At 36.1% G+C, this 288,358-nt stretch overlaps 7 protein-coding genes and 1 long non-coding RNA gene across 8 annotated transcripts; 4 read left to right on the top strand and 4 right to left on the bottom strand.

Moving 5' to 3' along the window:
- Window positions 1–22,318: 22,318 nt before the first annotated feature.
- Window positions 22,319–117,071, top strand: LOC100370165 (uncharacterized). Its single transcript, XM_085491668.1, has 12 exons — window positions 22,319–22,448; window positions 44,016–44,207; window positions 53,245–53,340; window positions 100,793–100,941; window positions 101,376–103,811; window positions 104,250–104,955; window positions 106,330–106,596; window positions 106,719–107,273; window positions 107,948–110,793; window positions 110,887–110,946; window positions 111,750–112,607; window positions 114,158–117,071. Exons 1-12 carry the CDS (start codon window positions 22,436–22,438, stop codon window positions 114,194–114,196), a joined length of 8,217 nt encoding a protein of 2,738 aa, XP_085347794.1. The 5' UTR covers window positions 22,319–22,435; the 3' UTR covers window positions 114,197–117,071.
- On the bottom strand, window positions 94,858–95,727 carry LOC146733617 (uncharacterized). Its single transcript, XR_014926661.1, has 2 exons — window positions 95,583–95,727; window positions 94,858–95,410 (listed from the first exon to the last, which is right to left on the bottom strand). It is a non-coding gene; the product is annotated as an uncharacterized LOC146733617 (long non-coding RNA).
- A 13,500-nt stretch (window positions 117,072–130,571) lies between the features above and the next one.
- On the bottom strand, window positions 130,572–132,966 carry LOC100370020 (electron transfer flavoprotein beta subunit lysine methyltransferase-like). The gene is made up of 3 exons (XM_002736455.4): window positions 132,629–132,966; window positions 131,139–131,269; window positions 130,572–130,996 (listed from the first exon to the last, which is right to left on the bottom strand). The coding sequence occupies exons 1-3, from the start codon at window positions 132,964–132,966 to the stop codon at window positions 130,659–130,661; spliced, it is 807 nt and encodes a 268-aa protein (XP_002736501.3). The 3' UTR covers window positions 130,572–130,658.
- A 230-nt stretch (window positions 132,967–133,196) lies between these two features.
- On the top strand, window positions 133,197–154,243 carry LOC100369873 (uncharacterized). The gene is made up of 8 exons (XM_078010736.2): window positions 133,197–133,386; window positions 136,100–136,629; window positions 145,530–145,676; window positions 145,850–145,970; window positions 146,278–146,456; window positions 149,253–149,419; window positions 149,991–150,189; window positions 151,581–154,243. Exons 1-8 carry the CDS (start codon window positions 133,197–133,199, stop codon window positions 152,511–152,513), a joined length of 2,466 nt encoding a protein of 821 aa, XP_077866862.2. The 3' UTR covers window positions 152,514–154,243.
- A 539-nt stretch (window positions 154,244–154,782) lies between these two features.
- Window positions 154,783–163,959, bottom strand: LOC100369721 (aspartate dehydrogenase domain-containing protein-like). The gene is made up of 8 exons (XM_002736453.4): window positions 163,849–163,959; window positions 162,687–162,822; window positions 161,520–161,604; window positions 160,716–160,859; window positions 160,490–160,595; window positions 158,562–158,682; window positions 157,219–157,376; window positions 154,783–155,684 (listed from the first exon to the last, which is right to left on the bottom strand). Exons 1-8 carry the CDS (start codon window positions 163,901–163,903, stop codon window positions 155,647–155,649), a joined length of 843 nt encoding a protein of 280 aa, XP_002736499.2. The 5' UTR covers window positions 163,904–163,959; the 3' UTR covers window positions 154,783–155,646.
- Window positions 163,960–164,174: 215 nt separating this feature from the next.
- LOC100369421 (dynein regulatory complex subunit 2-like) lies at window positions 164,175–183,699 on the top strand. The gene is made up of 9 exons (XM_002736451.3): window positions 164,175–164,316; window positions 167,122–167,282; window positions 167,932–168,184; window positions 169,031–169,254; window positions 180,404–180,601; window positions 181,481–181,699; window positions 182,050–182,202; window positions 182,764–182,981; window positions 183,306–183,699. Exons 2-9 carry the CDS (start codon window positions 167,124–167,126, stop codon window positions 183,397–183,399), a joined length of 1,518 nt encoding a protein of 505 aa, XP_002736497.2. The 5' UTR covers window positions 164,175–164,316; window positions 167,122–167,123; the 3' UTR covers window positions 183,400–183,699.
- Window positions 182,586–200,060, bottom strand: LOC102801603 (leucine-rich repeat-containing protein 14-like). The gene is made up of 5 exons (XM_085491665.1): window positions 199,929–200,060; window positions 195,542–195,962; window positions 192,581–192,706; window positions 187,856–188,034; window positions 182,586–187,276 (listed from the first exon to the last, which is right to left on the bottom strand). Exons 2-5 carry the CDS (start codon window positions 195,951–195,953, stop codon window positions 186,542–186,544), a joined length of 1,452 nt encoding a protein of 483 aa, XP_085347791.1. The 5' UTR covers window positions 195,954–195,962; window positions 199,929–200,060; the 3' UTR covers window positions 182,586–186,541.
- A 239-nt stretch (window positions 200,061–200,299) lies between these two features.
- LOC100369572 (phosphatidylinositol 4-kinase alpha-like) lies at window positions 200,300–268,379 on the top strand. The gene is made up of 42 exons (XM_085491663.1): window positions 200,300–200,396; window positions 209,968–210,087; window positions 212,857–212,950; window positions 214,048–214,133; window positions 216,393–216,471; window positions 216,779–217,266; window positions 219,325–219,490; window positions 220,695–220,889; window positions 222,942–223,042; window positions 226,034–226,272; window positions 226,389–226,484; window positions 226,697–226,880; window positions 227,092–227,198; window positions 227,945–228,152; window positions 228,763–228,871; window positions 231,939–232,075; window positions 232,394–232,675; window positions 232,795–232,919; window positions 234,193–234,358; window positions 235,366–235,566; window positions 236,539–236,631; window positions 237,661–237,817; window positions 241,021–241,148; window positions 241,888–242,046; window positions 242,320–242,367; window positions 242,763–242,974; window positions 244,790–244,917; window positions 246,589–246,821; window positions 247,086–247,267; window positions 247,764–247,896; window positions 248,213–248,392; window positions 248,649–248,769; window positions 249,105–249,234; window positions 249,966–250,109; window positions 250,551–250,710; window positions 251,110–251,214; window positions 256,721–256,846; window positions 256,938–257,058; window positions 260,620–260,779; window positions 261,460–261,549; window positions 263,537–263,620; window positions 263,982–268,379. Exons 1-42 carry the CDS (start codon window positions 200,307–200,309, stop codon window positions 264,031–264,033), a joined length of 6,219 nt encoding a protein of 2,072 aa, XP_085347789.1. The 5' UTR covers window positions 200,300–200,306; the 3' UTR covers window positions 264,034–268,379.
- The last annotated feature ends 19,979 nt before the right edge of the window (window positions 268,380–288,358 follow it).

Below are 288,358 nucleotides of genomic sequence, written 5' to 3'. Positions count from 1 at the left end.
TGTGTGTCACACTATACATTTGTACACATCTACACTTCCTAACTTATAATGCCTTACACTATTTACTTGCATACATCAGCACCTTCCAGACTACTGTGTGTCAAACTATCCATTTGTACACATGACACTTCCTAACTTATAATGCCTTACACTATTCACTTGCATACACCAGCACCTTCCAGACTACTGTGTGTCACACTATATATTTTTACACATTAACACTTACTAACATATAATGCCTTTAACTATTCACTTGCATACATCAACACCTTCAAGACTACTATGTGTCACACTATACATTGTACACACCAACACTTAGTAACTTATAATGCCTTACACTATTTACTTGCATACACCAGCACCTTCCAGACTACTGTGTGTCAAACTATCCATTTGTACACATGAACACTTCCTAACTTATAATGCCTTACACTATTCACTTGCATACACCAGTATCTTCCAGACTACTGTGTGTCACACTATATATTTGTTCACATCAACACTTACTAACTTATAATGCCTTACACTATTCACTTGCATACACCAGCACCTTCCAGACTACTGTGTGTCACACTATATATTTGTTCACATCAACACTTACTAACTTATAATGCCTTACACTATTCACTTGCATACACCAGCACCTTCTAGAATACTGTGTGTCACACTATACATTTGTACACATCAACACTTAGTAACCAATAATGCTTTACACTATTCACTTGCATACATCAGCACCTTCCAGACTACTGTATGTCAAACTATACATTTGTACACATCAACACTTAGTAACTTATAATGTCTTACACTATTCACTTGCATACACCGGCACTTTCTAGACTACTGTGTGTCACTCTATACATTTGCACACATCAACACTTAGTAACTTATAATGCCTTACACTATTCACTTGCGTACATTAGAACCTTCTAGACTACTGTGTGTCACATTATATATGTGTACACATCAACACTTAGTAACTTATAATGCCTTACACTATTCACTTGCATACATCAGCAACTTCTAGACTACTGTGTGTCACACTATACATTTGTACACATCAACACTTAGTAACTTATAATGCCTTACACTATTCACTTGCATACATCAGCACCGTCTAGACTACTGTGTGTCACTCTATACATTTGTACACATCAACACTTCCTAACTTATAATGCCTTACACTATTCACTTGCATACATCAGCACCTTCCAGACTACTGTGTGTCATACTGGACATTCCTACACATCAACACTTCCTAACTTATAATGCCTTACACTATTCATTTGCATACACCAGCACCTGCTAGACTACTGTGTGTCACACTATACATTTGTACACATCAACACTTCCTAACTTATAATGCCTTACACTATTCACTTGCATACATCAGCACCTTCCAGACTACTGTATGTCAAACTATACATTTGTACACATCAACACTTAGTAACTTATAATGTCTTACACTATTCACTTGCATACACCGGCACTTTCTAGACTACTGTGTGTCACTCTATACATTTGCACACATCAACACTTAGTAACTTATAATGCCTTACGCTATTCACTTGCGTACATTAGAACCTTCTAGACTACTGTGTGTCACATTATATATGTGTACACATCAACACTTAGTAACTTATAATGCCTTACACTATTCACTTGCATACATCAGCAACTTCTAGACTACTGTGTGTCACACTATACATTTGTACACATCAACACTTAGTAACTTATAATGCCTTACACTATTCACTTGCATACATCAGCACCTTCTAGACTACTGTGTGTCACTCTATACATTTGTACACATCAACACTTCCTAACTTATAATGCCTTACACTATTCACTTGCATACATCAGCACCTTCCAGACTACTGTGTGTCATACTGGACATTCCTACACATCAACACTTCCTAACTTATAATGCCTTACACTATTCATTTGCATACACCAGCACCTGCTAGACTACTGTGTGTCACACTATACATTTGTACACATCAACACGTTTTAACTTAAAATGCCTTACACTATTCACTTGCATACATCAGCACCTTCCAGACTACTGTGTGTCATACTGGACATTTCTACACATCAACACTTCCTAACTTATAATGCCTTACACTATTCACTTGCATACATCAGCACCTTCCAGACTACTGTGTGTCATACTGGACATTCCTACACATCAACACTTCCTAACTTATAATGCCTTACACCACTCACTTGCATACATAAGCACCTTCCAGACTACTGTGTGTCACACTATACATTTGTACACATCAACACTTTCTAACTTATAATGCCTTACTCTATTCACTTGCATACATCAGCACCTTCTAGACTACTATGTGTCACACTATACATTTGTACACTTCAACACTACCTAATTTATAATGCCTTACACTATTCACTTGCATACATCAGCCCCTTCTAGACTACTGTGTGTCACACTATACATTTGTACACATCAACACTTCCTAACTTATAATGCCTTACACTATTCACTTGCATACATCAGCACCTTCTAGACTACTGTGTGTCACTCTATACATTTGTACACATCAACACTTCCTAACTTATAATGCCTTACACTATTCACTTGCATACATCAGCACCTTCTAGACTACTGTGTGTCACACTATACATTTGTACACATCAACACTTCCTAACTTATAATGCCTTACACCATTCACTTGCATACATCAGCACCTTCTAGACTAATGTGTGTCACACTATACATTTGTACACATCAACACTTCCTAACTTATAATGCCTTACACTATTCACTTGCATACATCAGCACCTTCCAGACTACTGTGTGTCATACTGGACATTCCTACACATCAACACTTCCTAACTTATAATGCCTTACACTATTCATTTGCATACACCAGCACCTGCTAGACTACTGTGTGTCACACTATACATTTGTACACATCAACACTTCCTAACTTATAATGCCTTACACTATTCACTTGCATACATCAGCACCTTCCAGACTACTGTATGTCAAACTATACATTTGTACACATCAACACTTAGTAACTTATAATGTCTTACACTATTCACTTGCATACACCGGCACTTTCTAGACTACTGTGTGTCACTCTATACATTTGCACACATCAACACTTAGTAACTTATAATGCCTTACGCTATTCACTTGCGTACATTAGAACCTTCTAGACTACTGTGTGTCACATTATATATGTGTACACATCAACACTTAGTAACTTATAATGCCTTACACTATTCACTTGCATACATCAGCAACTTCTAGACTACTGTGTGTCACACTATACATTTGTACACATCAACACTTAGTAACTTATAATGCCTTACACTATTCACTTGCATACATCAGCACCTTCTAGACTACTGTGTGTCACTCTATACATTTGTACACATCAACACTTCCTAACTTATAATGCCTTACACTATTCACTTGCATACATCAGCACCTTCCAGACTACTGTGTGTCATACTGGACATTCCTACACATCAACACTTCCTAACTTATAATGCCTTACACTATTCATTTGCATACACCAGCACCTGCTAGACTACTGTGTGTCACACTATACATTTGTACACATCAACACGTTTTAACTTAAAATGCCTTACACTATTCACTTGCATACATCAGCACCTTCCAGACTACTGTGTGTCATACTGGACATTTCTACACATCAACACTTCCTAACTTATAATGCCTTACACTATTCACTTGCATACATCAGCACCTTCCAGACTACTGTGTGTCATACTGGACATTCCTACACATCAACACTTCCTAACTTATAATGCCTTACACCACTCACTTGCATACATAAGCACCTTCCAGACTACTGTGTGTCACACTATACATTTGTACACATCAACACTTTCTAACTTATAATGCCTTACTCTATTCACTTGCATACATCAGCACCTTCTAGACTACTATGTGTCACACTATACATTTGTACACTTCAACACTACCTAATTTATAATGCCTTACACTATTCACTTGCATACATCAGCCCCTTCTAGACTACTGTGTGTCACACTATACATTTGTACACATCAACACTTCCTAACTTATAATGCCTTACACTATTCACTTGCATACATCAGCACCTTCTAGACTACTGTGTGTCACTCTATACATTTGTACACATCAACACTTCCTAACTTATAATGCCTTACACTATTCACTTGCATACATCAGCACCTTCTAGACTACTGTGTGTCACACTATACATTTGTACACATCAACACTTCCTAACTTATAATGCCTTACACCATTCACTTGCATACATCAGCACCTTCTAGACTAATGTGTGTCACACTATACATTTGTACACATCAACACTTCCTAACTTATAATGCCTTACACCATTCACTTGCATACATCAGCACCTTCTAGACTAATGTGTGTCACACTATACATTTGTACACATCAACACTTCCTAACTTATAATGCCTTACACCATTCACTTGCATACATCAGCCCCTTCTAGACTACTGTGTGTCACACTATACATTTGTACACATCAACACTTCCTAACTTATAATGCCTTACACTATTTACTTGCATACATCAGCACCTTCCAGACTACTGTGTGTCAAACTATCCATTTGTACACATGACACTTCCTAACTTATAATGCCTTACACTATTCACTTGCATACACAGCACCTTCCAGACTACTGTGTGTCACACTATATATTTTTACACATTAACACTTACTAACATATAATGCCTTTAACTATTCACTTGCATACATCAACACCTTCAAGACTACTATGTGTCACGCTATACATTGTACACACCAACACTTAGTAACTTATAATGCCTTACACTATTTACTTGCATACACCAGCACCTTCCAGACTACTGTGTGTCAAACTATCCATTTGTACACATGAACACTTCCTAACTTATAATGCCTTACACTATTCACTTGCATACACCAGTATCTTCCAGACTACTGTGTGTCACACTATATATTTGTTCACATCAACACTTACTAACTTATAATGCCTTACACTATTCACTTGCATACACAGCACCTTCCAGACTACTGTGTGTCACACTATATATTTGTTCACATCAACACTTACTAACTTATAATGCCTTACACTATTCACTTGCATACACCAGCACCTTCTAGAATACTGTGTGTCACACTATACATTTGTACACATCAACACTTAGTAACCAATAATGCTTTACACTATTCACTTGCATACATCAGCACCTTCCAGACTACTGTATGTCAAACTATACATTTGTACACATCAACACTTAGTAACTTATAATGTCTTACACTATTCACTTGCATACACCGGCACCTTCTAGACTACTGTGTGTCACTCTATACATTTGCACACATCAACACTTAGTAACTTATAATGCCTTACACTATTCACTTGCGTACATTAGAACCTTCTAGACTACTGTGTGTCACATTATATATGTGTACACATCAACACTTAGTAACTTATAATGCCTTACACTATTCACTTGCATACATCAGCAACTTCTAGACTACTGTGTGTCACACTATACATTTGTACACATCAACACTTAGTAACTTATAATGCCTTACACTATTCACTTGCATACATCAGCACCTTCTAGACTACTGTGTGTCACTCTATACATTTGTACACATCAACACTTCCTAACTTATAATGCCTTACACTATTCACTTGCATACACCGGCACCTTCTAGACTACTGTGTGTCACACTATACATTTGTACACATCAACACTTAGTAACTTATAATGCCTTACACTATTCATTTGCGTACATCGGCACCTTCTAGACTACTGTGTGTCATACTGGACATTCCTACACATCAACACTTCCTAACTTATAATGCCTTACACTATTCACTTGCATACATTAGCACCTTCTTGACTACTGTGTGTCACATTATATATTTGTACACATCAACACTTAGTAACTTATAATGCCTTACACTATTCACTTGCATACATCAGCACCTTCTAGACTACTGTGTGTCACACTATACATTTGTACACATCAACACTTCCTAACTTATAATGCCTTACACTATTCACTTGCATACATCAGCACCTTCTAGACTACTGTGTGTCACTCTATACATTTGTACACATCAACACTTCCTAACTTATAATGCCTTACACTATTCACTTGCATACATCAGCACCTTCTAGACTACTGTGTGTCACACTATACATTTGTACACATCAACACTTCCTAACTTATAATGCCTTACACCATTCACTTGCATACATCAGCACCTTCTAGACTAATGTGTGTCACACTATACATTTGTACACATCAACACTTCCTAACTTATAATGCCTTACACCATTCACTTGCATACATCAGCACCTTCTAGACTAATGTGTGTCACACTATACATTTGTACACATCAACACTTCCTAACTTATAATGCCTTACACCATTCACTTGCATACATCAGCCCCTTCTAGACTACTGTGTGTCACACTATACATTTGTACACATCTACACTTCCTAACTTATAATGCCTTACACTATTTACTTGCATACATCAGCACCTTCCAGACTACTGTGTGTCAAACTATCCATTTGTACACATGACACTTCCTAACTTATAATGCCTTACACTATTCACTTGCATACACCAGCACCTTCCAGACTACTGTGTGTCACACTATATATTTTTACACATTAACACTTACTAACATATAATGCCTTTAACTATTCACTTGCATACATCAACACCTTCAAGACTACTATGTGTCACACTATACATTGTACACACCAACACTTAGTAACTTATAATGCCTTACACTATTTACTTGCATACACCAGCACCTTCCAGACTACTGTGTGTCAAACTATCCATTTGTACACATGAACACTTCCTAACTTATAATGCCTTACACTATTCACTTGCATACACCAGTATCTTCCAGACTACTGTGTGTCACACTATATATTTGTTCACATCAACACTTACTAACTTATAATGCCTTACACTATTCACTTGCATACACCAGCACCTTCCAGACTACTGTGTGTCACACTATATATTTGTTCACATCAACACTTACTAACTTATAATGCCTTACACTATTCACTTGCATACACCAGCACCTTCTAGAATACTGTGTGTCACACTATACATTTGTACACATCAACACTTCCTAACTTATAATGCCTTACACCATTCACTTGCATACATCAGCACCTTCTAGACTAATGTGTGTCACACTATACATTTGTACACATCAACACTTCCTAACTTATAATGCCTTACACCATTCACTTGCATACATCAGCACCTTCTAGACTAATGTGTGTCACACTATACATTTGTACACATCAACACTTCCTAACTTATAATGCCTTACACCATTCACTTGCATACATCAACACCTTCTAGACTACTGTGTGTCACACTATACATTTGTACACATCAACACTTCCTAACTTATAATGCCTTACACCATTCACTTGCATACATCAGCACCTTCTAGACTAATGTGTGTCACACTATACATTTGTACACATCAACACTTCCTAACTTATAATGCCTTACACCATTCACTTGCATACATCAGCACCTTCTAGACTAATGTGTGTCACACTATACATTTGTACACATCAACACTTCCTAACTTATAATGCCTTACACCATTCACTTGCATACATCAGCCCCTTCTAGACTACTGTGTGTCACACTATACATTTGTACACATCTACACTTCCTAACTTATAATGCCTTACACTATTTACTTGCATACATCAGCACCTTCCAGACTACTGTGTGTCAAACTATCCATTTGTACACATGACACTTCCTAACTTATAATGCCTTACACTATTCACTTGCATACACCAGCACCTTCCAGACTACTGTGTGTCACACTATATATTTTTACACATTAACACTTACTAACATATAATGCCTTTAACTATTCACTTGCATACATCAACACCTTCAAGACTACTATGTGTCACACTATACATTGTACACACCAACACTTAGTAACTTATAATGCCTTACACTATTTACTTGCATACACCAGCACCTTCCAGACTACTGTGTGTCAAACTATCCATTTGTACACATGAACACTTCCTAACTTATAATGCCTTACACTATTCACTTGCATACACCAGCATCTTCCAGACTACTGTGTGTCACACTATATATTTGTTCACATCAACACTTACTAACTTATAATGCCTTACACTATTCACTTGCATACACCAGCACCTTCCAGACTACTGTGTGTCACACTATATATTTGTTCACATCAACACTTACTAACTTATAATGCCTTACACTATTCACTTGCATACACCAGCACCTTCTAGAATACTGTGTGTCACACTATACATTTGTACACATCAACACTTAGTAACCAATAATGCTTTACACTATTCACTTGCATACATCAGCACCTTCCAGACTACTGTATGTCAAACTATACATTTGTACACATCAACACTTAGTAACTTATAATGTCTTACACTATTCACTTGCATACACCGGCACTTTCTAGACTACTGTGTGTCACTCTATACATTTGCACACATCAACACTTAGTAACTTATAATGCCTTACACTATTCACTTGCGTACATTAGAACCTTCTAGACTACTGTGTGTCACATTATATATGTGTACACATCAACACTTAGTAACTTATAATGCCTTACACTATTCACTTGCATACATCAGCAACTTCTAGACTACTGTGTGTCACACTATACATTTGTACACATCAACACTTAGTAACTTATAATGCCTTACACTATTCACTTGCATACATCAGCACCTTCTAGACTACTGTGTGTCACTCTATACATTTGTACACATCAACACTTCCTAACTTATAATGCCTTACACTATTCACTTGCATACATCAGCACCTTCCAGACTACTGTGTGTCATACTGGACATTCCTACACATCAACACTTCCTAACTTATAATGCCTTACACTATTCATTTGCATACACCAGCACCTGCTAGACTACTGTGTGTCACACTATACATTTGTACACATCAACACGTTTTAACTTAAAATGCCTTACACTATTCACTTGCATACATCAGCACCTTCCAGACTACTGTGTGTCATACTGGACATTTCTACTCATCAACACTTCCTAACTTATAATGCCTTACACTATTCACTTGCATACATCAGCACCTTCCAGACTACTGTGTGTCATACTGGACATTCCTACACATCAACACTTCCTAACTTATAATGCCTTACACCACTCACTTGCATACATAAGCACCTTCCAGACTACTGTGTGTCACACTATACATTTGTACACATCAACACTTTCTAACTTATAATGCCTTACTCTATTCACTTGCATACATCAGCACCTTCTAGACTACTATGTGTCACACTATACATTTGTACACTTCAACACTACCTAATTTATAATGCCTTACACTATTCACTTGCATACATCAGCCCCTTCTAGACTACTGTGTGTCACACTATACATTTGTACACATCAACACTTCCTAACTTATAATGCCTTACACTATTCACTTGCATACATCAGCACCTTCTAGACTACTGTGTGTCACTCTATACATTTGTACACATCAACACTTCCTAACTTATAATGCCTTACACTATTCACTTGCATACATCAGCACCTTCTAGACTACTGTGTGTCACACTATACATTTGTACACATCAACACTTCCTAACTTATAATGCCTTACACCATTCACTTGCATACATCAGCACCTTCTAGACTAATGTGTGTCACACTATACATTTGTACACATCAACACTTCCTAACTTATAATGCCTTACACCATTCACTTGCATACATCAGCACCTTCTAGACTAATGTGTGTCACACTATACATTTGTACACATCAACACTTCCTAACTTATAATGCCTTACACCATTCACTTGCATACATCAGCCCCTTCTAGACTACTGTGTGTCACACTATACATTTGTACACATCAACACTTCCTAACTTATAATGCCTTACACTATTTACTTGCATACATCAGCACCTTCCAGACTACTGTGTGTCAAACTATCCATTTGTACACATGACACTTCCTAACTTATAATGCCTTACACTATTCACTTGCATACACCAGCACCTTCCAGACTACTGTGTGTCACACTATATATTTTTACACATTAACACTTACTAACATATAATGCCTTTAACTATTCACTTGCATACATCAACACCTTCAAGACTACTATGTGTCACACTATACATTGTACACACCAACACTTAGTAACTTATAATGCCTTACACTATTTACTTGCATACACCAGCACCTTCCAGACTACTGTGTGTCAAACTATCCATTTGTACACATGAACACTTCCTAACTTATAATGCCTTACACTATTCACTTGCATACACCAGTATCTTCCAGACTACTGTGTGTCACACTATATATTTGTTCACATCAACACTTACTAACTTATAATGCCTTACACTATTCACTTGCATACACCAGCACCTTCCAGACTACTGTGTGTCACACTATATATTTGTTCACATCAACACTTACTAACTTATAATGCCTTACACTATTCACTTGCATACACCAGCACCTTCTAGAATACTGTGTGTCACACTATACATTTGTACACATCAACACTTAGTAACCAATAATGCTTTACACTATTCACTTGCATACATCAGCACCTTCCAGACTACTGTATGTCAAACTATACATTTGTACACATCAACACTTAGTAACTTATAATGTCTTACACTATTCACTTGCATACACCGGCACCTTCTAGACTACTGTGTGTCACTCTATACATTTGCACACATCAACACTTAGTAACTTATAATGCCTTACACTATTCACTTGCGTACATTAGAACCTTCTAGACTACTGTGTGTCACATTATATATGTGTACACATCAACACTTAGTAACTTATAATGCCTTACACTATTCACTTGCATACATCAGCAACTTCTAGACTACTGTGTGTCACACTATACATTTGTACACATCAACACTTAGTAACTTATAATGCCTTACACTATTCACTTGCATACATCAGCACCTTCTAGACTACTGTGTGTCACTCTATACATTTGTACACATCAACACTTCCTAACTTATAATGCCTTACACTATTCACTTGCATACACCGGCACCTTCTAGACTACTGTGTGTCACACTATACATTTGTACACATCAACACTTAGTAACTTATAATGCCTTACACTATTCATTTGCGTACATCGGCACCTTCTAGACTACTGTGTGTCATACTGGACATTCCTACACATCAACACTTCCTAACTTATAATGCCTTACACTATTCACTTGCATACATTAGCACCTTCTTGACTACTGTGTGTCACATTATATATTTGTACACATCAACACTTAGTAACTTATAATGCCTTACACTATTCACTTGCATACATCAGCACCTTCTAGACTACTGTGTGTCACACTATACATTTGTACACATCAACACTTCCTAACTTATAATGCCTTACACTATTCACTTGCATACATCAGCACCTTCTAGACTACTGTGTGTCACTCTATACATTTGTACACATCAACACTTCCTAACTTATAATGCCTTACACTATTCACTTGCATACATCAGCACCTTCTAGACTACTGTGTGTCACACTATACATTTGTACACATCAACACTTCCTAACTTATAATGCCTTACACTATTCACTTGCATACATCAGCACCTTCTAGACTACTGTGTGTCACACTATACATTTGTACACATCAACACTTCCTAACTTATAATGCCTTACACCATTCACTTGCATACATCAGCACCTTCTAGACTAATGTGTGTCACACTATACATTTGTACACATCAACACTTCCTAACTTATAATGCCTTACACCATTCACTTGCATACATCAGCACCTTCTAGACTAATGTGTGTCACACTATACATTTGTACACATCAACACTTCCTAACTTATAATGCCTTACACCATTCACTTGCATACATCAGCCCCTTCTAGACTACTGTGTGTCACACTATACATTTGTACACATCAACACTTCCTAACTTATAATGCCTTACACTATTTACTTGCATACATCAGCACCTTCCAGACTACTGTGTGTCAAACTATCCATTTGTACACATGACACTTCCTAACTTATAATGCCTTACACTATTCACTTGCATACACCAGCACCTTCCAGACTACTGTGTGTCACACTATATATTTTTACACATTAACACTTACTAACATATAATGCCTTTAACTATTCACTTGCATACATCAACACCTTCAAGACTACTATGTGTCACACTATACATTGTACACACCAACACTTAGTAACTTATAATGCCTTACACTATTTACTTGCATACACCAGCACCTTCCAGACTACTGTGTGTCAAACTATCCATTTGTACACATGAACACTTCCTAACTTATAATGCCTTACACTATTCACTTGCATACACCAGTATCTTCCAGACTACTGTGTGTCACACTATATATTTGTTCACATCAACACTTACTAACTTATAATGCCTTACACTATTCACTTGCATACACCAGCACCTTCCAGACTACTGTGTGTCACACTATATATTTGTTCACATCAACACTTACTAACTTATAATGCCTTACACTATTCACTTGCATACACCAGCACCTTCTAGAATACTGTGTGTCACACTATACATTTGTACACATCAACACTTAGTAACCAATAATGCTTTACACTATTCACTTGCATACATCAGCACCTTCCAGACTACTGTATGTCAAACTATACATTTGTACACATCAACACTTAGTAACTTATAATGTCTTACACTATTCACTTGCATACACCGGCACCTTCTAGACTACTGTGTGTCACTCTATACATTTGCACACATCAACACTTAGTAACTTATAATGCCTTACACTATTCACTTGCGTACATTAGAACCTTCTAGACTACTGTGTGTCACATTATATATGTGTACACATCAACACTTAGTAACTTATAATGCCTTACACTATTCACTTGCATACATCAGCAACTTCTAGACTACTGTGTGTCACACTATACATTTGTACACATCAACACTTAGTAACTTATAATGCCTTACACTATTCACTTGCATACATCAGCACCTTCTAGACTACTGTGTGTCACTCTATACATTTGTACACATCAACACTTCCTAACTTATAATGCCTTACACTATTCACTTGCATACACCGGCACCTTCTAGACTACTGTGTGTCACACTATACATTTGTACACATCAACACTTAGTAACTTATAATGCCTTACACTATTCATTTGCGTACATCGGCACCTTCTAGACTACTGTGTGTCATACTGGACATTCCTACACATCAACACTTCCTAACTTATAATGCCTTACACTATTCACTTGCATACATTAGCACCTTCTTGACTACTGTGTGTCACATTATATATTTGTACACATCAACACTTAGTAACTTATAATGCCTTACACTATTCACTTGCATACATCAGCACCTTCTAGACTACTGTGTGTCACACTATACATTTGTACACATCAACACTTCCTAACTTATAATGCCTTACACTATTCACTTGCATACATCAGCACCTTCTAGACTACTGTGTGTCACTCTATACATTTGTACACATCAACACTTCCTAACTTATAATGCCTTACACTATTCACTTGCATACATCAGCACCTTCTAGACTACTGTGTGTCACACTATACATTTGTACACATCAACACTTCCTAACTTATAATGCCTTACACCATTCACTTGCATACATCAGCACCTTCTAGACTAATGTGTGTCACACTATACATTTGTACACATCAACACTTCCTAACTTATAATGCCTTACACCATTCACTTGCATACATCAGCACCTTCTAGACTAATGTGTGTCACACTATACATTTGTACACATCAACACTTCCTAACTTATAATGCCTTACACCATTCACTTGCATACATCAGCCCCTTCTAGACTACTGTGTGTCACACTATACATTTGTACACATCTACACTTCCTAACTTATAATGCCTTACACTATTTACTTGCATACATCAGCACCTTCCAGACTACTGTGTGTCAAACTATCCATTTGTACACATGACACTTCCTAACTTATAATGCCTTACACTATTCACTTGCATACACCAGCACCTTCCAGACTACTGTGTGTCACACTATATATTTTTACACATTAACACTTACTAACATATAATGCCTTTAACTATTCACTTGCATACATCAACACCTTCAAGACTACTATGTGTCACACTATACATTGTACACACCAACACTTAGTAACTTATAATGCCTTACACTATTTACTTGCATACACCAGCACCTTCCAGACTACTGTGTGTCAAACTATCCATTTGTACACATGAACACTTCCTAACTTATAATGCCTTACACTATTCACTTGCATACACCAGTATCTTCCAGACTACTGTGTGTCACACTATATATTTGTTCACATCAACACTTACTAACTTATAATGCCTTACACTATTCACTTGCATACACCAGCACCTTCCAGACTACTGTGTGTCACACTATATATTTGTTCACATCAACACTTACTAACTTATAATGCCTTACACTATTCACTTGCATACACCAGCACCTTCTAGAATACTGTGTGTCACACTATACATTTGTACACATCAACACTTAGTAACCAATAATGCTTTACACTATTCACTTGCATACATCAGCACCTTCCAGACTACTGTATGTCAAACTATACATTTGTACACATCAACACTTAGTAACTTATAATGTCTTACACTATTCACTTGCATACACCGGCACTTTCTAGACTACTGTGTGTCACTCTATACATTTGCACACATCAACACTTAGTAACTTATAATGCCTTACACTATTCACTTGCGTACATTAGAACCTTCTAGACTACTGTGTGTCACATTATATATGTGTACACATCAACACTTAGTAACTTATAATGCCTTACACTATTCACTTGCATACATCAGCAACTTCTAGACTACTGTGTGTCACACTATACATTTGTACACATCAACACTTAGTAACTTATAATGCCTTACACTATTCACTTGCATACATCAGCACCTTCTAGACTACTGTGTGTCACTCTATACATTTGTACACATCAACACTTCCTAACTTATAATGCCTTACACTATTCACTTGCATACACCGGCACCTTCTAGACTACTGTGTGTCACACTATACATTTGTACACATCAACACTTAGTAACTTATAATGCCTTACACTATTCATTTGCGTACATCGGCACCTTCTAGACTACTGTGTGTCACACTATACATTTGTACACATCAACACTTCCTAACTTATAATGCCTTACACTATTCACTTGCATACATTAGCACCTTCTTGACTACTGTGTGTCACATTATATATTTGTACACATCAACACTTAGTAACTTATAATGCCTTACACTATTCACTTGCATACATCAGCACCTTCTAGACTACTGTGTGTCACACTATACATTTGTACACATCAACACTTAGTAACCAATAATGCCTTACACTATTCACTTGCATACATCAGCACCTTCTAGACTACTGTGTGTCACACTATACATTTGTACACATCAAAACTTCCTAACTTATAATGCCTTACACTATTCACTTGCATACATCTGCACCTTCTAGACTACTGTGTGTCACACTATACATTTGTACACATCAACACTTAGTAACTGATAATGCATTACACTATTCACTTGCATACATCAGCACCTTATAGACTACTGTGTGTCACACTATACATTTGTACACATCAACACTTAGTAACTTATAATGCCTTACATTATTCACTTGCAAACATCAGCACCTTCTTGACTACTGTGTGTCACACTATACCTTTGTACTCGTCAACACTTAGTAACGTATAATGCCTTACACTATTCACTTGCAAACATCAGCACCTTCTTGACTACTGTGTGTCACACTATACATTTGTACACATCAACACTTAGTAACTTATAATGCTTTACACTATTCACTTGCATATATCAGCACCTTCTAGACTACTGTGTGTCACACTATACATTTGTACACATGTATTGTATGAATGCCTAAGAAAACGTTCCATTGAAAACCATTTAAACCAGGGAGATTATATTTAGTGGTGCAATGGATTATTATATCATTGTAAGTTATGAATCATTTGCAATATGTGAACGATAAGTGACTTAAGTGGTCTAAATATGTACCCCATTTCCAAGGTAAATTTGTCATTCGCAATGAAAACCTCTACAAATAAGACACGTAACGGGAGATTGTAATTCAAATTGCCTTAAATAAATTCCAATATATACAAATATGCAAAATGCTGCCTGCAATCAAACCAATAAATATCAAGAAGGCATATTTTCACACCTTTTTATTTGCATTGTGTTTTATCATACTAATTATGTATGTGCTACTAGGAATTCATTGACATAAGCACTTTACGTAATGTATATATTAATTATATTCCCAGTCACCTAAAATACCGCAGCGTAATTTGGTCTCCATGGCTACACATATACGTGGACAGTATTGAGAAATCCTGTGTATATTTATCAAGTGTTTATACTAACTTTAAGACTAACTTACATTATACGTTTTGTAATCATTTTAAACTGCCGCCATTAAATAATAGGCGTACCCTTTTAGACGTGACATTCTTTTACAGACATTTGCCATTGGACCCTACCACTTCCTATTTGATTAGACAACACATGGTACAATGCTTCTGTCATATGCCCAATACGTGCATTCCCATATTGTTATTGTAATTTGTAATTTATTCATTTAGAACAGTACATCCATAAATGGTTTTTCATGCACAGCATATAGATATAAAAATTAACATAGAATTAAACAAACCACTGCAAAAATGACGAGAACTCAATAAAGAAAAGCTTAAATAGGGTATAAAATAAAATGACTACGAAATAATATGATAAAATTACAATAAAAAAATGACAATAACATAGCAGTCCGAATAAAACGATAAAATGCATAAATGGGGTAAAATATGAATTGACAACAAAGTAGTACGATAAAATTATACAATAGTATTAGCAGCTGTAGCTGCGCGATATTTAAAAGAGCGAGTGTGAGATTTTGAAATATGAAATCGATTTCTGGTGTTGTAGGAATGGATGGCAGAGTTTGAAATGAGAAGGTCAGATAAGTATGGTGGGACTAAATATTGCTTGCATTTGTAAACGAGTTTATTAAAGTGTTTATTTTGTCTGTCTTGAATGGTTGGCCAACCAAGAACTGATCTAGCAATGGAGACAGGTTCATGTCTTTTCAAGCCACATTGGATGCGTACAGCAAGGTTGATGATAAGTTGCAGACTACTTTTTAGTGTAATGCTGCAGTTAGAATACACAGTGTCACAGTAATCAAGTAGTGAGAATACTGTGGCAGAGATAATGTCCTTGCGAGCTTTCTCAGGAATGCAGCGACGAGATCTTGCGAGGCGTGATAGGCGGAATCCACATGTCCTACGAGAGTAGGTTATATGGTTACACCATTTTAATTCAGGGTCCATTCTCAGCCCAAGACAAGTTGCAGATGTAGTTGAGTGAATTGTTTGATCTTTTATAATGAGAGTTTTGATGTGAGTAGGTACTTTCTGTAGTTGTTGACGAGTGCCAAACAGCATATACTGATATTTTGATAAGTTGGGTTGAAGTGAGTTTAGCAGAAAACCACAGTAGAAGGCGGTTACTTTCTTGTTCAATTTCATTGTGAATGCAGTCAAGGTTGGTGTAGGTAGACGATTTGACGAGATTGATATCATCAGCGTAGCCATATATTGGTGAAGGAGATTGAAGCCAAGTTGGCAGATCATTGGATCATATCGTGTGTTATTCCACGAGACATCAGGTAGACAGCGCATTTTAGGACAAACAGGTGCGACTTTTCTCATGGCAAATAATTGCTTTAGGAACAATACAAATCTGATGTTTTCGTGCAAATAGAAGTGCTTTATTGGTGTTATATGGGAAGATGCTCAACATCGCAACATTCACAGATCACAGGTGTTAGGCACATTATTGTATTATTTATAGCAGTGAGCGTATGTGGACGTATTGAAATATTGTCCAATCAAAACACGCACTTCAAGTCACGTGTCACATCGAATCAGGTCACGTGATTCTGATTATTAAAAGCTTTCCTCCTGACGACATGATCCACATACCAATGCTAGATACATGGTGGGTAGATTGTACTTTATAGGATCTCTGATAATAATATTGAGATGTTTAACATTTATACTTGTTTCCTTTACATGGCAAAGACAACTTTACTTAAATTTTTCCTTTTTCATTGAAAGTCTTGGTGTTTTGTAATGGACTGTGTATACTGTTATTGTTGTGACCCAACACTAGATAAGGAAAATAAATAAACAAAGCCACGACACGGATTGTGTCATTCGATATTGTGTACGACATAGTAAATAAAACATGGTATTGACTCTAATCACTCTTACAAAACTATCCGTGCATGGTCCATTCCTTCTAACATGTTTATCGTTATTACAATTACTACAAAATAATAATCAACTATACCTCATTCATTATGGATAGAATGTGCACCCAAATGGAACTTAATTTATGAAATATTTATTAAATATTTTATTATCACATACACGTTCTTTTTACAAAACATTGTCTTCTAATTATAGATTTTCCATTTTTTGTCTTGTATTTTGCGATATTTTGGGAAAACTTTAGACGACATTGCTAGGGGGGCAGTGTGGGTAACTCCCCTCTTAGTTTACCTATTAAACCCTTTTCATTCCAGTCAATTTTGTTTGCCATTGCTTCTAATTGTTTATTGTGTCACTGCGATGCGTAACTAGGGTATGAGTGACAGTTGTTGTTAAAAGTAGTTTTGGCAATGTTGTCACAGTATCACGAGCTAGTGCTGATTTGTGTTCATAGTTTGCTGTCGTGGATACTCATACTGGTTGTCAAAAATGGACCAATTGATGTCACAGTGCACGAGCCTATACATGGACATTTACATATTTTGTTGACATCTTCCAATGTTTTAAGCAGTGAAATCACGAATCACCACGCAAAATATCCCGACTTCACCATTACAACAAACGTAATCTCCAAAAGAGACGTTCAGATTTTAAAACAGGCTCAGTACCACGAATTCGCCACTAGACCAAAAACAGTCCATCATTACGCTTCGAATAAAGTATCTTACGAATCAATTATTCCTTGAATATTAAATGGCGCAAGTAGGAAATTTGTGTTGAACATTGATTTTTCCACCATCCAATCCAATGACATCATGAGTGCGAGTACGTGCACTGATTACTACTAGTGACGCCTTTGCTCCCTTCCAATCACCGTCTTAGTTTGTACCCGTTGGTCTGCGCAACAGTCAAAGTCGACATCTTTGTTTAGATGAGACCCATATCTCGCGCGTGCGTAGCCCGGCGACCATCGGCCTTTAATAATATATGGTATATAGTATGATGAATGAAACAAAAAAATACATAATGTATGGATACAACTCTACTTATTTTGTTAAGAACAAGACTAAAGCAAAACAGCTATACACTGAAGAGAACAGAATGCTGGAATTTCTTCAGTATACTGATATCTTTGTTGCAAATTTATTCTTTTATGTGCATGTAGCCGAATGTCTGCAGAAAAACAAACAGTACAAAGAAACTAAGTCATTTAATTTCACTTTCAGATATATTGATGGTGTACAATTTTAAATATCATACTTTTGTGCATTAAATTTATTCTAAGGGCCAACATTCCACCAGACGATAAAATAAGAGAGATGATTTTAATTTTAATTTTACGATCAACGTTTCACTACTCTCTCTCTCTCTTAACTATAAGGGTAGATATTTCCCAGTACATTCGCTATGTCCGTGCTTGTAGTATATATGCAGTTTTCAAAAATAGGATGTCGCAGAGAACGACTAGCCTTAATATTAAAAGGTGTTACAGTTACAATGAGGTGTTTAGCAGTTACAATAAGCTTGTGGTTAAATACAATGACACTGTTTCACGGATGATCTCATTCTGGTGTCGACAAACAAACAGGAAATGTTGGGTCATGACTCAGAGAGATCTATGGCGGGTGCCATACGTGGAGCCGGAAGTGCTCACTATTTTCTAAACACCTGACATCACTTTATTGATACCACGTGGCCGATATATCTTTCTCTTACTGATTGCACTATGTCGTATAATGTACTTGTCAGTTGATTGTTTTGTGTTCTTGGACTTGTAAATTTCCCTTTGCGACCCATGCATGTTATTTCTACTTTCCCATCTTTCAAACTGAATAACATTTAAGTATAAAATAAAAAAGATGTGCGCCTAGTATGTGTTATATACTTCTTAATACCTTAATACTATTTTCCTAAACATGGTGGTGAATAAATGACAAACTAATATATATATATATATATATATATATATATATATATGTATGTATGTATATGTATATATTCGTAATGTCCTTATGTTGTGTAGACACACGAACACGGCGTAATAGGACAGTCAGCTGTCTCCCATATCTGTACTATCACCCAAGTCGCACGCAGTCATGTATTATTTGCTATGCTTTACTATATATATATATATATTACCATCTTGATAAATAAAGCTAGAACAATATACAAATACAGAACAATAATAGTCATACACTATTTAACAAATAATTTATAAAAACAATATTTTTAAAAACTAAATGCAATAGCCCCAAATGCCATGTAGTATGGCACAACCAGACTTGACGCGGGCAATGCGGGTAATTGGACTGACAGGATGTGACGCGGATTAGTCGGTAAAATCGGGATATGTGTCGTTACCTGGATACACGCACATAGCGCATCGTCCACACGAACTGCTATACGAATAACATTAGGCGATTATAATAGATTCAACTCGTGGGGGCAAAATATGTACACCATATTATAATATTTAAACATAGAGATCTGACAATAAAAACATGCGACAGTGTTGGTGGGAAAAAAATAATATTCCGCGAACGAGCAAAACGAGTACTTGCAATCACCGAAACAAAGAATACGATAAAGTCACGCTAAATAATTCGTGTCAAAAATATTGTATTGCACAGACTTGTTTTGGCTTGTCTTCTTTATCTTCTGAACCATTATGTTTTTTTCTCTCTTTTATTTTTATTGATTAGACGCCTGTCAGCGGGAGATTTGTTTGAACAATGACAGGTAGAGATTGTAGCCACGGATGTAGCCCTAACCTGCGTATGTGCGTCCAATAACAATACTTTATTTCATTGATAAGTTGTCTTCTTTGAAAATAACAAGTTCTTGTCATTTCCCATATTCCAAGAAAAGTTTTGACGTTGGCAGCAGAAGGTGTCCGGGTCTATAAGAATTGTTCGAGGGTCATTAAAAAGTTGTAAGTTAAAATATTTTACCTATTCGAAAAAAGTGGTAAGAACGGGTCGAAATTGTTCAATAATGTACATTTTGTTTATGTCTAAACAGTGTTTATGCACTTTATAGCTGTTGGAGGGGAGTCGCGCATCATACGTGTGTAGTCAAAACTCTTTATCCGAGAGCTGACATGCATTCTTGTGGTTTGCAAATAGAAGTTATTTTCATTTAATGTGCTATCAGGGAAACTCCCATTGCCCCGCAATATGTCCGCATGGCGAGAACGCTATCTATTCACATCTATGTGGACTAACTTGTCACTGAAGAAATTGAATGTTTAACGATCGAGATAAAATCCAACATTTTTAACTTTATAACAAGAACATACATCTAGCAATATATACTTGGTGGAAATAATAATTCGTGACTGAATGTAACATTTATCCTTCTTTAAAAAAGCCCAGCATATCGTTAATATATGCAAATCTTGGAATTATATTCTAAATCCTACCTTACTTACAGCCAGTAACAAAAATTATTTTTCCCGTTTAGCACACTGCTGATCCCAGTAAGGATAGTTTGGGTGTTTTATACTGGTACTGGGCGTTAACATTATACTATCGGATGGACAATTTTTCTACCCCGGACATACACTACATTCTCGGCAGTGTGAATCGTGTCTGCTTGAAAGCGACATCGTTGTGATTCTTTCTTTTTTGCAGACCTATAGCATTGACCTATGTTGATGTCCTCGTATCCTGTCTGTGACGTAGGATATCTTTCAATTACTGTGATCGGACGTATCATGCATCATTGGTTTCCAATTGGTTCACCAACTGATATTCTCCTCTATTGTTCTTCCGAAGCTTGTTGCACAGCTACACTCGATACACCGCTGTGTTTGCTCCACGGCGTTGCCTGCTGGTCAAAACAGGCACTACGTCACCTCTCTCTCTCTCTCTCTCTCTCTCTTGTGAACGCGACATAATACAGAGTAAACTGGCGTATGGATCATACAGGTAAATACGGCTTTTGTTACTACAGATTGCGATTTAGTAAAACAAAATATAGGACTTATGTGAAAATCTGACGTGTATGATAGTTGTTGGGGGAACGATTTGACACGTGTTCTGCGTTCTTCCTTCGGCGATGTGCCTATGAGACTCGCTCTAGTAACGTCCAAGAGATGTTTATTTATATCGGTCGTCGCGGTGTGTCTCTGGCGCGTCGCATATTAGATACGCATTATTCTGAGGATCTATTGGGGCACGAAAAAAAATCGTTATCTTTATTTTCAGGCTAAAAAACGGGCCGGACTCATTCGAAACACTGTCTGACGTAGTGTATTTTATAAATAATATGAGTAGATTACACGGGTACGTTCAATGTATAAGCTTCGTTTTGTGTGTTCCACAGAACCATTTCATACCAGTGAAAACAACTTGCCTACGGCAATTTTCGAATATTTCTTGGAGGCGGGAAACATGAAAAAAATTTATTAAGACATTTTCGGTTTCATACCTAATTGTATAGGTATAAATACACACATATTAAGCAGACGAATGCCGGTTACAATACGTTGGTATCGGTATTACATTTACTTAAGCAGACGACAGTTGGTTACAACGCGTTGGTATTCTTACTAGAAACAAACCAAGCAGACGAAGGCCGGTTACAATACCTAGGTATCGGTATTAGATTTACCTAAGCAGACGACAGTTGGTTACAATACGTTGGTATCATTACTAGAAACAAACCGAACAGACGAAGACCGGTTACAATACCTTGGTATCGGTATTAGATTTATCTAAGCAGACGACAGTTTGTTATAACACGTTGGTATCATTACTAGAAACAAACCAAGCAGACGAAGGCCGGTTACAATACGTTGGTATCGGTATTAGATTTACCTAAGCAGACGACAGTTAGTTACAACACGTTGGTATGATTACTAGAAACAAACCAAGCAGATGGAGGCCGGTTACAATACCTTTCTATCGGTATTGGATTTACCTAAGCAGACGACAGTTGATTACAATACGTTGGTATCATTACTAGAAACAAACCAAGCAGACGAAGGCCGGTTACAATACCTTGCTATCGGTATTGGATTTACCTAAACAGACGACAGTTGGTTACAGCACGTTGGTATGAATACTAGAAACAAACCAAGCAGACGAAGGCCGGTTACAATACCTTGGTATCGGTATTACATTCACCTAAGAAGACGACAGTTAGTTACAACACGTTGGTATCATTACTAGAAACAAACCAAGCAGACGAAGGCCGGTTACAATACGTTGGTATCGGTATTAGATTTACCTAAGCAGACGACAGTTGGTTACAAAACGTTGGTATCATTACTAGAAACAAACCAAGCAGACGAAGGCCGGTTACAATACCTTGGTATCGGTATTAGATTTACCTAAGCAGACGACAGTTGGTTACAACACGTTGGTATCATTACTTGAAACAAACCAAGCAAACGAAAGCAGGTTACAATACGTTGATATCGGTTTAGATTTACCTAAGCAGACGACAGTTGGTTACAACACGTTGGTATCATTACTAGAAATAAACCAAGTAGACGGAGGCCGGTTACAATACGTTGATATCGGTTTTAGATTTATACTAAGCAGACGACAGCTGGTTACAATACGTTTATATCATTACTAGAAACAAACCAAGCAGACGAAGGCCTGTTACAATATGTTGATACCGGTAGTACCTAACAAGCAGACGACGGCCAATTACAATACTTCGGTATCAGTCATACGATACCGCCTAATAAGCAGACGACAGCCAGTTACAATACGTTGGTAACGAAAATATTACTTTGCCCATTTTTAACGCGCCAGTACATGTTATTGTACCACTGTGGGATGAACCATTTGCTATATTTTTTCGGCCTTAACAGAAGAAAATAATATGAAACCAAGCAGACGAAAGCTGATTACAATACGTTGGTATCGGTATACCGCCAAATGAGCAAACAACAGCCAGTTAAAATACGTTGGTATCGATAGTACGATACCGCATAATAGGCAGACGACAGCCAATTACAATACGTTGGTAGCAAAAATGTTATCATTTGTTAACGCGACAGTTCATGTTATTGTTAAGCATCACTTTGGGATGAACCACTTGCTAATTTTTGTGCCTGAACACGAAAAAAAAAATAATGAGAATCCGTCTATTTTCATATCAACTAAAATGATTATTTTCTTCTGAAAAAAAAATAACAAAATGTACATTTGTAATTTGCAAATATACCACAGCGCGCATTTCAAGAAGAGGCGGGAAGGTCCCTTGACCGTCTTCTAGTTTATCTCACCGACCATAAGTGTAGGACAATTATCTATTAAATTCGGCTACATAATAATATACTTCACTGAATATATTAAACCTACCTACCAAGGCGTGACCAATTTCCCATAAATTGTTAAAAATTCATTATTTCAAAATGAGTAATGGCCAATTAATTGTATTTATTTTTGTTGGAACTTTGCAAGTGATCGTGTGCGTTTATGCGAGGTAATAATATAAAGTGAAAGTGGTCATTACAGTGTGACGTCAAGTCATAGTGTAATGGTTAAAGACATTCAAGTTCACGTATGCCGTAATCAGTTGCGCTAACGCTTACTACACCTCGGCTCAAATCGATTTCGTAATACACCGCCCCATCTACATGTAAAGCCTAAAGTAGATAATACACGTATTTGGAATTATCCCTAGCTTTCAGTGAAAATGTTGCGTGCTATCAGTGCCATCAATCCCACAATGCAATTTTTCGTGTTTTATTCTCACATGTAGCCGTCTCACATGTCAAACGAGTTTGCCTCTGGTAAAATTACTCCATGTATTTTAGAACCATGCCACATATGGATCGTTTTCAAAGCTTTTTTCATGATTTTGTTGAAAATAAATTAAAAGAAAATTAAATTTTCGAAAATAAATTGACTACAAAATGTTTCAGTTCAAACTTTTATTTGGGTAAAAGATAAATAACGATACGAAACACTAAGTGTATAACTACTCATTAATGAATCACTATGCAGTGAATGAAAACTAGCTTCGAAATTTATTTATTTATTTATTTATTTATTTATTTATTTATTTATTTATTTATTTATTTATTTATTTATTTATTTATTTATTTATTTATTTATTTATTTATTTTTTATTCAGAAATTGTGTGGAAATTCGAAATATCACGTTTTGTGAAATGTTCTGACATACAGATTTGATTCTCAGCACAGTATATTTCAGTGCATACAGTGAATATACAGACACTATACAATATTTGCATAGTAATATCGTACTTCAGTCACGATGCAGAGAATAGCAAAAAAAAAACAAGTTCGTTAGAATATAAAAAATCTTGATTTGAAGCATTTTTGAAACGGGGTGAGGTTCGAAGAAAATGATGATTACATTACACTGATCAGCTAACCACGCTTCGCCGAAAACCCCGGGTTTCGCGTTGTCCACGAATTTTGGCAGTTTCTCCTGAGGGGGGGGGGGCAAGAAGGAACAGCAGGTACAGGTTACAGAAAATAAAAAATGCATTTTACGTTTTTACAGGAAATAAAATAAAAGTTCCATTTACAGTAAAATTTAAGTTTTTACACTTTACAGATAAAGCAAGTTTCTAATTGCATTCTACAAAAAAATGTATAATATATTTTATAATTTGTATTTAATTGCGTACGAATTGCGACATTTAGTGTGAAAAATGTTTTGTAAGCTTAGTACAAAAAATAAGATCTTTGTACAAATTACAGAAGAATAAAATAGCTGATTACATGTACACCTTGCCCATGTCTACTAATTTGCGTTTTTTATTTATTTAAATTACATTATTACGAAAATTAAAACAATTGATTACAGCTTACGAAAATATCCCTTGCCGATCCTCTCTCTTTGTTACAAAGCCGTTCCATAGAGAGATTGTGTGTTTTTATGCGTCCGTTTACGGACTAAAATGCGACTGAGGCGACCTGTGAGTGGTCGTTGAATGACGGCATATAAGACTTGTAGTCATGTCTATTTTTGCGACGTATTTGTTACGCCCTTACAAAGGTAGAAATACGCGATGTTTACGTTGTACATGTCCTATATCTAACACGACGCGGTGCCACAACTGAGGCTCAAGGGGTAACGCATCCACTCTATTTCTCTCATGACAGCTCGCGGAGAGACTGTGACGCACAAAAAACAGATGTCAACGCGCTAAGAATAACGTAACATGTTTTAATAAATACATCGTCTCCACTATGAGCGAAAACTACGCCAGGGGACACGACTTATTCTAATAATAACAATAGGCTAATCTATACGATGCATGTTGTTGTGCACGTAATTAATGTGCTGGTGGACACGAGTACATGTACTACATATAATTTAGTGTACACGCCTTAAAATAATAAACATCAGTGTCTATAGAATATACATTATTAATTTACACGAGTTGTCGCCGCAATGGTCTGGTTGGAGTAATGGGACCATGTATTCAAAGCTTGTAACTTCCTAGAAATATTTCTGTTCAAAAATAGTATTATAATTAAGATCTTTCTCCTAAGATATGGTCTTGTGTTGGTGTATTTGTTTCATTCTGCTTATCAGAATATGATGTTAGAATTGGTGGGGGATATTCGTTCTATATTCCTGGAACTGAACAGGTAGAGCACATTCCATCAATATAGTCTATAAAGGGTCTGTGACATGAAGTTATAATAACCCGGTGCCAGCAAAACGATAACATTATTTCGTACTTGGTGTTAATTTGAATAACTATAAATACACGTCAGCGAATAAAACGGATCGAACTGACCAAACATTTGCGTATTTCTCATCGATATAAAATTGACACGTTTCGCATGTTAGCTGCTGATAGATTTATGCATTGAACGATGATGTTTCGTAATCGAACGAATCTACAAGTTGTTGTTACGTAATCAACGAGCCTATAAATTGCTGTGACGTAATTGCACGAGTCTACAAGTTGATTTGACGTAATCGATGATCCTATAAATTGCTGTGACGTACTTGCACGAGTCTACAAGTTGTTGTTACGTAATCGACGAGCTTATAAAACCACATAAATCTTGCAAGTCGCGTCTGAAGCACTGTCACAGTGAAGTATTTGGAATTTCCTTTCGCTGAAGGGGAGAATCAGTGAAAATAAAACCCAGTAATGTTTTTATTTATTATACAACTCATCGTTCTTTAGTTAAAATAAACTACATACAAAACAGCTAAAACTAGTTCAGCAAAAATATTTTAGTATTTCACAGTTCTGTGTGTTGAATAACTTGATCTAACACTTTTGTTTTTGTCAGTTCATAATCACTTCATCTATGAGTTGTCGTAGTACACAGATCAATACGGCACAATTTATTAAACATTGTCTAAACATAAGACAGCAGAACCTCATAGTAAGAGTTTAATTATAGATATATTGTAATGTATTTTTGTATGTTTAATTGCCAGTGAATCATATAATTTGCAAATATAACCTTGTAATTTGTGTCTACTTTTTTATCTTTTCTATTGTCTTGTAGTTTTTTTTTGTAACCTCACAGTCATTGTAGTGTCATGGTCGGGACAAGGACAATAAAGAACTATTGTTTGAGTGGAAAATCTCGTTAAAAGCCGCCGAGTAATTATTAAAAGTGGGTTTAAAGATATAAATTAAATATATAAATTAAAGATATAAATTAAAGATATAAATTATAAAAGATATAAGATGTCTTCGACCAAAACTGTGGAAAAATACAACAACAACGACAACCTGTTTACTAGTATTTTTGTGATCAATAATGTCCGTTTTAGTTGATGATCTCACAGACTCAAGAGACGAACACAGCGTTCCCCTCACTATTTAAACATTATTTTAAAGCAACGAAACCATTGTTTCGAACCAACGATTTCAAATTAACGAGTTGTGTGCATGTATGTTCACTCTACTAAATGAACTTGGTAACTAAAAACAACATATAGTGTAATATGATACATGTATGTACATGAATCAGTAGTGACTTCTATATGCCATTGTCCTTCTAAATAATAATAATACATTTCTTTTACGAAACCATTATAATAGTCCAATCCTGATTTATTCCCTTCCAAATCTATTGCGATTGACCTCAATTTAAAGATGAGAGAGATCCATTATTTAATTTTTCGTTTTACTGTTGTGTTTAATCCAACCATAGCGATTTAGGGATTTCATATTTTCACCGGACCGCTTTATTTCTTTTTCTTCACTAACTGTATAGAAAATTTTGAACCAAAATTCTGCGGTCATTTTAGGCCATAAACGTGATCCATTTATCGTGAATATAGTTGATGCCGTGCCATCCTAAATCTCCCAATACACAATACTGCTGTTCATGCTATATTAAATGTAAAAGAAACTTGTAAGTTTGTTTTATTCTCATTTTGACAGCCATGCACTAGATCTATAGCTAATTGATGCGAATTGATCAACAGGACATTACCATATACTGTAACTGTTATGTTGATTTATGATTGATTTACTATATGCTAATATTTTCGTTGGGTTTTCATAAGTTCCCATAAAATGTGAATGATCCTTCAATGATTTCAAGATAATAATGCTTACGTTTTTATATGTTTTAGTTTTTTCAAGTATCAAATAGTCGAATTGTTCCTTTCTTATTTAGCTTCTTTCCATAATACATTTAGATTGGTTAAAGCTTAATTTCCATTGTTCTGCAAATGTTGATGCAATATCTATCTAACTTATTTTGCAGTTCAACTGCATCATCCGCCCAAAATAGACCAAGAATTAATTGTATTCCAATCATTGCCCCTCGTTTAGATTTGTGTAGCATTTTGGCAAATTTATTTATCTTAATTGAGAATAGTAATTTATAAGGACTTAGTACACACTCTTTTAACGCATTCATTATTGAAGGGTATTGAAATAATCAATAATCATTTTGTTAAGAACACTGTTTTACATATTGTCAATTATATCCCATACCTTCCTGCATTCCATAAAGAAACTTGCAACCCATCTCTCCAGCCTCTGCAAAATCTAATGAAGGTAACATAAGTTGAATTATTTTTTTGTTTTCCGCATAGAAGCAATGCCTCTAAGTGTGAACACATTATCCTCACATCGTCCATCTTTCCTAAAACCACCTTGAATTTCGCCTAGTTAATTATTTTCTTCAACTAATCTCTTTAGTTGTGTTTCTTCTACTTTAGCATATACTTTTGATATAGATGAGTTTAAGGTTAAACCTTTATTGTTGTTTAGGTCATTCATGTTTCCTTATTTATGAATTGGCTTCTTTTTTCCATTCATCTGGGATTTTACTTTTCCTCAGACATGATTGAAATAGAACTTCGCCATTTTCAATAAATTCAAATGCTTTACCCGTTTCGCAATATTGTATTCCATTGCATTTCTTCTTTTCCTAGATTCATTTTCCCCACATTATTCCAATAGTATTTGAGGTTACAACTATAACTTGATTTGTCGTTATATGGTTAACATAGCATAAGACATCATGATATATACTTTTGATAATCGTAAGTCATTTCAAATTGAAGATTTCCCACTGCTTTTAGAGATATCAACACTCTACATCTAACTTTATACTCCAATGTTTTAGAATTAATTTTATTATGTGCTTCTATTTTATGTTCAATATGAGTAGACCAGAATTGATCTCCATATGTTTCATTGTTCACAGTTGTTGGTAATTTTGCTCACATTGAATAAATTGCTTCATTGTATAAAAGCATCTGATCTATTTATCCCATCACCCTTTACTTCTATTATTGATTACTTTCTATCCAACATACTTGTTGGCTACTTTAAAACGATTTGTTTTCCATTTTGACCACAGTGTATTTGGATGATATTCTTTTGTTTCGACTGTCCAATTACCAACCATTTTTTAAAAGTTCTTCCTGGAAAGGTCTCCAGTCATGGTCGTAAGTTAATTACTAACTTATTATTAGGTTATCTACACATGCTTCAAATGTAAAATCAAGACATTGTGGTCACTTCCTAGATAGTATTTCGAGTCATCATCAATTATGAATTTGTCAATAATAGATAGTAATCATCAATAGAGTATAGCTTATTACTGAACAAAGTAAAGGTTCCTTTCACACAAGTAAACTAACGGCCATTGTACTTTCCTGTGGAATCAACATTCTTGATAATATTGTCTACTCTACTTGAAATCTCACATATTGTCATTGCCTTGGTTTTCAAATATCAATATGTCAACTAATAATTGGTGATTGCATCTTGGTTTCTTTGTCTTTGTAAATGACCGTAGATCCGCTCACATCACTTCATTTATACACAGATTAAACTTGAATAGCAGTAAAATGATAAGCTAATTGGTAACTTTGCTGATAATTAAATCAGATTATTGAGTCCAAAATTGAAGAGCAATACATTGAACATGAACACAGGAAGTCAACAAAAAAAGTTACGTAACATATGTACACTTTGACAATACACAACCTGCGATGGGGCTGCAAAAAACACCTACAACCCGTCAAATTCAAGTATTACTTCGTTGAAGTACGACAACTCGGACTCTAACGGTAGTTAACGGTCTATTTAGGCTCTATGTTCCAGTAAGCGCCTTAAGCCTCACAATGTCCTTCAGCCAAGTCAGTGATACTGTTTGGTAGTAATTAATTCTCACGTTTTTGCAAATACGCTGTTTTCCATAAACACGCGTCTATAAACTACAATGTTCTGCCAGGAGCATGCCTAGGTGGCATCGTGACGTCCTGACCGCAAAGTGTACGTATGCACAAAAATCTTCCTACCTGGCTGTATTAAACACATTGTCTAGAGGCTGGACATGTATAGATAAACAGAACAGACCAATTGTGATAGATTTTCTGACGAACCCTGTGACAACTACTAATACGAAAGTCATGGTTTGAATCCAGCTTGACACTATTTTTCAATACTCAGTAGTTGAGAAAGAATTCCAAACCTTGAAACCTGACCAAACTATATGTTCAGAAATACTGTGCGAATTACCAATCTTCATGCGCACGAATCAAAACTTCGGTCATTGCCAATGCATTTGAAACAAACAACTCTTTGCGCCTCGTGCTCATTGTATGGTTTTTATTTCTGGTAGAGGGCAGTTTTCGTCCAGCATCATTTGTCAGCATTTACTCGAAGGGTACTTTTTTATTGTAAGCATTCATTCGGAAAGTACTCTTTACTATGGATATGGCAATTCTTTTAAGAAAGGGTCTAGTTTGTTCTCGTATGATATAAGTGAAGAGTACAACCCCTCACTACTTTGAGCATCATTACATTTATTTGTGATTTATGGTGGCATATTTTTCACTATGATATGTCATGCATGATATTCCATGGGTCAATCGGTCGCTATTATTAATTAGGGTACTGTTGTGGAGCCTTGGACACTTACCAAACCTCCGCCCCAAAACAATTCGTTAATTAACGACAGCAGCCTTTTGGTCGTAAGTCTACACCTGTAAACTGTCTTTACGATTGTAAACTGTTATGGATGTATTCATATGCAGAGTGTAAACCATTTATCGAATGAGCTATTGCGGATTCCGATAGAGGTTCTCCGTAGAACAGGCATTTCAATGGCGCGTAGTATACACTGAATTATCAACGATCAATTGGCACAAAAGTGCACAATAGAACTTTTTGTATGAAACCTTCGTTCAATACATAGTGGGTAAAATGTGTTGAGTTTTTGTATAATTATCCGTTCAGTAATCTCACTTTCTAAACCATTCTTAAAGTTTCGCTTTAATATAACTGCAATTTGGAAGTCATGTATGGTGTGTAGTGTTTGCTAACAGGTTTATGTTTGCTGTTACTTCCTAACATAAACTAAGTTTATCAACTGCATACGAAATCCGACTATTTGGCTGTGATCCGACATACTGAATGCTGAGATTTATAATAAAATACATTGTGCGTGTGTGATATATGCTCGTTTGCTCGTCGGAATACGTGTCCTGACACGACGATTCCTTCTCTTTGTACTAATAATTGTATAGCTTGCAAGTACTAAAAATTGTATAGCATGAATGAATTCAACATTACGTGATTTGAAGTATAATTCAACCGCCCACGTGCCTATTAATTCGCCATTACACACCCTATTTCAATGGGCATATATATATATATATATATCGCACTTTAATTTTGACGAAGATTGGCGCTTAACATCAGTTACGTGTTCGCATCTGTTTGTTGTGTTCATTTATGCCCGCGGAAGAGAAAAAACAGGTTTGAACACATTATATTGACATGAAAGGGCTTTAAAATGATGGAATCTAACCTGTGGCCACAACGATGATCAAGCCAAATCCCAAAAATGTCCTGCGACGTTCATCTGCCTTTGTTCGCGAAATGTGTCCAATGACTTTTACATAGATCACGTGACATCAAAAATGGCACCCTGACAATAAGAAGAAACTACGATTACCAAGGCTGGATAGGAACTCAAAACTTATCCATCCAAGGAGCAAAGTGATAGACAAAACGCCAATTGAACTGTTGAATTAAATATATAATCATAAGTTAATACTTATGATTACCACAATTTCAGTATGAAAATTTATGAGAACAATTACTACAAATTTCGAAATGTCAGCGTCCATGCATGGGTGTAATTACTGAGAATACAACTCTCTTACAAATTGCGCCTTCAAGTGACGATGCACTTGTTGACGTCACTGGATGACGTGAAGGCCGTTCAAATGGTTGATATCGTTTTAAACTGAAGTCGTTCATCAATGAAAATATCTTTTTGATTTTATCATATTCTAGATGACAGACGGCTGCACAACAATATACAGTCGGTTTGAACGACCTAGCCATCACGTATATACGTCATTTTGACGTCACGAAAGCGTTCTTTCACTGAAAGCACGCGTCATAGGAATGATATATTGTTAGCATTACTCGGGCGCTTCCGTTTATAAAGTCTCCCGATATTCTCGTGTCGGTCTTTATATCTCGAAAAATTCCTCGTGCTCGGGATGTATTCGATACATAATAGTATCGCTGATTTAAGTCAACTACCGACAGATTATCAAATATAAAAGAAAAAGTACTCTAAAGTCAGAAATGTATGGTCAACCGAAATTGTATCTATCTGCGGGTCAGCGCACTATTGTACGCGTATCCAGTGGCCGCCATATTTACATCCAATGTACAGGTTTGCCTGTTGGGCCGTTTTTTCCAAGACCGGGCAAACTACACTTTGATTATGATATGATCCTAGTTTGTCTGTTTTAAGATTATTCTCACATTTTTTTTTATTTTATCTTGCTCATATAATTTAATTTATTATTTGCTGACAGTGTTTGTTAAATTTGTTAAGGTAATCACAAGGTATAAAAGATAGCAATTATTATACATTTGTCAACGTAATGCCATAACTTACACCCTGCCGTAATTTTGCGTATTTTCATCCTACCATATTAGGAAATGCGAATTCCAAATATGGAGCGATTTCGCGCGTGTGTGTCCTCTAATAATAAAAACAAACATGGCTGCCACCAGGGTTTGACCGGACTCTACACAATTATTTTGGCTTTTGGCATTCCCATGACGTATCCTTGGGGGGTGTATAATAATATTATTATTACGAGGATACCGCAAAGTATGCTGCGCGTCGGTCGATACTCCCGCTGTACTGTCTTCGTGCGTATTTTTCGGTATCCTCGTAATAACCATGATGACATATCAGATATTAGTCAGTTTGCGTGTACAACAATGTGTTATATACACACTGTAATTTCTCCAGAAAGTATCAGGCAGCAGACTATAAACATGTTTGTACTTGGTATGATTCCATTTGTCGTCGTCTTGTCACGGTGCGTAATTCGTGCGACTAATATTTTTTTTGAAACCCACGCACGTTTCTCTGTGTTTTTGTCAGGTAATTGACAAAAAACACATTTATAGTAATGGTTACAATTTTTGTTTTCATAGTGACCTTCTAGTAACTAAATCATCACATCGGTGGCTATTTCGAAAATGACAACAAAGTTTCAATTCAGGTTAGTCTCGCAACATAATTAAGACCAGTAGCCTTTTCCCTTTCTTGGATTTTCGAAAAATCTGTAATTTTTCATATTTTGTGTAACAAATATTTAGTAATGATTTTGATAACCCCCAACTGAGTCTGAGGACAGGAATGAAATGTTACGTCAGTTGGCCTTACTCAATTTGAATCAGTCTTAATTCTCTAGCAACTCGGAATCTATCAGTATGAATTCAGTCAATAAATTCAACGAGTGTCTCGTTTGATGATTACAAGAATAACTAGTATTGGTTTGTCTAACCAATTAAAAAATAGTATACCGACTTAAATACGTTTAACAGTTAGTCTCATGATGAAACGTGTGTTCGTTCAATGAAATAATGTCAAATGTATTTGCACATGCCTTCCGGATATGTATAAGATTATTCGAAGCGCATGCGTACTAACATTTTCGTCATCACAACAAATAAATGTTTTCGGTCAGAACAACGTTTTTATTTTATGAGTATTATGATCGATGAGTGGCTTACGTGGTAAGTGGATTTCGCTGCTGGTAGCTTTCGCAGAGAGTGGGGCTTTGTCGAAGTAACTGGTCCTGTCATCGTCGCTGAGAATTAAAGTTTTAACAGCTGATGCTATTCTGGGAATACCATCCTTAGGGAATACCATGCCCTTATGATTTGTGCAGTTGTTCTGGCGGGAGTTACTAAATAAGACCCATGCTCTGATAATGCTCCTAGTTTCTGAGGCCAAGAAACATTTCACCATTTATAGAATGGGCTTTGCATCATGCATTTTTATACTGCTTAGTAACATACTGTAAGTAATGATCTTCTCGATGTTGCAGAAGGATAGTTCAATCTTCTTTATGGAAATTAATAATCCCCAGAACAATGTTTATTATAGATAAGAAAGTATAGTACGAAACAAATATATAATATAATATAATATAATATAATATAATATAATATAATATAATATAATATAATATAATATAATATAATATAATATAATATAATATAATATAATATAATATAATATAATATAATATAATATAATATTCTAATATATATATATATATATGGCAATTCCCACCATCAATTAGATATAATGTGTACATATTTTAATACATACAGGTACAACAACAGAAATGAAGTATTAATTAGAAAATTTATTATATAACGTGGACAAAAGAAATCAATATTTTTCCTTGCCATAGTCATGATTTGATTACACTGTAACCATGGCAGTTTCAGTACTGTATTCCCCAGCATAAAAATGTCGAATTATTTGTAAGCATAAGATTATAATGTGAATTTCGTTCATCAATGGAATACTGTATGATGACGCTATCTTTGGGGTCCCATATTGACCCGAACTGTTTACTAGTACTTAATTACTTGTCAGTGTCTGTCAGGTGTTTACAAAATGCGACCAAGATCACGTCCAAATAGTAAAAAAAACTATTGCCCGTGCAAGGATAGCCGCAGAACCAAAACAATCTGACATTACTTAGAAATGAACACTAAAATACAACTATTCCAGCCAGTAATCGAATCATCAATCATCATGAGTGATTTAACTGGTATTTCCATATATTTGCTTAATGGTCTGAAAGTGGATGTTGTAAAGTTCGAGAGTGTGTTTTTACGTACAGCGATGTTAACATTGTTGCTACAATCAAATTAATTGGTAAGATTCCGGGATACGGCGTGACAAACCAACACAAACCGTTGTGATTTTGTATGGAGGACATGAATTCAGTTTTATTACAGACTCCCGGGGAACAATTCTTCGTGAGGTAATTCACTCTGGCGTGGGAAAAGTCAAGGATAATTAAAAACGGCGACAAAGGTCAAAAACATTTTTATGCTAATCATTTTTTTCACCATGAAACAACGACGACGTTTTTTGAATTTCCTCGGCGATAGCTACGTAACTTGGGGTCAAAACGTTATCTGCAAGATTCCATGGACGGTAGTGACAACCACCAAAATGTAATTGAAGGCAAATAAACATGTGAAGCATAAAAACTGTTTCAAATCGTAGCATAAACTACGGGATTGAACCCTTGGAGCTAACGTAAATTACTCGCTTTTGAGGGTGTCAGCGAGGGTGAAAATACCCTGAACGTAATCTAGTAATAAAGTCATTTTTTGTTTGATTGCCTAACGCTTTTAGGTCAAACAAGACAGGAAGTGAGAAGTGTTACTAGTATAAATAGTCAAAAATATTTTAGCGTAAGGTAGTAATAAATCACTCATCAGAATAAGTTTACAGATTTGTGTTTTGTTGTTGTTATTTTTTGTTTGTTTGTTTGTTTGTTTGTTTGTTTGTTTTGTATGACTCACTTCAGATATTTTAAGTTAATAACACTAATCATACTTTTAGCTTTTTCGAAACATTGAAATGTACTCAAAAACATCGCCTCTTTATATGATCAGTAACTAACTACCTTATAATTTGGTAAAATACGCATGATTATTTAAAGAAAGGGCTGCACATATGACTGGATGATATAAACTGTCACGAAATACAATCACAACTACGTCACGGTAGCTGCGTCGATTCGCCTCGTCATATTGAACTCACAAACCGCCTTTAAATTTGGCCTTGACTCAATTCTGTAAATAGCCGCATTCCAAATAAGGTACGAGTGAGTGGCTACCCGTACATTCAGTGAAACCCATAGGGAAAAGTCATACTTGTGGGTACTATTGACGACAGTTGCGTACATTCCCAAAACAAATATGAAACAAAAATAACACTTTACGTCGCAGACTGGTAATAGAGATAAACCACAGTCGGTTTAATACGCCGTTGCAAAACAAGTACTAAGGTTATAATGGAATTGAAACAGCTGACTTTAAGCCCCAGTTTAATATGACGTGTGTTTCTCAATTCATACATGATGTATAAAGGTATGGTATTATTTTCAATTGCAATTAACTGAAATACCTGTGTTATCTTAGAGGGAATCGAATCAGGATTGAAGTGTCTTGTTTGGAGTCCAACTAAGGCCAATGACGTTTTACCCTCTGGTCAAGTTGTTGTCAAACTACCGATAAAACGTACGTACAATGTGTCGCCAAAATGTTATTCGAAATTGACCGGTATTTTTCGGAACATGCGACCAAAAATCGCAATTTTTTTTTTTTTTTTAAGGATGTTTTTCCTCAAAGCACGGATGTCAAAGATTGATTGCAACAGAGCAACGAAACTAGCCTTTGCCCTTCAATGGTGTAAATTGTGTTCTACAGTTTCTCTTAACTCAACGAGATATCGGCGGTTATTTTCGCATTAAAGAAATATTGCACCAGACTGACAAATGAACAAGTGTGTGTGTGGGGGGGGGGGGGGTATATAAGTCAACAATGTTTCAGCGTCCACCACGACACGTTTTGCTTTCAATCGTTGAAGGCGAAACTAACCGAATGTCTGATTTTAAAAAATGTACTATGTATTCCAGCTTTATTTGGTGTTCATTGACTGACAACAGTTCACTATCATGATGAGGCTCAAAACCAATCTGTCCCGACGACACGACTAAGCGATACGTTTTGAGTTGAACAGCAGACCAGGTTAGCACCATGTGGTATTATGTAGTCTGTTGTTTGTGCGCCACCTTTGTGGAACTCACTCGCCTAAAAAATATCAGTCACGGAAAATATAGGGACAATCGTAATAGACCATTATCCGTTCACTGCGAGATCCCGCGTTATGCGTGAAATAGAACATAAAAACTGGTCATAGCGTCGCAGTGGCGTGGGATTCGACAAACGTATTTTGGGTGATGTTTCCATGCTTAATAATGTGCTGTGCACATTTGATGGTGGTAAATTTCGTTGAAGTAAGGGCATTCAAACGCAATATTCCCCTGTCTAAGATCGACATTTTGATATGAACTTCGAAATAAATAAATTTGAGTTAAAAATCAAATCGTTCAATTTTTGCGACAGTTATTCGGCGTGCGTCTTTCAAGCAACTCGCGAGATCTCGCAGTTGAACGGAAAATCACCTATTATCTCTGAAAACCTATACAATATTCTTGAATCGATTTTCTGTATTTGTTATCAAGCGCAATAAATAAGTTACTGTTCCATTTCCGGTGGTTAACAGGTTGAACTTATCGGCTTTCAGCCTGAAATCGGGGAGAACAACCAGGGGCACCGAAACTCGAATTCCAGGGCTTTACCCACAACGCTATAAACGGTTGCCAAGTTGTGAAACGCGATCGAACTTTGGATTGAAACAAAGGTTTTTTTAAACACATTTCAAACATTTTCGAATACATTTCAAACATTTTTTAATACATTTCGAACATTTTTTAATACATTTCCCACGTGTTTTGGAATGTTATAGGGTGAACGTAGAATGTTTAGATAAATGATTGGGAAATTGTATTTGCATTTAATTAATACTTTATTAGTTTGGACTCTATATTTGCAGCTTTTTTTCTATATTCCTCTTTCACGTGGATTTATCCTGTTTCCAGTGTTAATGTTTGACTTGTATTTTTGGTAGAATTGAGCAAATGTAACTTATGTTTGGAATTGGGACACGTCGTAACCAGCAAATGTTACGACTTTTTGCCGAACCATGTGGTCTTGACTTTCTATCTCCCCACTGAAGACGGCATACTGCTTTGCAAAACCACCCGGTGAACGATTCATAGCTAGTGATCGATAGTGAATATTGTTAGACTATACACCAAAGTCACTGTTACAGGAACTGCTTTCTTGTGCATGACGACATACGTATGCGTGTGTGCAAAGTTACTCTACGAAATTGGTACCCTGTATCCACAGAGACCAACCCTCATAGCTGTCCATTCAGATGCTAAGCGCAAATGAGGCGTTATGTTACAACAAAAGGAAATGAAATTATCATTGAGGCTGTGCAAGGGAGAGATTATGTACCAACATACTTGTCTAAAGAGGACATTAATTGCGTGACAAACTTGACATACCCGCAATTGTTATGACACGCCCACACAGTGCACGCGCTAATAATAGAAGTTTAAAACTAGTTTGACGAGTTCATTGAAGTGCCTATAAATCGTTATTAGGATGTAATTTCCTTCTCGTCGACCAAGGGAGTAGTCGCTACTTAGCTCCCCCTGCTTGGATACCCATGGTTAACTTTTACTGGCCGCCCAACCATCGACTATAGATAATTAATTCGTTAACCTTTGGGATGCATACGTAAACGACATGAAATTCACATTTGAAGCTTTGTGACAGAACTTGTTTTGTAAAACGTGGAGAGGACGACAAGTTAACGAGCGTCTGGTGCATGAGTATGATATATCACATCATCGTGGATTGCTACTTTAATTTTTTTGAATTATTGGAAATTTAGAACAACAATAAATAAATTCATCGTATACGACCCGGGGTTGTTTTTCAATTTACTAGTATATGAAACCCGAAGGAACAGCAGACACGAGCGGACTGACGAGTAAATATGTGACGTTAAATGAACTGTATTCGTCTGCTCGAAGAGGTCAATGTTAACTCAAGTATTTGTGTGTCTAAATAGCACAATACACATGTTCATGGTAATAGTCTAGCTAAACGGGATTTTGTAAGTATTGATGATTTAAAAGTTTTTTTTTAAACAAATACTGACTACGTTTGTTATATGAACAAGAGTTTCCTACCTTTATCCCGGCGCAATTCCCCCCTCCCCGCCCGCCCGCCCGCCCCAGTTATCGAGTGTTCTCTTGGTTAAAACAATTATGATTAATATACTGCATCAAATAGTTATTGGTTTTCTAGTTACGCCCCTTGGAACTCTCTCTTCGCATCCGACAGACCCTACCCCACATGATGAGCGTTCAACTCGTTTTTAGGGGCCCGCACAAAAAACAAAACAAAACACGTGACTGTTGGAATGTTTTCATCGAATAATTTTTATGACTGTCGTGACAATTCAATGTGGCTATATTATTTGGCCATGAAACGCGTGCGTGTTGTCAAAGCAGACACGCAAGTATTGTCACGCATTGTACTGCTACACCCATATCGGTCGTACTAGCACATCTACACCAATCATATCAATCAGTTGGCGCCATGAGGTGTTGCCGGGCTTGGTCCCTTACATTTTGTACCAAGCCACTTATGTAGCTCTTCAGGTCAGTATGTCTGATTTTAACAATCTTTTTATATGTTAATTACATTTTGTAAATGTCAATTGTCATACAACTTGGTCATAAATGTGTAGAGATAATCTCTAAACCAAATTTCATTTTCGCTGTCTATTTTGCATTAGTTTTCTTATTCTCCGTTTTCTTGCAAATTTCAAACTGCAGTTATTCCAATTTAACTTGTCTCTCTCAAGTGCCAATGAGTCGGCCCATACTTTGAAAAGACGTGAAACGTTGTAGTTTCACTGTGAAATTAATCTATCAAAATATGGTAGCCTTTGCATAGCGTCATCTGATGTTCACGGGACTCCTGTGTTGAATTTCAGTCACTACGTAACAAATCCACTTCGTCGCGAATAACTTCTTACCCCATGATAACTTCGCACCACACGGTCACTGTTCCAGATAGTCACTGCACTTTGTCTGAATTCGCTTATCGATAATTAAAATACATTAAATAATTTAACTGAAATATACAGACAGAATATAAATAATAAAATCATCATTCCTAAGAATAAAATATGCGTAGTCTAAGATATTTTGAAGATTCAAACCAATTTAAAAAACAAACATCTTAAGACCTGACAGGTTTGTTTTGGACTTAAAAAGACATCGAAACAGACGCCATATTGTCTCTTCAGACCATTTTACAAAATACAACACAGGTACATTTCGCTTCGTAAACCGAAAGTTATTAAAGTTCAATATTAGACAACTATTGGTGTTTGTAGCCGTTGCTATTCGGTGGCATTAATGTTTGAATTGTGGTAAGTCGATGTCAGCGTTTTTGGTTTTATAGTCGCCGGCCTGGTTCACAGTGTATAGTGATAGCGCCATCAACGACAGCGTGTATTGAAATTGTGTTTGCTGTCTGTTTTCTCATCGATTTTTGTATTTGAATCTTAACCTTTGTTCACTTGTTTCTCATAATGTCAAGTGAAGAAGAGGGCAGACAACACCACAGTATGTATCTGGGGTGGTTCGCACCTATTAAAAAAAACGAAATTCGCGAGAAAGCATCGAACAGCGGTCACCTGAGGCGTCGTAGTCAGTGTAATAAAGATTGGGAAACAGTTTGGCACTGTACCGTGTCGGGCAGCACACATTGTACATGTCGATACTAAGCCGTCATGTTAATATAAATAATGAAGTAAAAGAGTGCGAATTATTGAACATTTCACAATATATAAAATATTAAAAAGCATAAAAATAGTATCACATGTAATTTTCATAAGCGTCAGCTTGAGTGATGTTCACACATAAAATCCGAGCATTACTCTTTCATAATTTACAAATAAAACAGCGGTGAACAAAATGTAAAAATAATTCTAGACATTTGTAGCAGTAAGCAAGCCAAATTTGTCTAACGCCCATCGTGACTGATCTAGGTCATGTGTCTCCATCTCCGATATACGATGTATATTTAAATTGCGGGAAATCACAGGTAGTTGAATATTCAGACATGTTTGTGTGGACGTGATAATAGGTGAATAATATGCATCATGGAAATTACTGATAATGTATTGAACACCATTATAGACGACGGTGATATTTGGCGAAACCACCATATGTATGTATTTGGCCTTTTAACCAAACTTACAGTAATATTACGTAACGTAACGAGTATCCAGTAGAACCGTTTGATTGTAACGTCAGTTACTCTTTTTAGCAGTGCCCGCCCACAGAAACGTAACACGTCTATGTATTGCGTTATCGTGAATGTTTGAGGGGAATTTATAAAAAACTGATAACAATATTATTAACAATAGCTGAATTTAAATTTTTCAAAGGACATCATACAGGTGGTGATTAACAATTACATTCGCATAAAAAGGTTGTGCATATGTGTGAGGGGAAAGGTGAACTGACCGATCAGAACAAAAAAATGTCGCTATTGTAATACATGTACATGTGGTGTGTCTCAGTCACCGTGTTGAACGGGCACACGCCAACACGTGTAAGAATGATTTTTTTCAATTTAATGGATTTTAAAGTAGTAATGAGCGTGATATTGACAAATTGCATGTATCCGTTCTTTGTTCGTGTGTGATTTTTAATTTCACTGATCATCGAAATCAATGTAAGTGAATGCAAAATACATTAAAATATAATTTTTTCTCGAGTGCGCATGCGTTTATTTATATTTATTGTCTTCTTTAAAGTGTTGGTGTAGGTGCAATTAAAGACTCCGCTAAATAAGCTTATTTTATTTCGTTTTTCGTGGTCCATCATTCGTATGGCTATCTCCATTATGTCACATTTCATGCTTGCAAGGATTGTAATGTTTTGACTGTATTTTGATTGTTGTGATGCTCGTACTGAATAAACTAAACCCTATTGTAAACGACATATATATTCATCAACTATTTTCAAGTTGTAATACTGTAGTTCAGAGTAACAATAGTGCATTTAAATGATCTTCTGATATTGTACCAAGGCCTAGTGATGAGTTACTTCGGCCCGGCACAGTAGCTATGACAACCGGGGTCACCATCTACATAATTGTTTTTAGTTTATAAGCTAGACATGGATGGAGCTAATCCCACACTGGTGTTATAATTTATAAAGTAATTTGTTATCTTGGTAGTTAGCAGTTGTTTTTTGAAAGTATATTTTTTCAATTCCGTGCTACACTGGCTTGGGAGTATCGTAATATGGAAATATGATAAGATATCGTAAACACATAAATTACAAACTGGTTGTTGATTAGCTATCTTCGCCGATAAGTAAAATCCGCCCAATTAAATACTCTTGAATATGTAAAATGACAATATAACTCGTTTAAAACCCAGTGAAATTGCCCAAACATAAAAATAGCGAAATTAAATGCCAGTGAATAAATTGTTTTACAGTACAAAATGATTTTTGAAAAGAATGTTCATTGATATAGGCTGTCATAAAACAAAACTCCCAAAACAATTGAAGTTATTACAACCTCCCTGGTAAAATCCAACTATGGAATTCATATATTAACAACGTAGACTGTTGTTTTCTGAGTAAACATTATTATTGACGAATGCTATAGATAAGCGGGACATTCCATTCTGTCAATAGGCGGCGATGTAGAACAGTCCATTATACAGGATATAAAAGGCAAACCATATTTTTTAAATATTATTTTTAGTAGTTATTGTTAGTCCCCGTGATAAAATCATCAACACGCGTCACCATGCATTGTTTGTAAGTATTGTCCGAACACGACCCCGCCCACCTGTTACTATCCCAAAACGAGGTCATCACAACATGGCGGACACGTTCTACGAAGTGTGTCGTCTGTGTACCGGTCTGCGTACATTAATCTGTTTCAGGCGAATACAGGAGTTGCCGACGGACAGCCAGATGTGTGGACTTTTAGTGATTTCGTATTTTTGTCTTGTCAGATAACAGCGTGATGCCGCACTCACCAACGGCGGAGTTTCCGTTTGCGGTCGGCGATGTTGTGCTGGCCGAGTGGGATGAAGGAAAAGTGTACTACGCCAAAATACAGGACATACACCTTAACAAACATACGTGCGAGTTGATGTTTGATGATGATTCCGTCGAAGAAGCTCCGTTTAGTGCTGTACATAGTGGTAAGCCTTCTTTTTCCAACTTTTATAACTCGCCTTAATGAACAATTCGAAGCATATGGCAGTGTATTTCCCGTGTTGTGTTGGCAGTGTTTATTTTAATATGTGGGTCACGTTCGGGTCAGGATTGCGTGATCGCCAGCTTCACATATAACTGTAGCCACCACCAGCACAAATAATATAAAAAGAATATTAAAAAACAAAAAAAACAAAAAAACATCCGTATGCTTTTCATTCAATAAACATGCAAAATATAATTAATTGAAAGAGATAAAAACATTGTTGATTTAAATAATTTCCTTGTTCAAACCACAGTCCCTCTATCCCTGGTCTGGAAGCGCTTCGAGTCTATTGTCCCAGGGCTGGTTGCGGGTAAGTGAACCGTTCACACCTTGGACAATTAGCCAGGAAGCTGAGCTTAAACTAACTTAAGCACTACAATCACAAACTTTAAACAGAACAGAACATATTACCATGATTTATCAAAATACGAACATCTGAGAGAAAAACTAAACACATCACCAAAAGGTTAATGTACAAATCTATTCACATTGAAAAAAATATTATTCTTACTATAAAAGGAGCCAACCCACTGACTTCCGTCGTAAATCAAAATGGCACCCGTAAATAAATTCTCATCAGGCGAAAAAAAAAAGTCTGCCTACTCAATTTCTGGCAGTGCTAAAGAATTGATACTGCAGGATGTTATTCTTAGAGGCATGATGTCACCAGCATTGTAAACTACATCCCAAATATATGCTTGGAAACAAAAATAATGACACGAAAGAGGCCATCTTTCTTTTGAACAGAAAAAGTGATGCCTAAATATGATCTGTATACTATAATAAAATAATAAAATATAATATAATAAAACAAGCACAATGAGCCGTTCCACAAACTACAACTGGGTATAATTAAGCTATCCAATAAACGAAAAAACATTGATCTTTCTAAAACACATGAGGAATAGAAGGGGAATAGAAGGTTTTTAGAAGTGTTGCGATCCTGAGTCCCTCAAATTTAAGTGCCATATTCACGAATAATAATGTCAATATGCCACTATAAAAAGACTTGCCGGGTAAAGAATTGTGTTGAGATTCTAAATCTATATAAAGTATCAAAATATATGGTTTATTTTGGTTGTAAAAACTAGAATATGAAGGGAACAATGAATCGATCGTTTCAATAGAATGCTCTGCTATCAAGAAACTATGCTTCACCGAAAGCCATACCCAGCGCAGTCCGAGCACAGCGGGTATTTCACACCTTAGACAATAGCCTTTTCCAGACCAGGGGTAGAGGGACTGTGTTCAAACCATGGTCAGTGTGTACATCAATGTAAATAAAAGGCAGCAAAGGAGGACTGTCATAGTTGGCAATTATCACTCAGATGTATTCAAATGAAATTTAGGGGTCAACCTTTGGAAATCATGATGGGTGGTTGTAAGAGTGTGACCAGTGCAATTCATTTTCACAGTGTCTTTTCTGTCTATAATTTACTTTTCTTCAATTTTGTCTGCAATTGTTCCCACAACATCGAGCACGCAATTTTTTTTTTCATTGTCTAGCTTGCATTTTTTTCAACACCCCCCCATGATTTCAAATGCTCAGCCCTTTAACCTTTTCACCACCAGACTTTCTTGCCCAAGTTTGTCTGTACATTATTCTTCAATATGAAATGAACCGTGATTTTAGAGCCAACAGACAAAATTTGAGTAAATTTTCAGTTTTTACTAAAAAAAAAATGTCTGTTTTTGTACCAATCTTATGAAAGAAAGTGTAGATTATAAAGGAGACTATTTTATGAATTTGCGATGAAAATGGGGAACTGGTAGGGAAAAGGACATTGTAATGCTACACAATTTCTAAATTTACAGTGAAAACGTGTTTTTTTTTTTATAACAATCAGTTCTGTAATACAGTTATATGAAGACTGACCTTATATAGTTATAATCCATCGGCCAGCCCAGTATGCCATGGCATATTGATTTGTACTGAAGCATAGCTTACAGTGTGTAATGTTGAGTGGCATTTTTGGTCAACAATGTTTTATTGCTTTATTATACCGGAGACATATTTTGTTGGTTTAAAAATTAAACACTTCCTCGTCGCCAATGATGTTGTTATTCACAGGCATATACATGTTCTCTACTTTGGTAAATGTGGTTATGAATATAATTGTGTTATGTACTCTCAGCAAAAAAGATATTCTTTTCATCTTTATGAATATTCATAAATTTCACAATTCAAACTAAAACAAGAGGTTTCTATTGGCCGATTGACTAACACTGGAACGTTTTAAATGATGCTGTTGTACATTGTGCTCATTATTGGCTGGTTTGATTCAACTGCCATTGAATTTTATAATCATTATGAAGACGAAGAAATGCCTTTGTTGCATACTCGGGTATATGCAAGTAGTGTGATATGCGATGAGGAACTCACATGATTTGAAGAATTTGAGATGATCACAAAATCAAGATAAACCTAAATTTCGACATTATGCAAATTACAAGTCTGTGAAAGAGCTGTGAAAGACATACAATCTTTGATCTAATTTTTGCTTAATTGCAAAGCATGTAATATGCTCGTCTTGCATTCTCTTATATATTCATCCTTACATATAGCAATCAGGAAAGAGTTCATTTTGTACTCACACCTAACCCTAACTTTAACCTTTATTTTTTTAACATATTTAAGTGTTATTTCACCCACAAAGGACATATCTTTTATAAACACCAAAAACTAATTCTTCCATTAATTAGACAATAATTATTTTTAGAGCTGGCTTAAAAAATAAAAATGATATTATTGCTTTTGTTTATGATTGCTTTAATTTCATAGAGGCATGAATTTGTTTTATACAAATATTTTTAAAATTCAAATACTAGACCATGCATTCAGAATGCATAGCAATAAATCGGCCAATGGCTGAAGTAAACTATAAACTCAAACAGAAGAGAGTCATTTGACTAATTATAATGACTATATTGACATTACTACTGCAGGCAGATATTCAAATACACACTTAAAATTATGGCTACACTTGAATGGTAACATGTGGGCCTTGGGTAGAGGGCGATACAATTGAGAAATATAAAAAACATAAATCAATAAGATAGTAATTTAATAAGACCAAGGCATTTCCAAAAGTTTTGTCTCAAAAATGAGTGCCCTCATAGTTCTGAAGTTCAAAACCTGCAATGATGGAAGATTAGTATAATGGGAAATAATAGAATAGATAGAATACAATAATAGAATACAAGATGACAGCAAAACCAAGAACTTATTAATCACAGCTAATTCCTGAAGAGGTGATGAGAGGGGATGTTATTCATTATGGATATTAGGTATTGATATTTAAAAATGAGGATCAATTGAGTGGATCATCACTAAATGGACAAAAAACTCCATAATTTGACAGTAATAAATGTCATATATACAACAATACATATTCCTAAAGCAAAAATAAAATGAAGGTGACCAGTTTAAAAAAGATAGTGTTTCCTTAATGTTTCAGATTTTAGATTGGCCACCATTTTGTGCAGATAATATAAAAATACAAATTCCATATCATGCTCCTGTTTGAGAATTAATTGTTATAACACAATGTGTCAGTATCTTTCCTTAATTAAACTGACACCTAGAATAGATAATAACATTTTTCAGACCATGAAAAAGTACAGGTTGTAAAACTGCATATCTTTAACCTTTTCAATACCAGACTTTCTCGCCCAAATTTGACTGCAATTTTTTTCTATATTCTTCAATATTTATGGAAATGAACTGTAATTTTGGAGCCAACAGACAAAATCTGAGTCAATTTTCACTCTAAAGAATTTGCCTATTTTTGTCCCAATCTATAAACATGACTATTTTGTGAATTTGTTAGAGGAAACTGACAGTGAAAAGGCTAATTAGAATGAAGGATTATTAAAAGCACATGTTTAGATGGTTTCTATATCAAGAGATTAAACTGAATCCAACCAATATTCACAGACCTGTGATAATACATCAGATTATGTGCTTGTTGATGAAGTGCCAGCCTGATGTATTTACAGTGCTGTGTTCAATATATATAGTTGTCATGTTCCACATAGGAGGACTGATAAGAGACCTTGATGAGAACAGTGGATTTTGTTGGAACAGAGTGTGCAGTCTGAAATATTTTATGTATTATCTATAAGGCAAATTGTGAACAGACTGGTGGGCAAATAGACTAGTACTGACTGGTGGGTTAATAGAGTAGGACTGACTGGTGGGATAATATAGTAGGACTGACTGGTGGGCTAATAGACTATGACTGACTGGTGGGCTAATAGACTATGACTGGTGGGCAGAGTAGGACTGACTGGTGGGCTTATAGAGTAGGACAGACTGGTGGATAAACAGAGTAGGACTTACTGGTAGGCTAATATAGTAGTACTGACTGATGGGCTAATATAGTAGGACTAACTGGTGGACAGAGTATGACTGACTGGTGGGCTAATATAGTAGGACTGACTGGTGGGCTAATAGAGTAGGACTGACTGGTGGGCTAATAGACTATGACTGACTGGTGGGCTAATAGACTATGACTGACTGGTGGGATAATATAGTAGGACTGACTGGTGGACAGAGTAGGACTGACTGATGGGCTAATAGGGTAGGACTGACTGGTGGACAGAGTAGGACTAACTGGTGGGCTAATAGAGTAGGACTGACTGGTGGGCTAATAGACTATGACTGAATGGTGGGCACATAGACTATGACTGACTTGTGGGCTAATATAGTAGGACTGACTGGTGGGCTAATAGACTATGACTGACTGGTGGGCTAATATAGTAGTACTGACTGGTGGGCTAATATAGTAGGACTGACTGGTGGGCTAATAGACTAGTACTGACTGGTGGGCACATAGACTATGACTGACTGTATTGCTAATATAGTAGGTCTGACTTGTGGGCTAATAGAATGGGACTGACTGGTGGGCTAATACAGTAGTACTGACTGGTGGGCAAACAGTAGGACTGACTGGTTGGCTAATAGACTAGTACTGACTGGTTGGCACATAGACTATGACTGACTGGTGGGCTAATAGAGTAGGACTGACTGGTAGACAGACTATGACTGACTGGTGGGCTAATATAGTAGTACTGACTGGTGGGCTAATATAGTAGGACTGACTGGTGAGCTAATATAGTAGGACTGACTGGTGGGCACATAGACTATGACTGACTGTATTGCTAATATAGTAGTACTGACTGGTGGGCTAATAGAGTAGAACTGACTGGTGGGCTAATATAGTAGGACTGACTGGTGGGCAAATAGACTAGTACTGACTGGTGGGCACATAGACTATGACTGACTGGTGGGCTAATAGAGTAGGACTGACTGGTAGACAGACTATGACTGACTGGTGGGCTAATATAGTAGGACTGACTGGTGGGCAAATAGACTAGTACTGACTGGTGGGCACATAGACTATGACTGACTGTATTGCTAATATAGTAGGTCTGACTTGTGGGCTAATAGAATAGGACTGACTGGTGGGCTAATACAGTAGCATCAGATCATCAGATTATGTGCTTGTTGATGAAGTGCCAGCCTGATGTATTTACAGTGCTGTGTTCAATATATATAGTTGTCATGTTCCACATAGGAGGACTGATAAGAGACCTTGATGAGAACAGTGGATTTTGTTGGAACAGAGTGTGCAGTCTGAAATATTTTATGTATTATCTATAAGGCAAATTGTGAACAGACTGGTGGGCAAATAGACTAGTACTGACTGGTGGGTTAATAGAGTAGGACTGACTGGTGGGCTAATAGACTATGACTGACTGGTGGGCTAATAGACTATGACTGGTTGGATAATATAGTAGTACTGACTGGTGGGCAGAGTAGGACTGACTGGTGGGCTTATAGAGTAGGACAGACTGGTGGGCAAACAGAGTAGGACTGACTGGTTGGCTAATAGACTAGTACTGACTGGGTGGCACATAGACTATGACTGACTGGTGGGCTAATAGAGTAGGACTGACTGGTGGACAGACTATGACTGACTGGTGGGCAAATAGACTATGACTGACTGGTGGGCACATAGACTATGACTGACTGGTGGGCTAATATAGTAGTACTGACTGGTGGACTAACAGAGTAGGACTGACTGGTGGGCTAATATAGTAGTACATGTACTGACTGGTCGGCAAACAGAGTAGGACTGACTGGTGGGCTAATATAGTAGGACTAACTGGTGGGGTAATATAGTAGGACTGACTGGTGGGCAATCATAGTAGGACTGACTGGTGGGCAATCATAGTAGGACTGACTGGTGGGCTAATAGACTATGACTGACTCGTGGGCTAATATAGTAGGACTGACTGGTGGGCTAATAGACTATGACTGACTGGTGGGCTAATAGACTATGACTGATTTCATGGGCTAATATAGTAGGACTGACTGGTGGACAGAGTAGGACTGATTGGTGGGCTAATAGACTACGACTGACTTGTGGGCTAATATAGTAGGACTGACTGGTGGGCACATAGACTAGAACAGACCAGTGGGTAAACAGACAAAAACAGACTAAATATTAAAAACTAAAACTCTATGATAATAGTTTTTAGGACACACAATATCAAATTGATGCATCACACACTAAGTGTTTGCGGATGCATTCATGCATAACCATGAAAGATTGGCAGAATGTTAGGAAAAAGTACAGCATTTACAGATGACTAATACATTCCCAAGTTTGCAAACAACAAATGAAGTTATAGAGTGTGCATGATCAACAACAGATTATGTCTGATTATATAAGAACAGAATTCTTTCAACTAGTACATAGCCTAGAATCTAGCCATTAAGATTGTCCTTCCCAGTGTACTCAAGAATGGTCTGGTGAATCGCTATGTAAATACATAGATGGCACAGAATTCTGTGTCATCAGTGATTGGCTGTCTCCATGACTTCAGTACATTACCATGGGGACTCGTATGCACAGACTGACATGTATGTAAGACACGCACACTGCAGACAGCTCAGTAGATCCATCAGAGCACATACATGTAGCTTCCATAGGTATTGAACTTGCCTGAGATATTATACTGACTGATAAATGAAATGTCCACAATTGAATATACATGAATTGGTAACAATAAAAACAATCATGGTGACATGAACGACAATTATTATTTCAATTACTGTACGTTCCCTTCTTTATAAAGGCAGTACGTGGTGTCTAACAATAGACAGTGTGAACATTTTACAACTTTCCTTCACAAAATTTTATTGTTGCCATTAACTGCCTGTGATTCTGTATGCCATTAACACTTATTCAAAGGTAATTTCAATCAATCAAAACAATAAATCATTGACCATATTATAACTTTAGTGTTTAATTGTCGTACAGCCTTGATCTTGGCCGGGAGTTTTGAGTGCATGTTGGAATCTTCACTACACTTCTGGCCTTAAAACACATATGCTGAAAGCCTCCATGGGAATCAATGAGAGACAAAGAGTGTCAATGATGTGTTAACTTATATTTATGTCTGGGACTACATGACAGTGTTGTGCAGCCATCTCTCTATCAAACAGCAATTCAATGCGCTATCCTGACATTAACCAGGCTTGGTCGAACACAAGCACCTGCGGACCTTAACCATGGTTTCCCTCAGAGTCGCATAGGCTAGTGAATGAATCTTGACAGTGGAATTGGCCTTCCAATCGAGTCTGTGCATGTAGAATTTGAACTTTGGTCTACCAATCATGAGTCTGCATGTGACAACCACTATGCTACCAGTGACCGGTGACGTGTTAACTTAAAAGTATAGAAGGTATTATTGCAGGTACCGGTATATAAAATAAAATTCATCATCGTGCAATATATAATCAGTATCATTTTGGCAGTATGTAGGTATTTATGGGCTATTTTATAGACTAGTCTTACTTGTTTGTGGTATGTGTACACACTTGACTTCACTGGTTGGGAAGAACCTGTCATTCACTGCTGGGGTATTGTTATTAAATATACATGTATACCTGTCCCTGTTAATAAAATATGTTCAAGCTAGTGCTGATCAGAAAGCGACATTTAATCAGACGTTCGCATACTGGTAGCGTAAGAAAATGACATCACAGTGCAATGTATAGTGCAGTGTATTTTCACAAGTTATATTTGCAGGAAAGTCTAAGATTGTTGGAATTTATAAATCAATAAGATGCCCCCTAATTTTATAGGACACTTTTATCACAATTGTGTACACGCATCCTTTTGTCTTCTTAATTATTGTTTTTACCAACACATGACACACTACTTATCTAATAATTATCCTAATGCAGTATAATGATGAATTGACTTTACCAATATCTTCACAATAATTCTAATAATTCTCTTCTCTATGAGACTGCATGCAATCAATTGTAGAACAATATTTTTCAGCTCAGTGAGTTTTGTATATGACTGTACTCATACACTGTACACAGGAATTATGGCTGAACTATTGTCAACAATGTACATTGATCAGCTGAGGCAATATTAGTAATACCAGTAACAGAACTGATATAAATAAAATATGATGTTGTGTGCCAGTACAACTCTCATGATTGTGTAGTAATTAATACATGTATATATGTATCTAAAAAGTACATTTTAAACTCCCTATGTTTAAACTGTATAGATTTCAAAATTAAATATATGTAATGCGATATACAATAATATTTATTGATGTAACACTGACTTACATCTACAGAAATGCATTTAAACCAAAAATTGCATTTATTGTATTACAGGATCAGTGAATATGCCTTAGTTTGGCCAAGAAAATATGCACCCTGGCCATGGCCAGAACCTCTTACATTTATGTGAGAATCAACCACCTCAAATAAAATAAAATGTGGATTTCCTTACATAATATTTTGTACTGTACCTCTAATATGATTTTTAGTGAATATTTGTATAATATGTAGTGTATGGATTATAATCATTGTTACTGGTCAAATTATTTTACATTATCCTGCCCTTATTGGTTGAGTAATTTTTTCTTCTCTTTTTCAACAGTATCGGAAACCACAAATGAGATAGTGTGTATCATATGTAAGAGTGGAATCTCTGATTTTCCAAATGAAATTGTTCTCTGTGACAAGTGTGGATTGGGTGAGTACAACCTTCTATAATTAATTGATAACTGTATTTATTTATATTTTCTGATAACTTTTCATGAATGAAGGAATGCTCTTGTAATTAATGCACAATGTTTTATACTGGTAACCCATATTCTTCTGTATATGTAATATATGGACCGTGCAACCAAACATTTTTTCATTTCACTTTGTCACACCTCAAAAATTACCACGCAGTTAGATAAAAAAATATGAAATAATATCCGACAAAGATAAGTAGAGTTCTGGAAGTTGAGTGTAACAAATGATAATAGAAAACTGAGAACGTATATAAAGTTTTGAACCATATTTGCTGTTATGTAATCTGAAACATAAAATCATAATGACTTGTTTCAGAATAAGCAGTCATGAACTAGAAATAGAGAAGCGTAGACATATAAACACCTTTAGAAGAGAGAATTTGTAAGCGATGTTCTCAGTTGAAAATTTAAATGAAAAACCTTTTTATTCATGGAATGTCTTAGATAGAGAAGGGTAGACATAGCCAACCCAAAATACCTTTAGAAGACAGAATCTGGAAGCAATGTTGCCAGATCAAAATGAAAATTTTTTCATGGAATGTCTTAGATACCAGACAGAATTATTATTATTATTATTATCTAGATTCTTCATAGACCTGTTTATAGAAATATCAATTTCATAAACTCTAAGGATGGATAAATAAATAAATAAAAATATGCAGTGCGGATAAAAAATATGAAAGAATATCTACCTATAGATATATATCTATATATGTTATATTTAATAGTATAGTGCTATGTCAGTATTTATGTATTGCTTTTATGGGCATTTATATCACCATTTTATGGTCAGCTGGTTCTTTCTCCTTGGTCTGATTAGTGAACAGTTCAAATATACTGTTGTTAAACTCTTAAATGTCCTCCACTAGTGAATTATAGCTGTTGGTTTTTATAAAGTTAATCACTATGACTCCAAGATTATGACAAAATATGCACAATATATTGTGAAGTTTCCTGACTTGTGAACAAATATCACTCATAAATTTAAAGTTTATATTCAAGTATAAACAACCTTCCCCATGCTTACATTATTCAGTAGTTAGAAACCAGTATCAAAGCTGACATTTTTATATATTTACATGACCCAGTACTTGTTGTCAAGCAGACTTACGTATACTAGTGCCTGAAGTAGTTTGCTGACATTGACACTCACTTTAAAATTGTAAATGAAAGATTTTAAGAATTTTTAAAGCTGAGAGCCAATTTGGGCTGTACTTTAATCATCACTATTTTGAAGTTAATTAATCAATGGTAGAATGGTACTCTTTAGAACATTAAAACACAATCCTGACATATTCACTTGCTATCTTGTTAACCTTTTCACCACAAGTTCCTTCTTTTCATCACAAATTCACAAAATAGTCCCGTTTATAGTCCAGCTGCACTTTCCTTTTGAAGGTTGAGAAAAAATAACCAATTTTTTGGGTAAAACTGAAATTGACTCAAATATTGTCTGTCGGCTCCAAAATTAGAGTTAATATCCAGAAATATTGAAGAATTTAAGAAAATTGAAGACAAATTTGGGTGAAAAAGTCTGACGGTGAAAAGATTAACTTCTAATAATAATAATTTATTGCCTCCTTGTAAAACATTAGTTTATGTTTGGTTTTTAGCAAAATGTTTTTTTTTTAACAATATAATAATAACAACAAGAAATATAAATATATATCTTTGATAATAATGTACACAAAAGAATATAAAACAAATTTGGAGTAAAATAAAATATAATATTGAACTATATGTTTTCCTTGTTCTTGTCTAGTGAAAAGAAAATTTGACAGTTAAATTGTGCAAATTTGATACTGTTTATGAAATTATTTCTGGTTTTGCTATATTGCAGATATAAAGGTGTCAAATTTTGTGACGATATTTTCAATCCAACTTCTTCTATATACATGTATACTGTGGATCAAATTGCTTTTAAAGTATGCATTACTAACAGGAAAGCAACAGTTGAACCAGAAGGCAGACAGTTTAGTCAAGGAAATGCTGTTTTCATTCTTCACTAAAATCACTTTCTTGTTATATATGTAATATAATATATACATTTGTTAATTGCTTCACAGAGATTTGTTAGGAAATTGTGAATGTATCCTCTTCATATCTCAATTTAAACAAGCACTCATCAGATCGTTTCACTTACTTTATAGATTGTGGATAAAATATATAACAACATAAAAGCCACAACAATTTTTTGTTTATATGAATGTAAAAATGTGACTTTTATGTTTCTCGTGTTTTATTCTCCATGTCGAGTGGAGCTTATTATATAAGTGATTGTCTGTCGGTGTCCGCGTCAATTTTTTACTTTTCTTCTTGGAAACTACAAGTTCGAATGCTTTGATACTTGGTGTATATGTACCTTGGGTAGACCTCTCTTAGATTTGTTCATTTCATGATGATATCTTCAATTCTCTAATTTTGGTGAATATTTTTGTCATTTTTGGTAAAAAGTGATATTTTCGACTTTTTAAAAACCGCAAGTCCGATTGCTTTGATACTATACATATTGTTCATTTTCTAATGATACCTTCAGTTCTTTATTTGAAATGTGCATTGCTAACAGCGGAGCTATCTCAGCTGACAGGCTGCTTGTTTAATAAAACTATTAGCTTTGCGATGAATGGCTTTTGTGGTGAGTGGCAGAGTCTTTTTATTGGAGTTAAGAATTTAATGTTGTATGTGTATGTAATCTGGGAATGCCATGTATAATTAGTAGACTGATTGTGACGTAATCATGCAAAATATTGTTTATTATTTAAATATGCATTTAAATAATAATGATACAAAGTATATGTGTTATGTAATTATATGCATAAATGATACACACTGAATGAGAAAACTTCACAATTTTATAAGCTGGCCTGGAATTCCCACCACCATTACAAATTCACATTATTTTGTTTACTTTGCATTTGTACTATGATTGCATATTTTAATACATACACACTCAAAATAGATGAAATAATTTTCTCAATTTTTGACAACAGCTTCTATGATGTCATACTTCACCCATAATCCTTTGCTTGAGAATCAAGATGGCTGACCACATAATAATAATATAAAGTTGAATATCCAGAGAATGAAAAGTGATATAAAAAAACTGTAAATTGCATTCTCCTACATTTGTGGACCTTTTTCTTCAAGGGTCATTATGTTGCTTATATAGATTGATGTTTCCTTTAATATAACATTTTCATGGGGTCTATAGTATCTTTTTTTCTGATTTGACTACACTGTGTTGTGTACTTGGAAATAGTCGTCATTTGTTTTGTGTCGTGGACTTTCAAGCAAAAATGAACACCGGTTAAATAAGTTATTTATTTTCACTTTGTAGTATATTGTAGCCAGCACTTCTGTGTGCTGTTCTGTGTACTATATTCTCTAGCATAAATATTGGATTATTCGGAAGCATAAGATTGTAGTGTGAATTTCATTGATCCTTCTTGTGAAGCCAAGTCCCATGTTGACTATGTCCCCGACCATTTAAATCTGATTGGTATATACAACATGCGACAAGGAAAACGTCAGAATAGTAAAATAATTAAGCTTAACGTCAGATGCCTATCACATTCTGTCGTCCATTGCGTCCACAGCAGCAACCACGTAGAAATATAGAATGGTGAGTGTGGACAGATTGCATTGAAATAAACACTAAATAAGACAGTAGTCAAAAATTCAATCTTCCTGAGTGGTGTAAATGGTATTTCCATCTATTTGCTTCTATTCCCACTATCTTTAAAACGCTTCTTTATGTGCAGTGACCACAGGGAGCTCAGGAATCAACTTTAGGCAACTGTAGGCAGTCTTTATGGGGGGGGGGGTATCGTCTGGTATCCAGTGTAAGAAATAGACAAGGGATGAATAAAAAATAAATCTGAAAAAAATACCAGCTTGAACAATATTAGTTGTTCTTTCAAATTTCGCCAAAGACTTATTTTCTATTTTACCGATACCAGTAGAATAAATGAAGAAGACTAATTAACTCCAATTATGAACAATTAAGGATTACACAGAAAGCATGGCACAGTTTGTGTATAGTTCCTGGGCTCCCTATGCAGTGAAGTGAACATTACTGCAACAATGTAAGACGCGCTCAACATAAAGTTCATTTTGAAAAGACAGAGGCAGCCACATGAAATTACATGGAGGGGCGAATATTCATGAATATTCGTGGTGTATTTTAAGTCTAACCGGACCGGAAGTGCGAATTTGTTAGTACTCTAAATATCCAAACATTTTTTAGTATAAGGTAGTAAAAAATTTGGGTGTCTTTTTCATTAATTTCTTCCCAGTACTCATTTGAATCATCAATAAAGGATTTATTTACTTAGCAGTTACATGACCACATGTGTGTTGTATTTAACGTAACATTGATTTATAATTAGTGTGAATTATGAGCTTTCACAAAATATATAGTTTGATATGATTTAAAACGATTCTTCTTAATAAAATGATATGTATTAGAGAATGCATTATGCAGTATACATGTATCAGATTTCTCTTTTGTCTGCTGTGTTTCCGTTCCAACTTTTCTGACACTTTACATTGATTGAAACCATCCAAAGCAAATAAGAATTTTTTTAACTTATTAATAAGCTGATTTAAACGGATTAGTCAATATTTCATACCATTGCGCATATTTAGTCATACAAATCAACACTAGTATTTTTATGATGTTATAGCTTTACAATATCACTCGATAATATAACCACCATATAATATAATAATATTTGCAATGTTTTAAGGGCCTTATAATGAAACTTCACAAATATTTTGAAAATCAAAACATTGCATTAATGTGCCAAGTGCAGTAATGTTTCTGTAAAAAATACGAGGATTATATTATTACAGCAAGTCTCAGAAGTATTGGGGCAGCCAATTTGCAAACTCGCTAGCGAATTGGCTAACTGCTTTGGTTTTGACTAAACGGTTGGCTTTCGAATCTCGCTGGCGCCTTCTTGCGGTCACGCTCACTTGAGACGAATCTATGTAAGAGTAGGGGACGATCCTCATACTTTAGGAGCTAATCAGCGATGGTCTTACATTGGATGGCGATTTCGCTTTGAAAGTGTTCTATGTTCTTCGTGTCCACACAAAAACAACGAATGAGGTAAATTTTGTCAGCGGTTGGCTTAATGCTACCCCAACGGGTCGTTTGTATGTGAAAGTTTGTTATTTTCTCCTTGATTTGTAAGAAACTGTTTCTCAACTTATTAGATTCAAGCATTTTCGGGCTCAAATCATTCAGGGGAATTCATACATGTACCAGCCTGAGGATGCGTAAAAACATTCTATGTCCCCTAATGGAATATAGACTCACCAAGAATTTATGCGGTCATAAACCGGTGCCAGCGAGATTCGAAAGCCAACCGTTTAGTCAAAACCCAAGCTGTTAGCCAATTCGCTAGCGAGTTTGCAAATTGGCTGCCCCAATACTTCTGAGACTTGCTGTAAAATACTTTGCAGGTTATAACATTTACCTTCAAAGGTATTGCAAAATGTAATTATACTTATAGCCGGATATTTGCAGTAACTCAACTGTCCTGATTTTGCAGAATTAAGTGAAAATCATTTGACAGAAATGTTCCAGAAAATGGAAATTCTTTGCCAGAAATGTAACAGCAGCTATGACTTAATTGTCTTTGTCTCAAGTTTTAAAGGTTTGACAGTGAATCAAATCTACTCTTTACAAAGTCTAATTCAATCAAAATCTTCCCACCTAATTCTGGTAAGGATCACAGTATATGTACTCTGCTGATTTACTCTTGACCAATTGATCAGAATGCAAGACTTTATATATACAATAAATGTAATGTAATCTCAAGTGAAATCTTTGTTCTTATAAATTATACTAGGATTTTTATACGCCTTGGGCAATTGTTTATTTGGATTTCTTTAAATAATGTGACATCAAAGACACTGATCAAGTTTTACAATGCTAAATAGCAACCACAATTTTAAAAGCTTAAATTAGTTTAAGCTAACACAACCGACCGATGTGACAGCTAGATAACCCTGTCCGTTGAGCTATCTGGAACACAACGTTGGTCAGTCATTGTCTTTTGTCTATAGAATAGAATAGAATAGAATAATGCTTTATTAATATTGTAAAGAAAGAGTTAACATTTCTTTTTAGGTTTTCAGATTAATAAAGTAAATAATAAAAGTACATGAAATGTAAAAATTGATTTAAAAAAGAACTCAAAATTGATGAACGACAAAAATACTACAGACAATTATTTATAATTAGATTATTTATAATAAGAAATATTAAAATACTGTGATATGTAAGTATATCTGTATGCAGCACAGAATATGTATAAAATATAAAAGAACATGACAAAATAAAAGAATTATTCTTGTTTGTATTTAACTAAATATTTGCAGAGAGTGATAAGATGGTTTATTTTTGGTGACTACCGTAGTACAAGTTTAAATTGTTCTTTTTTGTTTAAGTTTTGGCAATCACTGTTAATTTCTTTAAGAATATTATATAATGTCATCTCTGTGTTCTGTGTACAGTTTACATTCTAGTAAATGATGTAATTCATTGTCTATCTCTGTCTATATGATGCTGCATATAATGTAATCAGGAAGCAGAATACTGTTCCACAGATGTATCCCTTACTTTCTTTCTTGTAGTGCATTAGTGTTTGTTCTATCCACAGTCCGGACTGTGTTCTATCCTAAGTATTCCTTTCACAATTAAGTGAAAAAAAAGTCAATTGTTTCAATATTCATGCAACTATTTTGTTGATCATAAAATAACATGGGTAATACTTTTACTCTGACTGTTTTAAGTCTGACTAATTTTCAAACACTGAGTTTTAAATTGGTAAGTGTTTTGTTTACAAGGGAATAAATAGGATATTTGACTACAGATTATCAGATCTTGACTAATACAATGTGGTTTAATATTTTATGCTGTTGTTCACAAAACCAAGATAAGTATGGAACTTTTTGCACACAAAAAAAGAACAATTAATTCCTCTTAGACTCTTTGGTAAAAAGGTTGTCATATTAACTATATCGCAAAATTGTGTTTGGTAACTTGTGGTGAAAAATCAGTATTCATGGTTGCCATGAATTAAAGAAAATGATTAATATTGTATTTACAAAAAGAATTGTACAACTGTACAAATACTTCTCAACAATATTTCAACCCTATTTAATCGCGATATGTATGTCCCTTATAAATAAAGTTTCACACACTGCTTAGCACAGACTAAGAAAACGCGCATGAACACTTAGCACGGGATAAGAAACCCTAAGTAGGGATTAAAACTGACTAACGATGTGTGCGTGTAATTAAGCTTAGCTCGGGCTAATTAAGCATCGATCCAAAATGCCATTGTATGTTCATTTACTATAATTATACTCATAATGATTCATTTCGGTATGCCATTTCCAACATGATAATCAACACAAGAACATCAGATGTTGAACAGACGATGAGGCTCTATACTACTTCCTGTTATTCTTCAATTTCCATTTTCTGAATTTGCTTTAGTATTGTTTTATAACAGTCGAATTTAATAATGTGTATACCTTCCTAGTTACTGTATTGATGAGTAATCATAGTTAAAATGACTGACGTTTTTGAATATTCTTACTAGTAACAAGTCTGGACTTTTCTTAGCACTTGCTAACCATGCACTGTTTCCTCTTATGTGTGAACGTAATTGGGTCTATCCAATATGCAAACATATGATATTAGCTAAATCTTAGCTCATACTGGGTGTAGTGTAAACACTACTATAATTCAATATAATAATTGTACATGTATATAAATGAATATTTGTTTGAAGTCACTTTTATGATGGCTACAAAAATCTTCTTCTTGGTTGCCAGAAAATAGTATTTACTGTGAACAAAAAATAAACTTGACCAGCAATATTGCAACATAGTTCCCTGTTTTGCTAACAAAGTAGCAATATTCAATTTCAGCTTACCATTCAATATTGCTATTTTGTATGCAAAACAGTGAGCTATACTGCAATAATATGGTACTATTGACTGGGTTGCTTTTTTGTTCACTGAAATTAAATCACTTCAAGCAATGAGAATTGTTTATTATTTTAAAAAAATGACATACTTTGTTTTTCTCATGCATGCATGGTTTTCTTCAAGACACAATTTACAGTATAATTGATGACTAAAGAAAAAAATGGCTCAACTACAATATGAAACAAAATATCAACCCAATGAACATATGCATATATATTGTAAACAGTTTAAAACTTAAATTTTAACATTTCAAAAATATACCTTGCAGGAAATTGCCTTCTATATCAGGTAATTTTTATCTTGAATTCATTACACTCAATATGCATTCTTATCCCCAAATGTAGAACCATTTTCCCACATTGACAACACTAGTATCCTTCCACAAAATAGTCCTGCAGGCTTCACACTTTATTTTCAGCCTGTATGTCTGGTTTGAAATAAATATTGAATTTTGAGAAAATTGCAAAAAACATTGGTCAGTTATTTGGTAGGGTACCTATGTGTACCTATGTGTTTCTGGTGGTTTAAAAAGGAACTTTTACACTTGTATATTTGCTCATTGAAGATATGATAATTTAAGCTGGTCTGGTCACATCAACTGATTAAAAGGAAACCATTGATCTTCCAATCACAAATGTCTGTTACATGTCTTGGACTAGGTCATTTCAATTAAGGGGTGCAGGGTTGAGCTGAGATGTTCTATGATGCCCTACTCATCCCTGAACGGACACACACACTGACAAGCAGATGAATCACTATTCCCTCAAAGTATTCTGATCTTGGTTTGACCCATTTCCTTATAAGACAGCAAGATTTCTATTAACTATAACCCTAATCCTGATATTGGTGCGTAATCATCTCATATATTACTTTCGTGTCTATTTAAAATGCTCAACGATATATTCTATTTACCAAAGATATTATTTAGAAGGTAAGTGAAGTCTGTGTAATAAACTAATCTATACTTTTATAATAAACCTAGCTTTATAAAGATAATAAGTAGTTGATAACTGACCACATCATATAGACTTTCTGTATAATTTCGCAATCTATGTTTGGCCAGCCTACTAGGGATTTATGACTTGTGTTTTATAAATCCATAAATGTTCGTCATTTTGTATTTTATTCTTTTTCAATTATGATGACTTCAGCCTGAATTTGATTTTTGCTACTTCTATTCCTGTTATAATGGATTATATAATCATATCATTTGCTTTTAACCTTGATTATTTCACTTCTATTTAACCCAGTATAATGAAATATTATGTAACCGCTTTGCAAATTGCAATTTTATTGTGATTAAAGTGTTAGCCCAGATATAAATTTTCATGTTTCTGGTCATTATATGTGTCAGTTTAAAGTGTAAATGTCACAGCTTTTTCAAAAAAAAATGCAAAAAAAAAATAGAAGCACAATTTTAATGATCATTTTAAAATAGTTGTAAGAAAGTGCACACGCAATAATTTTGAAAAACAATTTTTTTGCCAGTCTGACATAGTTGTATAGCTTAGGGTAGCGCAGCAATAATGTTACCACCTTAATTAATATGTGATAGTTTATTTCTCATGCAATCATAATATTCCACATAGAATATAGAATTGCACATAATTTATAACAAAGTGGATGCATGTCTATTAGGCTTAATATATGTCAAATTATTGCTGTTATAGGACAATACCCCCAAGTACCAAGACCTAGACCTATTAGAGTATTTATATGACAACATGTTTTTGGTTTAGGGACGACGTCAAAAGATCGATGTCGGATAAAAAACTGAATTCCTTTAGTTTTTTTCCAAACCCCCCTACCCCCCACTGAAACTTAATTGATAAATATTGGTCATGGCGTTACATTCACCATTAAATACAAATTGATAATCGGACAGTAGTATTGCATAGACGTTGGTTGTCGGGTGGGTGTAAAAAGATTTTACAAATGCACCTCATTTGACGCACAGATTTACACTCGAACCAAACCATTTTTCTGTTTTTTTTCCCTTTTCGGTTATTTTTGTCCATGATTGGATAGAATAAAAACGAACTACAAATACTCCAAGATTTTTTTGACTTCATTAAAAAATAAAATCGTTTTTGTAGGATGGAAACTTTTTGAGGTTAAAACCCCCCACCCCCAAACTAAAGGAAATAAGTTTTTTTATCCGACATCGATCTTTTGACGTCGTCCCTTAGTAAGATCAGTATCAAGTTTAAACCATGTTTAAGTCTATTATGGGTTACCACATGTTTTACATATCAGTTCTCACATGTAAATTGCATACATGAGCTTATGTATGCAACAAGAAATAAAAGAAAACTAAATATTGATAATATACCCATACTGATAAAAGTACACATATAATATGTGTGTACCTCATAAAATGTGCTTTTAGTATTTAATACACAACAAAATGACAACAGTTTAATTTTTTTTTTTCAAAAACAGGACTTTTTCTTAACTTCTCTAAAAAAAACTAGATTATTTTTTTTATGATGACACATGTACCAGCATGTAGTATTTTATTTTTTGAAGAAAAAAAATTGCATTTTTGGGTATGCTATTGTTGAAATAATTGTTGCTTTTGATACCAGTTATGTGTGTACCATAGATTGATTAAGAGAAAAAAATCATGATTTTCGAGTTTACTCTCAGGAGAATAGCTTTTTTTTCAAAAGTGATATATTATTTACTGCTAAAAACTACCAGTAAATTATTTTTTTTGACACAATATATGCATATCCTATGTTTGACAATACTATTTCAGGTAAATGTTGATTTTGATAACAGTAGTTTATAGTGTCATTATCGGTACTACTATTTGGATATAATTAGATATATTGTCTAACCACAGTCCCTCTAACATATCTATCTAATATATATAGAAATTAAGATGTTTTTTTTCGCAGAACAAGCTCCTGCTTACTCAATGAAATTTGCGTAATTAGAGTAGAGGAACAAATCCCATATGACTATGATATATATCATACTTAGATATGTTGTGTTTTGAGTTCTGCGTTTTGATACAGGTCTCATACAGCCATATGGTACATTAATTCCCATATTTTTTGTACACTTCTCTATGGCTGTTAAAAGATTCCAGCAATGTTATTTGGGTTTCATTCTATATACTGGTATAATTAATAATTGTGCTTGTGGACAAAAAGTAGCTGATATGACGCATACCACTGATGCACAAAGATTTGCTGTGACCTAACTTGTTATGCTTCTCTAGTTGTACTTCTCTAGTTGTGCTTCATTGATGCTGTAGAAAATCTTACATTGATTTAGTAATCTTGAAAATTATCATGTTTTAGTTATGGAAATTGTAAAATGAAATTCACATTTCATATTAGTGTAAAAACAAAGAAAAATATAGCTGCATAGCAGCGATGACGGGTTTCGAGCCTGCGTGGCTCATGGCAAATTGCACTTGCTTGATGTGATTATTTGACGAACGTCTCATGTCTAGAATGCAATGTTCTCAACAAGTCTTCTGATATTTGGCTATTATGAACCACACTGGAATCAGCAGACATAACTATTTATAGTCATCTGTTCAATGTCATTCATAATAAAGATGATTTTTTTGAGGAATTTTGCATTTTTGTGATAAATTCAAGATGGCCGCCAAAACCACTTGAATCATGGGAAATATTTTCATGAACACATAACCATCGTCCTGAACGGATGATGTATGCCAAGTTTGGTTTGAATCTGGTAAATTGTTCATGAGTTATAGTGTAATTTCATTTTTTACTAAATCCAAGATGGCTGCCAAATGAAGCCATGTTTCAAAAATCTGCTTCAGTTACTTTATAGAGCTATCAACAGGGATACTATATGCTAAATTGCTTTTCAAACAAGCATGCGGTTTTTAAGAAGATAATTTTTTGAGGTTTTTTGCATTTTTGTGATAATTCAACATGGCCGCCAAAACTACTTGAATCATGGGAAATACTTTCATGAACACATAATCATCTTATTGAGCGGATGATGTATGCCAAGTTTTGTTTAAATCTGGCAAATCGTTCATAAGTTATAGTGTACTTTCACTTTTTACTAAATCCAAGATGGCTGCCAAAAGAAGCCATTTTTCGAAAATCTGCTACGGTTACTTTGTAGAGCTATCAACAGAGATACTATATGCTAATATGCTTTTCAAACAAGGAAGCAGTTTTTAACAAGATAATTTTTTGAGGTTTTTTGAATTTTTGTGATAAATTCAACATGGCCGCCAAAACCACTTGAATCATGGGAAATATTTTTATGAACACATAATCATCTCATTGAGCGGATGTTGTATGCCAAGTTTTGTTTAAATCTGGCAAATCGTTCATAAGTTATAGTGTACTTTCACTTTTTACTAAATCCAAGATGGCTGCCAAAGGAAGCCATTTTTCAAAAATCTGCTTCAGTCACTTTGTGAAGCTATCAAAAGAGATACTATATGCCGAATTGTTTTTCAAACAAGCAAGCAGTTTTTAAGAAGATAATTTTTTGAGTTTTTTGGCATTTTTGTGATAAATTCAACATGGCCGCCAAAACCACTTGAATCATGGGAAATATTTTCATAAACACATAACCATCTTATTGAACGGATGTTGTATGCCAAGTTTTGTTTAAATCTGGCAAATCGTTCATAAGTTATAGTGTACTTTCACTTTTTACTAAATCCAAGATGGCTGCCAAAGGAAGCCATTTTTCAAAAATCTGCTTCAGTCACTTTGTGAAGCTATCAACAGAGATACTATATGCCGAATTGTTTTTCAAACAAGCAAGCAGTTTTTAAGAAGATAATTTTTTGAGTTTTTTGGCATTTTTGTGATAAATTCAACATGGCCGCCAAAACCACTTGAATCATGGGAAATATTTTTATGACCACATAATTATCTTATTGAAGGGATGTAGTATGCCAACTTTGGTTTAAATCTGGCAAATTGTTCATGAGTTATACCGTACTTTCACTTTTTATTAAATCCAAGATGGCTGCCAAAGGAAGCCATTTTTCAAAAATCTGCTTCAGTCACTTTGTAGAGCTATGGCCATAGGTGCTGCAAAGCAAATGTATAATCACATGAATGAGCCATTTTTGAGAAGAAGATTTTAAAAGTTTTTTGTCAATTTTCGGAAAATCCAATATGGCGGCCAAGGTCACATGACCGCTAAAGATTTTATTGCTGATATTTGCTAGACATGAGCTAATGATGCCACACAAAAAAACCGGAAGTTCCTAGACCCTCAGAAAGTGGTGCAATTGAGCACTTCCGGTTTGTGTTCTACCTAAGATGGCGGCCAGGTCATGTGATCTACATAGCTGGTTTTGGGATATGAACCACAACTCATTGCCCTTTATCAGCATGCAAAATAGCAAATCAATCGCAGCATTATTTTTCAAGTTACAGCGGTTACAAAAAACGGCGGAAAAATAATAATAATAAATATAGCTGCATAGCAGCAATGACGGGTTTCGAGCCTGCGTGGCTCATGGCAAATTGCACTTGCTCGATGTGATTATTTGACGAATGTTTCATGTCTAGAATGAAAGATAGCAGACAAACTACACAACATATGGATTTGATTTCACAGGAATATGATAAACTTAATGCAAGGACAAATAGTTCATGAGTTATAGAACTTTTTCTCTTTTACTAAATCCAAGATGGCTGCCAAAGGAAGCCATTTTTCGATAATCTACTTTAGTAACTTTGTAGAGCTATCAACAGAGATACTATATGCTAAATTGCTTTTCAAACAAGGAAGCAGTTTTTAACAAGATAATTTTTTGAGGTTTTTTGAATTTTTGTGATAAATTCAACATGGCCGCCAAAACCACTTGAATCATGGGAAATATTTTCATGAACACATAATCATCTCATTGAGCGGATGTTGTATGCCAAGTTTTGTTTAAATCTGGCAAATCGTTCATAAGTTATAGCGTACTTTCACTTTTTTACTAAATCCAAGATGGCTGCCAAAGGAAGCCATTTTTCGAAAATCGGCTTCAGTAACTTTGTAGAGCTATCAACAGAGATACTATATGCTAAATAGATTGTCAAACAAGCAAGCAGTTTTTAAGATAATAATTTCTTGATGTTTTTGGCATTTTTGTGATAAATTCAAGATGGCCGCCAAAACCACTTGAGTCATGGGAAATATTTTTATGAACACATAATCATCTTATTGAGTGGATGTTGTATGCCAAGTTTTGTCGAAATCTGGAAAATTGTTCATAATTTATAGCGTAATTTCACTTTTCACTAAATCCAAGATGGCTGCCAAAGGAAGCCATTTTTCAAAAATCTGCTTCAGTACCTTTGTAGAGCTATCAACAGAGATACTATATGCTAAATTGATTGTCAACCAAGCAAGCAGTTTTTAAGAAGATAATTTTTTGAGGTTTTTTGCAATTTTTTGATAAATTCAATATGGCCGCCAATACCACTTGAATCATGGGAAATATTTTTATGAACACATAATCATCTTATCGAAGGGATGTTGTATGCCAACTTTGGTTTAAATCTGGCAAATTGTTCATGAGTTATAGCGTACTTTCACTTTTTACTAAATCCAAGATGGCTGCCAAAGGAAGCCATTTTTCAAAAATCTGCTTCAGTCACTTTGTAGAGCTATGGCCATAGGTGCTGCAAAGCAAATGTCTAATCACATGAACGAGCCATTTTTGAGAAGAAGATTTTAAAATTTTTTTATCAATTTTCACAAAATCCAATATGGCGGCCAAGGTCACATGACCGCTAAAGATTTTATTGCTGATATTTGTTAGACATGAGCCAATGATGCCACACAAAAAAACCGGAAGTTCCTAGACCCTCAGAAAGTGGTGCAATTGAGCACTTCCGGTTTGTGTTCTACCTAAGATGGCGGCCAGGTCATGTGACCTACATGGCTGATTTTGGGGTATGCACCACAACTCATGGCCCTTCATCAGCATGCAAAATGCCTAATCAATCGCAGCATTATTTTTCAAGTTACAGTGCTTTAAAAAACGGTGGAAAAATAATAAGAATAATAATAATAAATATAGCTGCAGAGCAGCTATTAACGGCTTTCAAGAAAAAGGACCATAACACTATTAAATTTGGAAAAAAAAGTTTGAAGATTTGATTTGTGCAATGTATATACGTGTAGGTTACATGACGTTCTGGCCCAATGCCTTCATTATAGCGCTATTTCCATGTCTCTAACTTCAATAGTGCTCGAGATATTGTATATATGCATATTGAATGAGTTCTATGACCATATATGGTCAACGGATATGTTGGCCAATTCTCTTTCCATTGCCTTCAATATAGCGTTGGTACCCTGTCTGTACATGCAGTACTGCTTGAAATATTAGAGACATGCTTATTTAATGAGATCTATGACCATATATGGTCAACGGATATGTTTGCCAATTCTCTTTTCGATTTCCTTCAATATAGTGTTTGTTCCATGTTTGTACATGGAATAGCGCTTGAGATATTCGAGACATGCATATTTAATGAGTTCTATGACCATATATGGTCAACGGATATGTTGGCCAATTTTCTTGTCCATTGCCTTCAATATATCATTGGTACCATGTTTATACTTGCAATGGTGCTTGAGACACTGGAGACATGCATATTTAATGAGTTCTATGACCATATATGGTCAACGAATATGTTGGTCAATTTTCTTGTCCATTGCCTTCGGTATACTGTTAGTTCCATGTTTGTACATGCAATAGTGCTTGAGATATTGGAGACATGCATATTTAATGAGTTATATGACCATATATGGTCATGAAACACGTTGACAATTTCTCTTGTCCAAAGCCTTCAATATAGCAATGGTTCCATGTCTGTATGTGTAATAGTGCCTGAGATATTATAGGTATGCATATTTAATGAGGTATATGACCTTATATGGTCAACGAATATGTTGGCTCATTCTCTTGACCATTTCCTTCAATATAGCGTCAGTTTCACGTTTGTACATGCAATAGTGCTTGAGATATAAGAGACATGCATATTTAATGAGTTCTATGACCATATATGGTCAACGAATATTTTGGCCAATTCTCTTGTCCGTCGCCTTCAATATACCGTTAGTTCCATGTTTGTACATGCAATAGTTTTTGAGATACAAGAGACATGCATATTTAATGAGTTTCAAGATGGCGGCCGAACCACGTGACTAATCGAAAATCTGTTTCAGTCACTTTTAATGGCATGACATGTAGAAGGCATATACACATTTTCAGGCAAAACGGTCCAGCCGTTTCAGAGAAGAAGTCGTTTGAAGTTGGCGGAAGAATAATAATAATAATAATAATAATAATAATAATAATAATAATAATAAATATAGCTGCAGAGCAGCTATTAACGGCTTTCAAGAAAAGGGACCATAACACTATTAAATTTGGAAAAAAAAGTTTGAAGATTTGATTTGTGCAATGTATATACGTGTAGGTTACATGACGTTCTGGCCCAATGCCTTCATTATAGCGGTATTTCTATGTCTCTAACTTCAATAGTGCTCGAGATATTGTATATATGCATATTGAATGAGTTCTATGACCATATATGGTCAACGGATATGTTGGCCAATTCTCTTTCCATTGCCTTCAATATAGCGTTGGTACCCTGTCTGTACATGCAATACTGCTTGAAATATTAGAGACATGCATATTTAATGAGATCTATGACCATATATGGTCAACGGATATGTTTGCCAATTCTCTTGTCCATTGCCTTCAATATATCATTGGTACCATGTTTATACTTGCAATGGTGCTTGAGATATTGGAGACATGCATATTTAATGAGTTCTATGACCATATATGGTCAACGAATATGTTGGTCAATTTTCTTGTCCATTGCCTTCGGTATACCGTTAGTTCCATGTTTGTACATGCAATAGTGCTTGAGATATTGGAGACATGCATATTTAATGAGTTATATGACCATATATGGTCATTGAAGATGTTGACAATTTCTCTTGTCCAAAGCCTTCAATATAGCAATGGTTCCATGTCTGTATGTGCAATAGTCCCTGAGATATTATAGGTATGCATATTTAATGAGGTATATGACCTTATATGGTCAACGAATATGTTGGCTCATTCTCTTGACCATTTCCTTCAATATAGCGTCAGTTTCACGTTTGTACATGCAATAGTGCTTGAGATATAAGAGACATGCATATTTAATGAGTTCTATGACCATATATGGTCAACGAATATTTTGGCCAATTCTCTTGTCCGTTGCCTTCAATATACCGTTAGTTCCATATTTGTACATGCAATAGTTTTTGAGATACAAGAGACATGCATATTTAATGAGTTCCAAGATGGCGGCCGAACCACGTGACTAATCGAAAATCTGTTTCAGTCACTTTTAATGGCATGACATGTAGAAGGTATATACAAATTTTCAGGCAAAACGGTCCAGCCGTTTCAGAGAAGAAGTTGTTTGAAGTTGGCGGAAGAATAATAATAATAATAATAATAATAATAATAATAATAATAATAATAATAATAATAAACTTAACAAAAACAATAGGCTTTCAAGCCTGAAGGGACTTGAAAGCCTAATAAATATAGCTGCGTTGCAGCAATGTCGGGTTTCGAGCCCACTGACTTATTAGCAGCGTTCCAAAATCAGCATCATTGACAATAATATATTAAAGGAAATTGCATGGCCTTCATACTAAACATGTTGCATGTTCCTGTCTGTAACAGTGCTTAAGGTATTACAATCTTGCATATTTAATGATGTCCCATGACCATATATGGTCATCAGATGTTTTTGTCAGCTCTGTTGTGCAATAACTTCAATATTGCATTGGTTGCATTTTCCTATCTGTAACAGTGCTTGAGATGTAACATTTATGCATATTTGATGAGGTCACATGACCATATGCGGTCATCACATTAGTTAGTCACATCTCTTGTTCCATAGATTCGATATTGCACAGGTTGCATGTTCCCGTCTGTAACAGTGCTTGAGTTATTACATTTATGCATATTTAATGATGTCACATGACCGTGTATGGGCATCAGATGTGTTAGTCACATATCTTGTCTCATAGTTTCGATATTGCACAGGTTGTGTGTTTCTTTCTGTTACTGTGTTTCAAATATATCATTTATGCATATTTGATGAGGTCACATGACCATATATGGTCATCACATTAGTTAGTCACATCTCTTGTTCCATAGATTCGATATTGCACAGGTTGCATGTTCCCGTCTGTAATAGTGCTTGAGTTATTACATTTATGCTTATTTGATGAGGTCACATGACCATATATGGTCATCGGATATGTTAGTGACTTCTGTTGTGCAATAGCTTCAATATTGCACTGGTTGCATGTTCCTATCTGTAATAGTGCTTGAGTTATTACATTTATGCTTATTTGATGAGGTCACATGACCATATATGGTCATCGGATATGTTAGTGACTTCTGTTGTGCAATAGCTTCAATATTGCACTGGTTGCATGTTCCTATCTGTAACAGTGCTTGAGATATAACATTTATGCATATTTGATGAGGTCACATGACCATATATGGTCATCGGATGTGTTAGTCACTTCTGTTGTGCAATAGCTTCAATATTGCGCTGGTTGCATGTTCCTATCTGTAACAGTGCTTGAGTTATTACATTTATGCATATTTGATGAAATTACATGACCATATATGGTCACCACATTAGTTAGCCACATCTCTTGTCTCATAGCTTCGATATTGCATAGGTTGCATGTCTCTATCTGTGATTCTGCTTGATATATTACAATTATGCATATTTAATGACGTCACATGACCATATACGGTCATCACATTAGTTACTCACATCTCATGTCCCACAGCTTCGATTTTGCACAGGTTGCATGTTCATGTCTGTAACAGTGCTTGAGATAATTCAATTATGCATATTTAATGAAGTCACATGACCATATATGGTCATCACATTAGTTAGCCACATCTCTTGACCCATACCTTCGATATTGCACAGGTTGCATGTCCCTAACTCTTGCAGTGCTTGATATATTACATTTATGCATATTCAATGAGGTCACATGACCATATATGGTCATCTTGTTTGTTAGTAGAATTTCATGTACCATCACTTCAATATTGCACTGGTTGCATGTTCCCTTCTGTAACTGTGCTTGAGTTATTACATTTATGCATATTTGATGAAGTCACATGACCATATATGGTCATCACATTAGTTAGTCACATCTCGTGTCTTATAGCTTCGATATTGCACAGGTTGCATGTCCCTATCTGTAACAGTGCTTGATATATTACATTTATGCATATTTAATGAGATCACATGACCATATATGGCCATCTTGTTTGTTAGTAGAATTTCATGTACCATCACTTCAATATTGCACTGGTTGCATGTTCCTATCTGTAACAGTGCTTGAGATATTGCAATTATGTCTATAAAATGAGGTCACGTGACCATATAAAAGAACAAAAAAATATGAAAAAAACATTCTAAAATCTTCTTATAAAAAACGGCTTTTCGCCTGGACTTCCATATTTTGGAATTAAATACTATGTCATATGATCTTTCAAAGTTATTCAGGGTTAGTTGATTTGTCGAAAATTATGCAAATGAGATGCAAAACAAAATTTAAAAAAATTCTAAAAAAAAAAGTCACGTGACCGCTAAAGTTTTTTTTGATGAAATTTGTAGCCCTTGTCGCACTGCTACTATCATAAAAAAATTGGAGCACTCAGACCCTCAGAAAGGTGCGCAATTCGGCATTGAAAATTTCGCCTTTAATCCAAGATGGCGGCCTGGTCATGTGACCTATGTGTCTGAACTTAGGATATGCACCAGATCTCATACAGCTTTACCATTGTGGCAAGTATGAAACTGATCGGTCCAACGGTGTTGACATAAAGCGTGACCAAAAATTTAGGCGGAAGAATAATAATAATAAATATAGCTGCGTTGCAGCAATGTCGGGTTTCGAGCCCACTGACTTATTAGCAGCGTTCCAAAATCAGCATCATTGACAATAATATATTAAAGGAAATTGCATGGCCTTCATACTAAACATGTTGCATGTTCCTGTCTGTAACAGTGCTTGAGGTATTACAATCTTGCATATTTAATGATGTTCCATGACCATATATGGTCATCGGATGTTTTTGTCAGTTCTGTTGTGCAATAACTTCAATATTGCATTGGTTGCATTTCCTATCTGTAACAGTGCTTGAGATAAAACATTTATGCATATTTGATGAGGTCACATGACCATATGTGGTCATCACATTAGTTAGTCACATCTCTTGTTCCATAGATTCGATATTGCACAGGTTGCATGTTCCCGTCTGTAACAGTGCTTGAGTTATTACATTTATGCATATTTAATGATGTCACATGACTGTGTATGGGCATCAGATGTGTTAGTCACATATCTTGTCTCATAGCTTCGATATTGCACAGGTTGTGTGTTTCTATCTGTTACTGTGTTTCAAATATAACATTTATGCATATTTGATGAGGTCACATGACCATATATGGTCATCACATTAGTTAGTCACATCTCTTGTCCCATAGCTTCGATATTGCACAGGTTGCATGTTCCCGTCCGAAACAGTGCTTGAGTTATTACATTTATGCATATTTGATGAGGTCACATGATCATATATAGTCATCACATTAGTTAGTCACATCTCTTGACCCATAGCTTCGATATTGCACAGGTTGCATGTCCCTAACTCTTACAGTGCTTGATATATTACATTTATGCATATTCAAGGAGGTCACATGACCATATATGGTCATCTTGTTTGTTAGTAAAATTTCATGTACCATCACTTCAATATTGCACTGGTTGCATGTTCCTGTCTGTAACTGTGCTTGAGTTATTACATTTATGTATATTTGATGAAGTCACATGACCATATATGGTCATCACATTAGTTAGTCACATCTCGTGTCTTATAGCTTCGATATTGCACAGGTTGCATGTCCCTATCTGTAACAGTGCTTGATATATTACATTCATGCATATTTAATGAGATCACATGACCATATATGGTCATCTTGTTTGTTAGTAGAATTTCATGTACCATCACTTCAATATTGCACTGGTTGCATGTTCCTATCTGTAACAGTGCTTGAGATATAACATTTATGCATATTTGATGAGGTCACATGACCATATATGGTCATCGGATGTGTTAGTCACTTCTGTTGTGCAATAGCTTCAATAGTGCACTGGTTGCATGTTCCTATCTGTAACAGTGCTTGAGTTATTACATTTATGCATATTTGATGAAATTACATGACCATATATGGTCATCACATTAGTTAGCCACATCTCTTGTCTCATAGCTTCGATATTGCATAGGTTGCATGTCTCTATCTGTGATTCTGCTTGAGATATTACAATTATGCATATTTAATGACGTCACATGACCATATACGGTCATCACATTAGTTACTCACATCTCATGTCCCACAGCTTCGATTTTGACAGGTTGCATGTTCATGTCTGTAACAGTGCTTGAGATAATTCAATTATGCATATTTAATGAAGTCACATGACCATATATGGTCATCACATAAGTTAGTCACATCTCTTGACCCATACCTTCGATATTGCACAGGTTGCATGTCCCTAACTCTTGCAGTGCTTGATATATTACATTTATGCATATTCAATGAGGTCACATGACCATATATGGTCATCTTGTTTGTTAGTAAAATTTCATGTACCATCACTTCAATATTGCACTGGTTGCATGTTCCCATCTGTAACTGTGCTTGAGTTATTACATTTATGCATATTTGATGAAGTCACACGACCATATATGGTCATCACATTAGTTAGTCACATCTCGTGTCTTATAGCTTCGATATTGCACAGGTTGCATGTCCCTATCTGTAACAGTGCTTGATATATTACATTTAGGCATATTTAATGAGATCACATGACCATATATGGTCATCTTGTTTGTTAGTAGAATTTCATGTACCATCACTTCAATATTGCACTGGTTGCATGTTCCTATATGTAACAGTGCTTGAGATATTGCAATTATGTCTATAAAATGAGGTCACGTGACCATATAAAAGAACCAAAAAATATGAAAAAAACATTCTAAAATCTTCTTATAAAAAACGGCTTATCGCCTGGAGTCCATATTTTGGAATTAAATACTATGTCATATGATCTTTCAAAGTTATTCAGGGTTAGTTGATTTGTCGAAAATTATGCAAATGAGATGCAAAACAAAATTTAAAAAAATTCTAAAAAAAAAAGTCACGTGACCGCTAAAGTTTTTTTTGATGAAATTTGTAGCCCTTGTCGCACTGCTACTATCGTAAAAAAATTGGAGCACTCAGACCCTCGGAAAGGTGCGCAATTCGGCATTGAATATTTCGCCTTTAATCCAAGATGGCGGCCTGGTCATGTGACCTATGTGTCTGAACTTAGGATATACACCAGATCTCATACAGCTTTACCATTGTGGCAAGTATTGAATTGATCGGTCCAACGGCATTGACATAAAGCGTGTCCAAAAATTTAGGCGGAAGAATAATAATAATAATAATAATAATAATAATAATAAACGGAACAATTACAAAAGGGTTTCGACCAAATGGGCTCGAAACCCTAATAATAATAATAATAATAATAAACGGAACAATTACAATAGGGTTTCGACCAAATGGGCTCGAAACCCTAATAATAAACATAGCAATTACAAAAGGGTTTCCGACCCATAGGGCTCGAAACCCTAATAATAATAAATATAGCTGCATAGCAGCGATGACGGGTTTTGAGCCTGCGTGGCTCATGGCAAATTGCACTTGCTCGATGTGATTATTTGGCGAATGTTTCATGTCTAGAATGAAAGATAGCAGACAAACTACACAACATATGGATTTGATTTCACAGGAATATGATAAACTTAATGCAAGGACAAATAGTTCATGAGTTATAGAACTTTTTCTCTTTTACTAAATTCAAGATGGCTGCCAAAGGAAGCCATTTTTCGATAATCTACTTTAGTAACTTTGTAGAGCTATCAACAGAGATACTATATGCTAAATTGCTTTTCAAACAAGGAAGCAGTTTTTAACAAGATAATTTTTTGAGGTTTTTTGAATTTTTGTGATAAATTCAACATGGCCGCCAAAACCACTTGAATCATGGGAAATATTTTCATGAACACATAATCATCTCATTGAGCGGATGTTGTATGCCAAGTTTTGTTTAAATCTGGCAAATCGTTCATAAGTTATAGCGTACTTTCACTTTTTTACTAAATCCAAGATGGCTGCCAAAGGAAGCCATTTTTCGAAAATCGGCTTCAGTAACTTTGTAGAGCTATCAACAGAGATACTATATGCTAAATTGATTGTCAACCAAGCAAGCAGTTTTTAAGAAGATAATTTTTTGAGGTTTTTTGCAATTTTTTGATAAATTCAATATGGCCGCCAATACCACTTGAATCATGGGAAATATTTTTATGAACACATAATCATCTTATCGAAGGGATGTTGTATGCCAACTTTGGTTTAAATCTGGCAAATTGTTCATGAGTTATAGCGTACTTTCACTTTTTACTAAATCCAAGATGGCTGCCAAAGGAAGCCATTTTTCAAAAATCTGCTTCAGTCACTTTGTAGAGCTATGGCCATAGGTGCTGCAAAGCAAATGTCTAATCACATGAACGAGCCATTTTTGAGAAGAAGATTTTAAAAAATTTTTGTCAATTTTCACAAAATCCAATATGGCGGCCAAGGTCACATGACCGCTAAAGATTTTATTGCTGATATTTGCTAGACATGAGCCAATGATGCCACACAAAAAAACCGGAAGTTCCTAGACCCTCAGAAAGTGGTGCAATTGAGCACTTCCGGTTTGTGTTCTACCTAAGATGGCGGCCAGGTCATGTGACCTACATGGCTGATTTTGGGGTATGCACCACAACTCATGGCCCTTCATCAGCATGCAAAATGCCTAATCAATCGCAGCATTATTTTTCAAGTTACAGTGCTTTAAAAAACGGTGGAAAAATAATAAGAATAATAATAATAAATATAGCTGCATAGCAGCGATGACGGGTTTCGAGCCTGCGTGGCTCATGGCAAATTGCACTTGCTCGATGTGATTATTTGACGAACGTTTCATGTCTAGAATGCAAGATAGCAGACAAACTACACAACATATGGATTTGATTTCACAGGAATATGATAAACTGCAAGGACAAATGCAAGGACAAATAGTTCGTGAGTTATAGAACTTTTTCTCTTTTACTAAATCAAAGAGGGCTGCCAAAGGAAGCCATTTTTAAAAATCAACTTCAGTAACTTTGTAGAGCTATCAACAGGGATACTATATGCCAAATTGCTTATCAAACAAGCAAGCAGTTTTTAACAAGATAATTTTTTTGAGGTTTTTTGAATTTTTGTGATAAATTCAACATGGCCGCCAAAACCACTTGAATCATGGGAAATATTTTTATGAACACATAATCATCTTATTGAAGGGATGTTGTATGCCAACTTTGGTTTCAATCTGGCAAATTGTTCATGAGTTATAGCGTAATTTCACTTTTTACTAAATCCAAGATGGCTGCCAAAGAAAGTCATTTTTCAAAAATCTGATTCAGTAATTTTGTAGAGCTACCAAGAGAGATAATATATGCTAAATTGATTGTCAAACAAGCAAGCAGTTTTTAAGAAGATATTTTTTTGAGATTTTTTGCATTTTTTTGATAAATTCAAGATGGCGGCCAAAACCACTTGAATCATGGGAAATATTTTTATGAACACATAATCAACTTATTGAAGGGATGTTGTATGCCAAGTTTTGTTTAAATCTGGCAAATCGTTCATAAGTTATAGCGTACTTTCACTTTTTACTAAATCCAAGATGGCTGCCAAAGGAAGCCATTTTTCAAAAATCTGTGTCAGTAACTTTGTAGAGCTATCAACAGAGATACTATATGCTGAATTGATTGTCAAACAAGCAAGCAGATTTCAAGAAGATAATTTTTTGAGGTTTTTTGCATTTTTTGATAAATTCAAGATGGCTGCTAAAACCACTTGAATCATGGGAAATATTTTCATGAACACATAACCATCTTATTGAAGGGATGTTGTATGCCAACTTTGGTTTCAATCTTGCAAATTGTTCATGAGTTATAGCATAATTTCACTTTTTACTAAATCCAAAATGGCTGCCAAAGGAAGCCATTTTTCAAAAATCTGTGTTAGTAACTTTGTAGAGCTATCAACAGAGATACTACATACTAAATTGATTGTCAACCAAGCAAGCAGTTTTTAAGATGATAATTTTTTGAGGTTTTTTTCAATTTTTTGATAAATTCAATATGGCCGCCAAAACCACTTGAATCATGGGAAATATTTTTATGAACGCATAATCATCTTATTGAAGGGATGTTGTATGCCAACTTTGGTTTAAATCTGGCAAATTGTTCATGAGTTATAGCGTACTTTCACTTTTTACTAAATCCAAGATGGCTGCCAAAGGAAGCCATTTTTCAAAAATCTGCTTCAGTCACTTTGTAGAGCAATGGCCATAGGTGCTGCAAAGCAAATGTGTAATCACATGAACGAGCCATTTTTGAGAAGAAGATTTTAAAAGTTTTTTGTCAATTTTCACAAAATCCAATATGGCGGCCAAGGTCACATGACCGCTAAAGATTTTATTGCTGATATTTGCTAGACATGAGCCAATGATGCCACACAAAAAAACCGGAAGTTCCTAGACCCTCAGAAAGTGGTGCAATTAAGCACTTCCGGTTTGTGTTCTATCTAAGATGGCGGCCAGGTCATGTGACCTACATAGCTGGTTTTGGGGTATGCACCACAACTCATGGTCCTTTATCAGCATGCAAAATGGCAAACCAATCGCAGCATTATTTTTCAAGTTACAGAACTTACAAAAAACGGCGGAAGAATAATAATAATAATAATAATAATAAATATAGCTGCAGAGCAGCTATTAACGGCTTTCAAGAAAAAAGGGCCATAACACCATTAAATTTGGAAAAAAAAGTTTGAAGATTTGATTTGTGCAATGTATATAAGTGTAGCTTACACGACGTTCTGGCCCAATGCCTTCATTATAGCGCTATTTCCATGTCTCTAACTTCAATACTGCTTGCAATATTAGAGACATGCATATTAAATGAGTTCTATGACCATATATGGTCAACGGATATGTTGGCCAATTTCCTTTCCCAGTGCCTTCAAAATAGCATTGGTACCATGTTTATATATGCATTAGTGCTTGAGATATTGGAGACATGCATATTTAATGAGTTATATGACCATATATGGTCATTGAAGATGTTGACAATTTCTCTTGTCCAAAGCCTTCAATATAGCAATGGTTCCATGTCTGTATGTGAAATAGTGCCTGAGATATTATAGGTATGCATATTTAATGAGGTATATGACCTTATATGGTCAACGGATATGTTGGCCAATTCTCTTTTCAATTGTCTTCAATATAGTGTTTGTTCCATGTTTGTACATGGAATAGCGCTTGAGATATTAGAGACATGCATATTAAATGAGTTCTATGACCATATATGGTCAACGAATATTTTGGCCAATTCTCTTGTCCGTTGCCTTCAATATACCATTAGTTCCATGTTTGTACATGCAATAGTTTTTGAGATACAAGAGACATGCATATTTAATGAGTTCCAAGATGGCGGCCGAACCACGTGACTAATCGAAAATCTGTTTCAGTCACTTTTAATGGCATGACATGTAGAAGGTATATACAAATTTTCAGGCAAAACGGTCCAGCCGTTTCAGAGAAGAAGTCGTTTGAACTTGGCGGAAGAATAATAATAATAATAATAATAATAATAATAATAATAATAATAATAATAATAATAAACATAACAAAAACAATAGGCTTTCAAGCCTGAAGGGACTTGAAAGCCTAATAATAATCAAAGCAATTACAATAGGGTTTCGCCCCATAGGGCTCGAAACCCTAAATATAGCTGCATAGCAGCGATGACGGGTTTCGAGCCTGCGTGGCTCATGGCAAATTGCACTTGCTCGATGTGATTATTTGACGAATGTTTCATGTCTAGAATGAAAGATAGCAGACAAACTACACAACATATGGATTTGATTTCACAGGAATATGATAAACTTAATGCAAGGACAAATAGTTCATGAGTTATAGAACTTTTTCTCTTTTACTAAATCCAAGATGGCTGCCAAAGGAAGCCATTTTTCGATAATCTACTTTAGTAACTTTGTAGAGCTATCAACAGAGATACTATATGCTAAATTGCTTTTCAAACAAGGAAGCAGTTTTTAACAAGATAATTTTTTGAGGTTTTTTGAATTTTTGTGATAAATTCAACATGGCCGCCCAAACCACTTGATTCATGGGAAATATTTTCATGAACACATAATCATCTCATTGAGCGGATGTTGTATGCCAAGTTTTGTTTAAATCTGGCAAATCGTTCATAAGTTATAGCGTACTTTCACTTTTTACTAAATCCAAGATGGCTGCCAAAGGAAACCATTTTTCGAAAATCGGCTTCAGTAACTTTGTAGAGCTATCAACAGAGACACTATATGCTAAATAGATTGTCAAACAACCAAGCAGTTTTTAAGATAATAATTTCTTGAGGTTTTTGGCATTTTTGTGATAAATTCAAGATGGCCGCCAAAACCACTTGAGTCATGGGAAATATTTTTATGAACACATAATCATCTTATTGAGTGGATGTTGTATGCCAAGTTTTGTCGAAATCTGGAAAATTGTTCATAATTTATAGCGTAATTTCACTTTTCACTAAATCCAAGATGGCTGCCAAAGGAAGCCATTTTTCAAAAATCTGCTTCAGTACCTTTGTAGAGCTATCAACAGAGATACTATATCCTAAATTGATTGTCAAACAAGCAAGCAGTTTTTAAGAAGATAATTTTTTGAGGTTTTTTCAATTTTTTAATAAATTCAATATGGCCGCCAAAACCACTTGAATCATGGGAAATATTTTTATGAACACATAATCATCTTATCGAAGGGATGTTCTATGCCAACTTTGGTTTCAATCTGGCAAATTGTTCATGAGTTATAGCGTACTTTCACTTTTTACTAAATCCAAGATGGCTGCCAAAGGAAGCCATTTTTCAAAAATCTGCTTCAGTCACTTTGTAGAGCAATGGCCATAGGTGCTGCAAAGCAAATGTCTAATCACATGAACGAGCCATTTTTGAGAAGAAGATTTTAAAAGTTTTTTGTCAATTTTCACAAAATCCAATATGGCGGCCAAGGTCACATGACCGCTAAAGATTTTATTGCTGATATTTGCTAGACATGAGCCAATGATGCCACACAAAAAAACCGGAAGTTCCTAGACCCCCAGAAAGTGGTGCAATTGAGCACTTCCGGTTTGTGTTCTACCTAAGATGGCCGCCAGGTCATGTGACCTACATGGCTGGTTTTGGGATATGCACTACAACTCATGGCCCTTCATCAGCATGCAAAATACCTAATCAATCGCAGCATTATTTTTCAAGTTACAGTGATTTATAAAAACGGCGGAAAAATAATAATAAGAAATATAGCTGCATAGCAGCGATGACGGGTTTCGAGCCTGCGTGGCTCATGGCAAATTGCACTTGCTCGATGTGATTATTTGACGAACGTTTCATGTCTAGAATGAAAGATAGCAGACAAACTACACAACATATGGATTTGATTTCACAGGAATATGATAAACTTAATGCAAGGACAAATAGTTCATGAGTTATAGAACTTTTTCTCTTTTACTAAATCCAAGATGGCTGCCAAAGGAAGCCATTTTTCGATAATCTACTTTAGTAACTTTGTAGAGCTATCAACAGAGATACTATATGCTAAATTGCTTTCCAAACAAGGAAGCAGTTTTTAACAAGATAATTTTTTGAGGTTTTTTGAATTTTTGTGATAAATTCAACATGGCCGCCAAAACCACTTGAATCATGGGAAATATTTTCATGAACACATAACCATCTCATTGAGCGGATGTTGTATGCCAAGTTTTGTTTAAATCTGGCAAATCGTTCATAAGTTATAGCATACTTTCACTTTTTTACTAAATCCAAGATGGCTGCCAAAGGAAGCCATTTTTCGAAAATCGGCTTCAGTAACTTTGTAGAGCTATCAACAGAGATACTATATGCTAAATAGATTGTCAAACAAGCAGGCAGTTTTTAAGATAATAATTTCTTGATGTTTTTGGCATTTTTGTGATAAATTCAAGATGGCCGCCAAAACCACTTGAGTCATGGGAAATATTTTTATGAACACATAATCATCTTATTGAGTGGATGTTGTATGCCAAGTTTTGTCGAAATCTGGAAAATTGTTCATAATTTATAGCGTAATTTCACTTTTCACTAAATCCAAGATGGCTGCCAAAGGACGCCATTTTTCAAAAATCTGCTTCAGTACCTTTGTAGAGCTATCAACAGAGATACTATATGCTAAATTGATTGTCAACCAAGCAAGCAGTTTTTAAGAAGATAATTTTTTAAGGTTTTTTGCAATTTTTTGATAAATTCAATATGGCCGCCAAAACCACTTGAATCATGGGAAATATTTTTATGAACACATAATCATCTTATCGAAGGGATGTTGTATGCCAACTTTGGTTTAAATCTGGCAAATTGTTCATGAGTTATAGCGTACTTTCACTTTTTACTAAATCCAAGATGGCTGCCAAAGGAAGCCATTTTTCAAAAATCTGCTTCAGTCACTTTGTAGAGCTATGGCCATAGGTGTTGCAAAGCAAATGTCTAATCACATGAACGAGCCATTTTTGAGAAGAAGATTTTAAATTTTTTTTGTCAATTTTCACAAAATCCAATATGGCGGCCAAGGTCACATGACCGCTAAAGATTTTATTGCTGATATTTGCTAGACATGAGCCATTGATGCCACACAAAAAAACCGGAAGTTCCTAGACCCTCAGAAAGTGGTGCAATTGAGCACTTCCGGTTTGTGTTCTACCTAAGATGGCGGCCAGGTCATGTGACCTACATGGCTGATTTTGGGGTATGCACCACAACTCATGGCCCTTCATCAGCATGCAAAATGCCTAATCAATCGCAGCATTATTTTTCAAGTTACAGTGCTTTAAAAAACGGTGGAAAAATAATAAGAATAATAATAATAATAAACATAGCAATTACAAAAGGGTTTCCGACCCGTAGGGCTCGAAACCCTAAATATAGCTGCATAGCAGCGATGACGGGTTTCGAGCCTGCGTGGCTCATGACAAATTGCACTTGCTCGATGTGATTATTTGACGAACGTTTCATGTCTAGAATGCAAGATAGCAGACAAACTACACAACATATGGATTTGATTTCACAGGAATATGATAAACTTAATGCAAGGACAAATAGTTCATGAGTTATAGAACTTTTTCTCTTTTACTAAATCCAAGATGGCTGCCAAAGGAAGCCATTTTTAAAAATCTACTTCAGTAACTTTGTAGAGCTATCAACAGAGATACTATAAGCTAAATTGCTTTTCAAACAAGCAAGCAGTTTTTAACAAGATATTTTTTTGAGGTTTTTTGAATTTTTGTGATAAATTCAACATGGCCGCCAAAACCACTTGAATCATGGGAAATATTTCCATGAACACATAATCAGCTCATTGAGCGGATGTTGTATGCCAAGTTTAGTTTAAATCTGGCAAATTGTTCATAAGTTATAGCGTGCTTTCACTTTTTACTAAATCCAAGATGGCTGCCAAAGGAAGCCATTTTTCGAAAATCTGCTTCAGTAACTTTGTAGAGCTATCGACAGAGATACTATATGCTGAATTGCTTTTCAAACAAGGAAGCAGTTTTTAACAAGATAATTTTTTGAGGTTTTTTGAATTTTTGTGATAAATTCAACATGGCCGCCAAAACCACTTGAATCATGGGAAATATTTCCATGAACACATAATCATCTCATTGAGCGGATGTTGTATGCCAAGTTTTGTTTAAATCTGGCAAATGGTTCATAAGTTATAGAGTACTTTCACTTTTTACTAAATCCAAGATGGCTGCCAAAAGAAGCCATTTTTCGAAAATCTTCTACAGTAACTTTGTAGAGCTATCAACAGAGATACTATATGCTAAATTGATTGTCAAACAAACAAGCAGTTTTTAAGAAGATAATTTTTTGAGGTTTTTTGCAATTTTTTGATAAATTCAATATGGCCGCCAAAACCACTTGAATCATGGGAAATATTTTTATGAACACATAATCATCTTATTGAACTGATGTTGTATGCCAAGTTTTGTTTAAATCTGGCAAATTGTTCATGAGTTATAGCGTACTTTCACTTTTTACTAAATCCAAGATGGCTGCCAAAGGAAGCCATTTTTCAAAAATCTGCTTCAGTCACTTTGTGAAGCTATCAACAGAGATACTATATGCCGAATTGTTTTTCAAACAAGCAAGAAGTTTTTAAGAAGATAATTTTTTGAGTTTTTTGGCATTTTTGTGATAAATTCAAAATGGCCGCCAAAACCACTTGAATCATGGGAAATATTTTCATGAACACATAATCATCTTATTGAACGGATGTTGTATGCCAAGTTTTGTTTAAATCTGGCAAATTGTTCATAAGTTATAGCGTAATTTCACTTTTCACTAAATCCAAGATGGCTGCCAAAGAAAGCCATTTTTCAAAAATCTGCTTCAGTCACTTTGTAGAGCTATGGCCATAGGTGCTGCAAAGCAAATGTATAATCACATGAATGAGCCATTTTTGAGAAGAAGATTTTAAAAGTTTTTTGTCAATTTTCGGAAAATCCAATATGGCGGCCAAGATCACATGACCGCTAAAGATTTTATTGCTGATATTTGCTAGACATGAGCCAATGATGCCACACAAAAAAACCGGAAGTTCCTAGACCCTCAGAAAGTGGTGCAATTGAGCACTTCCGGTTTGTGTTCTACCTAAGATGGCGGCCAGGTCATGTGATCTACATAGCTGGTTTTGGGATATGAACCACAACTCATTGCCCTTTATCAGCATGCAAAATAGCAAATCAATCGCAGCATTATTTTTCAAGTTACAGCGGTTACAAAAAACGGCGGAAAAATAATAATAATAATAATAATAATAAATATAGCTGCAGAGCAGCTATTAACGGCTTTCAAGAAAAAGGGGCCATAACACCATTAAATTTGGGAAAAAAAAGTTTGAAGATTTGATTTGTGCAATGTATATACGTTTAGGTTACACGACGTTCTGGCCCAATGTTCGAGATATTGTATATATGCATATTTAATGAGTTGTATGACCATATATAGTCAACGGATATGTTGGCCAATTCTCTTTTCTATTGCCTTCAATATAGTGTTTGTTCCATGTTTGTACATGAAATAGCACTTGAGATATTAGAGACATGCATATTAAATGAGTTCTACGACCATATATGGTCAACGGATATGTTGGCCGATTCTCTTTTCCATTGCCTTCAGTATAGCGTTGGTACCCTGTCTGTACATGCAATACTGCTTGAAATATTAGAGACATGCATATTTAATGAGTTCTATGACCATATATAGTCAACGGATATGTTGGCCAATTCTCTTTTCTATTGCCTTCAATATAGTGTTTGTTCCATGTTTGTACATGAAATAGCACTTGAGATATTAGAGACATGCATATTAAATGAGTTCTACGACCATATATGGTCAACGGATATGTTGGCCGATTCTCTTTTCCATTGCCTTCAGTATAGCGTTGGTACCCTGTCTGTACATGCAATACTGCTTGAAATATTAGAGACATGCATATTTAATGAGTTCTATGACCATATATCGTCAACGGATATGTTGGCCAATTCTCTTTTCCACTGCCTTCAATATAGCATTGGTACCATGTTTATACATGCAACAGTGCTTGAGATATTGAAGACATGCATATTTAATGAGTTCTATGACCATATATGGTCAGCGGATATGTTGGCCAATTCTCTTTGCTATTGCCTTCAATATAGTGTTTGTTCCATGTTTGTACATGAAATAACGCTTGAGATATTAGAGACATGCATATTAAATGAGTTCTATGACCATATATGGTCAACGGATATGTTGGCCAATTTTCATTCTCAGTTCCTTCAATATAGCCTTGGTACCATGTTTATACATGCAATAGTGCTTGAGATGTTGGAGACATGCATATTTAATGAGTTATATGACCATATATGGTCATGGAACATGTTGGCAATTTCTCTTGTCCAAAGCCTTCAATATAGCAATGGTTCCATGTCTGTATGTGCAATAGTTCCTGAGATATTATAGATATGCATATTTAATGAGGTATATGACCTTATATGGTCAACGAATATGTTGTCTCATTCTCTTGACTATTACCTTCAATATAGCGTTAGTTTCACGTTTGTACATGCAATAGTGCTGGAGATATAAGAGACATGCATATTTAATGAGTTCTATGACCATATATGGTCAACGAATATTTTGGCCAATTCTCTTGTTCGTTGCCTTTAGTATACCGTTAGTTCCATGTTTGTACATGCAATAGTTTTTGAGATACAAGAGACATGCATATTTAATGAGCTTCAAGATGGCGGCCGAACCACGTGACTAATCGAAAATCTGTTTCAGTCACTTTTAATGGCATGACATTTAGAAGGTATATACAAATTTTCAGGCAAAATGGTCCAGCCGTTTCAGAGAAGAAGTCGTTTGAAGTTGGCGGAAGAATAATAATAATAATAATAAACATAACAAAAACAATAGGCTTTCAAGCCTGAAGGGACTTGAAAGCCTAATAATCAAAGCAATTACAATAGGGTTTCGCCCCATAGGGCTCGAAACCCTAAATATAGCTGCATAGCAGCGATGACGGGTTTCGAGCCTGCGTGGCTCATGACAAATTGCACTTGCTCGATGTGATTATTTGACGAACGTTTCATGTCTAGAATGCAAGATAGCAGACAAACTACACAACATATGGATTTGATTTCACAGGAATATGATAAACTTAATGCAAGGACAAATAGTTCATGAGTTATAGAACTTTTTCTCTTTTACTAAATCCAAGATGGCTGCCAAAGGAAGCCATTTTTAAAAATCTACTTCAGTAACTTTGTAGAGCTATCAACAGAGATACTATATGCTAAATTGCTTTTCAAACAAGGAAGCAGTTTTTAACAAGATAATTTTTTGAGGTTTTTTGAATTTTTGTGATAAATTCAACATGGCCGCCAAAACCACTTGAATCATGGGAAATATTTCCATGAACACATAATCATCTCATTGAGTGGATGTTGTATGCCAAGTTTTGTTTAAATCTGGCAAATCATTCATAAGTTATAGTGTACTTTCACTTTTTACTTAATCCAAGATGGCTGCCAAAGGAAGCCATTTTTCAAAAATCTGCTTCAGTCACTTTGTGAAGCTATCAATAGAGATACTATATGCCGAATTGTTTTTCAAACAAGCAAGCAGTTTTTAAGAAGATAATTTTTTGAGTTTTTCGGCATTTTTGTGATAAATTCAACATGGCCGCCAAAACCACTTGAATCATGGGAAATATTTTCATGAACACATAATTATCTTATTGAACGGATGTTGTATGCCAAGTTTTGTTTAAATCTGGCAAATTGTTCATAAGTTATAGCGTAATTTCACTTTTCACTAAATCCAAGATGGCTGCCAAAGAAAGCCATTTTTCAAAAATCTACTTCAGTAACTTTGTAGAGCTATCAACAGAGATACTATATGCTAAATTGATTGTCAAACAAACAAGCAGTTTTTAAGAAGATAATTTTTTGAGGTTTTTTGCAATTTTTTGATAAATTCAATATGGCCGCCAAAACCACTTGAATCATGGGAAATATTTTTATGAACACATAATCATCTTATTGAAGGGATGTTGTATGCCAACTTTGGTTTAAATCTGGCAAATTGTTCATGAGTTATAGCGTACTTTCACTTTTTATTAAATCCAAGATGGCTGCCAAAGGAAGCCATTTTTCAAAAATCTGCTTCAGTCACTTTGTAGAGCTATGGCCATAGGTGCTGCAAAGCAAATGTATAATCACATGAATGAGCCATTTTTGAGAAGAAGATTTTAAAAGTTTCTTGTCAATTTTCGGAAAATCCAATATGGCGGCCAAGGTCACATGACCGCTAAAGTTTTTATTGCTGATATTTGCTAGACATGAGCCAATGATGCCACACAAAAAAACCGGAAGTTCCTAGACCCTCAGAAAGTGGTGCAATTGAGTACTTCCGGTCTGTGTTCTACCTAAGATGGCGGCCAGGTCATGTGACCTACATAGCTGGTTTTGGGGTATGCACCACAACTCATGGTCCTTTATCAGAATGCGAAATGGCAAGTCAATCGCAGCATTATTTTTCAAGTTACAGTGGTTACAAAAAACGGCGGAAAAATAATAATAATAAATATAGCTGCATAGCAGCGATGACGGGTTTCGAGCCTGCGTGGCTCATGACAAATTGCACTTGCTCGATGTGATTATTTGACGAACGTTTCATGTCTAGAATGCAAGATAGCAGACAAACTACACAACATATGGATTTGATTTCACAGGAATATGATAAACTTAATGCAAGGACAAATAGTTCATGAGTTATAGAACTTTTTCTCTTTTACTAAATCCAAGATGGCTGCCAAAGGAAGCCATTTTTAAAAATCTACTTCAGTAACTTTGTAGAGCTATCAACAGAGATACTATATGCTAAATTGCTTTTCAAACAAGGAAGCAGTTTTTAACAAGATAATTTTTTGAGGTTTTTTGAATTTTTGTGATAAATTCAACATGGCCGCCAAAACCACTTGAATCATGGGAAATATTTCCATGAACACATAATCATCTCATTGAGTGGATGTTGTATGCCAAGTTTTGTTTAAATCTGGCAAATCATTCATAAGTTATAGTGTACTTTCACTTTTTACTTAATCCAAGATGGCTGCCAAAGGAAGCCATTTTTCAAAAATCTGCTTCAGTCACTTTGTGAAGCTATCAATAGAGATACTATATGCCGAATTGTTTTTCAAACAAGCAAGCAGTTTTTAAGAAGATAATTTTTTGAGTTTTTCGGCATTTTTGTGATAAATTCAACATGGCCGCCAAAACCACTTGAATCATGGGAAATATTTTCATGAACACATAATTATCTTATTGAACGGATGTTGTATGCCAAGTTTTGTTTAAATCTGGCAAATTGTTCATAAGTTATAGCGTAATTTCACTTTTCACTAAATCCAAGATGGCTGCCAAAGAAAGCCATTTTTCAAAAATCTGCTTCCGTAACTTTGTAGAGCTATCAACAGAGATACTATATGCTAAATTGATTGTCAAACAAACAAGCAGTTTTTAAGAAGATAATTTTTTGAGGTTTTTTGCAATTTTTTGATAAATTCATTATGGCCGCCAAAACCACTTGAATCATGGGAAATATTTTTATGAACACATAATCATCTTATTGAAGGGATGTTGTATGCCAACTTTGGTTTAAATCTGGCAAATTGTTCATGAGTTATAGCGTACTTTCACTTTTTATTAAATCCAAGATGGCTGCCAAAGGAAGCCATTTTTCAAAAATCTGCTTCAGTCACTTTGTAGAGCTATGGCCATAGGTGCTGCAAAGCAAATGTATAATCACATGAATGAGCCATTTTTGAGAAGAAGATTTTAAAAGTTTCTTGTCAATTTTCGGAAAATCCAATATGGCGGCCAAGGTCACATGACCGCTAAAGTTTTTATTGCTGATATTTGCTAGACATGAGCCAATGATGCCACACAAAAAAACCGGAAGTTCCTAGACCCTCAGAAAGTGGTGCAATTGAGTACTTCCGGTCTGTGTTCTACCTAAGATGGCGGCCAGGTCATGTGACCTACATAGCTGGTTTTGGGGTATGCACCACAACTCATGGTCCTTTATCAGAATGCGAAATGGCAAGTCAATCGCAGCATTATTTTTCAAGTTACAGTGGTTACAAAAAACGGCGGAAAAATAATAATAATAATAATAAACATAGCAATTACAAAAGGGTTTCGACCCATAGGGCTCGAAACCCTAATAATAAACATAGCAATTACAAAAGGGTTTCGCCCCATAGGGCTCGAAACCCTAATAATAATCAAAGCAATTACAATAGGGTTTCGCCCCATAGGGCTCGAAACCCTAATTAGTGGCCCAATATGTTTTTGAGTGCATCAATTAAATGTATTCACATTCACAGACCTTTCTCCCCAGCACTCAACATATAATTAAGCTATCTCAACTTGATTTTGGGAGATACCATTTTGACTCAGGATTCCATTCAACTACTATGAACCCCTTACCGGTACTTTGACACAAAGTCCATACAATCATGTGTTGTTGCATGCATGGTCTCCGTATTGACATGCCTTAATTCAGATGGCATATTTTTTTTACTTTTCTGTAAACTGCTTATGGGTCCGGTACATGGTTAGGATTATACTATACTATTGCTTCTGCCTTCTGTGTTGACAGAAAGCTCAGGGGAAGGACGTTTTAGTAACTATACATGTAGGTTACACAATCATCTCAAGACAGGAAACTTGATGATTGCCAAATCATGCACAGATTTCTGTCCAGAGTTCATAAATGCTCCAGCTCCACCATAATTCTTCTGATCAGAATTTATTAATTACAAAGCACACATCTTACAACATTGACAACAACAATTTGAATTAATCACAATGCACTGCCTTGTGGGTATATCCGCCCAAGTAACAAGCCCGTCAAAAACAGTATACCATTAAATCCTACAGCACTGCTTACTGTTGTTTACAAGGATGTGTGAGGTGGTACCTCAACTTTACACCAGGGGTTATTTTTGTCTACCCATACATGGACTTGTATCTTCATCACTCATAGAAAACCATGTCTAAACACATCCAGTATACACACTGCCTATCTTTTTCATGCGGTTATAGAATTTATGTATCATAAAATTCCCATCTGGATCATTTTCAAAGTTGGATATATTAACACTATAAAATGACTGCAAATTTAGGTTCAATTTGGTGAGAGTAGCATGTATAGCTTCCAAGATATATGGGTTAATTTTGGCTAAAGTAAAACTTTGCTTATAAAAATAATAGCACAAAATAAAGACATTTATACTGCTGATAAAGAACCAGTTATTAGTAATATGTGCTCTCAAAGATGTGTCAATTGAGTAGTCTAGTAACCCAATATGTCATTTTCAGTATGTAGTATCAATCAGTTTTTGCCACCAAAAATTGAAAAACATTGGTCAGTATTTTTGCCTGTCCCATTTTGCTAAGATATTTTTTCTTTTTAATAAAGAACTATTTTGGAAGTTTTATGCAATTCATAATATTTTATGATGAGTGATGTAGTTTTTGGGGACCATCAATATCACTTAAATTAACATTTTGTTTAATTACAACGCACTCATTTTTATTGTTATTATTGGTCAGTATTGTTCCAACCAATATTTTAGTCAGTATTTTCCATACAAATTTTTTTTTAGATATTCTATTCTATTCATTGTTTCATGACTTTTTCTCTCATTTTACCTATCATAGTCAGCAAGAGTTAGTTTGAATTCTGAATTCATCATTCGCAACAAGCAAGATTTTAATAGTTATGTTATAATGTGTCACTTAGAATCTCTAGCTCACTTTGTACATGCTATGATTTAATAGCACTCCAATCCTAGGCTAAACAGCATACAATTGACTATGGATTAATGACAGGCTGTTGGTACAGGTATTATGTACAATGTTCACGCTCTATGCACATATGGACTAAGAATTCAAGCTGTCGTTATCATTAACCTTTTACATATACAGCTATTGTAAAAGTGCACAAGTAATTATTTCAAGTTATTAGCTCATCAGTTATCAACAGACTAAAGCAGCTTATATAGGTAATTATCTGTCTCACGTACGTCTATCCAGTTTTGTTATAAGCAACTCTAGAAAACTACACACCTTCAATGAACCTCTTTGAGATTTTTCATTTCATGATAATATCATCAATTTGCTATTTTCACTGTTTTGGGGAAAAAGGTTAAAATTGCATTAAATGCTTTCTCCCAAGTTAACTTTTCTCATCTGAACAGGCAACAGATTATTAGAGCACAAATACTTTTATATTTTATATAAATAAGTTTTATAAATATGTTACATATTCACATAGTGTGTATGAACGTCAGGTTGCCATGGCGATCTTGTATTGTGACAACACAAGCTACAGCTCTATTCTACATTTCAAGTCATTTTAACTTAAGTTAGTTTGATATGTAAAACAGTGACAAATAAAGATGGAAAATTTAGTTATAAAAGTCATAAAAATAATTGAACGATCCGAAACATTGATCCGGCCCCTCCAACTTTTTGTACAATATTTTGCTCCTGACAGTTTAGTAAGAGCAGCCGGATAAGTTTTGCTAGCAACTATATCCCTATAACAAGGTAATCTGGGAATCCCAGGTACACATTTACATCAGGTTCAGTCACAGGTTATTATGCGCAATGGTTGCAAAAATTCATAAAAGGCAGTTTGGTATTTTTTCTGTGATTTTAATTGCATATGTAACAAATAATTAATATCAAGTTGCATGTGTAAATATCCTGTTAATTATCTCATCAAAAGCCATCAAAAATGCTAATTTTAATTTACAGGGATTAAAATACTATCATAACCTGAATTGACCCTTCTGCTATATGAACAATAACTTTATGTCAGTTGATGTGGAAACAGATGCTGTTCGAATTTGAAACAGATGTGACCATATTCGTTCCTTTGGCTCTACTGCATATCAGATTTATATAGGAACAGCTGTTTAACTAATTTGTATATATACATTAATAATCAGTGATTGAACAAGGCAAAATATACAGAATTATTGTAATTTCACCAGCTTGCCAAGGTTGATGTTGAGAAGATGCTACTGAAGAATTATATGCTACAATAAAACTAAATAATATATTGAATACATATTTTGTTTAGAAACACATATTACTAGATATATTAGTTATGTGCATTTCAGCCAAACAAAAACCCAAAATTAGGAAAATGAATATTAATTTCCCAGTACCGAGTAATACTTTGTGTAAATATTTCCATATATATCAAGTGTTTTTGAGCTGTGACTTGGTGATATGCTAGTCTGGTATATATCAGACATATGAACAAATGTTGTACAAAGGCCAAAATTTTTACAAATTCTGTACAAATTCTATTTACTGATATCTCATGGAACCCAGTACAGAGCTACTATATTATAAACCATCAATGCACCAGCCTTGATTAGATTACGGTACGGATCTTAATTAGCTAATTTGTATAACAATCAGTATTAGCATATTCTGTAATTGCAAATCTACATGTATTTGAACAAATACATTAATGGATACTTAAAGGCCCAATTCACTTGCCCAGGGCAAGTGTGAATTGGAGGTGTGGCTATACTAATGAGTGTTGTTAATCACTTGCATAGCCTATGACGCATCCTGTTTCAGCGGTCCAACATCACATGACTTTGATTGACAGTAGTTAATTATTCAAGATTAGTAGCGCGTCCCTTTCCCCTTTGACTTTGACTTTTATCCGCCAACATTTCAGCTCGTACACTATTTATTGTCATAAATACTACACACAGTCACTGTTGTGATATTCATAGTCACATGCATCCACTTTGGCATGACATAATCGACCTGTAAGTTCGAGAAAATGTACTTTTACCGAGGCTTGGCTGGAGCTGTTTATTATAGCATGACAAGCAAGGAAATAATCTCTATTGTTTAGAACCGTATTTGTAGTATACCTGGGCCTTTAAATGCTTGCTGTTTAAGTAGATAAATAAATAGTTACTAATTATTCTGCATATTTATCAACTAATTTGCATAACAATCAGTTTTAGCATATTCTCTAATTGCATATCTACATGTATTTGAACAAATACATTAATGGATACTTGATAAATGCTTGCTGTTTGAGTAGATAAATCAAATGGTTTCTAATTATTCTGCATATTTACCAACTAATTTGCATAACAATCAGTTTTAGCATATTCTCTGCATATCTACATGTATATGAACAAATACATTAATGGATACTTGGTAAATGCTTGCTGTTTAAGTAGATAAATAAAATAGTTACTAATTATTCTGCATATTTATCAACTAATTTGCATACTAAATCAACTGTTTTGAACTGTTCAAATCAACTGTTCCTCATCTTAACAATGGTTTGCTCAAATGAATTGAATCTTGTGAACAATATGTAATATTTAAATAGAACTCAATGTGTCACTGTGTCACAGATTCGGGGTGGTATTATTATTGTTCATACACGAAAGTCACGTGCGAGCACTCGCACACAATAAGCACACCGTGGTACATTATATCATATTTATATACATAAAGCAAGAAAACAAAATTAACATACATAATGGTTATATTTCTGAATTATGGATTCAATATGCATATTGTTCATTTAAATACAATTGTACTCTCACACTCTACAGCAGTCTGGCTTGAGAAATAATTGCCCAAAGAACTGCACATTAATTATCAGTACTAAGTTCTTCCCACATTGCAAACCAAATTAATATGTACTAATTCAATAAATACCCGGCTGGCCACGCTACCGTAACCAACAACTAATCATGAGTTATTTTACAAATACATAAATACAAATTACAATAAAATTACACAGAAACGCTATACACCACCACATACGGCTCAACAGCTGTCTCTCTCTCTCTCTCCAACGTTTCCTGTATTGACCTTGCTAATATCAACTGCAGATATCCGCTCGTCACGTGCGTACATTCGCCATACAGTAGTTGACCTAGAGAAACGTAGACCCGACAGCAAGTTCCAATCTGAACCCCGGCGTCTACAGCGTGCCCCAGTAAATCCTGCAGAAACTTGACACTACGAAGTTACGACCACTCAGCGCGCCGACCACCACACCTCAGCTAGGTTGTCTAAAGGCGATAATGAAAAATAAAATTCACAGCAAAAATACCTGCATAAGCGTAGTACACAAAATGACTTACAATAATCAAATTACCTGACTGCAAAGCTTCAGTGAACAAACCGGTTAATACCTTCAATTGAACACCACCTTTTAAAAGTCATCAAATTTACATTACTCACTTGTCAGTTACAACACAATGCGTTTCACACGACTTGCACAGGCTTCAGTTCATAACTTGATAACTGCCTGCAACGCATGGCTATGATGGCAAACCACTACCTTCCGCACATGATATTTAGTGTGCTCACTCGTCGCTGGTCCCCTGGCAAGTGACTAGCCAAAAGTCTGTCTTTCCTGCCTTGATGTATGAGCCCAGGTGGCCATTTGCTCAGCCAATCAAATTTCATTACTGCTCCACCAGGTGCTATTTAACTTAGCACCAGAACTACTGCCACCAAAATGTGACACACTGGAAATTCTGTGGATTACATTGATATGTGCATAATTTAGCCACTGTAAGGGCGCCATTTACAAACAAAAATCAATCAAATTAAAAATACCCTGATAATACCGATAATTCAAAACCCAATTAATAGAATCAAATATTAAAATAATGAAATGTTTTTACAGTACCAAAAAATAATTAATATTTATGTTGCATTGATATTTATTGTGTTCTATTTATTCATTGCAAATATAAAAATTAAAATAAATAGGGAAATTTTGGGAAACTTAAAATTTAACCAGTAATTTGAAAGAATTACAAATTATATTTAAATATAAACTTGTTGTTGAAAATGAATGCAATTTAATCGTTTTAAACTTGAAACCAAAAATGTACTAAAAGTTCTGATTATTGCCATTGATTATATGTGCATAATTTAGCCACTGTGAGGGCGCTATTTACAAACAAATATCAATCAATAAAAATACCCTGATAATATTGTGAAAATGCTTTGAAATAACTACATGCCATTTTAGTAAATTTGACTCAATGCACAAATTAACAGAATATGAATTTCCAACAATCAAATAGTGAGAATAAAGCGACATCTAGAATTAGGGGAAATTACACAAAAATTAAAATAACATGCTAGCAAAGAAGACATGATGTAATTAAAGGTAATGTTCCTCTTCAAAATGTCTCTAAATAAAACCTAAATCAGGAGAAAGGAAAAACATATCACCTATACACTGTGTGATAGCATTACAGATTTCTTTGATTTGATCTGTACACTGAAGGCAGTCATCTGCAGCATGGACATTCACCACCACAGCATAGTCGCTGTACAATGATAGTATGACTTATGTATTCTCTGCAATTTCCTCGATTGCTTGGTGCAAGATGACTCACAGCATGAAAACTGTTGTCCCTAAGGGCAGATATCTTTGAATCCCATACAAGCACAGTGTTTGTCAACAACAAGATATTCTCGGGCAGAACTATGTCAGAGAATGTTCTACAATCCAAGACACACACCACTATACTATGTATATTTCTATGGACTTGACACAAGCTGCTGTGGAACACAATTTGAAGAGCAGGTGAAAACAGCTAAAGTTGAGGAAACAGCACAAACTCAACTTTAAAGGAACCCAATAAATATGTTGCAAATATATGTAATAGATGTAATTCATTCTATAAGGTTGTAATAAAGAATTATCTTATCTTATCTTATCTTATCTTATAGGGGTAATCTAGTTACACTGTTTATGAGAGTCTCAACAACTATCCAAAGGTACATTTTTCTGAGAGTTTTCAACCTTTGGTTTCATCGTGATGGTTGCCAGGCGGTAAAAATGCCTGGATATCTGTCCCTGAGAATAGTTGAAACAATGCATTGTCGGTAATACAAAGAACACTGAGGTTGCAATTTTGTTGTGGTCTATAGTAACTGTTAAATTGCAAGTTTGTCCATATTATTTTCCATTTTGTTTTGTAAACAGATTTTTTTACTGAGCAAGGTCAAGGGAGCATGTCCGTTGTACATAAATTTAATCATCTTAAAACAAACCTGTTGATCTTCAAAGGAATATGTTATTTCCTGAAAAGTGAACACAATACATCGCGCAAAGTTCAGTATAGACATAATATTACTTCCTTTCATGAAAGTGCGGACCAGGACATTGGTTAATTATAATCTTTACTGATAAAGATAGCAAATATATGTATTGGAAATTACAGGTAATCTTCCTAGAGTGTTCCTGGATACACTGATTTTTATGTTGCATTATGATATATCAATCTGTCACAAATTGCAAATATTCTGTATGTTCAATTCTCACTTCAAATATAACAGCTGATACAAGGAGCCAGATATATCATGGTTTACATTATCTGTTTTTTGTTAGCTCCGCTGTCGACTTTGTCGAGCGGAGCTTATCATATGAGTGATTGTCCGCCGTCGTCCATCTACGTCCGTCGTCGTCGTCGTCCGTGTCAATGTTTTACTTTTTTGACTTCTTCTTGAAAACTACAAGCCTGAATGCTTTGATACTTGGTGTATATGTACCTTGGGCAGACCTCTCTTAGGTTTGTTCATTTCATGTTGATATCTTCAATTCTCTAATTTTGGTGAATATTTTTGTCATTTTTGGTAAAAAGTGATATTTTCGACTTCTTGTTAAAAACCGCAAGTGCAATTGCTTTGATATTACATATATAGGAGGTACTACATGTGGACCTCTCTCAGATTTGTTCATTTTGTAATGATATCTTTAATTCTCTAATTTTGGTGAATATTTTTATCATTTTTGGTAAAAAGTGATATTTTCAACTTCTTGTTAAAAACCGCAAGTCCAATTGTTTTGATACTACATATATAGGTAATACATGTGAACCTCTCTCAGATTTGTTCATTTCGTGATGATATCTTCAATTCTCTAATTTTGGTGAATATTTTTATCATTTTTGGTAAAAAGTGATATTTTCAACTTCTTGTTAAAAACCGCAAGTCCAATTGTTTTGATACTACATATATAGGTAATACATGTGAACCTCTCTCAGATTTGTTCATTTCGTGATGATATCTTCAATTCTCTAATTTTGGTGAATATTTTTGTAATTTTTGGTAAAAAGTGATATTTTCGACTTCTTGTTAAAAACCACAAGTCTGATTGCTTTGATATTACATATATAGGTACTACATGTGGACCTCTCTCAGATTTGTTCATTTTGTGATGATGTCTTCAATTCTCTAATTTTGGTGAATATTTTTGTAATTTTTGGTAAAAAGTGATATTTTCGACTTCTTGTTAAAAACCAATAGTTCAATTGCTTTGATATTACATATTTAGATACTACATGTAGACCTTTCTCAGATTTGTTCGTTTCGTGATGATATCTTCGATTCTATAATTTTGGTGAATATTTTTGTCATTTTTGGTAAAAAGTGATATTTTCGACTTCTTGTAAAAAACCAATAGTCTGATTGCTTTGATATTACATATATAGGTACTACATGTGGACCTCTCTCAGATTTGTTCATTTTGTGATGGTACCTTCAATTCTCTAATTTTGGTGAATATTTTTGTCATTTTTGGTAAAAAGTGATATTTTCGACTTCTTGTTAAAAACTGTAAGTCCGATTGCTTTGATACTATACATATTGTTCATTTTCTAATGATGTCTTCAGTTCTTTAATTGAAATGTGCACTGCTAACAGCGGAGCTATCTCAGCCGATAGGCTGCTTGTTCTGATTGTTTTCATTTTGTCAGGATTGAATAAAACCTGGTATTAGATGTGTCATTGTTCTATAAATATACTAATAAATCTGTAATTCATTCTCTAATATTAATGAAACTGAAAAAAAGTATTACCATATTACGATTTTTATACTCTAAATTCTTTGTGTTTAAGTTTCACAAATTCTATCCAAAAATTAATATTTTCTGTCATGGTGTAATTTACATGTTTTTATTAGCTACCAGTTATTTTCTCATATATTGAAAATAAATGTTATTTAGCAGTATAGATATTGTTCTTACGGATATATTTTGAAATATGACTAATACTCAATGACTGGGTATGTTCTATGTTTATTTAGTTCAAAATAGCTTTCTCCCATGGGATTAAAGATTATATTTAGGATAAACATTTAAAAATTTTAATCTCAATCTGAGGTCACATTGCAGTCATGTAAGGTTTCAAAAGGTTTGTACACTTTAGAGGCAAAATCATAAAGGAATATGGTAAAAATAATACATATTTCAATGATTTGGTTATGTGTTGCTTACTAATAAAGTAAATATATTCTACTTACTTGCCTCAAATATTGTGTTGTTTCTAAGGTTCTACTTTATGGAATGGAAGTACATATTCATGTCAGTGTTCCAATAATAATTATAAGAACAGTTTGGACAAAAAGCAGTGCTCTAAAACACATACTGTGCTATTTTTGTGATTATTTTGTGACTATAGCTTTCAGTCAAACTGGTATAGTCAACTGTCACTATGGCATTTGTTTTAAATTTTGATTCACTTTTGTATTTGAATTAAATTCTACATAGTAGATCATGTATAAAGGATATTTTTCGGCCTAGAGACTATGCCCATAGCAACTCAATATATCTTCCTAACCACTTGACCAATAGAGTTCATTATGAAAAAAATCCATCCATTTTCATGACTAAATTTCTTGTGTGGTCCTTACAACCAGCTCATGCCAACAGCAACTACAACTATGCCAGTTACTGGTAGCATAGTGGTTGTTGCTTCAGATTCGTGATCGGTAGTAGTTCAAATCCTACCTTAGGCTGAACTGGCCGAGATCATTCACTAATGAATGCGACTTTGGGGGAACCTTGCTTAAGGTCGATCCACAGGTGTTTGTGTACGACTGGGCCTGGTTGAGACCAGGATTTGAGAGGGAGATGACCACACAGCCCTGTCATGTAGTCCCAACATTGGATAGGCTTTTTTGGTAAAAGCTACAACTACAATCATGTCGGGCGGTGGTCTTGGTGATGCACATATGCAGTGTTTGTGTTGATAAACATAGATTTTTCCACAATCAAATGCATGATATTCCTTGATATCTAGTTAGTGTATTTGACAATCTTTTTTTCAAGGTAACTTTTCAATATAGCTAGATGTTTCAAGCATTTTGTACATATGAAAATGATATTTACTTAACATTTAGATATTATTACATGATCCTCATGTGATGTCACAAAGTGGCAAGTTATGAGTAAAACAGCATAATATCACATGATTTTTATGTAATAACCTCATTAAAATACATAACTTTAGGCTGGACGCTTGCAGGCATCAGCCTAAAAGGCACTGGTTACCCTGCATCTAATATAACTAGATCCTAGTCTTCCATGGATTGTCAAACAAATAGGCAAGGTAATCGTGTGTAATGCTTTTTTTTTTATAATTTCTAGGATATCACCAGGAATGCCATGCACCAAACATACCTAACAGTGCCTTAGAATTTGATGCCCCTTGGATGTGTATTTATTGCACAGAGGAAACTATATGTCCATATTATGAAAATCCATTTGATCAGAAAAATCATAGTGGCAGAAATTCAGTAAGTAATAACAGTTGTGTTTTGTGGTAAATAAACTGGTGGAAACCAAAATATTTAATTGATGTTATGCTGTCATTGAATTGCTAAGGATATATGGAACATATGGGCAGCTCTCAGCATTATGTTTGACAATATGTTGATATGAATTTATTAAGAGAACACCAATGGGTATGCATGAAGTCTGTATGGTGATTGTATCGACTGGTGTGTAGTATTTTTATCACTGATGTTGCTGCAGCATCTGAGGTAAACAAAGGGAAGTTTTTGAATGTGACGTGAACATGATGCACAATTTCAAAGAAAAAGACAAATCATCTGTAAAACCTTTAAACAATTTGTATGTCAACTGAGTTAATTTTATTGTTTTTGTCAGATGCATAATATCAGCATTTAACTCAAGTGAGTAATGGATTTATTTTACTTCTAATTTATAGGCTGACTCTTCAGACACAGAAATAGACTTTGAATCATCAGATCATAGGAACATCACAGATCAGAGTATAGGAAAACAAAGTTCCCATCAAATGGATAATGAAACATGTAATGATGCAGAAAGAAGAAAGGAACATACCAAAGTTACTTCCCTTAGTCTCGCCCGTAAGCTAAGCTGCATAGATACAGCTAATGATAGTGATTGCTATGCTTCAGACAATACAAGAGGAAATGAAGGAAAGAGTGCAGTGAAAAGAAATATAGATAATTATTCTTTGAAAGGCCACATTAGAAGGTCTTTATCAAGGGAAGGTGCCATAAGAAAGTCATCAAAGTTTCTGAAACAGACATTATCTCCACGAAGTATTGCAATGTACAGTCATTTGGCATCTAGAAAAAATTCTGTGAAAAAAGGTGGAATGCAAGGCAAGTTAACACTAGCAAAGCCTACTGCTGCAAAGGTTGAGGATGAATGTGGACAAAAAAACAAGTCAGAATTGCCTAAAGAATCTAAAATGGAAAAGCCTGTTTCATTGGAAAGGTTACCACATAATTTCTCACAGCATAACATCAAGTTCAAGAGAAGTGTGTCAATGCCAGAGAGAGATAAAGGAGAAAAAGACCCATTCCAAGTAGGGCAGAACAATTTACAGCAAATGAGATTTCATAGTTCTTTTCAGCACAAAGTTAATTCTTCATCCAAGATGCCTGGATGGAATGAAAAGTTTCTAGAAAAGTATAAAATACCATACATCAAAAAGCCAAACTCATTGGTAATAAGCAAGAAAGATGAAAACAAGAATCATGCTTGTGGCCAAACTGACTTTATCAAAAGCTCTAGGGACCAAAGCTGTAGGGAAGACCCATTACTTGTGTATTTAGAAAAACAGAAGGAGCTTAGTCAAGCAAAGCAGAACATCAAAAAGTGTGAAAATAACAGTAATTCTGTGAAAACAGTTCTTGCTTCAGCTCGATCAGCAACACAACCTTATAGAAAGGGACATAGTCTTACTATTGAAATAAAGAATATGAACAGTAGCAATGTTGCAGTTCCAAAGTCTCAAATAAAAGAAACAGCAACACCAGTAGTTGTTGAAAATTGTTCTGCTACCAAGGACACTCATCGAATAGAACAGGAAATTCCTTTGATTCTGTTTCATCAACGAAAGCAATCAACATCAATGACTCAGAAGGAGTCCAATGATAACATGAGTCTTGATAATATTGACAATACAAAAAAAAAATGTAATGATGAGGAGAATGGTAATTGTAACCACCAAACTAACCAGGATAGATCTGGTAAAAAAGTGCACAGTGGAAATATTTCTGAATCAAAGAACAATACACCTTTAAAAGGAGATGTGTTGATACAGACACTTGAAAATGTACCTCCTATAATGCCTGACAGGTTTCTTGCTAGCGACACAGATGTGAGTGATGAAGGCATTGGAGATGATGAAAAGGCTGAATGTAGTTCCCTAACTAAACTTGAATCACACATGAACCTTGCTAATTATTCTGACGAGGCGAATACAACTGAAATTTGTTATGAGCCACCCAAATTATATTTTGACAATAAGCAAGAATGCAATTTAGATGACAGTACAATTCTTATGAATGAAATGCCAAAGCTAATTCCAATTAAAAATATAAACTTCAACGGCAATAACAACAACCTTAGAAGTGTAGACAGCAAACGAATAAACCAAGATAAACCTTCACTTCCTTGCAATGATATTATGAAAACGGCAACTAAACCATTAAACACTGCCAGCAGTGGACACTTTACACATAAGAATTGGAGGAAAGTTGTAACCATAGAAGAAAATTCCACAGATATCATTAAAATAGTTACTGGGTCACATGAAACAGAACTAGCTGCTGAAAATACAGAATTATGCAATGTTAACAAAAATGAATCTGAAAATGGTGTATCTTCATTATTATGTAAACAAACATCTGAAGATATTTCAAATGGATCCCCGAAGAACAATAATAACACAGACAATGTTAAGTTGGTTGTATCAATTCCTCTGGATACAATAACTACCAGCAACAACAACCATGCTGAAATAAAAACAGCTCATGTATCAACACATCAACCTGAATGTGATGTTATACAACTTGCGGAGCATGATAGAGCTGTTGAAGAACTTTTGGAGTTGGTGATAAATGACGATGAAGCTTTGACAACTGACACCAAATCATGCCAATCTGTTGAAAAACCTGATAGTTTTGTAGAAGAAAGTGATAACGGAATGAGAAACACTGTACATAGAGAAAAGGCATGTGAAGTAAAGAATGAAATTACTGCCAACTTAGAGAGGGTAGATCGTAATGAACAGATTACAACTGCTGCTAAGTTATCTCAGAAAGAAGATGTATTAGAAATGAATGATGGTGCTACTGAGGGTCAAGAAAAAAATTATGAAAATGTTGTTAGTAATAATTTTCACTTCAATGAATGCTTCACAAATCAAGTACAGACAACTCAGAATTCTACCACACAGCATGAACATTTTGATTCTCAAGTACAAACACTTGCAATTTCATCACCACCAATGCTACCTTCACTTAATTTTACAACTGTTGTTCCAATAACGTATTGTGGCACAGACTCATTTCCAATAATAGATGGTAATCAAAATAGAATTAAAGCAACAAAGCTGAGAAGAAACATGCCAATCTTGCCCAAACCTATAGCACCAAAAAACAATGGCAACTTAAATCCACCTGTTCTAGTTCAGTGCTCGTTGTTTAACTTATCACCACAGTCTGCACAAATATCTCCCCCTCAATTAGACATGAGCATGCTGTCATCTGTGCCCCATGCTGATAGTGTTAATGACGTTTCTGATTCTATTGTATACCAACAGACAAGCCAGCTATCCTTAGTTAGCGGGAGAAACACAAATGAGTTACAGCCTGATAATGGACATCTGCATTTAAATGTCACTGGGACAGATAAAGATGAAAATCATGTGTCGGGGAAAGGTTGGCAAGAAAGCAAACATTGTGGAGAAGATGTTACGCACACAGTGGATCGCTTGTTGGATGGAGTGGTTGCAGCTACCACACATAAACAAATACCGATCATTAAGAAGACAGACAAACTCCTGCCTGAAATCAATGGTAAAGAGAATAAGCAGCATGGAACAGAGCATGGTACAATGTCTACCCTGGAATACAATGATCACAAAACAGAAGAGACTGCTGGAGCGAACTTGGGCAAGGGAGAAAGGTTTTTGTCCAATATAATAGATCAGTTGACCAAGGATCTTCATGGGAAACATGGTAGTGATTTTGACCAACTTCTAGATGAAACTGATGTGAATCATACAGTAGGGAAAATGCATGATTTGGAACATAGCCACCAAAAAGAAAATGTCAAACAATCTCCCAGACTGTCAAGAAGAGCAGGAAGGATAATAACAGAAGAGAAAGGGAATACAGGAAACAAAGCATACGATGACACCACGTCACAAGAGTCTTCTACTGAGAGTACAGGTGCAGATGGGGAAAGTGTGCCTGATTCTTTGAAAAAAACAAGGAAAGGCAAAAGGGGCAGATTGAAGAAAGGAAGTAAGTATTTTGTCAATGCTGATGTTAGCCTGCCTGTCAATGTACAATTATTGTTCCACAATTACATGATATACATCCTACAGCTTAACATAAAAATATACATCTGCCTTTAACTCCAGAGACAGCTCCAGTTTCTTTCAGACTCCCAGTGGAGCCAGGGGTAATTCATTTGGTAGTTCAGCCACTGCTTGCCTGCATCAAGTACCAAAAAATCAGGCGACCAGAGGTCAATAGACATGACCAATGATGTTGTTCATTGCTCTGTCCAAATGTCATCATGGAAGCAAGGGCATCTGACACTTACTCCCAGAAATCAACCAGTAGTGGGACAAATCACAAACCAGGTGGCTGGTCAGGCCAGTCTGCGCCCTAAAGATTCTCTGGCAGTGCAAACAGGGAATGGTAGCAGCTGCTACAGGGTTCTTGGTCCTGTTCTCACTGGTCTGCTTGTGGTCTTCAGCAGCAGTAATCCTGTTGGCCTCGCATACATTAACTCCCTTGTGAACAGCTGATTGCCATACTCCTCTGTCTTGGGCCAACTTCTCCCATGTGTCGTGACTGATTTTAAAAGTCTTCATTGTGGCTTTTAGCATGTCCCTGAAACGCATTTTTCCTTGTTGTAGCTTGCCAAAAAGTCTTTGGGAGACGCTCATCTGATGTGTGTAGTCTGTGATACTCGCTTTAGCAAATCTGGTGTTGACTTCGTCATCAATGACCATATTTCTAGAAAGTGTGCTACCAAGGTATGTGAACTTGTCCACTGTGCTCAGTCATTGCCTGTTGATAGTGATGTTGGGTTCAACATAGGGCTTTCCTGAAGCTGGCTGATGCATTATCTCATTGTTTTAGTGCTAACATCAGGGAACAGGTCAATGCTGTGTTGCATATCAGCCTCAGTAGCAGCGTTGATGGCTCAATTAGGAAGTCTATGATGGTGTCAGTTGAAACCTTGGTTTTTGAACACTGAACCTTCAGTTTGGTACTTTATGCCGATTCCCACGTCAGCGTCCCTTAAGGCAGAACATGTGGCTGAACAAGGTAGGAGCAAGGACGCAGCCTTGTTTTACTCTGTTGGAAGCGGAGAATGGATTAGAGGTCATTCCTGGACTCTTGCCAGCATGCAATCGTGTAGTTGCCGTATGCTGGTGATGAACTTTCTGGAGCATCCATACTTCTCCATAATTTTCCAAAGACCCTCTCAACTAATAGTCAGATCGACAAAGGTGGAGTAAAAGTAGGTATTCGGTTCCTGACAATTCTCCTGTAGTTGTCTAGTAGCAAACTTCATGTCCATAGTCCTGTGTTCTGTATGTAATATCTTGTTGTCAACTAGCATATCTATCACTCATTATTATTTTGTATTTTCTTCTTCAGCAACAGAAGGAAATTCAGCAGGGAACAAGAAGCAGAAAACATCCTGTGTTACTCCAGTGGACTGTTCTACCAATGTGCGATTAGCCCAGGACTTGCCACGGCATAATTGGTTGATGGAAAAACATCTGAATGAAAAAAATAAAAAGACCTTCACTAACAAAGAAGCAGAAATAAAAGAAGTGTCTTCTAGCATAACTAGCCCTGAATCCAAAGATTTTGATGCAAATAATGTTGATGACCCGGGAGATGAATATGAATGTGTTAATGGTAAGCTATTTATTTTATGTCTAATGTATAAATATATATTTTGTTTTATTTGTAAAATTATTATATTTATGAATAATGCTGTGTTAACTATTGCCCAATGAATTTGATTCATTTATGATTAGTTTCAGAGGAGAGTTCAAGTGATCCATTGAAAAAGATATTCAAAAAAAAAGTAATTGCAACTGAGAAGAATAGATCCACAACTTCAAAAAAATCAAAACCAAGAAAAGATATTATGAAAGAATCTGTAGAACCTAAAGAAGATGATTCTCAAGATCAAGAACTACATCCTTCTCCAGAGTTTGAACAGCCTTTAGATCTAAGTTTTAAATCTACATCTATATTGTCAGAAGTCATTACACCAGACAATAATATGCAAATGAACTCCAACTGCATTGATGATGAGCATGCTGCAGTTGAATTGAAGATTAAAAGTATTCCTAAAGGCCCTCCGCCATTAAAGAAAGATCCTTTAATACCTGTAAAGCCAGCTGTCGCAAAGCAATCCCGACTGAGTGAAGAGACAAATGAAAGCACACAAGGTGTGAACACTGTTGCAGTTGAGGCACAGTCATGTGATGAAAGTACCAAGAAATTGAACCAGGATGTTCCCAAGGTCGTTCAAGAAGTATCTGTTGATAAGAATATATATTTGGCTCAACAAAACAAGAACACAGGTATTTATGTCACAAAAATAAATATTAGTTTCTAAGGAAAAAGTAATTTACTATTGTAAAAACGATGAGTTTTAAAAGCACAAGAATTAGGCAAGAACAGCTATTAGTGTCTCAGTTTGTGAAGAATTTAGCTTACACATATATAGTGACCACAAAATTGAAGTTGATTCTCAAGCCACATGCAAACAGCCACTGACCACTGTCCACTATTGAAATGGCATTGCTTGTAAATTGAAGTAGACCTTTTAAGCCATGGTGAGTGTATGGTCTTGCTGTTGTGTATAATTATCAGCAAGCATGAACATTAACACTGTGAATAAATATATAAGTGTTGCAAGCAATACTACAATCCCTTTCAGGGGTCATGGTCTGGATACATTGTTTCCAACTTCTGTTGCTCCTCAGAATTTAAATGTTTTTTTTTTTTAAATCATTTTATTAGTGTACCTTTGTATAGGTTTCAAATATAACACTAAACACAAGTCCGGTATACATTTATTATGGCAGATTTAATTTTGAATTGATAATTGGTTTGTCCAGAGCACCATGGGACAAAATTGTGTCTCTGATTTGCAGAAATAGTGGTAGTCTTCATTTTCCATTACATCATGTGTTGATAGTAAATCAAATATTGCCTTGTATTATCTGATGTGTTTTTTTTCTTTCTGATACAGGGTTCTACCAAGGAAATACACCAATTTTGAAAGTCCATCCCCTAAAGAAGCAGACTGCACCTGAAACTCTTATATGTTCACAGCTTGAAACTAAACCTGCAGAAATGTGTGTTGTTGGTACTGGAGGTGAAGCAATAAATGAAAAGACGCAGTCAGAAAATACAGTCGCTGGTGCTGCACAAGATATAGTTGATGGCAGTGCAAATGTCACAGTGAGAGCAACAGCCTATCCTTTGATGTGTGCAGGGACAAATCAGGCAGTGGAATCAAAATATCCAGCCATGCAAATTGACCAGCAAGATGCTGTAACACCGGTCATGGGCTATAAAGAAGTTCAGACAACTCATCTTCATTATGGAAACCAGTCATGTTTGCCAAAAAGGTTCAGACCAACTCTCATTACGCATAAAGGAGAATCTCTTATTCCAGCTCGTGCTCTTGGGTCTGGTGAACAGAGTGCATTCAGACCACCAGCTGAGAAAAATGTCTCTTGTTCTTATATGATGAAAATAGATGATAATTGTCCTTGCCATGGGAAAAGACACCCAGATCATTCCAATGTACAGCAACATTTACACCAAGTACCAAAAGAACCAACTACATCACAAAATCAAGAACCAGTACAAAATTGCACAGGACAGATTGTAACACACAATACAACTATGACCCAGATACAGCTGCAACCAGCAAATCAAAATATACAAACTGAACATTGTTCACAGCAAGGATCACAGGAATGCAACATGATATCATCTGCCCATGCAGACTGGGTAGTACAGAATCAAAGGAAAAAAGTAGAGAAACGAGGCAATCCTGGTGTAATGACAAATTTGGAGCGAATGTCACAATCTACAATTGAGAGTTCTTTCAGGGATCCCAATATGAGACCAGAACACCAGAATCAAAAACCTCAATCTGTAACAGAAATAATGCCAGAAATGAGAACAAACCACGGAAATAGTGGATTAATGCAAATTTCTCCAAAGCGACAGCATGAAAACAAAACAGATGATGAGCCACAAAGAAAGTGGTCAGCTCTACCTTCTCAATCTGATGTAAGTGCCTCAATCCACAGTAAAGGAGTTGATATCCACAAATCAGCATCAATGAACACAATGCCAAGTAGACCACTTTCACACTATCTAGATGGTCGAAAGGAACATAATCCTCCTACTTTGCAAAGCCAACAACAAACAAACAATGTAAAAAGACAGGAAAATAATGTTATATTGACACAGCGACACAAATCCATAGTGGAAGCACACGCAAATGGATCATTGATGCAAGCTCCAATACAGGAAATTCTAATAGATACCCACAAAATGAATGATCCAAACTTAAGGGAGAAAGTTGTCAATCTACATGACATTCAAGCAAGAGAGTACATTATAGAGCAAGAATTCCTCCATCATAAAAGAGAACTTGAGAGACTTGCTGCCATTGGAAGTTTGAAGGAAAAAGAGAGAGAAGATTTGATTCAGAAACAAAAAGACAAAGCAGAACTTTTGAGAAAAATGCAATATGCAAGGGAAAAGATACGTCTTGATAGGGAACTTTTACAGAAATTCGAACAACAGCAGTTGAAACGAATGGGAAATAAGATGCCCCAAGCAAGTAACTTGAATCACACACAAGCAGTGCTACAAAATCAACATGCTCATACAAGCATTCATGGAGATGGAAATAATATGCATGACGTGTCTATAAAACATAGCTGCAGAGAAGCGAAGGAGAATGCACTGGGTTATAGAATGACTGAAACAGAGCGAAAGCAGTTTGATGAACATTTTGACTCATTAAGAAGTCAAGATATTGAGAGAGCCAATGTGGTAAATAATTACAATATTCAAAAACAATGTCAGAGTAAAAGGGGAGCTTTGGGATTATCTACAGCACAACAGGTAGTTAGTGATTCTCGCATGATAGCTCAGCAGAAACAAGCATTTCCAATGACTGTCATGCAAAGCAACAAGAATGATTCACAGCTGGAAGGGCTTGTGCCAGCGCATGCCCTCACTCACCTATCATCCAAAGAGCAGATCATAATGCATCAGGAATATTTACAAAGAAGACAAGGAGCTGGAAGTCAGCAGATTCAACACCAGCATCACCAGCAGGTGCAAGCAGTTTCTGGGCAACCACAGTTCCAGTATCATCGTCAACAGCAGCAACAACAGCAGCATAATCAACATCTACATCAGCAGCAGCAACTTCAACAACATTACAATCAACAGCAACGTCAACAACAACAACAACAACAACAACAACAACAACAACAGCAACAGCAGCAGCAGCAACGACAACAACTACAACTACAACAACAACAACAACAGCAACAGCAGCAGCAGCAGCTTATTCTGTCAAGAGCAAATGCAACAGGAACACAGATTCGACCTGAGCTGGCTGCCATCCTGCCTAGTATGCCAACCACATTACATGGTAATGTACCATTATCAATGGAACTACAACATGGAACTCCTTTTCATAATGCTCCGGGAATGACTGGCCAGATCAGAAATAACATGCAGATTCACCAATCATTGATGCAGCAAAAAATGCCAGCTCCTGTTTTGACAGCATCTGGCCAGATGCAACAACCAGTGGTGCCCACATCTGATGTAGGACATCCTGTCTCCCATCAAGTTCACTTGAATCAAATGTCTCATGCACAGATGCAGCAAAGACAATCCCACATGTATAGAGGACATATACCATCCACAGTTGGTGGACCTATCAATCCACTTCCATACCCAAATCTTCCTGGTACTACAGTGGCTCAAATGATTAGAACTCAAGGACATCCAATGAACATGCAGCAGAAGCACCAACAACAGCATAACCAACAGGTTTGTTACATTCCCTATCAGTGTTCAACAATACTAACAATTCCCTATTTCTAAAAATAATTATCTATATACATTCAAATATTTCTTTTCCAGATTAGAGAAATAAGACCACAAATTCCACAAGGGCACATCCCAAAACGTCATCCACTGGAGGTGAGCCTTAAACATGTACATTTACTATGACATTGACGCCTCTTTCAGTGGTCCAGCTTAATGTGTCAACATTGATATACTTGAGCATCGATGTGAAGCCATAACTGCAACATGAAAAACAAATAGAAATAAAATTGTAATCTGTGAAGAAAGAACACAAAACATTATATAGTCACATAGTCAGAAAATGAAGACTACCATGTATCCGTCCAACCTGTATTCAAATGTGACCCAGCCAATTGCATTTAACTCTTAAATTTAACACACATTCCATACATGTGCAGAGGCAATTGTTTCATGTTTCAATTGGAGATGGCCCAATGGCAGTCATTTTGGTGCTGAAAACCATCAAAAGCATTCCTTCCCAATCAGAAATGTATCTCAATCGTGCATGGACATATTTTATTTAAACTTGGTAAGTCTCCTGGAAATATTGAGTCTTTGATGCATGTCATTTGATGCATGTCATGTATTCAAAATGGTTGACTGGTGGCCATTTTTTCCAAAAAATGTTGTTGACCATATAATCTATGACATTCATTGACCGATTACATTCAAACTTTACACATACATAGCACATCATATATCATTCATAAGCACATACATTTAATCAATTTAATATAGTCGAATAGCAACCATTTCAATGTTGAAAATGCATGTACATTGAACATATTCAAAATGACTTACTGGTGAGATGCTCTGTGACCGTATCTCTGACAGGTTTTGACCGATCTCACTCATTACAAATACACGAAAAATGCACAAATTGTGGGACTGTGTCATTTTGACCTTTTTATTTTTAGGTTAACAAAATTCTTGGTAATATATATGGTGTCTTCAAAGATAACGAGCAGAAAATATTGCAGAGTCAGCAACAACAACAACAACAACAGCAGTTACAACATCTACATCACCAGCATCAACTACAGCAGCAGCAGCTACAGCAGCAGCAGCATCAACAACGACAACAACAGCAGCAGCAACGCCAACAACAATTACAAGTTCAGCAACGATTGGATGCAGCGGACTATCGACATAGGAGAGCCAGTGAACAAAAAAATGCTTTATTGCAGCAATCTCCTCAGCAGCTTGAACAAATAAACCATGCCAATGAACAGGTTGTTTCAACTGGAGGAGCAGTGGAAAAACCTGCACAAAAAAGTCCATCTCTCCACAAGGAAAAAGGTTCCCCTATTACAAGAAGAATCGGACCAGATCATACCCGCATGGTTCATTTGATTGCCCAACGAGAGCATGAAAGACAGTCAGTTACAATACAGAAACCTCAACAAGGTCAGAATGTTACTCAAGGTAATAGTTTTACAATCCTTGCTGCAAATGGTCAAATGGTTTCAGAGTCTGCAGGGAATATGACAATGGTACCAGTCTCTGCTGAAAGCGCACATGCAGCACCAAGTTCAGCACAAACAAAGGTAATGACTATGCAGCATATGGATTCTGGGGGACCGAAAGAAACAGCCCCAATATCAAATAAATCAGATGTTATTGTCCTAGATGATGATGACATGTCAAGTGAAAAGGAAGAGGTCGTCACAGAGATAGAAGACAGTGGTACACATTATTGCGTTCTATGCAAGAAAGAGGCATCTTTCTTGTGCTCAGGATGCAAAAAGTCATGGTATTGCAGCCCAAAGTGCCAAGTAAGTACTCAAAGTGCAATATGTTCATCATTTGTTTTTTGATTTGCATATTTTATTTTTGACCGAAGCTAACATAGCATGAGAGAATTCTTATTTCATCAGCTGGTATAAATAAAATTAGTTCATGATATGGTCCCCTAAGTGTCCATTCAAATCCATTTGTAATTCTTAGCTAATTTAATGTACATTGAGGTTTATGCATGTTCTAGTTTTACCTTTCATTGTATTTAGGGTGTTTATTTCATGATGAACTTCAAGTCTCTTCAATTTGTTGTCATTTTGGTAAAATGTATTTGTTTCTGGAAATAAACAGCAAGACATGCTTTGATAATTGAAATGTAGCCACATGGACAAACAAGAGGGCAATCTAGAGTTCTACGAAGGGGGGTAAGGGGGCATAGCTGGTACAGGTTACAGGAAATAAAACAAGCATTTTACGTTTTCACAGGAAATATAATATATTTGATAATTTGTGTTTAAGAATCAAAATTGGAAATTGCATACAATTTGTGACATTTAATGTGGAAAATGCTTTGTACGCTTACAAAAATAAGATAGTTGTACAAATTACGGACGAATAAAATAGCTGATTACATTTTTCACCTTGCCCATGTCTACAAATTTATGATTTTTATTTATCTAAATTACATTATTAGAAAATAAAACAATTGATTACAGCTTACGAAAATACCCATTGCTGACCCTCTTCTACTTAGTAATGTATTTTATGTGGTAGATTTAAGGATGGCACCTAATAAAAAAAATTTTCTTTGCGATCTGTTAAATTTTTGTGAGGGTAGCCCTATTTCTCCATTTTGACAAATGTTTCTGCCATTTTGGTGAGGAAAAAGTATTTTTAAAATTTGATTTGAAGGTATCTTGTGTTGATCTACATATTCGTTTATTTTTGTGACAATAACTTCATTTTATAATGCATATTGTTTTCATTTGATATGTATGTGCATTGGGTGAAATAAATAATATACATGAACATAATTCTAAGCAAAATTTTATTGTTATGCTACCAGTTTAATATTAACTATGTTAGGCGGGCTTGACCTCAACTACCAGAACCATTTTTATGCAGTGCATATAACATATGCATAAATATATAGATTAGATAAATTTAGTAAACTATATTGTAGTTTTCATTATGAGTACATGTCAGTATACTTTTCCCACTAAATCTGGCTAGCAAGATTTTGTTTATATATATATTACTGTATTATTTGGGAACTTTTATACAATCTCTGTTATGTTTTGGTTAGAATTGTTCTTGCAAAATGTTTAGAGTTTTATTTTGCCATGCGAAGAAAAGATCGTGCACCATTAGTTTGTATCTATCCATATTTAATCTAGATTCTCAATGGGCAGGGCTGTAATAGTTATGCTATATTTTATGTTTGTTCCCCTCAAAATTAATGTTTTTCATTCACAATAATCTGTTGACAGTATAAATTGACATATGCCCTGTGCTCTTTTTTACACTGCTAATTCATACACTGGCAATATATTGCATAGTTATTAACTATAATTTCATTGTATCACAGATGAAAGCATGGGACAAGCATTGTGCTGAATGTGAATAACTACTTTCCAGATTATGGTATTGAATTGAAGATGAGAGCAGTCTTCTCAATTGGACAACACTAAGTATCTGTTACATTCATTTGCTATGATAAATGAGATACGACAAAAACACAGAAATAAATAAGTTCATTTTGAACTTACATTTCATGATTCAACAATCAACTGTGCGAGTATTGTGTATAATGTTGTAAACATGTAATGCATTTTTAGTTTATGATTGAAATACATTACTCAAGTAGGTTTTATAGATTATTTCACTGGCATATGCCATGAACTTCTCATTATAACTTATTTATTACTTATTGATGTATAGATTGATTCTATTTCATACTTAACAAACCAACACAGAAAGTCTCAGTATCTTATCATAAGCATCATATATATATTTTAATTTTTAATTATGGTGAAGTGATTCTATCAACGGGTATTTCTCTATGGAGTGTTTTAAACTTTAGTTTCAGAAATCAGTGTTGTGTTGGTACGAGGAGCTATGCAAGCGCTCATGGCAATATACACAGTATTATGTTTATAAGAATACTGTAGCAGTTGTTTTTTTAATACTTGACAAATGTGTGCAATATATTTAGGACACAAAATGTGTACGCCTTTTTTTAAATAAAAGGTATATGAATTAATTTATATATTTTTTTTCAGTGTGCAAGCATATTGTATTCATTGTATTCTGAAATGCTTGATATATCAAGTCAGATGTTTGGACAATTTATAAAATAAAGTCTATTTAATATTAAGTAATTTTACCAAATATGGTTAAGTAAGTTTTTTGAAGTAATGAATATGCAAGAAAAAGAATGTTGTCTTATTCTTTCATATATATTTCTATGATAAATTTCTATATTTTTATTCCCTTTATTCTCTATGGAGATAATTGTGTATTTTTTTAAATCAAGGTGTTAATGGTTTATACTACATGTATTTTTGAAGGTTAGTTACATGCAGTTGATTTGTCTGCATTTTCTATGTGATGCTTGAAGAGGGATGTTACAGCAATACAGACTCATTAATGTTTTAAAAAAAGTATTAATGAATACAATACTTAGTCATAGAATATATGTATTGAGGGGTTTATAGTAACAAATGCATATATAGAGATTATTATTCTTGTTTATTATTTTTTGAAAAATTAATCTGGTTATTTATAGGGTATTATAAAGATACAGATATTTAAATCAAGTATTTAATTTTCAATTTGTTAACAATTTGATATTTATAACTCAAAAATATATTTTGTATTTAAGTGTCATTTATGAGCAAGTATTAAATTAAAGTATTTTGAATTCTTATCATGGGGTACAGATGGATTAGTGTGCAATAGATTTCGTAATGCAAGCCAAACACCCATGTATTTTCTTAACACATCAGTGTTTTTTCAATGAAGTATAATTACAAGATGAATAGAAAACCAAGCACGAATTTGAATTCAGTTTGCAGTTGAGCAATTTTCTTATGAACCAGAGCAATTGTACATTTTTAGTCCTTATTTAGACAAAGGTCGAAAACAGGGACTTTTGTTTTGACTGTGCGCCTGTGCATGTGTGCTTATCCAGCTGTATCTCAGACATTACTTGACTGATGAGATTAAAACTTCACACATATGCATCTTGGGATACATAAACATGTCCATTCATTTCGTGATCTGATCCAAGATGGCAGAATGTTTCCAAATCAAGCACTTCTGCCATTCTGGAACCGGACTTTGATTGTGTATTGAATGGTCTCATTCAAACTGTTTACATATATTGGACATTGTGGAATCTTGATGCATGTTATTTTGTTTTTCAGATGAGATAACGGGTGCTGCTCTACAGCCATATATGACCATATCATGTTCAAACTTTATAAATACATAATTTATCATCGCACATGGAAATCTAATTGAAGATGGCCTAATGCCGACCATCTAAATGTTGAAAATGCATCAAAATCAAGCTTATCTGAAATTCTAGATCTTGGTTGTGCATGAACAGATTTTGTTCAAATTGAACATCATTTTGTTTTTCAGATCGGATTCAAAATGTCTGAATGGTGGCCATTTTGTTTTAGATGCAATCACTTGTTTAAACTGCATTTCATAATCAATCAATTTACTATGTGAAGAGCCAATGTAGTTTTCTTGAGTTAGTTATCTACATATGTAACATCAGTGTTCAATTTTGTAATATGTTTTAAGTGCAGCTTTTTTTTTTATTTATTATCCGTTAGAACATTTATCATTTTTATTTTTAACAACGGAAACTGTTAAATAAATTTAGCTGTTCTTGTGCCTCTGCTACACTGAGCTCAATGTTCTAATAATCAATAAAATATGCATGGATAGTAACATGTCACATGTACTTATAAGGCAGCATTTAATGTAATACTTGGTACTTCACATACTAAAAGATAATATCATACACATGCTAAAACAACATATTAATACAGCGGACAATGTCTATTAGTGCTACAGCTCCTTATAAGTTTGACCTAGATCGATTGCTAACAGAAACATTATTGGATATTGAATCGGTACAGATATTCTGTTTTTTTCTTGTGAACCATAGCCAGGAACACGTTTAAATCGTTGTGTGTTCACTTTCGGTTTGAAATCAAATGCAACGTTATGCACAATTATGCGTTATTACAAAATGTATTAATTGGTGCTTGGACATTTTTCATGAAGTTTGTCTCAGATTTTAGATTGCTTTAGATGAAGTCATTAATATGTTTAATATTAATTTTTTTGTATATACTCTTGCTTAATGAAACGGTATTTTTTCGGTTTAAATGTATTTTAAGATTACGTAGATGCTTTAGTCATGTCTTTACACGAGAATTGTCGGGTTTATTTATGCTAAATAAAATGCTAAAATAGTTGAACATCTGTGTCTGTTTATTAATATATACATTCTCCAATATTGAATATAATTGATAATGTAAGGACATTAATAAATTGTTATATCTTGGAAATTGTGATTGTTTGAACGTGTATAGCCAGTAAAGTAAGTCCAAAACAGTACAAAACTAACTTTATTCAGATGCTGTTTTGGTTATTATGTGATTTGTCGTTTGCTTTCAGTATTTAATTGATTAATAGGTCATTTATACACTCTGAGTCATTGGTTTTCCTGTTCATGCGATATGGAAGCTTTTCCGACAAATAACCAAATATCCCGGATCTAAATGCACAATGTAACTAAAAACCTATGATAAACATCACATGTCGTTTGAATTGTTATTCTTTTATTATAAAAATACCGTAAGAGCCCAGGGTCCTGAACATGGAAAATTGCCAAAAAATAGGGGTGGGCGTTTGTCCGGATATCCCCGGCAAAAAGAAACGAAAATTCGCAAAAATCGACAACACGCAGATCAAACTGCGACAGGGAATAGAACGGTAAACAAAAACACGCAATAGAAATAAATGAACAATATGCAACATAAGAAGTAAAACAAAAATAATGTATTGCTTATAATTTGACTAATAAAAATCGATAGTGAAGAATCATTCGAATTTAGGATTTCCCCACCGACAAACAAGCTCAATACCTGTGAACTCAAAATGAACTAAAATGTCACGGGATAAACTGCGTAAGATTTGTTTCGGTTTTGTCAAAATACCAGATCAACAGTCGTATCTTAAAAAAGGAAACAATTTATTTGCATGTTTCATCGACTTTAAGAAGGCGTTTGATTCCATTTGGCACATTGGTCTTTTGTATAAACTCCACAAAAACAAAATCTCAGGAAAATTTCACAACATAATTAAAGGACGACAGTCGTCGTGCCGCGTCCTGTTCGATATGGGACTCATAGCGACGTATACAACGCGTGTAAAATACATTGTTTATTGTACATGAAATTCGAACAATCTCTGCGCGACGACCACCGTGCTTTAAATCTATTTATCAGAATGCCACTGGTTGTGTGGCATTCACACCCATTCACGGATCATCTATGACTAAACTGAGGATAAGTGCCCACATACTTCAGATTGAATTCGGGCGATATCACAACATAGATATCTCAAATAGAACATGCCCTGTCTGTGACTCAAATGTAACTGAAGACGACAAACACTTCCTCTTCAATTGTAACCTGGACAAATCTGAAAGAGATGCTTTGTTTGAAAACTTTAACTTATCCAGTAATCTGAAAGCACTTCTCAATAAAAAAAATTCTGAAACTGTCCAAGCAATTGCTAAGTTTATCGGCGACTGCTATAACTTCATGAAAAGCAATTTACCAGCTACCTCAAAATAATACCAAAAATATTTATATAATAATATTTTCACAGTATTACTATTTCTTTTATTATTATTATTGCTATTGCTATTATTATTCCTTATGTATTTTATTGTTCCTCATATCCTTATTGTATTCCAATCTAGATTCCAGAGGGGATACGATATCAATAAAGATTATTATTATTATTATTATTATTATTACACGAACAGGCAAGAGTTCCTTTTGTAGCCCCCCCCCCCCATCCCTAACTCTAACACTCACTTCCAGTTACCCAATTCATTTGTATATGCTCCCTCCAGATAACTATAGATCTCCTTAGGAGGAGCATGTACAATTAAATAGGGAGTGCTGGAGGGTATTGTGCGTGAAATGTTTTGGAGAACTAATATGGTGGGATAAGTATCTGTTCCAGCCAATTATGCTTTCAAGCCAGTAAGTGTAAAGTTTGGAACATGGTGTCAGAAGTGAGGATTGTCAACTAAGGATACTACGAATGTTTTGGACCATGGAACTATGTTTATAGTTCCATGTTTGGACGAACCCATTTCAAGAACTGAAATAACAGCCCACCGAGCGAAAGGACAGTGAACAAATGAAGCAACGCTAAAAAACGAGTTAAAACTTCTTTGAAGCCAAGAATCGCTGTGAAGGTTACTACAAGCAGATTTGGTAGTTTCATAAAAAATACATACTGTGTGACAAGCAGAAAGTGCTGAAAAATAACTGAATTTGCTAATCTGTATGCTTAAACGTTACGTTGGTATTAACACGCAATACATACAACAGGAACACGTGGGGGGAGTACGTTGGCCCGAATCAGCAATCACTTTTCAAAAAAATATACCAAAAACATGCTAAAAACATCACACTGATATCCTAATGGGAATACTGGGTTGTGAAGCACAAAGGATAACCGAGTCGTTAGTGCAAAGATGGAAAAGGCCAATCATGTGGAAAAGGTGGAAAGAAGAATTACCACTCTATGTTGACTAAACAATGGCCGATACAGGGATCTGCCCACGCTGGTCGGCGCCGGTCGCGAGCAAAAAGTTGGCAACCAGCACTATTCTATTTGTTTATGATACACACAGGATGTCGGCCACTGCATGGACCATCATTCTATTGTCCTTGTTGGTTTAACACACAACAACACAATGCAAAAATTTAACACACAACAAAACTTGAAAGAAGACACTGCTGTTCAAAATCAATGTACATGTGTGACATCGGCTCAATGTGTTTTTGTTTTAACCTTCTCCGATTGACATTCTGTTTTAACAAACGAATCAGATCGGAATAAGTCGTACATCAAGATAAGGGAAGGAAAGACAATGATAAATAAACAGAAGTACGGATTACCATTGCAAGTTTAGATGTGTGTAGGATTTGTCGAGTTGAACAATAACTTGCTCACTTCACCAGCAGTGATGCGCCAAGCTGTCGTTCATTTAATCTGCACTTGCACTCGAGTGTAGTAAACTTCATTGATGTTTTTGGTTTCATAAAATTAAATTCATAAGCTATATTCAGTCAGCGATACAAGGAATACTAATTTCTCACTATTCTCAAGGAATAATCCAGCAATTAGAGTTACTGGTAGTGAGGTGAAATCAATCACATCTGAGCAGCTGTCAATGAATACAATGATGTATTTGAAGGCACTGGAGTACTAGCTGAGAAATATCACTTGGAGTTGAACCCAATCGTGAAACCATGTGTCCATCCACTGAGGAAAGTTCTAGTTGCTATAAAAGGTTGACAGGTTAACAAAGGAAAACATAATAGCACATGTAACAGAAGCAATGCCATGGTTATCAATTCTGGTGATGGTAGTAAAGCCAGGAAAGATGAGAATATGCACAGACCCCTGTGTTCTCAACAGAGCTTTAAAGAGAAGTCACTACCTACTGCCAACAATAGAAGATGTGTTGCCTGACTGCAAAGTATTCAGTGTATTAAATGCCAAAAATTGGTTTTGGCATGTTGAGCTCAATATAGAAAGCTCTTATCTCACAAACCTCAACACACCTTTTGGTAGCTTCTGTTGGCTATATATGCCATTCCGTATTTCAACAGCACCGAAAGAGTATCAGTGCAGGCTAGACCAAGCAATAGAGGGTCTGCCTGGCATTAAATCACTTGTAGATGACATATCGATCTATGGAGAAGGTGCCCCATTTGAAGAAGCAACAGCAGACCATGATCAGAAGTCGTAATTTGTACAACGATCTTATTTTTTGTAAGCGTATAAAGCATTTACCACATTAATTGTCACAATTCGTACACAGTTTCCAATTTGATTCTCAAACACAAATTAATATATTATAAAGATGTAAAATGTAATTAGGAATTTGCTTTATCTGTGAAGTGTAAAAACCTTTCAAACTTTCATTTTATTTCCTGTAAAAACGTAAAATGTATTTTTTACTTCTTGTAACCTGTACCAGTTATCCCCCCTCTGGCCTCTCTAGAGAACCACGCTGTATTAAATAGTTAAAGAAGTCAACAGACTGTGATTTTTTCATTTTGGAAAGATACAAAATAGGGCAAAATATAGTCTATAGTTACATAATCGTTTAAAGCGCTAAGTGCGTGTTCGAATTTTATCTAAACACACAATGTATTTCACATGCGTTGTATACGTCGCTATGATTCCCATAGAGTTTTAAGTAATGTTTAGTTCTTCTAACTCGTCTTTCAAAAATTGATTGGTTCAACTTCACATTTTTGGCTAGTTTACATTCGAGTGTTACATCAAATAGACCAGCGGTCTATAGCAAATCTATGATGCACTACTTGCATCATAACCGCACACTACATCGAACCCTGTCCTTCGTATTAAAATAAAGGGTAGTAGCAAATGCCCTAGTACACGTCACTAGGGCACAGTGTATGCGTGTTCGTACACGTAAGTTGGCGATGAATAATCCTGTGTTCACGTTTCCAGTTAGCCGTGGAGTGAAAACAAAGACAATCAAAATGAACAATACCAATTTTGCAATTACTTATATTATCTTGAAATGCAACAAAGCGCTATTTAAGATAGCCATCAGCCACTATCAAATAATTATATTCCGAAAATACGGTATTGGCAAATGCCAAAAAATAATTAGATTATACTTAATAAAAAAATATTTTATTTTATTTGATAATTATAATAATAATAATAATAATAATAATAATAATAATAATAATAATAATAATAATAATAATAATAATAAACTGTTCAACGTAAATCGTGAATTGCTTTTTATCGAATAAGTCCGGAAAAATACCACCGGCCATAAAACAACATTTAAAAATTTATTCAGTGGCCTTCGAAATGTCCCTCCGTTAACCCCGATAAACCAGCAACCAGTGAATAAATTTTAATACATGGATTAATATTCGATTTACTGAAGTAATGTTGATTGACAGATAGAAAAGCGGCTGAGCTCACCCAGTCTGACGTAAAGTACTGGTATCACGTCGTCTTAAAATAACGCGATAGTAATATTTGCATATTTATTTTTACATCAATGATCCGATAGGATTTAGCAGTGTTATTTGCTAGTACTTTTTCCTCAATTATTCCTCAGAGATGCTGCGATTATTGTTCAATAATATTTGTTTTGGCATGTGTCTAGCAAGACATGGATATGTGAGAAAGACATTAAAAGAAACGCCCGTGTGTCTCGATGACGGGAAGCAACAAGAAATTTGCAAACAAATTTGTCTCAACTAATTTCAATCTATAAATTGATACAACTAATTTGCATACACATTCTACTTCTCCACGTCACCTGAAATCAAAATGACTTATTTTTGGTAACAATTTTTAATCCGAAAAGTAGGATTTTAAAGTATAAATCGAGTTCAGGTTTTTCATAGGTGCAAATAGTGGTTCATTTTTTTCACCATTTTTTTCACCATCCTACTACAGCCAGATCTGAAGGCCTTTGCCGCATTCTGGCCACGCTGTGTGGCGCGGATCGCGTGGACGGGTTTCATGTTCTCTGCACGTAATAAGCTCGGTTATTAAGCATCCTATTTTGGGGATGCCCGGTGGCCGAGGGGAAGACGTGTAGTGGCGTGAAGCAACTATGTCGACAGCAACTATGAGATAGATCACAGAAAAGTGCCCAGCAAAGTCGTAGCCAATAATTATTAGTCACCTAAAACATAAGACCGCTTAAAACATGGGATGAGAACACCGCCAAAATTATTATTACGTCATTATTCCATTTATTATTTTATTTGGTCGTTACACTGACATTGTATAATTTATTTCACCATTTATTCAGTTATTTGGTCTTTGTTTGAGTATTATGCGGACATTAGTATGTTATTTAGTTGTTATTTCCATATTGTTGTATGAGTATGTCATTATTCTGTTACTAGTATTTGGTCCTTAAAGTTATTTTCTTATTTTGTTTTGTAATTGGGCAATATTAGAATAGTATATTACTGTCCTATTATTAATCATTTATTTGGATATTCGATTGTCTTTTCATTTGGTTGTCTGAGCATTTGATTGTCTCGATATTAGCTGACATCATTATTAACTGAACTCTAGTCGTGCCCAGAAATCATTGCACAAAATCATGATGGCGCCCAGCCGCTATGGTTGCGAAAAATACCGTAGCATACACAGTCAGCTGGCGCATACGTGATAATAAAATAAATACGATATTTACTATATGGGGCCGCCATCTTGAATGCAGCACAAAACTAAATAAAAGACAAGTTGTGAAATGCGTTTTTCAGATTCCTACAAATAAGGACAAAACTACCAATCTTTCACAGAAATACGATCCATTGGGATTCGGTCGAATTCGTCGTTATTGTGTGGAAAAATCCCTTAATTGCGAACACCTAATTACACGAAGAACATAGAACACTTTCCTGGGGGTATTTGAAACCAAAAAATGTCATTCCAGCTCAGCAGCCAATCAGCGACGGCCTTACAGTCAGATGACAATTCTGGTTTACAGTGCTATTGTTGTCGCATTATTTATTACTATACTATACTATACTATTATTTATTACTATACTATACTATAGTAGAGCCGGTCCAGGGCCTAAATTGTTCGTTTTTAGTTTATAACCAATTCATTCAAGCAATTTTCGTTTTTTAACATTTTTTTAGTAGTTACATGTGCATGAGTCTAGCAAATGTGAACGAAAGTGCGCATTCGGACTATTACATATATTAAAAAGTGCGAACGGTGAAATCTTGATTTGGTAGTAGAATTCACGTTAAAAAAACAAAAGTGCGAATTCGTATTTTGGAAAATTAGAGAGAAATACAAATCAATACTCGAGCGTGATAAAAACATTGGCAGATCGCCGTGCTTACTAATAAAGCGAATTTTCCACTTTTATTCATTTCTATAATGATTGAAGGTAGTTGTAGGTTGCCATGATCATTCCATGTCGACCAGATCAAATTTATACCAGGCGATGCGCTCCTGAGTAGACTGGCAAAGTCGGGACTTCTTTTTTGTTTTACAAAAAAGAAATAATAATGATAATTAATTGTTTTAAGTCTTTTTAGCGTGATCGCGTCACAGAACGTTCTACGTTGCTAAGACGCGCACCGCTATGAGCTCTGTGCGAGCTGCTGTGGAACGCCGGTGAAAACGGCTAAAGTCGAGGAAACAGCACAAACTCAACTTTGAAGTAATCCTGAGCAACCATATTTATATATGTTACACATGCAGGGGCAATTTAGTTACACTGAGTCTCAACAACTATCACAAAGTACTGTTTTCTGCGAGTTTTCGACCCTTGTTTTCACCGTGATGGTTGCCAGGCGGTGAAAATGCCCGGATGTCCACCCTGAGATATAAGACTAAGTAGCACTTGTTAAATCTGGTGACTAGTTTAGTATGATAGAAAGCGTATACAGTTTTCTAATAACCACAATATATAGGGTGGAGGTCAAGGCCAAAGATATGTGCTTGGTGTGCTTCATAATAAATGCTTTCTATTAATAATTGCCTTAAAATGTCAATGTCATAACCTCATTGAAATTCTTAGCATAGTGTGTACGCATTGTGAATGCTTCTGGTCGTTCTTATGTATGCGCATGCGTAACAGTGCAGTGGTATAGTTGATATACATATTCGTCGATCTTGGAAGGGTAATGCCAGACTTGCATACAGTCTCTTGTTTATTTTTTGATGTTTTTTTTTCAATAAAATAAAAGGCGGTAACCCGGCTTTTGCCATTTATACACTTCCGTATTTTATTTTATTGAAAAAAGCATCAACAAATAAACAAATCCTTCCTTCCATTAAAAACAATCAACAGGTATTAAATAATCCATGCTGGTGAACGTCAACAATGTCTGGTTCCCATAACTCTGGGTCATGTGATATACGTACGCAAGTTGGCCTGTATGTGGCACAGGTACACAAGTGAAAGGTCAGTTCGGAATACAACAATTCATTTGAAACATCGAGTTGTGCACAAGGTAATGCATGTGATACACTGAGTAGATGCAATGAATGTATGTTTATTTCAACACAGAGCGAGTGTACAGTATGAATGGCATTATTACACCCGGTAGATCCCAAAACATGTGCTCGGTGCAAGTGAAAAATCCAAATTAAACATTGGGTTTGTTCGAAAATAAATATAATTTTCAGAAACTTTAATTACAGTGATAACAGAAAATTATACACCAAGTAGGCGGTAATCTTCAATGAGAAAAATATGTTTGAATGTGCCAATATCACATTCAAGTTCCGTATTGATGTCACTGTGACGATATGACCTTTGTTTGTCCTGTTTTTTGTGTTCGATTTCACGCATAACGCAGGATCGCGCAGTGAACGAAAAATTGCATTATTGTTAAAGTCTTGCTCGTTCTACAACAATAACATTTCACGTATACATGTTACATTTTGCTGTACCAAATTCCCTTTCCAATTTAATCGGTTTTGTTGAAAATGTAGCAATATGTAGTAATGTCTGTATTTTGGCTGTCGTTGGTTTGAGTTTATGAACTTGTATGTATTTATTTTATGCAAATTTTGTCTACGGCTGGGTATGTTATTTCCACTTATACATTATACTATTTGACGCCAATGTATCTTTTAAATATATAAATATATTAATGTTTGATTATAAACATGTATTATCAGCAGTTGCTACAAACAAAATGTACAAACGTGTGACCTATGTTAATTTTGCAGTGCACAGTAATCAAAATATAGCAATTTTAATGATCGCATACCAAATTGAATTATATTATGTTTTATAAATTAGTATCAGCGAGCATAATTAAGACATAACAATAGATAAGCAAGAACAAGAAACTTTGCAAGAAATGTCCATATGTAAAAGTCATTGTTGTTGACCTTGTTGTTGACTAATAGCATGTTTATATTAATGGCAGGCGGCCATTTGCTCGAAATAATTCTTGTTCTTTGCAATTCGAAACCCAGACACAGTCACCTCCTTCATTTCCTTGTGAATCATTTATGCATTTTTTAAACTTATGGCATTAAAGAAGTAGATGGGACTGGAGCCAATTGGGAGTTTGATTCAAAGCTGTAGTTGTCGCCACAGAGGGCGCACTTAAATCGAAACAAAGAAATTGTACTTTTTTTTTCTGACGCGCTTGAAATTACATTAGTATCTGCGACGTTTTGTAACTACAGCATGATACAATTAAGATAATAAATCCAAACATTAACATTACCGTAACAACGATCTGATATTATGTCAACTATACGGCGAAGGAGGGAGGGTACAGTCCTGTAAATATCACCGTTACCTACATATCCCAACCAGGACAGTCAGAATGATTTTGATGCCCTTACATAGTCTGTGATTGTTTTTTTTGACATTAAGAGTGGAGTGGAAATTTGGAGGCGATGGCAGAATTAGAAAACGAAAATCGGCACGCCTACTCTTAGGGGGAAATATTTCACAAAATACAGTAAAATCATGATCATGGACAAAAATTAGCACGAACATTTTTTGCCCAGTTTTTCTGCCCTGAGTTTCTAATGGTACATCCAGTAGTTAAGTGTGATGAGTATTTTTGCCGCCCAAATTAGCGATTTTGTCTGCTTGAACAGCGCTTTTTTTTTGTGCTACTTTTTCGATGATTTTCAAGGACATTTGCTGAGCTATATTACCATTTTAATAATGTATGCTGAAATTGCCTACCCTATTCCGGACACCCATCAGTCCAGCCAGTTTGGCTAAAACAGGAACAGCATAAATATACAGCTCTCCGTGGTTGGTCCATGTCTGTTACAATTAACAAAAATGCTAGTATAAAATATAAAAGAGTGAGTAAAGATTATGTCCACTCCATATTTTATTTTGAGGAGGGGAGCGGGTAGGTGGTCATAACCTGTCGGGTGAGTCAGCGCCATCAATTGTCAGTGTGGGAATGTAAATAAGTGTACGAGGCTTTAACAAACATAAAATCTGAAAATAAAAGGGGTCGATCCAAAAAACTCAATGGCTTGTAGGCCAATGCAACCAAATTTGTTAGAATACCCCAAAATTAAAACCGTATCTGAAATAGTCGGAAAGAAAATGATACATGAAATAAAAATAAGAGAGGAAAGCGGAGAAACAAACTTAAAGGGCGGTGGTCGTCGCGCAGCGCGTGTTCGAATTTCATGTAAATAAACAGTGTATTTTACACGCGTTGTGTACGTCGCTATGAGTCCCATATCGAACAGGACGCGGCACGACAACGGCGCCCTTTAACTACCAGAAACTATGATATAGTAAAACATCGTCCTCTTCTGAAGGTAGGAAAGGACAGGATAACACAATAAACACTAAAACAGTCACTTATGTCAATAAATAAATGCAAATTCTGATTGCCGAGCCAATCCTGTATTTAATAACAGTAGACATAATAACAACGAAATGTTGAATAAGTTAAAGATGCGACATGGACGAAACATGTATTTTTTTATTATTGTTGTCCGATGCTCTGTAATGTACATCGAATTGGAATATGATTTACCATAAACTAAAAAATATTGCGTTTGCTTGACAGTCAAATGTATTCGTTAGATGAAAAATCAAAACCACTACGCATGCTCGGTGTTTGTTAGTATCGTATCGAAACTATCAGTTCTTCTACTCTTGATGGGTACTTATCTCTGCATGTGGACGTACCTACACGCGGTGATGATATGTTTGATCTCTACTTTGGTCTTTACTAGTCAAGTGAAAATGTTTGATTCCATTGCAGCACTACCCCTTTAGTTAGTAATGATTACATGGCAAGCGACTAAGCACAATTTTTCTAAAATTAACTTGAATGTACCAGTGTATTTGTTTCACAAACTGTCACGGACAACATTAGAACCAACTTGCAAAAACAAGCCTGGTTTAATTTGGATAACTGTGATACGGTGGGGGCTTGGCAGCTTTTTCAGGATAAAATTTACTGCTTATACGAAGAGTAAATTGTGGTCGTCGCTGAAGATGAACACGACTATAACAAGTAAAAGTATATGCTTAATACATCTGTCGAGGTTAGTAAAACGAAACACTTTTATTAATATTAAGATTAAATCATTCTTTGCCTATTCTAGTTTTAGACAATATATAAATGATATGTACGAAATAATTCAATATGATGAGTGAGTGATTGCCAATATCATAAAGCAGCTAGAGATTACTGATGATAATCTTGAGTGAACCTCAGGTTTTGTGTGACAGTGATTGTGGCACCATAACAATTCGACTTTTCAAGTATAACATGTTTATGTCGTCAACTCAAATTTCATATTATAACTGCCTACTGTTTCCTTGGATTGAAGCTTGACTTAAAAACTCGACTCTGCTTGTTGTTGATAAATCGCGTGCATGGAAGCATTTACCATGGTATAACCACAGGGATCGCCATCTCATTCTACCTTTATATACTACCTTCAGTTCGCCCTCGTCTAGAATATTGTATTTAAGCCTGGTCACTGTCCTTAGAAAGGTCATTGAAGCCAAGAAAAGTGGGGACCTGATCAAACTTAGAGCAGGATTTCAAAAAGTTAATTACGAAGGTTTCTTTAAGAACAAAATGCTTATGACAGTTTTCATATGAAATATAGTAGACTTACTAAGACGGAATTTATTTAGCCAGAGAATTATTAATGATTGGAATATGTATGAATGTAAAACAATGCTCGAATTTAAAAAGAGACTTGATAACCTAAAATGAATTATTAAGGTTTGTTTGTTGTTTTGAGTACTTTCAGCAAAACACAATATTTGTCACACTTCCATCAGAATAATATTTGATGTTCACTGACATGTCAATGATCCAGGTCAAGGTCAAGAAACTTGCTGACCACGGATTAGATTTCCTGTGAAGCATTGAGCTGGCGTGTCCCTCTCAATATTGCAGTTTCAATTCTATAACATTTTCCAACTGACTATCCCAGTTCTACTAATCAAACTAATTTAAGAAAAAACTAAATCGAGTGACATGGGCTAATAAATATTTTAGTTTGGGGTGACTAACCTTGATATCAATATTTCACTGTCACTCGATTGATGGGTCCACATTTCACCACTATGCAATTGCCATAAAAACATTTGATAAGTCAATGACCTTCTTGTACCATTAACTCAATGTTGTTGGCTACCATTCAAATGTATTACTGTAAAATACTTTATTTTAGCTGGAATTAATTTTTGCTGAAATGAGTTTTTGAGTGTTTTGTTTTGTATGGAATTTATTTTCACTGATTTTTGACTAGTTGAATGTAAACTATAGCAAAAAAGGTATATTCACTGGATTTTATTTTACCTGAACCATTTCTTCAGCAAAAATTAAATCCAAGCGAAAGTATTTTACAGTATCAGATTTCCCAGACTATGACAGTGTGGCTTTATTTTGCATAAACAGTGAGATGTTCACTCCTATTCACTAGGTTGGACAACATCCTCAAGGAGAACATAACAGTACGATCAGGGAACAGGGGCGCAGCACCCTCATGCCATGCGCCCCTTACCCTGGGGAGATTGACCAGGGATCACATGTGGCCACAGTCTTCAACTGTAACCTGTCTGATAGTAATTTTGGCCCCAAGGAAGTCATAGAATGCTCCATTTTAACTTAGAATTATCAAATACTCCAACCCTAGTAAGGAGAACCCTATCTCCCCCACTTGGTCGTGCCGCTGAATTGCAGTTCTCCCTCTTGCAGTTTTTTTCTAGAATAACCCTTACAATACTATATCATTAAAATGAAGCCAGTTGTCTTAAGATAAACATATGAAGCAGGAATACCTTCATTCCCTTACATTTTTTCCAATGATTGTATATATTATCACGTGTTTATACATTTATTGTAAAGCTTACCTGAATATGACTGTGGTTGCATTATTTTGGTTATTAACACTTTGCAACATTAATATAATAAATTTCAACATCTAAATAGTGCATATAAATGACCTGTTGCTCATTTGGACTTGGAATCTCTTCGGTAATAGCAACAAAATAAATGTTTTCCCAACCAGAAATTAGTATTTTAAGCTGTGTAAGGTATACAACACTTTGACCAAAGGAAGTATTTAGTTTGCCTATTTGGAGAACCAAATCTAGATACAGTTTAATTTGAGTTTACCGGTAATCAATCTTTAACTTTTGTGGAAGTAAATTCTATCAAAATAAATAATGTTTCTATGAATATGAATAATCAACTGAGGAATCATTAAAAAAAGACAAGATTAACTTATAAATTGGTATAAATCAAAAATAAATCAAAATATTGGCTTTTCGAAAAGTTTGAAGTTCAAATGATGAATTAGTCATTCACCTCCCAGTTAGAAAGTATACATGTAGTTGTACTAGTTTTTCCAGAAAGCATACTACAGAGAGTGTATCTGTGGCAATATTATTTTTTCATGGAAAGAAAACAGAGACCCAATGACATCAGGATTCTTTCGAGGCATGATTCACGTTTATGAATGAGATTACGAACTGAATTTTGAATCAGATAGTGCTCCTTTCCTTGTGTACCCCATTTTAGGTATATATGTATAGCAAAGTACAGGAACATTATATAGTTATGACTCAAGCATATATAATGTGGTTTCCTCAAACTTGGATTCACACATGATAATGAGGGATGTAGATAGTGGCTTACACAAACTTCCCCATCCGTAAATTAGTAGTAGCTTTTATTCAGTTCATTCAGCTTTACTTTCTATGAATACACAGTATACATGTTCCATGACAGAATGACAGTTTTCATTTGATAGTCCATACAGCAGCATCATTAAACCCGTGGTTTTCAAACTTGCATTGTTCAGTAAGTCTGTATTTTGCTAACTGGTGGAGGTGCTTCCTGATGGGCAGTTGATTTAAAAACACTCTTCCAGGATCGCCAATCATAATCATCTTTCTTTTGAGAGATAGCAACTTCAAAAGCCAATCAGTGACTTGCTTAGTAAAAGATTCATCATAAAACATGTCTCCAAGAATAATTGTATCAAATTCTGTGTCAACTTTTCCAATCATGTTCTCTGTACTTGTTTCTATAGAAACACCATTTAGTTCCGCATTTAGATGGATTGCTTTTTCAGCAACTACAATTAAAAAAGTTGTATACACAAAACATATTAATCTTGACAGTTATGTTTAGGAACAAGTATATGTCATCAGGAATTTTTAATATTGAATTTCTGAATGGATATAAAACCAGAACATGATCATGTCTGTTATACTCACCTGGGTCAATGTCATTGGCAAGTACATTATTGGCACCTAATTTAATACATGCAATAGCAGTTGCACCACAACCACTGCCAACATCTAGAATATTCTTACCAATAACATAGGATGGATTATCAAGAAGAAACCTGTGTGAAGGAAATATCAATTTTCACTTCAACATACCAAATATTTGAGTATTGTGAAATTGGAATTAATAGCATTTCTTTAAAGGATTACTAAACAGATTTTTAATAGTATTTCTCTACCAATTTAAATGATTTTATTCATAATCTTATAAGAATTCTAAAGGATTTTTGTAGCATCCTCATATGAATAGTGATGGATTTCAACAGTATTCTAAGCTTATAGGAATACTAAAGGATTTTTCTTGCATTCTTAGAGAAATACTAGACAATTCCAATAGTAGTCTTATAGGAATTCTAAATAATATCTAGCATTCCTATAGAAATACCAGATGATTCCATTAGTATTCATAAAAGAATTCTACAGGATTTTCCTTGATTCTTATACATGTAGGAATACTAGACGATTCCAATTGTATTCTTATAGGAATACTAAAGGATTTTTCTTGCATCCTTAGAGAAATACTAGACAATTCCAATAGTAGTCTTATAGGAATTTTAAATAATATCCTAGCATTCCTGTAGAAATACCAGATGATTCCATTAGTATTCATAAAAGAATTCTACAGGATTTTCCTCGATTCTTATACATGTAGGAATACTAGACGATTCCAATTGTATTCTTATAGGAATTCTAAAGGATTTTCCTAGCATATAAACAAAGATGGTGACTTTGACTGTTGCGCAGATCAACCAGTACAAACTGAGAGGTTTCCAAGTTTTAATTAGGTAATTTTCAGGCGATTGTAAGGAATCCGGTGGTAATCACTCAGTGGATTGTGGGTAAATCAATGTTTATCAACACAAATGTTGCACATGCGCAGCGCGACGACCACTACGCTTTAATGGAATACTAAAGGATTCCAATACTGTAAAATATTATATTTTAGCTGGATTGATTTTTTGCTGAATAGACTTTTTAGGGTGTTTTGTATGGAAATTATTTTCACTGATTTTTGATGATTTGAATGTAAAATATAGGACAAAAAGGTATATTCGCTGGATTTTATTTTCACTGAATCATTTCTTCAGCAAAAATAGCGAAAATTAATTCCAAGCAAAAATAAAGTATTTTACAGCAGTAGTTTTATAGGAATTCTGAAGGATTTTCGTAGTATTATTAAAGGAAAAACAATTGGGGAGTTATGTTAGGGGCAACAATTTAAAATCATAAGGGTGGCTGGTAAAGTGTGAATTTTTTTTCAGAGTGACTTATTTGTACACTTTTATTTTTCTAGAAACTGTTTTTACCTGCAGCACATTGCATACATTTGTTGTTTTTTTCGTACCAGGCTTGCTATTTTTTAAAACAAATTTTCCAGCCACCCCCATGATTTGAAATGGTCACGCCCCTTACCTTACCTGGTTAATACTTGCCCTCCTGGCCAATAGAATGCCCAATATGGATCACTAACACCAGAAGTGTCATCAAATTTACAATGGTACAATTTACATTGTGGGGTCATCAATCGCAAATTTATTTCTGGCGTCAGGTGATCCGTCGTCGCCATGGTATTTTTAATTATAAATTGTTCTGACCCCAGTTTCGTCACGCCTGTAGGAAGTGCCCTGTAATGTTGCCATTTGTTCCTCCAGATAGAGGTCGCGTGACGTGAATAGCACTCGAGCTGCGACTGGAATACATATCGCTTTACTCTATATGTACGGAGACTGGATTGGATAATATTAAAAACGCGCATAATATGTCCGGCATCTACTGACAAACGTTCAGTTACAATCTGTATTGCACTTTGACCCTCCTCCAAGAACAACGGCGCATTGATCAAATTGCCATCTACGTCACGTCGTTGGTTATTGTGTGGATTATTTGCAGAACTTTGAACGGCCTGTCAGTGTGATTACACCAACACATCGATGAGGGCCAAGATTGTCTAGGAATCCATCCCGTATATTACATGTTATAGTAGCAATGTCACTCAGCATGCGGAAGTCGTTTATACGCGGCAATTCTATTTCCTTAGCATCCTCCCAGCCTCGTTTCGAACAAAAAGTTGTTTCCAAAATGGCTACCCAGGAACATATCCACGCCTTATGGCATGCGTTTGATTCGTTAGACGTGGACAACAGTGGTGTCGTTGCTCTATCTCAACTCAAGGTAGGTATAAAAACAATATGACACTTCCTCAACATTTTGCAGTAAATATTTTGCAGTCTGTTACACTGTTTTGTTCTACTTGAAGTAGTACTTCCGCTAGATGTTCTCTGTGACTTTGTAAACATTCTTGACAATAGACTAATAGCAAAGTTTGTGCAGTTTCTGAGATTACTACATCTTAGGGGTCTGGGCGTGTCTCACGGTGGCTATTTGTTATTCAGCGCCGAATAAAAAACTCGAAATATGCTCACCGTTGCCTATCGTAATTAAGTTTTATAAAGTATTGCGTGTTTCTCGGTAGTGGCAATGGGCGTGTTCATACACATATTCCCACTATCCCCGGCCTGGAAATAAAATAAAATTTATTGTACAAATGCTCGTAGCGGGTGAATAAACTTTTGACACCTTCCGATAAGTATTCCGGAAGTTGTACCATTCGTGATGCGACCCAAAATAGGCATGCATATACACATTTACATGTAATTAAATTACAGATTTTAGCATCATTGCGCATGCGTACGTGTCGTCAGCCGTATTAAAATCAAGAAACACAGAAGTTACATGTATCACAGTTCACTGTGCATGTATATAGGTGTTTTAAACTACCTTACAAATTTCAAAACCCCCAATCACTTTTTTTCACTCGTAATTGGAGCAACATGACATTCAACTTTATTCTTTGAAGTATAATATCAATATTTATTATTAACTTCAGTATTGGAAACAATAAGCATGACGAAATCATTCAGCCAAAAAATCGTTAAGACATCGCCATTTTGATTTCATGGACACTTTCAGTATCTTATTAATATGCATTTTTTTGAACAAACTATCTTTAAAATTATATATTCAACCAGCCGACCAATTTTAGCGCAATTTGAACTTTCCAAAGTTAAATATTTTCTGTTTAAATAGTTTCACAAGGAATAACAGGGACAGAAATATTTAGTACATTCATAAGTCGGCGACACAAACGTCATTGTTTCACAGATATGTACTGTCAAAATATGAAATAATTGCTACTTATTCGTTTCATTCTTTCCATAAACATTAAAATCTTGACCAAACCACTGTGACCCCTTTGAACTCATGCACATGTTGAACAAAAAAAAATCCTGCTTTTTATTTAAAATAAATGTCAATTAATGTAGCTGCAACATACTAATTTTCATTGGCTCATTTTATGACACGTGATATGTTTGATTCCCATTATTTGAACAAACACGCAATACAGGGCAGCACCTATATTTCAATTATAGTACTCCATAATTGGATATACAGGTACATAAACTCAAGTGGTGGCTTGAAAATAAAGAAATCATTGGTTACTGATAAGTAATATTCTAGATGAAAATAACCAGGATTTCCTAACAGTCATGGAGGGTTTATGTGTAAATAATTCATACAAAGTTCGGGAACATCTGTCATGGATTTACATACATTCTTGTTTGTGCATTGACCTCGATCATTGACCAGTTATCATTTATTAATAGAGCTGCTTGTGGTATCATTCAACCAATAAAAACGAGGCATTTTAATAATAGGTACCCCACTGTAATATAAATGTCAGTAGTTTCTGCAATCATTCTGAAGTCAATTATCACACAGATGCCAGGTATAAAGATCCAACTTGGCAGATCATGTTCTTTAGAGTCTGTAATAACTTAAGTACAATGTATATAATCCTTTATATTTTCCTCTCCTTCAAAGGAGAAATTTTGCATTTAAAATTTGATGAAATAACCAAAATGTTGGGAGTTAAACAGTTTTATGCACTTTTTAATGGCTTGAAGAGGTTGTAACAATATGCAGCAGAGTTAATTGAGAAATAAATAATGTAGTAACCAAGGCAACAGATATCTACTACACTATGGCCATGACAATTTAAATTTAAGGAAGTAAAAGAAACTTGTTCAAAAATCCTGTTAGTTCGTATAATAACATTCATTCGGACTTGCCATTGGTTTGATAATCACTGGTAATTTCCAGCAATGATTTTAACCTCAAACTATCAGGAAAGTAAATGTCTGAAAATCCTATGCATTTGCTGAATGATATGTCACATGTACAATTTGAGCAACTCATTGATCATCTGTTAAAACTGTTCACTATTACCGATAATAAAGCATTGACCTGCAGTGTTTGCTTTAGAGCAAATATGAGTATTTCACTCATGGTCTCTACATCATACCTTAATTTTTTCTTATTTTGAGATACAAGTGTTTTAAATAAAAATAAAAAAAACTAATGCCAATTTGGGTGAATTGCCATTTGGGGAACCAATATATTTGAATGTTTTTTAAATTTTTAACTAGGACTAAGGTTAACAATCAGGTAAACACAATACTGAATAGCCAAGTTGGTAAACAGATTTGTTATGACTTCCTTGTACAGATTGTCAATTGATATGTATCAGCCATAAGCTGTATTTTAAATGGTGCCAACATATTTATCAATGGATTGTTAAAAAATTCATCTGCTTTATTTTACAACTTTTTCTTTCTAATAATATTTTAAACTCTTGGCTGCCAAGAAAAATTATTACTGGTCCAAATATTAATAAGTACAACAACATTTTGGGATTTTTTTTTCCCTCTGGTGAAATTTGTATAAATGTTTTTTTTTATTTGTGAAATAGAAGTAGTATTGTATAAATGTGCTTATAATAATTATGTGTATGTATGAAAGTAATAATTTCTCCTCTTGGTTACAGGTAGCAACAGCCAATATCAGCATGGCAGCAGGAGTACAAGACATGCAGAAATCTGTGGATGCATTGACAAATCGTTTTGGTGCAGACAAAGCGACTCTCTCTTTTGAAGAATATGTAGATTTTGTTAGAGTTGAACTTCTTGGTGAGGGGATGTCATTGGATTTGAACCAAATACACAGCGTAGCATGGATGCTGTGTTCTAAACCACATATGAACAGAAAAGGTAAAAAAGTGAACGATGCTGATGCATTTAAGTTATGGCAGATTTTCAATCGTCTGGCAGAAACTGACCAGTACCCCTTGAGGATGGACAGTGAGGAAGTCGCCTATTTCTTACAAAAGACTGTCATTGCCATGGGAAAAATCTGGAAATCATCTGAATTTGAAGAAATTAAAAACGCCTGCCCAATGATGTCTTACTGGCAAGTTTTACACTGCATTGAAAATAAATTTGGCATGGGAATTGATGAAGAAGGCATATCCACCGCGGTTCAGGACGTCTATGATGAAATCATGAATGAAGTTGTCAAAATGGTAATTTGTCTTCTGTCAGTTCAAAGGTTGTATATTTTGGTCATTACTTGTAAACATAGTGGTAGAAATAGTATATATCAATATTTTCACTAGACATCAGTTTGTTGTCTCATCATTTATATTTCTGTCAGTCTCTGATATAACAAATTGTTTCACAAAAAATAAATTTCTGTAAAAAGTACTGTAAAACAATTTATCTATCTATTTGATATTCTGATATCACTGGGTTACAAAGTTCACAAATTTGGCAGGAAATCAATGTGTTCTAATGTTAATTTTAATAGACGTTGATGTGGATTTATTTTTAACAGAATTTAGTTATCAGTAAAAATAAAAAAACAGTGAATAATTAATACGATTACAGTAACAAATCAATGTGAAATAAAAAATTTCATGAAACAAACCTGTTTTCATATTAAACATTTTATGAAATAATCAGAATGAAATACCTAATTTCTCCACCTCAAGTTTTACATTGATTTTGCACGACGACCACCGCCGTTTGACATTTGCAATGGTTATTCTTTTAGGCAAAACAATTGTATGCAGCTGACCATCAGAACAATTTAGTTCCATAATCAGAAGAACTTGATTGGTGGTACCTTATTTTTTTTCAGAAGTTACCAGTACCTTGACTAATTTTGCACAAAGACATGAGACGTATGAGATTTCATTGGAATTTAACCAACTTGCGGCCAATTTTGTTGAAGAAAACTAAGTTTAAAATTTTAACACGTCATCAACAATTTCTCATCAGGCATGGTGAAACTGATTTCATTAATGGATTAATTTCTAATGCATGTCAATTATGTTCACCATTTAATTCAAAATACTAACTGGTAGCCGTCATACAATGTACCTGTGTTTCAGATATAATTTCATCGATTTTTTTAAAAAAATTGTTATAAAAGCATTAAATGTTGGTATCAATATTTGCTTAGTTGTATTGGGGTTTTGATGAAATTTAACTGGAAGCCATTTTTGCCCAAAAAATTGGAATCACAAATTTGAACATGTCATGCCTCAGCCAATTTTATTCAAATTTGGTTCCAATGAACAACACAAATGTTTTGTTATTTGTACAACCATTTCTCTGGAGACTGATCTCATTTAATGTACATGTATGACAACGAACGGTATTATCGTTAGTCGATCTCATTGCTCATTAGAAGTCACATATCTAAGCATTATCTGTGAGTGAACATTGAATCAGTCATTGCATAGGAGTCAGCATGGATACCATAAAAAATGGCTGCCAATTAAACATTTCTTTTGTTGGCGTGAACCTTGTAACCTAATATGCAATGTATGATCATGATACAAAGTCAGAATGAAATCACCCTGTTCATTTCCAGGAATCTATTCCGGGCATGTTTACAAATCACAAAACACCACCTACAGTATTAATTACATTTGTACATATGATTATAGTACCTGCAGGTGAACTTTAACTGAATCAGCCGATATATTTTTTTTGTTCAAATCTTTAAAAAAGAAATGATGCACATCTGTAGTCCAATATACATGATCAATTTATAATAATAATTTGAATGAATTCTTGCAGTTCATCTCTGAGAAATTGTCCCAGGCATTTTGCCGCAAAACCACTTTTACCTTGCCCGTAACATCAAAGATGAAAGGTAAAGGTATATTAAGGGAAAAATTTCTGTCCGTCGTTGTTAATAATTGTTATTGTGTGCACAATAACTTTACTAATTCTATTCCAAACTTCATCAAACTTGGTCACCTTATTCATCAGTATAAAGTCTTCCCTAAGTATGAACAACAGATGTCCTGTATGGAAATATCATGCAAAAATTGAGAAAATCTGTTAAAATATTTTGGCTGTTTCTACTTGACTGATCACTGGTGATACACATTCAAAGGTCACTGATCTCAGTGGAAATATGCATTGTTTGTGTTCAATGAAGCAAATCATTTATCTTATAATTATATCCTTGGTAATGTATCTCCCAAATCACATGGGAATACTATACTGGGTTTCAAAACCAACTCATGGAGAGTTTTTGTAAGCCTAAAGTCTTTACAGAAAACAAGATGTCAGAAAATCAATATACCGGTAGGCACTACTATGAATTGGGTGCCAAAATTTGATCAGGATCTGAAGCTAATAGAAAATCTGTCAAAAGTTATCAAATCAAAAACAATACATAAAAAATACATGGAAAGCAAAATGTTGCATCCACATTTTGAAAAGAAAATTGTACTAAAAAATAGGTATTCCGTATTTGACAAACAGTTCATTTGACAAATGAAAATTAATTATGACAATGCATATTCATATTGAAACAAACTATGATAAAACGAATAATATTATATAACAAAGGGAAAGGTCACCAGAGTTCAACCATTTTTGCTGGGAAAGGATTGACCAGCTTAGTTGTTAGTCCAAGAAAGTTGTTCAGCTTGGAATGTGTCTGAATCCCTCATTAGTATGCAAGAATGTAGGAATGTACCAAGAAAATTGTTCAGCTTGGAATGTGTCTGAATCCCTCATTAGTATGCAAGATTGTAGGAATGTACCAAGAAAATTGTTCAGCTTGGAATGTGTCTGAATCCCTCATTAGTATGCAAGATTGTAGGAATGTACCAAGAAAATTGTTCAGCTTGGAATGTGTCTGAATCCCTCATTAGTATGCAAGAATGTAGGAATGTACCAAGAAAATTGTTCAGCTTGGAATGTGTCTGAATCCCTCATTAGTATGCAAGATTGTAGGAATGTACCAAGAAAATTGTTCAGCTTGGAATGTGTCTGAATCCCTCATTAGTATGCAAGATTGTAGGAATGTACCAAGAAAATTGTTCAGCTTGGAATGTGTCTGAATCCCTCATTAGTATGCAAGATTGTAGGAATGTACCAAGAAAATTGTTCAGCTTGGAATGTGTCTGAATCCCTCATTAGTATGCAAGATTGTAGGAATGTACCAAGAAAATTGTTCAGCTTGGAATGTGTCTGAATCCCTCATTAGTATGCAAGATTGTAGGAATGTACCAAGAAAATTGTTCAGCTTGGAATGTGTCTGAATCCCTCATTAGTATGCAAGAATGTAGGAATGTACCAAGAAAATTGTTCAGCTTGGAATGTGTCTGAATCCCTCATTAGTATGCAAGATTGTAGGAATGTACCAAGAAAATTGTTCAGCTTGGAATGTGTTTGAATCCCTCATTAGTATGCAAGAATGTAGGAATGTACTAAGAAAATTGTTCAGCTTGGAATGTGTCTGAATCCCTCATTAGTATGCAAGATTGTAGGAATGTACCAAGAAAATTGTTCAGCTTGGAATGTGTCTGAATCCCTCATTAGTATGCAAGAATGTAGGAATGTACCAAGAAAATTGTTCAGCTTGGAATGTGTCTGAATCCCTCATTAGTATGCAAGATTGTAGGAATGTACCAAGAAAATTGTTCAGCTTGGAATGTGTCTGAATTCCTCATTAGTATGCAAGAATGTAGGAATGTACCAAGAAAATTGTTCAGCTTGGAATGTGTCTGAATCCCTCATTAGTATGCAAGAATGTAGGAATGTACCAAGAAAATTGTTTTTCTGGTATAAATTGTAGTGTATTGTACTTGTGAAAGGTCAAAAAGTGCATGGAGATTTTATGAAAATGTGTGGATGTTAACAGAATGATGTCATGTGGTCACAGTTACGTAATAAATGATGGACTAATTCACTACGTTCAATTACCCACCATAGACTCCGGTCAGTCAAAATGACTATTTTGAACTGTAGGCATTAATCAGCGATTCTGCCGGTGACGGAGAGATAGAATCTAGGTCAGGGGAAGCCCCATGACCTCAAGATTCTTTTACCCCTTACATCACGCACCCACGTGACCAAGGCCACATGGCAGTCCATCACTCTTCATTTTTCTCCGCCTCGTCGGGGAATGATTCTGAGCGGCTCTGTTTTTCCTGTTTTTCCTTTTCCCTGCTTTTTCCTGTCCGGGTTTCTAGCGCAACCGCGGCATCCGACATTCTAGCTGGTAGGATAAGTTTTTCTTGTCTTTTTACCCTCATGTATTATGCTTTTCCACAACAAAGAAATTAAAACCTGGCGCCACTACGTAACCACATGTTGGTTTCATGGCGGCACCTTTTTAACTGTAATTCGTTTCCCTCATGCATGTCGTCTTTTATTTTTAATGTATTTAGAAATGGACAGATGCACTGGCAACGCCAGAGGCTCACCGCCGGTATTATCTCCTCAGTTTATGAGGCGGATCTGTACTCAGTGTACACAGCAATTGCAGGAATGGAACCCGCATACAAAGTGCTATCGTTGTTTCACATGCGTTTGGGGTTCGGGTGTCTGCCCAGAAAATATTTGTAATCACTGGGGTTCGGAAGCCTGGAAGTCGTTCCAGCAGTATGTCAAAATAGCCGAGACTGACCGCGTCGCTCGCGAAAAGGTCGTGCGGCAAGTACTACCGGCATGGGTATGAGTTAGCTGTGCGTTGGCATGATTGATAAGTCCTCGCGCTCGGCTACCGTTTCTCATACCGGAATACCAAGCAAAGGGCGCAATAGTGGGGGTGCCGATATATTTCGGTCGCCTCTACGCTGATGGGATCACAGGCGCCGGGATCCAGATCGACCCCATCCGCACGTCTCTCCTGGTCCAGCCGAGCGCTGAGCGTGGGGGACGGCGTGCAGACTGTGTTGAGGGGCGGTCGTTGGTCAGCTGCGGAGGAGGTAATGCCGAAAGCCCCGGGCTGGGGTAATCTTTAGCATAACTCCTTTTGCTGGACTAAATGCTCGGGGCAATCTCGGATTCGGATCCCAATTCGTGGGACAAAACCAGAAGACCCCGGCCGGACCCCAAGGCTGCTTCCCCAGACCCCGGTACCACAAACTTGTGTTTTGCTAGCCGGGTGAAGGGGGACGGCCGCGTTCCATGGTCATTCTCAACGACCCATTCTGAGACTATCCAACATGCCCTGAGGGCAGAGTTGCGACCCATCAATTTCCTTGAATTCCCCCTCTTGCAACTGCCGAACCCATGGCCACAGATCCCTGTCGCACGGAGATTGCGCCGGTGCATTCTGGATTGGAGGCAGCGGGTAACCGATCCCTGGACGCTCCAAGTGGTCACACGTGGTTACAGAATACCACTGACATCTCCTTCGTTCCTATCAGTGTCCCCCCCCGTTGGGGGCACTGCCAGGGAACCCCCACAAAGCGGAAGCAATCAAACAGGAAGTAGACAGTTTGCTAAGAAAGGGCGCCATACACAGAATAGTTCAGCCGGCACTAAGTCCGGGCTTCTACTCAAATGTATTTGTAGCACCAAAATCTACAGGCGGCTGGCGTCTGGTTCTGGACCTAAGCAGACTAAACCAGTATGTGCTTCTCAATCGGTTCCGCATGGAGACACCATCCAGTGTCCTACTCTCCATCCACCGGCTCGACTGGCTAGCCTCTTTAGACTTATGCGACGCTTACCTGCACATACCGATGCACCCAGCGAGTTGCTCTCTCCTTCGATTCACCCATCTGAGCCAAGTATTCAAATTTCAGGTGCTCCCCTTCGGGTTATCCACAGCGCCCTACGTGTTCACCAGAGTGATGAATCAAGTAGTACTGCTGCTCCACCAAATGTCGGTACACATCAATCCGTACCTAGACGACTGGTTGATACACAACCCAGACAAGGGGTTATTAGCCAGACATGTAAGGCTTACACAGGATTTACTTCACCAGTTGGGCTTGTTAGTAAATCACAAAAAGTCCCATCCCGACCCGACTCAACAGTTGGTGTTTCTGGGCATGGAGTTTGACACCGAAGTAGGCCTGGTTCACCCATCTCAATCGCGTTGCCTAGTGCTAAGCAACCTAGCAGAATGCCTAGTCAGCGTTCCTTTAGTGTCTCTCTGAGAACTAATGCGGCTCATTGGAATGATGACTTCCGTTCGAAGGGTAGTTCGCCCAGGCTGCACTACGCAGCAGCCCGGTCCAACGCTTGTTATTGGAACACCGAGCTCACCTACGGGAACTAAACAGACGAGTATTGATCCCGGACCAAGTAAAGGAAACCCTGTCCTGGTGGTTGTCACTGACCAACGTCAGACAGGGGGTCCTCTTGGACCCATTCGTCACAACTATGACTCTGGTAACAGACGCCTCCCTCCAAGGGTGGGGAGCACATCTATTGGACAAACAAGCCCAAAGAATATGGCCCCGCAGTAGGTTCGGGACCACCATATCAACTGGCTCAAGCTGAAAGCAGTGCACCTGGCACTTTCACGCTTTCGACCCGAAGTTCGAGACCACAGAGTCCTGCTCCGCACAGACAACACAGCGGTGGTCTCCTACATCAACAAGGAGGGGGGGACGCATTCCCCAACGTTGTCGGCCCTAGCAGAGCAAATTCTCCTTTGGTGCCTGGAATACAATGTGGAGCTAACCGCACACCACCTTCCAGGGGTGAGAAACGGTCTGGCAGACGCCCTTTCGAGGTGCCTTTGTCTCCAGAACACAGAGTGGCAGATCCCCTAGTGGGTTGCCTCCAGGCTGTTTCGGCTGTGGGACGGTCCAAAGATAGACCTGTTTGCCGCACCCCGGAACGCCAAGCTCCCGATGTACGTAACACTCCTGCCGACACCAGGATCCTGGGCCGTGGACGCCTTATCGATCCTCTGGTTCCACATGGATGCACACACTTTTCCTCTCTTCCCGCTAATTCACCGGGTACTGGAGAAACTTCGACAGGGGCCCACCTGCATATTAACTCTGGTGGCGCCCAATTGGCCAATTGGCCTGGTTTCCGCTCCTGCTGGAAATGATAGTCGAAACACCAGTAGTAAGTCCTTGAGGCGGAGAGAAAGGAACCAGAGTGATGGACGGCTTCCTATCGGTGTCTGACTCTGCCTACAGTTCAAAATAGTCATTTTGACTGACCGGAGTCTATGGTGGGTAATTGAACGTAGTGAATTTAGGCGAGGGTTCTCCGAACCCGCCTATTCACATAGTTCATACCCACCATAGACTCCGAGTCCCCCCCAACCTCCCCACTCTTCCCGTCGCGTTGGTCTAAGTCCTCGAGGCGAAGAGAAAGGAACCAGAGTGATGGACGGCTACTTATGGCGTTGCCATGTGGCCTCGATCATGTTGGTTCGTGACGTTAGGGGTAAAAGAATCTTGAGGTCATGGGGCTTCTATCTCTCCGTCATCGCTGATTAATGCCTGCAGTTCAAAATAGTCATTTTGGCTGACCGGAGTCTATGGTGGGTATGAACTATGTGAATAGGTGGGTTTGGAGAACCCTCGCCTAATTTTGGGCATAGCTATAAAATGTGTCACCGAAGTACTCACACATGTGCATGATTCCAATAGTTTGTGCTGTGAAGAAACTCCATTCGAAAATAAGTATTGTGGAATTTGTAGTGAGAATGTATTTAAATAGATTTATGTTTATAAATCTTGTTTCTTTTCAAAGTGTATTTATATATTTAAAAATTGTTTATAAAAATGTTCTTTATACTTTTTCGATGGATTGAATTTACAAATGATGAGTTATTTTGTTATACCATCACTCAAATTATGTGTTACGAATTTCTGATAGTTTAGGCTTTGTGTTCTTGCGAACGGGAAGACATTAAACTGTTGAACAGTAGACAACGATAAAAGCGAAAGTATTTCGAAATTTGTGAAATCATGGTACTGTTTTGGCATTATACGACTTGCAGCTCCCTTTTGATCGATTTTATGTGACTGGCCATGTTATCGAACTGTAGTATTATGTAAATCTGCCCCGGAAAATTTAAATTGCCATTTTCACGCTGTGTTTAGCGTGGAGTCGTCATCTAAGTACGCACAATTGTTAATCTCGTGTTCCCAGGTGCATTTATAAATCCCTTTTGAATTTGGGGGACTTTGTGTGACTGACCGTGGTGTTTGTAAACTTTAGTCGAACTGTAGTAGTGTGTAAATCTGCCACAACATAGGGTTGCCATCTTCTCTCATTTAAATACGTTTGTGCCTCAACAAGGACTGAAAAATGATTTCCATTTACTTCGTCTGTTATAAATCAACTGTGTTAGATTCCTTCGAACTTTCTATTGCCATCGGGATTATGTCTACTACACTCGGCGGTGTAGTTCGTATCGATGTTCTTGTATGAAACGCACCCGAACCTGGAAATCGACGGCAAATCGGGATGGTCTCGTCACGTAATTTCTTACCTTGTTCTTTACCGCAGTACGCTTGGCTATGAACTTCCACATACCCACGCTTATGGGAATATTTATTTTATTTATTTATTCAACGCTAAAACGAACTACAGTGAGTTGTTCTATGGTCATATAACAGCGATTTGGCTGTGACCATGCATTTAGTCATTGTCAACTGTTTTTCTCGAATTGGTTGATTGGCATAGCAACATACGATAAGTACAATTAAACGACTAGTCCGGAGCTGAACAGTATTCATTTCTAACATGATTATTCAATTTAGTTTAATTCCTTCAGTTAAAAATCGAGTTTCCAAAATAAATAAATAATACATACCCTCATACCTTCATTGCCTTTCTGTCTGTTCGTCAATCCATTGCTCCAAAACACACCTTTAAAACTCTTATTTTCCAAGCATCGAGATGGTTCTGCCAACTCTTGTTCATGTTAGGGACTACGTGACAGGGTTGTGTGATCATCTTTGTATCATAATGGCTTTATGGCAATTTAATGCGATATCCTGGCATCAACCAAATCTGGTCCCACACAAGCATTGGCTCCAAGTTGCAGGTGAATTCAAAGGAATAATGTTTATGTTATATATGTACATACTTACATGTAACTGAAAAAAGTTGGACTGCTTGTTGTCTAAAATTCCATAAAGTGATGCTAAAATCATACAAGTATGTTGTGCTGTCTTATTTGCAGGGTTTCATGACTAAGAAAGGACACAAGATGACAACATGGAAAGAACGGTGGTTTGTTCTAAAACCAAGAAGTTTGAGCTACTACACAGGAAGAGATATGAAAGAACAGAAAGGAGAAATCAAACTGACATCGTCATGGAAAGTTGAAGTGAGTGCAGCCTGAATAAATATTAAATCTTTGAATGGCAGCTCTAGCTATACATGCTACAGTAACTGTAAACCGTTCTACTTGTATAGGAGACAAATTGCCACAACTTGAGGGAAAAGTAATTGAGAATTTCTCACTGATTATGTCATAAATGAAGTTAAGTTTATTTTCAGGGATTGTCGGACAAAAGTGGTAAAAATAGACTGGTCTTGCACACTGATGCATCTAAAGATAGTAAAACAAGATATGAAATGAATGCCCCGGACCCCAGGACTAAGCAAGAATGGATTACAGGTACCTATATCTTTCTTAAGTGTAAGAACACTGGAGATAAAAATACACCGGCCCACCCAGTCGTTTCTGAAAGAATTGAAAATCACCTGTGGAGACCACAAACAGATCTTTTCAATTTAGAAACCATTCTTGTTATCCAAGCTGTTGTATACATTATTTTTGAAAAAATTTGAAATGTCTGAGAAATTGATCAGGATTTTCTTTCCAGCAGTGATTTTCAACATTTAATTAAGATGGATTACTTTCTCATTTTGCAAATGAATATTTCTATCTGTGAAATCATTAATAATTGATTTGTTTATTACAGCATTATCATCTGTTATTGATGCTGCAGATGGTAATTTGTCTCCGCAAAAAATAGAATTTGTCAAACGAAGACAGAGCAGGTATGGAAGAAGAAAAAAGAATGAGGAGGAACAAAAAAGAAGAAAAGAGGAGAGTGAAAAGATGGCAAGACAAAAAGAAGAACTAGAAAATGAAAAAGCGGTGCGTCTTAAGCTGTTACCCATGGTGCATTGTGGTAATAATATAACCCATAGTGCATTGTGGTAATAGTATAACCCATAGTGCATTGTGGTAATAGTATAACCCATAATGCATTGTGGTGATAGTATTACCCATAGTGCATTGTGGTAATAGTATAACCCATAATGCATTGTGGTGATAGTATTACCCATAGTGCATTGTGGTAATAGTATAACCCATAATGCATTGTGGTGATAGTATTACCCATAGTGCATTGTGGTAATAGTATAACCCATAGAGCATTGTGGTGATAGTATTACCCATAGAGCATTGTGGTAATAGTATTACCCATAGTGCATTGTGGTGATAGTATAACCCATAGTGCATTGTGGTGATAGTATTACCCACAGTGCATTGTGGTAATAGTATAACCCATAGAGCATTGTGGTAATAGTATAACCCATAATGCATTGTGGTGATAGTATAACCCATAGAGCATTGTGGTAATAGTATAACCCATAATGCATTGTGGTGATATTATTACCCATAGTGCATTGTGGTGATAGTATAACCCATAATGCATTGTGGTGATAGTATTCCCCATAGTGCATTGTGGTGATAGTATAACCCATAGTGCATTGTGGTAATAGTATAACCCATAGAGCATTGTGGTAATAGTATAACCCATAATGCATTGTGGTGATAGTATTACCCATAGTGCATTGTGGTGATAGTATTACCCATAGTGCATTGTGGTAATAGTATAACCCATAGAGCATTGTGGTGATAGTATTACCCATAAAGCATTGTGGTAATAGTATAACCCATAGAGCATTGTGGTGATAGTATTACCCATAGTGCATTGTGGTGATAGTATTACCCATAGAGCATTGTGGTGATAGTATTACCCATAGTGCATTGTGGTGATAGTATTACCCATAGTGCATTGTGGTAATAGTATTACCCATAGTGGTATTAGTATAACCCATAGTGCATTGTGGTAATAGTATAACCCATAGAGCATTGTAGTACCGTAATAGTATAACCCATAGTGCATTGTGGTGATAGTATTACCCATAGTGCATTGTGGTGATAGTATTACCCATAGTGCATTGTGGTGATAGTATTACCCATAGTGCATTGTGGTGATAGTATTACCCATAGTGCATTGTGGTGATAGTATTACCCATAGTGCATTGTGGTGATAGTATTACCCATAGTGTATTGTGGTGTTAGTATTGCCATAGTGCATTGTGGTGATAGTATTACCCATAGAGCATTGTGGTGATAGTATTACCCATGGAGCATTGTAGTACCGTAATAGTATAACCCATAGTGCATTGTGGTGATAGTATTACCCATAGTGCATTGTGGTAATAGTATAACCCATAGTGCATTGTGGTAATAGTATAACCCATAGAGCATTGTGGTAATAGTATAACCCATAGTGCATTGTGGTGATAGTATTACCCATAGTGCAATGTGGTGTTAGTATTGCCATAGTGTATTGTGGTGTTAGTATTGCCATAGTGCATTGTGGTGATAGAATTACCCATAGAGCATTGTGATGATAGTATTACCCATATTGCATTTTGGTGATAGTATTACCCATTGGAGAAGCTAGAACTAGGTTAGACCCCTAATAATGAACATGAATGTAGTTATCAAAGTTAATGTACACGCTATAAAATATATATGCCAATAAAGACAAATTACTAATGCTCAGAACACGCATAGATAACTTGTGGCTATTTGGTTTTATACTCAATTCACTTTAAGGGTGGTGGTTGTCATGCAGTGTGTGTTCAAATTGAACAGGATGTGGTGCAAAGATCACCACCCTTTAACTTAATTTAAATGTTGTTGTCATTGACGAACTCTTTACATATTACACCCTTTTCGAAATCTGGCATGTTGGTACAAAACAATTTATGTTAGGTTAAATGTTAGTGAACTGAGTAATGAATGCTGTTCTTGTACCGTATCTCTGACATCTCTTGACCAATCACATTCAAACTACTGTAAACTATTCAATTTTCTCTGCTAGAAATTTCTGCAATTTCACAAAATGACAAGTTAATAACAGAGAAAGCTGGTACCAGTGAATACGTGCAAAAAACATCATTGCAGAAATTGTTTTGCAAGTGTTTGCATACAATCAAACACATTCAACACCAAAGATAATTATAAATATCTTGACTTTAACTGTTTTCCCACACACCATAATACTTTTTACATCATAAATTCTATGGTAAATAATTAATATTGTAATAAAATGTGAATATTTTTTGTAACCATTTCTGTTTCTTCATTGTAAAAGTGTTGTTGAAATCAATGACAACGCAACTAATTTTGTTTTCTCCAAAGATAAAGATGTAATATTCCTCTTAACATGGTGATCTAAAATTGTCATTTACATAATTTTTTGAGGGGGGTGCCCACCCCCCTCTAAAAAAATAATTTTTGGAGCTGAGTACCCTGGGCGTATGTCATGTCACACGTATGCAAATGTATTCGTCTGATGATCAAGATGACCAAAGGACGGCCATTACAATATTAGAAATGCATCAAAATAAAGCACTATTGCCATTCCAAAACCAGAAGCATATCATTCCCTTGGACCATATCAGGACTTTTATGCACATGTTTTGTTTTTCTGATGGGATTCGAAATGGCAGACTTACTACTGCATAATTATTGGGACTGTGTAAGCAGAGAATTCAATATATGCATGGCGTATAGCAGGATAATTTTAGGTAGATAATAAAAATAAATGAAAATAAATGATATTCACTGTGTCATTTTGATCCTTGACAGGCTAGAGCAGAAGCAGAGGCTAGAGCAGCAGAATTAGAGGCCTTGAAAGAGGCTGAAGAAAAGAGACTGATAGAATTACAAGAGTTGTACGACCAATTACAACAATTATTGAAGGAAGAACAACAAGCTAAAAGAGATGAAGAAGTGGTTAGAGCATTACAAGCACGGTAAACAAAAACCATTATGTGAGCATTTGCCAGAATTCATCTTAGAATTATATACGCTGTTTATGTTTGGAGTTACGAAAACATTCAGTTACAGAAATTACCAAGCCCATATTTTAGAAACCATGCCCAAATTGTAACTCAGTGTTCAATTAAAGCTGGTGGGTGTTCACCTGAGCACACGCGGGAATTGAGTCCTAAGCGACGATAACAACGCTATGGCCACCTGATGCATGCTTAGGTGATGACTCCCTCGCTTTAACCATTAACAGAACTTGAGTTACGGGGCAACATGGATTTGTTGTTTTGTTAAACAAAACAAAAAAGTCTATATTGCCCGTTACTTGTTTGTTTAATTAAAGTTCAAGTTACTAAATGTGGATGTTCAACAAAACCAAAAATGTATGTTGCCTGTAACTCAAAGTTCCGTTAACTGTTAATTGAACATTACAATTTGGACATGGTTTCTAAAATATAGGCATGGTTATTTTTTCAACTCGATGTGCGTAACTCAAACAATCAGCATCTCGAGATTCTGAGGATTTGAAAACTATCAGTTTTGTTGGTTTATTAGACTGCTGGACGAGGAAACAGAGAAAAGAGAACAACTGGAGAAGCTGAAAGCAGAGCAAGAGGCGGCGTTGCTTGATGAGCGGAAGAAGAGAGAGGAAGTTGAAGACGAACGACAAAAACAGATGAAAATACTGGAGGAAGAGAAAGAAAAATTAGCAATGCTGGAGCAACAAAGATTAGAAGCAGATTTGCAGCTACAGGTAACTGTCTTTTACAAAAACACGCAAGAGCTGCAAATACTTGTATTATTACATCCCTGAACAAGTTTGGTACCACCTCTGTACTTTGGAGTTTGTATATTTATGTTTATCATGTATCCATGGTGTGACCAATGCAACAGAGGGGATGCAGCTTCTATTAGAGTATTTACACATATGAGAAATTTTTGGTTCTCAATTATTCAAAAAAAAAAGGGTTATATTAGACATGCAGCTTCTAATTTTACAGTATTGTCCCATGGCACCATGAAATAGCATTCTTTTGTGTGTTACAATGAGAAACTCTTCCAAATATTTTTCGAAAATTGTTATTTTTCTATGGAACACAATGTTGAAGAAAGATCTTTTGACACTTTTTAAAATGAAGATTTTTGAAATAATCCAGCAAAAAATACCCTATCATTTACAATATATGATTTTTGATGTCACAATTTGAGATATGGCATACTGGTAATATCTCTGCTGTAGGAACCTATGGTGAAAGAATTATACTGGTAATACTGGCAAAATGGCAACTATTTGAAATGAAACCATCATTTTCTTGAAACATCGGCTGGTGATTTCCAACATTTTTTAAGTCAACGTATTTATATTGCCCAAGAGTACAATTTATGGCAAAATGAATAAATTCTGGGTGTTTTCATTTATGAGTAGGCTTCTACCTTAATACCCACATGGTGCAATGACAATAACTCGTATATGACTGGAAGTTAATTTTGAAAACCGTCATTGGTTGTACCGTAACTGGAAATGTGATTACACTGACACATTTACAAGTCAGGCCTAATTACTATTATTTTAACTCAGTATTAAAACGGTATCATCTGATATCTCTTATTTGTAGAGCAAGTTGGTACTCTTGGTGTCATGAGCTACATTATACACTCACCTTTGTTTTATGGATAAGACTAGCCCATGGCGTCACTCGACATCAAGCAGATCTACAAACAAATGATATCAGATGATGACCTCATAATATTTATTACATACCAAATATGGACATTCACACCCAAGCATAGATGATTTGCCCAACGTTCCAAGAGAAAATTTTCTCTTTGGAAGAGGTCACAAATGCTCATATTGAAACTGTTTTTTTTGTGACATGTCTCTCAGATGATATACATAAATTTTACTCCCCAAATAAATCACAGATATGTACTGATAATAAAATCCATCTTGGACAAGCGTTTTCGGTCTATATAGTCTGTACAAGTGGCAACAGTAAATAAACGCTTCACAGGATTGCAAAATATCCTGCATGTTCCTATTATAAACTATGTATTGAATGTGTATGAAAGTGAAGACATGCAATAATGAACTTCTTTGCATATTGAACACTCAGTCATATTCATACACTCTATTTTTGATTTCAGGAGGCAAGCTTGAAGCTGCAAGCTGCAGAGTCCTCTAAAAAAGAAATGGATGTAGCTATGAGAGAAATTGATCGTAAATATCAGGAGATTCAAGCAAAGAAGGCAAGACAGGATGAAAAGCCAATTGGACTTGCCCGGCCTGTGCAGGTCAAGGCTAATCCATTAATTACCCATAGGGGAGTTGGAGCATTTATTCCACAAGAGTTTGACATCTTGAAGGAGAAATTACAAAAACTGAAGATGTTGGGAGTGTTTGATGTAGTAGAGAATAAAAGTGAACACAAGCAAGGAGTTACAGAGGAAAGAGATCAGACAGAATTGAAGCAAGGAGTTACAGAGGAAAGAGATCAGACAGAATTGAAGCAAGGAGTTGCAGAGGAAAGAGATCAGACAGAATTGAAGCAAGGAGTTACAGAGGAAAGAGATCAGACAGAATTGAAGCAAGGAGTTACAGAGGAAAGAGATCAGACAGAATTGAAGCAAGGAGTTACAGAGGAAAGAGGCCAGCCAGAATTGAAGCAAGGAGTTACAGAGGAAAGAGGCCAGCCAGAATTGAAGCAAGGAGTTACAGTGGAAAGAGAGCCAGATGTGAACAACCATACTGAAGATGTAATGGTAGTGGAAAATTTAGAGTTTGAATCACAAGAAAAAGAACTGTGTACAGATGATTCCAAGGATGCAAGCAGTTCAGGAGTTGAGAGAACAGATGATGATATTTGTAAGGACAAAATGTTGCTAAGGGAAACAATTGGGAAAGATGAAGATCCAGTATTATCACACAGAGATGATGATCAGTTACCTTTGGATTTACAAGCCAAAAATGAGAAGCTTACTGATGAGAACAAACTGTTGCCAGGGAAAGGTAGCAGCCATTCATCATGTGGGTCAGATGGATATGATGAATATGTGGAATCAGACGTCATAGAACTATAAAAAAGTAAAAGTTTAATACTCCTAACAATGTTAAATAGAATGTTTCTGACAACTTACAATTTGGGATTACTTGCACTTACTTATAAACTTTTACACATTTTATCAAGTAATCTGTACATCAATAAAAGTATGCCCTCTATGTTCGAAATATATTGATTTTCCATTAACAATTTATTACCACACGTAAACCAGTTGCATTTATTTTGGTATAACAATTTGCCAACAAGATTTACGGTAGAACACCAGGCAAAGTTTATTCTCTATAAACTGTTGAAGCTTTCATTTTATCTCTTGTTTTGTTAAAATTGTGTTTTTCTGCATTCTCTTTTTTATGACATGAATTGGATTGAAATATCGACAGTATATTCTGTTGGTTAATTTTATATTTTGTTAAGTGTGTTTTTTAGTATATTCTGTCAGTTGCACTTTTAACAATTCTAACTGCAATTAAATGACTAAATTTCTGGAAATTAAAAATAAAAAACAAACATCCATTTAATTGTTTTGAAATTGCACTACCATGCATGATCCAAATTATTTTGACATGAAATTAATGTACATATATCACAATAGCTTTTTATGAACAGAATTAAGATTTTATTATATATATTATGAATGAAAGAATGATTTATTAGTACATTCACTCCAGACAAAATCAAACATTTATGAATGGCAGTAAAAACACTACACATGTTTTTTTTGTATTAACCTGAAAAATGTACAACTTTTATCCTTCTGATCTATAAAACCATCCATTGTCTTAGCTTTATGGTATATATACCTATACCAGTTTTCAATCCATGTTGTGATGGATTTAACACACTGTAATTCAATCGCTCTATAATATCAATCAGTGTAGCCAAAGATTATTTTCATGCAAGACCTCCCAAAAAATAGATTTATTTGGTCCATTTTGAAATGGGACTCCCGCACGTTTTTTTATGACGTATTTGAAAAACAAACAAACTGTGTGTTGGAAAATAAACATAAATCACTTTGACAGATCTATTTTTTAGCTGACAAAATTAAGTATGATTTTTGCTAGGAATTGTCGCTGCTTCTATTTGCACTGCTACTTTATATACTTGCTATGCATTTTTTTTACTTTTATATACAGATATTTTTAAGTTTACAAATCAGTATCTCAGTACTATGTTCAACATTGTGCTCAGCTTGATTCGATTTTCTGAGATGGTATTTTAGTTGCATTAACAAAATTTTTTTTAGATACTGCTTTAAGTGTTGTATAATTATGAATTTTGTCTACTAACTGCATAATGAAAACTTTTCTCAAAATTACATGACTTGAATTCCTGCCATTCCAGCATTATTATTGTACTTTGATCAAATATGTATAGTATAATCTACTCCACTAATGCCTAGCAACGATGCTAGCATTATCTCATGGCAGTTATTGACCTTTGATTGGTTGAATGAAAATTTATCAACTTAAGCATTGTAATTACAACTTGTCTATGGACTATTTTATTTCCAAATTGATAGTAGTGTAGTAATGATTGAAGGTAAAATTTTCTGAATTCATCTGGAAATGTATTTTTGGGAAAATATGAAGGGACACACATACATGTACCCGGTATTGTTAAGTAGAACTGTATTGCTGTGAGTTTTGACCACTGCATGTGTGGTGATTTGCAGAACTCTTGAATACCTTTTGAGCAAAGTGTTATTTGGTAACATAGTAATTAAAGACAGTTATTAAAAACACAAAAGCTTTTATATAATTTGTCTTTCACACAGCAGTTTACACAGTAGTACCACTAAGTAGATTATGTGATTAGCGTTTGGAAACCAATCCTGAATCTGTACTGCCAAGCTCAAGTTTCACCTGGCATTGTAAACAGTTACTAGAAAAAATGCCATGGTTCATTACAATTTTTAGACGGCAAATCTGTCAACAAAACAAACTATCTGTATTTTCATTTTTTGGATAAAAACCTTGAATATCACAGTATTTGGTACTCTTGCAGTTTATTGAGCTCTATTTCTTCAATTTATTGGACGCGCATGGAAACGACGATAGCAATACAATGTACGGTATAAGTGATGACGTCATAGTGGTTGGACACTCATTAAGAGAAGTCAATGGGTAATTAGCATATCTAATAGTTTCCTAACTATGTCGCAAGTGCATTCATCTAACAAGTAATTCATACTATATTTTTACTTTACTGTAAAATATTTTTTTTAGCTTATAATTTGTTTTCAATAAAGGGGTGATTCAGTGGAAATAAAATCCAGCGCATATACCATTTTTCTCGTATTTCACATTCAACTCGTCAAAAATCTGTGAAAAACACCATACAAAACAAGTCTATTCAGCAAAAGGTATTTTACAGATGTTTATATATTCGAAAAAAGTTCATGTTTAACGATACAACTGCAATTTTGGGTTTATATGTACCATACCTCTTTTGTGGTTCACATTATTGGATTTATATTCCTCCACAGGTTTTTTGTCTCTAGATTAGTAATAATAGTTTTGATTCATGCATAGGTAGATTTGTAATTTACACATATTTCAAAATAAGAGCATGAAAAAGATGTACAAACAGCACTCGACCATCAATTTTGATATTTACACTCAGTACTTTTAACCCAACTCTATGATCACTTTTGGCCCCTACGTGTGCAACACACAAATGACAGGTAATGTTGTACTGATGTACGTCTGTGTCAAATCTTGTTCCAATGCTATCTCAAGAACCACTGGCTTTTTAATTCTGTATCTTAAAGAGTGGCAGTCGTAGCGCCACACATGCACAAGATATATGGGTCTCGTAAACAAAAATGGCGACTTTGGCTGTTGCGCAGATTACAAATGGATTGTGGGAAAATCAATGTTTTTCAACACAAATGTCGCACATGCACAGCACGACCACCACCCTTTAATAGTTTGCTTCAATGGGTAGAAACTTGTACAATTGATTGTCTGATTGGTTGAATGTCCATGATATACAATATTTAGGGATATATTCTTCTGTTTGTAAGTTTCATTGAGCATCATTCTATGAATAAATAAAATGATTTCATCTATCTGTATTGCAAAATGTTTTGTTGACATCCTACAGACAGCTGACTTTGAAACATTTCCTCTAGTGATAGCCCATGACAGCTAGCACAGATGAACACCCGGACCCATGTCCTTTGCACCTGGAATATTTAAAAAAAAAAACAATTCTGAAGAGAATGAAATTGGCAATAATAGATCAAAATGGTATTTGATTATTACATTTCAATGTTATTGTAGCATTATAAAAAGGTCAAGCAATTTGAGAGCACACATCTGTTGTTTTCAACTTTAGTTAAATACTGATAAAGTTGTTTTTGTTAATATTTAATATTCACTGCAAGAAAATTTCCATGATTTCCATGTTTTTATGGCATTCATTGAGGCAAAATTTTGCAAAAGTCACTTTGTGTTGCAGAACCCCAGAGAAATGTTTCTTGCTAAAAATGTTGTATCTCACTGACAGTAGATAAATTATGGCTTGCTGCTAGCATACAATGAAAAGTGACTACATGGTATTTGAAGATTACAACCACTGCTTTATAACGCATAATTGGTGACCTATTGTTTATGAAACATACTGAACCTGTTAAAGCCTTGCCCTTCTTTTTTCGGAAATTATAATCCTAGCATTGCGTAAACTGTTAGATGTTGACAAACATTTAATTTAATGCTTGTCAAAAAAATCCCAGGAAAATATGACATGTAACACAATTTCAGTATTTTTCATGCAAAATTAACTCCATTTGTCTGGTTCTTAGCAAGCGTGCATGTCTTATGAAGTTACTCGCTGTATTAGAGATCTCAATGAAATATTCACTGCTAGAAAATGTCAGTTTGTCTGACTCGTGCAATTGCAAAAATAAAGCAGTTCACAGAATCTATTAGTGAATTCTTATGTGTAATTTCTGCACATATATTAAGATTCATACATTAGTGGTGATATATGCCGTGGTGTGTCCTTGGGAGTGTTGTGAGCATGCCCAGGTCACCAAATAGTCCTTATGCATGACCCCTGAAAGTCACACATCCTAGCATTCTCAATCAGCAATAATTTGCTATATTGTAGATCAATTTTTGACATGTTAAAGTAGAATGCTACACAAAAGTAAAAATATTGTCATTTTCTTTACTTTTGCATATTACATGTAGTATTCTATTTTCCACATTTCAATGAAATGAATTAAAAATACAGAGTGACCATACTTGGTTCAGAAAAAATTGACTTATAAAATACTGTGGAAATAGCATGTTTTGTCTGTTTCTTGGAAATTGTGTCTTACAAGGTACTTTCTGATGTATTAACAAATTTACAATATTTTAATTGGTTTTTAACAAGGAAATGTGTTTTTATTGATGGCTATGGAAACTGCTGCTATATTATTTTATCTTTCCCCCCTTTGACGGTGAACCAAACAAATTTACATTTTGTTGATTAATATTAAAACAATTCATTGTTGATAGATTTTGACATGAAATATCATCACTTCTGTGTGCATTAAAATATATACACGTACAAAGAACCTCACCGTAAACTGTGTTTTCAACTGTTTCATCTTCAATGACAAAAGTTTATAATTTTTTGAAATAAGATTAAGAAATTCACATTAATGGTGAGTTTGTAGCCCATATAAAAACATACCAGGATTTGTTGTCTATTAAAGGTCAATAACCTACCTAACATGCTGCTGAGGAATGATGCATACGTTGCAGAACCAGTCACATGACCAACCTTGGAAGGATTTGTTCTCACAGTCTTGACTGTGAATGGCTTTGCCAATAGTGCATCACAAGGTCCTGTCACATCCACTTCGACAATATGAAAATCTGTTAAACTGGTAACAGAAAATGGAGTCACTCATTGGTTAATATCCAATCAATCAAAGATCTCATATATTTGACTTTCAGCATGTGGTTTTTATTTTCTGGCTTTGTCATATGTTGTTTCATAAACCTGGTTCCCTTGAGATGCAATATTACATTTTCATGAAAGCAAGCAAGGGATTTGTCACCTACGCACGTGTCAGGTGGCCATAGCGTATCATTGTTTACAAACTAGTGTCTACCCATGATCCTTTGATCCTTCTTAACGTGTGTTATCATCCCTTGGGACTCAATCCTGCGCGTGCACAGGTGACAACCCTCCCGCTTTAATATTGTTTGTATACATTGATCATTTATAAATTAACACCCTAGTCAGCACCATGTGCTTTCACATTGACTTGACATATGGGTTAAATCAAGTCTGCTTTGCAATTTTACTTTCAAATCAAGACCCAATATTTAATCACCACTGCTAATATCATAATAGGTATATGGTTCAATATTTTGGGTGAATTGCTCAGTTAAAAAAACATTTAAGGAAGTATGGTACTGTGAAATGTAGTGAAACTAACTAATTTGTCACTTCAGTAGATTCTGAATGGTCTGCTACCATGGAAATCCCATTTTTAATGTTGTCCTCTAACCTCTTACTATATTTGCTGAATCTCTACTTTTGCCTTTACCCGACTCAGTTGAACCCCCCTCCCCCCGAAAAAAATGCAAATGACAATTTTAGTTCACCGTGTGTCAGATTAGGGGGAATATTATGTCTTTTTGGCAAAGTGAAATTAGTTGTCTTTATTGATATACGTGACAATATTACAAGGAAGAAACAGAAGTGAAAGTCCTTTGACCTGGTAGGTCAGCTGTTATTAACCAATCAGATGCAGTGGTGTACCAATTCTCCCGGAATTCTCAAAGACATTCTGATAGCGCACAGTGGATATGAATTGTCAATGTATTTTGGAAGGCATGGCTAAAGACGCACTGTCATTTACATAGCACTTAAGCTACTAAATAAAGCAAATATGGCATTAGCAATAAGCAGCAGCCATTTTTGATTAAAATGATCATTACCATTAAATTTATTAATGTTCTGCCAAATAAGGATACAATAATAAACATTGACTGCTGTTTTGTTTTTCCCTGAAAAGTCAAAGATGTTTAAAAAGTATAAAATATATTGATTATTTTACCTGGGATCAGAAACCAAACATCCCTGGACTTTGTCAAATCCCAGATTGTGTGCCGCAATGGCCGCAGCTGCCATAGTATTGACATTGTTAGGAGCTAAGGAACAAACCTGTCTCACTGGACCTGTGAAGAAATGCACACATTGATATAATGATCAGTAGGGATTTGTTTATCAAATAGTTGTGCAGTGTACCATTTACTTCAAAAAACTACTCAGTAATAAACGTTGATGATTTCAGTAATATGAAATAAAAATATTGTTTTCATAGGACATACTGTTCACATGGATTGATTGTTAATGTTTCGTAAGACACATGGATTGATTGTTAATGTTTTGTAAGACACATGGATTGATTGTTAATGTTTCGTAAGACACAAGGATTGATTGTTAATGTTTTGTAAGACACATGGCTTGATTGTTAATGTTTTGTAAGACACATGGATTGATTGTTAATGTTTTGTAAGACACATGGATTGATTGTTAATGTTTTGTAAGACACATGGATTGATTGTTAACGTTTCGTAAGACACAAGGATTGATTGTTAACGTTTCGTAAGACACATGGATTGACTGTTAATGTTTCGTAAGACACATGGATTGACTGTTAATGTTTCGTAAGACACATGGATTGATTGTTAATGTTTTGTAAGACACATGGATTGATAATGTTTCGTAAGACACAAGGATTGATTGTTAATGTTTCGTAAGACACATGGATTGATTGTTAACGTTTCGTAAGACACATGGATTGATTGTTAACGTTTCGTAGGACACAAGGATTGATTGTTAACGTTTCGTAAGACACATGGATTGATTGTTAACGTTTCGTAAGACACAAGGATTGATTGTTAATGTTTCGTAAGACACATGGATTGATTGTTAATGTTTCGTAAGACACATGGATTGATTGTTAATGTTTCGTAAGACAAGGATTGATTGTTAATGTTTCGTAAGACGCATGGATTGATTGTTAATGTTTCGTAAGACACAAGGATTGATTGTTAATGTTTCGTAAGACACATGGATTGATTGTTAATGTTTCGTAAAACACATGGATCGATTGTTAACATTTCGTAAGACACATGGATTGATTTTGTTAATACCATAACATAATAACACCAAATGCAGTCAAACGCAATTTTCTTTGAAGTGAAAAATACCATTTCCAGTCAAGGATTAATTGGTAATACAGCCCTGAGGTCGTATGGTGTGTCTTTAGGTGAACTTGACTTTGACATCTCCACCTATCAAAACCTTCCTGAGCTATGACATTCACATTTACAAATAGTGCAATGTCCCTAGTCAAATAATGCATATTCACTGCAAAACGTTATGGTTTTGCAGCATACTCCAAATGTGTGCATGCATACAAAAAGTCATAATTTGTAGTTAATTACACTCACAGCGTCATACTTTTCAAACTTGATATGGTAATGATTGAATTTGTACTCCAGGTATCATATTTCGTCTATAGTAAATGACACAGGTGAGTCTATGGTCAAAATAAGTCATATTTTTAGGATCTAGAATACAATAAATGCAATTTTATATTAGGGATGCGATTCTAAAGAGCATAAGTCTGAAATGGAAATAGATTTAAGGGCAAAAGCTAAGAGCATGTCAAGGATCAGATGCACCTATTAATGAAGTCATGAAGGGCATAAATCAAGATATTACACGATGTATGTATCAAGAATACAAAATTAGGGTTTAAATTGTCATCAATTTTATATGTTGTAAGATTCAGTTGATTTCTCAATACTGCGAAATACTTTATTTTAGCTGGAATTAATTTTCGATGAAAAAGCTTTTTGGGTGTTTTGTTTGGAATTTATTTTCACTGAAGCATCCCTTCAGTGAAAATAAATTCCAAGCGGAAATAAAGTATTCTACAGCAATTGAGTAAAGACAATCAAGTAGTACATTTACCATCATAGAGCACAACAAGAGAGTCAGTCACTGAATCATTCTTGTCTTTCAATTCTCCAAGTACTTTAAAACTGCTTGGATGTTTCTTCATTGTCACTCTCAGACCCTACAAAGTACACAGTTTAATTAAACAATCTGATAGTGAAATGGACAGTCAAACAATAATTAGTAAGACATAACTGACAAAAAAATGAACTAAGAATTTGCACTTAAAGTGTTGCTGTACCTTTAAGGTTCCTCTGTCGGCCATTTTCTTGATATCATTTCCTCCCCAGAATGCACCACTGGGTATATACATCCCATGATGCTTTGCTGCACTTCGGAGTTTGTTTTCTACCTCTTGTTCAGCAAGACTTGTTGGAGAACCAACCTGATGAAATAAAATAAATATAAACCCTTTGAATGTCATAATTTGTTCTGTTCTTTTCTAAACCTTTTTAATTATGTTGGACAAAATGAACATAATTTCCTGTTGGCTACAGTCTTAATCAAAATTTTGTAAAAATTATGAAAAAAATTATTTGGGTTTAGAATTTGTGAATGGTTACAAAAGTTGATTTTGGCACTCAAAAGTTTGAGATGAAAATTTGTTCTAAAAGTTACTATTAAAGCATGATGCTATAACAGCTATATATCATCTGAAATATGGGTGAATACAGTTGCGCATACAGCAATGTCTGAGAGCCAATTTTGTAGGTAAACCTAAAAGTGGTTCTACACTTTTCGAGGTTTTTGGCTCCACATTCATTCTGGAATGTTGTTTTTTGTGTCCTTCATGTATAAAAGGCAGACAAAAAAAAAAAAAGTCAGAATATTCAAAAACAAACATTAGCGAAATTGGCCATCAGGTATTCCCTTTTAAACAATGTGTATGACATATGCACTACTCTATTCACCTATATCAAAGCTTTTCAGATGATGTACATGTTGTTATAATAATGCTTAGTAATTTACTATTGAACTTATAATAGAAATAACATCCCAATAGGTTTGAGACAACAAAGTGCATGAAATTATTAAACTGAGATACCATATAATCAGCATGTTGAAGAAACTTTTCGCCATACTGCAGAGAAATAACAGGATGAGCTACTTCTACTATTAGATCAGCATCCCTACAAAAAAACATTGAGATATTTGTGTTAAATAACATTCCTGATATGAAGTAGATCGTCTTTTAATAATTTGTTATGGCGTTTATACACAATGTAACTTGTAAACCCTAATAATATTTATTGTGTTTGTATCCTAATTTAAGATTTTTATTAAATTACACAAAACAGATGGTGATCAGGGATTTTTTTAAATAAGGGAACAGCGCCCTCATGTCATGGCCATGCGCCCCTCACCCTGGAGAGCAGATCCTCTGGCAACCATAAAATTCTGATTAACCAGGGATCACATGTGGCAACAGTCCTCAATTGTGACCTGTCTGATTGTAATTTTGGCCCTAAGGAAGCCATAGAATGCTCCACTTCAACTTAGAATTATCAAAAACTCCACACGCTGGTAGGGAGAACCCTATCTCCACCCTCCACTTGGTGGCGCCGCTAAATTGCCTGGTGATAAAGAAACATACCCTTGTAATACTTTTGATTGTAAAGCACATGGTGGTTGGTGTTTATGCATAATACATTCTCCATAATTAGGCATTGATCATTAGACACTTGGGGGGGGCACACATGGAAAAATCAATGCAGGCAATATACCAGAAAAAATATAAAGCGGTATCATCCTGAAAAAAATTTAGGTGACAGAAAAAAAAAAAATAAAGTTTTTCTACCACCTTTTTTCTAAATCATATGATTTTGTAAAACAAAAGTTCAAAGAGGATTAATTGGAATGGGTGTCAAAGTGACTTCTGTGAAATATAGCCTCATTATTAAATCTAGAAATCAGTGACAGCAAAAACCATGAAATTCTTAGTATTTTTTGTGTTCATTTTGTGTATAGAATGTGTAGGAGTAAAATTCTGACAATTGAAATTTTAATCATTTGTGTGGTTTGGTGATTTAAGAGCATTCACACCTTTTCATGGAAGCCACTGTGACTTCAGGTCTAAATTTTCACCGTTAACAAAATTTTGGTAGTTTCCCAGACTCTCAAAAATGTTTTCTCTCAGTTCAGACAATCTTTGTTTTTCTCCTATTTTAAAATTGTATTCTTCAATGGTGTAGGGAATGTTGCACCGACCTACCTTTCAGCAAACTCATTAAGATCATCTAAAATATACTTGACATCTATTTGTGTTTTAAGAAACTCTGGAGATCTGTTCCATACAAATGCAAGTTCTAAGTCATCGCTCTTTTGAATTGCTTTCACCAAATATTGACCTAAAAAAAAAAAAAAAAAAAAAAAATATGGGTTTGACCATTGGAAGTTTACAGACGAGATTCGAAAGCCAACTGTTTAGTCAAAACCAAAGCAGTTAGCCAATTCGCTAGCGAGTTTGCAAATTGGCTGCCCCAATACTTCTGAGACTTGCTGTAATACAAGTTTTTTTCTGTAATTTTCCCAGTAGAATTTTTTTTTCTTAATTCTAAATTAAAGAGCAGCAGTCGTCGTGCCGCGTCCTGTTAAAAAAAAAAGATGTTGTCGTGAAAAAAAAGCAAAAAAGAAAACAATGTGAATTGTATATAATTGCAGAAAAAAAAAATTCCCACCACACTTTGACATTTGCAATTTGTCTTTTAGGCAAAACAAATGTGTGTTATTTTAGCTCCATGGTCAAAATAACTTGATGGGTGGTATCCAAGTGACTGAGCAAAGTCAAATCACAGGGATCACATTAGACTGGCAAAGTCGGGACTTTGTACTAGTATAAATTGCCAATTTAGCCCTTTTAACGTGGTCGCGAAAACTAGAGTGACTGCGAAAGAAATTTCTTTATTGGGCAGGTTAGTTTTCGCGATCATGCTAAAAGGACTAAAAGAACAATTAATTATTTCTTATTGTAAAACAAAAAAGAAGTACCGATTTTGCCAGTCTAGGGTTTATAGTAGTATAGTATATTTTATTTGACTCAAATTAATTAATTGGAAATGCATTAACCATGGTCAATAATCATACACAAGAAACAACAACAACACAATAACAAGAAATACAGATATTAAAAATAAAATAAAATGTTAAAACAGATAACACTAACAACTATTAGGTATTACATTGTAAAATTATGTTAATAAACTTTCCTAAACTATTGGCAATGAAACTGTCTTATATACATGGACGGAGTAAAGCCAGGTGGGGGTCGTCACGCAGCCCGCGTTCGAATTTCATGTAAACAAACACTGCATCACATGCATTGTATACGTCACTACCACCCTTTTAATGACGAGATGGATTCGGGTCTCACCTACCCAACTCTCCAAATCCAACAATGCCGACACGTCGCTTTCTAGTCTCTTTGCTCATCGTTTGAGTTAAACCGCCGCCTCAAAGGTCAACGGAAAGTTAGAGCGCCAGCTCACGGCATTTGAAGAAAGTATAACTTGCCCTTTGACTTGGACACCTCGTACACGGCACAATGTTCCAAGTAGAATGACAACATTTTAGAACTATCGCCGAACATATATTTTATTCTACCAATAAATATATCTGATTTCAAGTGAAATTGTTTGTTTTACCTACCAGCAAAGCCAGGTATTATTATATTTGAAATGTGCTTTTTGAACGAGGTCATTCGTGCGCATGCGTTGTGTGGTTGCTACGAGTTACAAACAAAACTGACGATTCCGGTGTTGGAGTTTTCAATATCATTCTTTTATTTACAATTTCTTGGCAGCATTGACTTATCCTTTTGACTTCGGTGCATCATAAATAGAACGGTAAGCACATATAAATTCTATATAATATTAATTACGCCACCCCTTCACTCAAAGTGCAAGATTGTCCGAGTCCATTATTTACGAAATTTTGCGAACGATGTATTCGTTACATGTCTGTTTTGTGAGGTTAGGATAATTTAGGGTAATTGCTAATCAACGAATCACGATTCAAGAAATCTCAGACGAAATTACAAATAGGAATAATAATTAATTAATGATAATAGTCAGGCATTGGCAGAAAAATAGGAACGATAGGAAGGTAGTTTTAATTACATAAAAACAAGTGTAATAATTTAGAATTAGTCAATGGTTAGTACAGTGTGTACTATGCAAAGAAGAGGCTGGCGGTAGGTGAGTGGTCCATACAGTGCAAGGCATGCTATGAGGTTTTGAGCATTATTAAAAGAATAATTAATATGAAAAATAGTTTCAAAATGATGGCATATATCAAACTGTGACAGTATGTTCGACGACAGTAATATTTACTTAATATACATTCCATACAGTGCAAGGCATGCTATGAGGTTTTGAACATTATTAAAAGAATAATTATTATACATGTAGTTTCAAAATAGTGTATGACAGTATGTACGATGACAGTAATATTTACTTAAACCTCCACATTATTCCGAACACCAAAACATCAACATTGCTAGGCATGCATTTGGAACAAATTGGGTCAAACCAACCCCAACAGAAGGTGTCAAACTATAGTGAAGAACTCAGACATGTTGGATATAAATAATAGATGCAATTACCTTTCAATGTATATATCCAATTGTATAAGATACTTTGCGATGGTTGCTTGTTGCGGTCAGTAACATTTATGAAAACTTTTGTTCACAATTTTATAAACTGGCTTGGTAATTCCCACCACCAATTAGACAGTGTCACAGCAATTTGGCTATTTTTTTCAACAAATCCAAAATCTTTTTGATAATTTTGTTTGACTTTGCATTTGTACTATGATATTTTGATTACATTTGAAGTTTGGATAATTTTAATGTGTGTATATATTTTCAAAGCATACATGTACACTAACAAAAAAAATGCCCATAAAATAAGAGAATTCATTAAATAACCTGGACAAAAGAAAGCATTATTTTCCTTGTCTAATGATGCATTTTTTTTCGATCTGTGTAACTTTATGTAGAAATCCTAATGGGATTTAAAATTCACAACTGGCAGTTTTGAAATATTAGAGGTTGTCAACTTGTACATAGAGTCTGCAGGATTTTTTTTTGAAATATTGTATTCACTGATATTTATTTTGTAGTTACATTTACCATGAAGTCCATAGTATCTTTTTCTTACTGATTTGACTACTGTGTAGTGTACTCAGCAGTTTTTTGTTTTGTTTTGTCAATTGTTGAGAGTGGTTTGTTTTGTGTTCTTGGAAATTTTGTTTAAAAATCAACAACAATTAGTATATTATTTCTACTTTGCAGTATATCGTAGCCAGTACCTGAATACTTTGTTCTCCAGCATAAATATCGGATTGTTTGGATGCATAAGATTGTAATGTAAATTTTGTTCATTAATGCTGTATGATGACGCGATCTTCAGGGCTTCAGAGTCTTCAGATGTCTTGGCCTGTTTACTTACAGTACATGTACTTACTTACTATCAGTGTCTGACTGGTATATACAAAATGTAACCAAGTAAACGGCAGAATAGTAGAAAAAGAAAGCTAAAAAGTCAGTTGCTCGTGCCAAGAGAGCTGCAGAACCACAACATCTGTCAACCATCGCCGTCCATAGCAGCGATATAATTTTACACATAGAAATTGAGAATCGCAAGTTTAGACACATTACATCAAAATGAACACTAAATACAGCTATCTCGGCCAGCAATCAAATTATCATGAGTGATGTAACTGATATTTCCATCTATTTGCTTCTATTCTGACTCTCCTAAAACCCTTGAGCGAATGTGTATTTTTTACAGTGTCATACAGGAGACGCTTCAGTAAGAAATTGTTAAAATTATTCAATTGGCATATCAAAAGCCTTTATTGAAACAGAACATATTCTATATTCACTAAAAAACGTTGTTATTTCAGTTCAATCCAAACAACCTGAATCCTTGAAAATTGAGTCTTATCATCCTTGCGTTTCCAAACAAAAATACGTCAATGCCAAAAATGACAGATTTTTCGCCAAATCTTCTGTGATTTTTTGATAATATCATTAATTTAGTCTAGCAGTTAGATAGGTTATTTATTAGAGATGCCCTGGAAACCAAAATTGGCGATGTGAATCACTCAATGAAAAATCGGCAATTATAGCCAAGGGGGTGAGGGACTGAATTTCAAGAACATGTTTTATATATAGGGTATATAATAAATTGCTGTATGAAAATGGCAAAAGTGTTCAAACAAACAAAATGTACAGTCTCACATGTCAGGGCAGTTGCTACTGTGTCTGGTACTTGGCATAACACTAGTAAATGTGTGCATTTAGCCAACGGGTGCACACTCGTAAAAATGTTTTGATTGAACCAGTTCTAATTAGGGAAGCGTATTGCAAACCAGTCAGCAACATTGCGGGCATTGTTGCTGTTTTGGTGCCTAGAACAATATGGCGGTGACAATGAAAAATAGTTTTGGAAGTATTGGTGATCCACATTATATCTTGGATAATTGGATTAGTTGAGCCATCATTTGTAATTTGTTGATTCAATGGATTTGTAAATCATTAATTACCCTAACCTGTTTTTGTGAGCTTTATTATACAATATATGTACCATTTTGTGTCTTTCCCAATATTCTAGCAATTGTTACAATAATAGTTCATTTTATTGTAGTCATGGCTCCAAAGAAGAAAAAGGGAGGTAAGAAGTCAGGGAAGAAGGGTAAATTAGCTAAAATGACTGAAGAGGAGAGAGTTTTGTATTTAGAACAGAAATTGTTGGCAGAGGAAGAAATGAAGAAAAAGAAAGAAGATATGTTAACTCAATTTTTAAAGGTAAGTTTCTTTCCATCACTTTGTTTGGGAGCATAATCGAATGAGATCCCTCAAAATCAAGTCAATCCACAAAATGTGTGTACAAATATAATGAAATCAAAATCATCCAGTGTCTGTTTACAGTTTAGACTTCAGAAACCTACCTCAAATCACACATCTGTATTAACTAACACATCAGCTATGTTGGAAGTATTTTTTATGGAAATGAGCTGAAAATTATTTATTTTTACACAAATTGGCAAATAATCTTATTTGCTTGCTACCTGTAGTCCACATCAGTGGACACATACATACTCATGGATTTGGTTATGTTAGTCTGTCCATCCATGTCACATGATCTGATTTGAGCACAATTTTCACGACGAATTATTTAGTGTTACCTGCAAGCAGCTCAGCCAACAAGTTTCTTTATGATTCATGCACATTGAGGGATATTTCTAGGTAAAAAGACTATTTTCGGTCAAAAATACACTGAAAATGAAGTTTTTGCCTGTTCTTGACAATGCATTGGTCATTTTACATTACATACATGGATGTTAAGAGACACAATGTCACAATTACAGCTATGACATGTTATGTTCTTTATCTGGCACAAACTACTTAGCATCCCACAAAAAGAAATATCTAATAACTAAAATGTTTTCTTCAGGATAAACTAGCCAAGGAAGAAAGAAATGCTCGGTTCAACTCCAATAAACTTAACAACCAATGGCGTACTATAATGAGAACAGCAAAGTCAAAGGAACTGAAGAGAGATATAGAAATTTTAAGTCAAACATTTGAGAGAGTTGTAGACAGAAAAGACAGCGTTATTAAGTCTCTAGCTAAAGACTTATCAGAAGCTGAGGAGCAATATTCTATGGCACTAAGGAGCCATCTACAGAATGTTGATAGTTTAATAGGTGAGTGATTTCAGTCAACATAATTATTTTTTCAAATACCCAAACATAGACTGAACATACTGAATCAGTCTCTGGCACAAGTAAATTTGCATATTATTGTATTCTTAACGTGCACGTGCAGTGAACGCTTGAATATCTATAGTTATACTCAAAAAAAGAAAGACTATCATTATGACCTCACTTAACCAGAGAGTGTTTGTTTTGCTTCATTTTCTGCTATACCGGTATATTAGAATGGGTTTGACAGAATTACATTGCTATTCCTATTCAAGTGATTCTCTCGATGAATGTTTCACAGAAGTGCCTGTACAGCTCCTTCACATCATTGTGCACGAGAGCAGGCCTACATTTTTAAGTTTGGCAGCATTTCCATGGCTATTTATCAAATTTTTGGCTTGAGGAAATGTTATTATATAACATATATAAATAAATAAAAAGCAAATCTATTAGTAATATAGCATATTTGAAAAAAATGCATAATAACTTGGATTCAGGTGTTAAATGTCACCTGTGACTGATTCTGGACCCTCGGTAAAAATAATTCAAGGCTTGGAGAAAGTCAAATACTCTGGCACTTGCACTGTTGTGTTGAACTGAATCGGCTAATTCTATATTTCTATACGATAACATTTGACATGTATTGCTTGAGCCTAAGTGCTCTGAAGGTAGTAAATTTGAAAACCAAAACTTTGGAATATATCTAATAGACTTGTTAAAATTACTTTGTATTCAAAAATGTTTACACTAAGGTAGCCAGATGTAAATCCAAAGCAGTGGCCATTATCTATTTGCTTTTGTACTATGCCTGTGCTAAACATGAAATTAATATGATATGTGTACCATTAGATTTACAGAGACAAAGATTAGACATCCTGCAGAAGGAATACACTGAAGAACTAGATATACTGAAAAATGAGTTTGACTCAGAAAGAGCTTTGATCATTGAACAGTTCAAGAGGGAAATGAATGACTTACAGGACATCATGTTTGCTATGGATCAGAATTTTTCTGAAAGGGAGAATGAAGCAAGACAAGAGTTCCAGAGCCTGAGAGATGAAATTAAAAATAAGGTACAGTGCTCCGACATTTTGTAGCAGTGGTCTAGGGTTGTACGACATGGTGTGTCAGTGGTCTAGGGTTGTACAACATGGTGTGTCAGTGGTCTAGGGTTGTACAACATGGAGTGTCAGTGCATTTCTGGAGATTTTGTAGCAGTGGTCTAGGGTCGTACGACATGGTGTGTCAGTGCATTTCTGGAGATTTTGTAGCAGTGGTCTAGGGTTGTACAACATGGTGTGTCAGTGCATTTCTGGAGATTTTGTAGCAGTGGTCTAGGGTTGTATGACATGGTGTGTCAGTGCATTTCTGGAGATTTTGTAGCAGTGGTCTAGGGTTGTACGACATGGTGTGTCAGTGCATTTCTGGAGATTTTGTAGCAGTGGTCTAGGGTCGTACAACATGGTGTGTCAGTGCATTTCTGGAGATTTTGTAGCAGTGGTCTAGGGTTGTATGACATGGTGTGTCAGTGCATTTCTGGAGATTTTGTAGCAGTGGTCTAGGGTCGTACGACATGGTGTGTCAGTGCATTTCTGGAGATTTTGTAGCAGTGGTCTAGGGTCGTACGACATGGTGTGTCAGTGCATTTCTGGAGATTTTGTAGCAGTGGTCTAGGGTTGTACAACATGGTGTGTCAGTGCATTTCTGGAGATTTTGTAGCAGTGGTCTAGGGTCGTACAACATGGTGTGTCAGTGCATTTCTGGAGATTTTGTAGCAGTGGTCTAGGGTTGTATGACATGGTGTGTCAGTGCATTTCTGGAGATTTTGTAGCAGTGGTCTAGGGTCGTACGACATGGTGTGTCAGTGCATTTCTGGAGATTTTGTAGCAGTGGTCTAGGGTCGTACAACATGGAGTGTCAGTGCATTTCTGGAGATTTTGTAGCAGTGGTCTAGGGTCGTACGACATGGTGTGTCAGTGCATTTCTGGAGATTTTGTAGCAGTGGTCTAGGGTTGTACAACATGGTGTGTCAGTGCATTTCTGGAGATTTTGTAGCAGTGGTCTAGGGTTGTACGACATGGTGTGTCAGTGCATTTCTGGAGATTTTGTAGCAGTGGTCTAGGGTTGTACGACATGGTGTGTCAGTGCATTTCTGGAGATTTTGTAGCAGTGGTCTAGGGTTGTACAACATGGTGTGTCAGTGCATTTCTGGAGATTTTGTAGCAGTGGTCTAGGGTTGTACGACATGGTGTGTCAGTGCATTTCTGGAGATTTTGTAGCAGTGGTCTAGGGTCGTACGACATGGTGTGTCAGTGCATTTCTGGAGATTTTGTAGCAGTGGTCTAGGGTCGTACGACATGGTGTGTCAGTGCATTTCTGGAGATTTTGTAGCAGTGGTCTAGGGTCGTACGACATGGAGTGTCAGTGCATTTCTGGAGATTTTGTAGCAGTGGTCTAGGGTCGTACGACATGGTGTGTCAGTGCATTTCTGGAGATTTTGTAGCAGTGGTCTAGGGTCGTACGACATGGTGTGTCAGTGCATTTCTGGAGATTTTGTAGCAGTGGTCTAGGGTCGTACAACATGGTGTGTCAGTGCATTTCTGGAGATTTTGTAGCAGTGGTCTAGGGTCGTACGACATGGTGTGTCAGTGCATTTCTGGAGATTTTGTAGCAGTGGTCTAGGGTCGTACGACATGGTGTGTCAGTGCATTTCTGGAGATTTTGTAGCAGTGGTCTAGGGTTGTACGACATGGTGTGTCAGTGCATTTCTGGAGATTTTGTAGCAGTGGTCTAGGGTCGTACGACATGGTGTGTCAGTGCATTTCTGGAGATTTTGTAGCAGTGGTCTAGGGTCGTACGACATGGTGTGTCAGTGCATTTCTGGAGATTTTGTAGCAGTGGTCTAGGGTCGTACAACATGGTGTGTCAGTGCATTTCTGGAGATTTTGTAGCAGTGGTCTAGGGTCGTACGACATGGTGTGTCAGTGCATTTCTGGAGATTTTGTAGCAGTGGTCTAGGGTCGTATGACATTGTGTGTCAGTGCATTTCTGGAGATTTTGTAGCAGTGGTCTAGGGTTGTACGACATGGTGTGTCAGTGCATTTCTGGAGATTTTGTAGCAGTGGTCTAGGGTTGTACGACATGGTGTGTCAGTGCATTTCTGGAGATTTTGTAGCAGTGGTCTAGGGTCGTACAACATGGTGTGTCAGTGCATTTCTGGAGATTTTGTAGCAGTGGTCTAGGGTCGTACGACATGGTGTGTCAGTGCATTTCTGGAGATTTTGTAGCAGTGGTCTAGGGTTGTACGACATGGTGTGTCAGTGCATTTCTGGAGATTTTGTAGCAGTGGTCTAGGGTCGTACAACATGGTGTGTCAGTGCATTTCTGGAGATTTTGTAGCAGTGGTCTAGGGTCGTACGACATGGTGTGTCAGTGCATTTCTGGAGATTTTGTAGCAGTGGTCTAGGGTTGTACGACATGGTGTGTCAGTGCATTTCTGGAGATTTTGTAGCAGTGGTCTAGGGTCGTACGACATGGTGTGTCAGTGCATTTCTGGAGATTTTGTAGCAGTGGTCTAGGGTCGTACAACATGGTGTGTCAGTGCATTTCTGGAGATTTTGTAGCAGTGGTCTAGGGTCGTACGACATGGTGTGTCAGTGCATTTCTGGAGATTTTGTAGCAGTGGTCTAGGGTCGTACGACATGGTGTGTCAGTGCATTTCTGGAGATTTTGTAGCAGTGGTCTAGGGTTGTACGACATGGTGTGTCAGTGCATTTCTGGAGATTTTGTAGCAGTGGTCTAGGGTCGTACAACATGGTGTGTCAGTGCATTTCTGGAGATTTTGTAGCAGTGGTCTAGGGTCGTACAACATGGTGTGTCAGTGCATTTCTGGAAATTTTGTAGCAGTGGTCTAGGGTTGTACGACATGGTGTGTCAGTGCATTTCTGGAGATTTTGTAGCAGTGGTCTAGGGTCGTACGACATGGTGTGTCAGTGCATTTCTGGAGATTTTGTAGCAGTGGTCTAGGGTCGTACGACATGGTGTGTCAGTGCATTTCTGGAGATTTTGTAGCAGTGGTCTAGGGTTGTACAACATGGTGTGTCAGTGCATTTCTGGAGATTTTGTAGCAGTGGTCTAGGGTCGTACGACATGGTGTGTCAGTGCATTTCTGGAGATTTTGTAGCAGTGGTCTAGGGTCGTACAACATGGTGTGTCAGTGCATTTCTGGAGATTTTGTAGCAGTGGTCTAGGGTCGTACGACATGGTGTGTCAGTGCATTTCTGGAGATTTTGTAGCAGTGGTCTAGGGTCGTACGACATGGTGTGTCAGTGCATTTCTGGAGATTTTGTAGCAGTGGTCTAGGGTTGTACAACATGGAGTGTCAGTGCATTTCTGGAGATTTTGTAGCAGTGGTCTAGGGTCGTACAACATGGTGTGTCAGTGCATTTCTGGAGATTTTGTAGCAGTGGTCTAGGGTTGTACAACATGGAGTGTCAGTGCATTTCTGGAGATTTTGTAGCAGTGGTCTAGGGTCGTACAACATGGTGTGTCAGTGCATTTCTGGAGATTTTGTAGCAGTGGTCTAGGGTCGTACAACATGGTGTGTCAGTGCATTTCTGGAGATTTTGTAGCAGTGGTCTAGGGTTGTACAACATGGAATGTCAGTGCATTTCTGGAGATTTTGTAGCAGTGGTCTAGGGTTGTACGACATGGTGTGTCAGTGCATTTCTGGAGATTTTGTAGCAGTGGTCTAGGGTTGTACGACATGGTGTGTCAGTGCATTTCTGGAGATTTTGTAGCAGTGGTCTAGGGTTGTACGACATGGTGTGTCAGTGCATTTCTGGAGATTTTGTAGCAGTGGTCTAGGGTTGTACAACATGGTGTGTCAGTGCATTTCTGGAGATTTTGTAGCAGTGGTCTAGGGTCGTACGACATGGTGTGTCAGTGCATTTCTGGAGATTTTGTAGCAGTGGTCTAGGGTCGTACAACATGGTGTGTCAGTGCATTTCTGGAGATTTTGTAGCAGTGGTCTAGGGTTGTACAACATGGTGTGTCAGTGCATTTCTGGAGATTTTGTAGCAGTGGTCTAGGGTTGTACGACATGGTGTGTCAGTGCATTTCTGGAGATTTTGTAGCAGTGGTCTAGGGTCGTACGACATGGTGTGTCAGTGCATTTCTGGAGATTTTGTAGCAGTGGTCTAGGGTTGTACAACATGGTGTGTCAGTGCATTTCTGGAGATTTTGTAGCAGTGGTCTAGGGTTGTACAACATGGTGTGTCAGTGCATTTCTGGAGATTTTGTAGCAGTGGTCTAGGGTCGTACGACATGGTGTGTCAGTGCATTTCTGGAGATTTTGTAGCAGTGGTCTAGGGTCGTACAACATGGTGTGTCAGTGCATTTCTGGAGATTTTGTAGCAGTGGTCTAGGGTTGTACAACATGGTGTGTCAGTGCATTTCTGGAGATTTTGTAGCAGTGGTCTAGGGTTGTACGACATGGTGTGTCAGTGCATTTCTGGAGATTTTGTAGCAGTGGTCTAGGGTCGTACGACATGGTGTGTCAGTGCATTTCTGGAGATTTTGTAGCAGTGGTCTAGGGTTGTACGACATGGTGTGTCAGTGCATTTCTGGAGATTTTGTAGCAGTGGTCTAGGGTCGTACGACATGGTGTGTCAGTGCATTTCTGGAGATTTTGTAGCAGTGGTCTAGGGTTGTACAACATGGTGTGTCAGTGCATTTCTGGAGATTTTGTAGCAGTGGTCTAGGGTTGTACGACATGGTGTGTCAGTGCATTTCTGGAGATTTTGTAGCAGTGGTCTAGGGTTGTACAACATGGAGTGTCAGTGCATTTCTGGAGATTTTGTAGCAGTGGTCTAGGGTTGTATGACATGGTGTGTCAGTGCATTTCTGGAGATTTTGTAGCAGTGGTCTAGGGTTGTACAACATGGTGTGTCAGTGCATTTCTGGAGATTTTGTAGCAGTGGTCTAGGGTTGTACAACATGGTGTGTCAGTGCATTTCTGGAGATTTTGTAGCAGTGGTCTAGGGTTGTACAACATGGTGTGTCAGTGCATTTCTGGAGATTTTGTAGCAGTGGTCTAGGGTTGTACGACATGGTGTGTCAGTGCATTTCTGGAGATTTTGTAGCAGTGGTCTAGGGTTGTACAACATGGAGTGTCAGTGCATTTCTGGAGATTTTGTAGCAGTGGTCTAGGGTTGTATGACATGGTGTGTCAGTGTATTTCTGGAGATTTTGTAGCAGTGGTCTAGGGTTGTACAACATGGTGTGTCAGTGCATTTCTGGAGATTTTGTAGCAGTGGTCTAGGGTTGTACAACATGGTGTGTCAGTGCATTTCTGGAGATTTTGTAGCAGTGGTCTAGGGTTGTACAACATGGTGTGTCAGTGCATTTCTGGAAATTTTGTAGCAGTGGTCTAGGGTCGTACAACATGGTGTGTCAGTGCATTTCTGGAGATTTTGTAGCAGTGGTCTAGGGTTGTACGACATGGTGTGTCAGTGCATTTCTGGAGATTTTGTAGCAGTGGTCTAGGGTTGTACAACATGGTGTGTCAGTGCATTTCTGGAGATTTTGTAGCAGTGGTCTAGGGTTGTACAACATGGTGTGTCAGTGCATTTCTGGAGATTTTGTAGCAGTGGTCTAGGGTTGTACAACATGGAGTGTCAGTGCATTTCTGGAGATTTTGTAGCAGTGGTCTAGGGTTGTACAACATGGTGTGTCAGTGCATTTCTGAAGATTTTGTAGCAGTGGTCTAGGGTCGTACGACATGGTGTGTCAGTGCATTTCTGGAGATTTTGTAGCAGTGGTCTAGGGTTGTACAACATGGTGTGTCAGTGCATTTCTGGAGATTTTGTAGCAGTGGTCTAGGGTCGTACAACATGGTGTGTCAGTGCATTTCTGGAGATTTTGTAGCAGTGGTCTAGGGTTGTACAACATGGTGTGTCAGTGCATTTCTGGAGATTTTGTAGCAGTGGTCTAGGGTTGTACAACATGGAGTGTCAGTGCATTTCTGGAGATTTTGTAGCAGTGGTCTAGGGTTGTACGACATGGTGTGTCAGTGCATTTCTGGAGATTTTGTAGCAGTGGTCTAGGGTTGTACGACATGGTGTGTCAGTGCATTTCTGGAGATTTTGTAGCAGTGGTCTAGGGTCGTACAACATGGTGTGTCAGTGCATTTCTGGAGATTTTGTAGCAGTGGTCTAGGGTCGTACAACATGGTGTGTCAGTGCATTTCTGGAGATTTTGTAGCAGTGGTCTAGGGTCGTACAACATGGTGTGTCAGTGCATTTCTGGAGATTTTGTAGCAGTGGTCTAGGGTTGTACGACATGGTGTGTCAGTGCATTTCTGGAGATTTTGTAGCAGTGGTCTAGGGTCGTACGACATGGTGTGTCAGTGCATTTCTGGAGATTTTGTAGCAGTGGTCTAGGGTCGTACGACATGGTGTGTCAGTGCATTTCTGGAGATTTTGTAGCAGTGGTCTAGGGTTGTATGACATGGTGTGTCAGTGCATTTCTGGAGATTTTGTAGCAGTGGTCTAGGGTCGTACGACATGGTGTGTCAGTGCATTTCTGGAGATTTTGTAGCAGTGGTCTAGGGTCGTACGACATGGTGTGTCAGTGCATTTCTGGAGATTTTGTAGCAGTGGTCTAGGGTCGTACGACATGGTGTGTCAGTGCATTTCTGGAGATTTTGTAGCAGTGGTCTAGGGTTGTACGACATGGTGTGTCAGTGCATTTCTGGAGATTTTGTAGCAGTGGTCTAGGGTCGTACAACATGGTGTGTCAGTGCATTTCTGGAGATTTTGTAGCAGTGGTCTAGGGTTGTACGACATGGTGTGTCAGTGCATTTCTGGAGATTTTGTAGCAGTGGTCTAGGGTCGTACGACATGGTGTGTCAGTGCATTTCTGGAGATTTTGTAGCAGTGGTCTAGGGTTGTACGACATGGTGTGTCAGTGCATTTCTGGAGATTTTGTAGCAGTGGTCTAGGGTCGTACGACATGGTGTGTCAGTGCATTTCTGGAGATTTTGTAGCAGTGGTCTAGGGTTGTACGACATGGTGTGTCAGTGCATTTCTGGAGATTTTGTAGCAGTGGTCTAGGGTCGTACAACATGGTGTGTCAGTGCATTTCTGGAGATTTTGTAGCAGTGGTCTAGGGTCGTACGACATGGTGTGTCAGTGCATTTCTGGAGATTTTGTAGCAGTGGTCTAGGGTTGTACGACATGGTGTGTCAGTGCATTTCTGGAGATTTTGTAGCAGTGGTCTAGGGTCGTACGACATGGTGTGTCAGTGCATTTCTGGAGATTTTGTAGCAGTGGTCTAGGGTTGTACGACATGGTGTGTCAGTGCATTTCTGGAGATTTTGTAGCAGTGGTCTAGGGTTGTACGACATGGTGTGTCAGTGCATTTCTGGAGATTTTGTAGCAGTGGTCTAGGGTTGTACGACATGGTGTGTCAGTGCATTTCTGGAGATTTTGTAGCAGTGGTCTAGGGTTGTACGACATGGAGTGTCAGTGCATTTCTGGAGATTTTGTAGCAGTGGTCTAGGGTCGTACGACATGGTGTGTCAGTGCATTTCTGGAGATTTTGTAGCAGTGGTCTAGGGTCGTACGACATGGTGTGTCAGTGCATTTCTGGAGATTTTGTAGCAGTGGTCTAGGGTTGTATGACATGGTGTGTCAGTGCATTTCTGGAGATTTTGTAGCAGTGGTCTAGGGTCGTACGACATGGTGTGTCAGTGCATTTCTGGAGATTTTGTAGCAGTGGTCTAGGGTTGTATGACATGGTGTGTCAGTGCATTTCTGGAGATTTTGTAGCAGTGGTCTAGGGTCGTACGACATGGTGTGTCAGTGCATTTCTGGAGATTTTGTAGCAGTGGTCTAGGGTCGTACAACATGGTGTGTCAGTGCATTTCTGGAGATTTTGTAGCAGTGGTCTAGGGTCGTACGACATGGTGTGTCAGTGCATTTCTGGAGATTTTGTAGCAGTGGTCTAGGGTCGTACGACATGGTGTGTCAGTGCATTTCTGGAGATTTTGTAGCAGTGGTCTAGGGTTGTATGACATGGTGTGTCAGTGCATTTCTGGAGATTTTGTAGCAGTGGTCTAGGGTCGTACGACATGGTGTGTCAGTGCATTTCTGGAGATTTTGTAGCAGTGGTCTAGGGTCGTACGACATGGTGTGTCAGTGCATTTCTGGAGATTTTGTAGCAGTGGTCTAGGGTCGTACGACATGGTGTGTCAGTGCATTTCTGGAGATTTTGTAGCAGTGGTCTAGGGTTGTATGACATGGTGTGTCAGTGCATTTCTGGAGATTTTGTAGCAGTGGTCTAGGGTCGTACGACATGGTGTGTCAGTGCATTTCTGGAGATTTTGTAGCAGTGGTCTAGGGTTGTACAACATGGTGTGTCAGTGCATTTCTGGAGATTTTGTAGCAGTGGTCTAGGGTTGTACAACATGGTGTGTCAGTGCATTTCTGGAGATTTTGTAGCAGTGGTCTAGGGTTGTACGACATGGTGTGTCAGTGCATTTCTGGAGATTTTGTAGCAGTGGTCTAGGGTCGTACGACATGGTGTGTCAGTGCATTTCTGGAGATTTTGTAGCAGTGGTCTAGGGTCGTACGACATGGTGTGTCAGTGCATTTCTGGAGATTTTGTAGCAGTGGTCTAGGGTCGTACGACATGGTGTGTCAGTGCATTTCTGGAGATTTTGTAGCAGTGGTCTAGGGTCGTACGACATGGTGTGTCAGTGCATTTCTGGAGATTTTGTAGCAGTGGTCTAGGGTTGTACAACATGGAATGTCAGTGCATTTCTGGAGATTTTGTAGCAGTGGTCTAGGGTTGTACAACATGGTGTGTCAGTGCATTTCTGGAGATTTTGTAGCAGTGGTCTAGGGTCGTACGACATGGTGTGTCAGTGCATTTCTGGAGATTTTGTAGCAGTGGTCTAGGGTCGTACGACATGGTGTGTCAGTGCATTTCTGGAGATTTTGTAGCAGTGGTCTAGGGTCGTACAACATGGTGTGTCAGTGCATTTCTGGAGATTTTGTAGCAGTGGTCTAGGGTCGTACAACATGGAGTGTCAGTGCATTTCTGGAGATTTTGTAGCAGTGGTCTAGGGTCGTACAACATGGTGTGTCAGTGCATTTCTGGAGATTTTGTAGCAGTGGTCTAGGGTCGTACGACATGGTGTGTCAGTGCATTTCTGGAGATTTTGTAGCAGTGGTCTAGGGTTGTACAACATGGTGTGTCAGTGCATTTCTGGAGATTTTGTAGCAGTGGTCTAGGGTTGTATGACATGGTGTGTCAGTGCATTTCTGGAGATTTTGTAGCAGTGGTCTAGGGTCGTACGACATGGTGTGTCAGTGCATTTCTGGAGATTTTGTAGCAGTGGTCTAGGGTCGTACGACATGGTGTGTCAGTGCATTTCTGGAGATTTTGTAGCAGTGGTCTAGGGTTGTACGACATGGTGTGTCAGTGCATTTCTGGAGATTTTGTAGCAGTGGTCTAGGGTCGTACAACATGGTGTGTCAGTGCATTTCTGGAGATTTTGTAGCAGTGGTCTAGGGTCGTACGACATGGTGTGTCAGTGCATTTCTGGAGATTTTGTAGCAGTGGTCTAGGGTCGTACAACATGGTGTGTCAGTGCATTTCTGGAGATTTTGTAGCAGTGGTCTAGGGTTGTACGACATGGTGTGTCAGTGCATTTCTGGAGATTTTGTAGCAGTGGTCTAGGGTTGTACGACATGGTGTGTCAGTGCATTTCTGGAGATTTTGTAGCAGTGGTCTAGGGTTGTACGACATGGTGTGTCAGTGCATTTCTGGAGATTTTGTAGCAGTGGTCTAGGGTCGTACAACATGGTGTGTCAGTGCATTTCTGGAGATTTTGTAGCAGTGGTCTAGGGTCGTACAACATGGTGTGTCAGTGCATTTCTGGAGATTTTGTAGCAGTGGTCTAGGGTTGTATGACATGGTGTGTCAGTGCATTTCTGGAGATTTTGTAGCAGTGGTCTAGGGTCGTACAACATGGTGTGTCAGTGCATTTCTGGAGATTTTGTAGCAGTGGTCTAGGGTTGTACGACATGGTGTGTCAGTGCATTTCTGGAGATTTTGTAGCAGTGGTCTAGGGTTGTACAACATGGAGTGTCAGTGCATTTCTGGAGATTTTGTAGCAGTGGTCTAGGGTTGTACGACATGGTGTGTCAGTGCATTTCTGGAGATTTTGTAGCAGTGGTCTAGGGTCGTACAACATGGTGTGTCAGTGCATTTCTGGAGATTTTGTAGCAGTGGTCTAGGGTTGTACGACATGGTGTGTCAGTGCATTTCTGGAGATTTTGTAGCAGTGGTCTAGGGTCGTACAACATGGTGTGTCAGTGCATTTCTGGAGATTTTGTAGCAGTGGTCTAGGGTTGTATGACATGGTGTGTCAGTGCATTTCTGGAGATTTTGTAGCAGTGGTCTAGGGTTGTATGACATGGTGTGTCAGTGCATTTCTGGAGATTTTGTAGCAGTGGTCTAGGGTTGTACAACATGGAGTGTCAGTGCATTTCTGGAGATTTTGTAGCAGTGGTCTAGGGTCGTACAACATGGTGTGTCAGTGCATTTCTGGAGATTTTGTAGCAGTGGTCTAGGGTTGTACAACATGGTGTGTCAGTGCATTTCTGGAGATTTTGTAGCAGTGGTCTAGGGTCGTACAACATGGAGTGTCAGTGCATTTCTGGAGATTTTGTAGCAGTGGTCTAGGGTTGTACAACATGGTGTGTCAGTGCATTTCTGGAGATTTTGTAGCAGTGGTCTAGGGTCGTACAACATGGTGTGTCAGTGCATTTCTGGAGATTTTGTAGCAGTGGTCTAGGGTCGTACGACATGGTGTGTCAGCGAATTTCGAGAAATTTTGTAGCAGTTGAGCAGTTGTCTCCATGAATTTCTAGTCAGGTCCTGTTTAGAAGACTTGCTCAGTAAGTTCATTTTTTACTTCTTGAACTCAATTGTCCCAATTGAGTCCCAATTGTGAGGAAAATATTGGAGATGTATTTCATCATTAGGATATTACACACTGTTGTTTACAATTGTACTTCTCCACTTTTATGTAAAGGAAAGGTGATGCTATATTATTTTACAATATTGTGTAGGTGGGTGTTGAAAATACCACTCACTTGTGATCATATCCAAATACATTTTTCAATATTTTGCATAATTTTGATTAAACAGAATTTAGAAGAAAAACATGCACTGAGAATTCAGCTGGAAGGTCAAGTTGAAGATCTCTGGAAGCAGTTTCAAGTTGCATTGAACAATTACAAAGAAACCACAGAGGAAAGAAAACAGGCATTCGAAAATCTCAAAGCTAAGGATGAGAAAAGTGCTAAAGAGATTGAAACCCAGATGAGGAAACTGCAGAGGATATCAGTAAGTTTGTGTTACCTGATGTGTTAAGATATTAAATGTTTTAGTGCTAGTTTGAGATTCAGATATCTCAATGAAGCATTCAAATCTGGAGTTGCAGTGTTTATGAGTTATGCATGTCAGAACATTTTAATTTTTTTTATCTAAACAATCTCAAATCCCATTATGCAATTTGAAGAACACACTAAAAATAACTAGCCTAGAAAGTACAAAATGTTCCATATGCACAGGTACTGAACAACAGGTATTCATAGCAGACAATGCAAATGAAAAAGTTTCACATTGAATTTTGATTTATTAGAAATGTTGTTTTTAAATTGTCAGCGATTAGACTTGATGACACCCCAAGACAACTGAGACTCAATCAGGAATGAATCCACATAAATGCAGGGCAATGTTTGCTACCAATTTCTGACCCAGATGTCTTGCAAATACTGTAATTGTTACTTTCAGTATATGCTACAGACTACTTCATAGTTAAAGACTACAAAACATCTGATAATACAACTTAACACATACATGTAGTAATCAATGTGTAACTCTGTAAAAGTAATAAAAAGTGAAAGTCATTATATTGGCCCCAACTATGTTACACAAGATTCAAAAAGACACATTTTGGTAATTGTTTATTTATTATGAAATGTTTCATAATAATATACTGTAAAACCATTTATTTTCACTGGCATTTAATTTCACTATTTTAATGCTTTGAGCAATTTCACTTGATTTTAAGGTCACAAATTTGGCAAGAAAACATTATTTTACATGTTCACGTGGGTTCAATTTAGCGGATTTGACTTATTGGCGAATAATTAATGTATTTACAGTAGCTTAATAAAAAATTTCATTTTGACTAAATTAAGACGTTCTGATGATTTACAGGATACAATGGCTATGCTAAAAGGAAAAATGGCACAGAATGCAAGAGAGAGTGAAGAAAGAAACAGACAACTGAGAGAAGAGAAAGAATTCATCTCTGTTCATTTCCAAGAGTTGAAAAGACAGATGAATGAATTCCGTGGTAATGAGAGGGCTCGGTTGACAAAATTAACACTGCAAAGCAATGCAGCTATTAAGGAATTGCAGAGGAAGAGAGAAAAAGTAAGTACTATATTTGCTTTATCTAAAGTCCACATGCTAGATCATTGTAACATGCCATAGGACACACCTCTGTCATTTACATAATAGCATGCACTACTTATAGAACAAATATCAAAGATTTTGTTTTGTTGTATCACTATGAGATTTATATCAAGAGATTTACTTTTCACATTTCTGACCCAATGAATCAACCTAGTGGGGAAGAGAAGAGTGGCCATCCTTCCTCCGGACTAGTATAGCTCCGCATGTAACTGTGTTTAGGAGAGCAATTTTTAGCTCCTAAATCATTTTCAAAGGGCAAGGTTTGAACGTCATGATTCTTATCCATTATTTGGTACAATTATTTGCAGGGTGAGAGAATTCTCAAGTTGACAGAACAATGTCGGAAACTGGAGACTGAGGAGGAAAAAGTTTTACCTTTCTATGCTTCATCACTAACTGCTGAAGAAGAAGATGATGTTAACCTTGCTGTACAGGAACCACCGTCTGAACCATTAGCTGAGGTAACACTCTAATTCTTTTCACACTGCTATTCTCATGTGACACTTTGATCATGTTTTCACCACATACATGCAGAATGTCTTTTGCTAATATAATAGAATATTTGGATAAAATAATGTCTGTGCCTAAATGTTTGTTAAACCCAAACACACTTGTAAAGTATGGTGAAGATTTGATACTGATTAAGGGATCCAAATTTCAAATATTGTTGATGATGCCACAAGACAAAATTTTTTTTATCCCCAATACTACAGACAATGTGAACCCCAAACAATCCTTTGGTCAATAGTGGCATTTACATTGCAGGCACGAGTCCAATAAATTTTCTGCATGTTACACCTTATCCTATTTGGTTAAATAAATTATTTCCGCAGCATGTAACAAATTGTTGTAACAGAAAAACATTTATTTGTTAGCACTCATAAATTACAAGAGGGAAAAGCATTCATTACCGTATTCAAGGAGAACATTGCAATATTGCTTATGGTTTTGGAATTGTTGAAATGGCCACCAGCCAGCCATTTTTCTTAAAGCAACATGTCATCATTCATTTATTGATTCAGGTCATGCATGATTACACAGCTCTGGAGAATTTCTGGAAGAGGTACAACAAAGTTCTTCTTGACAGAGTTGCCCTGGATAAGGAGAAAAATATGCTTGTACAAGAGAACCAACAGCTAAGAACTGTACTTAAACAATATCTTGATGGAATATCAGTCAATGATGAAATACTCAGTCACCACAATCCATTATTTGTTGTCAACGAAAAAACAAATGTACAGTAAGTATCAGTTATATCCAATTTAAAACACTAGAGGGCAGTGTTGGCTTTACCTGAGCAGTAGTTCATTTTGAGGACATCTCTTCAGAATTAAGGGCATTTATTTATCGAAGCAAACTCGCATATGCAATAGCAAAAATGTTAAATATAGCAAACATTGAATGTTTTAAGATGCACAGGTGTCAGTATATATTGTTTGGGCATAATGCCATTATTTTCCATGGAAATGAGTTTAACTACTCATGTTAGCAAAGGTTAAATAATTTTTGTTACAAATGTTTACTACCATCCTCTCTAAACTTTTTAAACTTGTTTTTTTTACAGACTTTCTGTACCAGTGGTTGATCCCAGAGTGCAAAGGCCAACACAGACCGTTGTGGAAGCTGCACATGTGGTAAAACATATTCTCCCTTCATAAAAGCCATGCAGAATTGAAGTTTGGCTGCTCAAGGTCTATTCCTTAGTTGATGTCGTCCAGATTATATTTATATATATGGAGTATAATCCCCCTCCTTTATTAAGAATAAGAAAAAAAACCTCCCATTAATCATATTTGTTTATGTTATGATGAATTTGAAAAAAACAATTATGAGAAGTGTTTACTGTACAAAACATGCGTTCTGTATTTTGAAAATAACTGATAACACATGCATGTTTGTTTTATTTTATTATGACTGTAGAAACAGTAATAAATAAGTTTTCATACAAAAAAAAAAAAGTGTTAGTTTTCATTTAACAATCCTTTCCAAACGCATGTTAGAATAAATATAAAGTTTTTTTACAGAATGTATTTTTATATAACAAAACCAGAACTCATAATCTTTGGCATTTACTTCTTTGGCAGTGTCACTCTAAGAAAAGGAATGCACGACTGAATTACTAAATTTATACATGTATAAAGTTTTGTGTGAGTAAATACATTTGATCTAGGAGTAGCTGATAAATCAAAGATAATGAAAGTCATTAGATGGGGGGGGGGGGGGTGAAATTTATTTTGTATTGAGTGCATTAAAAAGTGCAGAAAGAAACGCAAAACATGAACTGGTATGGTATGGAGTCTGCACACGCCACTTACATTTCCCCATGCCCCTTAGGTCATGTGAGTTTAACACAAAGTTTGGTTCAGACAGGTTTGTGCTATATTTAGCATCTAAGTTATTCAATTGCAATGTGACACTAGCAAACCAGTTTTGGTGATCAACACCATCACAGTAAACACTACACATGTGGCACCAAATATGTAAATAAACACCCAATAAAAGTAGTCCAAAAATACCTTCTACCATTTCAAAACAACAGAAACAAGCCATGCATGACACAATTCCCTAAATTTAAGATATAAAGTTTTGTTTATAGTAATATAGCTGGAATATAAACATGTCAGGAATATGATGATTGTTTAACATTTAAACCTGATCGTCAAATGAGTATTGAGAGATGTTGCTCTGGAACAGCATTAATTAAAATAAAATCAGCCATTATGAATATATGAAATTAGAACATAGTCAGTCAAAGCATGTCAGAGATATGGCTCTAGAAGCCCATTCATTAAAACAAAATGGCCACTAGTCAGCCATTCAGAAAAATCTAAAAAATAAAACAAGTTTTTTAGCACAAAAATAGCCACCATTAGACCACTTTGAAAAGGATCGTCAAACCAATATATCCGTATATGTGTGACGTGATGTATAATGAATATTAAATATTTGAACATAATCAGTCAAAACAAGTCAGACATATGGGTCTGGAAACCCATTCATTAAAACAAAATGGCCACCGGACAGCCAATTTAAGTCTGATCTGAAAAATGAAATTACGTGCATCAGGAATGTCTAATGTATCTACCGAGTTTGAACAAAATCCATCCATAAATGCTTGATATTTGACGATTTTTTAGCATAAAAATGACAACCATTCGGCCATTTTGAATAGAATCGTCAAACCAATATATCTGTCTATCTATGACATGATGTATAATGAATATTTAAAATTTGAACATTATCAGTCAAAACAAGTTGGAAATACGAGTCTAGAAGCCCATTCATTAAAACAAAATGGCCGCCAGTAGGCCATTTTGAATGTTATCTGAAAAACAAAATTATTTGCATCAAGGTCCCATAATGTCTAATGTATATATTAAGTTTGAACAAAATCCATCTGTAAACAGCAGAGAAATGCTTGATTTTGATGATTTTTAGAACAAAAATGGCCGCCATTCGGCCATCTTGAATCAGATCATGAAACAAATTGACGTGCATATGTATGATATCATGTATGATGTATGTGTGAAGTTTGATTGTGACTGGTCCAGGCATTTCTAAGATACAGGTCTGGACGCACGCACGCACGCACAGACGGACAGACGAACGGACGGACACACGGAGGTCAAAACATAAGTCCCCATTTTCTGACTTCGTCCGAACAGGGACTAAAAAATTACGTTTCAAATGACATGGCAGCTATTTTTTTCACTAGGTAAAGTCAATATCTTTTATATTACCAGTACTCATACAAACAAAAGTGCTGCTAGTACACAAGTAATAACGTCTGATAGTTTCACATACGCAACTTTTTATCATTCCACAGGTCAAACTCGGATGGTTTCTTTGGGAGGGGGTATGTATTCAAAGATATTTCATTGGTAGGTATGATTTTTTAGGAACAAGGTCATCTAAATTGGACACTTATATTGAGGTAGAATGTTTGTTTTTTCAACTGATTTGTATGGTATATATTTCACAACAAAATGATTTTAAATCGAAGGGAGGGGGGGGGGTGCTTTTAGTAGTACAGGAGTTGAGCTGAATGATGGACGTATGTCTGTTGTCAAAACTTTATGTATTTGAATTATTGAGACCACTGACGTTTTGTTGTTTATTTGTCAATGTTGATAACAATATTGATATATAAAGAACAAAAGGCCATCCTGGGATACATGCGTCTGTGATAGAGGCCAAGTATCAATAATTTCCATAAATACAGTCTATACTGTACCTACAACACACAAAACTGAACACGACAACTATTTGAATTACTGAAACTATATATGGTTAATTTATAAACACATGTTATAATAATGCATACAACACATTCAGAAATATCTCTTCTCTTCAAGAAGTACCAGGATATAGGTATGACAAGTTGTGATGAGATGTTATAAAGTACCTGAATACATCTGTATACCAGTATTGCAGTTAAATACGTCTTTTCACAAAACTACTTACAACACTATTGCATACACAAATTCTTAATAATTAACTGATATTCAGATATCACTGCTGATGTGTATGTTAGACATGCAAGGAATCTCAAAAGAACTCTAGCAATATAATTAGAATTGTCAACCAGCTTGTTTGCATAACTTGGTTCAAATCACTGTTTGGCCAAGCATGGAGCTTTTTTGAAATATTATTGCTAGATTTGTTAATGGGCAAGATCATATTCCTATTACTGGGTGGTTAGTTTTTTAACAGATGATAACTATCTGCGATATCAACCAACAATTGTTCTAATCGTGATTTCTACCAAGAGGCACATGCATCACAACATTGCTGCTGATGTCAAAATCTTGAAATTTCAACAGTAATACGTGGACGCCCAAAAGTGATGCATGTTTCTTGGACAAATTCTTTTATTTCTTCTTTGAAATGATCTGCTGCTTCTCGCCATTCGTCTGGCGATCCAACCCAATTGCCTGGGCGCATACCCTTGGGTAGAGAGAAGGAAACATGCTGTAGTTTAGGAATCTCTGCTAAACCTGTAATAAGACCTGGATAAGAATGGTGATAAAACTTACAACCAACCAACACCCAATGTCTTAAAACTGGAAATTTACAGGTATCAATCAACCTGATAATCTGGGCTTCTGATAAATGTCCATCAAACGTAAATAAATGAACAAGATGTCCAGAGACTTTCAAAAGAAACTTCAGAAATGCCTCAAAATGCAAATCTAGTCTCTGGCTGCCGATATCTAAATGCTTCAATGCTTGGACATGATGTGACCTAGCCAGATAATTGAAATCAGCAGCTTCAAGTCGACAGTTGCTCAGATTCAAATCTTCAAGGGGTAGTTGTATTCCATCTAAGACCCTGTGTATCAGGGATGTCAGGGGTGTATTCATCAAATTAAGCCTTTTTAAGCATGGCAGTGATCTCAACAAGGCAGCTAAAGTGTCAATGGGCGAGTCTCCAAAATCCGGTAGATCCAATGACTTGATAGACTGAAGGCTTAGAATGGTGTTAAATATCTGTAGTAGATCTATACAGTTATCAATTTCCAAATGGGTTACAATCTGTAAGAAAAAAAATTGAATAAACAATTATGACAAATATTTTACCCCCAATACCATTTACCATGTGACCCTTATCAAGTAACTTAGATAAATAAAGATAGTCATATTCTGCGAAAAATATATATATAAATATTATCGTGCTATCAACATGCACGACTTTGTAAATGATATTTTGTGTACTTGGAAAATTAGAATCAACAAAAATAGCCAATAAATTTTTAAAATGTAAACAGTGCTATATTTCAGTTGCTGAAGAGCAATACACAGAATCGCAGATATACATGTAACCCCATTTTCCATACATTTTCAAAAACCTTTTCCAGCACAACAATAGTATGACCACCGTTTGAGATACTAAAAATTGATTATCAACTGTCGGGACAATATCTATGGAAATTTCTTTCCTTGACTTTACACAACCACACTAAATTGCCATCAAATCCAATAATGTGAATGTAGAGATTATTATATTATATGAATTATTATGAGTTGATCTTGAAGCTGTTTGAATCTTAATATCCACCTCTACGTACCAATGCAACTTATGAACTGCAAGGGCATGACCATATTTAGACTTACCAGGGGGTCAATAAACTTGACAATTGATGGTAGATCGTCTTCAGTCATGATGAGACCTCGGCAATGCAAATTGATTGGTGCATACTGCTTGACGGTAAGAGCATCCATTATCAATAGTGCTTTAGCTTCACCAATGTATCTATCAGTCGTGCAGCATAAATTCACACGTATAGTTCTCCCTGCAGATGAAAAAAATTTTCATCACCATTCCTTGAGGTACAATACTAGACATACATCAAGTTTTTAAACTACCTCTTTCCTGAATTATATTATGGAAGATAAACTGGATATTTTCGTGTACCAATATGTCAGCATAAATTACATGTATTATGTTGCCAAAAAATAAAAATAAAATTGTAAAGCCCCAAATTATTCTCATTGAGGGCATCCTACCTACAATGCATGGTGATAACTTTTTCAAGTTCCATCATATCAACGAAATACCAGGATGTATTATCTTTTAGGGACACATAAAGGGTTCTGTTTCATACAATGCCGACCTACCTTAACTATTTTACTAAACCCATTTTGTGAATTGCACAATTGTTTAATGGCCTCAGAATTGAAGGACAGTCCATTCTTGGAAATAAAGTTGAATTGTCAGCAACATTTTGATAAAAGCCTTTTCCAGTGAAAAATTGTAACAAATCAGTTACTGATTATTAGTTCTTCAACTTAAAATAGTGTCATGTATTGTTTTTCAGAATTATGCTTTGCGTTAACACAACTATAGCGAAAATCAACTCAGTTTGACAGTTCACCATGTGCATCCTCTGCAGCTTTTGGTTTGTTTGGTGATTTACAAAAACAATAATTGGGAGCTTATCTGTATAATATTTTATTCATAAGTAAATGTCCTCAAACTGGTGGAGTGACTTTATTAACCCCTGGTAACATCTAGTGTGACAACATTTTAGTTAATTTTCTGTTTTTAGCAAAAAAAATTGGCTATTTTTGTCCTAATCTTCTGAAGGAAAGTACAGACTATAAATGGCCAATTTTCTGAATTTGTGATGAAAACAGGGAACTGGTGGTGAAAAGGTTAGACACTACTTTATTCAGTTCATTTAATTAAAAATACAGTATCATTATCTATTTGTCAAACTACACTGATTTTCAATGTCACCTAGGAAAGTACAACACGTGTGATGTAAAAGTAAAAGAGTCATTCTATAAATGATGCAGAACTGTATAGAAAACAAATTAACAAAGACCATCTTAATGGCAATTTTGTGATATGCTCAAATCACTGACCAGAAAACCCTACATATGATTTAGTAACTTGATGATGCTTTAATATAACTCAATAATCAAAGAAAGCTTAGAAAGAACTCCCGTGTGCTGAGAAGTATTGAAGACACATTAAAAATTAATTCAAAATTACATATACATTGAGATATTGATGGAATAGCTGAAAACTAATTATGTAAATCAGGTAACTGGTATGAACAGATTTGAGTGTAAAACTAATAAGGCCTGCATAATGTAATATCTATGTACCAAGTTTCATTGAAATGTGATTAGAACAAAAAACTATGAATTATTATTAGAGAATTAATATGAACAAATTTCAACCCAAAATTAATCGGGCCTGTTTATTGGTCTACAGCATTTATGTACCAAATTTTATTCAAATGTGATGATCAGTAATTAAGATATCAGTGTTAATTAATTATTTTAATCAGGTGATCAATAAGCATATTTTTAAATATTTACCAAAAACTAATTGGGTCTCTGCATAGTCCTAGGTTCACTGAAATGTGATGATGAATACTCAAGTTTCAATAAAATCAAATTAGTGGTTATATATCAGTGGAACATTCATCAAAAAAATTAACTAATTATGTGAATTAGGTAATTAATATCCACAATTACTTACCCTAAAACTAAGCAGGTTTCTGCATAGTCCTAGAGGATCTATGTAGCAAGTCTCATTGAAATATGATGATCAGTACTTGAGTTATCAGACAAAAAGTTGAAAATTAACTAATTATGCTAATAAGGTAATTAATATGCACAAATATTTACGCCATAACTAATCAGGTCTCTGCACAGTCTTTAAGTAACTACCGTATTTATCCGGGTATAAGCCCAGGGTCTTGAACATGGAAAATTGCCAAAAAGAAGGGGTGGACGTTTGCCAGGAGATCCCCGGCAAAAAAAACGAAAATTGACAACAGGCAGATCGAACTACGGCAGGGAATAGAACGGCAAGTGAAAACATGCAACGGAAATAAATGAACACGATGCAACACTAGAAGTAAAACAAAAATAATGTATTGCTTATAATGTGACAAATAAACCAGAAATAATAAAAATCAACAGCGAGAAATCATTTGAATTAGGATTTTCCCGCCGACAAACACGCCCAATACGCGTGAACTCAAATAGAATTAAAATGTCAGGGGTTGAACTGCGTAAAATGATTTCCGGTCTCGACAAATTACGAATCAACCGTCATGCAAGATCAATATTAATTTACAAATTTACACAGTAAAAATTATAAAAATTCATAGCTGTTTGAAAACACTTCTCAGATCTTTATTTGTACGTTCTTTGCCATCTTCGTCAAACTCAAAATCCTCAAATGTCCAAGTCGGCGTCACTGTAGCCGTCGAACAAAATCCCTACAACTTATTCCTGAAGTTCGTCGATATCGTCCCACACAATTTGGACTTAGCACTTTTAATCCACGGATTTCGCAGTATGTTAGCTTGGCACTTTTCATTTATGTCTAATAATAAAGAGACAAGAAAAATGGGGTCGCTCAGCTGAGATGGCACGCGATGCTTTTGTTTACAGTCTAGCAATCATCTTTGACCTTTATGCATCTGCTTTACTTGATTGGCTAAGAATGACATCACTACTAGTATTTCAACATAAAGGGCAAATCGTGACATTGCTTTCTTATCAGACTCGACGCTTATTAATCACTGTGAAAGTTATCATTCAGCAAGTTCCGGCGGTTGGAATGTCTCACTATATGGATATCGCGGTGGACTTGAAATAGGATTTTTTTTTTTTATCCAACGACAGAAGAATATTTTTCATGACAGAAATGCAATAGCGGTGATAAAAGATGGTAAAAAAAGTTGGCAGTCTTCGGCGTGACATTGCAAAATTGCTGGCCCCAGTTATGGATTCGCAAGCTGCTACAAAATATTTATAAACAAAATAACGTGATTTCAACCTTTCTCCCCGGTACGGGTTGCTACAATACTGCAACATTGTTTTCATTGTCGACGACGCTAAAGCTGAACAAGTGCGACACTTGCTTAGCGGCTCTTCTTATACGATTTGCTTGAATCGTTTCTAAGGAAGCACAAACCAAACGACCGTCACTTTTTAGGGCCACGATATATTTCAAAAAGAGAACTACCGTTTCTGCTTTAATATTTATTTTTATAGACTTGATGACTGTTATGATTCTGAAAAAGATCAGCGGTGAACGCGCTGCCCTGAAGGCAGAAAGCTGTTGCAGCTATTTTGCGTTCACTCCTTGTTTTACGCAATTAACAATTTTTATAATTATCACGACAGACTTCAAGAAAGTCAACTATTAATACAACCACAGTCAACGAATAGAAAATAGTTTTTTTTTGTTTTTTGGTGTAGAAAAAGACCCCCTGGGCGTGTGCCCGGATATGACCTCAACTTCTTTATTGTGTCAAAAGTGGGGGGTGGGCGTTTGTCCAGGCATGGGCTCTTACCTGGATAAGTACGGTATGTACCCAGGTTCATTGAAATGTGATGATTACTACTTGAAATATCAAAAAATGAAAATTAATTACTTATGCAAATTAGGTAATTAATATTTACTCATATTACCCTGAAAACTATCAGGTCTGTGCAGTGTCATATGACATCTATATACCAAGTTTCATTGAAATGTGATGATCAGTACTTGAGTTACAGGAGAAAAGTTGAAAATTAACTAATTATGCTAATAATGTGATTAATATGCACAAATATTTACCCCATAATTAATCAGGTCTCTGCACAGTCTTTAAGTAACTATGTACCAAGTTCATTGAAATGTGATGATTACTACTTGAAATATCAAAAGCTGAAAATTAATTAATTATGCAAATTAGGTAATTAATATGTACTGATATTACACTAAAAACTATCAGGTCTGTGCAGTGTCCTACGATATCTATGTACCAAGTTTTATTGAAATGTGATGATTAGTACTCGAAATATCAGTGAAAAAGCCAAAAATTGATTAATCATTATGCACATTAGGTAATTAATATTGCACAGATTTTTACCCAAAATTAATCAAATCTGCGCATTAGTTCAGAGCATCTATGTGCCAAGTTTCATCAAAATCCAATGAGTGGTTCTTTAGATATCAGTGGAATCATAGAACAGCTAAAAATTAGCTAATTATCATGCAAATTAGGTAATTAATATGCATAGATTTTTACCAAAACCTAATCAAATCTGCGCATTGGCCCAGAGCATCTATGCACCAAGTTTAATCAAAAATCAATGTATGGTTCCTGAAATATCAGTGGAACACACACACAGACACACAGACAGGCACACTTACTGCAAAGACTCCCTTTTTGTGCTTCGCACACGGGAGTCAACAAAAGGAATCTATGGGAATTCTGGTAATTTCTGTCTATTGGTAAGGAACGTGTGACCTGAATATCTTGGCATATGTAATAATAATTAATATTCTCCTCCAGTCACCAGTACATTCAATGATTAACTCACCTTTTGGTTCAGACAAGAATGGTATTTGTCTGCATAATATCTGTCCAACTAAGAGTTCTACATCCTCTTCACACACACCAAGGGAATTAATACTAGCCTGTGCAAACGAACAAGTACCATCAGGATCTAGAGTGAACAAGGTAGAAACAGAATACTGTAAAATACTTTACTTTCGCTGGAATTAATTTTGCTGATCAGATATTTTGGTTGTTTTGTATGAAGTTTATTTTCACTGATTTTTCACTGAGTTGAATGTAATTATAGGAAAAAGTGCATTTTTGATGGATTTTAATTTCACTGATTCAATTCTTCAGCAAAAATAATGAAAATAAATTCCAAGTTAAAATAAAACAAGCCATGCATGGCACAGTCCCCATTAGTTATTAAATTTAAGATACATAATGTATATAGTTTTGTTTATAGTAATATAGTTGGAACATAAACATATGGATCCAGAAGCTGGTGCTTGATTACGAAGATTTTTAACATTAAAATGATTGACATCTTGTATAAGATCGTCAAACAAGTATATTGTTCTGGAACAGCATTATGGAACAAAATTGCCTACATGGCTTTCACTTGCATTTCATTCATTATTTCTACTGTATAACGTCACGGTTCGATAACGTCACGGTTCGATAACGTCACGGTTCGATAACGTCACGGTTCGATATGAAAACAACTTACTTCAAATATACACACAAATCTACCAACTTTGCAATCGCTTTGCACAACTTTGCACTCTGTTTTAACAGCTTTGGCCATTATGCAACGACTGCAGAAACTATTTGTTTATTGAAAATTCATGCAATTTTTAAAATGTTTCATAAACTTCAAAAATCTAAAGAATCAAAATGACTTTCTCCTATAAATGTTTGACATCACAGCAATAAAGAATACACAAAAATTGCTTTACGCCTTTTTAATGTATAATGGATATATCAAATTTGAACCCAATCAGTCAAAGCATAGCAGAGATATGGCACTACATTCATTAAACAAAATGGCCACCAGTCGGCTATTTTAAATTGGATCTGAAAAATAAAATGATGTGCATAAAGGCCCCACAATGTCCAACATAAGTACCAAGTTTAAAATCCATCCATAAATGCTTGATTTTGATGATTTTTCAGCACAAAAATGGCCGACATTCGGCCATCTTGAATCTTGACGCGCATATGTATAATGTCATGTATGATGTATGTGTAAAGTTTGGTTATGATTGGTCCAGACACATGCATGGACGGATGCACAAGGGTCAAAACATAAGTCCCCACATCCACATAAGGTAGAGGCCTACTCATAATTTTTGCGAAAGTTGGTCATAAATTGCATGACAACTTGTTCATTAGTTTATTGTGTAAAATTGTGAAGCTATTGTCTCATGGCACCATGAAATAGTATTCTTTTGAGTGTTACACTGATATATTTTGAGAAATTTTTAGAACAATTCAGATAGAGCACAATGTGCATTTTTTGCCACTTTTTAAAACATTAAAAAGTACCATTTCATTAACAATATATCATTTGTTCAGCCTACGCCACCAGCCTACAATCTCTGCCATACATGTAGGAACCTATGGTAGAAGCATTATAATGCTGCCAAAATGGTCACTACATTGTATCCACTAAAATACAACCATCATTTTCTCGAAAATTAAGCTGGTGACCCTCAAATGAAAGAAAATGAATAAATTCTGGGTATTTGAAATCATGAGTAGGCTTCTATCTTAACAGAAAAAACAAGTCATTGAAAATGATACAGTCCCCGTTAAATTTTTGAAAGTTCTCTTTGTGCTCATCATAATAAAGCAGAGGGGTTGTGGCGAGCGTGTCCTTGAAACTTTAGTTCCAAGTGGCGTAAACAACAGATTGTTTATTTACATCAAAACACGTGTTCCGTGTAGTAGTAATATGACCAAAAATAAAAACAGCCGTTATTCAGCCATCTTTGATCTGATTATGAAACACACTGATATGTATGATGTATGTGCCAAATACGAATGAAAATGGTACGTAAATTGTGGAAATATAGTAGTAAGGCAAAAAAGTCAGATGGCTGTCAATTGACCATCCTTGACCAAATTTTGAAACAAATTGTCATGGACATGCATCCTAACATGTATAAAGTACATGTATGTGCCAAAATTGAATGAAATCTGACAGAGCACGTCCAAGAAAAAAAAAACAAGATGCCTGCCAGTCGACTATCTTTGATCCAATTGTGAAATAAATTGTCATGGACATGTATCCTAACGGGTATAATCTATGTACCAAGTTCGAATGACAACAGACAAAGCATGTCCAAAATACAACCATTTTCAAAAAACAAGATGGCTGCCAGTCAGCCATTTTGAATCAAATCACTAAACCACTGCATGTGCATATGTCCCACACAAGTTACTAGGCACATGCAAAGAATGAACGGAATCATTCCACAGGATTCTGAAATATGACTCTGGACAGACTGACACACGGACGGACGGACAGACAGACACAGGAACTCACGGACAGTCAGGGAAATGTATCCTAACATATATGATCTATGTACTAAATTTGAATGAAAACTGACAAAGCATGTCCAAAATACGACATTTTCAAAAACAAGATGGCTGCCACTCGGCCATCTTTGATCCAATTGTGAAATAAATCGTCATGGACATGTATCCTAACATGTATAATCTATGTACCAAGTTTGAATGAAAACTGACAAAGCATGTCCAAAATACAACATTTTCAAAAAACAAGATGGCCGCCAGTCGGCCATTTTGAATTGAATCGCTAAACCACTGCATGTGCATATGTACCACATAAAGTACTAGGCACATGCAAAGAATGAACGGAATCGGTCCAAGGGATTCTGAGATACGACTCCAGACGGACGCACAGATGGTCGGAGACCGAATTATAAGTACCCGTTTTCGAACCTCGTCCGAAAGGGGACTAATAAACATAACTTACCAGTATCAATGGATGACAAGTCTAGACACTGGATGTTAGAATGTTGTCTCATCTCAGGTAACCACGTAGCTAATGATGCAGCAAGTCTGTTTGGCAGAGTTGACTTTTCAGCAGAGAACAGCTTTTCAAATGGCACCAAACTGTACCCATGGAGTAAACATTTGAAATCAAGTAGCGGAAACGGCCAGTGTACTGAGAGAAACTTAACAGAATCAAAGTGTTCATGAAGAACGGCCATGCGAAGTAGACTGAAGTTTACTTCTCGCGGTATGTTTTCTACAGCGTACTGAACAGCTTTGACATTTGGTACAATGATACTGGCACATATATCAACAAGAGGAAGAGGACATGTCACTCCAATACATGGTACATCACCAAGATCCTGTGTTTCTTCACACCAAGATGCCGCCATTGTGAAACCCTAGTGAAAGAAGAACAATTAATTTTATTTAATATGGCTGTGACAGAGGTTTCCTGGAAGTAAAATACACACTTTTTATTTTATTTTTTTTATGTTTTAAACCATATCTTACTATATACTTTATAAAAGCTAATAACTCACACTAACTAAAAATTGACGTTATGTTAGTTGCAACCTGCATGTGATCAATGCAATAATTAATGCAATACTGTAATAACACAATTGTGTTCTTGAAAAATGTAAAATATAACAGAAGAAACAGAAAAGTCACAGCTAATGTGTGTAACTTGTTTTTTTCTTTTACAATGGCTACTTGAATTAACAAAACAAAACAAAACAAAAATTTAATGATCAGGTTGAGTTTATATATACATGTACCTCATTCACAATCTCTAAAACTAGTGAAAAAATATGATGAGCGCTTGCTGATTCATACTGATTTGATTGATATTAGGATGTCAGAATTAAAACAAAGATACACACTACCTAATATACATATCGATAGATAACAGTGGAGTTGATGCAATGATTTTTTTTTATGACGGCAGAGCTGAAAAATAGTGAGCCTCTATACAAGCACCAAATATACCACCATTAGTGGGAATCAGGAACTATATAAAATATATAGTCTATGCTATATACCTGCAAGAAAAAACAGAACAGCTTTGCAGGCTGTTTATATAGTTCTAATATGGCTTGGGCACAAGAACAATAAACAACCATATATCATATAACACATGCAGACATGAACTGACATTAAAGCTGATCTGATATTTAGTTCGTTGTTGGCAAATGAAGCAGAACATACTAGTATAAATCTCACAATGTTGTTTAAATTGACAAATCATAATAGAAATGAAAACAGGAAATCAATATGTATAGATGTTGTAGTGCATGGTGGCTCCTGTAGAGAGGTTTATTTTTGCTTATTTCACTGATAGCTAATTCTGTACATTAAATAAAACCCCAGTGAATATTCAAATTTAACAATAAATTGAATTGATTCCTTCATAATGTAGTGATTTTAAAACCTAATTAATTTCTCTGCAATGTCAAATCTGCTCAAATTAAACACAGAATATTTTCCATTCTACGGAATATTCTAAATTTGAGAAAATTAATTATTTTTCATATTACAATGAGTACACCACTGTCAGCACCATCACTGTATATAATATAAAAAATAGCATTCCTTAAGAAACAAGTCATGATTAGTCATGACATAAAAAGTTCCTGTTATTCAATAGTAAACAAAACTGAAATGTGTCAGCCATACTGAATCATAACTTAAACAAATGTTAATATGTGTGACATGATGAATAATGTAAAATGTAGTTGTAAAGCATGTCACAAAATATGGTTCTGAAACAGTATTAACAAATATATGAATGGTAGAAATGCTTGATTTTGATAAATTGTTAACATTAAAATGACCACCATTCAGTCATCTTGAATCTGATTGTCAAACAAATACACCTGCATGTGCGTGACATGGTGTATCATGTGTACATGATTGGTAAAGGCATGTCAGATATATGGATCTGGAACTACATTCATTAAAACAAAAAGGCCACCAGTCAGCCATTTTGAATCTGATTAGAAAAGCAAAATAATGTGCATCAAGGTCCCATAACGTCCATTGTAAGTACCAAGTTTCATCAGTGTGAGCTAAGCCAATCACAATCATCAACAGTAGCTGTCATCATCCTGGAAATAAGGTCCCAATGTTATTCCATCAGGTAATAGAATTGAAATTTATGAATACCGTACATGATCTATGAGACGTGCATCACCAATAGAAGTGTAATTGTTATATTACTTATTTTCACCATGGAAATACCACAGTGATGTAAGTAAACATAAGTGCTACTAAGCTAATAGAACTATAAAACTCAAGAGAACAGGTTTGTGGTCGTGATAATAATATCTACAATGGCAGACACACTATAGTCTGCCAACCATATAAAATATTCTACTGTCAGATTTCAAACACAAGTGTTACATGTATGCTCTGCTGACACAGAAATTGAAAATAAATGAATCATCATTCGTTGCATCCTTTATGAAATCATATCCTAAGGTCAACCCTATCAATTATCCCCCCTTTTCATAAATAACTGTTTCTATAGTGTATTAATATATAAATTAGTATAACTATGAAATATCTAGTGGCAGTGGGCACAAATATTGCACACCTATCAAATTACCGAGGGGTGGGGGAAGGGGGGATATACTGTAACAGTATCATATTTTAGTGCTTTCAAAACGTGTTCAATGACTATTAAAACATCTCACTTATGTGCTCAACTTCCTGTCGTGAAATACAAGAAATTGGCGGCATCCAACAAAGTGAAAGACAAAAGTGTGAAGAAAAAGCACTGTAAACCATGTACATGTATGTGTAAACATAATTTTTATTTTTTTTTTGAGAAGAGAGATATTTCTGCTATTGTTAAAAACAGAAATTGTTAAATACAGAAATACACCATAGTGAACCACACCATAGAGGTAATAATACCAGCGAATCTGAGGAGGATAGTTATGAACAACGTGTATCTATATTGTGTACTATGAAGTTGAATGCGACAAAAATAACACCCCCCAGTTTTTATACCGCTAACCGGATTACGCTAATACGCTGAGAGATATTATATATATGACATCAGCGATCGGTTTTGACACCCCTGAACACAAAAACAAAACTGTTAACACACAAAGTGGTATAATCGCTTGAAACGCTGCGATATGCTCTTCTTGAATAAATGTCGGAAACTTTACACAAAATCTGTTACAGCGAGAAATATCATTTCAAAGTTGCTCAATATACATTTTTTGTATATTCAAAAACTATTTGAGATATATACTAAGACATCCAGTTACTTGTAACTCGCCTAAATGTTGGCTGATTCTAAAAAACCTTACACAGCTGCAAAGGTCAAAATGTCCATAATGCATCTCCTATTGTTTTAAAAATGTCCGGATATGCTTTACGAAGAAATACGCAATTTCTGAAGAAACGCAAAGTGTGCAGAATATCTGGTGTTCGATAAACTTTGACGATGTCTATGCCGATACAACAAAGCAAATCACACATAGCATATAGAATTAAGCCGATTAACACCTTAAACAGTGTTGCCAGTCTGTTTATTGGTTGTCTGAGGTACACTGTAGGGTCTATGTGTAAACATTTTATTCGTTTTTGAGAGAAAGAAGAGAGATACCTTTAGAAGACAGAAAATTGAAAATGAATAACATTTCTTCATGGAATGTCTTAGGTACATGTACCAAAAAGAAAGACAAAAGTTATTTAATAATATCAATATTCCAGAAGAATTGAAAAGTGATGACCAAAAATTTAAATATATTATGAGTTCAAGAGAAGACGTAATTAATAATAAGACAAGTTGGTGAATACTTATACAAAATATTTGAAATCAGAAATACATGTAACAATAACTGACATTTTACTTTTACTTTAGTTTTATATGTATTTTATTGCTGTCAACCAATGGAAATTATTTCTAAGGATGCAATAAATTCATTATTATTATTATTATTATTATTATTAATCTAAACTGAAACATTTAAAAACTCGGGAACTTCTTCAAACTATACACTGCCTTCATACGTGTACAAAAATGTATGTGAGTTTTCAAAAGCCCAATAGTCACATCCTGTCTGAATGAGGAAAATCTTTGAAGAATCTACTTAACATTATCAAACTCTGGCAGTTTTCTTCTCTAGCAAGTGTATTAGATGGTGATGAAATAGGTATCCACGAGTCATTCAATCCTTTCTAGCTAAAATTTCACGACCTTGGCATCATTCCATCAACCTGTTCTTTTATGTCGCATCTCTGGCCATCTCTCAAAAATACAAAATTGATATCTTGAAGGTCTTATTTTCAAACTCGCCTTCAACCATATTGATAATCGTTCATAGGATGAATTACACATTCAAATTTACCTGAGTTGTTTAATTTCTTCTTAATTTAAACCCGTCCTTCTAGTGATGGTCTTGTCAGATCAACCAGTTTCATACAATTCAACAATGAATCGGACAACTTTCTCGTCTTCTGGTCTCCACTCATCACTTCCGTTGAATGACCTGAGAATGTTTTGAACTCCCTAGATTATCTGTAATTTGTTAGTGACTAGCTTTTTGGTTGTTTTATTTTTTATTTTGTTCGTAGACGCATACAATTACAGATACTTCAGCATTATATCAGAATATTTGGAGTAAATTTATTTAATAATAATTAAGTATTTGAAAAAAAAAATCCGTGGACATAACGCGGCCATACTGATTATTTCAAAGCTCCCACGTAGTCATTTGCAATCCATCATGGCGGCGGAGGAGAAAAGATTTTTCTCTTCGACGCTATTGAATCTCGCTCGGTCACTAGCTAATGCAACACCTCCATCATGGGACAAGGTATGTTTGCACCATCTGAGATTCAGTATTTGGTGATTTGCTATATGCCCAAGTCATCACTGGTTTGCAGATCGTTTCCTTGTTTCGTGAACGCTTATCAGCATTTGTTTTCCTACGGTCGGACCGATAATAATATTGCCATTACTGGAGATCGCTGCCTGCCGGTAACAGTCCAGGTTGTCAGGCCCTCCCTTATATATGTATACTAATTCTATTGACTTCTTACGCGTGTATTAGTTCATAGTCCTAATGCGATATTGTGTATTGTATAACCACATATCTATACCGAACATCGTTTAGGTGAACTGTATTATGGTGCAGGGCACAACATTTACACGGTCGGGGCAAATATTATCTCCCTTTCAATTCCTTGCTAGCTGCAGCGTAATTCCAGTGTTCATACACATTGACCACCACACAACTGGCCACCACCCAAAATTAAACCCATTCCAAACAAAATGACTGGCACAGGCTGCTGTGTAAATTATGATTTAATTTTTCTCATGACAATATAAAATATTATTTAATTTAATGACTGTGTTTTAATGTAATGTCATATTTTTATTAAAATCAAGGAAATACTCGTATTAGATTATGTTTAGAACAATTTCCCTTTTTTCTGAGTATAGGCACATGTCAAAGGTCTCTTGTTCCCCTTTGATAGTGCTGAGGCATTTGTGAATTTATTTTGATTAACACTAATAGTGAGAGTTATTCTAATCGGCCTTTTATGGTTTGTTGTTTCACTGTAGTGTAATTATATAGTTAATTTAAATTAAATGCCATATTTTAATGTTGAAAATTCATACACTGCCATTTTTGTCCCATATCAATCATAAATCATATTGACAGTTACATGCATATAACTGTTCTCGCATTGATTGAACCAATTAATTGCTTTGTACTATGCAATCAGTTCAATAAGACATTGATGGCTAAATGGTGTGGCTGTCAGTGTGTTAATTTATTTGCAAAATTAATCCATTACCTGACTGTGCTGTGTCTACATTGTATCTCTGGTGTGAATAGAAATTATGTACAATGTGTGCTCTATCAAGGGGTGTATGTTACATTGTAAAACATGTAACACTTGTCATATCTCATCTGCATTCATGAATATTTGTTGTTAAATCCAGTTGCATTTTATTGGTAGTACAATATATACAGGAATCTACTGACCATAACATAACATTTCTTACATTAAATCATCAGTTTATTAAACAAATAATTATGGTAAATGTAATGCTAGCTGTGCTGTGCATTATGTTTGTAGCACAGTTGTATGTGTGGGTGTTGTGTATTGGTACAAATAATACTAGTATTCAAGGTATATTTAAACATATACATGTACCCAGGTGCTGTTCACTAAAGCTCCTTATCTGCCAGCAGTGTATGAACATTTGTTTGTGCATATGGGATTTCAACAAATAAAAGACCTTGTTCTGCTGCAGGGTTTTAATTCTTTTACATCCATTGATACATTACTGTTTTATCATTAACCTACATTTTTATGGATGTTGTTATCTTTTAGTGATAAAACCTGTCATGGTATTGTATGTATTTTTTATCAATGCAAAAGGCTTCTGGTGCTCACATGTATGGCTCTCATGATAATTGTTACCATTGACCGATTTGCATGGTTTCGCTAATTTTGACCATTCATGGCAGTCTGTACGAACCTGTACATGATCTTGGAATACATCAGTTGTTATAGGTTCACATGTACATGTATAATAGTAATTCTGCCATAGTCATTATTCTGACTTTCACAGTGTCATTTCCAATGTGTCGTTTCTGACATTTTAAATGAAATTGATAAGTTGCTGAAAACAGAAAACTTGTGTGTAGTTGTAATATTCGTGAAGCAATTTCATGCATTGTGTAAATAAGTAGGTTTGGAATACTTGTAGTTATAAAAATAATATGGAAATGTTATCCAACTTTAGTATGTAAATTTTCACTGCCACATTGGTTTAAATTTGTGTGGATAACACTGGGTAATGTATAAATAGATTCTGTATATCATGTCTTTAAAGTGAGATGGTAATCTGACCATTGTAATGTATGTTCTGTTATGTTACTAGGTTATATTTGGATCTGGAATAAAATATTGCATTTCCATTTGTGTGTATCATGCTATAAAAATATTGTTTAGTGATATTTACAAAGAAATTGAATTACATGAGGGTCAGATACTATTTATACTTTCTAATGTATTCAACATATACGTGTATAATTCATGTTATACGTTTACTATATTTGCAATGCTCTATTAATTAAAATCTTGGACAAGATAAGGTACATTTGTACATGTGTACTGTAAAATACTTTATTTTTGCAATTTTTGCTGAATGATTCAGTGAAAATAAAATCCAGTGAATATACCTTTTTAGTCCCCGTTCGGACAGAGACTTGTGTTTTGACCTGTATCTTAGAAATGCCTGGACCAATCACAATCAAACTTCACACATACATTATACATGATATTATACATATGCACGTCAATTTGTTCCACGATCTGATTCAAGATGGCCGAATGGCGGCCATTTTTGTGCTAAAAATCAAGCATTTTTCGGCTGTTTATAGATGGATTTTGTTCAAAATTGGTATATACGTTACACATTATAGGACCTTGGTGCACATCATTTTGTTTTTCAGATAACATTCAAAATGGCCATTTTATTTTGATGAATGTGGTTCTCGTGCCATATCTTTGACTTGTTTTGACTGATTATGTTAAAATTTTGAATATTCATTATAGATCATGTCATAGATATACAGATATATTGGTTTTACGATCCTATTAAAATTGGCCGAATGGTGGCCATTTTTGTGCTAAAAAATCATCAAAATCAAGCATTTCCCGGCTGTTTACAGATGGATTTTGTTCAAACCTTGTATAAACGTTGGACATTATAGGACCTTGATGCACATCATTTTGGTACATACATTAGACATTACGGGTTCCTGATGCACGTCATTTTATTTTTCAGATCAGATTCAAAATGGCTGTCTGGCGGCCATTTTGTTTTAATGAATGGGTTTCCAGACCCATATGTCTGACTTGTTTTGACTGATTATGTTCAAATTTTTAATATGCATTATGCATGATGTCATAGATATACAGATATATTGGTTTGTGCCATGATGTTTGTGAAACATTAGCGTGTGTCCTTTGACCCGATGGTCAACCAATCAAAATGCTGCATAGTAATGCTGGTAGAATCCGAAGTTTTCAGAATGGTAGTGATCATAACAATTACATTGTCGTAGCATGATGTGTTGGCATCGATTTTAATTGAAAATTGCATGATCGTTTTCGAAAGAGGTGATTAGCAATTTTTAAAAGGTATAATGGGTCTTGAAAGAAGAGTTTTTCACATGATTCGCGGTGATAACAGTTCAAATGTATTTTACCAAATCATGCAATAAACACGTTTTTTTTCTTGATTGTGAACCCTGCTTTGACTATGTTATATCGAGGTGGAATTGATTTTGAAAGAATTTTACCGTAGCTTTCAATCTAAAAACTGTGTCTATGGCAGAAAGTATTCACTTACAAACAAAGAGATGCTAATTTCACAAATTTGACTAGCCGTTACGTATCGTGCGACTAATCTATTGTTTACAAATTATAATCCACGATTGGCAGGATGCGTGCCGGTCGGTACATAATAACAATCGGACAATAGTTCTGGTCGGAAGCATTTCCGTGGTGGTCACTAATTTTGAGTGACAGTCGGGGCCGACCAGCGTGGCGAACAAAGCTTTTGCACATCTGATATTGGCATGTCAAATATGAAATCAAGCACCGAGGTCGGAACACTTAGCGCGAGGTCCCAAGTAAAGCGCAGAGATTCACAAGTATAGCGCCGCGGACCTCGGCGCTAAAAAGCCCTAGGAAGAACCCTGCTTGTTTGACGATCAGATGCAAATGTCAATCATTTTAATGTTAAAAAAATCATATTCCTGACATGGTTATATTCCAGCTATATCACTATAAACAAAACTATAGATCTTAAATTTGATAACAAACGGGGACTGTGTCATGCATGGCTTGTTTTCCTATTTTATGCTAACCGGTATCCTTAAAAATCAGTGAAAATAAATTCCATACAAAATGGCCAAAAAGTCTTTTCAGTGAAAATAAATTCCAGCTTATCAGTACGTTATATCCACACAGGCTAGGAGTGAAATTATTACACATTCTGTTTTTACTTTTTTTATTCTATTTGAATATCTTTGTGTCATCATATTTTTTTTTTCTATTTGTTAGTTTTTTTTTAAATCTTTTTCAGCACCTCCAGGGAATGTCATGTGTTAATTAAATTATTATAACTCTATTATTATGACAGTGCAGGTAAAACAGCTGTCACCTATGGTGGCTTGATAGCAATTTGACAATTCCCAGGGTCCTATATACATCACTGGAGAAAGAAATCAACACTTTCAATGATATATACAATAGCCACTTTGTACCAAGTGGGATTTCACAAGTTTCACAATTCAGTTACAATCACTATTACCTGTAGTTAAAGGCTATAAATAGAACATTCAATTCCAAGGCAACGTATAATATACATATACAAATGTAGCTGTATGCTGCATCCTATTCAATATAAACCAAAATATATGAATAAAAATGCACAAAACGAGGAAATACATTAAACCATTAATGACATATTCATTTATTTAAACACTACATTGTATATAGTGGTCACCAATACTACATGCATATTAATCAGCTAATCTGCATAATCATACTTGGTGGGCCTCTAGTTACGGTGTTACAATGTATCCGTGTAGACACTTCTTAACACTTAGAACAAATGATAAATTTGACTTTCATTTCAAAGAGCTATACATACTGTGATATATTTACACATTTCTCCTCTTCAATAAATATATTCATTTATTTAAAACAAAATTGTGATAGTCACAATTTTTTGTTCAATATTAGTGTACTTTACGTGCATTTTTGACAGATTTATGAATTATGAGTGGCACTGAGGTCATGCCATTAATCTGCCATCTCTTGCATAACTGTTGCTGATTGGGTATCGTGTCATAATTGTGAATTCAAATGCAATTCATACTGTCAGTTCAAGGAGATTACCCAGGGTTATGAGAGTAATAAAAAAAAAATAGATAAATTAAGAATTATTTATTTATGCAGATAATTTCCTGCTTCCTTTCCTCAAAAACATGAATCAGCTGATTTTGATCCCTTCATGTACATCAAATTTAATATTTCCTGAGTAGCTCTGCACTATTTGCATGCTGTTGTTTTTTGACTTCCCAATGTATGATGAACCCTGTGGGAAACGCCTCACAACATCATTTTGCATACATGTATAAAAAGAAGAATTTTATAATTTTTTATGTTATTATTATTGATTCTTACATTCTGTATACTGTAAACCGTTTAATTTTTGTTATTTCAAGACATTTTGCAAAAGTAACTGATACTGTATCTTACAACAGCAAACACATTTTCACTGCTACATGTATTATATAATAATTTGTTTCTTGCCAAATTACAGCAGTTTACATTACCTTTTGTCCTTTTCAAAAAGGTTTAATACTATGCATTGTACAAGTGTCATATGTGAAGTAATTGACACAAAATGTTTTATAGTCAGTGTTGTCATTCACTGTGTTAGACTGCATGCTTTCAATGATTTTCTGTATACATGTACCATATTCATCCACCATTTTTATGTATTTTTCTACAAATTTTGTTGTTAATTTTGGACCAAGTGGATACAATTTCCTGTTTTTTGAACATCATATCGATATATTTCATAAAACATGGCAAAAGTGTTAACAAAGTGATACTTGGTTTGTACCTTAGTAAATCCATTATTATGGACAACAGTCAAAATAAATTTAATTGATGTTTTTAAAATTGTGGTTTGCTTACATGTTCAATGTATGCTTTCCAATTCCTGATTCCGAAATGGATTGTGTTTGCATGTTTATGCACCTGCGCATATTGCATGACTTGAGGTCAACAAACTGAAAGGTAGGACAGTTTTGGAATGTTCCAAACGAGCAGAGTTGCAGTACAAGTTCATCTGTTTTTCCAACTCATAACATAAGAAAACAATTGCCATTTTGTTTTAATGAATGCGGTTCTCGAGCCATATTTCTGACATGCTTTGCCTGATATGTTCAAATTTCATATATTCAATATACATCATGTAATAGATATGCAGATCTATTGGTTTGACGATTTGACTCAAAATAACATAATGGTGGCCATTTTTGTGCTATAAAAATCATCAAAAATCAAACATTTCTGGCATTTTGGAACCAGATCTCAGTCGTTTATGGATGGATTTCATTCAAACATGGTACATACATTGGACATTATGGGTCCCTGATGCACGTCATTTTGTTTTTCAGATTGGATTCAAAATAGCTGACTTGCTGCCATATTGTTTTAATGAATGCAGTTGAAGAGCCATGACATGCTTTGACTGATGTTCAGATTTTATATATTCATTATGCACATGTTATTGATATACAGATCTATTGGTTTGACGATCTGTTTCAAAATGGTCTACCGGTGGGCATTTTGTTTTAATTAATGCCAGAGCAGTATCTCTCAATATGGACAAGTACTCGTTTGACGATCAGATCAAGATGAGTGAATGTCAATCATTTTAATGATTTAAAATCATAATCAAGTATCAGCTTCTGGTTCCATATCTCTGACATGTTTATGTTCAAATTATTTGGTATTTGGTTCAGATTTGGTATTTGCATCACTCCTACATGTACATGTAGTGGATTACTGATGCATGCTATTTTGTTTTGCAACGGGCATAACATAAATAGATCCGGTATTTGCACTGCAGTGGTATGAATAACAAAAATGCAGTGACATGTATTTTCTCATTGTAGAAGTGCAATATTTGCATGACCGGTACAGTGTTTGGGTCAAATGCTTAAGTGAAAATGAGTAAATATACGCTGCATGTATCTCTGCAATGTAGTTTTAAAAAACACATTTCATAAACTTAGTTATTACTGTACATCATAACATGTATTAACCATTTCATTATTTAATGCTCTATTCAATCGTCAACTCCCATACATAATGTAAGGAGTATGCTACAATATCAATAACACTTAATACGCAAGAAACATGTGTGGTAATTTACTACAGGCTTTGGAGGTTTAAAAGGCAAATCTAATTGGTTGCTTATAAGAAGCCATTTAATTGGTTGCTCAGTCACAGTACGAAGAAAATAAATGGAATAGTTCTACATGTATGCACTGTTGTGTTGTTTATAACCACTACAAAAATGTTTACCATGTCTTATGTAAATTATTGTTAAGAGTATTGTAATATGTTTGCATAAATTTTGAACATCAATTACATATAAAAAGTTTTTGCTAAAATGTCACTAGGTTTTCTTTCATATTTGTTTTTCATTTTACTTTTCCTGTCTTGATGTTATGACTAAAGTCAATAGTGATTTTCTAAAGTGTTGCCAAATTGATGGATAATGAAAAGATCAATATAAAGATTGCTCTCTACTGTGTTCCTCAAATATTTAATTACCAGCCGAGCTGTGGTTGTGTTCATCATGGCATGTACTAATTAACAGACATTTGTCACCCAATGGCAACAAACATCAATATTTTAATAGGATTATAAACATGTATAGTCTTGAATCAGTTGGTGCTGCTGTTAAGGAAATGTTCTCAGATTGACAGATGACGTCTGTTTTTGCTGTCCTGTGGTGCAGTCACTGTAGCCACAACAATCCTGTGTTGATTATTCACACTTCATTACAACCTCAATTGTCAGTCTTTGATCACAGTCTACGGTAATCACATTGCATTAACCTGTACTGACTGCTTAATAAAGTTAATCACTTTTTCAAATCATTATTTATGTACATGTATAAGCATCTGCATGTACTGAACATTATTATTCTGTCTGTCTTTGAAAGCTGCATGTAGTTGTGCTTTCATGTCTTGAAATGAATGGTTAGCTCAACTTCCATGTGTGTTCACTTCTTCCCTTTTTTCCTCAGGAGTTAAATATAGCTCTCCTGATTCTGAACACAGTAACATGAGTAATTAGTAGAGCTACATGTATGCTATTAAAATCTCTACTAGTATACAAATGGTATAAATTGAAGGGGTGATAAGTCTTCTGGGTCTTGATTTGGGTGAGTGATAGGCGAGTGGAGTGATTATTCACTTTAGAAAGGAGGGTCTATATGTGTGTTATAATATTTATGTTACAAATACACTAATTAAAGTCTGTCTGTGAAACCACTTCCTGTTTTTAAAGAAATATCATGTGCTCTGCATGGAAAATTCTGTAAACTGCTTAATTTTTGCTGATAGGTATAGATGATTTTATAGTATTTGAGAAGACATGTTATTATATAATGTTTACTACATGTACATGTGTCAATATTTTTTGCTGGGAAAGGATTGACCAGCTTTGTTATTAGTCCAAGAAAAGTGTTCCGCTTGTTTCATGAGTTACAGCATGTTGGAATTTTGTGGTATTGCACAGAGTTCATTATAAGGAAATGTGGATTCCAAATATGGAATGATTACATGATATTTCCAAGATGGTGGTTATGTTTGAAAACAGTTCATGTCAAATAAGTTTCACTATTTTTTCCACCTTTCCCAGTCCTGTGCATCAGACACCAATTGGTTGGAATAATAATAAGGTTGATAAGAGGATAACATCTTTGTATTGTTTGAAATTCACTATTCATAGATATTGTCTGAAAATTAAAATAATGGATAAAACATTGTCCTACATTTTTGTAACTTGATGTAACATTTAGCTGAATAATTCACTCAAACTATGGTTACTAGTAATTCAGGGTAAATAAACTAGCAATTCCTGAGTTTCAAGTTGTTTGGTTTTGCCAGAACACCACTAGAGGGTGTAATATGATATCCGGATGACAGCCGTGTTTGGCTTATGCACCCAATTAGCATTAACAATTAGAAATATCTCTGACTTTCGAACATCACTTTCCATGAAACAACTTTTCATCGCACGGAAAATAACATTTCTTCTTCAATGTTTGTTTAGTCTGCCACACTTATTTCAGGAGACATAAGATCGATGATGACAACTAAACCCATGAATGTCCCTGTTTATATTTGTATCTACAATGGCAGTGACGATAGCCACAAACACGAACCTGAAAATAACAGCACTATTTTATTACAGTAGAAAATTTACAGAAAACAGTCTGTAAATATAGTTATTTCGCACATTTGCATATGCACTTGTTAAGCAATGCAATTCAATTTTAGTACTGAAAAGTAATTTTAATCAAACATACATACATGTATCTGCCATTCCAGAATAGAATCTCATCCTTAGACTGATTTTTTTCGTACTTGAACATTAAATCTGGTTCTAATTTGTAACTTTCATATAGCATTTCATTGCAGTTTTGTTTATTATGACAGGTTAATTCAGGTGGGCATTGAGAACTGACTGTTTTGAATCCTACATTGTACAATGTATATATCATTTTAGTACGGATTTAATGATGTCTCTTTCTCTCTACAGGTGAGTCGTTTGATGGCGCTATGTCCACGACCGAATTCAAAGGGATTTTATGTTCTAGATCAACGAAAGCAAGATGCTGTTATAGCACTTGGTATCTTTCTATTAGAATCAGGATTTCAGGTACTGTACATGCAATTCTATGAGGTTATTATCAGATATCGCAAAGCTTGCACAACGGCAGTAATGCTATCGTATATTGACTGCCACGTGCATACTAGCCTGACATGTAAGTGTGAGTGGTGCAATTGCCAGCCGAAGGAGACCCCACTAACGCTTGACAGAATAGTGTATATCTTGTAGGCAAGATCAATACTGCGATTTTGCAAAGTTCACGTCTTCTTGCAATTTCAAGAATGAATATTCATTTTGGTGGTCATGGTAACACCATCAATCAAAGCCGTGTTTGCATTGTTGGCAAAAATCATCAAGATGATAAACATTGGGTGGAAATTTGCTAGCATCTTATCATTACATGTATGTCAACAAACATAAACTCTGCCGTGAATGGTTACTCTTTAATGGCTGTCACTATCTGATGTTCCTGCAATTTGATTGGTACGGACAACAAATCACTGTGGAAAGTGAAAAGCTACATTGTTTTGTCAGGCGTGTGCTGGGTTTGAAGCACCACAGAGGGCGCAACCCTTGCAACCTTGTCAGGCTACATGCATACTTTACACAATAATTATACATGTACATTTTTGTAAGGTAATTCAGAGTGATAACAGCCTTATAATGCCAGCAAAAAAAGTTTGACATCTTAAGAGATGTTTTTGTTCAGTAGACAAGATGAGAATTTTAAGCATTTATCAAGTGTCGTTCTGACAAGTTATTCTTGTTTTTTTTAAATATAATGCAAGTTCATTGTTGGATTATTATGAAGATGCAGTCAATAATTATGCAACTGAGTGCTTCATCGTTCTGCCGTGCTTGTACTGATACAGTGTCAAGCAGTTATCCAATCAAACATGAATTTATGCATCAGTATTCTCATGGCATTTATATATAATAGCGATTAACTTCTTAACCTTTCAACAATGTGGTGCTAAAGTCCTTAAAACAGAGAACAATCATTTTTAATTCTATCCACATTGACTGAGGAAATTTATATGCATTGTTTTTTGTTTTTTTTGTATCTGTATGCATTGTTTTTCTTGCCACATGAAATTTACTGGTACGTTTTTTTTAAAATAACAAAATTGCATTTAAGAGATGTCGTTTTTTTTGATAAAAATGATTTCCGTGCTAAAAAGTTACAGCACAAATTAAAAGGATATAAATTTAAATTTTTTTTTTTTGAAAACTGCAAAATAATAGGATACATTTAATTAGTTTTAGAAAATGTACTGGGCGCACAAATTAACAACAAATAATTCAAAACAATAACAATAATTCAAAACGCCCTGGAATTTAGATTATATTTAATTTAATAAATTGTTAAACAGTCTATAGTACAATTTAGCCTATAGTAATAGCTGTAACTGTCAAACACTGATTAATGTGTACTATTTCTGAGCAACTTGATCCAATAATTCAGGAAAAATTATCCCACTTTCAGTCTATTTCAAATTGCGCATCATACTTACCGTTAACGTCCTATTATAAACCGCGGTTTATATTACAATGTATCAATTTAAAAATTGGGATCAAAAGCTCAAGTTCGGGGTGCGGTTTCTATTACGTACATATTGCAATCACTAAATGGGCGTGGTCATTTTTTGTCCACAACGCATGCACAAAACAAACAATACACCGTACAATCTCTTGAATAGGCGTCGGGGAAGAGTGAAAGACCTTATTTTGGTTCTAAAATAGGCGTTACGAAATGTTGAAAAATTACAATCAAAAAAAAATTCTACATGATACAAAAAATACTCAGTATTTTTAATGTAATATGCATTTATTTTTTTTAATTTTCTTGGTAACGAAAAGTATATTCTAACAGAAGTTTCAAATAAAAACACGAATGCACTGCTTAGTAGCAAATGATCACATAACGGTAGCTCGATCGGGCCATGCTGCTGGTCTCAAGTGAATAACTTACTTGTTTTCGAAGTGTTGATATTGGTGATTATTATTTAGTAGTGATTACAATAACGCACGAAAAATAAATTCGTTGAATTGTTATAAAATGCAAGTAAAATTCAACTTAGTTTCCCCGTAAGCGAATGATTTCAGTCACATGTAAACAGCCGATACGATATCCGCCATGCTTTTGAATGCTCACGTGACGTATTATTGACCGGATAGGTCAAGTCGCTAATTAACCAATCAAAATGCTGGATGGTGCCCACGTGTCTAAATTACATAGCTCATTTAAATATGTTAATGACAGTTCAGCGACTTCATGGTGAACGCAACACGGAAGAGATTTACCGATAATGTAGTGCGATCTTTTGCCTTTGATTTCCATGGGAAAACGGCATGATTTTTTTTTTAAATCAAGAAATTATTTGTTTTCGAAAGATAAATTATTCTTCAATGCTCAGTTTAACACTTTTACGGTGATAAAAGCTCATTGTCTAAAACTTACGAAACACACAGACGTATTCAGAAAGAGTATTGACAGAGGTCGCCGCCAGAACAAAAGCAGTTTCATTGCCTGTCTGACATCTTATCACCGCTGAACAATAAATAGGTGTGAATATTTTTAGGCATGTTGTCGAAACAAAGAATAGGATTAGGAACAATGCCGTTTTGGAACAGCTGGTTGAAACAATGAAGACAGTCACGGTCTTGTTGAATTGGGGGTGCGGTTAGTAATAGGTACTTTTCAAGTTTTCAATTTTTGTTAAGAACTCTTTAACCCCGAAGCCGGAATTGGGGGTGCGGTTACTATTACGTATGCGGTTTATATTAGGACTTTAACGGTATTTTTTTTTTTTTTAGTTCAAGGAAAAAATTGTATCATATTTACTGGCTGTGTTGAAAGCATTTCCCAGAGCAATATGGATTGAAGACCCAATACTTCATGTTAAAGGATGTAAGTACATGTATCATAAATATAGAGGGCGCTTGGCTTGGGGGAATATGGCAGTCATCTTGAATTCAGTCTTATTAGTACCTGTGGGCTCATAATTTCGAATATTTCAGAAACCTGTGGACCAAATCTGTTCATTCTTTGCATGTGCCTAGCACTTTTCCTGGGACATATGCACATGCAGTGGTTTACTAATTCAATTCAAGATGGCTGGCTGGCAGCCATATTGTTTTTTGAAAATGTGGTATCTTATGCATGCTTTGTTAGTTTCTCTTCCAATTTGGTACATACATTATTAATGTTAGGATACATGTCTATGTAGATTTGTTCATGATTAGATCAAAGATGGTTGACTGGCAGCCATTTTTTGTTGAAAATGTGGTATCTTATGCATGCTAAATGTACATACGTTGTACATTTTAGATTACATGTCCATGACAATTTGTTGTACAATCGGATGGCTGACTGGTGGCCATCTTGCTTTTTAACCACACTACAATAAAATATCTCCCAGGCTTATGGACCATTTTAATTCATATTTGTCACATAAATCATATATATAGGAATACATGTACAAGAATAAATATGAAGACTGGCATTAGTCTTGGACAGGATTTGTTGGTTTTCATTCAAGCTTGATACAAACATTACCAATGTTGAGATAAATATCCATGATGACCAACTGGCAGCCATTTTGTTTTTTCAAAATGTTTTTTCTTTTCTTTTCAAATTATCGGTATACATGTTAGGATACATGTCCATGAGAATTAGTTTCACAATCGGATCAAAGATGGTTGACTGCCTGCAATCTTGCTTTTTGTCCATACTACTATATTTCTGTACATGAGCCTGGACAAATGAAATTCAGTTTAGATAAAGAAATGCATATTAAATTATACTGTTTAATTTCTGACCATATATTTCGATTTTGGAAGAGTCATTTAATACATCTAATTTCTGTTGATACTAGACCAGTCAATTATTTTTTTGGCATAAATAACATTTCTCCTAATTCCATTGGGGACTATGTCATTAACAATGACTTGTTTAATACTGTGTTGAGATGGAACCTAATAATGGCAATTTATCATTTCATATAGACTTACCAAGCAGTGAAGTGTTTAGTTTCTGTTTGACAACGTTGCTTAGCGATGTTGCAGCGGACGATGATGAACTCACAGGAAAGGTAATATGTTTTATATGCATGTCAATTTCTTTTTTGTTGGTATGATTCTTCTGAAATATTAATTCAGCCAATTATAAACAGGGACTATGTCACGGACAATGACTATTAATCTGAAAAGTTTGTTTTCTAAAACCCTGATCTTTTTTATGATAACTACCGGATTCGGCTGATACCCCGCTCATCCTAAACCCCATGGGCGATGTTTCAAATAGTGGGCGATGTTTTGGTCCACACATTGCCTGACTGAACCTACAAACATTTTTACAGACCCAATTTTCCTGTCCGACATCTTGTATCGAGCGCGCTATTTCAAATATGACACTAACAATAATTCACTGTGAAGTCGAAAAGCATGAAACTCCAATAAAACAAATGCTGTATACGAATTGTTGTTGCGTATTATGACTCGTTAAAATACATTTCACTTACGTTTATTAGACTCGAATAAAGTCTACGCTTGAAAAGAATGTTATTTACGAAGTTTAAAATAGCCAAGCCTTCCTGATTCGAGCCTCTTGGTTGTGATCAGTAATGTTTGATCTTTGTCTGTATCGCATTCCAGACAAAAAGTTCAAGATCGGTAAACAAGAAATGGGCGAACTAAAATGTCTCCTGCGTTTCACATGTGACATGATTATTAAAAAAACACAGAGTTAAGCGGTCATGTACGTTCTATAAATCTAACTTTGCACACATAATCTTGTATTGACGTGTTTTTTTTTCCAAAAAAGACGTTCCCTTTCAGTTAACCCCCAGTTAACTCTTTGCGTTCATGCGTTTGTGAGAGTTGAAAGATTTTTTTAACAAATGACAAGTAACTATATTGATTTGCGTCAAGCTGGATAGCCCGAATTTAAATATCAGTGCGTGAACTCGGGAGGTCATTACCCAATGCCGCACATAATTCAAACGCGGGGTTATTAGAGTTCAGACTAAATGTACATGAATATTGCGATCGAATTAAGTGCGCTGTCCAGAGTTTATTATATTATAGTAAAATTTAACTTGATGCATAGTATGATTTATATTACATGTTCACTTCAATTCGAATAAAATAATTCACCATTGGAACATCGATGAATCACAAGTATTTAAAATATTTTCTCTGTCGACTTTCCATAGATACCTGACTACTATCCCTTTTAATGATTTTTATGCGCCCATGTTTATGTTTGCGTAATTATTACGAATGCAACACATTATCAAGTCGGTAATATTGAAATATTTACAGACCCAATACCCCGGGTCAGCGCCCTAACAGTAGTAAAAAATAACTTGGATTTGCGTAATTATCATGAAAGCAATATATTACAAAGTTGAAATATTCAGAACCGGTACAATATTGTAAACAAATTTGCGTAATTAGAAAAGCAGTGCACTAAGTAAACGACGTTGATATATTCAAAGCCAGTACAGAGTTGCATACAAGTTGCGTAATTACAGTACCGTCGGATATAATAACAATTTTACTAGATCGACGCGCGGACCATGAAAGAAAAAGGATGCTAAGGTAACGCGCCAGTTCAGTGCGTGACTTGGGGTCAAACATCGGTCAACACACACTTGATGTCAGCATCGCCGCGCAGCAAGTTTCGCAAAGAAGTACTTTAATTGCGTCCCAAAATGATGTCGCTGATCACTCAGTTGTCGCAGCATGTGTTGTGTCATGTCTATGATGCACCCTGTTTCGACTTTGGCTTGCTTTTCCTTCTTGGTGCATGTTTTTGTTCACGTAAAATGCGACCTCTCACCAATGTATTAAAACACTTTGAATTTATACTTTGCATGATTATATTTGGTCAACGCAAAACATTATTTTTTCTAAACATTTTCTGAGACTATTTTTTATCAACGCAGGGTTATTTTTCCAGACAATATGGTCTTCGTAATAACTGCCAAAACATCGCCCGGGCGATCTTTTGGTCCACATTTTTCAAAAAAAAAATTGAATCTTCCGTAAGATCGCCCAGGGCGGGGTATCAGCCGAATCCGGTAATTTTTTAAATCTGGTGAGAATATTGATGTTTTTATAATACAATATCTAGTCATACTTAATTAACAAAACATAGCATGTTTTTTTTTTTATCTAAATAAACAGTAAGCTTACAAGGACATTGTTCCTTAGATTTATGTTTCAGTGACTCAATGAATATTCTGTTAACAGTGAAGTACTGGTACCGCTTTTTAGATGACACATTGTTGATAATGTAGTTATTTCTATTATTATAAAATGCTAATTTTTGTCCTCTTTGTTTTCAGATTCTTCAAAGCCAGCTTGAAGTATTTCAAGAACTATGCACTGTATGTCAGAGCCCAAGTGCTGGCGAGATTACAAGACGTAAGTTCATTTTTATTACATCTTAATCCTGACAAATTTAAAAAAAATAATTTTATTTCTGCTATATAAACTTTTGTTTATAACAATCTGCATTAAACAAAATCATTCATTCTATTCTATTCTATTCTCTTGTAGTCAGCAAGAAAATATAGCCAAGTTATTATTATTCTTTTTCCTTTCTTTTTATTTACATTATTCAAAATGTATTACAGACCCCTGTAATGTTGCAATCATTATCCAGCATGGGTTGTACATTTAGAATGCCTTGTATTATCTATGGTTTGAATTATCGTTTTGTTTCCTCTAGATGACCTGTGCAGAGATATAGTGCCAGTGCTTATTGGAATGGCAAGGGCACTTGGCCGTTCCAGCAGTGATGAAACACCACTTCTTTGCCAGTTATTCACCACACCAGTTCCATCAACAAATGAAAATACAGGAGATGAAAAAGTCATCTTGACACGGTCACAACGAACATTCAGTACTTTTCGACCGATTATCTCACGCTCTATGTCACAGACTTTTAAAAACATTAACCCTCCTGATGGGTCAGTGTCACCAACGTCTCTTACCTCAGAAGACAAGTACTCACCCACTCGACAAGTCACGCCACAGGATACTGAATGTGAAAAACAAAAACATAGACTTAAAAGTTACGGATTTGATCCAATTGTACACATGTTCACAACAGTTGGCTCCAGTTTTCCACGGCTCAAACCTGTAGTTTTATCTGAAGAAGAAAAAAGGCCACCAATAAAATTTAACATTCAACAGTTGCAGATTGTGTTACAGATGGTGAGTTCAGCAGTTCCTGGCAGGGACATGACTAACACAATTTTGTTGCAGGATTTTTTTAAAACTGACCAAACTAAACCCTTTGTCTGGTCAGTCCGAAAAAAACAATTATACATGTCTTGTCTGAACTATTTCTTGAATGATGAACTTTGATTGTATGCATATTGACCAATTTTCAATTCAAAATGGTTGTCAGAGTATGTTGAGAGAGTTCACATAGTTATTGTTTCCATGGAAACAAGTTAAGGTACAATCTTTATTTTCTCTTTGTCATTCATTTGGTGGAACCTTTCACTCTGCTAATTATCAAGAATTCTGAATTGATTTAATATCAGGTATTTTAGTTTAGCATTAACATTTATTTTTTACCTAGCATGTTATTTTACATGTACAGTACTGTAACTATCTTGTATTGGAGATGTACCTATTTTAGCTACCTTGTATTGGAGATGTAGCTATTTTAGCTACCTTGTATTGGAGATGTACCTATTTTAGCTACCTTGTATTGGAGATGTACCTATTTTAGCTATCTTGTATTGGAGATGTAGCTATTTTAGCTACCTTGTATTGGAGATGTACCTATTTTAGCTATCTTGTATTGGAGATGTAGCTATTTTAGCTACCTTGTATTGGAGATGTAGCTATTTTAGCTATCTTGTATTGGAGATGTAGCTATTTTAGCTATCTTGTATTGGAGATGTAGCTATTTTAGCTATCTTGTATTGGAGATGTAGCTATTTTAGCTACCTTGTATTGGAGATGTACCTATTTTAGCTATCTTGTATTGGAGATGTAGCTATTTTAGCTATCTTGTATTGGAGATGTACCTATTTTAGCTATCTTGTATTGGAGATGTAGCTATTTTAGCTACCTTGTATTGGAGATGTACCTATTTTAGCTATCTTGTATTGGAGATGTAGCTATTTTAGCTACCTTGTATTGGAGATGTACCTATTTTAGCTATCTTGTATTGGAGATGTAGCTATTTTAGCTATCTTGTATTGGAGATGTACCTATTTTAGCTATCTTGTATTGGAGATGTAGCTATTTTAGCTATCTTGTATTGGAGATGTAGCTATTTTAGCTACCTTGTATTGGAGATGTACCTATTTTAGCTATCTTGTATTGGAGATGTAGCTATTTTAGCTATCTTGTATTGGAGATGTACCTATTTTAGCTATCTTGTATTGGAGATGTAGCTATTTTAGCTACCTTGTATTGGAGATGTACCTATTTTAGCTATCTTGTATTGGAGATGTAGCTATTTTAGCTACCTTGTATTGGAGATGTACCTATTTTAGCTATCTTGTATTGGAGATGTAGCTATTTTAGCTATCTTGTATTGGAGATGTACCTATTTTAGCTATCTTGTATTGGAGATGTACCTATTTTAGCTATCTTGTATTGGAGATGTACCTATTTTAGCTACCTTGTATTGGAGATGTACCTATTTTAGCTATCTTGTATTGGAGATGTAGCTATTTTAGCTACTTTGTATTAGAGATGTAGCTATTTTAGCTATCTTGTATTGGAGATGTAGCTATTTTAGCTACCTTGTATTGGAGATGTACCTATTTTAGCTATCTTGTATTGGAGATGTAGCTATTTTAGCTATCTTGTATTGGAGATGTACCTATTTTAGCTATCTTGTATTGGAGATGTACCTATTTTAGCTACCTTGTATTGGAGATGTACCTATTTTAGCTATCTTGTATTGGAGATGTACCTATTTTAGCTACTTTGTATTAGAGATGTAGCTATTTTAGCTATCTTGTATTGGAGATGTACCTATTTTAGCTACCTTGTATTGGAGATGTACCTATTTTAGCTACATTGTATTCAAGATTTATCTTTTCAGTAAACCAATTAGATATCAGTGTCATTGTTGATCCTTAGCAAAATTAAGATCCTGTTAACTAAGTACAGCATTAAGGCAAATTTGCTAAAATTTCATATTTTTCTCAGGTTGTGTTTTGATTATATATGTGATGCATTTCAAATTATTTACTAAAATATGCAAAATCAATTATTAATTTAAACTTTTGTATACCTCTCCAGGCTCAGAAAGTAATGAACAAAGAAGTGTTGAAGTTTTTAGACAATGCACTGTTGGATCAACTCGGAGAAAGGAATGCTGACAGAACTTTCATTTATCATAGTTTTAGTGAAACAATCAATGTTGCCATGGTAACACTCTTGCGCTATCTTCTTCATCATCAAGAAGGTAAGTGTTTCTGGTGCACCTAACTTTCAGAATTCTGATTGGTCAATTGGTTCGGCAGCCATATTGAATTGAAATTAAACCGGAAGTGGTTATTTGACCACTTTCTGAGGGCAGTCAGATTTTTTTATGGCATATAGTACAACTCATATGTAACAGATATACATGTAAGCAATAACAACTTTACCGGTCACGCCATCTTTTTTCTCCTAAAAACGACAAAAAACACATTTAAATCTTCTTCTTTAGAACCACTAAGCAAAATTCTCCCACATATGGTATTTCATCATCTATATATGAAGCACATTTCAGTTTGCAAAATTTGTTACGATTAGTCACATGGTTTGGCCGCCATTTTGGTTTTCTTCTAAACAGGAAGTTGTTTTTTTAGTCGTGCCACATTTATGCGATTATCTTCTCATTTGCTGCTTTGCATTTCTATATGGAACTCTTTCAGAATGTTAAAAAATATTTCAGATCAGTCACATGGCTTGGCCACCATCATGGATTATAGGTAAAATTGGATATGCTGTTTATAAGATGTTTGGTCATAGTTTGTTGCAAGAAAAAATATAATTTTAATCAGTCACGTGGTTTGGCTGCCATCTTGGATTTTGCATAAATGGTACTTTTGCAATTACATGTGTTGTATTGGACTGATTTGGCTAAATATATGGTCATGCATGATCGTTAATATGCTTAACTTTAACGCTGTTGCAGAATGGGACATGCAACAAGTGCCATAATGAAGGCATTAAACGAAAGATGTACCTGACATAAGAGATTACCATGATATATGATCATGTAACCTCATTAATATGCATAAGCACATGGCTCATTATATATTCTTAAAACCATATTTCGATAACCAAACCAGGTAAATACATGGAACCAATTCACTGCATTTCGTCCTCATGTTACTGATCATTCAAACTACCTGATTATCTATTATGTGTCTGACCTCATTAATTATGAAACAGAATCTTGTCCGCTTGGCCCCCTCACGCTGCTTGCGGCTTTAATCATTCTTCTTCTTACTGCCTCCCCATGGTTTTAGTCTCTTTTTGACTACCTCCCATGTTTCTAGTCTCTTTTTGACTACCTCCTCATGCTTCTAGTCTCTTTTGACTATCTTCCTATGCTTCTAGTCCTCTTCTGACTACTCCCCTTGGCTGCATATACTAATGAGTCTTTCGTTTATCATCAGATTTACCCACTAGCTTCACAGTAGATGTGCAGTCCTTCATTAGAGATCTGTTTTTATCTGGGCAGACAGAACTACAGAACAGAAGTCAGGATACTATGAGTCAGAGCAGAAAGACACTAAATACATTTTCGCTGGCAGTTAATGCTAATGCTGCCTGTGTGGATTTATTAGTTTGGGCAGTGAAGGAAGAGACAGGTCAGTGCAGTAACTGAACAGTACTTTAACCATTAAAACGAAACAGTACATTGGTACTTTATATAATGCTTGATGTTAGAGTTGTAACTATCAGATGTGTTATAGTGCACGGCTTGTAAAAACTTGTAAATTTCATCCAAAATCAAATATTCAACATTGTCCACACCCATAAATGTTCGCACTTGCCTTTAAAGGGGAACCGATACTGTAAATAGGGATAAGATGGCCACCGCAATTAGTATGTTAATCCGAACCAAGCCGCTCACATTGTGATGGGAGCTCCGGGAAATGTGCCATTTACCATGTTTACAGATCAAGCTATGATTCCAAATACATTTCTACGGGGCATGAATATGTACGCTACTGATTACACTCGTCTGGTTGGGCTTTTGATATATAAAAGATGTTGTTTTCAGTCGAAACATGCCGCGACAAGTAAAAATCACGAGTTTAAAATGGTGGCTAATGTGTGCAAAATGCCTGTCAATCACAGTTTGAGTGAGCGAGCATAATAAGCATTCATTTACTTAGTGGACAGAGGCGGAGTTAATTACCCATGAGCATGTGGTGCAATCCATGGGATTGAGCGGTTCCCCTTCAAGGTAGAGATGCAGGTTCGTGGGCACTCGGGAGTGAATTTTTTTTTTTTGCTTTTTATTATCCAAACAGTCTTGGCTATAGACTGTTAAATTTTGTAGAATTGTGAATAATGGAACGTACTCAAAAAACAATTTTAAAATATAGATAACAGGTGAAAACATTCTCTTTTTTGAATGCTTAGAAAGATTTAGCTAGGCTGTACATAAATAATAAAAAAGAAACATGGTGAAAAAAAGAAATGACGGGATCTCCATATTATGCACTATATTTAACTTTTAACAAAACGATAATACATTTAAATTTAGAACTGTTACAGCCATTTTAATTATGAGCATTAGCAAACTTCTTACTGAGTGAATTGTCATGCAAATTAGCAATTGTCTCAGCAGCTTCTTTTTAGGGCACATCCCAGAACTTTAAAAAAAAAATAGCTCCTAGACGCTTTGACCTTTTGTTTTGAAATTTTTACAAATGATTGACAATGTGTTTATCTTCAAAATGCCGTTGGGGCATTGCTTTTGGTTGAACAGTGTTACAACAATTGTACAGACAACTAGCCTGGGTGTTAATTTATGCATCAACTTGAAATAGTGAAATTTGAGCTGCTGCCCTGCAAAATTGACAACTGGTAGACAGTTTTCAAGACGGCACTTTCTTCATAGTAAACAGATGTACCCATAAACCAATTTTGACAGGAAACAGAAGCACGGTTTAGAAGCTAATTTTTTTTTAATCACTTTTGACCAAAAAAGCACATTTTTGTGCATATTTCAAACTACAGTGTCCATAGAAAAAAAATACTAACAATATTTTTAAATTCATACAATAAGCCTTCTGAAAATGTATAGTTTTGTGGACAAGGGAGGTCATCTTGGTTTCCTAATTAACTAATTAAAATACCTGTCAGGTAAACTGCATCTCTACCTTAAGTGACATAAAAATTGCGATCACTCACCTTTTCCAAAATAAAAGCACTTACTGATTGAATGATGTTGAACTAAATAATTAATATTAATATATTAACTAATAAATATTAAGGACTTGTGATGATGTTGCCATACAATTTCTGGATTGATTAATTTTATTTATGAAATGTTTATAATGTCACCAGGTTTCTGATGTTGACTGTATTTGGTACAAATTGTTTTAAACTTTTTCTTGCTTCAGAATACATTATAACATAGCTCTGGTACACATTAAAAAAACTCTTCTTTAGAGTGTATTTTTCAGACTTCTTTGATCACAATTTTTTACCTTTTAATATTTTCAGTCTGTTCAAATACTCTTTGTATTTTTGAACAAATTAAACCCATATGTATATTTAGTGAGTTCTTGTGTCAACATTTATGGTTGCTAAACTTTATAATTCAGCCAGACCTACATGTACATGTATGCATCATGGGTTATCATAATCAATGACATATAATGCAATGTACATCTATTTTTTTCCAGGTGCTGATGGGTTAATAGGTAGATTGACTGAAAAGTTGAATTCCAGTATGGGAACAAAACAAGTTTTAGCACACATGCCTCTAATGATGTGTTGTTTAGAGGTAAAATAAACTGTTTCCATGGAAATTAGTACATTAAACTTTGTAACCTTATTCGATGTAATGAAATATTTTTTTGTTTATAATCCCAGGACATGAACTTCAGAGCTAAATTTGATAACAATACATTGGCATATAGAAATAAAAATGTAGTGTAGAGAAAATCTGTATACTAGTATTTTGATGGGCACCAAGAAAAACTTCCTGGGCTTTGATGCAGTTCCAATCTGATTAAAATCTGATGTAGTGTATGGGCTTTAATTATTTTAGCTATAAACTTATTTTAATTTTATTTTGTATTACTTTTGTTATTAATGCCCTTTTATTTTTACCTTGCCCGTACCATCAAAGATGGAAGGGAAAGGTATATTAAGGGAAAAATTTTGTCCGGTGTTGTTGTCGCCGTCGTCGTCATTAATAATTGTTATTGTGTGCATAATAACTTCACTAATTCTATTCCAAACTTCACCAAACTTGGTCACTTTATTCATCAGTATAAAGTCTTCCCTGAGTTGAACAACAGATGTCCTGTATGAAAATATCATGCAAAAATTGAGAAAATCTGATAAAATATTTTGACTGTTTCTACTTGAGTGATCACTGGTGATACACATCAAAGGTCACTGATCTCAGTGGAAATATGCATTGTTGTATGTGTTCAATGAAGCAAATGATTTATCTTGTAATAATATCCTTGGTAATGTATCTCAGAATCCCATACTGGGTTTCAAAACCAACTCATGGAGAGATTGCACAGTCTGATACACATTTGCAAACCTACCAATAAAATCTTTACAGAAAACAAGATGTCAGAAAATCAATATAAGCACTCCTATGAACTGGGTGCCAAATCTGTTTAGTTCAAAGTTATCAAATCAAAAACAATACATAAAAAATACATAAAAAGCAAAACATTTCATCCACATTTAAAAAAAAAAATTGTTCTAAAATATATGTATTCTGTATTTGACAAACAGTTCATTCGACAAATGAAAACTCACAGAAATATGTTTCAGCTATTAGAACAGAATGATAGAGTTTTTATAATACTGGTTTAAAAACGCACTTCAAAGATTGCAGTGTTTGAAGATGTAGATTCTCAGGAGGCAACAGTACTGTTGACTTCTCCCTCCACTGGACACCAACTAACTATTTAAGTTGATTTGCATACAAAGCAGAGCTTGCAACATGATAGCTGTTCATAAAGGGTGTTTTTTTTTCTTTTCATATAATACAGTAGTCACACAATAAGGCAGTTCATATTTGTCTCAGTGAATCATTAATTTTTGACAGATACCTGTACCCAGCTAAGATTTTCTGTTATCTTGCATGTTTTATGAATCTATTGACGTCTAAATGCAGCACTTTTTTTTTTGTGATGAGGCATTTGTTTTTATACTAAAATATCTGAATTACTTTGAATAAAGCTGGAAAATATGTCCCTTAAAATAATTAAACAAATAAGTCATCAATGTTTTTGTAAGATATTTACATCTTTAAAGGACATTTGGTAGACTGATTCCCCACTGTTGGTTCAACCTCAAAAGTTGTTTGTATTCAAAATTAATTATGACAATGCATATTTATATTGAAACAAACTATGATAAAGGGAATTATATTATACATGTATAACATAGGGCAAGGTCACCAGAGTTCAACTATGTTATTATTTTACTTTGATTTTGATTTTGTGATTTTTTTTTAATTCCGCCATACCTACATCTGATCCGGCGCCTATGTAAGTCCCGTTCAAATCTCGCGTAAGTAACAGCCAATCACAGCCCCCCTTTTATACAAGCTGTCGGGTGCTTAGTACTTTTCAGTGTATACGGGCAGTCTTTCTGTACATTATATTTTGCCCACTTGAATAAACCATTAATAGAAAATTGCTAGTATATTTTTATTTGCAAAAGAAATTCCACAGCATTTTACAATTTTTGTGATTACATTGAATATTTTTTTCACTTCCAACAAATGTGTACACTTCCAGATACATCTTCGCCAGCCAAGGTTCGTTCATTCAGTCATCGCTTCAATTTTACATCACTGAGCATAATTATCTAGAATGGAAGCAAAAAAAATAAGTAAATCGTAATGATTAGAACACTGTAAACAACTATAGAAAACAATGCAAACTGATTTTAAATTGTATAACGGTCACCGGCCCACGGCATCGACGCAGAAAATTGGAGCAAAAAAATATTTCCTGATCAATTGCGATGTGTTCCAAATAAAAAAATATTTTATTCCAGTCCAAATCAGCTCAATTACTATAATAACGAGTTATTGTATAATGTACAAAATTTTGATACAATTTGATGAATATTTACAGCTACGGCTTCAATACCATAGACGATTTTGGCCCGATCGTCAACAAAACATCACCTGTCTCCAGGGCAGGCGACTGGAAAAAGACACTGGTGTTCGGTCGAACCGATGGAAACAAAATCGTCACTCCCAGAATAACTATGCAAAATAACGATCTAAAGTCGAACCATTCGAGCCACAATATTAACATAAAAATGACTTTCGTTGCATTTGACAATGATAAACTTACCGAAAAGCCGTGTTATTCTCGGTTGCTAACGTGGGTAAATCCGCCATTTTATTTGAGTCTGTTTGCTACCTGACTCTGCCCGGTGACGTCATCATGTGCGCTATAGAAGGAGGTCTGTGATTAGTTGACTAAAATCGTCGATAGTGGGTCTCGTTGAAATCTCGTTACATAGGCATCAGGTCAGGGCGGTAGGGTAGGGCGGAATTAAAAAAAAATCACAAAATCAAAGTAAAATAATAAAATAAAAGGGCATTAATAACAAATATAATAAAAAATAAAATTAAAATAAGTTTATAGCCAAAATAATTAAAGCTGGTCACGGCCATACACTACATCAGATTTTAATCAGATTGATGCAGTTCAATTCCTGTAATCCCTTTTTGGGTGTTATATCTACAATTATCACAAATTTGCTGACTTAATTTACTTTGTTTCAGGGTCTTGGTACAGTAGCTGAGAAGTTTCCAATTATGTCCCACATGAGCATTCATGCACTGGAAGATTTCCTGGTGAACCCATCACCTGTTTTGTTAAAACTCCACAAACAACACAATTTGAGTGCCTCTGGTCTCAAGGTCACTGTTGCTGGGCAGTCAGCCATGTTTTCAAGTCGCTCATGCGCTGATCAGTCACCATTTGAAAAACTACGAGACTCTGCAATACACAACCTCTGTAGGTTCGTATACTAATCTTTCTTATACATATATACAGCTCATTGGTTGTTTTGGGTCACATGACCTAGTATGTATATTTCTGATTGGTTGTTTAAATATTTTTTGTTGCATTTAACAGATCATTAAAAGCTGGGTTACATGAGAGTTCAGATTGCGTGCAGGCATTTTTAGCATCAGTGTCAAATCGATTGTATACAGCAGAAACAAGTGAAAGGTGAGATTTCAGCTTTATCTGTGTACTGTATAGTGAGTTCTGGTAGTGTTGGTTAATTCAGTATTTCGTAACCATTTCGGAGTCTAAACAATTTTTGTTTTCCTGATATACACAAATTTCATCGTGTTGGCAGTATTTTGGCAAGTTCGTCCCAAAAACTCAGGATTAACTGTATCACTCGTTTAATACCAATATTTGTTGTTGTCTTGAAGGGAGTCTTCTTTAATATCTATCAATACAATCTTGACTCTGGGCCATGTTGCTGTGACGTTGAGAAACACACCAAAAACAATGGAGAGCATCTTTCAAATATTTCAACATCGTTTTTGTCATCCGCCATCACCATTAGACGTACTAATTGTTGATATGCTAGGCTGTATGATAATCAGCGGCTCCGTAAGTCTTTGTAATACTCTCGCATTTGTTGAAAATCATGTGAGGTGTTGACACCAATATGTCGTTCTGACCATTTTTTTACGTTCCATTTCACACGTACGTGGAATCTCGCAAAACAGTCCTATTAGATTCTCTTACATTTATTCAAAATCCTGTGTCAAAATTGAGAATGGTTATTGTATATCATTGGACTTTGTCTGATCTTTTCTAGTCGTCCATTTATCAGGATGTTATGAACATGTTCATCCAGATTAGCGTCCAGGCTGGATCTGCAACTTATTCCCGTGGTGGCACTGATGACAGAACACATGGATACAGGTATAATCTCACCGTATGAATCACATAATATATATATGCTATAATATTTAGCCTTGATCTGGTACAGTGATTGAGGTCTTCTTGCATCTGTGAGATTGTTGATGTGATCCCCGTCAGCCAACAGTTCACTTATTATAACCTAGGATATTCTGTCCATGTCAACATTGTGTGTTTGGGAAACTGGCCTCCAAAATAGGATGGAGATATACAAACTATTATCCCATATCCTGTCTTAAGTGCCACATGTTAAACAACCCAGGCATCCTCATTACAGTTTTGACATTACTGCGGGATGATTGGTTCCTTCACTGTAAGACTTAAGGCAGAAAGAAATATGGAAATATTGTGTTAATTCTTCTTAATTCAATTTCTCCAATGACTGGAGAGCAATGTCCCATTAACCACATATCCCAACCCGATTGTTAGATAGTGTTGGCACTCAACACAATCTTTTATAAGACTTCTGGATCAAGAAATCTATGCATAGCTGATACAATGGAATATTGAGAATTGTAGCTGTGCACATACAGTACTTACTAAATGTAAATCTAAGTTTGGTGGTGTATAATTGTATAATTGTGAAACTTTTAATAAAAACTTGGTTATAAACGTGCAGTAAACTTTGCAGAGAGAATGTAATCTGTTCATGATCTACATATACATGTGTGACCTCTAAATATGCAAGTTAAATATGAAATGGTACAAATGTATTTCATATGTCAAATCATGCATTTTTTCTATGTCAGGCACTGTTCATTAGCTGTTATCAATGCCCTAGCAAACATCGCTGCAAATCTAGAGGGCGAAATTGAACAACATGAACTGCTTGTGAGACTGCTGGAGTTGTTTGTACAGTTGGGCTTAGAGGGTAAAAGAGCCAGTGAGAAGTCAACAACTATGAAGGCATCAAGTAGTGCTGGTAATTTAGGTGTACTCATCCCAGTTTTGGCATTGGTAAGTAATGCTGGTAATTTAGGTGTACTTATCCCAGTTTTGGCATTGGTAAGTAATGCTGGTAATTTAGGTGTACTTATCCCAGTTTTTGCATTGGTAAGTAATGCTGGTAATTTAGGTGTACTTAATTTTGGCACTGGTAAGGAATGCTGTTAATTTAGGTGTACTTATTCCAGTTTTGGCATTGGTATGGAATGCTGGTAATTTAGGTGTACTTATCCCAGTTTTGACATTAGTAAGTAATGCTGGTAATTTAGATGTACCTATCCCAGTTTTGGCATTGGTAAGTAATGTGCTGGTAATTTTGGTGTACTTATCCCAGATTTGGCATTGGTAAGGAATGCTGGTCATTTAGATGTACTTATCCCAGTTTTGGCATTATTAAGTAATGCTGGTAATTTAGATACATGTATACTTATCCCAGTTTTGGTACTGGTAAGGAATGCTGGTAATTTAGGTGTACTTATTTTTTTAGGCCAAGTTATAATATTTAACATATTGTTATATGTGAATATCTACATTTCACATTTTCTTAGTTAAATTAGATGTTTTGTTGAAGTGATAATGCATTTACAAAAAAATGATAATGTTGTATTGTCTCATTCCTCAGCTTGTGAAAAGACTTCCACCAATCAGTAATCCCAAACCTCGTTTACATAAATTATTTCGTGATTTCTGGTTGTACTGTGTTGTCATGGGGTTTGCAGTTGAGGAATCAGGTAAGTTCAACAACAGTTAGGGACATTTATTAATGGGATGGGAAGGAGTGGACCATTAAACATGTATTTGCAAGCAATTGCAGGAAGAAAATCACTTGTGTCCCTCAGAACTCTAGTTACCAGTGAAAGAATTTGTAATTAACTTTACTCTCTTGCATAAAAAATAAATATGTATTACAAACATCATTGATTTGAGCTGCCATTCTTTACCATAAAATTATGATTTTTTCATTGTCCTAGCATTCATAAAGTTGCACACTTGGGAGTCTTGAAGTTTTAGGATTATTATGTCACATATATGAAAGCCTGTATTTGTATGAATTATGGCAAATGTTTTTCAGTGTATTTAAATGCTTGTGATCGTTTTGGTTTCCCATTTAACTGTGTGTGAATTTCATTTTAACACTTTTAAATATCAGTCCAGAATACGTCTATTCACAAAGATTTGCTTTGTTTTCTCACAATCTACACAGATTCAGACAATCAAATGTTTAACAAAATAGTACCAAGACCCCGATATAGCTTTAAAAATGCTCACAAAATGCAACTCTATTATTATTTTAAAACTATGGAATCCATTGTTTACTATGGATACGCATAGTGATATTAATTTTCCTTATAGTGATATAAAATCCCATCGAATGAGACTGTTGACGCTATCTACTTTCTGTCTCCTTACTTCCAACAACACTGTTAGGAAATATTTATATATTCATATTATCAAAATGACAGTTTATTCATTGTTCCATTTATTCGTTATCTGTAGGCAAAATTTCTGCTGGTAATATTTTATTTATTCAATATTCTATTCTATTCTATTCTATTCTATTCTATTCTATTCTATTCTATTCCATTCCATTCCATTCCATTCCATTCCATTCCATTCCATTCCATTCCATTCCATTCCATTCCATTCCATTCCATTCCATTCCATTCCATTCCATTCCATTTCATTCTATTCTAACTTTACTACTGAGTTCTGTTGTAGTCTACATGCTCATTCCATTCAAATATTTTTAAGCCATGTTTTTGGCTACAGTCTTCAGCTCTTCTCCTACTGCCTATCCTACTAGTAAATGTGCCTACTGATTGATTGAAAAACAAAACATAGTTTAGTTCATGCCTGCAAATGTTTATCCCAATGTTTTAAGCTATTTACTTGACATGTGTGTATCTATGCTACTTAAGTTTCAGTTTATAATGCAGACACTGCATGTACAAGACCTCCTAACTTCAGTAATTTCTCTGATTGTTTATTTTATTTGCAATCTTCTTTTTAAAATTATTTACATAAAATAAACAGTTGTTGTTATGTCTCCCACTTTGAATTGAACATTGAAGAAAGACTTCATCTTTATCCTACCAATTCAAAAATGTAATAATATTCATCTAATATATTCATATTTTATCCCTTTTTTTGATGATATTTGTCGTGCCCGCATGAAGTGTTGCGAAAACAGCAAGGTATTCTATTTAAGTGGTTTCCTACAGTTACTAACAGTGCATGTCGTGTCTTGTTTTGTTTTACCTTCATACTATTTTAAGCATGAATTATTAATTGATGACTTTATAGCTTTAACATTCAGGGTTTGTTTCTTTAGTAAATGTCCTTATAAGGAATATCACTTCTCCTGGTACTAATCTTTCCGCCATCTTGGATTTGCAGTGCATCCTGTGATATAATCTCTAAGGGAGGGCATTGCTTACATACAGACCATGTTTGAAAAAGTGAACCACGCAGTCATGCTATATATGCTTTTATTTCACTGCGTCCTTGTAGCTTCCTTGCTTCTTACTGCTCTAGAAAAATCCAGAATGCATTTAAAATCCAAGGTGACAGATATTTCTTGTTGACACTGAGAAAGCCTGATTAACTGATTGTCTAAACTGCATGGAAACCAACCCAGTACATCAAATTTAACTAATTTTTTCACTGTATGTACACTGACTAGTTTTTTTTACCCATTATTATTTGTGGTTGTCATTTACCCAAAATGCATCACTCAAACATTTCTAACATGTATTTTGTGTTGGTGAATGAGAGTGGCTTATGGTAGGAATAGCTGCTTATGTATAACACACATATCTCCATAGTGATGTAATACAAGACAGATTGAAAATCTCATAGTTTGATTTCAAATACTGCCAAACTTTGTTTATATACAGCCCGATAACTGCGAATGGTAAAAATGATATATTTTGGCAATCTAATGTGTTCTCATTTCCAAAAATATTATTCAATCCTCCAAAAAATAGATTGAAATTAAAAAATAATTCTAATGAATTGGAGCAAATATTGCCACACAAGGCCTTTGCGTGAAATAGAACACCATGGCGTTGGCGAAATTACAATATGAGAAATGATTTCCTATGTTAATTCAGCAATACTTTCAACACTTTGTTGTTTCACTTTTTCGATTATGCAGATTTGCATATGATAAATATATAACCCCGCGATTGACAACACAGTTGGCATCAGCAGAGAATTATGATTACGTTTCACTTGTGGCTCGGAATCATGCAAAAACTCTGGTGGTATTCACTCGTCAACCTGAGAAAAAATATTGTAAAATTATATACAAGTAAGGGTTTACTATGATTATAAAATACATAATTATATAATATTTCTTATTCTGGTTATCATTGTCTTTGAAGCAATGATGGATTTGACCTTTTCACCTCAAAAGACAACTTTTGATACCTATCACAAAATACTTTGCCAAGAAAACTGATAGTGTTAAGTAATTTAAGTAATTAAGTATGAGCCTTACATAGATATAATCAGTGTAGACTGAAAGTCATCATATTCAGATGATAACATACCATATTTCACGTGCACCATATGTAGCAACACTCAATCACAATAGATACCCTTATACATGTATATACAGTAGTCTTAGTACGGTAATATATACTGTATTGTAGTTTGGTTTTAAGAATGGTCTTCTAGTGGAGAAAGTTTGGTAGTGGCATTCTTGAACCTTTTGTAGTACTGCATGAATTTCTCTTGTTAGAATTTTGGTTTTAATTGAGAAATAATTTGTACACGTTTGTGAATTTTTGACAGGTTTGTGGCCGAGAGAATGGTATGATGGAGTACGTGTCATAGCAACCAAGTCTCCGTTACTTACGTTAGCTGGTGGAGAACATCTCAGATCAGAGTTACAGTATAACTCGGCATTACGAAATGATACCGTAGCACCGGTGAGTAAAACATTATGAAATAAAACTATAGCATAGACGAGTTAAACCTAACCCTGCATTTGGAAATGATTCTGTAGCGTCGAAAGTCAGACTTTACAGTATAAGTAAACCAAATACATTATAACATCTTTAATAAATACATAATGAAGTTGTGCTGAATAACACTCAGACTTAATTTCATAATTACATTTTCTACCTTAAAAAATCTGGTTAATATCTCATATATAGCATGGCTCTGTAATGTGTTGACAGACTTTGTTATATCTAAAACAAATCTTAATTTTGTTGTTAAAATCTATCACTGTCACTTGTTAACAGGCAGAGTTGAATGAACTACGTCAAACTATTCTCAGTCTCTTGGAGCATCCACCTGAAGTTATTCCACTGGTCAACAAACTTAGCTTTGCGCAGTGTACATACCTTCTGTCTGTGTTTCGTATGGAAACGTTACGTGTACAGAATCTTGCTGATGACTTTCACATAATGTTTCGGTATCTTGAGGACAAGGCTATCCAGAAGGACAAAGCTGGTATGTGGCAGTGTTTGTCTGCGATCTCAGATCAAGTTTTTAAAATGTTCCTGAACTTGATGGAAAAAAGGGTAAGTTAGAAACATTGTCCAGTGTATTAACTAATACAGTAATATCACCATGTTAACTTGTAAAGCAAATTCTTCATGTATTTATATACATGCAGAATAACTGTAATATTTTATTTCAGCCAAGAACTGAAGTGAGAGACCGAGAACTGGAAACCCATGCACAATTCCTGCTTGTCAAATTTAATCATGTTTTGAGAAGAATAAGAAAAGTTGCTGACAGATATTTATCTGGATTAGTTGACAAGTAAGTTCAGATTCATTTTTTAATACGTTTGTAATTTAAATGTTTGTTTTGAACCAAACACAGTACTAAACATAATATAGATTTAGATCAGTGAACTGGTTAAATGTCAAAGTTGACTCTGGCAGTGAAGAGGTTAAGGGTCAAAGTTGACTCTGGCAGTGAACAGGTTAAGGGTCAAAGTTGACTCAGGCAGTAAACATGTTAAGGGTCAAAGTTGACTCAGGCAGTAAACAGGTTAAGGATCAAAGTTGACTCAGGCAGTGAACAGGTTAAGGGTCAAAGTTGACCGGCAGTGAACTGGTTAAGGGTCAAAGTTGACTCTGGCAGTGAACAGGTTAAGGGTCAAAGTTGACTCTGGCAGTGCAGAGCTTAAGGGTCAAAGTTGACTCTGGCAGTGAATAGCTTAAGGGTCAAAGTTGACTCTGGCAGTGAATAGCTTAAGGGTCAAAGTTGACTCTGGCAGTGAATAGCTTAAGGGTCAAAGTTGACTCTGGCAGTGAACAGGTTAAGGGTCAAAGTTGACTCTGGCAGAGCTTAAGGGTCAAAGTTGACTCTGGTAGTGAAGAGCTTAAGGGTCAAAGTTGACTCTGGCAGTGAAGAGCTTAAGGGTCAAAGTTAACTCTGGCAGTGAATAGCTTAAGGGTCAAAGTTGACTCTGGCAGTGAAGAGCTTAAGGGTCAAAGTTGACTCTGGCAGTGAAGAGCTTAAGGGTCAAAGTTGACTCTGGCAGTGAAGAGCTTAAGGGTCAAAGTTGACTCTGGCAGTGAAGAGCTTAAGGGTCAAAGTTGACTCTGGCAGTGAAGAGCTTAAGGGTCAAAGTTGACTCTGGCAGTGAAGAGCTTAAGGGTCAAAGTTGACTCTGGCAGTGAAGAGCTTAAGGGTCAAAGTTGACTCTGGCAGTGAAGAGCTTAAGGGTCAAAGTTGACTCTGGCAGTGAAGAGCTTAAGGGTCAAAGTTGACTCTGGCAGTGAAGAGCTTAAGGGTCAAAGTTGACTCTGGCAGTGAACAGGTTAAGGGTCAAAGTTGACTCTGGCAGTGAACAGGTTAAGGGTCAAAGTTGACTCTGGCAGTGAAGAGCTTAAGGGTCAAAGTTGACTCTGGCAGTGAAGAGCTTAAGGATCAATGTTGACTCTGGCAGTTAGCAGGTTGAGCGTCAAACTTGATTCTGGTAGTGAACAGGTTAATGGTTAACATCCATTTGCAAATAATATTATGGCTTCAAAATAATATCTATTCATTACATGGTAATATTTTCCTGTTTTATATATCATAGATTTCCTCATTTACTGTGGAATGGAAGAGTTGTAACTACAATGCTGGACATACTACAGCTCTTGTCAAAGTCTTTGGAAGATGAACCAACACAGGAAGCTACAGTTGTACAAGTACCTAATACTCAGTTCACAGTGACTGTTATGGATACTATGGAGGCTAGAGAGGTCAGTTTAACATGTATGACTGTGTGTCATATAATATTAATTGAGTCATGTCAATTATTAGCATTTATGTGCGAGTAGGTGACAGCTGAGGTTTTATTTGAGAAGTGATAATGTTAATATCTCTACTATAATGTAAGCTGCATAAGGACATACAGTGAAAGCTATGTCAGTGACCACCTTAATGTTAAGACTACCTAAACATAGTGACTATTTTTGGGCACTCATTAATATACATGAAGGTGAAGAGTTATGTCATTTTACACACACACATACTCCATGTATTAAATGAAGTATCCTGATTGGTGGATGGTACCCATGTTATGTAATGGGCCATTCCATTCCCCCCCCCCCCCTGTTGATGAGCTTGTGTGTTTACTTCTTACAGGGTATAATTTCCAAGGGTGTTTAAGTCATACAAAGTTTTATTTCCAAATCACCATTCACCATACAGTGATGGAAATCCAAAACTATAGTTCCTACTTATGGTGTTGATGAGTTTTTTTGTGCCACCATACAGAGTAGGATTTCCAAATATAACTATCATATGCTAATTTACTATTTTTTAAAGTTCAAAATTTTATATTTTATAATGTAAATCCAAACTAGTCCTGATTCACGGTATTGATGAGCTCATTCGTGCCACCATCCTTATCTAATTTCAGTAATAACTATTTTGTACTGGCCCAATCTTTTTACCATATACAGTCAGAATTCCAAGTTTTTTTAGTCATACAGTCTTGGAAATCCAACCTCATCAACCGGTATGTGGCGAGACAAACTAGGCCATATTTTATTTAGTAGCCATAACTGCCTGGATTTCCAGGATTTTTTTTTCCATACTTGTCTGGATTTCCAGATTCTGTTTCTCCATATACAGTTGGAATTCTATTTTCCCCATCATACAGTGCTGGAAATCCGACCTTATCAACAATTTGTGAATAAATCATTTCATATATCAGATTCCACACATTTACAAGAATCAGTGAGTAATTATGTTTTATTTTCAGACTATAGTCCGTGATTTTTCAGCTCGATGTAGTGGTATTCTACAAGAGGCAGTAAAATGGGCCCCTAATCCTACTAGATCACACTTACAGCAATATTTAGTTGAACGAGAGAATTCCAGCGATGGTTCTTTTCAACATAGTGGTCTGGCTTTGGCTACAGAAAGCGCTCTTCAATTTGCAGGATATAATAAATCAGTTAGTGTGAGTATTAGTAGTTATTCTAGTGTCTTTTAGCGCTAGAAATTTTTAATGTCCTTGTGGAACTTTTTAGCTCCGCTGTCGACTTGGTTGAGCGGGGCTTATCATATGAGTGATTGTCCGTTGGCGTCCATCATCGTCCGTGTCAATTTTTTTATTTTTTCAACTTCTTCTTGAAAACTACAAGCCTGAATAATAGATACTTGGTGTGTATGTACTTTGGGTAGACCTCTTTTGGATTTGTTCATTTCATGATGATATCTTCAATTCTATAATTTTGGTGAATATTTTGGACTTCCTGTTAAAAACCACAAGTCACATTGCTTTAATATTATACTTATAGGTACTACAAATGGTCTTCTCTCAAATTTGTTAATTTCATGTTGATATCTTCAATTTTCTAATTTTGATGAACATTTTTGTCATTTTTGGTAAAAATTTATATTTTTGACTTCTTGTTGTAAATGCAAGTCTGATTGCTTTGATATCATATATTACCGCTCTCAGATTTGTTCATTTCGTGATGATATTTTTGATTCTCTAATTTTGATGAATATTTTTGTCATTTTTGGTAAAAAGGTATTTTTTCAAATTCTTGTTGAAAACAGCAAGTCCCATTGCTTTGATACTATACATATTGTTCATTTTCTAATGATATCTTCAGTTATTTAATTGAAATGTGCATTGCTAACAGCGGAGCTAACTCAGCCGACAGACTGCTTGTTTTGTAAACCTGTGTTTTACTTTAAATCGCTGTTGTTTAAATTGGTAGACTGCCCCTGTCGTAGCAATTTTAATGTTTTATATGATAAACCTTTTAAATGAATTTGTAAAATCTATGCTTATGATGTGAAATTATCACAACTGGTATCCTGCTGCGCCCTCAAGCATCATTTTGTAAGGGTTGTTATGCTAATGGTTCATGTGACAGACAAGTTGGGCTGTAATCACTAATACTGTTGTTTCATTTGTTAGGGTTCTTCTCTAGATAAAAGGCCAGGCTGCGTAAAGAACAATTCATCTAGTTTTGTATCTGTCGTGAGTCTAAGAAGTAGATACACTGGCGAAGTAAGTTCTTGAATTCTTTAATTCCTTTCACCACTTTGTTTTTTCTTTTGAGATGTAAAAGTTATGATGATAAGTGTTGTTGGTGTGTTGGACTTATTTAAACTTATGAATATGTGTCAATTGCAAAATATATTTACCAATTTTCGTGAGAATTATGAGCGTTTTTTTTCTAAATTATGTATATGTTCAGCAAATCGTGTCTTTTTCAGGAATTATATTAAAAGTCTAAACAATCACCACAAACATCCAATCAAGACTTGCTGCAAATTATATTTCCCACCATTCATCGAATAGCATTAGTCACGTACATGTACCTATGCAAACTAAATCACTCAGATAACTTTGAACCTTTTGCCCTAGGCTTTAGCTAAAGATAAAAAAAGTTTGAGTCACTTTATAATACTTCATTGTTTTTCACAACAAATTTCAAACTTATTTAGCAACTTCGCAAATGAAGAGAAATGAAAAAATCACTAAGATTTGAGAAAAAATGTGATACTGTACCATAACATTTATTATATTTTTCCTGATGTTTTATTTACATTTTTGTGGGTAACCATGATGGCCATTTTTGGCAGAATAATTCATGGTTTGAAAATAGTCTTAGCCATAAATGGTGGCAAAAGTGACATAATTTATTTTAGCAAAATCTAAATGAATTGAAATGGTGAAGAGTTGTAGAAACCCAGATTCCCAGCGCTATGGCAATTTATGAATTGCAACTTTACTTTTAATGTATATTGAAAATAAAAGACGTTTTATCAACTTCTAAGACATTTTTGGTACAGGAATAATCTGAACTTTGGAAACTCCCTATTTAGGAGTGTATAAATAAATATTTATTCCTATACAAATTTCTAATAATCATAGTTTTTATCTTACAATAATTGTAAAATACTTTTAAATTGAATATTGGTCAAGATGCATACAACTGGGGTTTGTAAATCATAAAATAGTTACCTCAGAGTTTTTGTTCAGACTTTCCAAATAGCCAGATTTTGAGTTGACAGCAAGTTGTTCATTTCACAGGTAACTGGGATGAAAGCCATTTATGAGAACTCAGACATGCCTTTGAACTTGGCAGTGATTTTAATCAAACAGCTACAGAAGGCATGTAATGCTGGATCTGAAGAAGACTTAGCACACTCACTGTTTAGAGTGTGTGCACTGTTAATTTCTAGCAAAGGTAAATTATTATCTAAGAATAACACAATACATGTGAAATGTTGAATCTGCCATGGCATTGTGTCTTTGGATAATCATGTGACTCTACAGTCTCATAAATTATTCATTTATGCATTCATGTGTCGTCCCGACCTATTTCTTAGACATGCCTGGACTGATTACATTCAAACTTCAGACATTCATCATACATAATATTATACATATGCACATAATTTTTTTCTCGATCTGATTCAAGATCTGCTGAAAATCAAGCATCACTGGCATTCCAAAAGCGGATCTCCGCTGTTTACAGATGGATTTTGTTCAAACTTGGTATATGCATTGGACATTATGGGTCCCTGATGCATGTCATTTTGTTTTTCAGATTGGATTCAAAATGACTGGTGGCCATTTTTAGTCCCCGTTCGGACGCAGTCCGAAAACGAGGACTTATGTTTTGACCTCTGTGTGTCTGTTCGTGCGTGCGTGCGTGCGTGCGTATGTGCGTGCGTCTGGACCTGTAACTTAGAAATGCCTGGACCAATCACAATCAAACTTCACACATACATCATACATGATATTATACATATGCACGTCAATTTGTTTCACGATCTGATTCAAGATGGCCGAATGGCGGCCATTTTTGTGCTAAAAATCATCAAAATCAAGCATTTCCCAGCTGTTTACAGATGGATTTTGTTCAAACCTTGTATATACGTTGGATATTATAGGACCTTGATGCACATCATTTTGTTTTAGGATCTGATTCAAGATGGCCAAATGGCGGCCATTTTTGTGCTAAAAAATCCTAAAAATCAAGCATTTCTCGGCTGTTTACAGATGGATTTTGTTCAGACTTGGTATATACATTAGACATTATGGGACCTTGATGCAAATAATTTATTTGTTTTTCAGATAATATTCAAAATGGCTGACTGGTGGCCATTTTGTTTTAATGAATGTGGTTCTCGTGCCATATCTCTGACTTGCTTTCACTGATTATGTTCAAATTTTAAATATTCATTATACATCATGTCATAGATAGACAGATATATTGGTTTGACGATCCTATTTAAAGTGGCCAAATGGTGGCCATTTTTGTGCTAAAAAATCATCAAATATCAAGCATTTCTGGCATTTATGGATGGATTTTGTTCAAACTTGGTACATATATTAGACATTACAGATTCCTGATGCACATCATTTATTTTTTAGATCAGATTCAAAATGGCTGTCTGGCGGCCATTTTGTTTTAATGAATGGGCTTCTAGACCCATACATTGTATCTCCGGCTTGTTTTGACTAATTATGTTCAAATTTTAAATATTCATTATACATCATGTCATAGATAAACAGATATATTGGTTCGACGATCCTATTCAATATGGCTGAATGGTGGTCATTTCTGTGCTAAAAAATCATCAGATAGCAAGCATTTCTGGCATTTATAGATGGATTTCGTTCAAACTTGGTACATACATTAGACATTACGGGTTCCTGATGCACGTCATTTTATTATTCAGATTGGATTCAAAATGGCTGACTGGTGGCCATTTTGTTTTAATGATTGGGCTTCCAGAGCCATGTCTCTTAAATGTTTTGACTGATTATGTTCAAATTTTATATATTCGTTATACATCATGTTATATACCGGTATATACATGTATACAAAATGGTTGATTTTGAATGCTGTTCCAGAGCAATATCTCTCAATATGGACAAGTACTTGTTTGACGATCAGATACAAATGTCAATCATTATAATGTTAAAAAATCATATTTCTGACATGGTTATATTCCAGCTTTATTACTATAAACAAAACTATATATCTTAAATTTGATAACTAACGGGGACTGTGCCATGCATGGCTTGTGTTTTAATGAATGCGGTTCTGGCATGCCTTGACTGATTATGTTCAAATTTTATATATTCATTATACATCATGTCATAGATATATATATATAGATGTATTGGTTTGACCATGGAAGGTAAAAAGAGAGGAGATAGGACGCTATTGTTCTCCCTTGTTCGATGATCGTTTTGATTTATTTACTTGGTAAACAATTCCGTAATGCGATTATGTGAATAATTAATATTCGGGTCGGCTCAATTCGAACATGACAACAAATCTTGCTGCACCAGTAAAACTATCAAGCAAGACAGCAACATAACCATAACCCAACATCTTTCCCTATTTGAGTATTTCAATCGCGGACAATAACTGTAAAAATCGTTAAAATGAAATGAAAAATATGTATTTATATGCTCATATCAGAAAACTGACACAACAATAACTGTTCGTGATCACACCAGGGTTCTAACATCGCACCACCTTCCATATGATCACACACACAATGTATTTATAAGTATATTTGTTGTGTCGAGGCGGTAACAAAATGGCGAAACTATTGTTTTTTTCACCATCACATATCACCGCATACAAACAAGACAAAGCTTACTCGAAAGTGCCTGACATAAAGTTTCATTTGAGCTTTTTAAATACTTCGAGAGACAACCGGGCGTGTAGATTTTTCGTCTTTAAAAATGGAACAAGTTTACGTGCAGAGACCGAGCAGCGTATCATCCGCTCACGCTGGAAACAACTGACGAGTGTTTTGTTTCCGGTGCCAGGCCTTGTCAATGATCTATGACGTCACGTGAACCTTTCTGCGCATACACTCTTCCGTCTCTTTGCTGATGCGCAGTGCCACTCGTGACGTTGATTTTTTTTTTAGTCACGAAAAATGAGAGTTCATCCCATTTCGCTGAGTAAATAAGTGGTACTGGTGATGGGGTAAAACAAAATATATAAACAATAGCAATAAGGCGATATTGTCAGCTTGATACAAAAGAAATAAATCTGATTAAAAGTCGTCCTATATCCTCTCTTTTTACCTTCCATGGTTTGACTATCTGATTCAAAATGGCCGACTGTTCTAGAGCAATATCTCTCAATATGGGCAACTACTCGTTTGACGATCAGATACAAGATGACTGAATGTCAATCATTTCAGTGTTAAAAAATCACCATAATCAAGCATCAGCTTCTGTTTCATATCTCTGACATGTTTATGTTCTAACTATATTACTATAAACAAAACTATATATCTTAAATTTTATAATTAACTGGGAATGTGGCATGCATGGCTTGTTTGTTTTCAATAAAACAAATGTTGACTACTTGATGAAAAATTTGGGTTTTCACTAGATTGTTTTTTATTTCAGGTCTCAATCGACAGCTTCTACATCACTTGTGTTGGGCTCCAATACGGGTATTTACAGCCTCAACATTGGACACTGCTGTTGCATGCTGGGAATGGTTATTGGCAGCAAGACATGATCTAGAATTGCAGGTATAGAATAGAGAGAATTCATGGCCACACCCATGGTACATGAATAGACTAGACTGAAACAATAGCATCAGTAATATATGACAGTCAAACAATGTTATACCATGTTTTCACAGTAACATAGCCACACCCATCTCAAATCAGGTCACACAAAATCTGACCTTATGTCAGGTCACACAGAGTCTAACCTTGTGTCAGGTCACACAGAATCTGACCTTGTGTCAGGCCACACAGAATTAGACCTTGTGCCAGGTCACACAGAGTCTAACCTTGTGTTTGGTCACACAGAATCCAACCTTGTGCCAGGCCACACAGTATCTGCCTCATGTCAGGTCACACAGAATCTGACCTCATGTCAGGTCACACAGAATCTGACCTCATGTCAGGTCACTCTGAATCTGACCTCATGTCAGGTCACACAGAATCTGACCTTGTGCCAGGTCACACAGAGTCTAACCTTGTGTCAGGTCACACAGAATCCAACCTTGTGCCAGGCCACACAGTATCTGCCTCATGTCAGGTCACACAGAATCTGACCTCATGTCAGGTCACTCAGAATCTGACCTCGTGTCAGGTCACACAGAATCTGACCTTGTGTCCGGTCACAGAATATGATTTTGTGTCAGGTTGCACCCGTATCCAGACTTTCATTGCAGTTAAATATGTTTATTTATACTTTATTTCTTGTTAGTTTAAGATTAGTATTTTTCTGTTTATTTATACCTTTATTTACTTACTTCAGTTTACTCAGGAGATGGTGGCTGCATGGAAGATGACAGTGGACATGAAACTTGGAATATTTGAACCAGACAAACCTGATGGAAATCCTTTAAGCTTTGCTGATCATGAAGTACCAGCCCCCAATCCACCAAATGTGGCACCACACCAGATATGGACAACGGTACGTTTCAATTCATTCTCACTGGTGAAATTCACTGAAATGCATATCATGATTTTATTATGAAGAAGTAATATTACACACAAGTTGTTATCTGTGACCACTAAATTTGTATGACAGTAATTTTGAGTTCTCATATTTGCATAGAAATAGATTTGTTTGTTGGAATATTCTAATTACAGTCATTTATGGAGAAAGCTTGAATGTTATACATTCATATTGTTCTTAAAATGAACACAGTTTGGTAATAATCATCACAATCTTCCCAATTTGCAGTTTTTACATCAAAGATTTGAAGCTATCAAATATTCAAGTATGGATCAGGTGAGTTCCTGTTATAAGATAAAATTCATGTAATTCTGTCTGGTGGTTGATTCATTGACATTTGTTCAACTGATGCCAATTTTTGACCTACACATCAAACATTGTAACACGTTATCAAACATTTCTCAGGCAGGCCTTCGTCGATATCACTCTAATATGATATGAACATCATGCCTGGTTCCGTGTTTCGATTCAAAATGCCCAACTAGCTACCATTTTTTTTCTCTTGCACATGTTTCTATTACAGCACTTTCACCAATTTTGTTTAAAAATAAAGATACAAAGACGAGGCAAAATTATTTGCATGTGCCTGCCAACTTGTTTTCTGTTTTGATTATAAAATTCTCTTGACTTGACTTGCCAAATACAATGCAGAGACTTGTATCTCATTTCAGGTTGAGATGTTTGCAATATTGCTACATCATTCTTTATCTCTCAACGTTGGGTGTCAACCAAGTCACATGAGTCGTCATATAGCAGCGGTAGACACCAGGTATCGACTATTGACAATGGGTATGTCAATGTTGCAAGGTGACGTGTTGCCACAATCAACCAAGAAAAATGTACTCCGTGAGAGAGTCTACTCGGCAGCATTTGATTATTTTACGTAAGTTGTGTTATTGAAGTCTTTGTTGTTGTTTTAAAAGTTGCATTTAGCATTCATAAAGCTTTATGCAAAGAACTGCTATGGCAAATATTGAATCACATGGCAGAAATTGCAGGAAATATTTGAGAATTCATCTATTTCTATTTTGTTACTGTGGGATGCAATAATTTGGAAAAAATGCAATGTTTGTGAATTCACGCTAATTAAAGCACTAGTTTCGAAATATTGACAATTAAAAAACAATCAAATGAATAGCCAAAGTGAAATTCTGACATTCTGAAAATCATTGGAAATTGGAGATTTGGTTTAGGACACATTTTTCACAATTCTCATGTTGTCTTAAGGTAGCGAGACTATTATTTGCGTTGAAAATTACGATTTTCACATTTATTTATTAATTGATGAAATGCACTATAAACTTTCATCTGATAAAGTCAACGTAACCTAGAATGTCATGTAAGTTGGTTAAAATATAGATTTTCTGAAGGGAAGCAAGGCAGCTTCAGTAGTGTTTTCCCAAATCAACAACACAGGTTTAATCTGTGTGCCTATAAGTTTCAAAGATAAACTCAAGACAAAGCAATGTTAGGATGTGTTATCAGTAGCTATCTGACACACAATGAGTGTTTCCAAACATTTGAGTGGTTTGTCTCCGCCCCTGTTTATTTCACAGATTAGTCATTTGCATATGAATGTGTCAGACACAAGGTCACACAGCCACTGAAAAAAATCATTGATTTTGGCGTTTTCATCTGCCAATTTTATCGAATTACACCTACTCCATTCCTTTATTTTTTGGTTTCCAATAGCCTTATACATTTGAATGCCCCTACAACATGTTAAAACAGACCTTGATGTGAAAACAAATCGCTTGTGCCGATAAACAAGCTTAAAAATCTGTGATGTGACTTCATCAACGATTTCTAGGAGTTTATGTTTTTCAAAATACAAGGTCTTTAAAAAAAATAACATATACTTATTGTCGTCGCATTAACACCAAATTTTCACAGCTCTAAGGTTACAATGAGAGGAACTAGAATGTGTCCAGACAAACTATTTCATGGATTATTTACCAATGTGTTGTGGTTTGAGTTGGGGGCAATGCGACTAAGACAGAAATTAAAATTCAGGACACTACTTTTCAAAACGCGTTGCTTGAATAAAACTGACCAGACACATTCAATTTACCAGACTATTGAACAACTAGGAAAAATGAAAAAAAAACTTCTTATCACCAGCATAAATGCGTAATTATTTTTTTTACAAAAAAAGTAATTTTTCACCTTTGATTGAGTAACGCGTCGTAAAATGCAGATACAGGCATGCAAAATACACTTGTGAATAGCTTGAAGTCTGGCGATTCTAAAAATATATACTTTCCTGGGTCTATTTGTAGTCATTTGGTCACAATTAGAAGATGAAAACAAGCATGCAAATAATAGTCCCGCTACCTTAAGACCCCCAAAAAACTTTAGGAATGATCTTAGAGTGCAAGTTTTTGATAAATTTTCAGAAGTTCCTTATTTTCAGAAATTGTTTTATAGTTTTAATAACACTGTTTGTATCTTGATACACAATTCCACAAATCAGGTTTAGATTATTTAAATCTCAAAATTCTCTGCTCAAACTAATATTTTAGATTGACGAAATTGTGTTTATCATGTCAGTATTTTTATTAGCTACATTACATAAAACAATTGTTCACTCACAACTTGGTTGAAAATATAGCCTAGCTTTATAAAGCAGCAATTTTTGCTATTTTTATTTTCTGTAAATTTTGATTGTGTGTTGCAATAAATCGTGTTCTATTTACAGTGCCACGGCTAAATGTCCAACTCAGACGTCGGCAGAATTGAAGGAAGACATCAGAATCTTGATAAAATTCTGGCAAACTATGCATTCGGATAAGAAGTATCTAATGTACAGTAACGTTAGTAACACAGGTACGCAGCAAATGTATTAACTACGCTATTAGAACCATAGGTCACCGTATTCATTTTACATCATGTTATAGATATATAGATGGATTCAAAATGGCCGACCAGTGCCATTTTTAAGTCCCCGTTCGGACGAAGTCCGAAAACGGGGACTTATAATTCGGTCTCCGTCCGTCCGTGCGTCCGTGCGTCCGTCCGGAGTCATATCTCAGAATCCCTAGGATCGATTCCGTTCATTCTTTGCATGTGCCTAGTACTTTATGTGGGACATATGCACATGCAGTGGTTTAGCGATTCGATTTAAAATGGCCGACTGGCAGCCATCTTGTTTTTTGAAAATGTTGTATTTTGGACATGCTTTGCCAGTTTTCATTCAAATTTAGTACATAGATTATACATGTTAGGATACATGTCCCCGACCGTCTGTGAGTTCCTGAGTCTGTCCGTCCGACCGTCCGTGTGTGCGTCTGTCTGTGCGTCAGTCTATCCAACGTCATATTTCAGAATCCTGTGGACCGATTCCGTTCATTCTTTGCATGTGCCTAGTACCTTATGTGGGACATATGCACATGCAGTGGTTTAGCGATTCCATTCAAAATGGCCGACTGGCAGCCATCTTGTTTTTTGAAAATGTTGTATTTTGAACATGCTTTGTCAGTTGTCATTCAAACTTGGTACATAGATTATACATGTTAAGATACATGTCCATGTTGATTTATTTCGCAATTGGATCAAAGATGGTCGACTGGCAGGCATCTTGTTTTTGTTTTTTTATGCGGTATCTTGGACGTGCTCTGTCAGTTTTCATTCAAATTTGGCACATACATGTACTTTGTACATGTTAGGATGCATGTCCATGACAATTTGTTTCAAAATCTGGTCAAGGATGGCCGATTGACAGCCATCTGACTTTTTGGCCTTACTACTATATTTCCACAATTTATGTACCATTTTCATTCGTATTTGGCACATACATCATACATATCAGTGTGTTTCATAATCAGATCAAAGATGGCTGAATAACGGCTGTTTTTATTTTGGCTATATTACTATGACATGAAACAAGTGTTTTGATGTAAATAAACAATCTGTTGTATACGCTACTTGGAACTCAAGTTTCAAGGACACGCTCGCGACAACCCCTCCGCTTTAATATGACGAGCACAAAGAGAATTTAACGGGGACTGTGTCATTTTCAATGACTTGTGTTTTAATTAATGCTGTTCCAGAGCAATATTTCTCAATATGGACAAGTACTCATTTGACGTTCAGATACAAGATGTCAATCATTTTAATGTAATCCATATCTCTGACATGTTCCAACTATATTACTATATAACAAAACTATTATCTTAAATTTGATAACTAACGGGGACTGTGCCATGCATGGCTTGTTTTTTTTTTTTTTTTACTATATTCCAAAATAAAAATTATTTATTATTTGAAGTTCTTAATGTAATCAGCAAGAAGCCAACACAGGGCCAACATATTCTCTTTCTTGGCTTACATGGTCATACACTTTTAATATTTACACACATGCAGTGCTTGATTTCGGAATTATTTTATCTTTTTATCATATTCTGATCATATTCTGATCATATTCTGATCATATTCTGATCATAATTAACTTTCATAAGGTGCTAAAATGTCACCTTTGATATGTTTCATTGTTTTCAGATCCGACTCCAGATTCTGGTCTTGGTTCTACATTAAGCACAGTGCCAGTAGACTTGAGGGCGAGTTCGGAAATACATCGTCAACCTGGAGGATGGATTAACACAGCACAACTAACTAGTAACATGTCGGTTATTTCAAAACGTTCGTCAACCATGACAAGAAAAAGTGCTGGGGGCACAGATTATTTGGTAAAAGATTACATGAAGAGGAGGAATTTTATTCTTTCTCTTCTGGTGAGGTTGATTTGAATTCTCATTTAAAATTTGATTAATGATTATCTTGCCTTTAATGTATAATAATATAAACAAATTCAATTTTGTCAGTGGTAATTATGGAATTTTGTAGCAGTACAAATGTTCCTGGCGTCCTATAAAAAAGATTGTAAGCGACTTTCACAAAATTTAGTTTTTACTAATTCTATCTTTGTATGGAATAAAAGTTTAGCCAAGCTCAATTTTGTGACCCAATTTGAATGCAATGTAAATAATGATTTTCAGGCGAATGAGATAGACCGTCTGACCACATGGACCAATCCCCTTGGACAGCAAGATTTAAATTTAGATGGAGAGGATACCATAGCTACGTGGAGAGCTCAGATGGTGTCTGACAGAACATGGAGAGATATGGTGAGACTAGCATGGGAAATATCACCATATTTGGCATGTGAACTCCCTAGAAGGTGAGTTATTGGAAAATATTGCCATATTTGGCATGTGAACTCCCTAGAAGGTGAGTTATTGGAAAATATAGCCATATTTGGCATGTGAACTACCTAGAAGGTGAGTTATTGGAAAATATTGCCATATTTGGCATGTGAACTACCTAGAAGGCGAGTTATTGGAAAATATTGCCATATTTGGCATGTGAACTCCCTAGAAGGTGAGTTATTGGAAAATATTGCCATATTTGGCATGTGAACTCCCTAGAAGGTGAGTTATTGGAAAATATTGCCATATTTGGCATGTGAACTCCCTAGAAGGTGAGTTATTGGAAAATATTGCCAAATTTGGCATATGAACTCCCTAGAAGGTGAATTATTGAACAATTTTACCATATTTGGCATGTGAACTCCCTAGTTATTGATTTGAATTTTATATACAACCACAATCAGAATTTTTCTTACATATGCACACTATTCAACATCCAATTAGGGACCTTTTTTGATTTGTTGATAGATTCAAGAGTACAGATGCTGTCAGAAGAGAGGTAATCCGATTGGTGCGTCTTGATCCACTGGCTGTCATTGATTGTACAGAGAATATACATTATCTTGTAACGGAGCACAGTGTGGAAGCGGATGCCCCTGAGGTAATACATACATGTACATGTATCAGGGTGTCTTATGAATTTTATGGTAACACATTGTATGCCATAGAGTAATTCAGATAGAATCAGATTTGTGTGATGCTCAGTGTATTTAATAATCTATAAAGTTATGTTTTCATCAACAGAAGATCTGTATATCTATCTGCATTTCATTATTCGCAGTCTAAGCTTGAAATAGCTTTAATCATGCAAAAAAAAAAAAAAAACCCTTGTTAGGCTAACATTTTTTAAAGGTTTGTAGATGCTTTAAAATGAAGATCTAAGAGCTAATTGAATGTTACCGGATTTGTGTTTTCAGATAACAAACGCTCTAATCTGGAAGCCTGTCGCGCCAATTGATGCCTTAGCCTATCTGTCACGCCAGTTTCCAACCCATCCATTAACAGCGCAGTATGCCATTCGTGTATTGAGGTCAACTCCACCCGAATTACTTCTATTTCTTGTCCCACAGCTGGTACAAGCTGTTAGATATGATATTGTAAGTTTGTAATTAATATTGTAATTTCATTTTCTTCTGATTTTTAATATTTACATCTCTATTAGAAGATGTAGTTGAAATGTGTGCGTACCTGTAACTAGACAATATAATCAGCATTGAGTTAAAAACAAATGAAGGTTTTGGGTTGGTGCATTTCCAGTGCAGCCTGAAGATAAGTTTCAGGTGTGGCCACATTTGAGACGTTATTCTAATACAGTAACATCAATATAATAAGTTTTAATTTTTTTTTTCGAAGTTTGGTTATGTGTCAGAATTTCTTCTTTGGATTGCCAAGAAATCTCCATTACTTGCTCATCAGCTGATTTGGAACATTAAAACTAATATTTATACGGATGAAGACGGCAAAAACCGTGATGGTAAGAAGCTTCTCTGTTTGTTATATTCTGTTACAAATTATGTAGTTGTGTCTGTCTGATTCACTTTTAATACATCGTATGTGAAAACAATAATTGTTGTTTCAGTTAACAGCGATGTGGAAATTTGCTTCTTTTCAGTACATTGAAAAAAAAAATTTCAAATCAAAAATAATTTTTATACATAGTTAAAATCTTTTTTTATTTTGTCATTGTTGTCTTCTTACTATTTAATTGCTAATTTAATTTTTAAAAAAACATCAAGTTTTTATGACCACACTAATACTTGTATTGCTGTGTTTTTATTGTTATTTATATATTTGTGTCTTGTTTTGCAGGCGAGTTTGCTGATCAAATTGAAGCCATTATGAATTATATCACCAAGGTCCTATCTGGTCCTGCCAAAGATTTTTACGAAAGAGAATTTGATTTTTTTGGTAAAATAACAGCAATATCGGGGCAAATAAGGTAAGCCTGTTATGAGCTGCACAAAACTGGTGCTGATCTGAAAAATCATTGTTTGTACCAACCCTTGCATATTAATTATGTCGTTAGCATAGTTAACTTTATTTTATTTTACTTCTAGCATCACAACAAATATAGTAAACTGCTTTAATTTCGAAAGAGAATTTTTTTGCAAATTTCACCAGTCATTGAAAATTGCAATATTTTACGTTAGTGAACATTTCTCTGGGGTCCTGCATCATGGGTTGTCAGTGACATTAGGGAAATTCTGTCCTCATCAATAACATTAAATTACAAAAATTTGTAGCAGTGAAAATTGAATGATTTACAACAATGTGCCCTCTAAGCAGATATGACACGTCACTGACTGAAACTAGTTGTGTTAAGTCAGTGGCACGTCATCAACACAACAGAAAATCAAACATTGATATAGTTATCTTGAAAAACATCTTATAGTTATGGAATTTGGAATTTGTAAAATGACATTCACATTTTATAAACAAAATAAGTAAATACGAAGGAAATCGGAAGCCAGAACATTTTTGTTTTTTCTTCAGATCATCATACAGTCATATACAATTTTATTTTTTTTTTGAAAACTAACCTCCCCAAAAGTCAACAAACTGACTCTACTGGATTTTGTGAGATTCCATTTTGACTCAGGATTTCTGCAAAATAGTTTAAGATATTTGAAAGAGTACAAACATACATTATGTGTTTTTCATGCATTCTAGGCGTTTTCCAAAAGGTGTGGAAAGAAAGAACGCTTGTTTGAAAGAGTTGGCCAAGATTGAAGTAGTTCCAGGGTGTTATTTACCAAGTAACCCAGAAGGACTTGTTGTGGATATTGATCACAAATCAGGAACTCCTATGCAGAGGTAAGACTCCCTAGGTGACTGAAAATATTTCAACACCACATCACACTCTCTTTCTGATTGGTTTAGTGTTTTATATTATTGATACTGCCAAGGATGCCCTTTTTTTTTAATTCACCTCTGTTTTGTGCATAAACAGATTTAGAGAAGGAAAGATGCACTTTTTAGTTTTATTTTGTGGTTCAGTGAGACTTACTATGTAGTAAACAGTTCAAGATGGCAGCAGTTCAAATCTTGAACGGATTTTCATGCTAATTGATATTTATTAATGTTTGTGGCAATTAGAATAGGTGAAAACTGAATGTCAGTCAAGTGTTCCTCTTTACGTGGACACAAATACTGTGATTTATCATATCTTGATGAAAATTAATGTAAGAAAGTGTCTGATAATTTGCAATTGTTGAATTTTAAATGTGTGAATTTTCTTGCATTGGTATCTTGAAGTGCTGCTAAGGCACCGTTTTTAGCCAAGTTCAAGGTGCAGAAAGTTGGTGTACACGAGTTAGAAGTGTATGGTTTACAGGGTGGTATCAAGAAAGGCTCTGACATGGGTCTCCTACTGTGGCAAGCTTGTATATTCAAAGTAGGGGATGATGTCAGACAGGTAAGAAACGTTAATCGCTATCTATTAATACAGATGATAACAAACCACCAATATTGAGTACATGCAATATAATGTAAAACAAATTGTAATAAATTTGTTCACAGGGACATTCCATGACTCTTTATCTTAAGGTCATCAGTCAAAATGTGTGTTTGCCTCATTAATAAAAATTTGCAGTGGATATACTCCTGTATCTCCTGCAGCAATTGCTGGAACATCCCCAGATTATTTCTGAAATAATGAATTGATGAGTGAATGGAACCCCAATATGGAATGAGATGTCATTATTACCTATGTTATAAATTCTTGCTAATGTTCATTGTAAGAAACCTGGATGATAATGATGTGATAGTCTTAATATGACTTTGATTTTACATACATATCTTGTTTCGTTTACAGGATATGTTGGCTTTGCAGATTATCTCCATATTTAAAAACATCTTTAAGTCAGTGGGTTTAGATTTGTATCTGGTGCCATACAGGGTAGTAGCCACCTCACCAGGGGTAAGTATACATGGCAGTGAGTAATACCTTGGACTGTATGATTGAATAACTTGATTTTCTGAAAGTATTTGACATCATCGCACCTCATTGCAATTTTGTTTCTTTGTCATGTAGTGACACTAATATCAACATCAGTGATATCAATGCCAGCGACATCAACAATGCTAGCGACATCAACAATGCTAGCGACATCAACAATGCTAGCGACATCAACAATGCTAGCGCATCAACAATGCTAGCGCATCAACAATGCTAGCGCATCAACAATGCTAGCGACATCAACAATGCTAGCAACATCAACAATGCTAGCGCATCAACAATGCTAGCCACATCAACAATGCTAGCCACATCAACAATGCTAGCCACATCAACAATGCTAGCGACATCAACAATGCTAGCGACATCAACAATGCTAGCGACATCAACAATGCTAGCGACATCAACAATGCTAGCGACATCAACAATGCTAGCCACATCAACAATGCTAGCGACATCAACAATGCTAGTGACATCAACAATGCTAGTGACATCAACAATGCTAGCCACATCAACAATGCTAGCGACATCAACAATGCTAGCGACATCAACAATGCTAGCGACATCAACAATGCTAGCGACATCAACAATGCTAGCGACATCAACAATGCTAGCGACATCAACAATGCTAGCGACATCAACAATGCTAGCCACATCAACAATGCTAGCGACATCAACAATGCTAGCGACATCAACAATGCTAGCGACATCAACAATGCTAGCGACATCAACAATGCTAGCGCATCAACAATGCTAGCGCATCAACAATGCTAGCGCATCAACAATGCTAGCGACATCAACAATGCTAGCGACATCAACAATGCTAGCGCATCAACAATGCTAGCGCATCAACAATGCTAGCGCATCAACAATGCTAGCGCATCAACAATGCTAGCGACATCAACAATGCTAGCGACATCAACAATGCTAGCGACATCAACAATGCTAGCGACATCAACAATGCTAGCGACATCAACAATGCTAGCGACATCAACAATGCTAGCGCATCAACAATGCTAGTGCGTCAACAATGCTAGTGCGTCAACAATGCTAGCGACATCAACAATGCTAGCGACATCAACAATGCTAGCGACATCAACAATGCTAGCGACATCAACAATGCTAGCGACATCAACAATGCTAGCGACATCAACAATGCTAGCGACATCAACAATGCTAGCGACATCAACAATGCTAGCGACATCAACAATGCTAGCGACATCAACAATGCTAGCGACATCAACAATGCTAGCGCATCAACAATGCCAGCGCATCAACAATGCTAGCGACATCAACAATGCTAGCGACATCAACAATGCTAGCGCGTCAACAATGCTAGTGCGTCAACAATGCTAGCGACATCAACAATGCTAGCGACATCAACAATGCTAGCGACATCAACAATGCTAGCGACATCAACAACGCTAGCGACATCAACAATGCTAGCGACATCAACAATGCTAGCGCATCAACAATGCTAGCGCATCAACAATGCTAGCGACATCAACAATGCTAGCGACATCAACAATGCTAGCGACATCAACAATGCTAGCGCATCAACAATGCTAGCGCATCAACAATGCTAGCGACATCAACAATGCTAGCGACATCAACAATGCTAGCGACATCAACAATGCTAGCGACATCAACAATGCTAGCCACATCAACAATGCTAGCGACATCAACAATGCTAGCGACATCAACAATGCTAGCGACATCAACAATGCTAGCGACATCAACAATGCTAGCGACATCAACAATGCTAGCCACATCAACAATGCTAGCGACATCAACAATGCTAGCGACATCAACAATGCTAGTGACATCAACAATGCTAGCGACATCAACAATGCTAGCGACATCAACAATGCTAGTGACATCAACAATGCTAGCGACATCAACAATGCTAGCGACATCAACAATGCTAGCGACATCAACAATGCTAGCGACATCAACAATGCTAGCGCATCAACAATGCTAGCGCATCAACAATGCTAGCGACATCAACAATGCTAGCGACATCAACAATGCTAGCGACATCAACAATGCTAGCGCATCAACAATGCTAGCGCATCAACAATGCTAGCGCATCAACAATGCTAGCGACATCAACAATGCTAGCAACATCAACAATGCTAGCGACATCAACAATGCTAGCCACATCAACAATGCTAGCGACATCAACAATGCTAGCGACATCAACAATGCTAGCGACATCAACAATGCTAGCGACATCAACAATGCTAGCGACATCAACAATGCTAGCGACATCAACAATGCTAGCGACATCAACAATGCTAGTGACATCAACAATGCTAGTGACATCAACAATGCTAGCGACATCAACAATGCTAGTGACATCAACAATGCTAGTGACATCAACAATGCTAGCGACATCAACAATGCTAGCGACATCAACAATGCTAGCGACATCAACAATGCTAGCGACATCAACAATGCTAGCGACATCAACAATGCTAGCGACATCAACAATGCTAGCGACATCAACAATGCTAGCGACATCAACAATGCTAGCGACATCAACAATGCTAGCGACATCAACAATGCTAGCGACATCAACAATGCTAGCGACATCAACAATGCTAGCCACATCAACAATGCTAGCGACATCAACAATGCTAGCGACATCAACAATGCTAGCGACATCAACAATGCTAGCGACATCAACAATGCTAGCGACATCAACAACGACATCAACATCAACAATGCTAGCCACATCAACAATGCTAGCGACATCAACAATGCTAGCCACATCAACAATGCTAGCGACATCAACAATGCTAGCTAGCGACATCAACAATGCTAGCGACATCAACAACGACATCAACATCAACAATGCTAGCGACATCAACAACGACATCAACATCAACAATGCTAGCCACATCAACAATGCTAGCGACATCAACAACGACATCAACATCAACAATGCTAGCCACATCAACAATGCTAGCGACATCAACAATGCTAGCGACATCAACAATGCTAGCGACATCAACAATGCTAGCGACATCAACAATGCTAGCCACATCAACAATGCTAGCGACATCAACAATGCTAGCGACATCAACAATGCTAGCGACATCAACAATGCTAGCGACATCAACAATGCTAGCGACATCAACAATGCTAGCGACATCAACAATGCTAGCGACATCAACAATGCTAGCCACATCAACAATGCTAGCGACATCAACAATGCTAGCGACATCAACAATGCTAGCGACATCAACAACGACATCAACATCAACAATGCTAGCGACATCAACAACGACATCAACATCAACAATGCTAGCCACATCAACAATGCTAGCGACATCAACAATGCTAGCCACATCAACAATGCTAGCCACATCAACAATGCTAGCGACATCAACAATGCTAGCTAGCGACATCAACAATGCTAGCGACATCAACAACGACATCAACATCAACAATGCTAGCGACATCAACAACGACATCAACATCAACAATGCTAGCGACATCAACAATGCTAGCGACATCAACAATGCTAGTGACATCAACAATGCTAGTGACATCAACAATGCTAGTGACATCAACAACGATAGCGACATCAACAACGATAGCGATATCAACAATGCTAGCGACATCAACAATGCTAGCGACATCAACAATGCTAGCCACATCAACAATGCTAGCGACATCAACAATGCTAGCGACATCAACAATGCTAGCGACATCAACAATGCTAGCGACATCAACAATGCTAGCGACATCAACAATGCTAGCGACATCAACAATGCTAGCCACATCAACAATGCTAGCGACATCAACAATGCTAGTGACATCAACAATGCTAGTGACATCAACAATGCTAGCGACATCAACAATGCTAGCGACATCAACAATGCTAGCGACATCAACAATGCTAGCGACATCAACAACGACATCAACATCAACAATGCTAGCCACATCAACAATGCTAGCCACATCAACAATGCTAGCCACATCAACAATGCTAGCGACATCAACAATGCTAGTGACATCAACAATGCTAGTGACATCAACAATGCTAGCGACATCAACAATGCTAGCGACATCAACAATGCTAGCGACATCAACAATGCTAGCGACATCAACAATGCTAGCGACATCAACAATGCTAGCGACATCAACAATGCTAGCGACATCAACAATGCTAGCGACATCAACAATGCTAGCGACATCAACAATGCTAGCGACATCAACAATGCTAGCGACATCAACAACGACATCAACATCAACAATGCTAGCGACATCAACAACGACATCAACATCAACAATGCTAGCCACATCAACAATGCTAGCGACATCAACAATGCTAGCCACATCAACAATGCTAGCGACATCAACAATGCTAGCTAGCGACATCAACAATGCTAGCGACATCAACAACGACATCAACATCAACAATGCTAGCGACATCAACAACGACATCAACATCAACAATGCTAGCCACATCAACAATGCTAGCGACATCAACAATGCTAGTGACATCAACAATGCTAGTGACATCAACAATGCTAGTGACATCAACAACGATAGCGACATCAACAACGATAGCGATATCACAAAGATAACGACATCAACAATGCTAGCAACTTCAACAATGTTAGCGACATCAACAACAATAGCGACAACAACAGCGACATCAACGATAGCGACATCAACAGTGATAGCGACATCAACAACAATAAAGACATCAACGATGTTAGTGACATCTTGATTAGATTAGATCAACTAAATATTTTCTACTAAATATTTTATCGATTTATCTTTAATTTTGGGGCAGTTGTGAAATAAACAAATATCAGGCAGGCCCTCCGTCCTGGAAGGTGACAACGTTGACGACAGCAGTGAAAGGACTCTTCGCATTTAATGCAACTAGTGTGTTATGTACTAGTCATATACAAAATGTACTGTGCTGGTGGAGTGAGTCTTACCTGTGAGGATTGGCATAAACAAGTCTCTGGTGCTCAGAGTCAGTTTATTAATAATTCAAACTTCATACACTGTTGAATAATGCTTTCAAATTGTACAAGGTTTACAGTCAAAACTTTATACAAGTGGTAGAGGTTGTGGATCAGAAATGTGTAAATGTGTGGGTTTGAATCTCACCACTGGAAATTGTAAGAAAGGTGTTTCATTTTTTTGAGGTTGTTTCTTTGGCAAGAGTTTCCACAGAATAAAAATGTTGCAACCAGCTCCACATCATATTATTTTATTTATTTATTCTGAAATTGTTTCATGGTGTTAAGAAATTCCAAAAATCATTTCGGCCTTTGAAATTTGTCTTTAATTAACTTTTTGCGTGATGCAGTTCACCAACATGTTGCATCCCTCCACTATTCAGCTTCCCTACCTTTACACTAAAATAGTACAGTCTGATTTCTCCCATCATGCTTTGCCAAATTGCAATCTGTAAAGTGGAAATTGTCTGTTATTCTTGCAGTGTGGAATAATTGAATGTGTACCTGATTGCAAATCACGAGACCAGCTTGGCAAACAGACAGACTTTGGAATGTATGAATACTTTACAACGATATACGGTGATGAAACTACACAAAAATTCCAAAAGGTAAGATTCTTTTCATGTTAGTGTGGCGTATGTAATATAACGTCTTCTAAGTCTATATCAGATAATTTATGCCTTTATTATGTTTGTACAGGCAAGACGTAATTTTATACAGAGTATGGCAGCATACAGTGTTATTGGTTTTTTACTGCAAATAAAAGACAGACATAATGGCAATATAATGCTTGACACAGAGGGACACATCATACATATTGGTAAGTATATCATGCTTAAATTGAAAACTCAGAACTCAGCAATGGCTGTTAATCGATAGCATAGAAGTAAATGTTTAAACATACAGGTAAACATACTAGTAGGAATGTAAGAACATGCACAACTACTAAATCACTAAATGATTCCACAATAGAACATGTTACGTGCATTAGGTAGTAAGCTCAACGAATAAGTTAAACAGTTTGTTAATTCCATGATGTTATTTAGTTTCAAGGCGGGATATAGTTTCCTTCTCGACATGCCTGAGTTGATTCTTGTTGCCATTGACAACACATACACAAGAAATAGACATACCTGTAATGTAATGTCCACTAGAATTAGAATGAAGTGAAACTTTATAAAAACGATTTTTCTGTCTAGTTTGTCGTAGACACTCAGCAAACCAATCACCCAATCGACAAACTGTAGAACCAGTATAATGTTTCACGCATTTATTACATGAAATGCAATAAACAACATTCCTGTTAAGGTAGCGAGAGGGGAAACATAATTTATAGTTTAATGGAGTTTAGGACTTTCCTCACCAGTTACTAAGCATGCAGTTATGGCAATGTAAAGAAAGCTGAGATATAGCAGAATACGATCATATGTGTTTCGTCTTGATATTTGCTCAGGGGATTAAGTTACGATCATTCCTGTTAATCTCCTAAACATAGAGTTTTTTTGCGGGATTGGCTGTTTCTCGGTGTTCCTTTTATCTATATTTCTGATCTTTTCACTATTGCTTTATAAGATAATCTTTGAGAATGCGTCTCAAAATTTTTATGTGCCCCATAGTTCTGGAGATAAAGCCTGTTGAACTTTATGGACTAAATTTTACGAACGTCTTCCTGTTCCCAAGGCCGTAACTCAACGTCAACGGCTCACATAAACGTCCATGAGACATCATATTTTAGCCAATTTTGTGGCGAATAGATTGTGTAATTTATACATCGTTAGCTTAGAGAAAAGTGTTGAAAAATGACATCTTCAATAGTTATAATAGTCAAAAAATTAGTTTCCGTAAAAACTCAATAAAACATTTTTTTCGAATTTGGCCACAGATAAACAGCTAATTAATGACAAAATGTCGACCATTTCGATCATACTTTGTAAATATACAAGTATCTGATATGCGTGGAATGTTAGATCGTGAAAAATTGGTTGATTGTTTCCTAAAACGTGACAAAACTTAGCAGTTACATCAAAAGTGGGTGCTAACTAGAGCAAGATGGCGTACCGCGCAAAGTCCCTTTGTTATGTTGAACATCGTCAACAGTACAATCGGTTCTCTAAACATAGGGCGGGCCTTCATGACAGCATATATTTACTTACGGGATATACATGCCTTCAAGTACAGATATGTTTGAATTACTCTCAGCCTATGGAGAGTGTACCATTATCGGATTTGTTATAATCAGTTAGCTCTAAGTCAGCACTACCGGATTCGGCCGATACGCCGCCCGGGCGATCTTATGGAGGATTTGATTTTTTTTTAGAAAAATGTGGACCAAAAGATCGTCTGGGCGATGTTATGGCAGATATTACGAAGCCCATCTTGTCTGAAAAAATAACCCTGCGCTGATAAAAATGGTCTCAGAAAATGTTTAGAAAAAACATAATGTTTTGCGCTGACCAAATATAATCATTCAAAGTATAAATTCAAAGTGTTTTAATACGTTGGTGAGAGGTCGCATTTTACGTGAACAAGAACATGCACTAAGCAGGAAAAACAAGCCAAAGTCGAAACGGGGTGCATCATAGACATGACATGAACACAACACACGATGCAACAACTGAGTGATCAGTGACATCATTTTGGGGTGCAATTGAACTTCAAGTACTTCTTTGCGAAACTTGCTGCGCAGCGATGCTGACATCAAGTGTATGTTGACCGAAGTTTGACCCCAAATCACGCACTGAACTGGCGCGCTATCTTAGTAACCTTTTTCTTTCATGCTCCATGCGTCGATCTAGTAAACTTATATCCGACAGTACTGTAATTATGCAACAGCTCACATATTTTTCAACTCTGTACTTTGAATATATCAACATCGTTTACTTGGTGCACTGCTTTTCTAATTATGCAAATTTGTTTCCAATATTGTACCAGCTCTGAATATTTCAACTTTGTAATGTATTACTTTCATGATAACTACGCAAAATTCATTTTATCTTTTACTATTGTTAGGGCACTGACCGGGGTATTGGGTCTGTGAATATTTCAATATTAATGACTTTATAATGCGTTGCATTCATAATAATTACGCAAACATAAACATGGGCGCATTTAAGTCATTAAAAAGGATAGTAGTCAGGTGTCTACGGAAAGTCAAAAAAATATTTTAAATACTTGTGATTCATCGATGTTCCAATGGTGAATTATTTTATTCGAAATGAAGTGAATATGTAATATAAACCATACCGTGCGTCATATTAAATTTTACTATAATATAATAAACTCTGGGAAGCGCACTTCGATCGCATTAATCACGTACATTTCGACTGAACTCTACTAACCATGTGTTAATGACCTCCAGAGTTCACGCACTGATATTTGAATTCGGACCACCCAGCTTGACCCGTCATCAGACGGCTCACATGTTTTTTTATCGGTGTCACCACTCTACTAAATTTACGCATTGCGCGCCTACCCTTTCCAATGCCACAAGCCGCGATCACCAGCTCACGATTCACATCAAAAGAATGTCCACTCTTTTTTGACGCAAGAAAAATGTCAGTCACAGAGTTACATTTTTTATTCCACTCTGCAGCCTGACTATAGTATGAGCCCAGGCCACTTTCATTTAGATATCTTTTAACAGCGTCAGACATTTTTCGGCGGCCTGTTTTTTTTCATCTTAGAACTCCTTCCCATGATATATTAGGTCATAAAACACCGAGAAAAGCTTGACATACTATAGTGTAATGTTTGTTTGTTTATCGATCGCGTAACGGACACTACTTACACAGGATATAATAAAGCTGGATGGTCAACAAATCAGTATGCAAATTAAATCCTTTGTCTTCAGTCTGTCATTCAACATGATATGTAAATGCAGGAAGGACATGTTCACCTTCAACTAAGTTTCCGGGAATAAATTGAAATTACTCAACAAATGCATCATGCACTGTAAATTCGGACCAAAGATAAAGAAAGTACACAATATAAGGTTGCATAATCCGGGATTTTTAGAAATCAGTTTTTTTTTCTAGTTTTTCCCCTCTCGCTACCTAGGTAGCTTTTATTACTGACTCTAATCGTATATTTGGTTCCAAGTGAGATGTTGCAGTCAATAATGCATTTAGTTGCATTAAGCTTTATGCAACTAAATGCATTATTGAGTGCAACATCTCACTTGGAACCAAATATACGATTAGAGTCAGTAATAAAAGGACAAGTATTAAACCTGGGTCGATTACACAGGACAGAACCATATTTTTCCCCAGTATGTTTTTTTAATAGACTGATTTACATATTGGTTTTGAATATTTTGAGTCCTTGCCTCTGATAACTTCACCACAGAGAAGTTGTTACTGAAGTTTGTTTATTCTATGTTTAGATTTTGGTTTTATGTTTGAGAGTTCTCCTGGTGGTAATTTAGGATGGGAACCGGACATCAAGTTGACAGAGGAAATGGTCATGATTATGGGTGGTAAGATGGAATCACCACCGTTCAAATGGTTCATGGAATTATGTGTACAGGCATTCTTAGCTGTCAGGTTTGTAACAAGTACTACTTTACAACAGGCAGTGAATACAATATCATCCATTAAAACCTGAATGATGAATATTTTCAAACGTGTTACAGGTGCCATCCTTTCTTTTTTACCTTTGCATTGACGAAAATAGAATGACATCATTGAAAGAGGATGATCACATAAAGCCCCGACAGCACAAAAAATGTAAAATTTTGCTGGTCATTATCAGCCACGAAATGATGATTACAGACAAGAAAACTTGTATAATGTTAAAACTATGACAGTACAGGTTCACGTCACTGACTGATACACTCAGATCATAATGATTACTGTAATGTTTTTGTATATCTTTTACCATATTACATTATATAACCTCATAATATATCATGTTTCTCAATCATGTATACATTACATTTGTTTGTTAAGGAGTTTCCAATGTATCTTTCATGGCATGTTGTCCCTAGAGAATCTAGTTGGGGGAGGGCAATTGAATTTTGAATGACACTCACTTAAAACAGGGTCTCTGTGACACCATGCATGACATTTTTTTCATATATACAAACAGCATACAAATTTAGGGAGAGTAAACATCAAAGTTGAAATTTCATATTTCCTTTTTTCACACAGTAAATGTAATTTTTGCAATGATCCTTTATTGGGCTTTCATTGCAGTGCAAATAATGTGTTATTATTTTTTGCAGGCCTTATCAAGAATCAATCGTGTCTTTAGTATCACTAATGTTAGACACTGGTCTTCCATGTTTTCGGGGTCAAACCGTCAAACTATTAAGGTGATTCTTGCTTTTATTGTCTTGCCTGTAATGAAATGAGAAAAGAAAGTATAGGAGTGGAATGAATTCCTGTCTATGTTATCGTTGTTGTTGTAGTTATAACAAAGCTTGTGATTCCATTTACCGGTACTCAAATATCTATTTTTTTTAAAACTTTTAATATAATAATAAAAAACAAACATGGCTGCCCCCCAGGGTTTGAACGGAGACCCCACACAAAGAAGTTCACTAAATCTGAATATTTTGGATTTCGGCATTTCCATGATGTGTTCCTGTGAGGAAAAGATGTATAATAATAAGGTTATTACGAGGGTTACTGCAAAGTATGCACGAAGACAGTACAGCGAAAGTTTTGACTGTCACACAGCGGAGGTCGACGTGACCGCATACTGTCTGAGTGTCATATTATATGTCAATGAAATACAGCTGAAGAAATGGTATTATAATAGTACCATTGTTGAAAGTATTCTGCCTATGCCGTCATCGTTGTAGTTGTTAACATTGTTTGTGGTTGCAATAACTGAAATGTTTTTATTCAATCCTTTTCCAACTTGGACATTTAATCATCACATTTGTTTCTGTTGTTGTTGGAAAATAAAAAGATATTAGATAATAATAAAATTATCACATGCATAAGCCAAAATTTTGTGTTTGGTTTCTTCATATAAATTATGATTTTTTCATACGTTTCCGAAAAGTTGTTTTGAAAAATGTACATGCATGAAAAACATGTTTCTAGGTATTGAAGTGTTCTAGTATTTTTGACTCCATGTGCGAAACACAAAAAAGGAGTCTTTGCAGTTAGTGTGTGCGTCTGTGTGTGTCTGTCCCACTGATATCTCAAGAACCATACATTGATTATTGAAGAAACTTGGTGCATAGATGCAGAGACTATGCAGAGACCTGATTAGTTTTAGGGTAGATAATTGTGGATATTAATTACCTAATTTGCATAATTAGTTAATTTTTTTCTATGAATGTTCCACTGATATCTAAAGAACCACTAAATGGATTTTATTGAAACTTTTATAGAGTATTCATCATCACATTTCAATGAACCTAGGACTATGCAGAGACCCAATTATTTTTGGTAAATTTTTATGCTTATTAATCACCTAATTAAAATAATTAATTAACACTGATATCTCAATTACTGATCATCACATTTGAATAAAATTTGGTACATAAATGCTGTAGACCAATAGACAGGCCCGATGAATTTTGGGTTGAAGTTTGTTCATATTAATTCTCTAATAATAATTCATAGTTTTTTTGTTCTAATCACATTTCAATGAAACTTGGTACATAGATATTACATTACGCAAGCCTTGTTAGTTTTACACTCAAATACATTCATATCAGTTACCTGATTTACATAATTAGTTTTCAGCTATTCCATCAATATCTCAAGTACAAGTAATTTTGAATTAGTTTTTAATGTGTCTTCAATACTCTCAGCACACAGGAGTTCTTTCTAAGCTTTCTTTGATTTCAGCCTTGTGATGAGCATGACAACATTTGTGATCTCCAGTCATTGTGTGCAAACTCATGAAGTAGATTTCCTATGGATGTTAACATAATATGCAGATCTGGGTTTAGAGAATATTCTTTCTATAATACATATGTTACAATGATTTTTATTCGTCTATTCTGATAGCCTGACAATATTTTCTCAGCAAGGTTTTATTTTTATCTCTCTTTACACAAGCTTGCACAACTCGGTGGTGTCTTCCCAGATTATTCCAGGAGATGTCAAAGTAACAATGAAACTGTTGATAGATTACGATGTGTCATCTGAATCGCACAGCTGTGCCTTTGAGTTTTTCATACCCTGAAATTAACTGCAGTTGTATGGCATGTAGTTTCTGCCTAGTCGGTCATTGTTTCCTCAATTTATATTAGTTTGTTGATAACCGCTTCTTACCTCATCAGAATACGGAATGATTCTGTTAATGGGTATTAATGAATGCTATTATTTGTGTTACAGGCAACGGTTTGCACCGACTCAGAGTGAGAAGGAAGCTGCTAACTTCATGATCAAAGTCATCAGGGATTCACATTTAAGCATGAGGTAAAGTATCTCTTATTGTGTAGTCTGTCTATTATCCGTCTGTCTGTCTGTGCTGTACTGTGCATATTGATTCATCAGTCTGTCTAGCATAAAACCATTTATGTTGTATAATATATTACCTTTCAAAGATTTTGCAAATTCAGAAGCACATCTCCCATAGGGGTGTGTAAAGCATTTTTATGTAAATTTTAAGCACAAGTTTGTTAATGCTATCTTTTTTGTAGAGTTTTCAGATATTAGCGTCTGTCTTTCAAAAAAGATATATATATATGATTTCTAATTTAGCTACTGTACAATAAATGTTTGTAGTACATATATAACTGTATCAATATATATATATATATATATTTTTTTTTTTTAGGAGTCGAACTTATGACATGATCCAATATTATCAAAATCAAATTCCCTATTAGTGTGACCATTCGGGGGAATGGAACAATGAATTTGATGTGATCAAAGAAGAAATGCAACAAGGGAATGCTGAATGAATGAATTAATTGAGTACAGCAGTTTACTAGAGTGCTGAAACAACGATAGTATTGTTGAACCAGTCTGTAAAATTAAATTGGTGAAACACTTTCTAAACAAATTTTGTAGTGTATATCCTGGTGCTTATCAAATACTTGGGGCCAAAATCCTTCATGATTTTGTGAAATATAAATATATCACTTTTAGTTTATGGTTGATCCACATGGTTGCAATTTTTAAAATGCAAGAATTCCATTGGCTTTAAATTTAAATCAACTCTGTTTTCTGGAATATTGCTTTATTGTTAATTGCGACAAAATCAGAAGAAGAGTTGCATGGCAACACAAAGAAACTGATTACATATTAAATTTGAATATCTGTAATAAACAGTTGGTGATAAAGTAGTGTATTTTAGTTGATTTTAGTCAAGTACAATATTTACTACTGTTCTATGCTTCAAGTGCAATAATTTTGCAATAATTTTAAAATGTCTTTGTTTGTAAATATTTATTTTTTAAATATAACCCTCACATTAAACTATAGATAATTACAGAAGTGTATCTCAATTTGAGAAATAAAATAGACTTCTTTAATTGGTTAATTCCTAGTCACATGATACAAATGTACCTGTTTTAAGCAGAATATCGCTATACTAGTATATGGAGCATGCTCATGGATATAAATAAAAGCACAATATTAATATAATTACTATTTTTTCACCAGATTTAGATGATTAACATACCTTAATAGATATTTTCTAAAATTAACTAAATTTAGAGATGTACCTTTATGTAAAACAAATGTAGAGTATAATATTCAATTTATTGACACCATTGTTACAAAATTAATGGCTTCATGTATGGAGTCTGAGAAGGTTTTTGTTTTCAGTTATGATATTATTGGGGTACAACACCTGTTTGATTTGCTCCTCATCAGTTTAGTATCATATAATTATTAGTCATATATGTATATAGATGTCCCTTAAAAAAACGCAAATTTGGTTTATGCATGTCATTTACTCGCACTGGTTTTTTGGACATCAATATTTCAGAATGCAGGAAAGCTTCACCAATTGAGGGCGCTATATTGAAGTTTTCTTGTGTTGATGGTTTTTCATTGGAGACCATTATTTGAATATATTTTCTAGTAGTTCAATTAAAGGGTGGTGGTTGTCGCGCCACACATGCACGAGATATATGGGTCTCATATAAACAAAGATGGCGACTTTGACTGTTGCGCAGATCAACAAGTACGAACTGAGACCGTTACCAAGCTTTATTTAGGTATTTTTTAGGCGATTGGAAGGTATCAAAAGGGTCACCGGTGGTAATTAGTGCAAGTCACGCCTAGGTCAAACCTCATACTTGTGATTTCCATTAGAAGATCACATGGATTGTTGGAGAATCAATGTTTATCAACACAAATGTCTCACATGCACAGCACGACGACTACCATCCTTTAAATCACCATAATCGTCATATTGTACATGTTCTGATTTTGTGTGTATAAGCAATATTTTTTACGTACGTATAATTTGCATATGACAAAGAATTCATAAGATTGTTTTCAACTTTGACGCATTACAGTGAGTTCCATGCAATAACCAATTTCATCACAGAATGCAGTGGATGTTTGGAAGAGTTCAATTGCGTGAACAGAAGTGAGGGCTTTAACTGATTCTTTCACGGGCTGGCTCATTTGCATAAGAATTCCTAGAGATGTAGGTTTTTGTCTTGTCATAATTGGCATGAGATACTTACTTACATACCCGCATCTTATAAATTCTAGATATGACTCGTATTGAACTCAACTTGACAATTTTGTTTTATAGAAAAACAAATACAGAATTTAAACAGTGTTATTTTAACTTTTTATCATTTTGTTTCTTGGAACTGTTGGAATTATTTCTTTACAACAAAATATTGTTCAGGTATGTCATGTTAATTTTTATGTGCAATAATTTCTAGTTGGTAGTGACTGGAAATCACTAATATTACTTGTTTTAAGCTATCTACAGCTTTTTTTCTAAGTGATACAAAGGTATAGATTTTTAGTTTAGATTTTTATTTTATAATTTGTACATTTTCAGAGGTTAAGGGGTTATTGACCTATAACTCTTTGATTGCCAGTGTCAATTTTTGTCACAAAATAAATGTAATTGTTTCCGTTTGGTCCAAAATTAAAAATGTTGCACACAAATGTTTGGCTTTTAAATTGTTAAAAATTTGCGTGATTATCTTCTGATCGCTGCCTTGCCCTTGAAAGAGAGTAAAGTATCACAAATTTCAAATATAACCCTAATTGTTCAATTGTTTCACCCCTTTTCAGTAGCTCTTCTACCACCATGTTTTCAGTAAAATGGTATACCCCATATTCCTATTAGTTGCTGATTGGTCTACTGTCAATTGCTATACTCTCATAAGTCTGGAAAATTGTTAAATTTTTGGGCAGTAATAATTAACCCTGAAAAGTGCCCTAAAATTATCAATTAATGAAAATTTAATGATTTATGCAGTGTAGTATTATCACATAAATAAACACACAAGGTAAAATGTTCAGTTGGTGAGTGTATTTATATTTTGATTTAACTGTGATTTAAACCAATCAAAAACCCATTTTATGATATGGGGAACACACTGGACTACAGTTTACTGAAAGTCTTAAATGCGCAATTGAATTCCTCGGCTAACTCATTTGGTGCATGTTTATTTTGTCAAAGTTTAAGTGGCTTGAAAAATATGCCAACAGTGCAGTGCCATGACCCTTTAACCTTTTTACAGTATACTTATTTAATGTTAAATGCTTTATTTCAAAGACAAATAACATATGCATTAAAAACTGGTGCTGGTTTTTTTTCAACAGTTTATCTGAATGTACATTTTGTGGGAACAGTCATTTTCGCCATCTGCATGACCCTCCCATATGTTAGATTTCACATCCCATTTGTTACACTTGAACTCAAGAACTGTATTCCAATTTGTATACCCTTCAGCCATTTTCCATAACCTTTTAACCACCATACTTTCTCGCCCATATTTTTCCACTTTTTTTTTCTTATATTCTTCAATTTAGTTTAATTTTGGACACATTTTGAATCAATTTTCAGTTTTTACTCAAAAATTTTGGCTATTTTTGTCCCAATTTTCTGAAGGAAATTGCAGACTATAAAGGAGACTATCCTGTGATGAAAAGAGAGAGGTGGTGATGAAAAGGTTAATTAGGTGGACAGAACGCACTTTTATTGAACAGCTGATGCTTTATCAAGGTTCAAGCGAAATTCCAGTACCAGTGTGATGCAAACACTGATTGGATTTAATCAATTGAAATAAAAATGGTACAGTTGAACTATATGTAATATTTATTAATTTTTGTTGCTTCAATTTCATCTTCTATACTGCGAGTCAGATTGCTTAAAGAGTATACATTTCAAACGAAATAAACCTGTCAATTCTTTGTAGGAGTGTTAATGTATATTTATATAACATAATTATATAGTTTGAAAACTTCCACATTGCTGCTTGCTGCTATATTTAACTTTGAAAGTAGAGTGTTCAATCAATCATGAACACTAAGTGTGAATTAACAGGCTGAAGTAATAAGGCTGGTTTTGTACTATATTATACTTAATCATTGACACTTGTGTGTCCTTATTTAATCTTTCAAAACCCTCATTTAACTTTCAGATTGAGAGACTGCTTCTTGACACTTAATGGCCCTATTAAATCTTAATGTATACAAGATGAACACAACATTCTCTTTTCGGTACACCAACCACCCAGGACCAAAAGACCATGGTGTAGTTCACTGGCTTTGATCTATATATATATCAGTTCTTTTAACGTAAATTATGGCAATTTTTTAGTCAGCGCCCTCTAATATTTGTGGAGAATTATCTTTATTTGGAATGCACTTATTTGATGGAAGTTTGAGCCTAGCAAGGTGTGATGGAATTGGCCTGTTATGTTCAGATTCAAATAAGCATGAACTACTAATTTGAAAAGGAAGTGATACTTATAATGCAGCAATCTGTTTTTATATTTCCTTGTCAAATGCATTTATTGGTCCACTGAAAAATCAAAATAATGTTTCCCTGTAACTTGGACTCTTATTGATCAATACATTTTTAAATTGATGGGTGTTAACTCCACTCAAGTTATGACCCATGGTCTCCCATAAAATAATGGTTGCATCCAATATTAAAATAATGATAACGGACGATAGCGTTGATTCGTTTCATTCCGTTCTACTCTGGATTACTTGGAACAAATAAAGATCCTAGATAGTTAGTTTATTTATATGCCTGTGTTGTCATACTATTGAGACCCATGGTTAAAAATTCGCAAAAGTGAATAAATATGCCGTAAATAGCCGTTTCATTATCGTAGTTATGTAGAGATCGATAGGTCAACTGACGACAGACACAAGTGGAAACGAAAGCAATTTTGAAATATTTCTAAACATTAAATGGCCCCAATTGGAATGAAATTTAAACGAACATCATAGCTCAGTGGTCAGTTGATCAGTCCCTAAAAAAAGTTAAGATCAATCGAGCATGGCTAGTACTTGCATGGGAGACAATCTGAGCAAACCAGCTGGAAAAAGATTTTTTTTTTTTGGTTTTGGCACACCCAAGAAAAAGGCATAAAGCATTTTTTGTGTATTCTTTATTGCTGTGATGTCAACCATTTATAGGAGAAAGTCATTTTGATTCTTTAGATTTTTGAAGTTTATGAAACATTTTAAAAATTGCATGAATTTTCAATAAACAAATAGTTTCTGCAGTCGTTGCATAATGGCCCAAGCTGTTAAAACAGAGTGCAAAGCTAGGCAAAGTTGGTAGACGTTGCCCTACGTTGCCACTACTTTGCTGTACCTTGCCGTACTTTGCAACTATTTTACCACGACTTTGCAGTACTTTGCAACTACTTTGCCGTACTTTGCCACTACTTTGCCATACTTTGCAACTACTTTGCAGTACATTGACACTACTTTGCCATACTTTGCTACTACTTTGCCGTACTTTGCCAATACTTTGCCGTACTTTGCCACACTTTGCCACTACTTAGCCTTAATTTGTCACTACTTTGCAGTACCTTGCCACTACTTTGCCTTACTTTGCCACTACTTTGCCACTACTTTGCCACTACTTAGCCTTAATTTGTCACTACTTTGCAGTACCTTGCCACTACTTTGCCTTACTTTGCCACTACTTTGCCATACCTTGCAACTACTTGTCAGTACACTGCCACTACTTTGCAGTACCTTGCCAGTACTTTGTTGTACTTTGTCACTACTTTGCAATACTTCGCCACTACTTTGCCCTATTTTGCCGTACTATGCCACTATTTTGCCGTACTATGCCACTACTTTGCCATACTATGCCACTATTTTGCCGTACTATGCCACTACTTTGCTGTACTATGCCACTATTTTGCCGTACTATGCCACTATTTGCCGTACTATGCCACTATTTTGCCGTACTATGCCACTATTTTGCTGTACTATGCCACTACTTTGTCGTACTATGCCACTACTTTGCGTACTTTGCCGTACTTTGCCTCTACTTTGCCATACTTTGCCACTACTTTGGCGTAATTTGCCACTGCTTGCAGTACTTTGCCACTACTTTGCCGTACTTTGCCACTAATTTTCCATACTTTGCCACTACCTTGCCGTACTTTGCCGTACTTTGCCACTAGTTAGCCTTAATTTGTCACTACTCTGCCACGACTTTGCCGTACTTTGTCACTACTTTGCCATATTTTGTCACTACTTTGCCATACTTTGTCACTACTTTGCCGTACTATGCCACTATTTTGCCGTACTATGCCACTACTTTGCCGTACTATGCCACTACTTTGCGTACTTTGCCACTACTTTGTCCGTCCTTTGCCACTGCTTTGCCGTACTTTGCCACTACTTTGTCCATCTTTTGCCACTACTTTGCCATACTTTGCCACTACTTTGCCGTACTTTGCCACTACTTTGCCTTACTTTGCCACTACTTTGCCATACCTTACAACTACTTGTCAGTACACTGCCACTACTTTGCCATACTTTACCACTACTTTGCAGTACCTTGCCACTACTTTGCCATACTTTGCCACTGCTAGCAGTACTTTGCCACTACTTAGCCGTACTTTGCCACTACTTTGACACTACTTTGCCTTACTTTGCCACTACTTTGCCAAACTTTGCAACTACTTTGCAGTACATTGACACTACTTTGCCATACTTTGCTACTAATTTGCCATACTTTGCCATACTTTGCCACTACTTTGCCGTACTTTGCCAATACTTTGCCGTACTTTGCCACACTTTGCCACGACTTAGCCTTAATTTGTCACTACTTTGCCGTACTTTGCCATGACTTTGCCGTACTTTGCCACTACTTTGCCTTACTTTGCCACTACTTTGCCATACTTTGCCACTACTTTGCAGTACATTGACACTACTTTGCCATACTTTGCTACTAATTTTCCATACTTTGCCACTACCTTGCCGTACTTTGCCAATACTTTGCCGTACTTTGCCACTAGTTAGCCTTAATTTGTCACTACTTTGCCGTACTTTGCCACGACTTTGCCGTACTTTGTCACTACTTTGCCATATTTTGTCACTACTTTGCCATACTTTGTCACTACTTTGCCGTACTATGCCACTATTTTGCCGTACTATGCCACTACTTTGCCGTACTGTGCCACTACTTTGCGTACTTTGCCACTACTTTGTCCGTCCTTTGCCACTGCTTTGCCGTACTTTGCCACTACTTTGTCCGTCTTTTGCCACTACTTTGCCATACTTTGCCACTACTTTGCCGTACTTTGCCACTACTTTGCCTTACTTTGCCACTACTTTGCCATACCTTGCAACTACTTGTCAGTACACTGCCACTACTTTGCCATACTTTACCACTACTTTGCAGTACCTTGCCACTACTTTGCCATACTTTGCCACTGCTAGCAGTACTTTGCCACTACTTAGCCGTACTTTGCCACTACTTTGACACTACTTTGACACTACTTTGCCGTACTTTGCCACTACTTTGCCAAACTTTTCAACTACTTTGCAGTACATTGACACTACTTTGCCATACTTTGCTACTAATTTGCCATACTTTGCCATACTTTGCCACTACTTTGCATTACTTTGCCAATACTTTGCCGTACTTTGCCACACTTTGCCACGACTTAGCCTTAATTTGTCACTACTTTGCCGTACTTTGCCATGACTTTGCCGTACTTTGCCACTACTTTGCCTTACTTTGCCACTACTTTGCCATACCTTGCAACTACTTGTCAGTACACTGCCACTACTTTGCAGTACCTTGCCACTACTTTGTTGTACTTTGCCACTACTTTGCAGTACTTCGCCACTACTTTGCCACTGCTTGCAGTACTTTGCCACTACTTTGCCTTACTTTGACACTACTTTGCCATACTTTGCTACTAATTTGCCTTAATTTGTCACTACTTTGCCGTACTTTGCCATGACTTTGCCGTACTTTGCCACTACTTTGCCTTACTTTGCCACTACTTTGCCATACCTTGCAAGTACTTGTCAGTACACTGCCACTACTTTGCCATACTTTGTCCCTACTTTGCCATACTTTGTCACTACTTTGCCATACTTTGTCACTACTTTGCCATACTATGCCACTATTTTGCTGTACTTTGTCACTACTTTGCCATACTTTGCCACTACTTTGCAGTACCTTGCCACTACTTTGCCGTACTTTGCCACTACTTTGTCACTACTTTGTCACTACTTTGCCGTACTTTGTCACTACTTTGCCATACTATGCCACTATTTTGCTGTACTTTGTCACTACTTTGCCATACTTTGCCACTACTTTGCCATACTTTGTCACTACTTTGCCATACTATGCCACTATTTTGCTGTACTTTGTCACTACTTTGCCATACTTTGCCACTACTTTGCAGTACCTTGCCACTACTTTGCCTTACTTTGCCACTACTTTGCCATACCTTGCAACTACTTGTCAGTACACTGCCACTACTTTGCAGTACCTTGCCACTACTTTGCTGTACTTTGCCTCTACTTTGCCTACTTTGCCACTACTTTGCCACTACTTTGCCACTACTTTGCCAAACTTTGCAACTACTTTGCAGTACATTGACACTACTTTGCCATACTTTGCTACTAATTTGCCATACTTTGCCACTACTTTGCCGTACTTTGCCAATACTTTGCCGTACTTTGCCACACTTTGCCACGACTTAGCCTTAATTTGTCAATACTTTGCCGTACTTTGCCATGACTTTGCCGTACTTTGCCACTACTTTGCCTTACTTTGGCACTACTTTGCCATACCTTGCAACTACTTGTCAGTACACTGCCACTACTTTGCAGTACCTTGCCACTACTTTGTTGTACTTTGCCACTACTTTGCAGTACTTCGCCACTACTTTGCCACTGCTTGCAGTACTTTGCCACTACTTTGCCTTACTTTGACACTACTTTGCCATACTTTGCTACTAATTTGCCTTAATTTGTCACTACTTTGCCGTACTTTGCCATGACTTTGCCGTACTTTGCCACTACTTTGCCTTACTTTGCCACTACTTTGCCATACCTTGCAAGTACTTGTCAGTACACTGCCACTACTTTGCCATACTTTGTCCCTACTTTGCCATACTTTGTCACTACTTTGCCATACTTTGTCACTACTTTGCCATACTATGCCACTATTTTGCTGTACTTTGTCACTACTTTGCCATACTTTGCCACTACTTTGCAGTACCTTGCCACTACTTTGCCGTACTTTGCCACTACTTTGTCACTACTTTGTCACTACTTTGCCGTACTTTGTCACTACTTTGCCATACTATGCCACTATTTTGCTGTACTTTGTCACTACTTTGCCATACTTTGCCACTACTTTGCCATACTTTGTCACTACTTTGCCATACTATGCCACTATTTTGCTGTACTTTGTCACTACTTTGCCATACTTTGCCACTACTTTGCAGTACCTTGCCACTACTTTGCCTTACTTTGCCACTACTTTGCCATACCTTGCAACTACTTGTCAGTACACTGCCACTACTTTGCAGTACCTTGCCACTACTTTGCTGTACTTTGCCTCTACTTTGCCTACTTTGCCACTACTTTGCCACTACTTTGCCACTACTTTGCCAAACTTTGCAACTACTTTGCAGTACATTGACACTACTTTGCCATACTTTGCTACTAATTTGCCATACTTTGCCACTACTTTGCCGTACTTTGCCAATACTTTGCCGTACTTTGCCACACTTTGCCACGACTTAGCCTTAATTTGTCAATACTTTGCCGTACTTTGCCATGACTTTGCCGTACTTTGCCACTACTTTGCCTTACTTTGGCACTACTTTGCCATACCTTGCAACTACTTGTCAGTACACTGCCACTACTTTGCCTTACTTTGACACTACTTTGCCATACTTTGCTACTAATTTGCCATACTTTGCCACTACTTTGCCGTACTTTGCCAATACTTTGCCGTACTTTGCCACACTTTGCCACTACTTAGCCTTAATTTGTCACTACTTTGCCGTACTTTGCCATGACTTTGCCGTACTTTGCCACTACTTTGCCTTACTTTGCCACTACTTTGCCATACCTTGCAAGTACTTGTCAGTACACTGCCACTACTTTGCCATACTTTGTCCCTACTTTGCCATACTTTGTCACTACTTTGCCATACTTTGTCACTACTTTGCCATACTATGCCACTATTTTGCTGTACTTTGTCACTACTTTGCCATACTTTGCCACTACTTTGCAGTACCTTGCCACTACTTTGCCGTACTTTGCCACTACTTTGTCACTACTTTGTCACTACTTTGCCGTACTTTGTCACTACTTTGCCATACTATGCCACTATTTTGCTGTACTTTGTCACTACTTTGCCATACTTTGCCACTACTTTGCCATACTTTGTCACTACTTTGCCATACTATGCCACTATTTTGCTGTACTTTGTCACTACTTTGCCATACTTTGCCACTACTTTGCAGTACCTTGCCACTACTTTGCCTTACTTTGCCACTACTTTGCCATACCTTGCAACTTCTTGTCAGTACACTGCCACTACTTTGCAGTACCTTGCCACTACTTTGCTGTACTTTGCCTCTACTTTGCCGTACTTTGCCACTACTTTGCCACTACTTTGCCACTACTTTGCCAAACTTTGCAACTACTTTGCAGTACATTGACACTACTTTGCCATACTTTGCTACTAATTTGCCATACTTTGCCATACTTTGCCACTACTTTGCCGTACTTTGCCAATACTTTGCCGTACTTTGCCACACTTTGCCACGACTTAGCCTTAATTTGTCACTACTCTGCCGTACTTTGCCATGACTTTGCCGTACTTTGCCACTACTTTGCCTTACTTTGCCACTACTTTGCCATACCTTGCAACTACTTGTCAGTACACTGCCACTACTTTGTTGTACTTTGACAGTACTTTGTTGTACTTTGACACTACTTTGCCTTACTTTGACACTACTTTGCCATAATTTGCAACTACTTTGCAGTACATTGACACTACTTTGCCATACTTTGCTACTAATTTTCCATACTTTGCTACTACTTTACCGTACTTTGCCAATACTTTGCCGTACTTTGCCACGACTTTGCCGTACTTTGCCACTACTTAGCCTTAATTTGTCACTTCTTTGCCGTACTTTGCCACGACTTTGCCGTACTTTGCCACTACTTAGCCTTAATTTGTCACTACTTTGCCTTACTTTGCCACTGCTTTGCCATACCTTGCAACTACTTTTCAGTACACTGCCACTACTTTGCCATACTTTGTCACTACTTTGCCATACTTTGTCACTACTTTGCCATACTTTGTCACTACTTTGCCGTACTATGCCACTACTTTGCCGTACTATGCCACTACTTTGCGTACTTTGCCATACCTTGCAACTACTTGTCAGTACACTGCCACTACTTTGCAGTACCTTGCCACTACTTTGTTGTACTTTGCCACTACTTTGCAGTACTTCACCACTACTTTGCTGTACTTTGACATACTTTGCCATAATTTGCAACTACTTTGCAGTACATTGACACTACTTTGCCATACTTTGCTACTAATTTTCCATACTTTGCTACTACTTTACCGTACTTTGCCAATACTTTGCCGTACTTTGCCACGACTTTGCCGTACTTTGCCACTACTTAGCCTTAATTTGTCACTTCTTTGCCGTACTTTGCCACGACTTTGCCGTACTTTGCCACTACTTAGCCTTAATTTGTCACTACTTTGCCTTACTTTGCCACTGCTTTGCCATACCTTGCAACTACTTTTCAGTACACTGCCACTACTTTGCCATACTTTGTCACTACTTTGCCATACTTTGTCACTACTTTGCCATACTTTGTCACTACTTTGCCGTACTATGCCACTACTTGCCGTACTATGCCACTACTTTGCGTACTTTGCCATACCTTGCAACTACTTGTCAGTACACTGCCACTACTTTGCAGTACCTTGCCACTACTTTGTTGTACTTTGCCACTACTTTGCAGTACTTCACCACTACTTTGCCGTACTTTGACATACTTTGCCGTACTTTGCCACTGCTTGCAGTACTTTGCCACTACTTTGCCGTACTTTGCCACTACTTTGCCACTACTTTGCAGTACATTGACACTACTTTGCCATACTTTGCCACTACTTTGCAGTACATTGACACTACTTTGCCATACTTTGCCACTACTTTGCCGAACTTTGCCAATACTTTGCCGTACTTTGCCACACTTTGCCACTACTTAGCCTTAATTTGTCACTACTTTGCCGTACTTTGCCTCTACTTTGCCGTACTTTGCCACTACTTTGCCACTACTTTGCCACTACTTTGCCAAACTTTGCAACTACTTTGCAGTACATTGACACTACTTTGCCATACTTTGCTACTAATTTGCCATACTTTGCCATACTTTGCCACTACTTTGCCGTACTTTGCCAATACTTTGCCGTACTTTGCCACACTTTGCCACGACTTAGCCTTAATTTGTCACTACTTTGCCGTACTTTGCCATGACTTTGCCGTACTTTGCCACTACTTTGTCTTACTTTGCCACTACTTTGCCATACCTTGCAACTACTTGTAAGTACACTGCCACTACTTTGCAGTACCTTGCCACTACTTTGTTGTACTTTGCCACTACTTTGCAGTACTTCGCCACTACTTTGCCGTACTTTTCCACTACTTTGCCACTACTTTGACATACTTTGCCGTACTTTGCCACTACTTTGCCGTACTTTGCCGTATTTTGCCACACTTTGCCACTACCTAGCCTTAATTTGTCACTACTTTGCCGTACTTTGCCATGGCATTGCCGTGCTTTGCCACAACTTTGCCTTACTTTGCCACTACTTTGCCATACCTTGCAAGTACTTGTCAGTACACTGCCACTACTTTGCCATACTTTGTCCCTACTTTGCCATACTTTGTCACTACTTTGCCATACTTTGTCACTACTTTGCCATACTATGCCACTATTTTGCCGTACTTTGCCACTACTTCGCCCTACTTTGCCATACTTTGCCACTACTTTGCAGTACCTTGCCACTACTTTGCCGTACTTTGCCACTGCTTGCAGTACTTTGCCACTACTTTGCCGTACTTTGCCACTATTTTGCCGTACTATGCCACTATTTTGCCGTACTATGCCACTATTTTGCCGAACTATGCCACTATTTTGCCGTACTATGCCACTACTTTGCCGTACTATGCCACTACTTTGCGTACTTTGCCACTACTTTGTCCGTCCTTTGCCACTGCTTTGCCGTACTTTGCCACTACTTTGCCGTCTTTTGCCACTACTTCGCCATACTTTGCCACTACTTTGCCGTACTATGCCACTACTTTGCGTACTTTGCCACTACTTTGTCCGTCCTTTGCCACTGCTTTGCCGTACTATGCCACTATTTTGCCGTACTTTGCCACTACTTTGCCATACTTTCCCACTACATTGCAGTACTTTGCCACTACTTTGCCGTACTTTGCCACTGCTTGCAGTACTTTGCCACTACTTTGCCACTACTTTGCCTTACTTTGACACTACTTTGCCATACTTTGCCACTACTTTGCCGTACTTTGCCACTACTTTGCCGTACTTTGCCGTACTTTGCCACACTTTGCCACTACCTAGCCTTAATTTGTCACTACTTTGCCGTACTTTGCCATGACATTGCCGTGCTTTGCCACAACTTTGCCTTACTTTGCCACTACTTTGCCATACCTTGCAAGTACTTGTCAGTACACTGCCACTACTTTGCCATACTTTGTCCCTACTTTGCCATACTTTGTCACTACTTTGCCATACTTTGTCACTACTTTGCCATACTATGCCACTATTTTGCCGTACTTTGTCACTACTTCGCCCTACTTTGCCATACTTTGCCACTACTTTGCAGTACCTTGCCACTACTTTGCCGTACTTTGCCACTGCTTGCAGTACTTTGCCACTACTTTGCCGTACTTTGCCACTATTTTGCCGTACTATGCCACTATTTTGCCGTACTATGCCACTATTTTGCCGAACTATGCCACTATTTTGCCGTACTATGCCACTACTTTGCCGTACTATGCCACTACTTTGCGTACTTTGCCACTACTTTGTCCGTCCTTTGCCACTGCTTTGCCGTACTTTGCCACTACTTTGCCGTCTTTTGCCACTACTTTGCCATACTTTGCCACTACTTTGCCGTACTATGCCGTACTATGCCACTACTTTGCGTACTTTGCCACTACTTTGTCCGTCCTTTGCCACTGCTTTGCCGTACTATGCCACTATTTTGCCGTACTTTGCCACTACTTTGCCATACTTTCCCACTACATTGCAGTACTTTGCCACTACTTTGCCGTACTTTGCCACTGCTTGCAGTACTTTGCCACTACTTTGCCACTACTTTGCCTTACTTTGACACTACTTTGCCATACTTTGCCACTACTTTGCCGTACTTTGCCACGACTTTGCCGTACTTTGCCACTACTTTGCCATACTTTGTCACTACTTTGCCATACTTTGTCACTACTTTGCCATACTTTGCCATACTTTGTCACTACTTTGCCATACTTTGTCACTACTTTGCCGTACTATGCCACTATTTTGCCGTCCTTTGCCACTGCTTTGCAGTACTATGCCACTATTTTACCGTACTATGCCACTATTTGCCGTACTATGCCACTATTTCGCCGTACTATGCCACTATTTTGCCGTACTATGCCACTATTTTGTCGTACTATGCCTCTACTTTGCCGTACTATGCCACTACTTTGCATACTTTGCCGTACTTTTCCTCTACTTTGCCGTACTTTGCCACTACTTTGCCATACTTTGCCACTACTTTGCAGTACCTTGCCACTACTTTGCCGTACTTTGCCACTGCTTGCAGTACTTTGCCACTGCTTGCAGTACTTTGCCACTACTTTGCCGTACTTTGCAACTACTTTGCAGTACATTGACACTACTTTGCCATACTTTGCTACTAATTTTCCATACTTTGCCACTACCTTGCCGTACTTTGCCAATATTTTGCCACTACTTTGCCATACTATGCCACTCCATTGCGTACTTTGCCACTACTTTGTCCGTACTATGCCACTATTTTGCCGTACTATGCCACTATTTTGCCGTACTTTGCCACTACTTTGCCGTACTTTGCCACTACTTAGCCTTAATTTGTCACTACTTTGCCTTACTTTGCCACTACTTTGCCATACCTTGCAACTACTTTTCAGTACACTGCCACTACTTTGCCATACTTTGTCTCTACTTTGCCATACTTTGTCACTACTTTGCCATACTTTGTCACTACTTTGCCATACTTTGTCACTGCTTTGCCGTACAATGCCACTACTTTGCCGTACTATGCCACTACTTTGCGTACTTTGCCGTACTTTGCCGTAATTTGCCTCTACTTTGCCGTACTTTGCCACTACTTTGCCACTACTTTGCCATACTTTGCAACTACTTTGCTGTACTTTGCCACTACTTTGCCTTACTTTGACACTACTTTGCCATACTTTGCAACTACTTTGCAGTACATTGACACTACTTTGCCATACTTTGCTACTAATTTTCCATACTTTGCCACTACCTTGTCGTACTTTGCCAATACTTTACCGTACTTTGCCACTACTTAGCCTTAATTTGTCACTACTTTGCCGTACTTTGCCACGACTTTGCCGTACTTTGCCACTACTTATCCTTAATTTTTCACTACTTTGCCTTTCTTTGCCATTACATTGCCATACCTTGCAACTACTTTTCAGTACATTGCCACTACTTTGCCATACTTTGTCACTACTTTGCCATACTTTGTCACTACTTTGCCATACTTTGTCACTACTTTGCCATACTTTGTCACTGCTTTGCCGTACTATGCCACTATTTTGCCGTACTATGCCACTACTTTGCCGTACTATGCCACTACTTTGTCCGTCCTTTGCCACTGCTTTGCCGTACTTTGCCACTACTTTGTCCGTCTTTTGCCACTACTTTGCCATACTTTGCCACTGCTTTGCCGTAATTTGCCACTACTTTGCCGTACTGTGCACTATTTTGCCGTACTATGCCACTACTTTGCCGCACTATGCCACTATTTTGCCATACTATGCCACTGTTTTGCCGTACTATGCCACTATTTTGCCGTACTATGCCACTATTTTGCCGTACTATGCCACTACTTTGCCGTACTATGCCACTACTTTGCGTACTTTGCCACTACTTTGACCGTCCTTTGCCACTGCTTTGCCGTACTTTGCCACTACTTTGTCCGTCTTTTGCCACTACTTTGCCATACTTTGCCAATACTTTGCCATACTATGCCACTACTTTGCGTACTTTGCCACTACTTTGTCCGTCCTTTGCCACTGCTTTGCCGTACTATGCCACTATTTTGCCGTACTTTGCCACTACTTTGCAGTACCTTGCCACTACTTTGCCGTACTTTGCCACTGCTTGCAGTACTTTGCCACTACTTTGTCCGTCCTTTGCCACTGCTTTGCCGTACTATGCCACTACTTTGCCATAATTTGCCACTACTTTGCAGTACCTTGCCACTACTTTGCCGTATTTTGCCACTGCTTGCAGTACTTTGCCACTACTTTGCCGTACTTTGCCACTACTTTGCCGTACTTTGCCACTACTTTGCCTTACTTTGACACTACTTTGCCATACCTTGCAACTACTTTTCAGTTCACTGCCACTACTTTGCCATACTTTGTCACTACTTTGCAATACTTTGTCACTACTTTGCCGTACTATGCCACTATTTTGCCGTACTATGCCACTACTTTGCCATACTATGCCACTATTTTGCCGTACTATGCCACTACTTTGCCATACTATGCCACTACTTTGCGTACTTTGCCACTACTTTGTCCGTCCTTTGCCACTGCTTTGCCGTATTATGCCACTATTTTGCCGTACTATGTCACTATTTGCTGTACTATGCCACTATTTCGCCGTACTATGCCACTATTTTGCCGTACTATGCCACTATTTTGCCGTACTATGCCACTACTTTGCCATACCTTGCAACTACTTTTCAGTACACTGCCACTACTTTGCCATACTTTGTCACTACTTTGCCATACTATGTCACTACTTTGCCAGACTTTGTCACTACTTTGCCGTACTATGCCACTATTTTGCCGTACTATGCCACTACTTTGCGTACTTTGCCGTACTTTGCCTCTACTTTGCCGTACTTTACCACTACTTTGCCACTACTTTGCCATACTTTGCCACTGCTTGCAGTACTTTGCCACTACTTTGCCTTACTTTGACACTACTTTGCAGTACATTGACACTACTTTGCCATACTTTGCTACTAATTTTCCATACTTTGCCACTACCTTGCCGTACTTTGCCAATACTTTGCCGTACTTTGCCACTACTTAGCGTTAATTTGTCACTACTTTGCCGTACTTTGCCACGACTTTGCCGTACTTTGCCACTACTTAGCCTTAATTTGTCACTACTTTGCCTTTCTTTGCCATTACATTGCCATACCTTGCAACTACTTTTCAGTACACTGCCACTACTTTGCCATACTTTGTCACTACTTTGCCATACTTTGTCACTACTTTGCCATACTTTGTCACTACTTTGCCATACTTAGTCACTACTTTGCCGTACTATGCCACTATTTTGCCGTACTTTGCCACTACTTTGCCATACTTTGCCACTACTTTGCAGTACATTGCCACCACTTTGCCGTACTTTGCACTGCTTGCAGTACTTTGCCACTACTTTGCCACTACTTTGCCGTACTTTGCCACTACTTTGCCTTACTTTGACACTACTTTGCCATACTTTGCTACTAATTTGCTATACTTTGCCACTACTTTGCCGTACTTTGCCAATACTTTGCCGTACTTTGCCACTACTTAGCCTTAATTTGTCACTACTTTGCTGTACTTTGCCACGACTTTGCCGTACTTTGCCACTACTTTGCCTTACTTTGCCACTACTTTGCCATACCTTGCAACTACTTTTCAGTACACTGCCACTACTTTGCCAAACTTTGTCACTACTTTGCCATATTTTGTCACTACTTTGCCATACTTTGTCACTGCTTTGCCATACTTTGTCACTACTTTGCCGTACTATGCCACTATTTTGCCGTACTATGCCACTACTTTGCCGTACTATGCCACTACTTTGCGTACTTTGCCACTACTTTGTCCGTCCTTTGCCACTCCTTTGCCGTACTTTGCCACTACTTTGTCCGCCTTTTGCCACTACTTTGCCATACTTTGCCACTACTTTGCCGTACTTTGCCACTACTTTGCCGTACTATGCCACTATTTTGCCGTACTATGCCACTATTTTGCCGTACTATGCCACTATTTTGCCGTACTACGCCACTATTTTGCTGTACTATGCCACTACTTTGCCGTACTATGCCACTATTTTGCCATACTATGCCACTATTTTGCTGTACTATGCCACTATTTTGCCGTACTATGCCACTATTTTGCCGTACTATGCCACTACTTTACCGTACTATGCCACTACTTTGCGTACTTTGCCACTACTTTGTCCGTCTTTTGCCACTGCTTTGCCGTACTTTGCCACTACTGTGTCCGTCTTTTGCCACTACTTTGCCACTACTTTGCCGTACTTTGCCACTACTTTGCCGTCCTTTGCCACTACCTTTCCGTACTATGCCACTACTTTGCCGTACTTGGCCACTATTTTGCTATTTTAAGTAGTGGCAAAGTAAGGCAAAGTAGTGGCAAAGTAGTGACAAAGTATGGCAAAGTAGTGGCAGTGTACTGAAAAATAGTTGCAAGGTATGGCAAAGTACGGCAAAGTAGTGGCAAAGTATGGCAAATTAATAGCAAAGTATGGCAAAGTAGTGTCAATGTACTGCAAAGTGGTTGCAAAGTAAGGCAAAGTAGTGTCAAAGTATGGCAAAGTACTGCAAGCAGTGGCAAAGTACGGCAAAGTAGTGGCAAAGTAGTGGCAACGTACGGCAAAGTAGTGGCAAAGTAGAGGCAAAGTACGGCAAAATACGCAAAGTAGTGGCATAGTACGGCAAAGTAGTGGCATAGTATGGCAAATTAGTGGCATAGTACGGCAAAATAGTGGCATAGTACGGCAAAGTAGTGGCATAGTACGGCAAAATAGTGGCATAGTACGGCAAAATAGTGGCATAGTACGACAAATTAGTGGCAAAGTACGGCAAAGTAGTGGCAAAGTACGGCAGAGTAGTGGCATAGTACGGCAAAATAGTGGCCAAGTACGGCAAAGTAGTGGCATACTACGGCAAAGTAGTGGCAAAGTACGGCAAAATAGTGGCATAGTACGACAAATTAGTGGCAAAGTATGGCAAAGTAGTGGCAAAGTACGGCAAAGTAGTGGCATAGTACGGCAAAATAGTGGCCAAGTACGGCAAAGTAGTGGCATACTACGGCAAAGTAGTGGCAAAGTACGGCAAAATAGTGGTAAAGTACGGCAAAGTAGTGGCAAAAGACGGACAAAGTAGTGACAAAGTACGGCAAAGCAGTGGCAAAGGACGGACAAAGTAGTGGTAAAGTACGCAAAGTAGTGGCATAGTACGGCAAAATAGTGGCATAGTACGGCATAATAGTGGCATAGTACGGCAAAATAGTGGCATAGTACGGCATAATAGTAGCATAGTATGGCAAAATAGTGGCATAGTACGGCAAAGTAGTGGCATAGTACGGCAAAGTAGTGGCAAAGTGCGGACAAAGTAGTGGCATAGCACGGCAAAATAGTGGCATAGTACGGCAAAGTAGTGGCAAAGTATGGCAAAGTAGTGGCAAAAGACGGACAAAGTAGTGGCAAAGTACGGCAAAGCAGTGGCAAAGGACGGACAAAGTAGTGGCATAGTACGGCAAAAGAGTGGCATAGTACGGCAAAGTTGTGACAAAGTATGGCAAAGTAGTGACAAAGTATGGCAAAGTAGTGACAAAGTATGGCAAAGTAGTGGCAAAGTATGGCAAAGTAGTAGCAAAGTATGGCAAAGTAGTGTCAATGTACTACAAAGTAGTTGCAAAGTATGGCAAAGTAGTGTCAAAGTAAGGCAACGTAGTGGCAAAGTGCGGCAAAGTAGTGGCAAAGTACAGCAAAGTAGTGGCAAAGTTCTGCAAGCAGTGGCAAAGTACGGCAAAGTAGTGGCAAAGTATGGCAAAGTAGTGGTAAAGTACGGCAAAGTAGTGGCAAAGTACGGCAAAGTAGTGGCAAAATAAGGCAAAGTTGTGGCAAAGTATGGCAAAGTAGTGACAAAGTACGGCGAAATAGTGGCAGAGTACTGCTAAGTAGTGGCAAAGTAGTGGTAAAGTATTGCAAAGTAATGGCAAAGTACGGCAAAGTAGTGGCGAAATAAGACAAAGTCGTAGCAAAGCATGGCAAAGTAGTGGCAAAGTACGGCAAAGTAGTAGCAAAGTAGTGGCAAAGTACAACAAAGTACGGCAAAGTAGTGGCGAAGTACAGCAAAGTAGCGGCAAATACGGCAAAGTACGGCAAAGTAGATGCGAAGTACAGCAAAGTAGCGGCAAATACGGCAAAGTAGTGGCAAAGTACGGCAAAGTATGGCAAAGTATGGCAAAGTAGTGGCAAGTCCGCCAAAGTTGTGGCAAAGTACGACAAAGTTGTGGCAAAAGATAGCAAAGTTGGGGTAAAGTATGCTAAAGTAGTAGCAAAGTACTGCAAAGTACGGCAGAGTTAGGCAAAGTATTGGCAATGTATGGAAAAGTATGGCAAAGTAGTGGCAAAGTATGGCATTGTAGTGCCAGAGTATAGCAAAGTAGTGGCAAAGTAGTGGCAAAGTACGGCAAAGGAGTTGCAAAGTACGGCAAAGTAGTGGCAGAGTATTGCAAAGTAGTGGCAAAGTAGTGGTAAAGTATTGCAAAGTAGTGCCAAAGTACGTCAAAGTAGTGGCAATGTATGGCATAGTACGGCAAAGGAGTGGCAAAGTACGGCAAAGTAGAGGCAAGGTACGGCAAAGTAGTGGCAAAGTACGGCATTGTAGTGGCAGAGTATGGCAAAGTAGTGGCAAAGTACGGCAAAATAGTGGCAAAGTATGGCAAAGTTGTGACAAAGTATGGCAAAGTAGTGACAAAGTATGGCAAAGTAGTGACAAATTATGGCAAAGTAGTGACAAAGTATGGCAAAGTAGTGGCAAAGTAGTAGCAAAGTATGGCAAAGTAGTGTCAATGTACTACAAAGTAGTTGCAAAGTATGGCAAAGTAGTGTCAAAGTAAGGCAACGTAGTGGCAAAGTATGGCAAAGTAGTGGCAAAGTACAGCAAAGTAGTGGCAAAGTTCTGCAAGCAGTGGCAAAGTACGGCAAAGTAGTGGCAAAGTATGGCAAAGTAGTGGCAAAGTACGGCAAAGTAGTGGCAAAGTACGGCAAAGTAGTGGCAAAATAAGACAAAGTTGTGGCAAAGTATGGCAAAGTAGTGACAAAGTACGGCGAAATAGTGGCAGAGTACTGCTAAGTAGTGGCAAAGTAGTGGCAAAGTATTGCAAAGTAATGGCAAAGTACGGCAAAGTAGTGGCGAAATAAGACAAAGTCGTGGCAAAGCATGGCAAAGTAGTGGCAAAGTACGGCAAAGTAGTAGCAAAGTAGTGGCAAAGTACAACAAAGTACGGCAAAGTAGTGGCGAAGTACAGCAAAGTAGCGGCAAATACGGCAAAGTACGGCAAAGTAGATGCGAAGTACAGCAAAGTAGCGGCAAATACGGCAAAGTAGTGGCAAAGTACGGCAAAGTTGTGGCAAAGTACGACAAAGTTGTGGCAAAGGATAGCAAAGTTGGGGTAAAGTATGCTAAAGTAGTAGCAAAGTACTGCAAAGTACGGCAAAGTTAGGCAAAGTATTGGCAATGTATGGAAAAGTATGGCAAAGTAGTGGCAAAGTATGGCATTGTAGTGCCAGAGTATAGCAAAGTAGTGGCAAAGTAGTGGTAAAGTATTGCAAAGTAGTGCCAAAGTACGTCAAAGTAGTGGCAATGTATGGCATAGTACGGCAAAGGAGTGGCAAAGTACGGCAAAGTAGTGGCAAGGTACGGCAAAGTAGTGGCAAAGTACGGCATTGTAGTGGCAGAGTATGGCAAAGTAGTGGCAAAGTTCGGCAAAGTAGTGGCAAAGTACGGCAAAATAGTGGTCAAGTACGGCAAAGTAGTGGCAAAGTTCGGCAAAGTAGTGGCAAAGTACGGCAAAATAGTGGTCAAGTACGGCAAAGTAGTGGCATAGTACGGCAAAGTAGTGGCAAAGTAGTGGTAAAGTATTGCAAAGTAATGGCAAAGTACAGCAAAGTAGTGGCAAAGTACGGCAAAGTAGTGGCATAGTATGGCAAAATAGTGGCATAGTACGACAAACTAGTGGCATAGTACGACAAATTAGTGGCAAAGTTCGGCAAAGTAGTGGCAAAGTACGGCAAAATAGTGGTCAAGTACGGCAAAGTAGTGGCATAGTACGGCAAAGTAGTGGCAAAGTAGTGGCAAAAGACGGACAAAGTAGTGGCAAAATGCGGCAAAGCGGTGGCAAAGGACGGACAAAGTAGTGGCAAAGTAGTGGCATAGTACGGCAAAATAGTGGCATAGTACGGCATAATAGTGGCATAGTACGGCAAAATAGTGGCATAGTATGGCAAAATAGTGGCACAGTACGGCAAAGTAGTGACAAAGTATGGCAAAGTAGTGAAAAAGTATGGCAAAGTAGTGACAAAGTATGGCAAAGTAGTGGCAGTGTACTGAAAAGTAGTTGCAAGGTATGGCAAAGTAAGGCAAAGTAGTGGCAAAGTACGGCAATGTCGTGGCAAAGTACGGCAAAGTAGTGACAAATTAAGGCTAAGTAGTGGCAAAGTGCGGCAAAGTATTGTCAAAGTACGGCAAAGTAGTGGCAAAGTATGGCAAATTAGTAGCAAAGTATGGCAAAGTAGTGTCAATGTACTGCAAAGTAGTTGCAAAGTATGGCAAAGGAGTGTCAAAGTATGGTAAATTAGTGGCAAAGTACGGCAAAGTAGTGGCAAAGTACGGCAAAGTAGTGGCAAAGTACTGCAAGCAGTGGCAAAGTACGGCAAAGTAGTGGAAAGGTACTGCAAAGTAGTGGCAAAGTATGGCAAAGTAGTGGCAAAGTACGGCAAAGTACGGCAAAGTAGAGGCAAAGTACGGCAAAGTACGCAAAGTAGTGGCATAGTACGGCAAAGTAGTGGCATAGTACGGCAAAATAGTGGCATAGTACGGCTAAATAGTGGCATAGTACGGCAAAATAGTGGCATAGTACGGCAAAATAGTGGCATAGTACGGCAAAGTAGTGGCATACTACGGCAATATAGTGGCATAGTACGGCAAAATAATGGCATAGTACGGCAAAATAGTGGCATAGTACGGCAAATTAGTGGCAAAGTATGGCAAAGTAGTGGAAAAGTACGGCAAAGTAGTGGCAAAGTACGGCAAAGTAGTGGCAAAAGACGGACAAAGTAGTGGCAAAGTACGCAAAGTAGTGGCAAAGTATGGCAAAGTAGTGGCATAGTACGGCAAAATAGTGGCATAGTACGGCAAAGTAGCGACAAAGTATGGCAAAGTATGGCAAAGTAGTGACAAAGTATGGCAAAGTAGTGACAAAGTATGGCAAAGTAGTGGCAGTGTACTGAAAAGTAGTTGCAAGGTATGGCAAATTAGTGGCAAAGTAGTGGCAAGGTACTGCAAAGTAGTGGCAAAGTACGGCAAAGTAGTGGCAAAGTACGGCAAAGTAGTGGCAAAGTACGGCAAAGTAGAGGCAAAGTACGGCAAATTACGCAAAGTAGTGGCATAGTACGGCAAAGTAGTGGCATAGTACGGCAAAATAGTGGCATAGTACGGCAAAATAGTGGCATAGTACGGCAAAATAGTGGCATAGTACGGCAAAATAGTGGCATAGTACGGCAAAATAGTGGCATAGTACGGCAAAGTAGTGGCATAGTACGGCAAAAATAGTGGCATAGTACGGCAAAATAGTGGCATAGTACGGCAAAATAGTGGCATAGTACGGCAAAATAGTGGCACAGTACGGCAAAGTAGTGACAAAGTATGGCAAAGTAGTGAAAAATTATGGCAAAGTAGTGACAAAGTATGGCAAAGTAGTGGCAGTGTACTGAAAAGTAGTTGCAAGGTATGGCAAAGTAAGGCAAAGTAGTGGCAAAGTACGGCAATGTCGTGGCAAAGTACGGCAAAGTAGTGACAAATTAAGGCTAAGTAGTGGCAAAGTGCGGCAAAGTATTGGCAAAGTAGTGGCAAAGTATGGCAAATTAGTAGCAAAGTATGGCAAAGTAGTGTCAATGTACTGCAAAATAGTTGCAAAGTATGGCAAAGGAGTGTCAAATTATGGCAAATTAGTGACAAAGTACGGCAAAGTAGTGGCAAAGTACGGCAAAGTAGTGGCAAAGTACTGCAAGCAGTGGCAAAGTACGGCAAAGTAGTGGAAAGGTACTGCAAAGTAGTGGCAAAGTATGGCAAAGTAGTGGCAAAGTACGGCAAAGTACGGCAAAGTAGAGGCAAAGTACGGCAAAGTACGCAAAGTAGTGGCATAGTACGGCAAAGTAGTGGCATAGTACGGCAAAATAGTGGCATAGTACGGCTAAATAGTGGTATACTACGGCAAAATAGTGGCATAGTGCGGCAAAATAGTGGCATAGTACGGCAAAGTAGTGGCATACTACGGCAATATAGTGGCATAGTACGGCAAAATAATGGCATAGTACGGCAAAATAGTGGCATAGTAC

This window comes from Saccoglossus kowalevskii, chromosome 16 (assembly GCF_978046115.1).
Source record: "Saccoglossus kowalevskii chromosome 16, keSacKowa6.1, whole genome shotgun sequence".
NCBI classification, from domain to species: Eukaryota; Metazoa; Hemichordata; class Enteropneusta; family Harrimaniidae; genus Saccoglossus; species Saccoglossus kowalevskii.
This window is presented reverse-complemented; position numbering and strand designations above follow the sequence as displayed.

Excerpts from the sequence above, each read along its gene's own strand:
- LOC100369421 (XM_002736451.3), top strand. The coding sequence starts at position 167,124 with ATGGCTCCAAAGAAGAAAAAGGGAGGTAAGAAGTCAGGGAAGAAGGGT. Across the intron at positions 167,283-167,931 it reads TGTTAACTCAATTTTTAAAG|GATAAACTAGCCAAGGAAGA; the intron begins GTAAGTTTCTTT and ends TGTTTTCTTCAG. Across the intron at positions 181,700-182,049 it reads TGCAGAGGAAGAGAGAAAAA|GGTGAGAGAATTCTCAAGTT; the intron begins GTAAGTACTATA and ends AATTATTTGCAG.
- LOC100370165 (XM_085491668.1), top strand. Across the intron at positions 44,208-53,244 it reads GTTTAGTGCTGTACATAGTG|TATCGGAAACCACAAATGAG; the intron begins GTAAGCCTTCTT and ends CTTTTTCAACAG. Across the intron at positions 112,608-114,157 it reads ATTGCAGCCCAAAGTGCCAA|ATGAAAGCATGGGACAAGCA; the intron begins GTAAGTACTCAA and ends ATTGTATCACAG.
- LOC100369873 (XM_078010736.2), top strand. The coding sequence starts at position 133,197 with ATGTCACTCAGCATGCGGAAGTCGTTTATACGCGGCAATTCTATTTCC. Across the intron at positions 145,971-146,277 it reads TAAGCAAGAATGGATTACAG|CATTATCATCTGTTATTGAT; the intron begins GTACCTATATCT and ends TGTTTATTACAG. Across the intron at positions 150,190-151,580 it reads AAGCAGATTTGCAGCTACAG|GAGGCAAGCTTGAAGCTGCA; the intron begins GTAACTGTCTTT and ends TTTTGATTTCAG.
- LOC100369572 (XM_085491663.1), top strand. The coding sequence starts at position 200,307 with ATGGCGGCGGAGGAGAAAAGATTTTTCTCTTCGACGCTATTGAATCTC. Across the intron at positions 210,088-212,856 it reads TATTAGAATCAGGATTTCAG|TTCAAGGAAAAAATTGTATC; the intron begins GTACTGTACATG and ends TTTTTTTTTTAG. Across the intron at positions 250,711-251,109 it reads TAGGGGATGATGTCAGACAG|GATATGTTGGCTTTGCAGAT; the intron begins GTAAGAAACGTT and ends TTTCGTTTACAG.
- LOC102801603 (XM_085491665.1), bottom strand. The coding sequence starts at position 195,953 with ATGGCGGCATCTTGGTGTGAAGAAACACAGGATCTTGGTGATGTACCA. Across the intron at positions 192,707-195,541 it reads CTTGTCATCCATTGATACTG|ATCCTGATGGTACTTGTTCG; the intron begins GTAAGTTATGTT and ends TGTTCACTCTAG. Across the intron at positions 188,035-192,580 it reads ATTCTTGTCTGAACCAAAAG|GGAGAACTATACGTGTGAAT; the intron begins GTGAGTTAATCA and ends TTTCATCTGCAG.
- LOC100369721 (XM_002736453.4), bottom strand. The coding sequence starts at position 163,903 with ATGAGCAAAGAGACTAGAAAGCGACGTGTCGGCATTGTTGGATTTGGA. Across the intron at positions 160,596-160,715 it reads CCGACAGAGGAACCTTAAAG|GGTCTGAGAGTGACAATGAA; the intron begins GTACAGCAACAC and ends TGTACTTTGTAG. Across the intron at positions 158,683-160,489 it reads TCTTGTTGTGCTCTATGATG|GTCCAGTGAGACAGGTTTGT; the intron begins GTAAATGTACTA and ends ATTTCTTCACAG.
- LOC100370020 (XM_002736455.4), bottom strand. The coding sequence starts at position 132,966 with ATGCGCGTTTTTAATATTATCCAATCCAGTCTCCGTACATATAGAGTA. Across the intron at positions 131,270-132,628 it reads GGAGGGCAAGTATTAACCAG|GTTTCTTCTTGATAATCCAT; the intron begins GTAAGGTAAGGG and ends TCCTTCACACAG. Across the intron at positions 130,997-131,138 it reads TGCCAATGACATTGACCCAG|TTGCTGAAAAAGCAATCCAT; the intron begins GTGAGTATAACA and ends TTTTAATTGTAG.